The 242,788-nt window shown below is 50.8% G+C and overlaps 7 long non-coding RNA genes and 2 pseudogenes across 8 annotated transcripts, besides 24 other annotated features; 6 read left to right on the top strand and 3 right to left on the bottom strand.

The window, feature by feature from the left end:
- Positions 1,214–1,391: a silencer, noted in NCBI's record as "fragment chr12:131885230-131885407 (GRCh37/hg19 assembly coordinates)". NCBI's record gives its function as "represses an EF-1alpha promoter that drives an FKBP-Casp9 reporter gene in an ReSE screen in K562 erythroleukemia cells {active_cell/tissue: K562}" and the evidence as "EXISTENCE:reporter gene assay evidence [ECO:0000049][PMID:32094911]".
- Positions 10,280–10,429: a silencer, noted in NCBI's record as "fragment chr12:131876192-131876341 (GRCh37/hg19 assembly coordinates)". NCBI's record gives its function as "represses an EF-1alpha promoter that drives an FKBP-Casp9 reporter gene in an ReSE screen in HepG2 liver carcinoma cells {active_cell/tissue: HepG2}" and the evidence as "EXISTENCE:reporter gene assay evidence [ECO:0000049][PMID:32094911]".
- Positions 20,949–21,530: an enhancer, noted in NCBI's record as "H3K4me1 hESC enhancer chr12:131865091-131865672 (GRCh37/hg19 assembly coordinates)". NCBI's record gives its function as "activates a minimal SCP1, AML or CMV promoter by ChIP-STARR-seq in primed H9 embryonic stem cells {active_cell/tissue: H9 hESC(primed)}" and the evidence as "EXISTENCE:reporter gene assay evidence [ECO:0000049][PMID:30033119]".
- LINC02370 (long intergenic non-protein coding RNA 2370) lies at positions 34,521–54,606 on the bottom strand. The gene is made up of 5 exons (NR_103736.1): positions 54,415–54,606; positions 52,532–52,748; positions 35,061–36,120; positions 34,737–34,952; positions 34,521–34,629 (listed from the first exon to the last, which is right to left on the bottom strand). It is a non-coding gene; the product is annotated as a long intergenic non-protein coding RNA 2370 (long non-coding RNA).
- Positions 53,172–53,716: an enhancer, noted in NCBI's record as "H3K4me1 hESC enhancer chr12:131832905-131833449 (GRCh37/hg19 assembly coordinates)". NCBI's record gives its function as "activates a minimal SCP1, AML or CMV promoter by ChIP-STARR-seq in primed H9 embryonic stem cells {active_cell/tissue: H9 hESC(primed)}" and the evidence as "EXISTENCE:reporter gene assay evidence [ECO:0000049][PMID:30033119]".
- Positions 54,909–55,546: an enhancer, noted in NCBI's record as "H3K4me1 hESC enhancer chr12:131831075-131831712 (GRCh37/hg19 assembly coordinates)". NCBI's record gives its function as "activates a minimal SCP1, AML or CMV promoter by ChIP-STARR-seq in naive H9 embryonic stem cells {active_cell/tissue: H9 hESC(naive)}" and the evidence as "EXISTENCE:reporter gene assay evidence [ECO:0000049][PMID:30033119]".
- Positions 56,088–56,312: a silencer, noted in NCBI's record as "fragment chr12:131830309-131830533 (GRCh37/hg19 assembly coordinates)". NCBI's record gives its function as "represses an EF-1alpha promoter that drives an FKBP-Casp9 reporter gene in an ReSE screen in HepG2 liver carcinoma cells {active_cell/tissue: HepG2}" and the evidence as "EXISTENCE:reporter gene assay evidence [ECO:0000049][PMID:32094911]".
- Positions 60,413–60,988: an enhancer, noted in NCBI's record as "NANOG-H3K4me1 hESC enhancer chr12:131825633-131826208 (GRCh37/hg19 assembly coordinates)". NCBI's record gives its function as "activates a minimal SCP1, AML or CMV promoter by ChIP-STARR-seq in primed H9 embryonic stem cells {active_cell/tissue: H9 hESC(primed)}" and the evidence as "EXISTENCE:reporter gene assay evidence [ECO:0000049][PMID:30033119]".
- Positions 60,989–61,562: an enhancer, noted in NCBI's record as "NANOG-H3K4me1 hESC enhancer chr12:131825059-131825632 (GRCh37/hg19 assembly coordinates)". NCBI's record gives its function as "activates a minimal SCP1, AML or CMV promoter by ChIP-STARR-seq in primed H9 embryonic stem cells {active_cell/tissue: H9 hESC(primed)}" and the evidence as "EXISTENCE:reporter gene assay evidence [ECO:0000049][PMID:30033119]".
- Positions 68,321–68,645: a silencer, noted in NCBI's record as "fragment chr12:131817976-131818300 (GRCh37/hg19 assembly coordinates)". NCBI's record gives its function as "represses an EF-1alpha promoter that drives an FKBP-Casp9 reporter gene in an ReSE screen in HepG2 liver carcinoma cells {active_cell/tissue: HepG2}" and the evidence as "EXISTENCE:reporter gene assay evidence [ECO:0000049][PMID:32094911]".
- Positions 77,981–78,030: a silencer, noted in NCBI's record as "silent region_5096". NCBI's record gives its function as "represses an Ori minimal core promoter by ATAC-STARR-seq in GM12878 lymphoblastoid cells {active_cell/tissue: GM12878}" and the evidence as "EXISTENCE:reporter gene assay evidence [ECO:0000049][PMID:35858748]".
- Positions 87,731–88,630: an enhancer, noted in NCBI's record as "H3K4me1 hESC enhancer chr12:131797991-131798890 (GRCh37/hg19 assembly coordinates)". NCBI's record gives its function as "activates a minimal SCP1, AML or CMV promoter by ChIP-STARR-seq in primed H9 embryonic stem cells {active_cell/tissue: H9 hESC(primed)}" and the evidence as "EXISTENCE:reporter gene assay evidence [ECO:0000049][PMID:30033119]".
- LOC124903055 (uncharacterized) lies at positions 89,265–92,050 on the top strand. The gene is made up of 2 exons (XR_007063528.1): positions 89,265–89,346; positions 89,450–92,050. It is a non-coding gene; the product is annotated as an uncharacterized LOC124903055 (long non-coding RNA).
- Positions 89,533–90,434: an enhancer, noted in NCBI's record as "H3K4me1 hESC enhancer chr12:131796187-131797088 (GRCh37/hg19 assembly coordinates)". NCBI's record gives its function as "activates a minimal SCP1, AML or CMV promoter by ChIP-STARR-seq in primed H9 embryonic stem cells {active_cell/tissue: H9 hESC(primed)}" and the evidence as "EXISTENCE:reporter gene assay evidence [ECO:0000049][PMID:30033119]".
- Positions 90,435–91,336: an enhancer, noted in NCBI's record as "H3K4me1 hESC enhancer chr12:131795285-131796186 (GRCh37/hg19 assembly coordinates)". NCBI's record gives its function as "activates a minimal SCP1, AML or CMV promoter by ChIP-STARR-seq in naive H9 embryonic stem cells {active_cell/tissue: H9 hESC(naive)}" and the evidence as "EXISTENCE:reporter gene assay evidence [ECO:0000049][PMID:30033119]".
- Positions 102,325–102,421, top strand: RNA5SP376 (RNA, 5S ribosomal pseudogene 376; annotated as a pseudogene).
- On the top strand, positions 104,104–105,963 carry LINC02415 (long intergenic non-protein coding RNA 2415). Its single transcript, NR_135045.1, has 2 exons — positions 104,104–104,491; positions 105,040–105,963. It is a non-coding gene; the product is annotated as a long intergenic non-protein coding RNA 2415 (long non-coding RNA).
- Positions 104,291–104,991: an enhancer, noted in NCBI's record as "H3K4me1 hESC enhancer chr12:131781630-131782330 (GRCh37/hg19 assembly coordinates)". NCBI's record gives its function as "activates a minimal SCP1, AML or CMV promoter by ChIP-STARR-seq in primed H9 embryonic stem cells {active_cell/tissue: H9 hESC(primed)}" and the evidence as "EXISTENCE:reporter gene assay evidence [ECO:0000049][PMID:30033119]".
- Positions 104,981–106,685, bottom strand: LOC100128002 (uncharacterized). The gene has a single exon (XR_158870.6). It is a non-coding gene; the product is annotated as an uncharacterized LOC100128002 (long non-coding RNA).
- Positions 108,900–109,491, top strand: RPS6P20 (ribosomal protein S6 pseudogene 20; annotated as a pseudogene).
- On the top strand, positions 128,592–129,906 carry LOC107987177 (uncharacterized). The gene is made up of 2 exons (XR_001749181.1): positions 128,592–128,711; positions 128,831–129,906. It is a non-coding gene; the product is annotated as an uncharacterized LOC107987177 (long non-coding RNA).
- A 9,408-nt stretch (positions 129,907–139,314) lies between these two features.
- LOC105370082 (uncharacterized) lies at positions 139,315–176,877 on the top strand. 2 transcript variants are annotated; one of them, XR_945559.3, is made up of 4 exons: positions 139,315–139,932; positions 140,592–140,701; positions 163,174–163,332; positions 163,838–176,877. It is a non-coding gene; the product is annotated as an uncharacterized LOC105370082 (long non-coding RNA). The 2 variants fall into 2 exon arrangements; XR_945558.3 differs by having other exon boundaries at positions 139,315–140,094.
- Positions 139,793–140,293: an enhancer, noted in NCBI's record as "H3K4me1 hESC enhancer chr12:131746328-131746828 (GRCh37/hg19 assembly coordinates)". NCBI's record gives its function as "activates a minimal SCP1, AML or CMV promoter by ChIP-STARR-seq in naive H9 embryonic stem cells {active_cell/tissue: H9 hESC(naive)}" and the evidence as "EXISTENCE:reporter gene assay evidence [ECO:0000049][PMID:30033119]".
- Positions 166,766–167,375: an enhancer, noted in NCBI's record as "H3K4me1 hESC enhancer chr12:131719246-131719855 (GRCh37/hg19 assembly coordinates)". NCBI's record gives its function as "activates a minimal SCP1, AML or CMV promoter by ChIP-STARR-seq in primed H9 embryonic stem cells {active_cell/tissue: H9 hESC(primed)}" and the evidence as "EXISTENCE:reporter gene assay evidence [ECO:0000049][PMID:30033119]".
- Positions 171,690–171,886: a silencer, noted in NCBI's record as "fragment chr12:131714735-131714931 (GRCh37/hg19 assembly coordinates)". NCBI's record gives its function as "represses an EF-1alpha promoter that drives an FKBP-Casp9 reporter gene in an ReSE screen in phorbol 12-myristate 13-acetate-treated (for megakaryocytic differentiation) K562 erythroleukemia cells {active_cell/tissue: K562(+PMA)}" and the evidence as "EXISTENCE:reporter gene assay evidence [ECO:0000049][PMID:32094911]".
- Positions 171,690–172,052: a biological region, named in NCBI's record as "Sharpr-MPRA regulatory region 713".
- Positions 171,758–172,052: an enhancer, noted in NCBI's record as "tiled region #713; K562 Activating DNase unmatched - State 1:Tss, and HepG2 Activating non-DNase unmatched - State 4:PromP". NCBI's record gives its function as "activates a minimal TATA promoter and a strong SV40 promoter by Sharpr-MPRA in K562 cells, with weaker activation in HepG2 cells {active_cell/tissue: HepG2 | K562}" and the evidence as "EXISTENCE:reporter gene assay evidence [ECO:0000049][PMID:27701403]".
- Positions 179,132–179,303: a silencer, noted in NCBI's record as "fragment chr12:131707318-131707489 (GRCh37/hg19 assembly coordinates)". NCBI's record gives its function as "represses an EF-1alpha promoter that drives an FKBP-Casp9 reporter gene in an ReSE screen in K562 erythroleukemia cells {active_cell/tissue: K562}" and the evidence as "EXISTENCE:reporter gene assay evidence [ECO:0000049][PMID:32094911]".
- Positions 179,498–179,597: an enhancer, noted in NCBI's record as "active region_7360". NCBI's record gives its function as "activates an Ori minimal core promoter by ATAC-STARR-seq in GM12878 lymphoblastoid cells {active_cell/tissue: GM12878}" and the evidence as "EXISTENCE:reporter gene assay evidence [ECO:0000049][PMID:35858748]".
- Positions 179,818–179,897: an enhancer, noted in NCBI's record as "active region_7359". NCBI's record gives its function as "activates an Ori minimal core promoter by ATAC-STARR-seq in GM12878 lymphoblastoid cells {active_cell/tissue: GM12878}" and the evidence as "EXISTENCE:reporter gene assay evidence [ECO:0000049][PMID:35858748]".
- Positions 183,262–183,311: an enhancer, noted in NCBI's record as "active region_7358". NCBI's record gives its function as "activates an Ori minimal core promoter by ATAC-STARR-seq in GM12878 lymphoblastoid cells {active_cell/tissue: GM12878}" and the evidence as "EXISTENCE:reporter gene assay evidence [ECO:0000049][PMID:35858748]".
- On the bottom strand, positions 189,145–237,065 carry LINC01257 (long intergenic non-protein coding RNA 1257). Its single transcript, NR_026670.2, has 5 exons — positions 236,846–237,065; positions 199,154–199,305; positions 194,168–194,401; positions 191,681–192,820; positions 189,145–189,871 (listed from the first exon to the last, which is right to left on the bottom strand). It is a non-coding gene; the product is annotated as a long intergenic non-protein coding RNA 1257 (long non-coding RNA).
- Positions 196,975–197,476: an enhancer, noted in NCBI's record as "H3K4me1 hESC enhancer chr12:131689145-131689646 (GRCh37/hg19 assembly coordinates)". NCBI's record gives its function as "activates a minimal SCP1, AML or CMV promoter by ChIP-STARR-seq in naive H9 embryonic stem cells {active_cell/tissue: H9 hESC(naive)}" and the evidence as "EXISTENCE:reporter gene assay evidence [ECO:0000049][PMID:30033119]".
- Positions 237,066–242,788: the final 5,723 nt, after the last annotated feature.

Here is a 242,788-nt window from a genome sequence, read left to right as displayed (position 1 = left end):
TTCATCTGTTGCCTTTACTTGCAGGGTTTTCTCTGTGTGATGCTCTCAGCCATCCCAGGCTGACACCGCACCAGCCTCCCAACTGCAGTGGAGAGAGAGCTCCCTGCTTCTGCCAGTTCCCACAAAGTTCTGGAATTCAGCCTCCTGGCCTGGCAGGGAACGTGAGACCATCTCTAACCCATCACTGAGTCCAGGGCCAAGGCTGCTGCTGACCAGGCCTGGGCTACAGGAGCTGGGATGGAGGATGGATCAGCCTCCTTCAAATCACAGGTGACGGAGGCAAGGTGGGGGAAGGGAAAGGTAAGAACTGTCTCAAAGGGATGGAGAACAGACGTTTGGCAGGATCAAACCAAGTGTCCACAAACGAAGTTAATTCCTGTGCACTGCGGGGCGAGATCCTCAAGTTAGGAGGAAAGAGGACACGGGTCATTCCAGCCGGAATTAACTTCGGGCCTTTCTCCTGCAAGGAGGCCAGACTTCTCTCCTTTGTCCCCATATTGGAATCCCCCGGAGCATGTCCACTGGAACAGGGGAGCTGATACATTCAGACCACAGTGAGAGGAACTGAGTCTGGACTCATGGCTGTTTGGTCAGGGTGGGCGACAGACCCTGACAGCAGACCCCACTCCTGCAGGGACTTCAACCAGTATGAGTCGAAAGTTCATTCGGGACATTCCAAAGTGGGGCACAGGATCACCCCTCCCCCCACGGTCAATCAGGGCCCGGGCTCCTGCGTCGACTCCCTCCACTGTCCTCTGAGCCCCTGGGGTCCTCTCTGTCTAACTGGCTCATAAGGAAGAGAAAATGCGAGAATTGCAGGGCCTTCTCCATAGGCCTGCCTGGAAGTGCTGCCCTCTGGGCAGAGCTTGGTCGTCTGACCCCACCTGACACAGGGAGGCTGGGAATGGGCTCTAAGTGTACCCAGGAGGGAGGTGGCATGGGCCCTGTGGCACTGCAGGCTCTGTCCCCGTGAGGACCTCTCTCTGCAGGCACCCACTGTTTACCTGGGGACACAGCACTGGGCAAAGGACAAAGCTGTCCTGGAATAATTCCAAGCATTCCCCAATGAGGCCTGTGAGGGGCAGAAGAGGATGAAGGGGGCGGGGTGTGGGCTGGTGCATGCTGGTGTCTTCCTCTCTACAATGGCAGCCCTATCCATGATCTGAGTGTCAGAGCACCCATCCCCCAGGACTCAGCCAGGCTGTCATAGGGGATGATGACAGTCAGAGCTCAAAGAACTCACCCTGAGGATCTGAGATTAGGTTGGCTCAGTGCCAGGGACATCTCATTAAGACAGTCACACACCTCCTCATGAGAGCACAGCCTCCTGGGATGGCACAGTTCATGTGCAAAGCTCAGCAGCATCATCAGATGAAGGCAGGGCCCTGAGGAGTCTGGGCACCCCACCAGCTGCATTTCTGATCATTGGTTTTCCTGCAGGCAGTCCCGGAGCTGGAGCCAGGGCAATGAGATGTTTAATTGCAGCCTTGCCCCTGACAACAAAGCTGCCCACTCCCTGCCTGGTGGTCCTGCCTGCAGAGATGTGGCCCACTCAGGCCTCCAAGATGTCTAGGATAACTTCATAAGGGCTCAGCTGCCTCTACTTATAAATTCACCCCAAAGTCTCCTGATGACCTGGGAAGGGACCAGAGCTCCCATGGTGCTGTTGACTTGTATAGAGACAGAACTTCTCACAGAAGCACAACCTGGATCTAATTCCCAACGCTGGGCCCCACCCTGGCTGCTGCAATCCACTCAAATGAACACACGTCCCTTGATTTGCACAGTGGTGTCCTAGGCCAGGTCAAGACATTCTAGCTCCTGGAAATGCAGTGTGTTAGGAGGGCCTTTCCCAAACATGATTACCTCAGAGAGGGCTCTTGCCGTCTTGCTCGTGATGTGTTTATAATTGCTGGGAGCAGATTCCTCCCATTGTCCCCAGGACACAGCAGAGGCCCCAACCTGCCCCATAGCCCAGAATCAGCACCACACACTCAGGCATCATGGAGTGACTGAGGTGATTCCCTGCAGGGGCTCCGGGGGCTTCCACCCACTCACAATAAACCCACACCATGTCCCATGGACTGTGAGGCCCCCATGGCCCAGGCTCCATCTCCCCCTCTGTTTATTTTGCTTCAGCCTCTTTGGCCTTCTTGCTGTTCCTTGAATGCTCCAAGCTCACTCCACCCCAGGGCCTTTGCACTTGCTGTGACACTTGGCTGAACACTTCTCACAACCTCATCCTTCCTATCTCCAACCAGTGTTTACTCAGAGAGGCCTTCCTTGACCTCTCATTGAATGCAGCCTCCTCACCCCAAGGCATACTCACATCACCCTCTTAATGGTCTTCATGACACTTGTTACTGTCACTGAAAGCATTTACCTATTAGCTCAGGGCATTGTTTCTGAGTCCACTGATTCTGGGATGAGGTGCCTGCTCTGAATCCCAGCACTGCCACATCCTGTGTGCCCTTAGGGAGGTGACTTGACTTCTCTGTGCCTCAGCTTCTCATTTATCAAATGGAGATCAGGAGCACTTACCTCAGGTGTTGTGGTGTCAATTGAGTGACCTGACATATGTGAGGTGTCTAGAATAGTGTCTGGTAAAAATAACCCATGCAATGTTTATTTGGGTTGCTACTACAGTGCCTGCTTCCCTTGCTGATACTGTCATGATCATCATCATCAACATAATTATCACCACCATCAATATAATCATCACCACTATCATCACCATCATCATAATCATCACCATTACCTCCACATTACCATGATCATCATCACCACTATCATCACCATCACCATCATTATCACCATCACCATAATCATCACCATCATCACCTCCACATTACCATTATCATCATCACCATCATTACCAAAATCATCACCATCACCATCATTACCATTATCACCAACACCATCATCATCACCATCAAAATCACCATTATCACCATCAATATCACCATCACCAGTATCATCACCATCATTACCACCATCATCACCATCACCATCATCATCACCATCACCATTGATATGATTTGGCTCTGTGTCACCATTCAAATCTTATTTCAAACTGCAATCCCCATGTGTTGAGGGAGGAACCTGGTGGGAAGTGATTGGATCATGGCGGGGGTGTTTGTTTTCCCCATGCTGTTCTAGTGATAATGAGTGTGTTCTCATGAAAGCTGATGGTTTTAAAGTGTGGCATTTCCTCACTGTCTCTCACTTGCCAGCATGTAAGATGTGGTTTGCTTCCCCTTCACCTTCTGCCATGATTATAAGTTCTCTGAGACCTCCCCAGCCATATGGAACTGTGAGCCAATTAGATCTTTCTTTATAAATTACCCAGTCTCAGGTACTGTCTTTATAGCAGTGTGAAAACAGACTAATACACAGAATTGGTACCAAGGTAGTGGGACATTGCTAAAAGATATCTGAGAATGTGGAAGCAACTTTGGAACTGGATAACCGGCAGAGGTTGGAATAGCTTGGAGGGCTCAGAAGAAGATAGAAAGATGTGGAAAAGTTTAGAACTTCCTAGAGACTTGTTGAATGGTTTTGGCTAAAATGCTGATAGTGATATAGACAATGAAGTCCAGGCTGAAGTGATTTCAGATGGAGATGAGGAGCTTATTGGGAACTGGAGCAAAGGCCACTCTTGCTATGCTTTAGCAAAGAGACTGGAGGCATTTTTCCCCTGCCCTAGAGATCTGTGGAACTTTAAACTTGAGAGAGATGATTTAGGGAATCTAGCAGAAGAAATTTCTAAGCAGCAAAGCATTTAAGAAGTGACCTGATTTTTCCTGAAAGCATACAGTTATATGAGCTCACAGAGATGGTTTGAAATTGGAACGTATGTTTAAAAGAAAAGCAGAGCATAAAAGTTTGGAAAATTTACAGCCTGACCGTGTGATATAAAAGAAAAACCCATTTCTGGGGGAGAAATTCCAACTGGTTGCAGAAATTTGCATAAGTAAGGAGAAGCCGAATGTCTTAGAATCACTAAGGCAATGGGGAAAATGTCTCCAGAGAATGTCAGAGATCTTCAAGACAGCCCCTCCCATCATGGGCCCAGAGGCCTAGGAGGGTAAAATGTTTTTTTGGGCTGGGCCCAGGGCCCCATTGCCGTGTGCAGCCTCAGGACATGGTGTCCTCTGTCCCAGACACTCCAGCTCCAGCTGTGCCTAAAAGAGGCCAAGGTACAGCTCAGACTATTCCTTCAGAGAGTGCAAGCCCCAACCAAGCCTTGGCAATTTCCACATGATGTTGGGCCGATGGGTGCACAGAAGACAAGAGCTGAGCTTTGGGAACCTCCATCTAGATTTCAGAGTATGTATGGAAATGCCTGGATGTCCAGGCAGAAGTCTGCTGCATGGGTGGAGCCCTCATAGAGAATCTCTGCTATGGCAGTGCAGAAGGGAAATGTGGAGTTGGAGCCGCCACACAGAGTCCCCACTGGGGCATTGCCTAGTGGAGCTGTGAGAAGAGGGTTACCATCCTCCAGATCCCAGAATGGTAGATCCACTGACAGCTTGCACTGTGCACTTGGAAAAGCCACAGGCACTCAATGCCAGCTTGTGAAAGCAGCTGTGGGGGCTTTACCCTGCAGAGCCACAGGGACAGAGCTGCCCAAGGCTGTGGGAGCCCACCACTTGCATCAGTGTGCCCTGGATGTGAGACATGGAGCCAAAGGAGATTTTGGAGCTTCAAGATTTCAGGCAGGCTTCCAACTTGCATGGGCCTGTGGCCCCTTTGTTTTGGCCAATTTCTCCCATATGGAATGGGAACATTTACCCTATGCCTGTACCTGCATTGTATCTTGGAAGTAACTAACTTGCTTTTGATTTTACAGGCTCATAGGTGAAAGGGACTTGCCTTGTCTCAGATGAGACTTTGGACTTGGACTTTTGAGTTAATGCTGCAATGAGTTAAGATTTTGGGGAACTGCTGAGAAGGCGTAATTGGTTTTGAAATGTGAAAGGAGGTTGGGCGTGGTGGCTCATGCCTGTAATCCCAGCACTTTCAGAGACTGAGGCAGGTGGGTCATTTGAAGTCAGGAGTTTGAGATCAGCCTGGCCAACATGGTGAAACCCTGTCTCTACTAAAAATACAAAAATTAGCTGGGCATGGTGGTGGGCACATGTAATCCCAGATACTTGGGAGGCTGAGGCAAGAGAATTGCTTGAGCCTGGGAGGCGGAGGTTGCAGTGAGCAGAGATCATGGCATTGTGCTCCAGCCTGGGTGACAGAGTGAGACTCTGTCTCAAATTTTAAAAAATGATAGGGTTTGGCTGTGTCCCCACCCAAATCTCATCTCAAATTGTAATCCCCATGTATCGAAGGAGGTACCTGGTGGGAGGTGATTGGATCATGGGGATGGTTTCCCCCACGCTGTTCTTGTGATAGTGAGTGAGTTCTCACAGGAGCTGATGGTTTTAAAGTGTGGCACTTCCTCACTGTCTCTTGCCTGATGCCATGTAGGACATGCCTTGCTTCCCCTTTACCTTCTGCCATGATTGTAAATTTCCTGAGGCCTCCCAAGTCATGCAGAACTGTGAGTCAAACCACCTGTCTTTATAAATTACCCAATCTGAGGCAGTATCTTTATAGCAGTGTGAAAACAGGCTAACAAAATCATCACCATCATCCCATCACCATTACCATCATCAGCATCATTATCACCACCAACATCATTATCATCACCATCATCCCATCATCATCATCACCATTATCATTATAACCATCACCATCACCAACATCCTCCCGTCATCACATTACCATCATCATCACCATCATTGCCACCATCATCCCATCACCATGAGCATAATCATCACCACCACCACCATCATCACCATCATTCCATCATCATCATAATCCCATCATCATCCTATTATCATCACCACCACCACCATTGCCACCATCATCACCATGATCATGATCATACCATCATTGTCATCATCATCACCACCACCACCATCATTATCATCAACATCATCACCATCACCATTATCATCACCACCACCACCATCATCACCATCACCATCATCACATCACCATCATTATCACCATCACCATCATCATCATCATCACCATCATCACATCACCATCATCATCACCATCATCATCATCACCATCATCATCATCATCACCATCATCATCATCATCACATCACAATCATCATCATGATCACCATCATCACCATCATCATCATGATCAGCATCATATCACCATCACCATCACCATCATCATCACCATCACCATCATCACATCACCATCATCACCATCACCATCACCATCATCATCACCATCATCATCATCACCATCATCACCATCACCATCACCATCATCACCATCACCATCATCATCACCATCATCATCTTCACCATCATCACCATCACCATCATCACCATCACCATCACCATCATCATCACCATCATCACCATCATCATCACCATCATCATCACCATCATCATCATCACCATCATCACATCACCATCACCATCATCATCATCATCATCATCACATCACCATCATCATCACCATCATCGCCGTCATCATCACCATCATCACATTATCATCACGATCACCATCACCATCGTGATCACCATCATCACCGTCATCATCACCATCATCACATCATCATCACAATCACCATCATCATCATCATCACCATCATCACATCACCATCACCATCACCATCATCACCATCATCATCACCATCCCTCCATCACAGGACCATAAGCTCAGTGTGACCTGTGAGCTGTTAGTTGACTCTTCTCAGCATCTGGATCTGTGTCTGGCACATAGGATACAGGTAGGGTATTTATTGAATGAACATGGGAGTTATAAAATGAGTACCTGGGCAAATATCCAGGTTGCGGTGGAATTCTGCTGCAGTGCCAGCATTACAGGGAATAGACAACTAATTGCTGGAGCCTGACATTACAGGATCAAAAATAAAAACCACCCTTCTGCCCACTCTGGATGCTCTTCTTGCCTGGCCTTCACTCCCGGCACCCTCTGAGTCACGCGGGGCTCCCTGCAGCCTCATTGATTAAATGCCCAGACACATCTCCTGATGGATTTTGTATCAATACATCCTGCCCTGGAAGCAGGCTTGGGCAGGAAAGCTCACTAAATAAAGACATCCAGTGACGGGTTTGTGAGCCTGGGCGCAGGGAGGCAGCGGAGGGAGCTTCCAACTCATCAACCGAGGCCAGAGGAGGCCAAGCAGGAGGTGTGGGGGGCTGAAGCGTGCGCTGGTTCTGAGTTAGAGAAGCCTAGCTCAGAAAGCTGCCTGAAGGGTCTGCTGGGCACGAACGTGAGAGCTGATTCTGGTGAGGAGACCTGAGGCCTCTCAGAACTTCAAAGGAGGCTGGAAAGGTCAGTCAAGCACTGAGTTTCCATCCTGTCTGCCTGGAGAGGGCCAGGAAGAAGAGGTGGGGAGGACTTTGGGGTGGCTGTCCACAGTGCCTGGCAACCAGGACATCAGACAACATTGTTCATACAATTTAGTCCTCTGGGTTACAGTAGGAATTTGCTTATCTAATATCAGTAATATTTTACTAAACCAGATCAAGAAAAATGTCTATATCTCATTCATGCTTCCAATAAAAAATTATCACTAAAAAACGCTACTTATGCCTTTCTTTGATGTGTGTTTGTTAAATTGTTAATATCCTTGCACATCGTGCACCCTGGCAAATGATACAGATCTTTCCTCAGGATTCTCTTCTTTGGATTTTGAAAGTTCAGTGTGGGGGTTTCACGTATTCCCAGGGGCTGGTCTCCTCCGGCACTCAGTTCCCAATCTTTCATTCATTTCTTCAACTCACACGGCTGGCTTTCATTCTGCTCAGGGAACACCAGGAGTTGGGAGGGAGCTTTGCTCTTGATTTTCAAAAGGAAGGTGGGGAGAGAGGGAGACAGAGAGAGAGAAGGAGACAGAAAGGAAACTGGGTTTTCCTTGGGGGAACATAGGTACTGTGGGAAAAGTGCAGCTGAATATTCTGCTCTTGGCCTTGAGAGATTCATAATGCTGAACTGGGAGCTATAAGATTCGTGCCAGGCAGGTTCCCCATCTGCAAATCAGATGAATTGGCCAAGACGGACAGGGAACTGCAGGTTGCAGAGAAAGCCAGAGAGAAGGGACTTATACTGCGATCCTGAGCTGGGTGAAAAGGTGGGGTGATCTGATGAGACAGGGGCCGTGGCTCTTCCCAGGTGGAGCTCCATATCACACCCACACCAACCCTCCACATCACACCACACCCACCCTCCACATCACACCACACCCACCCTCCACATCACACCAACCCACCCTCCATATCACACCACACCCACCCTCCACATCACACCACACCCACCCTCCACATCACACCAACCCACCCTCCATATCACACCCACACCCACCCTCCACATCACACCCACCCACCCTCCACATCACACCAACCCACCCTCCACATCACAAAACACCCAACCTCCACATCACACCACACCCACCCTCCACATCAAACCCACCCACCCACCACATCACACCACACCCACCCTCCACATCACACCACACCCACCCTCCACATCACACCACACCCACCCTCCACATCACACCACACGCACCCTCCACATCACACCACACCCACCCTCCACATCACACCCACCCTCCATATCAAACGACACCCACCCTCCATATCACACCACACCCACCCTCCACATCACACCACACCCACCCTCCATATCACACCACACCCACCCTCCACATCACACCACACCCACCCTCCACATCACACCACACCCACCCTCCACATCACACCACACCCACCCTCCACATCACACCAACCCACCCTCCACATCACACCCACACCCACCCTCCACATCACACCCACACCCACCCTCCACATCACACCACACCCACCCTCCACATCACACCACACCCACCCTCCACATCGCACCACACCCACCCTCCATATGACACCACACCCACCCTCCACATCACACCACACCCACCCTCCACATCACACCACACCCACCCCCCATATCACACAAACCCACCCTCCACATCACACCACACCCACCCTCCACATCACACCACACCCACCCTCCATATCACACCCACACCCACCCTCCACATCACACCACACCCACCCTCCACATCACACCAACCCACCCTCCACATCACACCACACCCACCCTCCACATCACACCCACACCCACCCTCCACATCACACCACACCCACCCTCCACATCACACCACACCCACCCTCCACATCACACCAACCCACCCTCCACATCACACCACACCCACCCTCCACATCACACCACACCCACCCTCCATATCACACCCACACCCACCCTCCACATCACACCCACACCCACCCTGCACATCACACCACACCCACCCTCCACATCACACCCACACCCACCCTGCACATCACACCACACCCACCCTCCACATCACACCACACCCACCCTCCACATCACACCACACCCACCCTCCACATCACACCACACCCACCCTCCACATCACACCCACACCCACCCTCCACATCACACCCACACCCACCCTCCATATCACACCACGTCCACCCCCCATGCCCTGGCACCTGAGACAGCGGGTGGGCTGGGCAGTGTGACTCTGACTGATGGATGCTGCTGGTCGTTCTCCACGTGCTGCCTCTTAGTCCTGGTCTCTGACCTGGAGACAGAACATATAGGGGCTGCGGCCCAGAGATGCCTCTAATCGTTTCTGTTGAGTTTGGCCAAGGGAGGCCCTAGTTGGAGATTGGGAGAGGAGGAGGTGGAAGCTGGTGGCTGTCCCCAGCCCTTCCTGCTGTATCTGTGGTTCCAGCAGCATCCATCCCTTCATGGCCAGGACACCCCCTCCTTCCCTGTCCTGGAGCCTAAAGGAGGGGCGCCTCCTGCCCTTGCTAGTCCTGTGGATACCCACATCCTTTTAGGATCTCTGTTCCCTGGCCACTGTTCTGAGAGCAACCTCATTACACCATTCCTTGTGAAACACTTGGGCCATTTCTGCTTCCTGCAGGGTTCTGCCTGCTGCCTGGAGGAAACTGCACCGACGGAGACACGAGGAATTGACTGTTGAGGGATCCACCCCTGGGGAGAGGGAGACTCATGGCAGATCGCACTGACTCCCAGACCCAGGGAGCCTCCCTCTGCACACCTGGGCGTGTGGTCTGGGGTCACCCTTGCCCCTGGTTCCCAATGCCTCCTCTGCCCAATGCCATTCCCTCTTCTCCCCTAGAAATGGACTCAGAACTGCCTGAAACTGCAAACAGAGCTCCCAGAGCACCAGACAGGCACTCACAGTAGCAAGGGCACAGCTCAGGGAGCAATGCACCATTGTGGGGAAGACTCTGCAGGGACAGGGCAGACCCGAGTCCCGTTGGGTCCCAGCCCTGGCCGCCTGCCCTGCATTGGAGGTTCCCAAAGCGGCAAGACACGGACACCCCCGGGAATGTGGGAAAGGCAGCCTCCATCTCAGCGTCCGGCTCTGGACAGGGATGAACAAACATGTGCATCCAAAGCCCTCCCCTCCCCCGCCAAGCTGTTTCTAAGGCAGGTGGTCTGCAAGCCACCCCTGGGGAACATGTCCCCGGCCACACCAGGGCCACACCTCAATACCTCCTTCCTGGGACAGAGCTGGGAAGATCTCCAGGGCTGGTAGGGAAGAGCGTGGGCCCAGGAGCCGTTTGTCACCTGGGTCATTACGAGGAGGTGGCGGCATTCCTTGGTAATATATGGTGAATGCCCCAGGAATTTATAGGTGGCAAGGACAGCTATCAGCACAGGTAATTTTCCTCTTGCCATCATATTAACTGGGAGCGCTTAATATTAACTGGGGCCATTAAATGGCCATGTAAAAGTCACAGCCGTCGCTGGGAAGGACAGTGTCCTCACCCGCCCGTGTGCTCTGGAAGGCAAAGCAGAACATGATCTATGGTGGAAGGCAGGCTGAGCTCCCCACTGTTACTAAATTATCGGCTTGACGGTGAGCGCAAGCATTGAATTATTAAACACAGAAATGCTGGCCCCATTTAAGCAGACTTCCTGTAAACTCGGTGCCGGGGAAAAAGGTCACAGCAGAAACTTTGTGTATAGATGAAAAGAAACCTACACAGAGACCTGGCCCAGTGGTCAGATGCCGCAGCCGGAGGCATAGGGGGAGGGAGCCTGTCTGTCCCTGGTGCCGGGAAGGGCACGAGGTGGTGCAGAGCCAAGAATACCAGCTGCCCAGACTTCCCAGTGGAGCTTTTTCCCGGGTCAGCCTTTGTTCTTCCTATGAGGTTTGAAGACATTAAGGAGCAGCTGTCCAAAGCAGAAGGCAAAAACAGACGTTCATTCCAGAGCTGCCCATAGAAATCCTCTGTTTGCCCATTTCTGCCCTGAAGAAAGTGACCTCCAGCCTCCCACACCTGCGTGGACCTCTCCAGGGTCCTGAAAACATCCAGGGCTAGAGCTGCAGACAGCTCCCCATGCTCAGGGAATCCAGCTGTGTTACTAAGCTCCTAGGGTGTGTAAGGCCACCTGCAGACACCTGCAGATAAATGAGACAGAGCTGCCTCTGCTCTCAAGAGGGAGCTCATGAGTGAAGGAGGTAGAAACAGAATTACGAAAGTCCCGAGTAATCATCTCTGAATCCCATATAGAGGTTCACGATGCACACGTGTTTACACACCTGATGCAGGATTCATCCAAGGCAGGGACTTGAACCGGGCCCTGAAAGGTAGGCATGAGTCACAATCCAAGCAGGACATAGATGGCACACGAAGCCAGGAGGCCGAGGAGCATTAATAAGACGTTTGTCAAGGAGGGCACAGACAGGAGGCAGGGGTACAGGAGGAGGAGCTGGAAACAGCAGGCCTGCCCTGCAACCCCCAGGCCAGAGGGAATGACGGTGGAGTGTGTGGGTTGGAACCAGGAGGAGAAGGAAAGAGACAGACAGGGAAATAGAAGATCAAAGTCTGCAGCAGCCACCATGACCCCACTGGTAGCCAGGGACATAAATACTCCGACCTCATGCTTCCCCCTCCCTCTGATCTTACCAGGGCTCCCATGGACTAAACCCAACCAGAGGTCCAAGGGCAAAGGCACTGAAGAGATGGAACCTGCACAGGTGGGTGTCTCTGTGGAGAGAGGAGCCTTCGGGGCAAGCGGGAGAACCAGGCACAGAGGTGCAGAATTGCAGCCAGCAGAGGAGGGCGGGTCTTCCATGGGAAGCAGAGCCAGGGGAGGACACAGGGTGGCTGGGGAGTCAGGGTGCATGTGGGGTGGAGTGTGGGGGCAAGTGGAGCCCTGGGAGGTGGGACAAAGGAACCAGAGGGGGACACATTGTGAGGACCTGGACACCAGAATGTCCCTCAGGCCAAGCACGCACTGACCATCAGCGTCTCACTCTCTCTCTACCTGTGCCAACTCCAGGTGTTTCTACACCAACCTGGATGTCTTCCTAACCCCCAGGTGTGTCTACACTGACCTGAGTGTCTCCCTAACCCCTCAGGTGTGTCTACACTGGCCTGCATGTCTCCCTAGCCCCTCAGGTGGGTCTACACTGGCCTGTATGCCTCCCTAACCCCCCAGGTGTGTCTACACTGACCTGGTTGCCTCCCTAGTCCCCAGGTGTGTCTACACTGTCCTGTATGCCTTCCTCACCCCCATGTGTGTCTACACTGGCCTGTATGCCTCCCTAACCCCCCAGGTGTGTCTACACTGACCTGGATGTCTCTCTAGCCCCACTTAGGTCCTGGAGGGTTTCCAGGATCAGGGTCACCTCCAGCTCAGCCCGGGGCCTCAGGACACCAGTGTTATCTCTGCTTTGCTGTGGGGCCACCTCCAGCCCAGCCCGGGGACTCCAGGACACCAGTGTAGCCTCTGCTCTGCTGCGGGGTCACCTCCAGCTCAGCCTGGGGACTCAGGACACCAGTGTAGCCTCTGCTGTGCTGTGGGGTCAACTCCGGCTCAGCCCAGGACTCGGGACACCAGTCCTGAGTCACGCAGGGCTTGTTGCCTGTGCTCTGCTGCTGTAACTTCCAGCTTCAGCTGCAGGAGGAGGAGGAGTTGGGACATCAGGAAAAAGGAATTGAGCTCCTTTGTAGAAAAGCTCAGAGGTTTCCAGAACGCAAAGCAGGCCTCCTGCCTCAGAGCACACCCTGCAGTTGGAATAGCAAAGCACTGGCTTCCTGAACCCCAGCCCCAGTGGGCGCTCTGCCTTGGGGAGCAGCAGACTCCAGGCTTCAGGGTGAGAACTCTCTTCTCTGCTTGCATTATAAATGTGGATCTAACAATTACAGCTGATTAGCATGCAAAAGACAAACAACATTTGGCAGAGCCTCCTTTCACCTCTAATTGTTCCCATCTGAGCTGCCCAAATCGTTGCCTGGCACCTGATTTGAGTGGGCCCACGGGGTTTGCTCAGCCCTGAGGCTGCAGCAGGGAGGCAGGGGAGGCAGCAGCTGGAGCTGCTGGCACTCCCTGGGCACTTGCTCTGGCCAGAGGGGACTTCAGAGGCAGGAACAGCCTGGTGGTGAGGTGTCAGCTGGAGAAGAGATTCAGGGAAAGTTTGCCCTGGGCAGGGGGAGCGGAGGAGTGGGTAGTGTGGTCTGCAGGGCTGGGCTGACCTGTGGCAGGGGAAGGAAGGGGTTTCTCCCTGTCCCCTGGAGGGTGGTGAGCTCCCTGTCACTGGGAAGTTTCAACCAGAGGCGAGATGACTGATCCACGGCCAGGAAGCTCTGCCCTCCAGGAGAGGGTGGTCCCAACTGGAAATCCCCAAAGCTGCCTGATAGAAAACAGCATCCAGGTCCAGGACGCTGCAATGCTTCGCCTCCCAGGTCCCCCTGGTGAGTCTGAGTCTGCTGGGCCCGAGGACCCCCTTTTCTCTGCTGTCCCTCTCAGGCCTGAGGGCCCTGATTCTGGGCGTCTGTGAGCCCTAGGCCTGAGGCTGGCCCTGGATCCTCTCAGTGCAGGAAGGGGCTCTGGGAGGGCAGGGGTCTCGGAGCCTCAATTCTCCACCAGGGCCCCAGAACCCAGAACTGCTCCAGGCATGTGACGAGCTCTCACCTGGCCTTTGTGGAAACACTGAATATGAGGGAGAGGACACTGCCCCCCTTCTCCTCTCCCAATCCCAGGCTAGGAGACAAGGAGCCCCATCCTGGGGCCTGGGCCACGCAGCCTGAGAAAACGAGCACTGCACCGTGGCGGCACCGGGGAGGACACAGCGCTAAGACTCCCGTGGTCCCCCAGCCCACGGCGTCACGGGTCACGAGGGGTCTTCCCGCTAAGGACTAAGCTGGCCTATTCCCTCCCCTGCCTGAGCAGCTGGCGGAGAACGTGTTTCAAAGCCTAACTCAGTTTAGGAGCGGCCTCAGGTGTGTGCTAATGGGCGGACGTCAGGCCCACACTGCTGCTTCCCACTCAGGAGCCCCATGTCAACCGCTCTGCAGGTGCGCCTTCACTGGGCCAATAAGCATTCACATCCACCCAAACACGCGGGTCCTCCCGGCCTCTTAGAGCAGTGGGAGTGGGGGAGGGGAGCCAGCAGGAGCAGCTTCACACAGGACTTCCGCTGCGGGGGAGCCTCACAGGAGGGGGTCCCTCAGAGGCCACATCCCAGGGGGTAACAGGAAGACACGGGCGGGCGCTGCAGCCGGTGGGGTGTGGGCGACACCCCAAGGCCTCCAGAAACGCATGAGTTGGCGGGAGGTGGTGTCTGGGCTCTGTGGGCCTGGCCAGGCTTTCCCCTGCTGGGGGTCAGTTTCATCAGGGTGGGGAGCGGGCTCTGTCTGACATGAGGCTCAGGACTCTTCAGGCGCCTGATCCTGGAAACCCTCCAGGGGCACGTGAGCTTGATGCCCAGGAATGAGCTCTCCCGGGGGTGAAAGCCATTTCCCACCCACCCCCACCTCCCGCCCAGTGCTGCCCTTTAGGAGCCTCTGCCTAAGGTTGGGGGCTTGGGGGCTGCACTTCCAATTTGCAGACAAGAGCCCCCTCCAGGGCGGCTGCTCTGACCCCACGGGAACCCAGGATTCAGCTCAGAACACGTCTTCCTGGTACTTCAGTGAAACTCCCCCGTGCTCCAAGGGTGCAAACCCGCAGTCACCCCCACTCAAGCTCTGACCTCATAGGGTCTCCATGGACTCCTTCGGCTGGGGGAGGGGCAGCGTTCTGCGCGGTCAGGTGTGCTCATTTATGTCAGAGCTTTGCGGAATCATTTGAAAGTTGCTTAAGAATGTTATTTGCCTTGAGTTTACTGAACTTTCAACAGAATATTAAACCCATGTGTTTTACATAAAAATTTAAACTAAAAAAGGATTCTGGAACTGTAGAAATTAAGCATATTTCCTAACAAGTGAGGCAAGTTCATTTAAATAAGCTTGGAAACCAAGCTGGAGACATTTCCGCCTAAGGACAACAAATTCAGAGACCTATGGGTTATTTATTCCTTTAATTTCCCCTCAAATGCAGTCATAAATCCATATTATATGATTTTAATGAATATTTATTTCTCAAATGAAATATGTGGCTGTTAGGACTTTCCAATGAAAGGCAGGGGAGGAGGGAGGCTCAGCCTTTTGCAGGCTTTACCGGCCCCGACGACCTCAGATGCTCCCAGAGCCCCCAGTGCAGGAGGTCCTGACCTATCAGGGTCTGCAGGAGGGTCTGGAGAAAGGAGCAGCCACCCCTCACCCCACAAGGAGCAGAAGCAGGTGAGGGTGTTAAAGGTGCTCCCACCACCTGCCAGGGTGCGCCGCACTTCACAGTTTGCAGAGTGCCTGCCCTCCCCTCCCTCTCCATGCACACTCACACCTGTGGGTGTCGCAGGGGCCACACCATACCTGGACCCGTGAGTTCTGGCGTTCTCTTGAGTTCCAGGCACCCAGGCCCAGCTGCCGGCCTCTGCAGGTCTCTTGGGCTGGGCCAGGTGCTGCCCCCAGAGCAAGAGCTGCAGCCTGCCCACTCCCGCTCTCCAGAAGCTTCTACCTGCGCCACCCCCGGGCTCTCCAGGCAGCCCCAGCTGAGGTCTGTGCCTCTTCTTGCCCACGCAGGTGACTTTGCCAGCAAGATGCAGAGGCTCCTGGGAGGGCTGGGGTCTCTCTCAACCCAGGGTCCTCAAGCTCCCTCGGGGAGGGGGCGGGGGTTGGGAGGTGTGGACCGTGTGAAGCAGTGGCGGAGGCCCCCGCGGGCCTGCGGGAAGACAGGAGTCCCTATCCCCACCTGCCCCCATTGCGCCTGTGGGGCTGCGTCTGTGCTCCCACTTTGCTGCCTGGCTCGATGTGGATACGGTGCTTGTGGAGGACATCTGGCTGCTCCTGGGGACACCATCACCTGAGGTGGGCCCAGCCGCTGGGCTCAGTAGGGGCGTGGAGGGAGCAGTACCCACTCAGCAGCTGCTGCCAGGTGAGGTCAGCCAACAACAGACACCAGGGCACAGGGACGGCTGCTCTCCATGGCAGGTTGGGGCTCCGAGGCTGCGGGCTGTGGAGTGTGGTGTAAGAGATGCCCTGTACGGACTTAGCTCAGGACCTGCTTGTAAGTAAAGCTCAGACACCGTCAGTGCCCCTAGCAGGTGTGTGCAGGTCAAGGATAACCACGCTCTGGGTTAAAGGGACGTGGAGCTGGCGAGGGGGCTGACGCCTATAATCCCAGCACTGTGGGAGGCTGAGGCAAGTGGATCACTTGAGCCCAGTTTAAGACCAGCCTGGACAACATGACAAAACCCATCTCTACAAAAAATACAAAAATTAACCAGGAATGGTGGCGCATGCCTGTGGTCCCAGCTATTCGGGAGGCTGAGAGATAGGAGGATCACCTGGGCCGGTGGCCAAGATCATGCCACTGCACTCCAGACTGGGTGGACAGAGCGATACCCTGTCTCTAAAGAATAAAAATAAATAAATAATAAATAAAGGGCTCTGGAGAGGCCCCCCAGGAAGGGAGCGCACCCACTTGTCAAATGCAATTTCATGGAGCAGTTTGCTCAGAGGCCCATGGAGCCAGGTAGGGGAATGGGGAGGGAGTCGGTGGCAGGCTGCATGCAGGATGAGGGAGGGGTGCAGAGTTCACCCCATCTCCTCCCCACATCTCTCATCTCTGCCCTGCTCTGTCCTAATCTCTACAGCCGACCTCCACACCCAGCATCCCTGGGCTCCCACAGCCTCTGGCTTCTGTTGGGCTTGGACGAGGAGGGAAGAGGGAGAGTGGGGGCTTTGCTTCCAGGCTTCTCGCTGCTCAGGGCTGTGGCTCCATGGGTGGGGGGAGGACTGGCAGGGAAGGGGCTGCTTTAGACAGAGGATGGGGGCCTCCCCAGGAGGGGATGTTTGTCTGGGTACCCAGTGACGGGCAACAGGCATCCACGCAGAGATCCAGAAATGCCGCAGGCAGGGTTGAGCCTGGGTTTCTGGGGGCAATGGGTCGGGGGCAGGAGCATGGTGGGAGCAGGGAGGGGGGCCGCAGGATCGGCAGAAACAACGTGTGCAGTGGCCCTGTGGCCCCTTGGCCCTGGATAACTGAAATGTAATCTCACTCTCATACATCACAAAGGTTATTGTCGGGCCCTAATCACGAGAATACCCTGGGCAACCTCTGTTCAATTCCTGTTCCCGAGCCCCAGCCCGGCTGTCTGAGCAGCAGAGTGGAAGTGAGTCCCGGAGTCCTGTCATCCCTTAATTATTAGCAGCCCAGAGAGGAGGACCCCGCGTTCACCGCAGGGCCCCTCCCTGTATGCCAGTCCCTTCCAGGCGCAGAGGATGTCCAGGAGTCCCTGCTGAGCCGGTGAGCCCAGTCAGCCTCCCACAGAGAAAAGGAGGGTGGGGGTCTTTCCCTGCAGCATCCACAGTGGTATAGGAGAGGGCGGCAGGGCTGGCAGAAAAGCCGAATTCTCTCTGGAGAAGTGGCCACCCTGGGACACACGGACCAAGCCCTGGGATCTAGGGTTCCAGGTGGCTCCAGGCACTAGGGTGGCTTGGGGCGGCCCAGGGAGGTGAGCAGGGTGGTCCCAGTGCAGGCGGGGTCTTCTGGCTGGGCAGGCAGCCTCAGGGGACAGGAAGGGCCACTGCGTGCTGTGGTCAGGGCCACGGGCTGGACCCCAGCACTGCTCTTTTCTGGAGAGGGGTTCTTGGATTTGAGGGGTTCTGAGGCCAGACACTTGGGGGGTTGGACCTCCACTTGGGGGTGAAAGGCTGAGGTTCAGAGCTCCCTCCCACTCCTGGGATGGGAAAATGACAGGACCAGAGCCTGCCCCACCCCTGGGTGCAGTTGGGTCCCCGAACCTTCCCGAGTCCTGTCTGGTCAGCGGCCGCCAAGCCAATGACTAGGACTGAAGCTTTCACTTCCTGTATATTGGAAGCCAGGTGTGGCCCATCCTGATCGGATATCTAGGCTGGAAGCTTCTAGTAGTGAGACAAGTTAGGGGATTTCCAGGCCAATCAAGGAAAAGACAGGACCCAGGGTGGTGGGTGGTGGCCCCCACAAAGAGCTTTACTGGCAGTGAGGAGAGGCTGCCTGTGGGTGAGGCCCTCCCGACCCTAGATGGGGCAGGCTCACCCCCAGGAGGGAGCAGGAATCAGAGGGCACCGTGCTCCGGGGAGGTGGCTCAGGAGTGCCAGGAGGGAACAGGAATCAGAGAGGGCACAGCGCCCCGGGGAGGTGGCTCAGCAGCCCCAGGAGGGAGCAGGAATCAGAGAGGGCACAGCGCCCCGGGGAGGTGGCTTAGCACCAGGAGGGAGCAGGAATCAGAGAGGGCATCGTGCTCCGGGGAGGTGGCTCAGCACCAGGAGGGAGCAGGAATCAGAGAGGGCACAGCGCCCCGGGGAGGTGGCTCAGCAGCCCCAGGAGGGAGCAGGAATCAGAGAGGGCACAGCGCCCCGGGGAGGTGGCTCAGCCCCCAGGAGGGAGCAGGAATCAGAGAGGGCACAGCGCCCCGGGGAGGTGGCTCAGCAGCCGCAGGAGGGAGCAGGAATCAGAGAGGGCACAGCGCCCCGGGGAGGTGGCTCAGCCCTCAGGAGGGAGCAGGAATCAGAGAGGGCACAGCGCCCCGGGGAGGTGGCTCAGCCCCAGGAGGGAGCAGGAATCAGAGAGGGCACAGCGCCCCGGGGAGGTGGCTCAGCCCCAGGAGGGAGCAGGAATCAGAGAGGGCATCGTGCTCTGGGGAGGTGGCTCAGCAGCACCAGGAGGGAGGGGGAATCAGAGAGGGCACAGCGCCCCGGGGAGGTGGCTCAGCACCAGGAGGGAGCGGGAATCAGAGAGGGCACAGCGCCCCGGGGAGGTGGCTCAGCAGCCCCAGGAGGGAGCAGGAATCAGAGGGCACAGCGCCCCGGGGAGGTGGCTCAGCCCCCAGGAGGGAGCAGGAATCAGAGAGGGCACAGCGCCCCGGGGAGGTGGCTCAGCAGCCCCAGGAGGGAGCAGGAATCAGAGAGGGCACAGCGCCCCGGGGAGGTGGCTCAGCCCCCAGGAGGGAGCAGGAATCAGAGAGGGCACAGCGCCCCGGGGAGGTGGCTCAGCCCCAGGAGGGAGCAGGAATCAGAGAGGGCACAGCGCCCCGGGGAGGTGGCTCAGCCCCAGGAGGGAGCAGGAATCAGAGAGGGCATCGTGCTCCGGGGAGGTGGCTCAGCAGCACCAGGAGGGAGGGGGAATCAGAGAGGGCACAGCGCCCCGGGGAGGTGGCTCAGCACCAGGAGGGAGCAGGAATCAGAGAGGGCACAGCGCCCCGGGGAGGTGGCTCAGCAGCACCAGGAGGGAGCGGGAATCAGAGAGGGCACAGCGCCCCGGGGAGGTGGCTCAGCAGCACCAGGAGGGAGTGGGAATCAGAGAGGGCACAGTGCCCCGGGGAGGTGGCTCGTCAGTACTGGGGTTTGCAGGGCTTGAGTTCCTTTATGGATCCAGGCTCTGCCTCCTCGGTGCTGGCAGAGGCTGGGGCAGTTTCCCTGGAGACGCCAAGCTCACAACCTGGAGATGGGAGAACCCCTGCCTGTTTGGGTTGTGCCTCAAGTAACCGAGGTGCAAGGTGTGGGCCTGCGCCAAGGGCCCTCCTGCCAGGAGGTGGGCACGGAGGCCGACGCCGGGCCAGCACCAGCCCACTCTCAGGACAGGCTGGCTGGGGGGGCCAGGCAGAACCCCCCAGCCTGGACCCAAGCAAATCGCCCTCAAACCTGCCATCCAGTGAGCCCTCCTTCAGGGGTCAGCCACACAGGCTGGCAGGGTCCTGCTTGAGGGTGGACACTGATTTTCCCTGGTCGCCGGCGACCACCCAATGACCTTTGCTCTACAGCCTTCCCTGGGCTGGGAACCTCTGGGCTGCTTGATCAAGGGAGCAGGGAGACCCCGAGCTCTTCCCCTGGGTCTTTCATGTCTGCGGGTGAAGCCCTCCAGGCCATTTATCTTTCAGGAGGGTGGATGGTGGAGTATAGGGAGGGGTCATAGCGGGGTCCAGCTTCAGTCAGGAAGAACACGAGATTCTGTCCGCTCCCTCCCCCTGAGCCCTGAAAACAACTCGGTTGCGCCTGCGGGGTTGAGGCCTCCGTTCAACTCTGTCCTGTGAGTCCCGCTCCTCCAGCCTCAGGGGTCTAGGCAGCCGGTGGGGAGGCTGCTTCCCAGCTGAGGCCAGGAGATTTGGGTCTCTTCTCTGTCACTCTTATGTGACTCCACCTTAGCCACCATGCTGGGACACTGGCCCCCCCGAAACAGGCAGACGGGGAACGGGACCCTCTCCCCACGGGGAGTCTCGCTCCCCATGGGTCTCGCTGCCCATTGGCCTAACTGCTAACAGCAGTGGTGACTCCGGAGAGCCCCAAGAACAGTTCTCTGCCCCTGAGCCAGGCCAGGTCTTCTCCCTTGCCCTGGAGCGCACAGACCTATTCAGGGGCCCGAGGCTCCCCTTTCGTAGCCTGCCCAGTCCCGCGGTGGAGGCTGCTGGGTGTGGACCAGGCTTTGGGAGCAGGGCCTGAGACGAGCACCGTCAGGCTCCAAGTCCCCTCATTTATTCCCCACGTGCTCAGTGACCCCTGCGGGGAGTGGCAGGGAGCCTGTGTCCTCCCCTGGGGCTCACCATGGCATGTGCCAGCGCTCAGGCCATGTCCCTCAGAAACGGAGGGAGAGGGAGAAGTGCAGGGGGAGAGGGAGGGTGAAGAGGGGAGGGAGAGTGAGACACAGAAATGAAGGGAGAGGGAGAAATGGAGATGGGGGAGAGAAAATAGAGGGAGGGAGAGGGAGAGGAGAGGAGCTCTTAGAACTGGCGGTAGCTCTGTCTCACGTTCGGAGGTCAGAGCAGCTCGCTGGGCCCTGGAGGCCCCGATTTGGACACACGGTCTGTCCGCGGTGAGCAGCTCATAAATGGCGCGTGGTCCATCATGGTCCCTCTCATAAATGAGAGCTTCCTTCTCAGCTCAGGGAGTGACCTACATTTTACCTTTTTATTGAAGTTCAATTTACCAGTTGTGAATGTGTGTCCGGGTAGATTTTCACAGTGAACACAGCTGGGCAGCCTGCACCCCACACAGGAAACAACTCCACGGGCACCATAGAAGGGCCTCCCGCCTCTCCCGCCCACCACTGCCCTTCCCTCAAGCCCAGCGGCAGCCGCAGTGAGCCCCGAAACTGAGGATGGCACGGGCTGGCAGGGGTGGTGAGGTCCAGGGCTAGGGACAGCTGGCTGGGGAGGCTGAGGCAGCTGCTGTGACGGGGGCGAGTTGGCAGCGGGCTCTCTTGCACCCAGGATGGGCCGGTGCTGATCACAGATACGCGAGGACTCTGCCTCCGTTTGCCCTGGCGTTGCTCCTGCTTTTGGCTTTGTTTACATTGCTTTGCGTTTCTCCCCTTTATTCACGGGGAATCAGTCCACTGGAAAAGCCAATTAAAAACAAAAAGATTAGAGGCATTTACTGTTACCCTATGAAAATTTCAAATAGCACTGGGAATACACCGCTAAAAATTGACTCCCATTAAAATTAAACAAATAGTTTACATTCAGCATTCATTTCCTCGGTCAGGTTTTGTGCTGTTTCCATGGGAACACGCAGCATTTGTGTGAATGCGGTGCCCTCCCTGGCTGAGGTCCTTTCATGCCTGGCTTTGGGTTCTTCCAACGACGCCCGAGCCCTTCTCCGGCAAAGTGAGTCTCTAGTGAGTGGACGAGTCGTCTGGTGCAGCATCTTTCAAGACCAGCTTCCTGGTGGGTCCACAGGAGTTTTGCCTCAGGAAGCTCCGCACTCAGCCTTTGGGGGAAATAGAACAGGACAAAATAGAACAGAGCAGAACAGTGTTTCCCGAGATGCAGTCTGGTGCGAGGCTTTATATATCTGCAGTGAATTGGAGCAGACTTTCCAATGAGCAGCCTCCAGGAGAATTCAGGGCTCTGTGTCCGTTCTCACTCAATCAGCAAGAAACACCCTGAGTTCTAATGAACAGAGCTCAGATCAGACGGGACACTGGAGAGAAAAATCCAAGAAATAAACCCCATCTGCGGCCATGTCGCACGCCTCACGGTTGCCTCTGAAATGGAATTTGTGCTCTGTTGTCTCAAAAAGCAAAGACTAGAATCAGGAATGGGGCAGTCGCGGCAGACCCTGAGAGACCAGGCGGCTGATGGGGGCATCCTGGTGGGGCAGCCCTGAGCCGCCCACAGCAGGGGAGGCCCCCCGGGGAGGCAGCTGGTCACCACCCTGGTGTCTGTGGTCACGACGGTCTCAGACGTGGGGCCCCCGGGGGAACTCTGGGGCTCGGTAGGTAGCAGAGTTAAGCACGTCATGGTGGCCTGAGCCGGAGTGCTATGTGAAGGCTCCATGTCCACGCTAGGCTGAGGCCGCCTGTCAGGCTATGTGTGTGGGTGGGGACGCTCTGCGACCCTGTCTGCAGCTGGGATCTGGAGTCTCCAATGGACAGTTGCATAGATGCCTGGCGTGCCTTGTGGAATCGCAGTGCCAAATGCACCTTCTCACTGCATCAGGCTCCCAGAATAAAGGGCTCCCACTGCCCAGTCTCGGGGGTAGCCACTGAAAGGGTGTCTTGAAGACGTGGGACTACAGACACCCGGGGTGGGCCGGCTGCCGAGTGCCTGCAGTGAGACCCTGCCCATCACGGACAGTTGACTAGGCCTTTACCAGCACCTGACAGGAGCCGGCCCAACCCCAGCCCTTTCCTGGGCATTTGGCCTTGGAGCCAGAAGATTCCAGGACACTCCAAGATGCTCAGACCGAACATCTCCTCTGAGGTAGAGGAGACGTCACCTTAAGGGCTGTGGGGTTCATCTGCCTCGAAGATTAGGTTGCAGAGAAATCTGGTCCTCAGGCGAAGAGCAAAGCAACCACAAGGATCGCGGCAGGGGCGGGCTGGCCCTTCTCTTATGGAAACCCTCCCTTTCCCTGACTTGTCTCCTCCATCTCTCGGGACACCCCTGGGGCCCTGCGCCGGCCCCTCCTCTCCTCCTGTAAGCAACATCTAAGCTGAAGCTCCTGAGGCCCCAGACCCCGCCCCTCCTCTATATGTGCTCCTGCTCGGGAATAGAATCCAGCTGTTGGCAAGGGCTTCCTGGGAAGGGATGGGCGGTAGGGATTGGAGCCTTTGTGGCCTCGCTATCTCTGTTGCAGTCACTCAACTTCACCGTGGTAGAGTGAGGACAGCCACGGGCGACACGCACACGGGCAGGTGTGGCATGGCTCCGGGGAGCCTTCATTACGGCAGCCAGCAGAGCCAGCCGGCAGGACAGCTTGCGGAGCCGATCCCTTCCCACCTCCACCGCGATCACCACGGAGATCACAAGCTTCTACGTCTCCACCCTGGAGCCTGTGGTCATGTCTCTGGTGGACACCTGAATGACCCTGGGACGTCTGACATTCATCATGATGGCATGACTGAGCGCTTGCTGTGTACTTAGTCCCTGCTGGGGTTGTCTCGTTTAATTCTCTGATACAGAGTCTGCAGCTTTGTCCACCACCCTGAACTGCCTCTCAAATTTACCCACAACGAACCCTACCTATATCCCCTCTACCACGCTCCTGCAGGCTCAGTGACGCTGAGTTTCTCGTGTCGGTAATGCAAGAGTTAGCGCTGGTTCTCCCCCTCTCACTCCCACACTGACACATGTCATCAGATCTCCTTCCAAATATTTTCCACATCTGCCCCCCGTTCCCATCTCTCCTGCTGTGGCAGTGAAACAGCAAAAGAATGGACATCACTCACTCCATCTTTGTTTAAGGGGCCCTTACCCCTTCCCGCACATAGGCCGGGATAATTTTACAGCACTGAGATGAAATGCAAAGATGGCAATCACTTAGTTTTAAAAACTAAGTCTGAGATTAAAGGAGAAGCATGTAAATCACTGACTGTGTTTTGTGAAAGATTTACAGGAGATTGTGACCTGACCAAGGACAAAAGAAGTGGCCAAACTATATTTTCGCTCAACAATTCTACCTCTATGTATTTACTAGAAAACTCCTCACCAGTAATAAAACTGTACTTAACACTTACCAAGAACTTATTGTGAGGTGAGCACTGCTCCAACATGCCTGAGTATGTTACCTTACTCTTCACACAAGCTCTCTTATGTAAGCACTCATGTAAGGACTGACAGTACAAATTTTCCACACTTAGCAGGTGAAAGTGAAGAGGAGTTGAGTAATGGGTCCATGGTTGCTATGGTTTGGATGTAGCTCTCTGGTCCCCACCAAAACTCAGGTTGACATGGGATCCCCAGTGTGGTGTTGAGAGGTGGGAGGTGTGTGGATCATGGGGATGGATCCCTCACAAATAGCTTGGTGCTGTTCTCTTGGTAGTGAGTGAGTGCTCGCTCTCCCAGGAATGGACTTGTTTCTGAGAGAGAGGATGCTTTAAAAGCCTGGATTCCTTCATCTCCCACTCTGGCTTCATCGGTCTCCCTCTCTTTCTTCCTTGGTCTCCCTCTCTGGCTTCCCCCCCAACACTGTGTGATCTGTTTGCACACACCTGATGCCCTTTCTCTTTTCTGCCATGAGTTGAAGTATTCTAGGACCCTCACCAAATGCAGCTGCCCAAACTTGGACTTTTCAGCCATCAGAATCGTGAGCCAAATAAACCTCTTTTCTTTATAAACTACGCAGCCTCAGGTATTCTCTCAGAGCAACACACAATGGACTAAGACAGTGCTCACATGGGTAGTAAGTCCTTGAGCCTGGATTTGTGCCTCTAACCCATGCATCCAACTCCCGAGTCTCCTCTCTCAACCATGGCAGGACAGAGCCACTTGTATAACTACACAAATGTGTATTTTTAGGATTATTCATGGCAAAATTATAGGAGCACAAAGTGAAACAAATTTGTAAGAGCGAAAATTCTACCAATAGAGAACGTAGTAAACAAATCACAGCATAATTATACCATGAAATATTGAGTAGCAGTTACTGAAGAAGTGACCATCCTGTGTGCCCTGGAAGACTATATGTGCACATGTATGTATGTGTGTGTACACCTATCACACACACACATTCACATGACTGTGTCTGATGGCTCTGAAAAACTAGCGCTGACCTGTTACGGGGCTCATCCCTGAGGCCTGGATGAAACGAGGCCTTTCATCTCTTTCAGTATTCCTCAATCTTCTGCAACTTTTACACAACTTGTTTCTTTGAAGAGGAGAAAAAAACCCCTAAAAATAGAATAGAAAGAAAAGTGAGACAGATGATCAATGCGGTCTGGCCGAGCTCATGCCCATAGGACTTTCATTGGGATGCTGATTTCAAGATGGAGAAAACAGCTGACAATGGCACTCAGCAGTGGCTGTGGATTGAGCTTCCCCAGGAAGGTCACCAATTTCAGTCAGGTGTGTCTCCGCTTCCTGCTGCCACTCGTCATTCTTAGTGACCGGGTGCCTGCCCACTCCCTGAGGGGGTTGGCAGGATGCAAAACACTTAGCAGGTCCCTCAAGGGCAGGCCGGTGGCACACAACAAAGGCTGGCCCCCTGACTTGGGCACTGCGAGTGCACGGCCTGGCTCTCCTCCCCCAGCTGTGATGCCATCACAGCCCCCGAAGCTGTTGGGGAGGGAGTCCCTGTGCGTGCCCATGCCCTAGAATGAGGGGGTTCCACACCATCTAAGGTGGGGGTCTCCTAAAGCAGCTTCCCAAGTTCTCTGCATGGTAAGAACCGGGGATGCAGACGTGTGCTTGAAATACAGGTTCCTGGGCCCCCAGAGCTCCCGAACTCGCATCTCCGTGGACGGGGCTCTAGGTCTGGGTGTGTAAGGATCATCCCAGTGCATCAGGCAGGTTGGGGAGTGCTGCTGTCAAGTGATTGCTCTCAAAGGCAGTGCCCCCCAGGGCTCCTTGAAACACAGACCCCAGATCCTGGGCCTCTATCTAGAGTATGACTCTGCAGAGATGGTGCCAGGGATCTGCATTTCAACAGTGTCAAGGTGACCCTGCATGAGGCAGAGGCCTGCAGATGTGCTTTGGGAAACGCCACTCCAGAGCAAAAGAATACTCCACTGTGTGGGGCAAGGGGTCGCCTGCTGTCAAGGCCTTGTTCCAGCTGGAAGACCTCAGAGAGGAAGACGACAGCAGCACAGGACGGGCCTGTGACCTGACCGCTGCCCAGAGACATTCTCATGCCAACTGTGGGCTGAGAAATGTGGTCTCACTGTGCCCAGAAGGAAGATGGGCCAAGCCTGCTGAACGGCTGGCAATCTCAGCCACATCTTCCCACCCCCATCTCTAGCCAGCAGCTTGTGTTCCTGGAGGCACAACCCTTAGCAGCTGTTTAGTGTCCTTTAAGAGATATCTTAAGATTAGGCGCATATATTTCCTACACACGCCACACATACGCACACACACATGCGCACACGCACCTATACACACATGCACACGCATCCACACGCACACAGAGGCAGCTCCTTTCTGGAAGGCACTGGGCCTGTGTTTCCCCATCTTCCCTCCATCCCTCTCTTTCCTGTTCTTTCCTTCCTCCCTGTCTCTTCTCTCCCTCTCTCCCTCCCTCCCTCCCTTCCTTCTATTTCTCTTTCTCCCTCTTTCTTTCTGTCTCATTCTCCTTTTTTCTTCACTTAACAATATATGGGTCCACAATTGTACATAGGGAATATGGACCAACCTCATTCTTCTTAACATTGCCACAGTATTCTGTGATATGGATGCACCATAGTTTATTTACCAAGTTCCTTATACACAGCATTTAGATTATTCCTCATCTTGTCAAACAAAGATACTATTAAGATCCAATTAAAATAGTTTGTCTTTGTGAATCTGAGTGAGTGTAACGCTAGGATAAATTTCTAGAAGTAGAATTGTTGGCTAACAGAGTAGTGCACTCGCTATTTTAATAGACATTGCCAAATTGCCTTTGAAAGAGGTTGTTTATAAGCAGTATTTAATGGGCTACCACCACCACAACAGATACATATACCCTCCCAAACCATCCTTAGCTTGAAAGGATCTTGTCCAGATGACATTCTCCTCAAATGTCTCTATGCGTTCAAGGCAAGCCTATTCAAAATCCTGGAAGATTGTTTTTGCAAAAATAAATGTGTTGATTCTAACGTGTGTGTAAACACGTAAGAAAAGAGGACATCCAAGATGAGCAGAACAGCAGCCACCGAGGTGCAGGACTGTGCCCTCAGACGTTACACTGGTGATGAAGCAACAATGTCAGAAAGACAACCGAAGTACTGGTCACCCAGAGGGCCTAGGAATCATCACACGTGTGCACCAAGACTTCATCTATGACAAAGGTGACCCTGCAGGGTGGCAGGAGTCTTTCCCATAATGCCACGCCAATTGGATATCCATACGCAAATAAATGGATCTTCCAATGTTCCTTATCCTCCCCCAAATCACTTCCAGCTAGACCATAGTCCAACTGTGAAACAACTTTTAGAAGATAACAGGGGAATAACTCTTGGCCTCGTGGCAGAGATGGACGTTTAATAGGAAACAAATTTAAGGGTTAAAATGTCTTGATTGCACTTAATTAAAATTAGGAATTAAAATAAAAAACATGTTTTATATTATCACAGTTGGGATTAAGTTAAAAAAATGTTTTACACTTTGGGAGGCTGAGGTGGGAGGATCGCTTGAGCCCAGGAGTTGGAGACCACCCGGGGCAACATAGACACACCCTGTCTCTACGAAAACGAAAATTTAAAAGTTAGCCAGATGTGGTGATGTGTGCCTGTAGTCTCAACTACTCCGGAGGCTGAGGTGGGAGGATGGCTTGAGCTCAGGAGATCAAGGCTGCAGTGAGCTATGATCTTGCCGCTGCACCCCAGTCTGAGTGACAGTGAAACCCTGTCTCAAAAAAAATTTGAAAGTAGAGATATAAACCACCTAGGAGGAGAAACTATTTAGGCACACGTAACTGGCAAAGGACTCATATCCAGAATATATTTGTAAAGTCTGTAAGTCAGTAAGAAATAGACAACCCAATTGAATAGTAAACAGGTACTGTATAAAAGTTGTCAGTAGTATTATAACTTTGTTTTGGGTTTCCACATTTTATTTTCTACATAGTTAAAGAGACAGATACATTTAAAAATTATTTGTTTCTGTTTTTGGACACATGACATATAAAGATATAATTCTGTGACATCAACAACTGAAGGAAGTGGGAATGGAGATGTGAAGGAGTGGAAGTTTTTGTGTTATTGACATTTAACCAGGATAAATTCATGTCAGAGTGTAGCAACTTTATTATATCAGCCACAAAGAGAATAGCTGCAGAGTAAACACAAAAGGAAATGAGAGAGGAATTTAAACATTTCACTACAGAAAATCGACTAAACACAAAAGAAGACAATGCAGTAAAGGAGGGACCAGAAAAATGATAAAGGACGTAGAAAACACATTCCAGAAGGACAGAGGTGAGCCCACCCCACCCCCATTATCAGTCACTTAAGAAGGGAGGAATTTCTAACACATGCCACAGTGTGATGCACCTGGGGGAGGTGATGCAGGTGCAGTGGGATCCCACTCACAGGATGGAGGGAGGGATTGATGGGTGGATGGAGGGAGGGATTGATGGGTGGATGGAGGGATGGAAGGATGGAAGGATGGATAAAGGGATGGATGGATGGATTGATGGAGGGATGGATGAACGGATGGAGGGATGGATGGAAGGATGGACAAAGGGATGGATGGATGGAGGGAGGGATGGGTGGATGGAGGGATGGATGGAAGGATGGATGGAGGGATGGATGGATTGATGGAGGGATGGACAGATGGATGGAGGGATGGACAGATGGATGGATGGATTGATGGAGGGATGGATTGATGGAGGGATGGATTGATGGAGGGATTGATGGATGGATGGATCGATGGAGGGATGGATTGATGGAGGGATGGATTGATGGAGGGATGGATGGAGGGAGGAATGGATTGATGGATGGAGGGATGGATGGATGGAGGGCTGGATGGTGGTGATGGTTGCACAGTAAAAGCAATGTACTTAGTATCATCAAACTGTACACTTAAAAATGGTTAAGATAGTCAATTTTATGTTATGTGTATTTTACCACGATAAAAAAAATTGGCCCCCAAGCCCCACAATATATTAAAAACAGCAAACATTTAAACTTACCTTCCAGGAACCTCAAAGATGCACAGACATGCGGGCCACTTGCTTTTGCCCTTGGACCCACTCGCTGACCTTGCTTTGCTCTTTGCTTCCCAAGGGTGCTGTACTCCCTGGCCTCCTTGTCCCCCATTTCTGGGCAGTTCTTAAGCAGGCAGTTACCGAGGCAACAGGCAAGATTACCTGCAGGCGGCTAAGAGCAAGCCAAATGGGGCCAACAGGTTAGCACAGGGGCCCCGGTCAGTAACGGACGCTCCAGAAAGTGGCTGGGACAGACATCTGTGGTCACCCGCAGTGGGCAACTTCCTTGCTGAAGGAGGAGTGACTGTTGGAGGAAAAGTCCCAAAGGCCGAGCCAAGAACCATGTCCTTATGTTGAACTTTGCTCACTGTAATAGTGAAAAACACATGCCTGGGCAGAGATTTAAAATGCTAATGAGACAGGCAATGTATGTGCCAGCATGTACAGTGACGGCCTCTGTAGGCCCAGGAACCCACCCACAACATGCTTAGTTCCTGCTCCTTCAGGAATAATCATGTGAGACTCCCATCAAAGGAACTTCCCAGTGCCAGTCTCACTGTCTTATTCCAGAGCAGCCCGCTCTGACCCAGCTAGTGGTGCACACTTTCGCTTTGCAATAAACTTCTTTGCCCACTCTTACTTTGGACTTGCTCCCAAATTATTTCGTGCACAGATGTCAAGAACCTGAACAGGCCCACCCACAGCATCCCTGGCCAATGGGAGGCCTCAGCAGGACATGGCAGGCGGGAGATGTGGGGAGGCCACAGCCTGGTGCTTTTCTGTCTCGCTCCCTCCGGTGTGTCTGGCTTGTCTGGGAGCGTCTGCTGTTACTGAAGTCCCAGCTTTGCCTCCGTCTTTCTCCCTCTAACCCAAGACAAAGAGCAGTGTGCTGGATTCCTGCTGTTGCTAAATTCTGGACTGCTCCACGCCCCTGGGTTTGGCTTCTGTGTTCTTCCACCCATTCTCTGCATTACATTTCCTCCCTGTGAAATGTCTTGAGTCAATTCTGTCTCTCGACTAGACCACGCCTGCAACACTAACTGTTCCGTTCGGACAGAAGGTTCCTGAGAACACACTGGCGCTGCTGCGCTCCACAGGACTGCTGCTCACAGGTAAGATGCAGAGGAGAACGGTCGCCACAGCCGTCTCAACGTCCAACAGAATTTTCACTGTGCAGGCGGTGATTTATTTTCTTTCTCCACCAACTTGGTTGGCCTTCATGCCACGGGGATGAGCAGCCTAGGACCCTGGTGAGGCCACGGCTCCAGTAGACCCTGACAGTGAAGCTGTGGTCCCTGGTTAGCGGTCACTGCCTGACACTTAGGGCCTCCCTTCATTCCTCCAGGGAGCCGAGGTGCATGTTCGTGCCATAGAGAGGCCCACGCTTTTCATGCAACACAGCCGGTAAATGCAGACTCACTCCCTGGCCTGGGGCTCTGATGGAGACACAGGAACCTGGTCCCTGGCTGCAGGAAGCAACACCCATGGGTCCAGGGAGGGGTGTTGTGTCCGTCACTGTATTTCAAGGGCTTACGAAGGTGTTGCCTTTGGTCATTCTGCTATTTGTGACTTCATCTTATGTACTAACGTTAGGATGCTACTTCTGAAAAGGATGTGACTCACTTACTCTATTAAAAAAAAGAGTAAAGTTTTTTCTTTAAGGAGCCTGCTGCCTGAGGGAACCCTGTACAGTTATGGGGTCAGGAGTGGAGCCTCAGGCCAAGTGATTAAGAACAGGAAGAGATTCTGGGCAGAAATGATCGATACATTTATAAAGGAGATTCTATTGGTTCCACGTCTGAAGGATGAAAATACAGAAGGTCAATTCACACAGAGCATACACTCTGTGCCTGCCCTGTTCAGGTTAAATCCACACCAAAGCTCATTCTGCAAAAAACGAAATGGAGACACAGAGTGAATAATCAGCTCCCTGCACCCCACGCTCTGTAAACCAGGACACTGGCCCTCTCGCTCCCGAGTCCATGCCGCGAGCACTGACTGACCCTGCCTGACCCTGCCATAGAAGCAGGGCTCTGGGCTGCTGATTTCCAGTAGGAAATTCAACAGCTCATCAAACCCATGGTTGCCATGGCCTGGCCGGAAGAGACTCTTCTCCCCTGAGGAGTAAGAGTGAAGGGTTATCAGATTCTAAGAGTCTTGGGAGGTTGCTTTGTTCAGGAAAGTCACCTCCTTCGTGGGGGTCCCTCCTCCCACATCTATTCCTGGAAACCCAGGTTGGCTAGGGACACGACGGGGCATCGCTTGAGGTAAGAAGACCCCCCAACACTGTTTTTTTGGGGTGGGCCACACCCTCCTGGGGTCACATTGGACACCGACGGTCTGCTTCCCCTCTGAAGGGCCCTGGTTCTCACTGCTTACCACAAAGGAGACCCCTGAGCCAAGGGAGGCTCCCCGCTGGCTCTTCCCTGCCTCATCCCAAGAAGCCCTGCCCATTGCCCCTGCCCTGCTCTGCCTGACATGCCGGAGGTGGAGGATTGTTCCATGAGCAGCTCCACATTGATTAGGTTTCCATGGCCAACAACCCAGGTCCTTGTCACGGATGCCGGCATTTTGTTGTCCTGCTGGTTTGATGCTGGCATCCACTGGACAAATCAATGGTCAAAGGGAGGCAGGGAGTAGAGAGAGGGCACTGTGCATTCTGCAAGTGACTCCAGAGCCCCAAAGACAGCCGGTTCCATTCAAACAAACAACGCACGTGCTGACGTCCCCGTGAGTTGTGTAGGCAGCGTTGCAAAAGTTCCCCAAACCCTTATGTATGTGCACATTTGGAGCCTGCGAATGGATCTGCTCCAACATTTGGCCAAGATGGGAGCATGGGGCTGAACATCCACTTCCCCTCCCAGCCAAGTTTTCAGCTTCCACATAGGTTCCCGGGCAGAGGGTCCAATTCTGCTGAAATCAGGCCTAGGAGAACTGCCTGGGGCATGTTGTTAGAACAGAAATCCTGCAGGTGCTGCCCCGACTCATTCTGTCCAGGCCCTCCAAGGTTAGTGCCCCGGAAAGAAGAGCTCAGCTCCAGGCCTGGCCCCGCTGGAGAGAGGCCAGGACACTCCCAGGACAGTGCTCGGAGGGCAGGAGCTGGGGATCCGGTGAGGTGGATTCCAGGCTGAAGGAAGGAGTCCTGAAGGGGATCAGGTGAGGAGAGGAGGAGACCATGAATGGAGAGCAAGTGTCTGCGGAGGACCTGGGGTCACCGGATGGCACTCACGGTGCTGGGACTCTGGAGCCTGGCAGGGCTGCCTCTGGGGTCTGGGGGAGCCTGACCCTTCCCACGATCTGGGCCATCCATGGGGAGGACAAGAACAGTGGCCTGCTGCTCACCTGGAGATCCTGGATTGAGGAGGGGGCTGTCAGCTCATGGACACCTCCCTGCTTCTCACGCTGGCTCCACTGAGCCCCCAGATCCTTCCTGCCCTGCCGTGGGACCTGCAGGCATCTTTCCTGGCCAGAAGACCCTCAGCAGTGAGTCCACTCCCCAGAGCAAATGTCCAGGTCCACCCTGTGTGGTGGCCGCTGGCCTCCCTGCCCCCTGAGCAGCCAGGTGGGTGTTCCGAGTCCAGAGCCTCCTCCATGCCCCTTCCTCTGTTCCCATCTGTCACCACCTGGGCCAGGGCCTTAGTGAGGGACCCTGCAGGCAGGCATGCCCTCAGGACACGCACCAGGAGTGAGGGTGGGTCCAGCTGCCATCAGTTGCGCCCCAGGGCTCCTGGCTGTGGTGAGGGTCTGGTCTAGCCACTACCAGCTCCCAGAGTGCCTGCTCTGACCCTGGCTGAGTTCAGGAAGGGGCCTCTTCCAGGTCCTCCCCTAGAAGGGGTGGGCACCTTCCCATTTCAACAGTCCTGAGAGGGCACCTTTTCCTTCTTTGCACACTTGCTGGTGGCAGCCCAGGCCCTGTGTGCCCGACAGGCCATGCTGTCACTCCAGGGCCTGTCCCCTCTGTGTCCAGTCAGTGGCTGTGTCTTGCTGTCCATGCTGCACACAGGACCCCAGGCTTTTGCTGCTCTGTGACTCTCCAGCCTCACCCCCAGCCCCAACCTCAAAGGCCTCATGCTTGGGGACCTTGAGGACTCAGCCTCCAGTGCTCTCTGGATCCTCTGCCTGACCGGGAGTCACCTCTGCCACAGGGACGCATCCCCCAGACCAGTCTCTCCCTGGTGGTCTGGCCTCCTCCCCCAGAAAGCAGGCCAGACCCATGGTTTGAGATAGGACACTTTCCAAAATTAAATTCCTCTGCCAGAGGCGTCTCGCTCAGACAGTGAGCTCTCATAATTGCTCGTTTTGGGATCCGATCAGATATTTCCTTGACAAGAGCCTGCGGATATAATGTTAATAGAAAAAAATTGTATTTGGCATTTTTGTGCTCTTCCCTGCCAAAGGCTCTGAGCCTCGGCGCTTATTGGTTTTCTGCGGCAGATTCATTTTGCATTTCCTCCTTATTACTGGGCTTAGTGGGACCAGAGCTGTTTGAGGAGGGAGAGATTATCATTTTCCACCTCCGCGCTGTACAGTTCATCAACAGCGTGCAAATGACAGAGGCTGGGTGGGGAGTGGCGGACTCGGAAGCAGAGGGCAGGCCGGAGACCAAGTGAGGGAGACCAGTGGCCATGAGAGCCAGCATGGACAGGAGCTGTGGGTCACATCTCTATGGTCCCAGCCTATTACCCCAAAGTCCAGAGTTGCCAAAACTTCCATTTGTTCAAGAGCATCCTGGCCCCGCATTCCCAGATGAGGCCCCTGATGTCTGCAGGTGGGCCTGGGTGGGACCCGCTGCCCTGCAGGCCCCATCCGGCTCCCCCGACCCCACTCCACCCGCCCTAAGATGACTGGGGCCCTCTGTCCATCCAGGCTCCCTTCCCTCCCTATTTTGAGTTGGGCTCCACTAATGGAGTCTCCCCTGGGGCACAGAGCAGGCTGGAGAGACAGGCTGAGGTCGCGGCATTTATTCCTCGTGCCCTCCCTGCATGGGGCTGTGCTGCTGGCAAGAGCTGGGACCCCCAGTCTCCAGGCCCAGCTTCTGTGGAGTGCCCCGCATGGCCTCACGGGGACCCTCATCTCCAGACCCAGCTTCTGTGGAGTGCCCCGCATGGCCTCACGGGGACCCCCAGTCTCCAGACCCAGCTTCTGTAGAGTGCCCCGCATGGCCTCACGGGGACCCCCAGTCTCCAGGCCCAGCTTCTGTGGAGTGCCCCGCATGGCCTCACGGGGACCCCCAGTCTCCAGACCCAGCTTCTGTGGAGTGCCCCGCATGGCCTCACGGGGACCCCCAGTCTCCAGGCCCAGCTTCTGTGGAGTGCCCCGCATGGCCTCACGGGGACCCCCAGTCTCCAGGCCCAGCTTCTGTGGAGTGCCCCGCATGGCCTCACGGGGACCCCCAGTCTCCAGGCCCAGCTTCTGTAGAGTGCCCCGCATGGCCTCACGGGGACCCCCAGTCTCCAGACCCAGCTTCTGTAGAGTGCCCCATATGGCCTCACGGGGACCCCCAGTCTCCAGACCCAGCTTCTGTAGAGTGCCCCGCATGGCCTCACGGGGACCCCCAGTCTCCAGGCCCAGCTTCTGTAGAGTGCCCCATATGGCCTCACGGGGACCCCCAGTCTCCAGACCCAGCTTCTGTGGAGTGCCCCGCATGGCCTCCCTGGGACCCAGCAGCATGGCTCCTGCCCTGCTCCTCAGGCCACAGGTGGCGACAACATCCACTGTGGCACCCCCCCTCGAGTTCCACGCCATCCTTGCTCACCCTGCCTGCGCCTCTGCAAGGCACCCTTCTGTGAACGGTTGAGTGAACTCTGGTTCCTGCCAGGGCCCCGGCTGATGGAGCCTTGAATGAAAACAAAGAGACCACAATCCTCTGAACCCTCCTCAGCCCGATGAGAAAGCAGCCTCCCACTCAATTCACTCAAACAAACAGGCTCTGTGCCTGGGCTGACCCTGCTTTTGAACCCAGCCCAAGGTCAGACAGTTCCCCGTTCCCCATTCATCATGGCTGGGAGGTGGCATGACAGCTGTGGCCTGTCCTGGGGCTGGCAGGGTTCAGCAGGGGCTGAAGGGTCACAAATGGTGAGGACTGGGGTACTGGGAGTAGGGACCCTGGGAGAGGCTGGTCCTGGGAACCATGTCAAGGAGCCTGGCGGTCATCAGGGAGCACGTGAGGGAGAAGAGGAGGTGCTTTCTCCAGAGGAGGGAAGCTTGGTGCAGGCAGCTGCTCCATTCCCTTGGAGCTTGGGCTGGGCTGTGACCCTCGGGGTGGGGAAGAAGCAGCCACCTGGGGAGACTCCAGCTCAGGGCAGGGGCATCCCCCCAGCCAGCCACTGCCTGTGGGCCTCGTTCATAGGGGACGTCACGGTGCAGCCAGCACATGCACTGGGCAGCTCTTCTCTGGGGGCCAGGAGAGCCCAGGTTGGATGTCATGGTCCCAGACACCTGCTCAGCCGAGAGGGACACCTGCCATCCAGAAGGAGGCGGTGGGGTTCTCTTCCTGGACACGGAACCTACACGTGACTTCGCTGGTTGTAAAAGTGACACAAGCCTCCTGTGAAAGAAAAGCAAGAAAGTAAGCAGCGCGAAGGCATTTCCATGAAGTGGGAGGCGTGTGCAGGTCAGCGTGCCCCTCCACGGCCCACGCTTCAGGCATTCTGTTCATGTTTTTACAGCTTTAACATTTTCTGCATAGTGATGTCATACATGTATTTTGAAACAAAATGGGTCCTAATATACAAAAGGTCCTTTTTTAAAATTACTCAACATTGTGGCGTGCACATTTTCGCAGTGACTGTGGACCTACTGTGTGGGTCTCCACCCCTGGCCCTGGTCTGTTGTCACTGCTCCTCCAGCATAAACCAAAAAACAATAAGTCCCTGATCGGGGAGTGGGGGAGAGGTGGAGGCAGGGACAGCTCCCACAGGGATGCGAGGGTAGGGGAAGGGCACAGAGGGAGTGACTCAGGGCTGGTGATCTTAGTGGGAGCAGCTAAGCCCTACATGCTTCGGGAGCTTGGCTCTAGTCACAGGTCCTGTGAGCCTGTCCTTGTAGGCATTTCTTCGTGGAGCAAACATCTCCAAATGTGAAAGCCTTTCGGCACATTTCACCAAACTGCCCCCAGAAGCTTCGAACAGGGGACACTTACCAGCCCCCAGAGGGTCCTGAGAATCCATCCCCCAGACCCTCATTGGCATCAGCTATTGCAGTGAGTTTCAGTCTTTTCTCACCCGATGAACTTGAAGTATTTTCGTTTCGTTTGCATGTCTTGGATAATTAGTGATGTTGCTTCCATTGCGGCTCCATTGTTTTTGTGTGTCTTCTTTCTTGAACTTTTTATTCATGCCAATCCTTTGTATACAGATATCTTTTTTCATATTGATTTGAATATGCTCTTTACATATTAAGGATACAAACTTGTTGTTTGTCATGTTGTCTTCAAATGCTTTCCTCCAGTTCACTTGCCTTACAAAGTCATGATGACACACTCTGCATTCAGAGACTTTAAAATCTGTGCAATTCCATAACCTATCCTTTGCTTATTGTCTATGGACATTTAAGTTCTTTCTTATCTTCAAGATTTTAGATTATTTTTCTACATTTTCCTCAAAGTCAAACAAAATTTACAACAAATTAAAACAATAACTTAAAATTATTTTAAGTGGCAGAAAAATGAATACATTCTAGTAGAAATTTCAAAGAATTTGACAAAGCCCACGTGTTTGAAGACCTGCCATTTGCCGGACACTGTGATCAAAGCTGGGAATATAATGAAAAATTCTGCTTCCTTAGAGCTCATAGCTAGGAGGCATCCACAAATTATCACATGGATCAGTATAAAACTAGCCCTGGGAACAGAAATTCCTGCGGAGAACAGTGGAGAATCTCCCCCTGAGAATTCTCAAATTTTCACAGAGATTAATGTAAATGACCACTGAGATAAATGTTGTGAAGATGAAGTGTGTGAGCAGCGGTGGCCTGTGCAGGAGGGCTGCCCACGGCACTCCCTGTTTAAGCGTCCCCGAGGGAGTGATATTGAGCTGTGATTTTACACGAGTGGAGGTTCACTCATTTAAATGAGTGATTTTAAATAAGTGGAAGCACTGAGATCATGAGGAGGGAGAGGTTATGAGGAGGAGGGGAGGAGAGTTCACATGCCAGCTCAAGGACACCCCCAGCTCACGGACACCTCCCAGCTTGAGGACACCTCCCAGCTCACAGACACCTCCCAGCTCGAGGACACCTCCCAGCTCAAGGACACCCCCCAGCTCACGGACACCTCCCAGCTCACAGACACCTCCCAGCTTGAGGACACCTCCCAGCTCGAGGACACCTCCCAGCGCGAGGACACCTCCCAGCTCACGGACACCTCCCAGCTTGAGGACACCTCCCAGCTTGAGGACACCTCCCAGCTCACGGACACCTCCCAGCTTGAGGACACCTCCCAGCTCACTCCGCTCTGCCCCCTCCTGCTCTGCTACCTCCTAGTCCCATCGTCTGGAGGTAGCTACAGTCGGAATATGGTGTGTATCCTTCTAAAACATCTCATGTGTACCTTTAAACATAAATTTATAATGTTAATAATGGAAAAATAGAGTGTTTGTGTATATTTATGTTTGTTTTCTGCTTATGAAAAATTTCAAAAACATACACAAAGGTAGAGGATACATAAAACTCTCACATACCCGTCGCCCGACATCAACAACCACAAACATGTTACCTCCCCCAGAGTCACAGTCCCACAGGTAACAAGTGACTCTAAATGGGACAGGGGAGAGGTGGATGCAGGGATGGCTCCCACAGGCGTGGGCGGGTGGAGGAAGTCTGCAGGGCCAGTGCCGCACTTCAGGGCTGGGATCTTAGCAGGGTCTCAGCGGTGCAGCTAAGACCACTGCATCTGCATGGGCAGGGAGGGTGGTTACTCACCCAGTGGGGCAGCAGCTGGCTCTGCATGAGGGGCTGCCAGACAAGAACTGCAGCCCAGCGAGCGGGGGTAGAGGAGCAGGTGCTCTGAGCACAGCCTCTCGCCTCTGGTTGAGCCAAAGGTCTCCAGAGGACACAGAGTCCCTTTACTACTGGATATTAGGGTCAGCCTCCAGGCACAGGACTGGATAGAGAGCACTGAGAGAGATGTACGTGAAGTGAAAGAGAGGCTTGCAGCACGGTTGAGTGCTTTAAAGCAAATTGCACACCCCATGTCCTCACATTCCTAAATCCTTCAATACGCATCCGAATAAGGAATCTCTTCTTGCATGACTACCGTTCTACACTCACGCTTTGCAAAACAAACAACTCCTTCATTTAATCAAACATTGCAGTGGGCTCAGGGTTTGTGTCCCCACAAAATGCATATGACGAAACCTAATCACCAACATAATGGATTAGGAGGGGAGGCCTTCGGGAGGTGATTAGGTCCTGAGGATGGAGCCCTCATGAATGGATTAGTGCCCTTATAAACGGGCTCCAGAGAGCTGCCTCGCCCCTTGCACCATGTGAGGATGCAACAAGAAGACCGCCATCTATGAACCAAGAAGTGGGCCTTGCCAGATGCTGAATCTGCAGGAGGCTTGATTTTGGACTCACCAGACTGTGAGAAATAAATGTCTGTTGTTTATAAGCCACGCTGTCTAAGGCATTTTGTTACAGCAGCCTGAACTGACTAAGACAAACACTTAGTCTATACTCAAATTCCCTTTGCCAGAGACGTTTGAACCAGAGTGACTCCATCTTGAACAAGGACTGAGTAAAATGAGGCCAAGACCCTCTGGGCCGCATTTCCAGGAAGCTAGGCACTCTTAGTCACAGGATGAGACAGGAGGTGGACAGAGCTGGTATCACAAGATACAGGTCAAAAAGGCCCTGCTGATAAAACAGGATGTGGTAAAGAAGCCAGCCCAAATTCACCAAATCCAAGACGGCAATGAAAGTGACCTCTGGTGGTCCTCACTGCTCGTTAAATGCTAATTATAATACAGCAGGTGCTAAAAGTCATTCCTACCAGCATCATGGCAGTTTACAAATGCAACGCTACCCTATATGGTCTAAAAGGGGGAGAAACCCTCAGTTCTGGGAAATCCCCATCCCTTTCCCAAAAAACTCATGAATAATCCATCCCTTGTTTAGCATATAATCAAGAAATAACCACAAAAGTAGCCAACTAGCAGCCCTTGGTGCTGCTCGGTCTATGGAGTAGCCATTCTTTTGTTTCTTTACTTCTCTCATAAACTTGCTTTCATTTTACTCTATGAACTTGCCTGGAATTCTTTCTTGTGTGAGGTCCAAGAACCCTCTCTTGGGGTCTGGATCAGGACCCCTTTCCGATAACATCTTGATTAGCGAGAAAACTGAATTTTAGTAGCTGATTTATTTTAATCCAGATCCAAGCAAAGTCTATATGTCATGTCAGAAAACTCTATCTGTTAAGTCTCTTTAAATCTAGAGTTGTCTCTTCTGCCTCCACCTCCCGCTCCATTTCACAGATCTCCTACCTCATGCTGGCTTTTTGAGGAAAGCAAGTCAAGTGTCCCATTAGATGGTCACGTTAGGATCTGCCCAGTGGCTTCCGGGGCTGTTTAACTTGTTCCCCTGCTCACACATTGCTGCAGGCTTGGAATTAAATGCCAGGGCTGATGAGATCCAGGTTTTCTCTGTGCATGGATACTTGGTAGCTGAAGCTGTATTCTTTGTACTGCAGCCTATCAGGAGACACATAATGATTAAACTTCACTTTTAATGATGCTGAGACTGATCAGCGAATTCAGATGGCAACAATGATCCATTCAATGTAAGTTTCTCTATCGATCTTCCACTGAAGAGTGTTACCATCGATTGATGACATTAACCTAGTCAATTTTTGATAAGGTGTTGGAACTTCTAACTCTCTTCCTCCTTCTGAAATTATTTGCTTGAGTGCTTCTGTTGAGAAAAGCCATCCCTCATCCACTAAGGCTATGATTTATCATGAAATACAATTAATACCAGGAAGGCAGGATAAATGCTTAGTTTTCCTCTTTATTTATCAATTTTCAGCATAATGGATTGGCATCCTAGCAACCTCCAGAAGTGTGCAATAAGTTTTGTGGTATATATCTTTTCTGTACCACCCCCTATACACATTCTTTTACTCATAGCTTGTTTTTAATTGAAGTGAGTCTCACATAACATAAAAATCCTTTTAACGTGTACAATCCAGTGCCATTCAGTACATTCACACTGTTGTGTGACAGTCACCTCCAGAACATTTTCATCCCTTTTGTCCTCCGTCCTCCACAGCCCATGACAGCCACTTATCTGCCGTCTCTGGATTTAACTATTCTGGATCTTTTTAACATAAATGAAATCGTGCAATATATGATCTTTTGTTCCCGGCTTCTTTCACTTAGGGATATTCTGAAGGCTCATCCATGCTGTCATATGTGTGAGTGCTTCATTCCTTGTTAAAGCTGAAAAATGTTCCGTTGCATGGACAGACCATATTTTATTTATTCATTAATTGGCCATTTGTGCTGTTTCCAACTTCTGGCTCTTGTGAATAGTGCTGTTAGGAACATTCATCTACAAGTATCTGTTTGAATTCTTAATTTCAGTTCTTTTGGTTATAGACTTAGGGGTAGAATTCCTGGCTCAGATGGTAATTCTACGTTTAACTTTTTAAGGAAGTGCTGAATCATTTTTCACAGGGCCATTTTACATTCACCTTTTACATACGGCGATGTGTGAGAGTTCCGCTTCCCCCACATCCTGACCCACTTCTTACCTTTGTCGCTATTATTATTACTGCTATGTTACCATCCTATGGGGTGTGATGTGCTTCCTCATTGAAGTTTTGATTTGCATTTCCCTAATGACCCCAAATGTTATAATCATCTTTTCATGTGCTTGGCAGCCATCTATATATCTTCTTTGGAGAAATATCCAAGTCGTTTGCCTGTTCTTAAATTTTATTTTAATTGGGTTGTCTTTTTATCATTAAGTTGTATCAGTTCTTTGTACATTTTGAATTCTAGGTCCTTAGCAGTTATATAAATTGGAAATATTTTCTCTTGTTCTATATGTTGTCTTTTCATTTTCTTGACAGTGTTCTTTGATACACAAAAGTTTAATTTTGCTAAAGTCAACTTTATCTATTTTTTTCTTTTGTTGCTTATGCTATTGGTGTCAAAGCTAAAAGTCCATTGCCAAATCCAAAGTCATGAATACTTACACCTTTCTTCTAAGAGTTTTATACTTTAGTTCTTACATTTAGGTCTTTGATCCACTTTGTGTTAATTTTTGTATATGGAGTGGGATAGGTCTAATCTCATTCTTTGCATGTGAATATCCTGTTTTCCCAGCAACATTTGTTGAAGAGATTATTCTCACCCTGTTGAATCCTCTTTGCACCCTTGTCAGACATTTGACTGTGGATGCACAGGACTATTTCTGGACTCTCTATTCCATTGGTCTATCTGTCTATCCTTATGCCAGAACCACACTGTTTTGATGACTGCAGCACTGTAATATGTTTTGAAATGAAAAAAAAAGTGAGTCCTCCAACCTGGTTAGTTTTAAGATTATTTTAGCTACTTGCCATAACTTGCAATTCACATGAATTCTAATATCTGATTTGCCATTTCTCCAAAAAAAAAAAAAAAAAAGGAAAAAGGAGAAAAAAAGAAAAAAATCCACTGAGATTGTGATTCAGAAATAGCTCTGAATCTGTAGATCCCTTTGGGAAGTTTTGAAGTCTAAACAATATTAAATCTTCCAAGAAATTAACACAGGGTGTGTTTCCATTTATTTAGGTCTTCTTTAATTTCTCTCATTAATATTTTGTTTTAGGTGTGCAAATCTTACACCTCCTCAAACTTATTCCTAGATATTTTATTATTTTTGGTGCCATTGTAAATGGAATTGTTTTCTTAATTTTGTTTTAGGATTGTTCGTTACTAGTGTGTAAGAATACAATGGATTTTTGTGTGTTGATTTTGTACCTTGCAACTTTATTAAATTCTATCATGTTTAGTAGTTTTTTGTGTGTGAATTCTTTAGGATTTTCTATGTACAAGATCAAGTCATATGTGTATATAGTTTTACATCTTCATTTCCAATTTGTACGTCTCTTATTTTGTTTTCTTGATTAATTGTTATGATTAGAAATTTCAGCACAATGTTGAATGGAGGTGGCAAAAGTGGGCATGTTTTGTTCTTGAATTTAGCTGGGAAGGTTTCAATCCTTCAACACTAAGTACAACATTAGCAATATGCTTTTCCTAAATGCTTTTTACCATGTTGAAGAAGTTGCCTTCCATTTCTAGTTTGTTGAGTTGGTTTTTTGTTTGGTTGGCTTTTGTTTTGCTTTTTAAATCATAAGAGGCTGTTGAGTTTTGTCAAATGCTTTTTCTACATTAATTGAGACTATTATAATCTTTTCTTTAATTCTACTAATTTTGTGTATTACATTAAATAATTGTTGTATGTTTAACCATCCTTGTGTTCCTGGGATAAATCCCACTTGGTTGGTTATGTTGTATAATTATTTTACCATGCTGCTGTATTACATTTTCTAGTTGAGGATTTAATATTCATAAGGGATACTAATCTGTAATTTTTTCTTGTGATGTCTGCCTTTGGAATCAGGATAATGCTGGAATCATAAAATGAGTTAGGAAGTATTTCTTCCACTCTATTTTTTTTTTGAAGAGTTTGATAATTTTGGCTGTTTGTTTAAATGTTTGTGCTGTTTACCAGTGAAGCCACCTTGTCCTCTAGTCTTCTTTGGTGGGAGGTTCTGATTAGAATTCAGTCTTTTTCCTTGTTATAAGTCTATTCAAATGTTCCATTTCTTCTTGCGTCAGTTATTGTAGTTTGTGTTTTACTAGGAATTTGTTTCATCTAAGCTTCTGAATTTATTGGCATACAATTGCTCATAGTATTGTCTTATAATCCTTTTATTTCTGCAAGGTAGGTAATAATGGCCACATGTTCATTTCTGACTGTTTCATGGCTTTTGATGTACCCTGAATCTTCTAATCCATTGCAGTCATTATTCTTGTTGATGTTGTATTAACACATCCCTGTTCAGCGAGAGCGTCAGGCTAGCTCCTGTGTCTGGGTGACACCACTTCATGAGCCCATGGCATCATCTTTGATCTGTGAGACACTGAGATGACCCAGTGTACTAGTCCATTATTACACTGCTATAAAGACATACCTGAGGCTCAGTAATTTATAAAGAAAAGAGGTTTAATTGGCTCATGGTTCTGCAGGCTATACAGGCTTCTGCTTCTAGGGAGGCCATAGGAAACTTACACTCATGGCAGAAGGCGAATGGGAAGCAGGCACGGTTTTCACATGGCCAGCAGGAGAGACAGAGAGCAAAGGGGGAAGTGCTACACCCTTTTCAAACAACCAGATCTCATGAGAACGTTATCACAAGACAGCACTAGGGAGAAGGTGCTAAACCTTTAGAAACCACCCCCATGATCCAATAACCTCCCACCAGGCCCCACCTCCAACACTGGGGATTAACAATTCAACATGAGATTTGGGAGGGGAAACAGGGTCAAACCATATCACCCAGGTACATCTTGAACATTTCCTACTAAGGACCTGGAATCAGTTATTCAAATGGTTCAGGATCATCCCAGACCTGTATCTTATGTGTCTATAATTCCCTTGACCTGGAGTGCTCTCCTGTGCCCATTTTTGGTGCAGTTCATATTTATTCTTGAGGTCTTCATTTAGATGTCCTTCTTGGTTGCCTCCCTTGTGCCCCACAGACTTATCCAGCCCCTCTTGACGGTATTTTGCCTTGGTGGTATTGCTTTCAGTGGTTGGCCGTTATTTGTTTAGAGTCTCGGCCTGCTAATATTAAGGGTAATTTGGTCCTGGGGCTTTCAGGGGATGCCCGTGGAGCCCAGCAATGACTGCAGCAGAGCAGAAGGCAGAGCCCCCAGGGCAGAGACTGAGGTCTTGATGACACGGCTGGGCCCTGGTGCTGGCTGTCAGCACTCCCGAGGCCTTCCCCGCAATGCTGGCAAACAAAGACAACAAAACAACTTTCGGTTTAAGCCATCAAGAACCAGGTTTCAGTCGCTTGCAACCAAAAGCTCTTAGTTATAAAATATCTTCTCCAAACTTTTTAGAATTGTCTCTCCACTGCCTGTCACCATGGCAACCCACAGTTATAATGAGATAGTTTCATGAATAATGGAGGTGAAGAGGTGGCCTATGGTGTTTGTCTCACCCAAGCTTTATCTCATTTAGTGCTTCAAGATTAGATTTTCCAGCTGTTATAGGCTTCCAGATGCTCAAAGAGTCTGGAATGATTGGATGTCACTCTGAAGCAGTAGACCTCATCGGGGCAATTTAAATTATATGTACAGGAGCAGTGCAGGAGGAAGCAGACACATTCCACAGCTGTAACCTGGGAATTTCGGCCCCGGCCCAGAGAGACTGTGGTGGAGAGGAGGGGTGAAAGGGAGCGAATGAATTATAATCTGCTCTTCCTCCAGTCACGTGGGCTGGTCGCCACAGTTCTCACTGACTGGTTCTTTTAATAATTTTGTTTCTACTTTTCAAAAAGAAATGGTATTTGCACCCAATTTAATGAGTTCCATAGATATGAAAATGATATTCTCCCTCTTTCCTCCACTGTCCCTCCCCAGAGATCACCTTTGATTCTTTTAGTCGTTTCTCGTGTTGTGTGTCTTCCCATCTCCAAATGAGACGCCTGTGTTTCCACTTCCTGATGCTTCCATGCGAGGCACCACCTTCGATAGGGAAGGTCGGGACCTGCTTCTCCTTGGCCTGCTCCACCCACAGGCACCCCCGTCCACCCCTGCCACTGGGATTCCCTCAGATCGAGACTGGCTGCTGATATCACCAAGCTCACCTGAGCCCCGTTCACCATGGAGCCGAGACAGAGACCACGGGCACTTTCCTCATCTGGATATTTCATTTTTCCCTCAAATCTGTAGCTTGAAAGAATTGCTTCGTTATCATTAATTCAACCCCAATTCTCCATAAATTGACCACATCAGTTTTCAAGACTTTCGCTGGGATCAGCAGTGCTGACTGTTTCCCCTTCCTGAGTTTTCTGCCCTGTGCCTGTCTGGGCCAGCTCCCCCCATGCCTGCAGCTCACTCTGCTCTGTGCTCCTCCACCATCCTGGGTGGCATTCGCTTCTTTCCCCAGATGGACCTCCTGCTTCCTGGAAATCTCCCTCCACCTTAGAATCAGCGTCTCTGATGGCAGCCCTGGGCCTGCTGGGTTTGGATTTCAGGGACAAGCTGGGCCTGCGTCCCTCCATGCGGAGCAGCTGTCCATGCTGCCACCAGCCTGAGTGAGGACATCACCCTCACAGCGTCGGGCCTCTCACCCAGGAGTGACTTGGTCTGGAGAGCTGTGTGTCCACTGCTGACGTTTGGGCCTCCCAGAAGAAGCTGCCCCATGCAGTCCTGAGGTCCATGCTGTTGCCTGGGCCTGCAAGTGGAGCCATCTGCACCAGAGATGGGAATGCCGCTGCTCTGTGATGGACGTGCAGCAGAGAGCTGCAGAGAAGGCCCCTCGGTGTCATGAGAGGGGGCTCCTGCAAAGCCAGCCCCGGGCTTCCCCAGACATCAGGCGAATGAAGCTCATAGCGGCCTTTACTCCAAAAGCTGTCCTCAGAGAGGGCGTCCGTGGCCTGCAGACCAGTGACAACCAAGGGAGGACACTGCGCTCCTGGCCACCTTCTCGACCCCTTCCAAAGCCTGCCTGGCCTCACTCTTGTATGTCAGCATCTCCCTTCCCAGCAAACGAGTGAAGACACTGATAGAAGAGTTTCATTAATAATTGTCCTTTTCCAGGCAGCTTTTAAAACATATTTTCCCTCCATGAAAGCCTTAAGATAAATGGCACGTCGGCAGTGCCAGCTCCCGCTCCAGGGCTCTTTGTAAGGAGTGGGGCTGTTTATCAACCGCCAGTCACCCCGGCCTGGCACAGCAGGGAACAGCGGCCTCTCCCCATGATGTGCTCTGTCCAGGCTGCCCCCCTTCAGCTCAGAACGATGGAACGTGTGTTTCGGCCGCGCGTCAGTGTGGGCTCCGTTCATTCCTACCAGCTTTGTTTCTCAGTAGCTGGGAAATACAATTTATTGTAAACCTTGCATTATTTTGTGGATGATTAACTGGAATCATGAGCAATTTATTTCCAGAGAATATGTAGGCCTTCCCAAGGCTTCCAAACGTGCATGAAAGCCAATACCAGTGCTTCTTCATCAGCCTACCTGCATCTCCCTGAAACCTGTTTCCTCCTCTTCAGACAAGATCAGAAGACCAATTCTTTTTTATTTTTATTTCTCTCTCTCTCTCTCTCTCTCTCTCTCTCTCTCTCTCTCTCTCTCTCTCGGTCTCTCCCCAGAGCCAATCCATTTGCAAATCTTGTCATCTCCAGCTCCAAGATAGATCTGGAAAAAATGTCCTCCCTCCATCTCCACTGCCACCGCTGTAGTCTGAGCAACACTTATTTCCTGCTTGGACCAGTGCAGTAGCCTGAAAACTCATTTCTTTCCATTCCCACCTCTCTCTGCAGTGCAGCCTGGGAGGCCCCTCGGGGGGCAGAGCATGTTGCACACTGTCTTGCCTCCCCATATTACCAGTGGCCAGGGCACTTAGCAAAAGCTAGACCCTTTCCCCTGCCTGTAAGGCACACGGGGCCTGACCCCTGCTGACCTGCTGCAGCTCTGGCCTCCTCTCCTTGCCCTCAGCCTCCTTTCTGCTCTTCACAGGGCCACACTGGTTTCTGCTGCATGACCTTTCCCTGGTGATGCCGCTGCCTGGTATGCACCTGCCCAGGTTTGCATGCTGTTGGCTCCTTGTTGGTGCCAATATCATACCCTCTAAGAGATCTTTCCTGGCTGCCCCAGCTCATAATGGCCTCTCCCCAGCCACATTGTTACATGGTCCATTCTGTTTCATCGACGGCCCTTTTGACAACTGAGGATTATCGTATTCATTTTCTCACATACTTGTATGTCTCTTCACTGGACCGGAACATAAGTTCCAGGAGAGCAGAGCCATGGCTCTCCTGGGGCTGTGTCCCCAGCGCCTGGGACAGAGCCTGGTACAGGGGGGTGCTTAATAACCAAATGTTGAATGAAGTCACCAGATCTCTCCCTTCAGTGGCTAGTGTGAGTTCAGACAAAGGAAGAAGACTTACATGAGGCTTACAGGGTTGAGGTCAGAAATAATTGAGATTCTGAACTTGCACGAATTCCAGCACTTCAGGAGCGTGAGAGCAGATCTGCACATATGCAGGGATGAACAGGGTGACCCCAAGGACTAAGCTCTCAGACTCCTCAGCAGAGGCAGGATGGGGACAGGGGTCGTGGTATGGGGGACTGCACATCGTGGTTGGAGGGCTGTCAGCTGATCACTCGTCCCACCTGGAACCCCCAGAACTTCTCTCTGCATTTCCCTTCCAGCTGCTCCCTCCCTGGGTGCACCCTTATTGCTTATGCAGCAGCATTTACAAGTGAGTCACCCCGAGTGGTTGCAGCAGGTGGCAGGGGCAGGTGAGTCAGCCCGAGTGGTTGCTGCAGGTGGCAGGGGCAAGTCAGTGACCCTGAGTTGCTGCTGCAAGGTGACGATGCTGCTGCAGGTGTAGATGATGGTCTTCAGTGATTGCTACAGAGGAGAGGGCACTTCACTATCTAGCTTTCAGAACATGAGCCTCAAGTTTCTTTTGCCTTGTTTCCTCTTCAGGGAAAACAGAGACAGAGATGGAGAAGGAGACTCCTGAGTTCATCAAGAAACACCTTGATCCAGCCTTGCTTGGAACGTTGGGGTAGATGAACAACAGGTATGTGGCCTTTTCTGTGTGGGCCACTGGGAACTGGGTTTCTGCCATTTGCAGAAAGAGGTTCCTGACTGGCATGCAGGCCCCAACCCAGGCTGAGCTTGAAGTGCAATGGCACACGTGGCCTCCCTTCCTGTCTGCCCACCTTCTTGGGGCCTATTGCTGTGGAGCTCCAGGGAGGCCCCTTCCCTGCTGGATGGAGCAGGGAGAAAGAATATCTTCATGGCTAATACTCCTTCATCATGTTGCTTTGAGGACACTCTAGCTGGCACTGAGAACCTGAGCTGTGGAGTCCCAATTCTATTCATTAGTAGGTGTGTGACCCAGGGCAAGCTTAACTTCTCTAAATCTAAATCTCTTCATCTCTAAAGTGGGAAAATAATGGTCTCCAGGCCTGCAGGTTGTTGTGAGGCTTAGGCAACGCTGTATATGCAAAGCATTTAGCACAATGTTCTGCACATATTAGATACTCAACACATGGTGTCTGTGTCAGTAAGCAAGTTTCTCTCTAAATAACTGCACACATTCATACAATACATGATGACTCAAATCCAATAGAAGCTTATGTCTTGCCTTTATGGCAGTCCAAGTGGTTATGAGACAGGTAACTCTCTTCCATGGTGTATTTCTGAGACTCAAACCCCTTCCATGATGTGAATCACCATCTCATTGATGTCTGTGTCCTTCCAGGAGAATGGACAAGACATCATAAAGGCGGTAATCATGCTTCCTTCGGCCAGAAACGGTCCCCATCCCATCTATTGATGAGAACGCAGCCATGTGACCACATCTCCTTGCCAGGCAGGCTGGGCAATGTGGCTTCACCACGTACCAAGGAAGGAGGAGCAGCAACTGGTGAGCATACAGCGCAGCACCCACTTGTGGTGCCAGACCATCAGGTAAGGCCAGACACAGCCGGGCAGCCTGGCAGCAAGGACAACGAAACCTGGAGCTGGTTTATCGGTGACGAGTGGAATCTGTTTCCTGAAGAGCCTGAGAAGGCAAAGAGCCTCCTCTGCGGGAAGACGGGAGTGAGGGGCTGACTGCCGGCATTCCAGGACAAGAAATTCTGCCCCTCCGGGGTGCATCCTCCTTCTTCCATTCTCATGGAAGTGGTCAGCGACGTCAGGAAGCTCACTCCGTGTTTTCCAAGGAAAGAACACTGGTCCTGGAATCGGCCTGCCTCTGGTTCCAGCAGGCCCGGCCAGGCCATCCCGGCACCTCCGCTGGCTTCTCCTCCAACCCATCAGGCTTGGTCAGTCCTTCTCTTCCAGCGACCTCAGAGTGGCAGAGCCATTGGTGCAGCTATAAATGACTGATGGCCCGGTTGTGTTGGAGGAATTGTAAACACCATTCATAATTCATCGGGCGGGCATGTGCTTTGCATTTAGAATGGCTGGTACCCGCAGCCTGCTGCGGAGCTGCAGGGAGACCTGGTGGACGACGTCCCCTGCACCCTCCAGGGCCAGTGGCTCAGCCAGGATTCAGGGAGGCTCTAGTGGCTGGATTAACTCAGGGCTTCAAGGCTGGCTTTTCACAGAGCTCCATGTTTGAGGTATTAGCTTATCACCTGTTACTTAATTTTTTCCTTTCCATCAACTACCTTATTTTACATAATTCAATTTTAAAAAGGAAAATTTGCATCATTTTCCAAAATGAAAATCAGTATCTACTGCCCTTAATATCCAGTCCCAGCGAGGAGGAGGAAGTGCATCTCTGATTGGCTTGATTTGGTTGTGTGCCCATCCCTTATCCAATCACTGTGATGAGAGTGTGTGTAACTCTGATTGGCTTGATCTGGTCATGTGGTTACATGTTATCCAATCACTGTGATGAGGATGTTTGGGACTATGATTGGCTTGATTTGGTCATGTGCCCACCTCTTATCCAATCACCATGATGAGGCTGGGCTGTGTATGACTCTGATTGGCCAGTAATAGGTCACATGCTCACTGGTGATGTGACGGGCTGGGTCAAAGTGCAGGTCACTTTCTTCAGGGAAATCCTGATGTTGTGACAGGAGGAAGAGGAAGAGGAGGGACATGTCAAATAATATCGCCCACGGTTCTGTTCTCTAAATGTTCCTCTTTCTCCCACACTGCTGAGCAGAGCTGTTGAGGTCTGCAAGGAACTGCTGGTGTAAAGTGTGGGATTGAGCCCCTGTGCTCCCCAGGTGGGCCTTGGTGAGCCCCTGAGTGTGAACACATGCCTGGGCTGAGCCCCTGAGAGTGAGGCCCTGTGTGTGAACACCTGCTTGGGGTGAGCCCCTGAGAGTGAGCCCCTGTGAACACATGCCTGGGCTGAGTCCCTGAGAGTGAGCCCCTGTGTGTGAACACATTCCCGGGGTGATCCCCTGAGAGTGAGCCCCTGAATGTGAACACCTTCCTGGGGTGAGCCTCTGAGAGTGAGCCCCTGTGAACACTTTCCTGGGTGAGCCCCTGAGAGTGAACCTCTGTGTGTGAACACCTGCCCGGGGTGAGCCCCTGAGAGTGAGCTCCTGTGTATGACACCTTCCTGGGGTGAGCCCCTGAGAGTGAGCCCCTGAGTGTGAACACCTGCCTGGGATGGGCACCTGTCCAGCATGGGCATCTGAATGTGGGCATGTGAACGTATGCACCTGAGTATGAACAGCATTACCATACCATGCTCTCTGAGGAATTCTCACTGTGAAGTTCCTGGTAATAAAAGTCAATCAAAACTCCATGTTCTATCGACCCAGCTCCCTCCACATTCCACATCTTCTTTCTGGTCTTAAAACAGGAATTAAAAGAAATTAAAGAATGTGTAAGCAGAAACTCAGTTGTATGTAAGAAAACCCAGGCCGGGCGCGGTGGCTCACGCTTGTAATCCCAGCACTTTGGGAGGCCGAGGCGGGTGGATCACGAGGTCAGGAAATCGAGACCACGGTGAAACCCCGTCTCTACTAAAAAAAATAAAAAAAAAAAAAAATTAGCCGGGCGTGGTGGCGGGCGCCTGTAGTCCCAGCTACTCGGAGAGGCTGAGGCAGGAGAATGGAGTGAACCCGGGAGGCGGAGCTTGCAGTGAGCCGAGACTGCGCCACTGCACTCCAGCCTGGGTGACAGAGCGAGACTCCGTCTCAAAAAAAAAAAAAAAAAAAAAAAAAAAAAAAAAAAAAAGAAAACCCAATTCCCCTTGAGAAAGAGAAAGAGCTGGAGTCCTTTAAAAATTAACTGCCTGTTTTTCTGTGGCTAGTGAGCCTTATCTCTCCTCCCTTCCCAGGCATTGTGAAGACCCTGTTTCCCTAGCTGTGCAGCTGCAAGGTCACCAGACAGATAAACTCAAGTCGCAAAACATGTTTTTCCTTGAAAAGTAAGAAATGATGTAATACATGTCTCAGTTGAATAACTGTCTTTGTTTCTCGCTTCTGTAATATGCTTCCCCCTGCACAGATCTCCCCCCCACAACACCCCACCCCATGAAATGCTTAAAAGGTAACTTAACTCTTTGTTCAGGGCTCAGTCATTGGAATGTTAGTCCTACTGGGCCGGTGTACCTAAATAATAAATATCCTCCTCAACCCCATCGGTCTCTGATTCCTTATCAATCCTGCTACAGTCTTAGGCAGAGTCATCAGTTGGATATAAAGTTTCTCGGTCTGTTTTTAGTGAACGTACATGGAAAACACGTACAGAACTGGAATCGTGGAATAACTCACATGTGGAATTGAATCCTAAGCACAAGTTTGGTACCAAGGTCCACACATGAGGTGGGAATCATGCAGCATGAAGTCCCCTGGGGAGTCCCACACGGACCTGCATGGTAGCCACTGCCACCTGCCCCACCAGCCCAGCACGGCCGGCTTCACCCTGATGCTTCTGCAGTTGAGCAGAAGATGATGGTGGGTATGAACTTGGAAGCTAAACGGTCTGGATTTGCATCGCTGCACTTCTATAAGCCCATCTGTAAAACAGGTTTATGTGGATTCAGTAGTTGAATATAGGAGAAGCCGTAAGAGGGATTCTCGGCACTTCATAAATTCTCGGACGATGTTGGAAATGACGGCAGCGAAGAGCACGATGATCACTGTTACAGACTACAGCTTCCCAGCTGGCAAGGTGCCCACACCCCAAGGGGCAGGAAGAAACAGAGACAGGTAGGGACAGTGTGCTCCTGCTCAGGCTCACCTTGCTGCTGCGACGCTGGTGGCCACAGTTGCTTGCAGGACCTAAGGCCACCCACAGCGTGGTGTCCAGCCTGGCTGACCTTACCCTTTTCCGAGGGACCTGAAGTAGTTGAGGGTGGTCCTGGGACATGCTTGTATATTTTAGAGGTGCAGAGTGTAGAATTTAGAAGTAAAAGGCCATCGTGATTGCAATGTACTTCGAATTAATTCCAAAAAATCTAGAGAAGAAGCAAATGCAGGAAGTTATCGGTAATTGTGACATCTGGCTGATGGTAAATGGGTGTTCTCCATACCCTTCTCCCTCCATTTCTGCATGTTTAAAATTGTCCACAATAAAAAGATGAAAACATGAATGAAAGTATCTTTTGCTAAAACAACAATATAGTGGAGATGAGGTATTATTGCATGAATACATCTACCTGCACAGATTTGAAGCAACCTCTGATTAGCCCCAAGCAGGCCCCACAGTAAATAGAGCAGGCATAATATCCTCCATTTAACAAGAGCCTCCCTGAGCCCGGGGGTCAGGTGCATCTTTGGTGAAGGTCTTTTTATGAAGCACTTGCCTGCAGCGCCTTTTTGTGAATGTCTAATCTGATGTCAGGTGGTCCCTCCAATGTCAGCCTCTGGTAGAAAAGTGCTACTCCCAGAGAAAAGCGTATTCAAAACTGCAAAATCATATCCTTTTCTGCCTCCTGCAGGGCTCTTGGCTCTTGAAAAACTGCTTAATATTTCCTAAAACCCAGGGGCTATTTTCCACTCTCCTCTCCTCTCTGCATTCCATTCAGCAATCCCGAGGGGATGTAGATGAGGATGCTGCCTGTTGTTTCCTTATTCAGGAAATTCTAAGGCATTTTCTCTACATGGAGGATTTTGAAGAGTGAATGAGAAAAGATAAACATCTTCAGAAAGAATCTCTGGGTGCTGGCAAGCAAGGAATGAGTTTTGCATTCGGGGAGGCCATTTGCCTTCAGTGTGGGGAGTCGGCAGTGTCAGAACTTGGCAGTGAACCTGAGGACGTGGACAGGAGCAGATGGGATGTTTGACTTCACCTCCCTTTTTCTCCCCGATGCATTTCAGTGCAGGTCTGCTGTGCTGCACCAGCTGCGTGGCTGAGGAGGAGACGAGGAGGAGGTTCTTGGGCACAGGAGGAACGGGGCTGGGGTGAAAGCAGCCAGCCAAGTGCGGGGGGTGCGCTCAGCGGGGGAAGCCAAAGTGCGTGGAAAAGAAGTGCTCTCCAGGACCAGCCCTGCCCACGGCCTCCTGGCCCTCAGGGGGACTCACAGACCTGACTCAACAGGCGCACACTCACACACAGGCACACATGCATGTACACAAGACACGTGTGCATATGAATGCACCCATGCACATGTGCATATGTACAGACGTGCATGGCACAGACACAGAAACATGAATCTGCACATGCACACACATGCATGCACACAGAGAGACACACGCATGCACACACATGCGTGCACAGAGAGACACACACAAGCACACGTATGCACACATGCGTATATACGTATGCATGTATACCACAAACACGCACATGCACAGATACACAAACACATTCACACACACACATGCACACATATGCATGCACACACAGAGACACACACAAGCACACATGTGCACACATGCATATATACGCATGCATGTATACCACAACCATGCACATGCACAGATACACAAACATTCACACAGACACACACATGCACACACACATGCACAGAGACAGAAGTACATGCACACACACACACATGCACAGAGGCATGCACACATGGAAGAAGCAGATACAAATGCACATATAGACACGTGTGCACACACATGCAAACACAGACTCAAAGTGTGGGAGACACCACCACCACTGCGCTGTCTGCTTACCTGTGTTTAGGGACTTTCGAGTTTTTCCACCTCTGCCACATTCTGCAAACCCCGAGAAGTGCAGCCCTTTTGGGTCATGATGGTGTCTGGTTCCCCTGCAGGAGAACATCTGGGCAGCTGTGGCGTTCGCCTTCCAGAGAGACTCCTGTCTCCTCCTACTGGGGAGGACTCACCGTGGACACCTGCAGATTGCTAAGTCATATCTCCAAGACGTTCTGGAGCCTGCTTTTCCACAACTCGAATAACTGTCGAATTTCCCACAATTCGAATAACAATAGAACGTGTCCCCATTCATTTCAGAAAGTGGAGGGCTCAGTGGAACAGCCCAGGACCTCATGTGAGGAGGAGATGGGGGCTGCTGAGGCCAGCATCAGAGCCTGGACAGGCACAATAGAATGTCCTAAAGAATTTCTGGAGACATGGCGAATTGTACTGCTGTCTAGATTTGCTCCTCCCCTGTGGCCCCAGCCCTGCTCATGCCGTTGGGTTAGGCCAGTCAGTGAGTCAATGGAACCAGTTGATTGGTTAGACGGTCCAGGTATTGGCTGCCGATGTGAGCGTGTGAGGATGGTAAAGGGCTGGCCCCCAGGTTAGGCTGGGCACACCTGATTTGAATAGATATTACACAAAATGTCCTCCAAACAGACTGCTCCTACACGCACTGCCACCAATGATATGAGGGGGACTGTCCCATCTCCCCCAGGCCCTTTTCCCTTCCCTAAAGACGGCAGAACAGGTTCTGTCTTTGCAATGATGAACCCAGACTCAGGCACCTCCAGTGGCTGAGCTCCCCAGAGAAGGCAGGGCCAGCCTCGTTCTGCACCTCCAGGCCATCCCACCATTGCAGGAGGCAGGGCAGGCATTTAGAGGAAGGGGAGGGGACACAGGGAGGACAGGAGCCGGGCCTTTCCCCCAGGGCTTCCTCCGTCCTGCTCCTGCAACAGCTTCTGGGCTCCGCTGGACCTCACCTGACCCTGCTCCCTGCACGGGGCAGCTCAGGGACCTTGACATCTGGGAAGAGAGGCTGCAGGGGAGGGGCTGGCGGGCGGCTGGGGGTCCCCGTAGTCCGGCTCTTTTCCCTCCTCACACACTGCTGTCTGCTCCCCGCTTGCCTGGCCCTGAGGCGAAGGGCCCAGGGGTCGCTGGTGAGGACGGGCTGCAGCTGGGCTGTCCTGGTGGAGGGAAGGAGATTATAAAAGGCCCTCAGAGAGCTACACAAGGTGGCCTTGTTTGGGGAACAGCCTCCCTCAAGCTCAGGGTTCCCTCCCATGTGAGCAGGAAGGGGTGGCCCAGGACCTGTGGTCAGGAGGCCTGCACTGTGTGGCTGGGGTGGGGGTCACTGCGGGTCTATTTCTAGCTCCGGCCTCTGCCCCACAGCCGGAGGCATTGGGTGAAGCCATTTGCAGCCTGAGGCATCCAGCGCCCTGGCCCTCCCTGCAGCTGTGACCTCACCAAAAACAGAGGCCACACTTCCCAGGGCGGGAGGGGCTGGAGGGCCCAGCTGTGAGGGTGAATGTGGCTGAGACCTTAGCTCCCTGGGGACCCAGGGCAGAATGAGCTTCCTCTACAACATACTGTGGCTCCCCATTGATGTGCAGAAGAGTCCATGCCCCTCCTCAGCTGGGGTTCACCAGTGTCACTACCACCCTTAGTCCTACTCCTCTACCAGCACCCCCTGCCACCTTGCCCTTCTTCTCTGGGCTGTGGCCTCATCCACCTCCATCTGTGTCCTGGTGGAGACCAGCACCCTCCTGGGGCAGGGCAGGAGGGCTTCCCTCTGTACCTCAGTGCCCAGAGTAGGACCCGGCAGGGCCCTCACCCTGCAAAGACGGGTACAGTGAGTGCAGAGGGTGAGGACGATGACACCCATCCTCGGGCACGCTGTAAGCAGCCATGCCTTCGAGCCTGAAAAGTGCTGGCCACAGTTCCCAGGTGGTCAGGATGCAGTGGAGCTGATGGCCCTGGGGAGTCAGCTCAGCCCAGCCCAGCCAGCAACAGGCTCTGCCCCGAGGCGCGAGTTCAAATCCCCTCCAGGCTCCAGCTGGGGAGGGCAGCCCACTCAGCCTCCCTGGACCTCAGGGTCCTCGTCTGTGAAATGGGAGTGAAAGTCACGGCGGGCGAGCCCGGGAGGGCTGCTGTGAGGATGAATGAGGGACCAGCTCCTGGCACGATGCACACCCCGTCCAGCCAGCACCGTCACAGGGGGTCAGCAACAAGGATGATTCCTCTTCCTCCCACCAAGGCGCAGAGGGCCTCTGAGTCACAAAGGAAAGGAACAGAGAAGACAGGCTGTGCTCCCGGTGACAAAGAGTCAGCTCTAAAGCCCAAATCCGCATTTACAGATGAGAAAACAACCACCACGGGCTGCAGGTGCTGATCCTCAAGCCTGTGATGGGCCGAGAAGCCCAGGGACTCTGCAGGGAAACGCCGAGCCCATGGCCCTGGCCTTGGCATTGAACCACGCACTTTTGCCCAGGTGGGTTAACACCCAGGGAGGCAGAGGGTTAGGACAGAGGGTCCCGGCACTCACTCCCGGGGCCTCGGGAGGTGACGGGGGCATCACCCCACTCTACTCCCTGTGTCCCTCCTGTGCCTGGGCTGAGAGGTGGGGACGACCGTGGGGCTCAGACCCCAGCATGGTGGCCAGGAGCTGAGTGACCAGCAGCAGGGCCAGCAGCAGTGCCAGATCAGATGGCAGGACTGATCTCATGTGTCAACAGCAGCACCCCAAAGACTCCAGAGACATTTTTGGGGATGAGGCCCCCACTGGGGAGCAGGGTCCTGACGTCACACAGGAGGCAAATTCAGCACCACGTCACTGTCCTTGGGTGGTCACAGGCGGCTGCACTGGGTGTGAGAGTGTCCACAACCCCTGAGGAACCTGCAGAACTGTCAGCTCGGGGGTCCCAAGATCAGCCAGATGAGTCTTGATACACCTGTGAACCGTTGGAGGACTTGCATCTCCTATTTCGGAAGGAAACATCCCAGACTAAAAAGGCTCCTACCACTGATCCTGAAGGAAAACCCTTTTCTCCTTAAAAAGATAAGTGAAGGCCTACGTAATCTTTATCTGTAACACCTCTCCTTCCCCCTTTAATGGAATCCTTTTACTATTTCATCATATTACTAAGCAGCGTATTAACCATACTCTTCAGGATAGGACTACATACTGTAGCTCCTACCGGGACGAAAATCCTAATCACATTAACCTTCTTTCTATCTTCCTTCCTTCTGACAGCAATTTATGCCTACCTTTAACTCAGCCTGGATAAAATGATCTTGTCTTCCAGAGCACCCTTTTACCTTCCTATTTACTCTGCCTGTCTATCCCTCCTACTTCCTTGGATACCTCATACAATCACCCCTCCCCTTCCTCTAGCTCCTAATTACCTCTACAAGACTCTCAACTTAACCCACTCAATGTTAAACCAGTCCAGTCCTTCCTGGGCAAATGACTGTTGGCTTTGTATCTCTCTATCAACCTCTGCTTACATTGCCACTCCCATTCCCACAAAAAATTGGGTCTTTACCAGCTTAACCTACCACCCTCATTATGAAGGAAAAGACCCTTTCCGACTTCTAAATATGCAACCATTAGCCGGCTTCCCCATCTCTGATAGGACCAAGAGTACCCTAACAGGACCCACAATCCAACTTTTATGTTCTTACATTTCCAACCTCACCTATTACACAAGCAATGAAAAGCCCATACACTGCCCTGTAACTACGAATACCATCTTAACTTTCTAAGCCCCTTTATGCATCCAGTGCAACCTGTTATCAGGCCTGCCCCTGGGGCACCTGCCACCCCATCAGTGTAATTACACCCTACATCTTCAAGCCCCAACTGATCATAGTAACTTCTGAGTCACCCAAACAGCTCCATTCAGACAGCTTGTCCACTTCTCAGGTCCCCCCAAAATCACCTCTTCCCTGCTTAACAAACAGTTCAGGTTTTGTGATGGCAAACATACTCCCTGCATGACTGTTCACCCCTGGAACCCCTGCAGCAGTGCCCCTACCACTAGTGAATGCCTTCTCATCCCCTCTTTCAGTCACTCTCTCGAATGGTTCCTAGTGGATACAAAACGGTTTTTCTCCAATGGGAAAATAGAATGCAGGCAGCCACTCAGTTTGCTCCCAACACCCCTTTCCAGCTGCTCACCGGAGCTACCTTGGCAAGTACTCTAGGAGTATGGGAAAATGAAAACAACAAACTCACACCTTTTTAACATACACAACCAGTTCTGTCTACCCAGCCAAGGTATATTCTTCTTACGTGGAACGTCGACCTATATCTGCCTCCCCACCACCTGGACAGGCACCTGCACCTTAGTCTTTCTAAGTCCCAACATTAACACTGCCCCAGGAAATCAGACCCTATCAGTACCCCTCAAAGTTCAAGTCTGTCAGCGCAGAGCCATACAACTAATACCCCTACTTACAGGGTTAGGAATGGCTACTGCTAAAGGAACCAGAATAGCCAGTTTATCTACTTCATTATCCGACTACCACACACTCTCAAAGGATTTCTCAGACAGTTTGCAAGAAATAACGACATCTATCCTTACTCTACAATCCCAAATAGACTCTTTGGCAGCAGTGACTCTCCAAAACTGCTGAGACCTAGACCTCCTCACTGCTGAGAAAGGAGGACTCTGCACCTTCTTAGGGGAAGAGTGTTGTTTTTACATTAACCAGTCAGGGATAGTACGAGATGCCACCCGGTGTTTACCGGAAAAGGCTTCTGAAATCAGACAATGCCTTTCAAACTCTTATACCACCCTCTGGAGTTGGGTGACATGGCTTCTCCCCTTTCTAGGTCCTGTGACAGCCATCTTGCTATTACTTGCCTTCAGGCCCTGTATTTTTAACCTCCTTGTCAAATTTGTTCCCTCTAGAATTGAGGCCATCAAGCTACAGATGGTCTTACAAATGAAACCCCAAATGAGCTCAACTAAGAACTTCTATTGAGGACACCTGGACCGACCGGCTGGCCTAAAGAGTTCCCCTCTGGAGGACACTACAACTGCAGGGCCCCTTCTTTGCCCCTATCCAGCAGGAAGTAGCTAGAGCTGTCATCGCCCAATTCCCAGCAGCAGTTGGGGTGTCCTGTTTAGAGGGGGGATTGAGAGGTGAAGCCAGCTGGGCTTCTGGGTCGGGTGGGGACTTGGAGAACTTTTCTGTCTAGCTAAAGTATTGTAAACACACCAATCAGAACTCTGTGTTTAGCTAAAGGTTTGTAAATGCACCAATCCGCACTCTGTAAAAACGGACCAGTCAGCACTCTGTAAAATGGATCAATCAGCACTCTGTAAAATGGACCAATCAGCAGGACGTGGGTGGGACCAAATAAGGGAATAAAAGCTGGCCACCCGAGCCTGCAGTGGCAACCCGCTTGGGTCCCCTTCCACGCTGTGGAAGCTTTGTTCTTTCACTCTTCACAATAAATCTTGCTGCTGTTCACTCTTTGGGTCTGTACTACCTTTATGAGCTGTAATACTCACTGAGAAGGTCTGTGGCTTCACTCCTGAAGTCAAGCAAGACCACAAACCCACTGGAAGGAAGAAACTCCGGACACATCTGAACATCTAAAGGAACAAACTCTGGACACACCATCTTTAAGAACTGTAACACTCACCGTGAGGATCCGTGGCTTCATTCTTGAAGTCAGCGAGACCAAGAACCTACTGGAAGGAACCAATTCCGGACACACAGCCAAGTGCCCACCCCGGAACCCATCACCCAGTCCATGGGAATGGAATGTTCTCCTCTCACAGGTCTGGGTCACAGGAGCACACCTGACCTGGGGGTGGAGTCAGCCCCACCCAGACCAGACCATGTGGACAGAGTGAGGGAGCAGGGGACTCCCAGATAAGCCAGGGGTGTGGCCTGCAGCAGAGACATCCCCTCAGCTGTCCCCTCCAGGACTCCCAGGCTGCTGTCACCCAGGGCTCATAAAAGCCTCTGGCAGACGGGAGGCCCCGCCCAGCACCCATGATGCCCACTGAGCTTCTCCTGGCAGCCGGCCAGGTTCCACAGGGAGGGTAGTGCCAGGAAACCCAGTGCACAGAGGGGCTTACAGATGCCCATGGGAAGACAGCTGGGTGTGCCTTGCTCCCACAGGATGTGGATGTGTCCCCTGTGTCCCAGGCTGTGGGCCCATTTGTGTCACTCATCACCCTGGCCTCATTTTCTGAGTGACTGTGCTTCTCCCTAGGAGCCCCGAGAAGAGACAGCCAGCGGGTGCTGCTAATTAATGAGGCTCAGCTGGAATCAGCTGTTTCAAACTTAAAAGGCTGTTAATGGGATTTCTAATTCCAGGGGTGGAAAGAGTTAAATTGTATTGCCAAAGACTCTTGCAATCCAAGATGTTTTCTGATTCTGGTTTTGTTCTGGTAATTAATTGGATAGAAGTTGTCCAACTTTGTGGAGACACCAGAGCTATTGCTGGTTTCACTGAGTCTCTGGAAGATTAAGTTACTTTGTCTCTCCCGGGAACTCCCAGAACCGGCCACATTGGTGCCATTTCAAAGACAAAGGGCTGAGCAGCTTTCACAGCGTGTGTCCATTGTTTTCTAACTCCAGAACCGTGGAAAAGCAGCAGGCTGTGTCTGCTCAGAGCAGGGCCCTGGGCTCGCCCGGCCCAGACCCCAGGACCCCAGGACCCAGGAGCCCCGCTGAGGTGCTGGCTGGGGCCTCGGGCAGGTCCAAGCCTTGGTTTTCTCATCTGGAGAAAGGGGCTGAGGACAGCACCTGCTGTCTAGGGTCTCTGTCGGCTGTAGGAGAGAGTGCAGCAGGCATTTGGCCCCAGGCCTGGCACATCCTGAGCCTCACAAATGTCCAAGAAATGACTCCGTGGGTGAATCACCACTCCTCTGTTACACAGCTTGCGATGTCTTCCCACTGTCCTGAAAGTCCCAAACCTTTAACATGCCGTGGAAAAGTCCCCAGAAGGCAGTCTAAGGACATGTTTCGGGGACTGAAAGTGGAAGAAGTTTTTAAAATAGGGAGAGAATTTGTGTTTGGGCTTTCTAAAGAGTGTGGTGCTCAGAGGAGATTCGAACTCCATTGGGCTCCCATACCTTCCTTGGGGAGGTAGAATCGTCTTTGGTTTCAGTAACACAGGGGGCCCCACAGCCTTGGCTGACTCAGCCCTGGCAGCTTGGGTCTGTCCAGTCCCGCAGGACCGGCCCCACCCCTCACATCTGCTGTCCTTCATCCTCCTGAGACCCTGGGTCTGAGCTAGGGTGGGCTCCCGCCCACCACAAGCTCCCCCACAATCAGCCGCCCCCCAACTTCACCCACAGCCCCCTTAACTGCTGCTCCTGTCTTGCGGGATCTGCCACCTGTGCTTGGAGGTGCCCCCACCACCTCCACGCTGGTGGGCTTTAAACCATTTCCACGAACTCTCCACCCCTTCACTCTTATCTCCTCACTTGTTCACATCAAGTATTTTCATTTAAAATGTAAAGACATGGTTGCAGAAATGTAATTCCCCATGTATTATGAACATTGATATTTTAGAAACTGCCTCATCCTTCCCAGTGTCTCTTTCCATACTGCAGCATGGGCATGTAGGATTAGATAAGTATACTTGCTATCTGTATACACATTTATTCTTTTTCCCTTTTCCAGTTCTAAGGCTCAGGTAAGTGCCACTAGTTCTGCTAACTGGGTGCTGGTCCCTGGGGGAAGAGGCTTACTTTCAAGTACTGTTACATCACTAACTATGGCATAACCTGCCCGTTGTATGCCATTCTCCACAAATGAGCTTCCATCCTATACAGGTTAAGGTCAGGATTAGCTAAAGGGACTTCTAGGAGATCCTCTTGGGTGGCATAAATCTGGACTATAATTTGTTGGCAGTCATGCTTGATTGGTTCCCCATCCTATGGGAGAAGAGTGGCAGGGTTGAGGGCCACACACATGTGTATTTGAAGCACTGGTCCCTCAAGGAGTAGCACCTGGTATCTAAGCAGGTGGTTATCTGATAGCCATAAACTTCCTTTGGCACCTAGTATGCCATTTACATCATGAGTAGTCCAGATAGTGAGATCCCTTCCTTGTATTATTTTGATAGCCTCTGATACTAAGATAGCCACCTTTGCAACCACCCATAAACAGTGAGGCCAGCCTTTTGCTACTACATCAGTTTCCTTACTTAGATATGCCACTGGTTGTGGGGTTGTCCCATAAGTCTGAGGAAGGACTCCAAGAGCTATTCCCACTCTCTCTCTGTGAAGTATAAAGAGAAGTTTTGTCCTATGGGAAGACTTTAGGCTGGAGCTTATACTAGGGCCTGCTTTAAGGTTTTGAAGGCTGTTTCTGCCTCTAGTTCCCATTCTACTAGATGAGTATTTGCCCTATGGGTCTCCTTGATTATAGAGTGGTCTGGCCATCTCACTGTATCCTGGGATCCACAGTTGGCAAAAGCTGGTGATTCCAAGGAAGCCCCACAACTGTTTTAATGTCTTAGGGTGAGGATAAGCCAGTATAGGCTGTATTCATTCCTTGCTGAGGGCCCTGGGTCCTCTGGCTAAGATTAGGCCTAAATATTTGACTTGTTGTAGGCAGAGCTGGGCCTTTGATTTAGACGCCTTGTAACCTTGATTAGCTAGAAATTTCAAGAGATCTAGAGTAGCCTGCTGGCATAAGGATTCTAAACTTGTAGCCAAAAGTAAATCATCCACATACTGAAGGACCAGAGTGCCTGGACTTGAGAAGTGGCCTAGATCTTGGGCCAGTGCCTGACCAAACAGATGAGGGCTATCCCTAAAACCTGGAGGCAAGACAGTCCATGTAAGTTGGGATGTGTGGTCTGTGGGATCCTCAAAGACAAAGAAAAACTGGGAGTCGGAGTGCAGGGGAATGCAGAAGACATCCTTGAGGTTCAGAACAGTGAACCATTCTACTTACTCTGGTATTTGAGAAAGCAGGGTATAGGGGTTAGGTACAACTGGATATAGAGGAATTACTGCTTCATTGATGAGTCTAAGATCTTGCACTAGTCTCCACGGACCATTTGGTTTTGTACTCCTAGAATTGGGGTGTTGCAGGGACTGCTGCATTTTCTTACTAAGCCTTGAGCTTTTAAATGTCTAACAATATCCTGTAATCCTTTATGAGCTTCGGGACTTACGGGATATTGCCTTTGATAAGGAAAAGTGGTGGGGTCTTTTAGCCTGATTTGGACTGGGCAGGCATGCATTTTTTGCTCTCCAAATTGTCCTTCAAATGTCCAGACTTTGGAGATGATTCCTTCCTCAAGTAGGGAACAACAAATGGGTAACTTTCCCCTATTCATGTAGATAATAGCTCCAGCTTTGGCTAATATGTCCCTCCCTAATAAGGGTGTGGTATTTTCAAGCATAACAAGAAAGACATGTGAAAAGAGCAAAGTCTCCCAACTACAACTGAGGAGGTGGGAGAAATACCTGGTTACAGGCTGTCTCAGGATTCCTCGGATGGTAACAGACCTTGGAGATGGCCATCAGGGGCAGGAGATTAACACTGAGAAAGCTGCACCAGTGTCCAGGAGGAAGTCAATTTCCTGGCCCTCAATGGTTAAACTTACCCGGGGCTCAATGAGGGTGATGACATGAGCTGGCACTTGCCCCACATACCCTCAGTCCTGTTGTTGGATCATCTGGTTGGGGGCCCAGAGAATCTTTGTCCCCTGGGGCAGTGCACCTTCCAGTGATTGCCTCGGCATTGTGGACATGGGTGAGAGGGTGGCTTGTTTCTTGTTGGGCAGTCTTTTTTAAAGTGTCCTTGCAAACCACACTGATAACAAGCCCTACTGGGTGATTGGCATGCTCCATTTTCTGTACTCTCTGAACCACCAAAGTTTGTTTGTCTGAGGGCCATGACTAAGGCTGCAGCCTTTCTCTGATCTCGCTTTTCTTTTTTGGCCTGTTCTTGGTCCCTATTATAGAACTCCGAGGTTGCCAGGTATAATAATGCCTCCAGATTTTGTTCAGGGCCCAGGGCTGCCTTTTGGAGCTTTCTCCTGATATCTGTGGCTGATTGGGTAATAAACTTATCTTTTAGGATCAATTGACCCTAGAGGGAGTCAGGTGACAGGGGGGTATATTTTCTTAAGGCCTTCTGTAACTGCTCAAGGAAGGCAGAAGGATTTTCTTCCTTTTCCTGAGTTATGGTGGACATCATTGAATAATTCATGAGCTTTTTCCTAATTCTCCTTAGTCCTTCTAGAACACAGGTCAACAGATGTTTGTGACTCCAGTCCCCATGATCTGAGTCTAGGTCCCAGTGGGGATCCATACTGGGGACAGCTTGCTGACCGGTAGGGAACTTGTCCCTTTCTTCGGCTGTCATTCTATCATTTACTTGACTAAGATACCAGGTATCTCCAAACTCTCGGGCTGCAGCTAAAGCCACATTCTTTTCATTAAAGGCCAGGGTTTGATCTAACAATAGCATGACATCTCTCCAAGTGAGGTTGAAGGTTTGCCCTAGACCCTGTAGGACATCTATATACCTATCAGGATCATCTGAAAACTTCCCCAGGTCTACCTTGATCTGCTTTAAATCAGAGAGGGAAAAGGGGACATGTACCCAGATTGGGCCAAATTCCCCTCCCCTTACAGCTTGAAGGGGACATAACCCATAGCCCGGGGGGCTTTATGGTCCCTTGGAGATTTGTTTGCTTGTTTCCTTCTGGGTGGGGGAGATTAGAGGAGGCTTATCATTAATAGGAAGGGGAGTTATAGGAAGGCTAGTATATGGAGGTCAGCTGAGAGGTCCTCCTGTGGGATGTAAATTGCAAGCTTTGCATAGTTGTGGATTATCCTTCAATAAAAAGAAAGCTTGGTCACAAGGTATTTAACTCCATTTGCCTTCCCTCTTACAGAAAAGTTTAAGCCACAGGATAGTATTGTAATTTATACTTTCCTCAGGTGGTCATTTTTCCCCATCAGAGAGAGAACACTGGGGTCAAGCCATAGTCCAGAAAAAAATAAGCCACTTCTTTTTCAGGGTTTGTGGGTCAAATTGGTCCCAATGGCTTAGGATGCATTTCAAAGGTGAGCCTGTTGATGCCTGAGTGTTTCCCATCTGAAAGAAAAAACTGCCCATGGTTTTGCTTTGTTTGTCCCACCCTCTCCCCCAAGAACCCACAACGGTCCCTGGACCCTGCTGATCGGAATAGTTGCACTCACTGAAGCAGCAGCGGAAACACTAGTTTTCCTCCTAGACCACAGAGAGGACCGAGGAAGGTTGGATTTAGTGGCCCTTACTGACACGTTCTCAAAAACCTGCACCTTTGCCTTTCCTCTTAGACCACAAAGAGGACTGAAAAAAACTGGATTTAGTGGCCCTTACCGACACATTCTCAAAAACTTGTTAGAGTCCTAAGAGTTTTCTTCTGTTAGTATTGGGACCTTACCCTTGTCCTATGAAGATGATATGCCCCAAAAGGGAGTGGAGGGCCATACCCTGAGGGAGGGAAGGGATCTCCAAGGTTGGAAGAGTGATGCATTTTGTCTTCACAATCATCTGAAGAGGAAGGATATCCTCCTAATTTTGGAGTCTATAATTTCTGAGGCTCCCCATCGGGAACAGCCTTTGCTAGGCCTGCTAGTCTGAGGAGGGATCCTAAAATTCCAGATAGCCCCCCCCACCCAACCCACTGGGCTTGGGGCAAAATTATGTCTTTCTCATTGGTGAGCCCAGGTCCCTAAAGAAAGGAACAGAGTCCCTAAACTTATATTAGAAATCATCCTTATAGGAGAAACTAGAAAAGCACCAGGGGGTGGTTTTGAAAGCAGGACTAGCCTTGGAGAAGAGAGGTAAGAGGAAGTTTGTCTGACAGGCATTAGGACCCAGGAGGCAAGGGTCAGGATAGATAGGATAGATGGGCAAGTCTCGTTTGGGTGATGTAACTTTGAGAGTTCTGCTCATGGCTGCAGGGTCAACCACCTTTTTGTCAGGACCCTGGAGCTGAATGGCTTTCCTCTCTGTCAACCTGCGGCTCAGCCAGGAAATGCAGGAAAAGTGGAAGCTGGTTCCAGGCAAACCAACCCTCCCAACTCCAAAGAGTTGGGGGTTGTTACAGAGGCCTTTCCCAGAAAGCCTGACACCTGTGTCTTTAGTCCCGTAGCCATGCTAGTTGCTTTTAACTGGCCAACAGGTGCCTGGTGTTTAGCCCCCGAATTCTAAGGAAAAATAGGTCAGAATAGCAAGTGAAAGGGGTCCAATAGTACTCACTACATGGCAATCTCCCAGGTGAGCCCCCACGATGTGTCTAGAATTGGTTCTTTCTGGTGGGTTCATGGTCTCGTTGACTTCAAGAATGGAGCTGCGGACCTTCGCAGTCAGTGATACAGCTCTTAAAGTTGGCATGAACCCAAAGAGTGAGCAGCAGCAAGATTTGTTGTGAAGAGTGAAAGAACAAAGCTTCCACAGCATGGAAGGGGACCCAAGTGGGTTGCGGCTGCTGGCTAGGGTCTCCAGGTTTTATTCCCTTATTTGTCTCTTCCCATGTTCCATTTCTGTCCTATCAGAGTGCCCTTTTTTCAATTCTCCTTGCAATTGATTATTTAGATTCCTGCTGATTGGTGCATTTTGCAGAGTGCTGATTGGTGTGTTTCACAGAGCACTGATTGGGGCATTTCGCAATCCCCTTGCTAGCTACAGAGTGCTGATTTGTGCATTTTACAATCCCAGCTACAGAGTGCTGATTGGTGTGTTTTACAATCTTCTTGTAAGACAGAAAAGTTCTCCAAGTCCCCACTCGACCCAGGAAGTGCAGATGTCTTCACCTCTCAGTAACGCCAAGACCCAGACACCCCCTTCTCACCATCCACATTTAAAAGCACAGTGGGAAAACCACAGCATCCTTTCTACTCCAATTCACAATTCACTGCATCCCGTTTCTCCATGGAGCACTTGATGCGTGAAGTATTTACTGATTGACAGATTATATTCCCCACAACAAAAATATGTTCAAAATTTAAATACAATGTAATTCTTGTGTCTATAGAGTTCCAAGTGTTAAAATACTTTTCTGGATCCAGTTATGGTCCCATTTTTAGTAACAGATAATTCTTCCAAACAACATGAAGAGATCAAATATTTATATTATGTCATGTGTATATTTCTGTTGCATATATATGCTTACATCTGTATAAATATATGGCATAAGTGTATTTACATAGTGTATGTGTAAATATTGACATATGGGATATGTAATATGGTGTATTATTTATGTAATTAATATTTCAAAAATTTTTAGAGGTTTTTCTAAAGGAAAGTGCACCTTGTAGAAATGGATTTGAAAATTTCATAAGTCTCATTTGGAGGGTGCCCTGGGGTCTCTGTGCATCCTCCCAGGACATGCCTCTGGAGGATGCGGGATGGCGGATTGTCCTTCCTGGGAAAAGCAAGAGCTGGGAAGTCATAATGGGGAAGGGGAGGCCAGGGAGCTGACCGCAGGCTCCTTCCAAGCAGGTATTTTTAGGACTTTAGGCGGCTGTGATGATGCCCTGGGTGGTCCCTGAGAGGGCACCCGCATTGGGGTCCTGCAGACTCAGGGATCCTGCCTGGGCCCTGCCTGGGATTTTCCTGCATCCATGGTCACCTTGGGCTCCTTCCTCGACTGTGCCCTGCGCTCGACCCACACCCAGCCTGGCCCTAAACACCATTGGGCTTTTGTTCAGGGGCCCTGCACACCAGGCCTCAGGATTCCATCCTCCCAGAATCATGGCCACAGAATAAGGTCCGCAGAGACAGGTACTGAACGCATCTCAAACACCCGTGGGGCGGAGGTGTGAGGAGCTGGCCTCTCTCCACCCTCAGCCACCCTCCAGGGGCCCAGCCCTGCCCTCCCACTTGGCCTCCCTCTACCCTGGATGGGCTCCACCCCTCCTCACTCTGCACCTGTGGGTCCTCGGCCCCTGGACCCTCCCCTTCCTGTGCCCTCCCAACTCCACATCAGCGGTGGGGAGCTGGGGTCTGCAGGACCACTCCACCCCCAACCTCATGCTGTGAGGGGCCGAGGGGTAGCTGGGTGCCTTGTGGCTGTGCCCCATATGTGGTCAGAGACCCCACATCATCCCTCACTGGGCACATGGGCTCTGTGGGGCATCTGAGTCCACTGAACTTGAACACCAGTTCCCAGGACTTAAAACTCAAGGACATCGGTGTCCCGTGTGATGCTGCCTGAGTGTCGGGAAGATGAATGGTGCCTGGGGCATCACTGAAACAGCTCCCCTGAAGGCCAGACTCAACAACACCTCCTAGGATGACCTGCTGATCCTGGGACCTTGCTCCCCGGGAAGCCCCCAATGTGGCCCCTGCCCCTCTGCTGACACCCCTTGATCTCCACCCTGGCCTTGGCCGTGGCCCTGCCTTGTCGACAGCTCCTGGGTCATCTCAGAGGACCTCAGCCTCTTCGAGTCCCAGCTGCACTGGTAGCCCTCCCAGAATGCTTTACTTTTCCAGTATCCTGCCTGCAGCCTCCCGACGCTGACACTAGAAACCTGGGACGTGCTGGACGCCCGTCTCCTCTCCCCATCCAACAGTCACCGAGCCGCAGATCCTGTGTCCTGAAGGCACCTGACACCATCCTCGTTCCCCCATCTTCACAGCTCCACCTCCTTCCTTATTCCCCCGTCTTCACAGCTCCACCTCCTTCCTGCAAGGCTTCCAGACCCACCCTCCCTCTGCCCCCTTCTCTAGCGCTCAGTCAGGGGCCTGTGCCGACCCATTCTGTGCGGCCACCTCTGTGTGCGGCCCTCACACGGCTTCTCCCCGCATTTAGAGACCCCATGAGCTCTATCATAAACCCCAGGGCCCTGCCACACCCCGACTCATGGGGCCTCCCTGCTCACCTCCTCTCTGTTCTCCCCACGCCACGCTCCTGCCAGGCCCAGGGACTGGGCATCTGCAGCTCCCTGGATTCAGAAGCTTCCTGAGCCGGCTCCTCCCCTCTCCCCAGGTTTCTCCACACATCACTTCCTCAGAGGAGCCTCCTGAGGTCAGCCCAGGATGGGTGTCCTGTACCGACCAAGGAACTTATCGGAATGGGGGCCTTGAAGTTAATTCTTATATCATATGGAAAGAGCCACAAACACACGAGGATGTCCTGACATGTGTGTTTGTGGCTGCACTGTGTATGGTGGCTGAGAACTGGGAATAGTGACCCAGATGTCACCCATGGGAGGGCAGCCGAGACGCGGTGGTCCATGGGCACTGTGGGATTTCTGCAGCTGCCGCGCAGGGTGAGTAGAATTCCCGGCCCTGGGAGCCTGTGCCGGACACACAAGGGGTGCAATGAGAAGTGAAAATGTCAACTACAGTCCAGATGCTCCTCGACTTACATTGGGGCAGGGCTGCAATGAGAAGTGAAAACGTAAACTGCAATCCAGATGCTCCTTGACTTACATCGGGGCAGGGCTGCAATGAGAAGTGAAAATGTCAACTACAATCCAGATGCTCCTCGACTTACAGTGGGGCTGTGTCACGAGGACGCCTCCTAAATTGAAAATGTCCTAAGTCAAAATGCATCAATGCACCAAACCTATGGAACAGCATAGCTTTGTCTGGCCTACTTTAAACATGCTCAGAACATGACGTTAGCCCACTGTTGGGCAAAATCATCTCACAGAAAGCGTATTTGATAATACAGTGTTGAGTATTTCCTGTGATTTATTCAACACTGCACTGAAAGTGAAAGAATGGCTATGCAGATAATCAAAGTACGGTTCCTACTGAAAGCAGATCATTTTCACACCATTGTTAAGTCAAAAAATCCTAAGTTGAACCATGGGAACATCTGTTTGTATTTATGGTAATGGTACAAATTAATTAAAAAGTAAGTGTATGGACAAATATTAATCATACAAAATAATATGGAAAAGTGAAATTACAAATGTGATCAGCCTATGGGAAATTTTAAAAATTTTAATGTGTGTTATTATTGCAATATGGTTTTCTCAGTGAGGATTTTTTTTTTAAGTAGAAGGACGAGTGTGTGGCTACTGTCTGTTTCCCTGACACAGCACTAAGTCTAGGAGGACAGGGATCTTGTTTTTCTTCCGAATGGCTCTATCCCAAGCTTTAGCAGACAGTCTAGCCCACAGCATGTGCTCAGTGAACTGGATGAACAAATGGATCCATGGGTGGATGGACTGAAGGATGGATAGATGGGTGGAGGGGTAGAAGGATGTATGGATGGGTGGATGGGTGAATGGTGGATATGTGGGTGGATGGGTGGAAGTATGGGTGGCTGGGGGGATGGGATGGATGGATAGATGAATGGGGGGATGAATGGTGGGTAGGTGGGTGGATGGGTGGCTGGCTGGCTGGATGGATGAATGTGTGGGTGGATGAAAGCATGGACAAATGGGTGGATGGATGGAAGGATGGATGAATGGATGAGTGGAAGGATGGATGAATGGTGGATGGGGGGTGGGTGGTGGGTGGGTGTATGGATGGATGAATGAATGAGTGGATATGTGGAAGGTTGGATGGATGGATGGATGGATGGGTGGGTGGATGGATGGATGCATGGATTAATGGGTGAATGGAAGGATGGGTGAATGGTGGATAGGTAGGTGGGTGGATGGATGGATGGATGCTGCTGGCCTGGTCAGGGGATCACTGACCCATGCTGGGAACCTACGTATTTCCTGTTCCTCCAGGTCGGCCCTGTGCTGACCTTTAGAGCGGAATAATCTTAACCTGCATGTGTGGAACTGGGATGGCTCCATGGTTGCCTGGGCTGAGGCTTCTTCCTATAAGGTTGGCAGGAGGATGGCAATTCTCCTTAGCTGCAGATCTACAGGCTGGAGCAACAACTATAAAATACATTTCCTTTTGAATAGACAAAGTGTCCTCCAACAGTTCAAAGGACACTCATTGACAAGCAGGTCTCCACAGTGTCCCTCGGCCTCCAGTTCCCTCCCCAGATGCAGCTGGTGTTATCATTTCTGTTCATCCCTCCAGCAAATACTGTGTCACCAACAAGGAAACACATGGCTATGTCTCTTCTTCTCATGCAAATGACAGGGTGGTTTGTGTGCGGCTCCACATCCCTTTCACACGGCGCTCATGGGAAAAGTCCCCATCAGTCAACAGTGATCTGCCACATTCTTTACCCACTGGATGGAGGATTCCAGGCCTGGAAGCTCCAGGCTCATTTAACCCACGCCTGCAGCGGGTCCCTCACAGGCTCCCCATCCTTTGCTAAGATGCTCATGTGGGTGCATTCATGGGAATCATTCCTGGAGGGCTGCTTGGTGGAAGAGGAAGTGCATTTTAAAGTTTGTCTTCTAATTTTCACACCCTTGTTGGTGTGCAGTTCTGCGGGTTTGGACCACTGCACAGACTCATGGAAGGGAGACGAATGGATAGTAAGCTGCGTATATGTTCAGATAAATGGATGGGCAGATGGGCAGATGGATGGATGGATGGATGGATGGATGGATGGATGGATGGATGGAAGAGAGAGAAAGATGCATAGTAACCTGGGTATATGTTCAGATAAGTGGAGGGACAGATGGATGGATGGATGGATGGATGGATGGATGGATGGATTAAAGAAGGCTGTATAGCAACCTGGGTATATGTTCAGATAAATGAATGGGGAGATGGATGGATGGATGAAAGAGAGAAGAATGGATAGTACCCTTGGCATATGTTCAGATAAGTGGATGAACAGATGGACAGATGGATGGATGGATGGATGGATGGATCGATGGATGCCTGGAAGAAAGAAGAATGGATAGTAAGCTGGGTATATGTTCAGATAAGTGGATGGACAGACAGATGAACAGCCCCATCACCCACACATCCCTCCACACTTCCTCTTGTACTCACCCCTCCCCTCCACCCTAACACCTGGAAACCGCAGGCCTCTTCTCTGACATCCAGAGCGTCCTATAAATGGGCTCATGCAGTGGGAGCCTTCTGGGTGGGCTCCCGGCCCTCAGCGCGGGTCATGGAGAGTCGCCCGGGCGGCTGTGCGCACCCACGGCCTGCCCTGCCCGTCTCCCTGCTGAGCGGCGTCCACTGCACCTATGCATGGCGACTCGTTCTGCGCTCACTGATGGGGGCGTTTGCGTTGTTTCTGGTTTCTGCAATTACAAATAAAGCCACTAGGAACTTTAACCTACATTTTTTTGTGTGGAGGTAGGCTTTCACTCCACGTGAGTGGGTCCCTGGGGTGGGGCTGCGGACTCACATGCTGAGTGTGTGGAGTGTTTGGCTGGAGCAGCAGCCACCCTGTTTCCATAATGAAGTGGCTGCACCGTCCACTGTGAGCGCAGCTTGCTCGGCAGCCTCAGCAGCACCTGCTATCATTTCCTTCTTTCTTTGCTTTCCTTTTTTTGTTAATTTTAGCATCCTAATAGGTGTGTGCTGTGACCTCATGATGACTCTAATTTGCATTTTCTTAATAATTCGTGACATTGTCCATTGTTTTATGGGCTTATTTGCCACTTGTATATTTTATTTGGGAAAACGTCTGTGTACATTTTTCCTCATTTAAAAAATATTGTATCCTTTGCTTTGTTACGGTTGAGCTTTCAGAGTTATTTACATATTCCAGATACAGGACTTTGGTCAGATATATGAATTGCAAATATTCCTTGCCAGCCGGTGGCTGGTCTGATCATTATCTAAACTCTGTCTTCTGCAGAGCAAAAGGGTTTAATTTTGATGAAGTCAAGTTTATAGATTTTTTTTTTTTAAGAATTGTGCTTTTGTCATTGCCTAACTCAAAGTCACAAAGCTTCCTCCAATGTTGCTTCTAAAATGTTTGTAATTTTACGTTTTACACGTAGGTCCCCCATACATGCTGAGGTAGTTTTTGCGTGAGGTGGGAGGTGTAGGTGGAGCTCACTGTTTTGCTTGCGGACCTGCAATGGCTACAGCCTCATCTGTTGAAAACATGATCCCTTCCTGATGTGTTGTCTTTGTGGATAGATGCGTTGAAAATTTTAGTGAGTAATATAAAAGCCCTCTCCAGCCAACACACATTTATTCCTCCATGAATGAATGCACTGCGGGTGGATGGGGCTTTGTCTCCCTGGCGCTCAGTGCACGGGTGGGGATGGGTTCTGTCTGTGGGGGGAGGTGTGGGCCTCTGTGGGGGAGGCAGAAGGTGCCCAGGAAAGTGGTCACGAATCAGCCGCACATAGTTACCCCTAGCGTCTGTGCTGACTCCCACGCCCACCTGCATCTCTGGGGGTGGTCTCCAGGCATAGTTACCCCTGGGGTCTGTGCTGACTCCCACGTCCACCTGCATCTCTGGGGGGGGGGGGGCGGTCTCCAGGCACGAGATTGTCTCAGGCTCCTTGGGTTCCAGAGCACACCAGGACTGACAGCCCCTGCTCCCGGGGCAATGCTGCTGACACGGCTGCTGGTCAGGCCGCTGGCCGGCCAGGGTCAGGATCCAGGGGCCTCTGAGTTGGAGGAGGGGGCTCCTTTACCCAGGCAGCCCCGCTCTCCCAGCCAGGGCCCAGGAAGCCAAAGCTGCTCTCTGCTCACTTCTGCTCCAGCTGCTGGCTCGGTGGGCCTGGGTCCTGCCACTGCTCCCCAGGGAGCTGTAATTAGGATTCCCATGCAAGGAGTTGATGGAAATGGCATTTCACAACACTAATGAACTTCTGCTTTCTTTCCGGAGCCACTTAGTCTATTTAAAATGCAAATTGAAGTCAATAGAAAGTGGCTTGTCTGAGTGCCATCCGGGGATGTGGTTGGTTTCTGTTGGAGGAAAGACGGGCTGTGGTTCCCCTGGTGGAGAAGACGGGGACACTCAGACCTGTCTGTGCCCAGGGCTGGCTCAGCATTGCCCTCCGCAGGGGAGGGGCTCCCTGGGTCAGGACTTGCGCAGGGACGGGGAGGGGAGTGACCCGAGGATCGTGTCCCGCCAGAGCCCATGAGGCCCGAGTCCTCCAGGTTCTTGAGTGGAGTTGTTTTTATCCCAATTATCCAGGTAACTGCCCGAATTCCTCCCCCATTGCCTGTGTAGGTTCAAGTCACCACCCACATGTGGGCTGCCTGGGGCATCCATACCGCTGGCCAGGTTGGCTGACCTCCTGCTGACTCAGATTGTGACCCCCTCATTCCCTGAGTATCCGAATTGATCAGGGGAAGTGGTGGAAACAGGAAGTTTGGGCTGCTGGGAATAGCAGGTGAGGAGTAACGCATCTCCTGGGAACGTGATGACCCTAAGATTTAAGTCAAATATGTGCTCTCAAAGTTGTCATTTGTGTGTATGGCCACCTACCTTCTCACTAATCCATCCACCATCCATCCATCTGTTCATCTGTCTGTCCATCCACTTATCTGAACTTATACTCAGTTTACTATCCAGTCTTCTCTCTTCCATGCATCCATCCATCCATCCATCTGTCCATTCATCTGCCCATCCACTTATCTGAACATATATCCAGGTTACTATCCATTCTTCTCTCTTCCATCCATCCATCCATCCGTTCATCCAGTTATCTGATCATATACCCAGGTTACTAACCATTCTTCTTTCATCCATCCATCCATCCATCCATCCATCCATCTGTCCAACCACTTATCTGAACATACACCCAGGTTACTATCCATTCTTCTCTCTTCCATCCATCCATCCATCCATCCATCCATCCATCTGCCCATCCTCTTATCTGAACATATTCCCAGGTTACTATCCATTCTTCTCTCTTCCATCTATCCATCCATCCATCTGCCCATATATCTGCCATCTAATCTCTCATCCATTTATACACCCATTACCCGTTTTAACCAGTCATCTGGATTTTACCCAATTACACCATTTATCCTGCAATTATCCAGTCTTCCACTGCACACCCATCCCCGTTTTTACCAATTCTCCATTTATTTGTCTGTCCATTTTCTTCTCTGTTCCTTAATGACCCTATCATTCATCACTCTCCAAAGAGAGTGAGGTTTATGCCACCCAGTCCAGAAGCTATTCTCCTTTCATGTTAAGAGAATCGATGTGGTCACTTAATCAGATGCCACTTTGTTTAATTGTCACATTATCACACCAGAACCACTGTTCCTGCCTGGACCCAGCCTCTGCTCCTCAAAGGAGTCAATTAGCCATCTGAGTGGCCACCTGACACATGATGTGCAGAGATGGGAGGAGACATGCCGAGCAATTTCTTTTATGCTGGGGCTGTTAATGCTGTGAAGTCTGACTAAGGGTTTCTGTCCACTGATGGTGCTTTTCATGCAATGCGTGTGGTTCTGTTCCTGTCTGAGTCCACCCTGAGTCTGCCTTTCTTCCACACCCTGAGACCCTTCCATGCAAATGTGCCTTTCCTGACAGCCAGGCTGGTGTGGATAGAGAAGAACTAGGCAGCCATGTAGAATGTGGTGGAAACATGTCTTCTCTGGAAACATCAGCCTTCACCCCAACACCAGGGAAGTGCTTTGAGCTTCACTGTCCTAGATGCCTTCCTGTGGGCTGTCCACAGGCCTCTCTCTGATGCCAAAGGGATTTGCTCAGATGAGAAAGAAACACCAAGGGGGCTGGGAGGGTGTGCAGACCTGAGAGGTGAGTTAGAATATCCAGGAGCTGCCACTCCCACCGCAGGAGGGGACCATGGGAGATGCAGGAGGGGACCATGGGAGACCCAGGAAGGGACCATGGGAGACCCAGGAGGGAACCATGGGAGATCCAGGAGGGAACCATGGGAGACCCAGGAGGGAACCATGGGAGATCCAGGAGGGAACCATGGGAGACCCAGGAAGCGACCACGGGAGACCCAGGAGGGAACCACAGGAAACCCAGGAGGGGACCCCAGGAGAGCCCAGGGCTGGAGATGTGGGTGAGGAGTAAGTGCAGGAAGGGGCTGACCATGACCATGGAGTCCTCTTCTCATTTCTTCCAGGCCCTCTTGGGCCTTGTTTCTAGGGCTCTGCACCCAGATCGATGGGAGGAGGACGGTGCCATTCACTGAAATAATAGGAATAGATGTGTGAGGGGGAGCTGGCAGGGTGGGAGGTAAAGACTCTGTCTGGGGAATCCACTCACTGAGGGGCACCTGGCCATGGCCTCAGATCCCGCCCTCCTGACACCCACTCTGTTCTACCGAGTTGAAGGTAGAGGCACCTTTCTCTTGGCAACAGGAGGTCCAGCGGGGCTTTTCCCATAATTGTAACCCCCACCCCGACACACACACACACAAGAATCCCTGATATCCCCAAATTTGGTCAAGATCTAAAGTTTGTTTTGCTGTACAACTACTTTTATTGGAGTTTTACTTGCTTCCAACAAGGGAGGCAAAATTTCCTGTTTCCATGACAATGGAAAGCAGGTAACTTCTTTATGGAGTTTGAGCTCACTCCCAGCAGGGAAGACAAGTTTGAGTTTTTTCCTGCCTCTGGGATGGTAGAGAGCAGTCTTGAGCCTGAGACCCATCCCTCAGTAAGTAGCTGAATTGGGGTCTTGTCTTGGCTTAAGTTTAACAACCGGCTGGTCTTAACTTATCTTTATCATTAGAGTCTTAACTTATCTTTACCATTAGGTGCTCAGTGATCGTATTATTAGTTTTTGTTGTTGTTTGTTCCGGTCTTTCTGTCATCAGATTTGACCAACTCTACCTGACTTGGTCAAATGCAAGTGAGAATTCCAAATTACGGGTAACAAAGCCTCTCTAATTTGGCTAAAATTTCTCACAGCTGAAAAAGAGGAAAAAACAAAATTCAAAAACCCAAAAAACTGTGTGCTTGGTTTCTGTGTTTGCTTCCTGCTTTAAAAAAACAAATGTTCTTTCTTTATTTTTCTTCTACTCTATAGCTCCTTCCTCCCACTTTGACATTTGCATACCAAAAATCTAGAGAAGGCTTCTAAGGACTTGAACCCCTTTAAAGAATTCAGAACAAAGGTGCCACTCACCCATTCTGGGGTGTTCTGTTTTCTTTATGGAGTTTCAAGAGTCATGGGCAGATTTTTCTTAGGCCTAAAGCTCTGTTTTCCTGTATTGCATGACCTGACCTCTTTGGCTTTGGGGGTAGCAGAGATGACCTTGTACTGTGAAAGGATTTGACCTTGGCGTGTGTAATGGCAGATGAGAGCTACAAAGTTAGGAGTGGCTGAGCAAATACAGGAAATGGTCTTGGCTGTTTTTTGTTTGTTTGTTTGTTTGCTTCTCCCAGGAAGTTGTTTAAGGATCCTAATTCTAGTTTGGAGATGCATTCTTAAGGGTCTTCTCTATTGCTTTTTCTCCCCAAATTAATCTAGATTCAGCTTGTCTGTGTGCATTTGCATGAGGAACTAAACTGTTGTTTTCATAGGTAAATAAACTGAGTTTTCTCAGCTCCAAGGAGAAGAGGCATTTTGCTCTTCCCAGCTGAAAGGCACCAATGGGTGACTGGAGGCCTCATAGAGGTGTCTGGGGTGTTGACTCCCCACGACATGCAGGGGCCCTACAGGGAAATCTCCAGTGAAAATTAATTTAATAAAAAGATTTATTCAGGAAATGCATAAAAGGGCTGATCACCCAGCATTTTGAGCCCTCTCAGAGGTCATAGACCTCTGGAGAGAGAGAAACTGAGACATGTAAGAGGGCAGAAATGACTCAGTGGTGACACACTGTGGTGTCCTGTCCACAAGTAGCACACATCGATCCACCACACAAAAAAGCTAGGCTACAGCTCAGTTCCTCCTTAAAAAAAAAAAGGGAAACAAATAAGAATGAGGAGAAACAAGGAGAATAGCCCCTTTGTGAACACTCTGTAGATTTTATGGCACCTCTACTGCCAGAGTTTATGTAAAATGGAAGTAATATGGTCTTTGTGCACATTTACATTAAGGAAAAAGAGCCCTAAGGTCAACCTGCAAACAATAGAGTTCCTAAGTTTTCTTTTTCTCTATTTTCTTTTCTGCCTACTTTAAATCTGATGCTATTTTTCTATTAAGATAAAAACCACTGTTTGGATCCAACAGGCATTTTTTTACAAGCTGGTGAATTTTTATTTATCTCATGGCTAAAGTTTTGAAGTAAAAGCTATAGGATCCTTGTGTGTGTATATATTTAAAAGGTCTTTATAATTTCTATAATTTTATGTTTAATTGGCAATTAAATCTATTTTGATTTCCCTCTAGCACACTTTTATTTTTTCTCCCTGCACATTATGAGGTAAATTTTGCTATTTGATTTTTACCTGAGTTGTTTCCTTTAATATACACATTTAAGGCTTATTTAGCTGACAACTGTCTAGAGTAGTGAAACAGGTTATCAATAATTTGAAAGTCTAAGATAGGAAAAAATGTTTTTATAAACCTATAAGATGTGCTTCTATGGGCATGCCTAATACATATATCTATTTATGTGTTGTGTGCAAAATGTTTCACTGCTGAAAATATATAAAAGGGCTCTAGTTAATTGGCTTAAGAAAATAAAAGCTCTTGAATCAAATACTTTATCAGGAAAAAAGAAAAGACGAGTCAAATGCTTTTTCAAGTTTATGTAACTTAAGTAAAATCTTAAATAAGCTAGCTTTAAAATTATTGGTAAAGTATAATAATATTATAAATATGTTACGAATTGCCAGCACACATTTTTGTTTGCATTTACTAATTCAGCAATTTCATACTTATCCCTGCCAAATACTATAAGGTGTCAAAATTTGGCATAAGGATTTCAAAACCATAAACCCAGCCCAAAACAGAGTGATGTCTGCTTATGTAATTTTTTAATAAATAAGACATTGCTATTGGTTTAATGAAAATAGCTACATCCAGAATTTAGTAAGATTGCCATAACTTGTAATCTGTGGCTTTAGGCAGTCTAGTCCACAGACAGTAAGGTTTATTTTGGGAAAGGACTGCTATTGTCTTTGTTTCAAAGCTAAACTATAAACTAAGTTCATCCCAAAGTTAGTTCGGCCTATGCCTAGGAATGAACAAGGACAGATTGGAGGTTAGAAGCAAGATAAAGCCAGTTAGTTCAGATTTTTTCACTCTCTCAGTTATAATTTTACAATGGCCGTTCCTTAACTTTAAATGATGACTATTGCAGTTTTCATAAATAATCTAGGTAAATGATTAAAATAAAATAATTAGATAAATGTAATGGGATAAATACTTGTAGACAAACTCATCATAATTTAGAATCTAAAGTTATATCAAATTAAATATACATTTCATTATTTGGGTATTTTCCAATAAAAATATATTTGTAGGAAAATGTTTTTTCTAAAAAAGTGCGTTCTTTTTAAAAAGGTGAATGATTTTTGTATAATTCGAAGCTTCTTTAAAGGTTATGTATAAAACAAGGTAAAAGGAACCAGGAAATGAGAAAAATGCAAAAAAAAGTTATAAAAAGAAAGGTGATTTTTTTGGTAATAAAGCTTAAAGAGAAATAATTTTGTATGAGAAGAATCTTGTATGGTAAATTTAGTCCTCAAATAAAATGACTGGTGTTTAAGAAAGAGGAACATTCAGGACACACCAGAAAGTCCAAGCTGTCATGAATGGTCTTTGTAAGTCACAGTAAGAGGATTTGTCAAAAAAGACCAAAAACTTTCAGATCAAGTTGTCTATTAATTAAAGGGAAATTATAATGGTCTTTATAGAGACTGGGCTTAATGTAAAAACCACATATAAGAACAATAAAATTTTCTTAAGGGATTGATTTACTCTTAATTAATTATAAGAGATTTTAATTTTTTTAACCCAAAGTTCAACTTTTATTGCATCTTGCCATTTTAGGTTTTCTCTTCCCTTTTAAAGGGTGAGAAATAGTAATACTCTCCTTCAACTCATTTTTAAGCTCATATGTTTTTTTCTTTGAGATCTGTTTGTTGTGGCCTGATGGTAACAATGTTTTCTTAAAGTTCCAAAGGCAATGTTTTCTTCCAACATACCATTCTGTGTAGTGCAGAAGGTCTTTTCTTTTGCCATTGGTAACTGGCCTAACAGATTTTACAGTTTATTGAAACAATTGCTATGCCATTATTATTGTTTTGGTCTGCTTAGGAAAAAAACTCAGATTAAAAGAATTTTTTTTAAATTAAGGTTATTACATCCCTGTATCTTTCTGTATAAGCTTTTAAAGTCCTTGTGACATTGTGTTACAGGGCTTTGACTCATCTAAAAAGGACACCAAGTCCTGATAAATCTTAAACACTGACAACAATTAAAGCCTCATCTTCGGGGCCAGTAGAAGATGCCAATCAAAATAAACTGCATTCCTGAGACACAGGGCCAGAAATTAAAGCTATTCAACTCCTAAAGGCCCAGGGACTATCATGGAAGAGGTGGGCATATGAGATTGTCAGGGCCAATTTTGAGAGATAAAATAAGTTCAGTTTTTGTATGAATTAATCATTAATGTCAAAGGCACACTGATGCAAGACCAGCATATAGGCCCCTGTGTCAGATTAACAAGGTTTTCTTGAAGCATTCACCGACTCCTTAATAAATGTTATAAAGGTTATAGAAAGCTTATAGAAGTTATATCTTATGGTCAATATTTAAATTTTATAGATTGTTTATAAAATTTTGAAAAACAAATTTAATTGGCTTCATACTGTTTTTATTAGGGCTTATTGCTTGGAAAATTAAGTCTCCTCTTTGAAAGAATAAAGGTTTTTGCCCTTTAAAAAAAAAATCCTTGAGTTATCACTTTGGTGTAATGAACGACTTATTTTAAAATGACCTGTGATATCAAGTGTCTATCAAGCCTTTGATATATGACAAACTCTCAAATTATAAATTATGCCTTTTTCTGACTTAATTAATCCTTTAAGATGTTAGGTTCCCTAAAGTCCAAAAATGACATAATTTGTTTTATTTGTCATAAAAATTATACAAGAAGCATTGTCAAATATGAAATGGTGTTGGTTTTCTTTGGGCTGTATTTGTATAAATATGTGTTCCAAAATTATGGGAAACGCCTACAATTCCGATATGACTTAGTGTACATTATCAGTAATAATTATAATTGTTATATTAAATTATTTTGTGCCACAGAGGTAACAAATTTCCTTGTCAATGTGTCTTTGACTATGGCTTCCCTAAAACTGTTGTCATCCATGGAAAACTGTTGTCTTGTTTTGGTCCTCTTTAGAAGGTGTTTTTATAATCAGGTATAAAACTCCAACAGGTGCTCTTGAATACAGATTTCTGATAACTTTGGAGACTGTGAAATCAGAACAGAGAAAAAACTTTCAGGACTCATGGGTAGCTGAAATGTTTATGAATATCAAGCAGAACAAGAATTTACTGCATGGACTGAACTAAGGGAAGACTGAAGTAAACTTTTTGAAGTGATTTTTTGAAGCTTAAACCATTGCTAATCCTTTGTTTTGTTTTTTCAGAGTCAAGAAAACTTTTCTTTTGAGCTATTGACAGCTTTTAACAATTTAGTATACTCCTATGAACAAAATTTGGAGCATATTTGTTTCTTTCTACCTGATTTCTCCAGAATTTAGAAACTATTTTTGAGTATTCTTAACTTATGGCAATACAGTTATTTGCATAAGTGCAATAAGAATCTGTTTTCACTTGTAACAGAAAACAATTGGAGAAACTAGTTATTTTACCAGGATTTTGACTGGAATGATGTGTTTTCCTTAAAGATATCAAAATTGACTTATGGAGCCAATAAAAGCCCCTTAGGGAAAACTAACCTCATGACTTGTCTGCACAGTCCCTGTACAGGGTTCCTCGCCTGTGGTAAGTAAAAAATGTCACTTTCTAATAGGCCCAGAAGCCCTGAGTTTATCTTAAGACCTCAGAAGGAGAGAAATTCACCCAACTCATAGGTATTTGATGGTAAAAATCCATGGCTGGGCTCAGCTTTAAAAAGGTCTTATCTGAGATTCCTTCTGTGGAGCAAAGTTCCATCAAAATTAATGTAAAAGCCAAATAATCGGGCCAAGTATAATAAAGCAAATCAGTCCTACCATGACTTGTCTTTAATAAAGATAAAAACTAGAGAGAGGAAAAAATATGTTTCAAAAACTATAGTACACCTGTTGTTAGATTCTAGACTTGCCTAATATTTTTCAATTTTTATTATTTTCTACAGTTTGGGCTGAATTCTAATTTTCTTGGCTACAGTCTTCAAAATAGTGTTTTCCATTTTTTCTTTCCTTTAGAAGGAAAAAAATACCCCCCATTTTTCCTAATTTAGAGTCACTAAAAACTAAGCTGTGCTTTCTTAAAGCCCTGTGAACTGAAGCCAGACAACTTAAACTTCAGAAAAAAATAACATACATATTTACATACATAAGCCACTTTCATACCTGCCTACTGATGTATAGACTTCAGAGTAATGCAGCCTATATAAATTTTCCAGGATTGTTCTTTTGTTTGTTGTTGTTTTCTCCCTTTATCCCCCTATTTTCTCTTCATAGGACATGAGACCTAACAAGCTACTAAAAATGAACTTTTCTCATAACTCAGGATGTACCAGTCTAGGAATAAACCATCCTAGCCAGGAGATATCAGATGAAACCTGAGACCAGAGACTCATTTTCTTCTAAAATACCTTCTTCAAAAGATTTTTAAAAAAGAAAAGGGGAGAAATGTGAAAGGAAAATAAATCTTGGGACCTCAAAAATCACTAAGCTAAAGGTCAAGCTGGGAACTGCTTAGGAAAAACCTGCCTCCCATTCTATTCAAAGTCACCACTCTGCTCATTGAGTTAAGTGCATATCTGATTGCCTCCTTTGGAGAGGCTAATTAGAAACTCAAAAGAATGCAACCATTTGTCTCTTCTCTACCTATGACCTGGAAGCCTCCTCCCCACTTCGAGTTGTCCTACCTTTCCAGACCCAAGCAATGTTCATCTTACATATGTTGATTGATGTCTCTTGTCTACCTAAAATGAATAAAATCAAACTGTGCTCTGACCACCTTGGGCACATGTCATCAGGACCTCCTGAAGCTGTGTCATGGGCACCTGTCCTCAACCTTGGCAAAATAAACTTTCTAAATTAACTGAGACTTGTCTCAGATATTCGGGGTTGACAACTCCCTCATTCACTCCCTCCCTCACTCCCTCCCTTACTCATTCATCTCACTAACTCATTCACTCATTTACTCTCACATTCTCTCACTCACTCATTCACTCACTCCCTCACTTATTCATTCATTTACTTATTGCTCATTCACTTACTCATTCATTCATTCAAAAACTCATTTATTCCCTCACTCACTCCCACACTCACTCTTTCATTCACTAATCTACTTATTCTCTCACTCACTCCCTCCTTCACTCACTCTCTCACTCACTTAATCACTCATTTATTCCATCATTAATTCACTCCCTCACTCACTCCCTCACTTTCTCATTCACTCACTCATTCATTCACTCACTCATTCTCTCATCCACTCATTCACTCCCTCACTTATTCACTCCTTCACTCTTTCACTATTCATTCCTTCATTCACACACTCCCTCACTTACCCATTCACTCACTCATTCACTCCTCATTACTCATTCACTTGCTCACTCACTCACTTTCTCATTCATTCACTCACTCATTCTCTCACTCATTCACTCCCTCACTTATTCACTCCTTCATCCACACACTTTCTCACTTACTCATTCACTCCTCATTACTCATTCACTCACTCCCTCACTCACTCATTCACTTACTCATTCATTCACTCATTCACTCATTCATTTACCCATTTATTCACTCACTCATTCACTCCTCATTACTCATTCACTTATTCACTCACTCATTCAATCAATCACTTAACTCATTCATATGGGAGGAGACATTTGGGGAGGGGGCCGGAGAACCCCAAGTGCAGAAGAGGACCCGGGGGTTTGAGCCCAGGCTGGGGAGGGGCCTCTCAGTGGCAGAGCATAGTGTGAACACACTTGCACATCATTATTGAATTGGAAAATGAGATTTCCAGAACCAGGTAGCCTTCTCTCTCTGGGTGCCAACAGCTAGAACATCTGTTCCTGAAACAGTGATATGGCCGTCAGCACAGTCAAGAATTGCACCATTTGGGAGGCAGGAAATCGTTTCCAGGAGAAAGTGCTCCATACAGATGGCTAAGCATCTGGTCCTGGAGAATCTGCAAATGCAGAAAACTTCAGGATTTAAAAGAAACTCAGATTTGTTCCCTTTACCTAATTGTTCCCAACCCTTCCCTGAGCCTTTTCTCTTTTAGAGACAATGGAATGGGCTAGAATGTGCTGAAGGGTGCGGAATGCTGGGCAGGAATCTCACCTCTGGGGATAAACCACAGACAGGTGATGTGGTGGGGAGAATTTCCCCGCTCTTTCCAAACCAGTGGGAAGTTCCAGTTGGGAACATATTCCCCAGGGCACTGAAATATTAAAATAGAGCATGGACTTATCAGAATGGTGCATGGACCAATCCGAATTGACCACAGACCACACAGACTGGAGCATGGGCCAATCAAGATGAAGCATTTTCCAATAAGGATGGAGCATAGATCAATGAGAATGGATTATGAGATGATGAGCCAATTAGGATGGAGCATGAACCAATCACAATGAAGCACAGGCCAGTCAGGCTGGAGCATTTTCCAGTCGGAATGGAGCATGAGCCAATCGCAACGGAGCACCAGCCAATCAGGCTGGAGCATTTTCCCATTGGAATGGAACATGGGCAAATCACAATGGACACCCGTCCAAAACCCAGCACAGAGGGAGCACTGTGTCCAATTGAGTGTCTGTCATGGCTGCACTCACCAGGTCCCCTTCTTATCCTGCCACCCTAGGCCGTGGGTCAGGAGACAGAGGTGCCTGGAGGAGCCAAGACCAAGCCCCACTTCTGCCTGTGCAATGGAACACCCAAGCCGAGAGAGGACTGTGAGTGACAGAGGGACAGGAGCCCAGGGATGCACTGTGTCTGTCTGTCTGTGCAGGAGCCCAGAGACCTCAGGCAGCCCCAGGCTTCCAAGCTAGCATTTGTGCTCATCACATCTGGGGTCGACTCCAGGACAAGCTGATACTTACAGACACAGAAGGCGATTTAAACGTGTCCCCAGGAGATGACAATGTAGTCTGGGGTGAATTCATTTGTAAGAGTCTGTTGACATTCATTGTAAAAGATGAGTACTTCTCACTGGTCCTCACATGTCTCATCCCTGAGACGGAGGGGGAGAACATCATTTTAATTGCCATACGGTATGTGTTTCCTGAAGACTTTATGGCTGCTTTGCAGTTTATCATTGAGGGGTAGATTTATAGCACTGTCTGTGGGCCCTTGCCTGCACTGGGCTTGTCAGGCTCTAGGTAAAATGGAGAGGGTCTATGGGGTGTGCCCTTTCCACGCAGGTGTCTCCAGAGCTGACTTGTGGCTCAGGGCCAGAGGCAGGTCTGGGACAGTCCAGCCAGAGATCAGAGCCCAGGCCTGCTGTGCAGGTCCAACTCCCAGTGCTGACCCTGACAGCTGTGCTGTGTGATCCCAGAGCCATCCTCACCACTGAGCATGGTTCCCTTCTCTGTAAAGCAGGGAAACTGATGCTCTCCCAGGGACACCACTCAGCAGCTATTCCCCCAGTGCCTGGAACAGCCCCTTAAGGATCACCCTTCACCCAGCCTCAGTCCACGTGGTTTGGGGACATCCCCAGTCCAGGGGCAGATTCCATAACCAAGTCACAGTCAATCAGCACAACGCCCTCCAATGGGAGGTGACTGGCTCAGGCATAGGGGTGTGAAGCCATCAGGGCCAATCAGGTGCAAGGAGATTTGGGCTGAAAGGGTCTGGTCTTTCTCACTGGCTGTGACCTGAGGTGGGCGTGGCACAGATTGCCCTGCTGGAATCAGTGGGCAGAGCCTGCTTGAGACTGGAATCCACATGGAGGAAGCAGAGCCAGGGGTGGACCAGGCCTTGGTGATAGTGACCTGAGCTCTGGACACACCCAGATCTGAAAACAGGCCACTCTCGCCCTCTCCTAGAAGCACCCATTAATCCCCTTTGGGGCTTAGGCCCTGCGAGTGGGGTTTGTGTCACTAACATCAATGAGGACAAGATGGTCTTATTTCAGAGAATAATCAGGGAACTGTGAGACAATCCACTGAAACAGGAGGTGATGCTTGTGCCTGGCCACAAGAACCCTAAACAGAGGTTGCTGTTAGTATACGGAGCTCTCCTGCTGCTGGGGTGCCCCTCATTTAACCGAGATGGATCAGGTAGAATGAACCATTTCAGCACGACAAAGTCCAGATGGAAGTGTGAGTCTCAAATGTGGGCATCATTCTCATCAGTGCTGGTGTTTCTGCATTGCCCCCGACCCCAGCCTGGCCCGTGAGACACCTGCCCCTGGGTGTCCTTGGTGGGTGCTCCTCTCCCTCCCCCGAGCAGTGGACCAGGCTCATCCCGGACCTCCTCCTTTCCACCTGCTCCCCATCCCCAGGGTCAGCCCCTGTGACTCAAACACCTTCTACTGCTACTGACCACACACCAGAGGGAGACCCACCCACACCTCTGCCATGTCACACTGACCTTCACCTATTTCAATTTTCTTCCCTTATCACCACCTGAGGTTTTAATGTAGGTTATTTTGGTTACTCTTTGTTTGCAATGCAAACAAGCCCAGTAAGGGACAGGACTTGGTCTTGGTCTCGGCCTCAGCTGTCCCCCATTTGTTGAATGGACAAATGGATTGATGAATGGATTAATGGATTGCTGGATGGATGGATGAGGGGAAGAATGAATTAATGGGTGAATGGATAGGTAAATGGATGAAAGAATGGATGGATGGATGAGTGGGTGCATGGATGAATGGATAGATGAATGAATGGATGGATGGATGGATGAGTGGGTGCATGGATGAATGGATAGATGAATGAATGGATGGATGGATAGGTGGATGAGTGGGTGAATGAAAGGATAATGGAAAAATGAATGAATGGATGAATGGTGAATGAATGGATGGATGGGTAGATGGATGAGTGGGTGAATGAATAAATAATGGAAGCATGAGTGGATGAATAGGTGAATGAATGGGTGGATGGATGAATGGATGGATGGAAGGATGGATGAATGAATAGATGGATGGATGAATGGATAGGTGAAAGAGTGGATGGATGGATGAATGAATAGATGGATGGATGAATGGATAGGTGAAAGAGTGGATGGATGGATGGATGGATGGATGGATGGATAGATGGCTGATGGATGGATGAGTGGGTGAATAAATGAATGGATGAGTGGAGGGACAGATGGATAAAAATTTGCACAGCTCACACTCTCCTCTCAAATGATTTTTCTGAGTCCTTCCCACTTTCACTGGCTCCTGGTCACCTGCCCAGTGTCCTATCTGCTGTGCCTCCCTGAAGTCCATGAGGACCCTGTGACCTGCACTGGTCAGAGAAGCCTTCTTGGAGGAGGGGGCTCAGGTAGAGCATGGAGAAGAGAAGAACTTAGGGGTGGAGTGGGGGCACAGCCTGCAGATGGTGGGGAGGGAGGCTCCATCCCCAAGTGGTGGGTGGGGTCTCACAGCCTCGCTCTGGCTCTGTTGGACTTGGGAGAGTGCTGGTAGCTAAATATGCTTTTTCCCAAAAAGTCTATAACCAGGGGATGGGAAGTTGGGCAGGTTCACAGCCCAGCAGGAATGAGGCCAGGAAGAAAACAGGATCCAGACCGAAGCATGTACTGCTCATTTGAATATCATTTGCATGGAATTCTTAGTGCTCCTCCTCTCCCCACTCCTTCCCTGCCGCCTTCTCTGGGGCTTAGCTCACAGTGGGGCTTGTCTCAGCTCCATTAGACACCAGGGAAGGCACAGGCAGCACCACGAACACAGCTGGGTCCCCATTGAGTGTGGCCATGAAGAGAGAAAGGGCCTCCTGGGGCTGGGCCACCCCCTGGTGGGCTCATGAAGACAGAGGGAGCCTTGGACTGGGGACAACCAGCAAGCCTGTTGTGCCCCTGCTGGGACTGCCCTGCTGAGTCTATTATTAGGTTGCCCTTTGTTTGCCTGACCACGGGGGGCCTGCAGGACAGGACGGCCTGGGGACAACCTCAGAATGGGAGGGTTTGGGCCCCTCCTCTGCTCCCTTTCTTGGAGTTTCTTGTGTGAGAGAGGAAAGGGCTGCTTGGGCCACCCCACAGGAACCATGAGACCATAACTGGGGCTGTTTTAAGTCTCCAGGGGTGTGGAAGTTGTGGTGCAGGGAATGAACCAGGCCCAGCCTCTGGGAGAGAGAATGGGGAGCTCCCTGGGCCCTCTCCTGCCCCTACAGTTCACAGCCCATGGGCCAGAAGTGGTCCATTTCATAACCATGAAACCCTGGGGAGCACATGGGCTCCTGAAGAGGACCAGGGCCTCTTCTGCTGCCATTTGGGATGACACAAGTTCTGTAGAGCCGGTGGAGCCCATACGAGGGTGGGAGTAGAGGGTGACACCCTCTGGCACAGGCTGGGGAGAGACCCCAGGCAGCTGCGTGGGGAGTGCAGGGCCTGGGTGCAGGCAGCAGCCTGGGGTGTGTCCCGCAGGACCCCAAGCAGAGGCCATGGGTGCGGAAGAGAATCCCAGGGCAAATCTCATGAGAGCAGCACTGGGACACGTCTGCCGCTAAGGTTATTCTAAAGGCAGAAGCACAGGGACTTCCTGAAAGGCTGCATAGGAGCATGAGGCTTGGGCTCGGCTGCCTGGAAGAAGTGCCCTATTATTGGAGGCCAGAGGATGAGACCGAGGCAGGCTAAGGAGGAAATCATGGCCCAACCTGGGCTCAGGGCAGGGGCCCGGCTGGGGAAACTCCTGGCTCAGGAGCAGAGCACGGGAGGAGAAGCACAGCCGGCCCCTGCTCTCCAGGCCTCTGGGAGGTTGGGAAGTGCATGAAAGCACCTCTGAGTCTTGGGTTTTCCATCTGCACAGTGGGCAGGATGATGACGGGCCCTTCTTCCCTAGAAGGAACTTTTTAGGCACAAATGAGGAAATAACATAGAAAGACTTGGAGGCTTCGCCCACATAAGGCAGGAGATCACTCCAAGGTAGGATGACTGCTATTTTGATTGGCTGTAATCAAATGTAATGTCTTGTTTTCATGATTTGGATTGGAGGTGGAAATATTAATTCGAATCATCTATCCTGCAGTAAACGGACCTCCCTGATGGTGGCTTCCCCCGTTCCCTGTAACTGCCTGTGACTGATGAGCCATCAGCAGGGATGGGAGGGATGGAGCCTCGGACATCATTTACTCACTTCTGCTTGTTAAATAACTCAGGACCTGGGGCCGCTTCTCAGGGCTGGGGCTGAGTCTCCGTGCCCACCGTGGTGCTGGGCATATTTGCTGTCTCTGGGGAGACAGATGCGAAGCAGAAAGGCAGAAGGAAAAGCTGTCAGCCCAGGCGCTCCTGCCATCCCACGCCGGCCTGCAGGCCACCGCCCTCTGCCCATCCCGGAAGGACGTGTTTTCCTCTTAAATACCTGAGTCAAGGGGCTGGGGTGCATCTTTCCCTCCGCCCTCTTGCTGAGCTGCGTGGCTGCATTGAGGGGATTTTTCTGTCTCTGCCATTAAACAAATCCTGGCAGGCTAATTAGCTGTGGGAAGTTTCAGGTGCTTTCATTTTCAAAAGAAGTCAAAACAAGCACATATTATGCTTGGAACAAGCCTAGCTTTCTAATGAAAAGAGACTGCAACTGGATCATCAAACAAACGTAAACAAATAGATCAATAAATGTGCATGCATACACGTGTTCACAGAGCACAATTTGAAGGTGAAACGTGAAATGAGAGCCCGTACAGAGGTGTCAGCCATGAGATGTGCAGGGGCCAAGGGTGCAGGGCCAGGGTCAGGAGGATGTGCAGTGGAGCCGGGTTAACGTTACTGCCGCGCCCTAAGAAACGGGGAGGGGAGGGGAGGCAGGTCTGGAACCACCTAGGAGGCAGATTTGGTTGATTTGTTTCAGGAATCCTTTCTGCCTTGTGATTTAGGAGTTAACGTTTCCTTCTCCTCTTTCTGCTCCTCCTTCCTCCAATAAAGTGCCTGACCTTCATCAGTGCACACACAGGTGGCACTGGCTCAGGGCCCATCGAGGGCCAGTGTCCTGGGCCCTGCAGGGCATGTCTGTGGGAGGGCCACTAGGGTCAGGGGACAGGGCCGTGGGGAAAATCTGCCCCGTGGATGGATTTGACCGCAGCCACGCTGTCCTTCTGGGGAATAAAGGAGGAGACTTCCCTTGTCCCTGGGACAGCAGGCGCTTCCCCAGGTGGTGGCCCCTCAAGGGCTCCTCCCCAGCACGCTTCCTGCCCTCCCACTGCTCTGAGTCAAGTTCCTCCCGCTCACCTGCTGACTTCATTCCTGGTCCCCTCATCGTCATGGGCGGGGCCTTCCTGAGCTGCTCCCTTAACACTGAGGAGCTTGACCAGCCACAGGGGCCTGGCCCTCTCCAGGGTGCTGAAACCTGCTGCCGCTTCCTGGGTGGGGACTGCGTGGCTGTCCCAGGATAAGCAGATGTGGGACCCCGTGGCAGAACTACAGTTGTTTTGATGTTTCCATCATGCCCTAAATCCAGCCAGAAGCAGCTTGAAGATACCTGGTGCGCAATGTCCTGCCGATAGCCGGCGGCTGAGCAGACGCCTGGGAGAGAGCATCTTTATCCTGGATGGGCTCAGAGGACCTTCAGAGTCCAACGCACACCTCTCCAGAATCCATTCAGGCGTCTGCAGGCTGGAGACTGAGGGCAGAGGAAACAACGCCCGTGGGATCATCACCCGGCTCAGCAAATGCTCATCAATCCTTCTGCACTCGGCACTGCGCTGGGCCCCTGGGGCTTTAGAGAGGGTGAGATGTGGTCTTTGAATCTGGAGAGTCATCGCGTAGTTGTGAGCCACACTACAGCTCCTCAGCAGAGGAACAGTGAGGACGCAACATCAAACAGAAGAATCTTGAAGACGAGGCAAGGGCATTGAGGTGCTGCCACCGCCTCCGGCCGGCTCTTGCCGCAGCTGATAAACGTGCAGTATTGGCGTTGTCGGGAACTGGCTTTCTGGGGCCTCTGTCACTTCCCGTCTCTGCAGAGCTTGTGATTGAGCCTGTTCACAGGACACCTTCGTGCTGGACACAGCTTCCTGTCGTGATCCAGAAACTCACTGAATTTAATCTAAGATTGCTAACAAGAGTTTCCTGGGGCTTTGGAGGGGACCATCAGGAGTGGTGCTGCTCCCGGAGAAATAAGAAAACTGTGTCAGTCAGGGCTCAGCTTCAGCTTGAAGTGGCAGAAATGCAGCTCACACTGGTGTAGGTCAGGGAAGTCCACATGAAGCGGGGAGAGCAAGGTGTGACTGGGTCTCTGTGAGGCTGGAATAGGGAGCGGGAGCTCAGCATGGTGCTCTTGCGTCTTTCTCTGTGCAAACTTTGCTTCCTCCACTCACACTGGCTGAGCCTCACACTGACCACTGTGGACCCCATTCCTCTGGCATAACAGCTACGTGGGTAACAGACTCCAGCATTCCCTCCATGACGCCTGTTCACTGTCCTTGTAGATTTCGAAAGGGCTAGAAGAGAAGAATGTGAATGTTCCCCGCATAAAGGAAAGGTAAATATTTGGGGTGGCAGGTATCACAAGTGTCTTGATTTGGGGTGGCAGGTATCACAAGCGTCACAAGTGATCTTGATTTGATCACTACACATTATATGCCTGCACCCCGAATATGTACATCTATTATGTATCAATAAACAGTCTTGGGGAGAATCTTTGCTCTACCTGACCCAGCTTCTGTCAGCAGCCCAGCCCTGAACCAGTCGCTATGGGCAGAAAGGCAGCCGTCTGAGAAGCTCCCAGGCTGTGGGGTGAGGGGCAGCAGCCGGTCAGTGTGAGTGGATTTTCATTTGTCTTTTTCAGGTTCTGGACATGTTTTCCCCCCAGGGGAGGCCTGAGAGTCTCAGAGGCTGCAAGAGCTCCAAGTCCTCCACGACTCTCTTTAGTTCCTTTTCTGGGGAGCAAAGGCCACTCCTGCCTGCCCAGAGTCAGGAACCTCATTGGGGTTTGTGGAAGCAGCTCTGATTTGTTTTATTCCAGAATCCTTTTTGTCTGCAAGGAACTGGATTATAATTTTGAAACCATTTTTTGGCACTAAACTGATACAATCCAGGATATTATGAACATGCAACATTCAGAAAACTGGGAGAAACTGGTCATTGTCATGTGTCGTTTAGAAATATCAGATGCTGGGCCAGGCATGGTGACTCAGGCATGGTGGCTCATGCCTGTAATCCCAGCACTTTGGGAGGCCAAGGCAGGTGGATCGCTTGAGGTCAGGAGTTCAAGACCAGCCTGGCCAACATGATGAAACCTCGTCTCTACTAAAAATACAAAAATTAGCTGAGTGTAGTGGCACACGCCTGTAATCCAAGCTACTTGGTAGGCTGAGACAGGAGAATTGCTGGAACCCAGGAGGCAGAGGTTGCAGTGAGCCGAGATCACACCACTGCACTCCAGCCTGGGCAACAAGAGTGAAACTCTGTCTCAAAATTTAAAAAAAGCAGGAAAATGTAACCTGGGTGTCAAAAGACCCTAAACAAGACAAAACCACACAGGGCTAAGGTGAAAAATATATAATTTTGTCTACATCGACATTTAAAATTTCCATATCAGTAAAGATACAGTGAAAAGATTAGCCACAGACTCGGAGAAAACATTACACGACATAAAACAAAAGATTCACACACAGAATCTGTAAACGCCTTCCTAGAGTAATGTGGAAAAGATAAACAACCCAGCAAAAATTCAGGCAAAGGATATAAACAAACAATTTATGGGAGAGAAATGTCAAAGGGCAACATAGAAAAATACTCAACTCAGTAGGAATGAGGGCAAACAAGTTAAAACAAGATACAACGTTTCACCTATCTGATGGGCAGAAGTGAGGAAATGATCACGTCAAGTATTAGCCAAGTGGCCGGACACAGTGGCTCACACCTGTAATCCCAGAACTTTGGGAGGCCAAGGCGGGTGGATCACGAGGTCAGGAGTTCGAGGCCAGCCTGGCCAAAATGGTGAAACCCTGTCTGTACTAAAAATATAAAAAGTTAGCCGGGTGAGGTGGCGCAGGCCCGTAGTCCCAGCTACTTGGGAGGCTGAAGCAGGAGAATTGCTTGAACCCAGGAGGTGGAGGTTGCAGTGAGCTGAGATTGCACCACTGCACTCAAGCCTGGGCAGCAGAGCGAGGCTCTGTCTCAAAAAAAAAAAAAAAAGAAAGAAAGAAAAAAGTATTAGCCAAGATATGCGGAAAGAGGATTCGTGTATGCTGTTTGTGTGAATGTAAGTTCGAATGGTCTTTTCTAGAGAACTATCTGGATGTATCTATTGGCACAAAAAGTGCACACATGCCATGGCTCCCAATTTCACTTCTCAGCCTCTACCTGAGCATGGGCAAAGGAGGCGGGTGCTAGAATGTGTGCTGCCACGTCGACAGTCATCCTGGAGACATGGGGAAAAATAAAACTTTAGTCTCTTCCGAGGGTGATTTGGTTAAATACAGCCTATGGTATGTCCATGTTATGGAATATTGTGTAGCAGCTGATGCAAAATGGTAGCACTATATATATGCATATGGAAAGATTTCTAAGGCTTGCTATTCTACAAAACAAGCAAGGAAGAAGACATGGCCCCAGTGTGATGTGTGTGTGTGTGTGTGTGTGTGTATAAAAGCCATGGTGAAAGGGGCACTTATTTCCATCCATATGGATGTATGGATGTAAAAGCTTAGAGACCCTCTGGAAGAAGAGACACCCCCACTCCCACCAGGCCACAGTGTTTTTCTGGAAATGAATAGGAATGTGGTGAGCAGGAGGGAAAGGATGGGGTGGAGTCAAGAATGACTTTCACTTTAATCTTCAAATGTACAGTTGATATTTGCATTGATCTTGAATCCACGTATGGGGAAAAAACAGCAAAAACAACATATTTGCTCTAGGGGATGGTGTGTGGCTGGGAGATTAAGGAAAGGGTTGAGGGCGGGGCAGGAGGAGATGGGGTTTGAAGGATCAGGCAGGATTTACCATCATCCCTTTTTAGTAGTTATTTGAGGCATCACTTACACTCAGTAAAATAACAAATCTTATGAGTACAGATGGACGGGACTTCACATATGTACAGGCCTTGTGACCGCCCCCAAGTTGAGGCACAGACACCACCCCCAGGAAGCCCCTCATGCCCTTTCCAGTCCACACTCAGAGGTCACTTTTCCTGTGCTCTGTTTCCACACAGTCTTGCCTGTTTGGAAACCTAAGTGACAGGAACTGGATATAAATGGAATTCTGTGACGTGTAGTATTTCATGACTCCCATTTTTTTCTCAACATAATTTCTTGAGATTTCTCCCTAAAACTGTCTTTCTCAGGAGTGATCGTAGAGTAACGTTGCATTGTATGAAGATTCTGCTATTTGTTTCTGCATTTGCCTGGATTGTTTCTGGGTTTCACTATTTTGAACAAAGCTATTGTGTCATTCTCGTGCAGTTGTTTGTTGTGGACATATTTATGGATTTTTCTTACGTTCCCAGGAATGGATTTTCTGGGTCATGGGATTGTTCTATGTGTAACCTTCTTAGAAGCCATCAAAGAGGGTGCCTTAGGGGTGCACCATTACACCCTCCTCCACAAAACCCATCCAAGAGGGTGTCTTAGGGGTCCGACATTGCACCCTCCTCCACAAAACCCATCCAAGAGGGTGTCTAGGGGTGAACCATTGCACACTCCTCCACAAAACCCATCCAAGAGGGTGTTTGGGGGTGCACTATTGCACACTCCTCCACAAAACCCACCAAAGAGGGTTTCTTAGGGGTGCACCGTTGCACCCTCCTCCACAAAACCCATCCAAGAGAGTGTCTTAGAGATGCACCATTGCACACTCCTCCCCAGAAGCCATCCAAAAGGGTGTCCTAGGGGGGTGCACCGTTGCACCCTCCTCCACAAAACCCATCCAAGAGAGTGTCTTAGAGATGCACCATTGCACACTCCTCCCCAGAAGCCATCCAAAAGGGTGTCCTAGGGGGGTGCACCATTGCACACTCCTCCCCAGAAGCCATCCAAAAGGGTGTCCTAGGGGGTGCACCATTGCACACTCCTCCCCAGAAGCCATCCAAAAGGGTGTCCTAGGGGGGTGCACCATTGCACACTCCTCCCCAGAAGCCATCCAAAAGGGTGTCCTAGGGGGTGCACCATTGCACACTCCTCCCCAGAAGCCATCCAAAAGGGTGTCCTAGGGGGTGCACCATTGCACACTCCTCCCCAGAAGCCATCCAAAAGGGTGTCCTAGGGGGGTGCACCATTGCACACTCCTCCCCAGAAGCCATCCAAAAGGGTGTCCTAGGGGGTGCACCATTGCACACTCCTCCCCAGAAGCCATCCAAAAGGGTGTCCTAGGGGGTGCACCATTGCACACTCCTCCCCAGAAGCCATCCAAAAGGGTGTCCTAGGGGGTGCACCATTGCACACTCCTCCCCAGAAGCCATCCAAAAGGGTGTCCTAGGGGGTGCACCATTGCACACTCCTCCCCAGAAGCCATCCAAAAGGGTGTCCTAGGGGGTGCACCATTGCACACTCCTCCCCAGAAGCCATCCAAAAGGGTGTCCTAGGGGGTGCACCATTGCACACTCCTCCCCAGAAGCCATCCAAAAGGGTGTCCTAGGGGGTGCACCATTGCACACTCCTCCCCAGAAGCCATCCAAAAGGGTGTCCTAGGGGGGTGCACCATTGCACACTCCTCCCAGCTACACACAGGAGTTGCAAGGGCCCCACTTGGTCTTCAGCAGGAGGTCAGCTGTTCCAATTCCAGCCATTCTTGTGGGCATGGACTGGAGTCTCACTATGGTTTAATTTTTACTTCCCTGATGTCTGGCGATGCTGCACAACTGTCCCTGTGCTTATGGGACGTGTGAGAATCCTCTTTTGTGAATTGGCTAATCTAAATTTTTGACCAATTTTAGTCATCACATTAAAGCGTCTAATTAATAGGGTCTCAGGTCACACATTCATGATTCTAAAATCTGGACAAAGCAGAGCGTAGAGAACACCTTCTCTGCTCTGTGAGTTTATCTTTGCTTAAAGCCGTGTCTATTTAAGTCTGCGTAGCCCCTTCCTTCTCCCAAACCCAGTTTCCTCTTGTGTGAAATAGCGCAGGCCATGACTGAGTGCTGCTCTTCTGCAGCATCTGGGCAGGTGTGGCTCCCCTGGCTGGGACTTGGAAGCTTCTGGAGGCTCTGGGTTGATTCCTTTGCCTGTCAGTCAGTTTGCTGAAGGGCAGGATTGGAGGTGGGAGAGGCACTCGGCCTCCAGCTGCAGAGGGAAGCTGCCCAACCTCCCTGAGATGCCATGAGGCTGAATCAGGGGAGTCTGTGAGTCCTTCAAGGGGTGGCCACGGTGCAGAGAGTTGAATTCCAGGAAAAATCCCCTTTCCCCCTGGCTCAGCCAGAGGGCAGGGGCCTGAGATCTCCGGGTGTGTGCAGTGCTCAGCCTTTTGTGCAGTCAGGGATTCCATGGCCCCCTCGCCCTTCACAGGGAGGAGCAGACATTTGACTGAAGGTGTGAGTAGAGGGTCGCTGGGATGGAGGTGATGGAGACACTGTCCCTGGGTCCCCGCTGAGAGATGTGTCCCATCCATGGCCCTGTGGCCGGGTTCATTGTGGGGTGATCCCCCGCCATGGTGCCTGCACACTAAACACATAAACTCCTCTGCCCAGGATGCCACAAAGCCTATCCCCTCATTTTGGAACTCAGCACCTTCTCATCCCTGTCCTGGGATTCAAATTCATTGCTTACAGAAGTTCAAGGCAGAGAGAGATATGGGTAAGGATAATGGCAGTTTAAGCTCCCATCTCTGAACACATTTGACATTGTAATGAGGCAGGTTCAGCAATACACTAGACGTGATTGATATCGACAGGAGAAATTCCCGTCTTCCAAGCCAGCTCTGCACTCTTATCCCAGGCACCGCATCAGCAACAGGAAAACAAAGAGAGGCACAGGCAGCCCAGTGCCACATTCTGGGGGTGAATCCACTGCAGGAAATGCTGCCACAATTAGCTGAGAAACCTTACAGGTCTGTCCCTGGGAGTCGACCGGGGGCTCTGCAGAGAGGACCCTGAGCAACAATCAGTTATGGGATAAAAGGGACTCTCCCATGGCCCCTAAGCAGGTACCTCTCACAGTGAAGGAAAATGGGGAATTTGAGCCCCTAAAGCTCTGCTACTCTGGGACCAGCAGCATGAGCATCACCAGGAGCTTCTCAGAACTGAAGACTCTCAATCCCTCCCTCCACATCTGCCTCACCTGTGGATTAGAGCCCTGAGTGGGAACTGGACCCATGGCTACCCAGAGTGAGGACAACCTTCCCCAGCCCTCCTTGTGGCCTCATGTGACCAAGTGACCCATTTCTGACCAATGCACTAAGATAAGAGGGCCATGGGAGCCACTTCCTGGTCATTTCCTGACAGAGGTGAGCCCTCTCCTCCTCCTCTCCTCCACTTCCTCAGCTGTGAAATAGGAATGATGATGATGTTGATAATGGTGATGATGATAGTGATGATGGTGATGAGGATGATGGTGATGATGGTGATGATAATGGTGATGGTGATGATGATGGTAATGATGGTGATGTGATGATGGTGATGATGATGGTAATAATGATATTGACGATGATGATGATTGTTACAATGATGATGATGGTGGTAGTGGTGATGATGGTGATGATGATAGTGATGATGATGGTGATGGTGATGATGATGGTGATAATGATGTTGATGGTGATGATTTTATGATTATGATGATGATGATGGTGGTGGTGATGATGGTGATAACGATGATGGTGATGATCATGGTGGTGATAATGATGACTACGACGGTCATGATTGTCATCATGATGATGATGATGGTGATGATGATGATGATGGTGATGGTGGTGATGATGATAATGATGATGGTGATGGTGGTGATGATGATGATGGTGATGGTGGTGATGATGATAATGATGATGGTGATGATTATTGTGATTATGATGATAATGATGGTGGTGGTGATGATGATTATAATGATTATGATGGTGATGATGGTGATGACGCTAATGATGATGGTGATGATTATTATGATTATGATAGTAACGATGGTGGTGGTGATGGTGATGGTGATGATGGTGGTGGTGATGACGATGGGATGATGGTGGTGGTTATAATGATTATGATGGTGATGGCAATGGTTATGGTGATAATGATGTTGATGATGGTGATGATCGTTATGATTATGATGATAATGGTGATGGTGGTGGTGATGATGGTGATGATGGTGGTGGTTATAATGATGATTATGATGGTGATGATGGTGATGGTGATGATGATGATGATGGTAATGGTGATGATGGTGATGTTGGTATCCCAGAGAGAGAAGAGAATGTGGTGAGATCATGACACGTCTCAGAGCACAGACAATCCCACCACAAACGCTGGATGAAATATACTTATTATTGTTATAATCATCTCAAATTATTAGGTATGTGGAGACATTCCCCTCCCAGGGGCCATCTCCCCTATCCTGGACTCCCTCTTTATAAACAGGAGCTGAGGTCCCCTATAGAAAACTTCCCTTCTGGTATTGCCCTCAGCAGCACGCCCTCCATAGAGCATGTAAACTTCCCCCAGACAAGGAGGAGACACAGGTGGGTCCCCTGACCCTGTACCAAGGGGGTCAGTGTGCCTGGCATCCTGGAAAGAGTGATTAATGCAAGGAAACTTGTGTCCCTGAAATAGGCCATGATCAATGGCATTTGAGTTGCACTTGGCTAAGGGATTGGAGAATGGACATCAGATGGCAGGTGCTGAATCATTTTACTAATGAAGCCTCTGCCTTGCCCACATGATGAGAAGTTTTCCATGGGAGGCTTTGGAGCCACTGCTTTTTTTTCTTTTTTCTTTTTTATAGAGATGGGGGTCACTATGCTGCCCAGCTGATCTTGAACTCCTGGCCTCAAATGATCCTCCTGCCTTGGCCTCTTAAAGTGCTTAGATTACAGGTAGGAGCCATCATGCCTGGCCCAGAGCTACTGCATTAAGGGAGGTGCAGCTGGTCTCCCCAGGCTGCTGTCTGCACATCTTAGTACATTAGCGTGGAGCTGGCAGGCAAAAATGTCACACACCTGCTGAATTCACTGTCTGGCTGATTATTAGTGAGGGGGGACATCTTTTCTTTTGCTTAACTGTTTTTTGATATTCCTTTTCTGTGAATTACCTGCTCATAATATCTGCTCATTTTTCTATCGCTCTTTCTTTCTGTTTGTTATTCATTTATGGAAGCCACTTAGAGGTTGCATGTACCAAACTGTTGACTATTAAGCATGAGGCAAACGTCGCTCCTCAATCTGACCTTGCCTTTTCACTTGTGTGTGGTGGTGGTGTTTACAGGAAGAGGTCTACAGTTCATCGCAAGGCTCTAGAGGGAATCAGGAAGTGCCAACCTGAGGTATGCCATTTTGGCAGCAGAATTCTTTTGAGCAGAAAGCATTGGAGTTCCTAAAATTCTTTACCTGCCTAAAACCAGAGCCTCCCCCAAACAACTCCATTGTCCTAAGTGTCTCCCCAGGAACAACTGTAATCTTCTCTTCTTGGAGGGGAGAAGCCCCCCCACATCCCGGCAGACATTGTCACAAAGGACCATGTCTCCCATCTGCCCTCCTGAGGGCCCATTTATCTCTCAATAAAGTCCTTTGCGTTTCCGTAAGTGCGCCTCTGCCCTCCCTACCCACGTTAGGACGAGATGTGAGCTCCAGAATCTCACTGCTCCTCTGGTATTTGCTTATTTCTGGGACACCCTCATGCACGTTAAGTTTAAAATTCCAAATGCATGCTTTTTTCCTGTTGATTTTTTGTCTTTTTTTGAGACAGTTTCACTCTTGTTCCCCAGGCTGGAGGGCAGTGGCGCATCTCAGCTCACCGCAACCTCCACCTCCCAGATTCAAGTGATTCTCCTGCCTCAGCCTCCCAAGTAGCTGGGATTACAGGCATGTGTCACCATGCCTGGCTAATTTTGTATTTTTTAGTAGAGACAGGGTTTCTCCATGTTGGTCAGGCTGGTCTCGAACTCCCGACCTCAGGTGATCCACCCGCCTTGGCCTCCCAAATTGCTGGGATTATAGGCATGAGCTACGGTACCCAGCCAATTTCTTCCTGTTAATAACTTTCATCTGTTTAACTCACAGGCCCCCAGCCACTGAAGGTGAGAGAGTAGAGGAAAAGTTTTCCTTCCCCTACAGTTCTTTGAAATTAGTTTTCTCACTTAAACCTCCACTCTGCTCTCCCAGCAACCAGGGAAGGTTTCTGCATTAAATTTAGTTCAGGTCAAGATTGTAAAAGCAGAAACCCAGGAGGAGAAGAACGTCTGAGCAAAACAATCTTCCTAGCAGAGTTTCTGTTTTAATACATTTCCCCAGGAGATGGGTTTCAGCTGGAGGCCCTTTTAACCAAGTTGATCTTTGCCCAGAGGGTGGGGGGAGCTCCGTCCCTGCCGGGTTCTTTGAGGCTCTTCCCAGTGTGAATTAAAGGGTTGGGGCTGGAGCTTGGGAAAATCTCCTGGAGGATCCACAGAGCCGGGGGCTGCTGCCAAGGTCTGAGGTGCGGCCTCTGGAGGGGAGCCCTGCAGATCCCAGCTGCCCTGGGCTGGGCCTCCTGCTCTGGGCCGTCCTCTCTGCTGATCCGCTGGGGTCAGACCCCGGTGTGGGTGGAGCAGCCACAGGACACATGTGGGTCTCGAAGCCTCCTCTCCTGTGCTCCTGGGGAACAAGTCAGCAGCAGCCCCTGCTCTTTTCCTGCCTGGGCCACCATCTTCAACAGGTGAATGCATCTCTTTAAAGCCTGGGATGGAGGATAGAGGCTAGGGGATGGGAATGGGGAGGGGACTCCTGGAGTCCCTGGGAAGGAGGAGGAGGAGGAGGTGGCCCTGGCCTTCAGAGCCCAGTGAGGCCCCATCCCCTGTGAAGGCTGCACTCACCCTGAAGTGTGCCTGTGCCCGAGAGACTTGTTTCCACGTCAGGGTCTCAGGCTCCAGGAGCCTCCAGGTGAGCCAGGAAACAGGAACCTGTCATGCAGGGGATTCCCCATCCCAGTTAAATACTTCCCACCCCCAAGTCCCGAGCTGGCACTGGGGCCTCCTGTCTATGTGGTGGGTGTTCTCAGGAGGGAAACCCTCCTCCACTTCCCTGCCAATCATACACTTTTTAAAAACAAATCCACAAATTAAAACATTTTGACAAGCCGAGGAGTGATACACCTAACGCCCAATGAATGAGCAAAGAAACGTGAAAAATTCATGCCTGATTTCACTCCGTATCACAAAAATGAATGTGTTACTCGGGCTCATACATTTTAGAAAGGAATTTTTGCTAAAAAACAAAAATTGCAACCTTCAGAAATGTTGTCTGCTCCCACGGCTCTGAAACAAAAGCACACCCTTCTCCAAGCAGGAGAGAGCCCAGCTCTGCTCCCCGGGGACACCCAGGGCCTTCACCCCAAATAGCGGATCCTGTGGGACCCATAGCACTGGGGCCCTGGGGCACTGGGCACTGGGCCTGCGTGGATTTCCCAGCGTTGCTGGAATTCCGTGCTTCGCAGCAAACTCCTTCATGCGGGGGAAGCCGGAGGAGAAGGCCCAGGGAAAATGGGTTGTAGACAAATGACAGGCGCCCCGTCCTGGGGGAATCAGGAAGGGGTCCTGCAGCCCCTGGTGTGGCCCTTTTCCCATGCACAGTCCGGGCCCCCCACGGCTTCTGCAGGACCCACCTCAGCTCCGGGTCCAGGCTGGGCCAGCGCTCTGTCTCCTCAACGGTGAAACGGGTTGCTCAACCCACTTGCAGGTTGTTGAAGTTCAGGCCTTATCCTCGGGCACAGTCGGTTCTGGAAGCCACAGTCTGCTGCCTGCAAATGTGCTCCTCAAATCGCCTTCCCACCCGCAGCCCCTCAGCCCACCGTGGTACCAAGTGGCCAAAGTCTACGGCCATGCCCCCCGAACGCCTACGAGCTCATCTGATCTCGGAAGCTAAGCAGGGTCGGACCCGGTTAGAACTTGGATGGGAGACCAAATGGCGCCAGCGCTGGGCTTTCTTCCTCAAACCCCACGACCACGACAGCGCGATAAACAGGGACCCTGTTGGAGGCCACGTGGGTCACAGGCCTGCACCGGACACAGCACTTCGGCGAAGGCAATGGGGATCCTGATTGGCCGCCCAGGGCCCTCCCAGAGCCAGACGCGGAAGGGGAGGGAGCTCTCCCGGGAGCCTCACGCGGGACACTGAGCACAGCCCCTCCGCGCACACGCGGTTATCGATAAACGCAGACGTGACACGTTCGTGGGTTCTATTTCCCTGGAGGGCAGCTGGGACTGGTGTGAATTCTCCCGTCTCACCCCACAAATCCTAACGGGCACCCGCGAGCTTTCTCGTCTCGACTTTCACACGTAAATTGTGTTTTCTTTTTAAAATGACTCGTAGCGCGAGCTCCTGGCGTCCGTGCCAGGTTGGAATGGAGACGCTGTCCCGGGGGGAGAGAGGGGGACGGTTGAGAATTCTCTGGAACCCCCAGCGGCGCAGACACCCACCCGCGGCTGGACGCGCGGAGCCCGCCCTGGGCCTCCCTCCCCGGCTTCAGGTCCCCGCCTCGGCCCTGCCCACCTGGGGCTGCGCTCCCTGCAAGTCTGCGGCCCCCACGCGGCCCTCGGCCCCGGCGCGGGTCTTCTGCGGACGCCTCCAGCCAGCTCCGGGTCCCTGCGCGGAGGACGCTGATTCGTGTCGTTAAGCGGGTGAAGCGGGTGTAGACAGAGGTGCGTCCTGCCCTCCCCACCCGCTGCCCCCGCAGCAGCCACCGAGCCTCGACCGGCGGCTTCCGAATGCACGAAGTCCACGCTCCTGCCCGGGACCCTGAGTCGGGGCCTGGTCCACGCGCTGCCGCCGCCTCTAGGGCCCTGACCCCTCCCGGGCACAGCGGGCCCGTCCCCGGAGGCGATGCCGGCCCGGGTCTGCCCTGCGGTTCCCCCTCCCGCGCTGCTTCCTGCCCGCAGTAGGGGCCGCTCCTCACCGCGCAGGCCCCGCTCAGAGGAGCCCCAGAGCTGGAGAGGCCCCCGCGGCTGGAGAGGCCCCGCCGCCCCCCAGATGCCCCCGGGGCCCTGCCCGGTTCTTCCCTTCCCAGCCCCGACGCCTCTGGCTTCACCTCTTCCCTTCATTTCACGGATCCGCTTATTTCAGGGGAGCTCCAGGAGGGCAGGGATTTTGTCCGTTTCTTTCACTTTTGGATCTGCAGAGCCCAGGACAGCACCTGGCCCGTAGTAGATGCCGCAAGAAACGCTTGTTGAAGGAAGGAAGGAACGAACCCACGAGCATTGCAGGAGGATTCCATGAAAGATCAATTCATCCCACCTCACAGTAATAGGCACCCTGTTTCCTCCCAGCCCCGAGATTGGAGAGTTTGTTTTCATCCTCCTGTTGTCTGAACACAGCACAGAGCAATCCTGAGACACAAAGCAACGTGCCTTTCGAAATTTTTAATAAACATGGAATCTTGCTATGCTGGCCAGGCTGGTCTTGAACTGCTAGCCTCAAGCGATCCTCCCTCCTTGGCCTCTCAAAATGTTGGGATTATAGGCGTGAACCACTGTAACCAGCCTCAAGACAGACTTTCTAAGACACAAGATTCCGCGTGTCAACTGTATCCACGGAAACCATTCCTTAGTTTATTGTCACCGCCATTCCTAACTCTGATGTGAAAATCCCTGCGTTCATCAACATAACCCAGTTAGGGTCGCACTCATCACGGGGCCCCCATTGCCTCTGGCGCACCCCACGACTGACATCTGCGGGGCCTTCGCGCTAGGCTTCGAGTTTCAGCTTCCGCACCAGGCCTGCCTTTCTGCAGGGGCCAGGGTGGGGGTCGTGTGCTGATTGGGCCCTCTGAACCGCCACCGCTGCAGAGGGGCTGTTCCTTCTGTCACATCCCTTGTGCCCGAATCCACCCTGTGTCTTCTCTTTTCTCAGCAGGACATTTTAAAAGCCCAGACCCCCTCCTTACAGAGCAAATGTCCAGGCTTCGGAGGTCACTGTCACATCCCAAGAACCCCCTTCACCAGGTGCCACTCTTGAGACTGGACTGAAGCCCCCTGGAGAGGTGAGCTTGGTGGGCTCTGTAGGTTTAGGGAACTTTGAGGTTCACTGCCCTTAGGAGGGAAGCCCTCTCCGGTTCTCCGCAGTCCCCACCGTTCCCTATCGTCACCCCTGGGCACCTGCACTCCCACGGTTCTGCCTGGGCCTTGGGGGCATTTGAGCCCTGGGCCCATCCTGAGTTGGTTTGGAGGCTGGGCTGTGTGGAGCTGTGGAAGGCCCTGGGCATGCGGCCAGCTCACTGCTGGGAGCCTGGTTTTCTCACTGTCCAGCTGTGTGGCTCGGGGGCCCCCGTCTCTATGTCTCAGTGATGACAACACTGGCCGTGTGGGTCCTGGTGGGCCTTGAGTGGGTTCCTCTGCTCAGACATGAGGTGCTTAGACCTCACCCTAGCTCTGCCCTGTGACCTTGGCAGGTCACCCGGGGTCACTTTCCCATCGGAGTGGGGGTGGGGACTGGAACCAGCCACTCCCAGGTCCCTCCTCTGAGGTTGCTCTTGGCACTGGTCCTGGGGACAGGGCTGCAGGGGACTCTGGCCTCTCTCTCCCCTCTCAGTTCCACTTGCCTTTGTCCTGCTGCCTGAGGTGAGGACATGGACGGCCGGGTACAAGACGGGGCAGGCAACCTCGCAGTGGTGGTAACCCTGTGCATGAACCCTGGGCCTGGCACGTGGACCTCCTGTGACCGTCCCCACAGGCCCGTGAGGCTGAGCTTGGCACTGCCCAAGACCACACAGTCCATGCGCGGTGGAGCTGGGGTCCAGGCTGCCCACCAGGGCAGTGACTACAATGGTGGCAGCAGGGGACGGTCACCGTCATGAGCTCAAGCCAGGCGCTGCACTGACCTTGAGGGAGGGCTCCATGCTTCCCCTTCCCACAGCTGCAGTGAGGCCTAGCAGAGCAGGGTCGGCTGCGGGCTTGAGTCCTGGGGTGCCCCTGGGCTGACGGGCCCTGCCTGACCTGCTCCTCCAGTGCCCCAGCCCTGCCCCACCCACGTCCCCTCCTCTCACTGCCCCCTGGCCCACTCCGCTGCGGTCTCAGTGCCTTCCCAGGCTGGGCATCATCTGATGGGAGGAAAATGAGGGCCCCAGACTCTGTGTCATCCTGGCAGGACCCCTCCCCTCCCATGGCTTTGAGCCCATGAGATGGCCTTGGACAAAGCGGCAATGGGCCCTTCCTGAGACACAGTGCGGCCATCTACTGGAAAACTGCCCAGTGTGACTCTGATGACTGTGATGTGAATCCTACAGCAAAGTTGAGCAGTGCGCAACCTGGGCTACTGCACCTGGCAGCCCCGGCTCCTCCTCGTCTGCCTCTTCCTGCTCCTTCATTCTCCCCCAGAGCTCTAATTGTCACTGAGATTTTATGTTTCATTTAACAAATGACTGTCTCCCCGCTTGAACAGAACCTCCATGGGGGGAGGGAAGAGTGTCTGTTGTATAAATAGTTGTATTTCAGTGCATAAAACAGTGCCTGCCTCAAAGGGAGGACTCAGTCAATATCTGTTGAATGAATGAATGAATAATTGCCTGGGTCAACGAATGAATGGCTGAATGAATGATTTCTCCTTTCCCTCGGCACTGTCTGGAGTCCCCAGGACAGGCATGGGCAGCAGTCGCTGGTCTGTGGCCTGTCCCACTGGACTTGGGGTTCTCATGCTTGGTCTGGGCGGAGATCACCCACCAGGCTCCCAGGTCGATCCTCTGCTCATGGGAAGCTGCGTCCGGCCCAGCTGCCAGGAGCTCACTGCAGGGTGGAGGGAAGAGCAGGGACGATCTGCGAGCGCCTGAACAGCGCACAAGAGCCGAGGAGCCGCTGCTTAAAATGCAGGCGTTGAGAGGAGTTTCGCCTCCTTTTTTGAGTTGAATATGAGATTTCCGAGCAGCCATGACGAGTTGGGTTGGTGGAAGTGGGGAGTCCGTTCCTCAGTCAGATGGAGGAGGGGGTCCCCTTGGATCTCCTCTCGGGGCTCGAACCCTGATACTTCAAGGTCTCTTCCCACCTGCCCTTGGTGGATCTGGAAAGCTCCTGGGAACAGGGTGGGTCTTCCTTGTTTTAAAGGTTGTAAGTTGAGAGCACCTCACATAACTGCCTGGGGCGGCTCTGACGGGCCTCAGTCTGCTTGTGATGTCACACAGGAAGCCCCTGGGGACTGGGCCGCTCAAGTCCTCCTGGGTCAGACCAGATCACTGGGCCTGTGGGTTCCGCAGTGAGTCCAGCATCGTTTCCTGTGCAGTGACCCAGGCCGGGTCCCCATGGGCTCTGACTAGGGGACAGTGGGACTCGGGGTTGGGGGGCCTGCTTGAGTCATGGCTTCACTGTCCACTGTGACTGGGGACCCCCAGGGGGATTTCTGGGGACGCATTCACCTACTGCACTGGGGTTTCTCTTTCAGAACCACAACACCCTGGAAGGCAAGAAATGGGGAGCTGCATCTGCATCCACAGGGTCCCACCAGCCTGGAACATCCCCGCTGGTCTAGAATCCCACCCCACACACCCCGCTGATCCTGGGCCCGTCCCTGTGACCAGGAGACGGAGTCCAGGGACTCCCCAGGCCTGGGCCACGCGACTGCCCTAAGAGCCTGGCATCAGGGAGCAGTGCTGTGTGCACCCCCAGGTCCACTGAGAGTAGGGAGGGGGCTTCCCCACGGGTAGGTGGGGATGGAGGGTGGTCCGAAGATCAGGAGACGGAGCCCCGCCCCTCTTCGCAGGTGAGCAACAAAAGCTCTGAACAGTCAACTGAACTACTTAGGGCGACTGGCGGGAATCCAACCAGGTCTGCCTGACTGTGTGTCTGCTTGTGTGTCTCTGCTGTCTCTCCATCTATCTGTCTGTCTGTCTGCCTGTCCATGTGTGTCTGTCTCTCATCTGTCCACCTATCTGCCTGTCTGTGTATCTGTCCGTCCATCTGTGTGTCTGCCTGTCCATCTATCCGTCTGTTGTCCATCTCTCCATCTATCTGTCTGTCTGTCTGCCTGTCCATGTGTGTCTGTCTGTCATCTGTACGCCTATCTGCCTGTCTGTGTGTCTGTCCGTCCATCCATCTGTGTGTCTGCCTGTCCATCTATCCATCTGTTGTCCATCTCTCCATCTGTCTGTCTGCCTGTCTGTCTGCACAGCCCCTGACCTCACACTCAGGCTGCGTTTGCAGCAGCCGTTTCCCATCTAAGCATCCGTGTCCTCCTTGCTGAGTTGGAGGTAGGAAGTCACATTGACATTCTGTGTGTCTGTGAAGGTAAATAAAATTATAGACACAGGAGGAGCAGACTGTCTGCTTCTTAGAGATAATGAAATGACTTCTGGCCATGAGCAAAGTGGACACTCTGTCTCCGGGGTCAGCAACCCACCTGCTGGGCCCCAGTCCCTTCTGTGTCCTGGGGTGTGAGGCTCCCAGGAGGCCATGCTTGGTAGAAAAGGGTCCTATGAGTGGGCCAGGGCAGCCAGGAAGCCAGAGCCACCCAGGGAGTGCCATGGGGGCCACTTAATCATGGAACTCGCCACAGAGGGGCTGGAGGAGCTGCAGAAGAAATGGTGGGGCAGTGACCCCGAGTTAGGCATCAGCAGGAAGCCACTGCCATCCAGGGCTGCAGGGGCTGGGGAGGGGTGAGCACAGCCAGGGGCTGGGCGGCCAAGTCCAAGGCACCAGGCACAAGCATCCCTGTCCTCTCCCTGTGGAGCCACAATGGCTGTGCTTAGTTCCTTCAGCAACGTGACGTGACGGCACAGTGAGACGTCGCCCACCAGGGAAGCCCACAGAGACTCAGCGCCCAGCGACTAGGGGGCTGGTCACGGGGGCACCTCTGCTTGGCGCGCACAGACATTCCAGGCCCCCAGAAGGAAACGGGCTCAGGATACCACGTGGTTTCCACAGGAGTTTAGACACAGGAGCTCCTCGCTATTGAGGGAGGTTGTGTGTCTGCGCAGGGAACTGCTGCAGCCAGATTCCAAGACACCAGCCAAGGGCACCCTCACCAGCAGGCCTTTCCCAGGGCCATCGTCTCAGACCCGCCAGGTCACTCTTTCTGGGCACTTTCTCAGGAGGTTGCTCCAGTGCAGGATGGAAGCACAGAGAGTCCGGGGTTGTCACATGATCCTGGCTGAGTGTTTAGACCTCCAGAGAGGAGAGCACAAAGGCGGAACAGGAAGCCCAGAACTGCCTCCCGACAGAAACACCAACTCACAACAGCAAGGCCCAGAAGCCTTTCTGAGGCAGCTACAAAGCTCTGCGAATTGATACCAAGTGTAAGAAGGTGTAATCTGTGACACTGAGGACATAAAGCAGGGGGTTGTAGAAAGGATAGAGGTTTTGCATGCAGTTGGAGTTGTTATCAGCTTAAGGTCGATTGTTATGAGATGTTTTATGCAGTCCCCATAGTAACCACAAAGAAAATACCAACAGAAGAGCCGCTTCAAGATGAAGCTGAACATCTTCCCAGCCGCTGGCTGCCAGAAGCTCATTGCAGTGGACGATGAACACAAACTTCGTAGTTTGTATGAGATGCCTGTGGCCACAGAAGTTGCTGCTGATGCTCTCGTGAAGCATGGAAGGGTTCTGTGGTCTGGATCAGTGGTGGGAACGACAAACAAGCCTTCCCATGAAGCAGGGTGACCCGACCCACGGCCATGTCCACCTGCTACCGAGTAAGCGGCATTCCTGCCATAGACCAAGGAGAACTGGAGAAAGACAGTGAAAACCTGTTCGCCGTTGCATTGTGGATGCCAATCTCAGCATTCTCAACTTGGTTATTGTTAAAAAAAAAAAATAGGAGAGAAGGACATTCCTGGACTGACTGATACTATGGTGCCTCGCTGCCTGGGGCCCAGAAGAGCTAGCAGAATCCGTAGACTTTTCAATGTCTCTAAAGAAGACGACGTCTTCTTTAGACGAAGAAGAAGACGTCTAAATGTTGAAATGTTGAAATGTTTCAAATGTTAAATGTTGAAAACCCTTAAACGAAGAATGTAAGAAACCGAGGACCAAAGCACCTACGACTCAGTGTCTTGTTTTCATTTTTTTTTTCTATACAGAGTCTCACTCTGTCGCCCAGGCTGGAGTGCAGTGGTGCGATCTCGGCTCACTGCAACCTCTGCCTCCTGGGTTCAAGTGATTCTCCTGCCTCAGCCTCCTGAGTAGCTGGGACTATAGGCGCCCGCCACCACCTGGCTAATTTTTGTATATTTAGTAGAGATGGGGTTTTACCATGTTGGTCAGGCTGGTCTCAAACTCCTGACCTTGTGATCCCCCTGCCTTGGCCTCCCAAAGTGCTGGCATTACAGGCGTGAGCCACCACGCCCGGTCAGTGTCTTGTTACTCCATGTGCCCTGCAGCACAAATGCTGGCATCTTGCTCTGAAGAAAACAGTGTACTACAAAAAATAAGGCAGAGGCTGCAGAATATGCTACACACTGGCCACGAGAATGAAAGAGGCCAAAAAAAAAAAAAAAACATCAGGAACAGACTGCCAGGAAATGCAGACTCTCCAGCGGTGAGCTCCTACTTCTAAGTCTGCATCCAGACAAAAACAAGATTTTTTGAGTAACAAATAAGATCAGACCCTTCCAAAAGAAAATACCTATAGAAGATACACCAAAGAAAATGAGAAAGAAATCAAAGCAGCTCAGTACAAAAAAACAACAACAAAGAAACACAAAGAAAGGCAGCAAGAGAGGAAAAGAGGAACAAATAATTATAAGACAAAGAGAAAACAATAAAATAGCAATAGTAAGTCCCTCCCCATCAGTCATTAATTTAAATATAAATGGGTGAAACTCCCCAGTCAAAAGACATAGAGTGGCTGAATGCATAATAAGATGCAGCTATATGCTATCTACAAGACACTTTATATTATTTTATTTGTACAAATTCATGGGGCACATGTGAAATGTTGTTACACATATATAATGCATAGTGATCAAGTCAGGGTATAGGGTGTCCATCACCCAAGTACAATATACTTTTGTTAACTATGTTCACCCTATTCTGCTATCAAACATTGAATTTATTTTTCTATCTTACTGTTTTTTGTACCCTTCCACCAACTTTTCTTCATCCTCCCCCATCCCCACTCACCCTTCCCAGTCTCTGTTATCCATCTTTCCACTCTCTACCTCCATATGACTTTAGATATAAGGACATACACAGGTTCAAAATGAGAGAATGAACAAAGATACTCCATGCAAATGGTAAACAAAACAGAGCAGAGATGGCCACATTCATGTCAGACAAAATAGACATCAAGTCAAAAACTGTCACAAGAGACAAAAAGGACTTTACACAATGACGAAAAGGTAAATTTACTGGGAAGATATAGCAGTTATAAACACATATGGACCTATTAACAAAGCACACTAATATGTAAAACAAACTGACAGAACTGAAGGGAGAAGCACAGAAATGCAGCAGGAGGTTTCAATACCCCATTTCCAATAATGGATAGATCAGCCAGACAGAAGAACAACAGGGTGAGAGAAGACTTGAGCAACAGCATAGATCAATTGGGCCTGAGAGACACTGGATCCCTGGTGTCAGGGGAGCTTCTCATCATCCCCCACTGCCTCCCTTTCGGGCAGCAGATACGGGGTCTGCACGGCCCTGCAGAGGGGTTGAGTGAGTGTAGTCATGGATTTGGGAACCCTGAAGGGAGAATGTCATTGTCCTAAGGCTGGGAGACAGGCTGGGTGTGCAGGTGTGCATGCGGCATGTGTGTGTACAGGTGTTCATATAGATGTGATGTGGGCGTGTGTGTGCAGGTGTGTGTGCAGGTGTGTGTGCAGGTGTGTGTGCAGGTGTGCACGTGCAGGTGTGTGGAGCTGAGTGGATGTTAGTGTGCACGTGTATCTGTGTATCCACGTGGGTGTGTGGATGTGTGCATCTAGTATGCATGAATGTGCAGACGTGTTTTCATGTGCATATGTGTGTATGTGTGTGCATGGATGTGTTTTTGGTTGTGTGTATATGTGTGTACATGTGTCATGTGCCAGTGTGTATTTGAGAATGTGTGTACACAGAGGTATATGGGATGTATGGATGTGAGTGTGCATGTGTGCATATGTGTGTACATGTGTGTTATGAGTATTTGAGCATGCATGTGCACACGGGTACATGGGGTGTGTGGATATGAGTATGTATATGCGTGTACATGTGTTCTGTGCAGGTGTGTACTTAAGCATGTGTGCATAAGTGTGCACACATGTCTGTGGGATGTGTGTGAGTGCACATGTGTGTCTATGTGTGTGCATGGCATGTGTGTGGTGTACATCCGTGTGGGTGTGTACCTGTGTGCAGGTGTGTGCAGATGTGTGTTTCAGTGTGTGCGTGTGTGCACATGTGCATTTTGTTTAAAACTCAGGGGGAACCTGTGGTGAGAGGCGTCCCCACAGCAGGCCGCTCCCCACTGAGCTTATTCCAGAGGCCGTAGGCCTCTCGCTGGGGGAGGGGGGCTCAGGGCCTCGGCGGCAGAGGCCCAGGTCACATCAGGGTCACAGCACCAATGGGGCTGGGTGGATGTGGCTGCCAGTCCAGCTGGTGGGAGCTGGGTCACTGGGGAGCAGCCCCCAGCCTTGACTCTGGCAGCCAACTGTGGCCGGGTGCGCCCAGGGCTGCCGGGACTTCTGGTTCTCCAGGATGAGGTGGAAATCCAGGTTTTACCTGGAACATCCCAACTTTGAACTATTGGCAACAGACTCAGAATTTCCCAGGACACCATATGGGCCACATGAAGCATCCCAGGCTGGGTGAAGCCCCTGCCCCACTGGCTTTCTCAGGACTAATGGTGGCAGCAGCTCACAGCCCTGAGGCAGGAGCCATCCGTGCTCAGGGTTTTAAGCGCTTTTTCTCATTTTGTGCTCTCCTGGGAGGTGCAATTTCGAGGTGATGGAAGCCAACAGAAGGGGTGACCTTGGGGGATTGGCCCAAGGTCACCCGGGCTCAGGGGTGGGGCCGGGATGGACTCTCCTGGACTTTGTGCTGTAGCCCCCCAGCACCTGCACTTCACTGCCTCCCTGTCTATTAATTCATAATGCTAATAATTATTAGCTTTATCATCACCGTTATTGGACGCCAGTCCAGCGCTGCTTCTGGCAGGAAGGTCTGAGGCTGTGCAGGGAGGAGGGAGAGGCCTCTGTCTTCCTCCCTTCCCCACCCGCCTCCCCTGGAGAGCAGGGAACGGAGCAAAGCGTCCCTGGGACTGGCTTGCACCTGCTCAGAACCTGAGGATGAGCTTAAAGCTTTCCTTGAGGAGCTTGAACCCTAGCTTGTCCTGCCGTGGTCAGCGTGGGGACCCTGCTGTCCACACCTCTGGGGACCCGTCCACGCAGGCATCTTTCTCTCTGTTCCAGGGGGACAGAGACCCTAGGCCTCTCCTCTGGGGTCTCTCACCACTTGGAGGAGAGGTGGGCTCCCCGCGAGCTCCCATCGGCTGCTGCTGTTGCTGGGCTGCCTGTGCCTTCCCTTTGAAGCTACAATTCACATTCCCGGTATCTGTGTACATTCCTGGTTCCAATGTCTTCTGCAGAAACTCCCTGCCCTGAAGTCTCCCTGCCTTGCTATGCTCTATTAGTGATCACCCACCATGACGGTGACAGGTTGCATTAAAGTCATGAAGAGCAGAGCTCCTTGTGAGTGGGTCCAGGATGCTCCACTTGGCTGGTGGATGGAGCAGCCGCAGGGCAGGACTTCTGGGGACAGCTGTCTCTTTTCTCAGGTCCTGGCTCAGCCTGGCTGCTGGGTGCCCCATTTCTGGACTAAACTTACCATGCGAGTCCCTAAAGGGCCTCTTCCAGGACTGTCCCAGATGAGAAGACCTCCTGGGCCCCTCCTCCCTCTCCCCAGGGCGACTGTGAGCTCCGTGGGGCCCAGGACGGCCCCACAGGTTTCCCTGCAGAGAACTGGGCAGAGGCTGACCTCCGCAGGCACCCTGGGCCCCTGACCATTTGACGCTGCTTGCTCTTCTCCAGACGCTCATCCGACCTGAAGTCACAGGTGCTGGTGCCATGGCGACAGGTGCATAGCAACCCACACATTCTCCAGGCCAGGGCAGATGGGTTTATTGCTCTTAGGCTGGGTTAGTGATGGCTGCACCCGGGACAGTCACAGTCAAAGCCGCCTCGAACACAGGGCCTGACCACCCAGGAGCAGCCACAGGAAGACAGCCCCGAGCTCTGTACAGATGACATGAGGTCACACATGGAGACACGATGGCACCAGTGTCCCAGCTCTGTACAGAGACATGAGGTCACACGTGGAGACACGATGGCACCAGTGTCCCGAGCTCTGTACAGAGGACATGAGGTCACACGTGGGGACACAATGGCACCAGTGTCCTGAGCTCTGCACAGAGGACATGGAGTCACGTGTGGAGACATGATGGCACCAGTGTCCCAGCTCTGTACAGAGGACATACGGTCACATGTGGGGACACGATGGCACCAGTGTCCCAGCTCTGCACAGATGACTGAGGTCACACGTGGGGACACGATGGCACCAGTGTCCCAGCTCTGCACAGAGAACATGAGGTCACATGTGGGGACACGATGGCAAGAGTGTCCCGAGCTCTGCACAGATGACTGAGGTCACACGTGGGGACATGATGGCACCAGTGTCCCAGCTCTTTACAGAGGACATATGGTCACGTGTGGGGACACGATGGCACCAGTGTCCCAAGCTCTGCACAGATGATATGAGGTCACACATGGAGACACGAGGGCACCAGTGTCCCAAGCTCTGCACAGAGGACATGGGGTCACATGTGGGGACACGAGGGCACCAGTGTCCCGAGCTCTGCACAGAGGACATGGGGTCACATGTGGGGACATGATGGCACCCACACCCCGGGCTCTGCACAGAGGACATGAGGTCACATGTAGAGACACGATAGTACCAGTGTCCCAGCTCTGCACAGAGGACACACGTCGCATGTGGGGATACAATGCCATACGTGCCCCGTCTGTGATCATTGTCACCTCCCAGGCACAGCCTCACTGAGGACAATGGAGTGGCCTGGGAGGACCATGCAGTCACCTCTGCACAGCCCATGTGGCTGGCAGCTGGAATGTGGGGTAGGTCAGATGAGAGCCACCCTGGGACCCAAATCCCCACAGGCCCCTAGACCCAATCCCCGATCACACAGAACAAGCCAGTAAGCGTGTGTCCCAGATAAGCCAACCGTGCTCTCCGCACTCGGGATGTGGCTGCCCCGCAGGGGTGGGTCTCAGGGGTTGACTTGGGTTGACCAGATGGACTCTGGAGCAGGGCAGCAGCTCCGCTCTGGATGGAGTTCAGGGTTTGGTTGGAAGAAGCTGGAGCCAAGAGGTAACACTGGGAAGGGGGCTCCTGGGAGGGGCCGATGAGAGGGAGAGAAGCGGGAGGACATGTATCGCTGGGGTCCAGGAGCAGGGTCCTCACGGGACGCGGGCAGCCAGGAGCAGGAGGTGGGGCGGCGGCTGAGGGGTGTCTGCTGTGGATGATGGGGGCCCAGGGAGGAAGGAGGGAAATGTGGAGGGAATCGGAGGACAGTGTTGAACCCTGAGCATGGGGTGGAGGCCAGGGAGGGGCAGGAGAGATGGGTCTCATGGGAGGAAAAAGGAAAGGGGAGGGGGAGGTGCGGGGTCTGGACTGTGGGACGTGGGCTGAGGGGCGGGAGCGTAGGGAGGGGACGCAGGGGTGCCTGACCTTCAGCTCCGTCCCTTGACCTGGCCGGGTGACGGGGCTCCAGAACCCAGAACCCACCTCCTGGGTGTGTCTCAGGGTAGCTTTGCAGCAGCAGGAGAGATTTAGGATCAGGTAAAAGGGTAGATTCACAGCGGGGCTTCAAAATAATCAATAAAAACATCCTCAGTGGCATTAACAACAGTACCCAACCCTACGTGGTTGTATTATATCAATATTACTCATGATCGACAGCCGTGATGCGTCCACGCCATCTTCACAGGACTGCCTCATTTGCCCTCACAAGGCGATCGTGTCAATACGACAGTTATCTGCATTTTACAGGTGGGTAAACTGAGGCCTGAGCCGCACGGTTGTGAGTGTGGAATCCAGGCGCCGGCCTGCCCGACCTGGAGCTGAGCTCTTGCCTCTGACTGTTCCCAGGTTGGGGAGTCCTGCCCGCCTCTCCCAGGAAGCTCCAGCGCCCCCTTCCCCGAATCCCAGCCTGCAGAGCTTCTCTTCCAGACGCAGGTGCCACCGTTCGCGATGCTGGGAGCAGAGCCGCCCTGGTCGATGTCGGGAAAACCTCTCCGTCTTGGTCTGTCTGCACGCTCTCAGTCACAAGCAGGAAAACAGCCTCAGCATTAATCCTGGGCAATAAATTGCGGTAGACGCACTGCAGGAAAAATCAGGGCCTGCCCCGTCTCAGCTCTGGGATTGGGGTCCTGAGTGATGGAGCAGACGGAAGCCCCCTCGGGAGTCCAGCGGCCCGGGTCGTTACTCTAGGACTGAAGTCCTCACGGATGAAAAGACTTAATTTTTCACTCAGGTGTGAAACAGACCAGGGCTTTCAGCCTTTCTTCTGCTTCTTGTGCATGACGGATGCCGGTCAAGTGTGCGGCAGACACACTCCTGGGGGCTGATGCGGACTCGACAAGCCCAGAAAGGTTCCACCGGGGAGTGAATAGAGACGGCATCCCCTGAACACCAGGATGGACGGCTCTGCTGTGAAGGACTCACCACCCGGACACGAGGCTCCTCCCCAGCCCCTCCCCTGCCTCCCCTGGTGCTCTTGGCTCTCCCTGTGGGCTGCCCCTCCCCACATTCTGTCCCTTTGGGCCAGGTGGGGCCCTCGCCTTTTTGTACACGTAAATCACGTGATGGGGCCCACATAGTAAACAGACATCCTCCCTAGGACAGCACTCTGTGGGGTATGGGTCACATGACCTCATCAGGGCCAATCAGAGAAAGATCAGGACCACTGCAGAAGCTACTGGGGAAGGCCTGTGCTCTTTCTTAAGCACAGGTGAGCTGGGAGGTGCTGCAGCATTGATGGGGTCACAGCCAGAGGGGATTCCGGGGCTCCCAGGGGACAGCATGTGGGGCCTGAGATGGAAGCAGCACAGGAGGGAAGAGCTGAGAGCCAGAGAGAGAGAGAGCAGGAGAGAGCCGGGGGTGGGGGGGGGTGGTGGAAAGAGAGAGAGAGAGAAGGAGTGAGAGAGAGAGGAGAAAGTTGGGGGGGAGAGAGAGAGCAGGAGAGAGCAGGGGTGAGAGAGACAGAGAGAGAAAGAGAGAGAGAGCAGGAGACAGCAGGGGGAGAAAGAGAGAGAGAGGAGTGGAATTTGTGACACACACAGAGAGAGAGAGAACTTCCTGGAGATGTCTCTAGAGGCCAGAACCAGCTAGAATAATCTAGATTTCTTCACTATGTGAGCCAACACATTCCCGGGCATCTGCTGATTGGCATCAGGGTTTCTGATGCTCTGCAGAGAACTGCTCCCAGCTGTTTGCCCTCTCCTGACTGTGGACAGCCAAGCCAGGCATTTGTCCTGCCAGCTGTGACCCCAGCCCTCCTCTCTGGTGACACAGCGCGTCTGAATGTAGCAAGGGTGAAGTCACCCACCATCAATTACTCTAATGACCTTTTATTTATTAAAAAGTAAAACATTCCCAACCTGTGACGCCTGGGTATTTGGAAAAACATTACTTGTCACACCACAGAAAACCGTGGTGACACAAAGGTGTGCTTCAGCGCCATGGAGAAGAGCAGAGCGAACCTGGCTCTAGTGCTGGGCTCTGGCGCTGCCGTGAGCACGTGCTCACCACACGTCCTTGTCGTCTTCTCCGGGGAGAGCCCTGACTTATCCGAGGGAGCCACATGCCCTTCCATCCTGCTGGTTAGGACATAAATGTCCCTGCTGCACCCGGGGCTGCCTCTGTGGTGACGATGACGCCGAACCTCGGGTGGGGGAGGGAGGCTCAGAAGGGCCTGTGTCCCGAAGCCTGGACCTCCCGGCGCCCTGCCTGTGGGTTAGTTTCTGCATTAGTTGCTGATGTCTGTCCCTGGCTCTTCCCACCAAGAGCCTGAACCTGCACACCTGGGCTCAGTCCCCAAGACATGGGCCGCGCGGCACCTGCCAGGGCTTCTGTGTTGAGATGGTTGCAGTGGACACCAGGAGAGTCGTGGGTGACAGTCGAGAAACTGCCCAAGAACAATCGCTCAATCCCGCTGGTTTAATCATACACTAAAAGCCTAGTCATTGAAAGAGGGTGACATCAGGTGGGGGTTCCCCTCCCCTCCCTGGGAAGGGAGCACGGAGCTCACTTGTGGGTGCTGGATCCTCACAGCCTCCTCTGCTTCTAAAGGACGGGGGAGGCAGGAGAACAGGTGGGGCCCAGACTGGGGCGGGAGGAAGGTGGAGCTGACCCCATGGCCTCCAGGGGTCGGGGTGGGGAAGAGGTGGGGCCTAGGCTAGGGGAGGAGGAAGGTGGAGCTACCCGATGGCCTCCAGGGGTGATGGGCAGGTGTCTCTGGGATACCCCTTCCCCGAGGCAGCCACTGGACTAACCCGAGGAGAGGGGAGGGGAGCGGAGGGGAGGGGAGAGGAGAAGAGAGGAGAGAAGAGAAGAGAATGCTCTGCCCCAGGAGGCGACGGGGGGTCAGGACAAGATGTGGAGGGAGCCCCAGGAGGGAAGCGCTCAGCCCCAGCGAGGCCGGAGTGTCCTTGTCGTCTGTAACCGAGTTCCTTCTCATCCAGCATGTCTGGGCTGGGGCACCCTTGACAGAACCACATGGGGTGTTGTGTTGTGGTGCTGCGGTCATGGCGTTGTGGTGTGTTGTGTGGTTGATGCTGTGTTGTGATGTCATGGTGTGGTGTGTGGTGGTGTTTTGAGTTATGTTGTTGGTGTGGTGATGTGGTGTGTGGTGAATATTGTTGATGTTGTGTTACGTTGTGGTGTGCTGTGGTGTGTGGTGCAGTTTGGGGTTGTTTTCATGGTGTGATGTGTGGTGTATATGGTTGTAGATGTTCTTGCTGTTGTATTATGTTGTTGTGTTATCTTGATGCACTGGTGCTGATGGTGTGGTGTGTGGTGTTGTTTTGTGTTATGTTGGGGTATGGTGCTGGTATTGTATGGTTGTAGCTGTTGTATTGTGTTGTTATGTTGTTGATGTGCTGTGTCTCTGTCCACACTGGGCAGATGGTCCTGGGGACACTCCTGGAACCCCCTGGCTCCCGGCATTCCCAGCCTCTGCTCTTGGGAACGGTCCAGGCTGGACCTGGTGTGGGACAGAAGCCAAGTCTGTGCCAGTCTTCAGCGGGACCACCCTTAGGGTGAGCACGTTCCCCTGGAGAGCCTCGTCTTTGTCTGTGGATTTCTGGGTGGGGCCATGCCTGGCGCTAGGAGGTGAGCAGGGCCCAGGCCTGGGGGCAGCTCTGCGTCCCCACCACCTTCGTCCCACCCATGGGCTCCAGAGCTTCTCTCCTACATCGATGGGTCAGCGGCCGCCTCCTCGATTTCTGCATCTCCGCTCCAGAGCCCAGTCCTTCAGCCTGCAGACGAGAATAATCAATGCCCAGGTCTTGGAAGAGTTGAAGAGAAAGCCTATTGCATGTCAGAACATGTTAAGTCTCCCTCCAAATGGAGCTGCAATGGGGCACACTCCTGCCCGGGAAGGGCTCCTCCCACCCTTGGGGGTGCTGTCTGACTCTGCCACTCACGTGGGTGAACCCACGCCCAGGGTTGGGACACATTGGGACCTGGGCTGACCCTCAGCGCCCGAGGATGAAGACGGCCGAGACTTCATCCTCGGGAGCTTCTTCCAGCGCCCCTCTGGAAGAAGACGGCAGAGCTGCCCAGGCCCCAGCTCTGCTGAGGGCTGAGGGTGGGCTGCGGCCAGGGCAGGTCCTCAACTGAGCGAGGCGGGGAGCCCCTGAGTCTGGAAACAGCCTTTCAACGTCATCGAGGGCATTGTTGTGTCATCCTCAACATAGATAATGACAATGACACTGGCAGCTGCTTCGCTCCTTCCAGGCACTCTGGAAGCGCCATTTCTAATCCCCTCCCCAGAGCCCACAGGCTGGGACTCTGAGACCTGTTCCTTCTTTACCAAACCTCTCTCTTCCGCAGCGGGAGGCTGGGATGTCGGGCAGCACCCTCCTTGTGGGGCTGACGTCGAGGATGGTGACAACGACACTGAGCTCACTGCGTGGCCAGCAGGGATCTTAGCAGACCCAGCCACCTGGGTGCAAGCAAGCCTGGCTCTCCGTCTCCCTCCCGAGTACCCCAGGAACGCCACCCAGGAACGCCACCCAGGAACGCCACCCAGGAACGCCACCCAGGAACGCTACCCAGGAACGCCACCCAGGAACGCTACCCAGGAACGCTACCCAGCTTTCTGTGCCTGTTTCCTGCTCTGTAGAATGGGAATCACAACAGTGGCACTGTCCCAGTTAGGGCGAGGCTGCTGGAGCCCCCCCAGCACTCAGCTTTGTGACTTAGGTGGGTCTCTCACTCGAGTCTGGCGCAGATGCGTCTGATGGTCAGCAGCTCCCTCCATGCCCAGAGGCCCTGCAGTCAGGCTGCAAAGATCGTGAAATTCTTAATTTTATGTTTGAATTTGTGCTTTGTAAGTGAAGTTCAATGGAGCTTGCCCTGGGGGCTTGGAACCCTGGGTCTCTCAGTTCCCCCTCCCTACTCACTGAACGCTGAGGCCCCAGCCCTGTCCAGCCTCCCCTCATGCAGTGACCAGGCCAGTCGAAGGAGGCCGCATCCCACCTCCATCCCTGGCAGGGGTCTGGGCCGGGCACCAGGAGGGTTGGAGTTCACGTGTGCCATGTGGCAGCAGAGGGTCCATCCGCGCCCCACACTGGTGGGCTGGTGCTGGTCCCTGCATCTCTCTCTCTCTTTTTTTTTTTTTTTTCTTTCTTTTCTGAGACGGAGTTTCGCTCTGTCGCCCAGGCTGGAGTGCAGTGGCGCGATCTCGACTCACGGCAAGCTCCGCCTCCCGGGTTCACGCCATTCTCCTGCCTCAGCCTCCCGTGTAGCTGGGACTACAGGCGCGCGCCACCATGCCCGGCTAATTTTTGTATTTTTAGTAGAGACGGGGTTTCACCGTGTTAGCCAGGATGGTCTCGATCTCCTGACCTTGTGATCCGCCCGTCTCGGCCTCCCAAAGCCTGCATCTCTCTTGAGGACACCTGCCATGTATTCCTGCCTATTAAGTGCCTAGAACTGGGCTAGGTCTCCTGTTGCCTTGTTCCATTTCATACTCACCCTCCAGGGGCACAGATGCACCTGCATGACACGAGGGACGCCTGGGGCTCAATCCCAGGTTTCCCAGACTCTAAAGCCCATGCATCAACCTGCACCAGACACTGCCTCTGAGTCCAGGAGGGTTGAGGGACGAGGACTCCAGACTTCGAGGCTCCAGCAACCCGGGGGACCCCACGGAGCTGTGTCAGTTGCCCCAGACCCCTCTCGTGGTCCTACTGCCCCAGGCCTCAGAAGGGAACGGGTGCCACGGAAACACTGCTGACACCGTTGGTGTGTCCCCTGACTGCCCCTGGAGAGGGCCCGACTGGGATTCAGCACCCAGACTGTGCAGGGAAACATCTCCTCACAGGAAAGGAAATCTCCATTTCTACCAATGGACATTCCATGCAAGTCACCCTGAAAATTCATGGCGGAAGGTCTGTTCCAAAAACCGATTTCCCGCTCTGTAGCTCTGCCTTTGGAGAATCTCACATAAATAAGGAATGAGGTGCAGATGTGGAAGGAAAGAGAGACTCCGTGATCCTAAGAGGAGGGAGCTGGAAGCTGGGAGATGGAGAAAGAGGGCAATAAGAAAATCAGAGGTGCATAGCCCCCAGCCGCTCTCCAAAATCCCATCGTGGTGATGCTGGTTGAGGGGATGGCACTGTCCTCATATGACCTCCAGATTTAAGCACAGAGTCTGTGTCCCTGATGCTGAGGCCACAGGTAATGACTTGTGGGCTCCTCCTATGGGGCAGGACCCACCCCGTGACACCTGCGCCCATTTTCCAGGTACCTGAGGCACGGGAGGCTGAAGGAGACTGAGAGCTAACTCCTTGCACCCCAGCCCTGCTAGACACAGCGTGGCCCCTGCAAACTGTGAAGTGCAGCGCACCCCAGCAGGTGGTGGGAGCACCTTTGCTACCCTCATTGGCTTCTGCTCCCCGTGAGGTGAGGGGCCGACACTCCTTTCTCTAGAGCCCCCTGCAGACCCTGATGGGTCAGGGCCTCCTGCGCTGGGGGCTCTGGGAGCATCTGGGGCTGTCGGAGCCGGTAGAGCCTACAAAAGGCTGAGCCTCCCTCCTCCCCTGCCTTTCATTAGAAAATCCGAACAGCCACATATTTCATTTGAGAAATAAATATTCATTAAAACCACGTAATATGGATGTATGGCTGTATTTGAGGGGAAATTAAAGGAATAAATAACCCATAAGTCTTTGAATGTGTTGTCCTTAGGTAGAAATGTCTCCAGGTTTTCTATGGCCACCTACTGAATTATTTAAGTTAGTTAAGCTTAGATGTTAAGAAATAGTCAAAATGGTCCTAGTTCCAGCATTCTTATTTCTTATAAGATCAAAGGTTTATGCAAAGCGTATGGATTGATTGCTCTAATGAGAGTTCAGTAAAGTTGGGGCAAATAACATTTTTAAGCAAATTTCAGGGAGATTCTGCAAATCTCTAACATGAATCACCAAGGCGCTCAGGGGAACAGATGGCCACCTCATCTTCCCCAGCCTGATGTGGCCCTGGGATGGGAGCAGTCGCTGCAGGTTTGCACCCTTGGAGCACTGGGGAGTTTCACTAAAGTACCAGGAAGAGGAGCTCTGAGCTGAATCCTGGGTTCCCGTGGGGTCAGAGCAGCCTCCGTGGAGGGGGCTCTTGTCTGCAAATTGCAAGTGCAGCCCTGCCTGCCTCACCCCCGACCCCAGGCAGAGACTCCTAAAGGGCAGCACTGGATGGGAGGTGGGGGTGGGTGGAAAATGGCTTTCACCCCCGGGAGAGCTCATTCCTGGGTGTCAAGCTCACAGGCTCCTGGAGGGTTTCCAGGATCAGGCGCCTGAGGGGTCCTGAGCCTCATGTCAGACAGAGCCCGTTCCCCACCCTGATGGAAGTGACTCCCAGCAGGAGAAAGCCTGGCCATAGGCCCACAGAACCCAGACACCCCCTCCTTCTAACTTATGCGTGTCTGGAGGCCTTGGGGTCTCGCCCACACCCCACGGGCTGCAAGCAGCACCTGCCCGTGTCCTCCAGTTACCCCCCAAGGATGCGGCTTCTGGGGGACGCCCTCCTCTGAGGCTCCCCATGAGCAGAAGCCCTGTGTGAAGCTGCTCCTGCTGGCTCCCCTCCCCCATCACTCAAGGCCCCTCTAAGAGGCTGGGAGGGTCCTGGGTGGAAGGGGACAGAGCTCGGTTGAAGAGAAGACCCTGGCCTCTGGGGAGGAGCTCCTCTCCCTTCCCCTCTCCCTCTCCCCACACTGTGGGTGCCCTGAGGAGCTGGTGGTTGTTTCAGGGCTTGTGAAACTTTGGACTGATCCCCTCTGCCCCGGTCCTGGAGCGGATGGTCCTAGGGGCCTTTGTAGCTGTTTCGGGATCGACCAGACCATCCGTGTCTCTGCTCTGAGGCTGTCAGACAGATGGGCAGCAGCACCTTGAGGCTGTGCTGTGGCTCCTGCCTGAGAGTGACCGCGCACGTGCTACTGTGAGCTATGGCGAGAGAGTCCGGCTTGGAGCTGCAGATCACCCCTAAGAACACACCCCAGCTGCCAGCCCCGAAAAGCGAACAAGTGACCACAGGGATCCCAGCCCATTTTCCGTTTGCTGTGGACACGCCTCTCATTGTGGCATCCACATCAGGGAGCTGTCAGGGCAGTGGGACCTGACCGAGGGGCTGGATCAGGGTGCACGGGTGCTCTCACATGCTGGGTGACAGTACACCGAGTGACCTTGCTGGGTGCTCTCACATGCTGGGTGACAGTACACCGAGTGACCTTGCTGGGTGCTCTCTTGGGCTGGGTGACAGTACACCGAGTGACCTTGCTGGGTGCTCTCTTGGGCTGGGTGGCAGTACACCGAGTGACCTTGCTGGGTGCTCTCATGGGCTGGGTGACAGTACACCGAGTGACCTTGCTGGGTGCTCTCTTGGGCTGGGTGACAGTACACCGAGTGACCTTGCTGGGTGCTCTCATGGGCTGGGTGACAGTACACCGAGTGACCTTGCTGGGTGCTCTCTTGGGCTGGGTGACAGTACACCGAGTGACCTTGCTGGGTGCTCTCATGGGCTGGGTGACAGTACACCGAGTGACCTTGCTGGGTGCTCTCTTGGGCTGGGTGACAGTACACCGAGTGACCTTGCTGGGTGCTCTCATGGGCTGGGTGACAGTACACCGAGTGACCTTGCTGAGTGCTCTCTTGGGCTGGGTGACAGTACACCGAGTGACCTTGCTGGGTGCTCTCATGGGCTGGGTGACAGTACACCGAGTGACCTTGCTGTACCCCAAAACCTAAGCACAACCATCAAAGCTACAGCTACAACAGCCACACAAAAATCAGCCAGACAGGTCCTCCGGTTCCTGCCAAGACAGAGCAGTGCCGCCCTCCTGGCTCCTTCCTTTCACGACAAAATATCCTGGGCATCACTCAACAAGTGCGGGAAGACTCTGAAACCTGGGGAAAAGGCAAACCTGGGGCCTCGGACAGAAGGAACCACAGGCCTGGAGTCCTCTGGGCTCCAGCTGCTGCCTCCCTCACGGGCCTCCCCCATCTCCCCCCTGCAGCCGTGGGGCAGAGCAAACCCCCTGGGCCCACTCAAATCAGGTGCCAGGCGACCATTTGGGCAGCTCAGATGGGAACCATTAGAGGTGAAAGGAGGCTCTGCCAAATGTTGTTTGTCTTTTGCATGCTAATCAGCTGTAATTGTTAGATCCACATTTATAATGCAAGCAGAGAAGAGAGTTCTCACCCTGAAGCCTGGAGTCTGCTGCTCCCCAAGGCAGAGCGCCCACTGGGGCTGGGGTTCAGGAAGCCAGTGCTTTGCTATTCCAACTGCAGGGTGTGCTCTGAGGCAGGAGGCCTGCTTTGCGTTCTGGAAACCTCTGAGCTTTTCTACAAAGGAGCTCAATTCCTTTTTCCTGATGTCCCAACTCCTCCTCCTCCTGCAGCTGAAGCTGGAAGTTACAGCAGCAGAGCACAGGCAACAAGCCCTGCGTGACTCAGGACTGGTGTCCCGAGTCCTGGGCTGAGCCGGAGATGACCCCACAGCACAGCAGAGGCTACACTGGTGTCCCGAGTCCCCGGGCTGGACTGGAGGTGACCCCAGAGCAGAGCAGAGGCTACACTGGTGTCCCGAGTCCCGGGCTAGGCTGGAGGTGACCCCACAGCAGAGCAGAGACAACACTGGTGTCCCGAGTCCTGGGCTAGGCTGGAGGTGACCCCACAGCAGAGCAGAGACAACACTGGTGTCCCGAGTCCTGGGCTAGGCTGGAGGTGACCCCACAGCAGAGCAGAGACAACACTGGTGTCCCGAGTCCTGGGCTAGGCTGGAGGTGACCCCGCAGCAGAGCTGGGACAACACTGGTGTCCCAAGTCCCCGGGCTGAGCCAGAGGTGACCCCACAGCAGAGCAGAGGCTACACTGGTGTCCCGAGTCCCAGGCTAGGCTGGAGGTGACCCCGCAGGAGAGCAGAGGCTACACTGGTGTCCTGAGTCCCCAGGCTGAGCTGGAGGTGACCCCACAGCACAGCAGAGACGACACTGGTGTCCTGAGTCCCCAGGCTGAGCTGGAGGTGACCCCACAGCACAGCAGAGACGACACTGGTGTCCTGGAGGTGACCTGCACAGCAGGATGCTGAGGCCCTGGGGAGTCCATGCCCACACTCAGGGCTGTGTCTCCAGTGCCGCTCACCAGGTGATGGGTGCAGGTGCGAGCAAGGATGACACAGCTTCCGCCCTACGGTGGGCCCTGAGTTCATGGGGTGTGGGCAGTGCTAAGGACAGGAGCTGTGGGAACAGAGGCAGCCTCCTGACCACGGATGCTGGCCCTAACTCCCTTCCCCTTGGAAAAGGAGAATATCTTGGGCCCCAAAATCACTCAGGAAAAGTCAAGCTAGGAACTGCTCGGGCAAACCTGCCCCATTCTATTCAAAGCCACTCCTCGGCTCCCTGAGATAGATGCATATCTGATCTGCCTCCTTTGGAAAGGCTAATCAGAAACTCCAAAGAATGTAACCATTTGTGTCTAATCTACCTGTGACCTGGAAGCCCCCTCCCCACTTCGAGTCTTCCCGCCTTTGCTTCCAGTTGTGCCGTCTTTCCAGAAGGAAACAATATACTTCTTACCCATATTGATTAATGTCTCATGTCTCCCTAAAATGTGTAAAACCAACCTGTGCCCGACCACTTTGGGCACATGTCATCAGGACTTCCTGAGGCTGGGTCCTGGGCGCGTCCTCAACCTTGGCAAAATAAACTTTCTAAATTAACTGAGACCTGCTTCAGATTTTCTAGGTTCACACCCCAGACACGGGCAGGTCCCTTCCCATGGGCAGAGGATGCAGCCAAAGGGAGAGCAGAGAGCCCACCAGCCTCCCTCCCAGGGCCCCAGACCAGATCTGCCCCACCTGCCAGCCTTTGGGCTCAGACCCCTGAGGGCAGCTCATGGGGTCCCCAGCTGGGGTCCTCAAGGCCAGGCTGTGGGAAAGAGCTGTAAGCCCTAGCCATGGGCGCTGAAGTTCTGTCCTGGAGAAAGGGGATTTGTTCTCAGCCTCTGGAGAAGAGCACCGCCTTCCCGTTGGTAGAGGCCATCACAGCAGGCTCTCGCCTGGGGTCTGTGTGGACAACTGGGTCTCACTTCACTGTGTTGATTCATGGGCGAGGCTCCTAGAGACAGAGAATCTCAGCTTAGTGAAGACAGAAGTGAGGAGAGCCTCACCAATCACAGCCAAGCCACTGAGGCAGACACAGCCACGCCACGCTGGAGGCCTGGAGGCTGGAGGCTGGGTGGCTGCTTCAGTTTCCTGAGGGAAGAAATTTGGTCTGAAATCGGTTCACAGTCAGGAAGAGTCCTGGACTGAGGTCTGAAGATCTAGGGTTCATTTCTGTCTCCAAAATCTAAACCTAGAATAGAGAACTCAAGTTCAAATAGCCCAGCGACCCTACGTGGATGGCATGTGGCATTTTCATGTCGTTGGTGGGCCACCTGCACCCTGGCATGGTCACAGTGAGGAGACAGATCCTTAGAACCAGGTTAGCAGGTGCCGGAGCAGCTGTAGAAAGAATGGGTGTTGGCTGAGATTCCTCTCGGAAGCTCCTATCAGATCAGCGTTGCTTCAGGATCCTCCCTCAGGAATTGGAACAAAAACCCCTCTGAGGCTGGGACCCACGGCCGACAGTGAGTTGGGGAGCTGGGGTTCTCTGCTCCTCTAGTATCAGATGTTTGCACTCTTCTTCCTCTGGCTGTGGCACGCGACCACTGGGCCAAGCCTCTGTGTGAGTTTCTTTCATCTCCACGCGGTTTCTGCTGTGACCTTTTTCCCCAGCACTGACTTTACAGGAAGTCCGCTTAAATGGGGCCAGCATTTCTGCGTTCAATAATTCAATGCTTGCGCTCACCGCCAGGCCGGTTAATTTAGTAACAGTGGGGAGCACAGGCTGCCTTCCACCCGTAGATCATGTTCCATCATGTTCCGCTTTGACTTCCAGAGCACACGGGTGGGTGAGGACACTGTCCTTCCCAGCGACGGCTGTGACTTTTACGTGGCCATTTAATGCTCCCAGTTAATGTGATGGTGAGAGGAAAATGACCTGTGCTGATAGCAGTCCTGGCTGCCTAAAGGTTCCCAGCATTTTCCTGGTAAAACGCTAGTGCCACTAATACACAGGTGTGTGCAAACAGTGTGCACATCTGTAATACAGTGGACACACAGACCATATTTCAAAAGCTCTCTGGCAGGGATTTGAAATTAAGTGACAAGACATCCCTGTCAAGGACAGGATGAAGCAATGTTCCATGGTTGCTAAGATGCCAAGTTATTTGGACAACAATTTTCCCTTGTCCTAAAGAGCTACTGTTGATTCCAAGGGACGCATCCTCCTTGTAATGACCCAGGTGACAAACTGCTCCTGGGCTCACACTCTTCCGTGCCAGCCCCAGATATCTTCCCAGCTCAGTCCCAGGGAGGAGGTATTGAGGTGTGGCCCTGGTGTGGCCGGGGACATGTTCCCCAGGGGTGGCTTGCAGACCACCTGCCTTCGAAACAGCTTGGCAGGGGGAGGGGAGGGCTTCAGGTGCACATGTTTGTTCATCCCTGTCCAGAGCCGAACGCTGAGGTGGAGGCTGCCTTTCCCAGGGGTGCCCGTGTCCGCCGCTTTGGGAACCTCTGATGCAGGGCAGGCGGCCAGGGTTGGGACCCAACGGGACTCGGGTCTGCCCTGTCCCTGCAGAGTCTTCCCCGTGATGGTGCATTTTTCCCTGGGCTCTGCCCTTGTTACTGTGAGTGGCTGTCAGGAGCGGCTTCATCTCTGGGAGCTCTGCAGATTCAGGCAGCTCTGAGTCCATTTCTAGGGGGGAATGGGAGTGGCGTTGGGCAGAGAGGAGGCGTTGGGAACCCGGGGCAAGGGTGACCCCAGGCCACATGCCCAGGTGTGCAGAGGGGGGCTTTCTGCGTCTGGGAGTCCGTGCGACCTGGGATGAGTCTCCCTCCCTGCAGGGGTGGAAAAGCTTCCCTTTCTCCAGTCCCAATCTCCAACTGTGGCTTCCCTTGACAAACGCAACAGAAAATATTAGTGGCATCTGTGGGCCGCAGCCCGTGTTCTGTTTCCAAGGTCAGAGACCAGGACTAAGAGGCAGCACGTGGAGAACATCCAGAAGCGTCCATCAGTCAGAGTCGCCCTGCCCAGCCCACCCTCCATCCCGGGGGCCAGGGCATAGGGGGTGGGCATGGTGTGATGTGGGGGTGGGTGTGGGTGTGATATGGAGGGTGGGTGTGGAGTGATATGGAGGGTGGATGTGGTGTGATATGGAGGATGGGTGTGGTGTGATAAGAGGTGTGGGTGTGGTGTGATATGGAGGGTGGGTGTGGGTTTGATATGAATCTCCACCTGGGAAGAGCCAGGGCCCGTCAGGTCTCCCCACCTTTGTACCCAGCACAGAGTCATGGGATAAGGCCCTTCTCTCTGGCCTCCTCTCCAACCTGCAGTTCCCTGTCCATCTTGGCCAAGTTCATCTGATTTGCAGATGGGGAGCCTGCCTGGCACGAATCCTATGGTCCCTGGTAAGCACTGTGAACCCGAATACTCGGCTGCATTTTTCGACAGCACCTGTGTTCCCCCAAGGAAAACCCACTTTCCCCTCTCTCTCTGTCTCCTTCTCTCTTTCTCCCTCTCTCCCCAGCTTCCTTTGGGAAATCAAGAGCAAAGCTCCCTCCCAACTCATGGTGTTCCCCGAGCAGAATAGAGGCCGGCTGTGTGCGTTGAAGAAATGAATGAAGTGATTGGGAGCTGAGTGCCGGCGGAGACCGGCCCCCCTGGGCATATGTGAAAACCTGAGGACCCCACTGAACTTTCAAAATCCAAAGAAGAGAATCCTGAGGAAAGATCTGTATCATTTGCTGGGGTGTAAGATGTGCAAGGATATTAACAATTTAACAAACACGTATCAAAGGGAGGTATAAGTACGATTTTCCATGATAATTTTCTATTGGAAGCATGAATGATACATAGACATATATTTTCTTGATCTGGTTTAGTAAAGTATTATTAATATTAGATAACCAAATTCCTACTGTAACCCAGAGGGCTAAATTGTATGAACAATGTTGTCTGATGTCCTGGTTGCCAGGCACTGTGGACAGCCACCCCTACATCCTCCCCACCTCTTCTTCCTGGCCCTCTCCAGGCAGATGGGATGGAAACTCAGAACTTGACTGACATTCCCAGCCTCCTTTGAAGTTCTGAACCACCTCAGGGCTCCTCACCAGAATCAGCTCTCGGGAGCCAGGCTTCTCTAACTCAGAGCCAGTGCAGGCTTCAGGCCCCACATCTCCTGCTCGGCCTCCTCTGGCCTCGGTTGATGAGATGGAAGCTCCCTCCCCTGCCTCCCTGCGCCCAGGCTCACAAACCTGTCACTGGATGTCTTTATTTAGTGAGCTTTCCTGCCCAAGCCTGCTTCCAGGGCAGGATGTATTGATACAAAATCCATCAGGAGGTGTGTCTGGGCATTTAATCAATGAGGCTGCAGGGAGCCCCGCGTGACTCAGAGGGTGCCGGGAGTGAAGGCCAGGCGAGGAGAGCATCCAGAGTGGGCAGAAGGGTGGTTTTTATTTTTGATCCTGTAATGTCAGGCTCCAGCAATTAGTTGTCTATTCCCTGTAATGCTGGCACTGCAGCAGAATTCCACCGCAACCTGGATATTTGCCCAGGTACTCATTTTATAACTCCCATGTTCATTCAATAAATACCCTACCTGTATCCTATGTGCCAGACACAGATCCAGATGCTGAGAAGAGTCAACTAACAGCTCACAGGTCACACTGAGCTTGTGCTCCCTAATGGAATGATGGTGATGATGGTGTTGGTGATGATGATGGTCATGATGGTGATGGTGATGGTTGTGATGGGGATGGTGATGATTGTCATGATGGTAATGATGGTGATGATGATGGGATGATGATGGTGATAATGATGGTAATGAGAGTGATGGTGATGGGATGATGGTGATGATGGTGATGGTGTTGGTGATGGTGATGAGATAATGGTAATGGTGATGGGATGATGGCAGTGCTGCTGATGGTGATGATGATGATGGTGATATGATGATGATGATGGTGATATGATGATGATGATGGTGATGTGATGATGATGATGGTGATGTGGTGATATGGTGGTGATGGTAATGGTGATGGCAGTGATGGTGATAATTAAGGTGATGGTGATGGTGACGATGATAATGGTGGTGATGGTGGTGATGGTGATGATGGTGATAATGGTGATCATGACAGTGTCAGCAGAGGAAGCAGGCACAGTAGTAGCAATCTGAGTAAACATTACACAGCCCTTAATATGCAACAGATGCTATTCTGGGCACCTCCCATATGTCAGGTCACTCAACTGACACGACATCACCTGAGGTAAGTGCTCATGATCTCCATTTGATAAATGAGAAACTGAGGCACAGAGAAGTTAGGTCACCTTCCTAAAAGCACACAGGATGTGCTAGTGCTGGGATTCAGAGCAAGCGCCTCGTCCCATAAGCAGTGGACTCAGAAACAACACCATAAACTAATAGGCAAATACTTTTAGACAGTGACAAGTATCATGAAGACCATCAAGATGGTGATGTGAGTGTGACTTGGTGTGAGGAGGCTGCATTCAATGAGAGGTCAAGGAAGGCCTCTCTGAGTAGACACTCACTGGGGAGGGGAAGCATGAGGGTTGTGAGCAGTGTTCAGACAGGTGTCACAGCAATGCAAAGGCCCTGGGGTGGAGTGAGCTTGGAGCATTCAAGGAACAGCAAGATGGCCAGAGAGGCTGAAGCAAAATAAACAGAGGGGGAGATGGAGCCTGGGCCATGGGGGCCTCACAGTCCATGGGACATGGTGTGGGTTTATTGTGAGTGGGTGGAAGCCCCCGGAGCCCCTGCAGGGAATCACCTCAGTCACTCCATGATGCCTGAGTGTGTGGTGCTGATTCTGGGCTATGGGGCAGGTTGGGGCCTCTGCTGTGTCCTGGGGACAATGGGAGGAATCTGCTCCCAGCAATTATAAACACATCACGAGCAAGACGGCAAGAACCCTCTCTGAGGTAATCATGTTTGGGAAAGGCCCTCCTAACACACCGCATTTCCAGGAGCTAGAATGTCTTGACCTGGCCTAGGACACCACTGTGCAAATCAAGGGACGTGTGTTCATTTGAGTGGATTGCAGCAGCCAGGGTGGGGCCCAGCGTTGGGAATTAGATCCAGGTTGTGCTTCTGTGAGAAGTTCTGTCTCTATACAAGTCAACAGCACCATGGGAGCTCTGGTCACTTCCCAGGTCATCAGGAGACTTTGGGGTGAATTTATAAGTAGAGGCAGCTGAGCCCTTATGAAGTTATCCTAGACATCTTGGAGGCCTGAGTGGGCCACATCTCTGCAGGCAGGACCACCAGGCAGGGGGTGGGCAGCTTTGTTGTCAGGGGCAAGGCTGCAATTAAACATCTCATTGCCCTGGCTCCCGCTCCGGGACTGCCTGCAGGAAAACCAATGATCAGAAATGCAGCTGGTGGGGTGCCCAGACTCCTCAGGGCCCTGCCTTCATCTGATGATGCTGCTGAGCTTTGCACATGAACTGTGCCATCCCAGGAGGCTGTGCTCTCATGAGGAGGTGTGTGACTGTCTTAATGAGATGTCCCTGGCACTGAGCCAACCTAATCTCAGATCCTCAGGGTGAGTTCTCTGAGCTCTGACTGCCATCATCCCCCATGACAGCCTGGCTGAGTCCCAGGGGATGGGTGCTCTGATGCTGAGATCATGTATGGGGCTGTGTGCGTGGAAGTGAGGTAGGAGGTGAGGGCTCCACTCTGGAGGAGATTGAAGACTGGGTGAAACAGAGAAAAGGCCACAGCGCCTCTCCATAAGACACGGCCACTAGTGCCATGACAGTTTACCATTGCCACGACAACACTGTGAACTTACCTCACCTTTCCATGGCAGCAACCCCAAGACCTGGAAGTTACCACCTTTTTCCTGAAATTTCTGTGTAATCCATTCCTTAATTTGCATGTAATTAAGAGGGGGTATGTATAGATATATATGATTGCAGAGCCGCCCCACCGCTCCCCTCAGCTCACTGCCCTGGGCTGAGCCCCACTTTTGGGGCTCTCCTGCCCTGCTTCAGAAGGGGACACCCCAGCATGCACCAGCCCACACCCCGCCTCCTCCGTCCTCTTCCCCACTCACTGGCCTCATTGGGGAATGCTTGGAATTATTCCAGGACAGCTTTGTCCTTTGCCCAGTGCTGTGTCCCCAGGTAAACAGTGGGTACCTGCAGAGAGAGGTCCTCATGGGGACAGAGCCTGCAGTGCCACAGGGCCCATGCCACCTCCCTCCTGGGTACACTTAGAGCCCATTCCCAGCCTCCCTGTGTCAGGTGGGGTCAGGTGACCAAGCTCTGCCCAGAGGGCAGCACTTCCAGGCAGGCCTATGGAGAAGGCCCTGCAATTCTCGCATTTTCTCTTCCTTATGAGCCAGTTAGACAGAGAGGACCCCAGGGGCTCAGAGGACAGTGGAGGGAGTCAACGCAGGAGCCCGGGCCCTGATTGACCGTGGGGGGAGGGGTGATCCTGTGCCCCACTTTGGAATGTCCCGAATGAACTTTCGACTCATACTGGTTGAAGTCCCTGCAGGAGTGGGGTCTGCTGTCAGGGTCTGTCGCCCACCCTGACCAAACAGCCATGAGTCCAGACTCAGTTCCTCTCACTCTGGTCTGAATGTATCAGCTCCCCTGTTCCAGTGGACATGCTCCGGGGGATTCCAATATGGGGACAAAGGAGAGAAGACTGGCCTCCTTGCAGGAGAAAGGCCCGAAGTTAATTCCGGCTGGAATGACCCGTGTCCTCTTTCCTCCTAACTTGAGGATCTCACCCCGCAGTGCACAGGAATTAACTTCGTTTGTGGACACTTGGTTTGATCCTGCCAAACGTCTGTTCTCCATCCCTTTGAGACAGTTCTTACCTTTCCCTTCCCCCACCTTGCCTCCGTCACCTGTGATTTGAAGGAGGCTGATCCATCCTCCACCCCAGCTCCTGTAGCCCAGGCCTGGCCAGCAGCAGCCTTGGCCCTGGACTCAGTGATGGGTTAGAGATGGTCTCACGGCCCCTGCCAGGCCAGGAGGCTGAATTCCAGAACTTTGTGGGAACTGGCAGAAGCAGGGAGCTCTCTCTCCACTGCAGTTGGGAGGCTGGTGGGGTGTCAGCCTGGGATGGCTGAGAGCATGGTACAGAGAAAACTCTGTGAGTAAAGGCAACAGATGAAAGCAAGTTAAAGCTGGAGAGAGCCTGAGAGAGGATGGAAACGACTGCCCTTGAGGTCTGGACAGAGGCTCCCGTTACACGAAAGGGCGCATGAGTTTTATTTGTTTTTTCACCTAAGCCAGCTTCAGTTGGGTTTGTCACTTGCCACAAAAAGGACACTGACAAATGTAGTTTAAGAAGAGAAGCTGGAAGCAGCAAATGCTTCGCAAAACCCAGGAACATTTGCCCTTTCACTTGCTGGATTCCATGCTGTCGCTGGAGCGGGAGCCTCTCCAGTCCTGCCCAGCTGAGTCATCACTGCTGACGCCAGTGGAGGATCTGGCAGGAGCCCTCTGCTCCTCATTTGGGCGCCCTCAGGGACGCACGCCCAGGGGTGTTCTGGGAAATTTAGCAGGGAAGGTAAGGTTGACTTTTTTTTCTTCTTTTAGTATCTTCCTAATGGACCTGTTTATCTCTGCTGTTCATTTGCCACTTCTTTTCTGCAAAGGTAAACTCTCATTCACAGACTCGTTAACCATGCTTGCTATTCTGGGCTTACTCCGTGGGGGTGTCCTGGAGTTCAGGATCATTCACAGGGGTCAGGGGTGCATCAGGGCTAAATGGGGCTATTGACATTAGTTTCCAGGGAGGCTGAAAGACACCCATTGTGACCACCCAGCACTCCAGGAAAAGACTGAGCCCAAAATTCTATCACAAGGGATGGGAGCTGACTGATAGCTGGTCATCTGCGGCCTGTCCTGCAAATGTGGGGTCCACGCGTCCTATCTCCCCACACTGAGTATGGGGCAGATGCAATGCTGTGGGGGCTGCCACCCTGTTACATCACAGTCAAGCATGTGTTCTGAGCTCAGCAGAGAAGGGGCCTGGGTCCAAGCTCAGGCAGGGAGAGCCTGTCTCTCATGGGAGGTGGTTGGCTGGGTGGGGGCTCAGTGTAAAGGTAGACAGACATGTTGGTCCTTAGGATATGATCCTGAACAGAGTGGAGGAGCTGAATCATCTTGTCTCTGGGCCTCCATTGCTCTCCCTGTAAATTACAGGCCCTGGAAAAATCATCTATGCATTCAGCAAATGTCTAGCAGCATCATGCTGGGTACCAGCGTAAAAATGACTCTTTGTTCCCATCTGCATGGATTTTATAGTCTAGGCAGGAAATCCTACATTTAACAAATAATCATAGAAACAAATAAGTCATTACAACTTGTGATAAGTTCTGGGAAGAAAAGAAGACAGGTCGCTCGAGATCATATCAAATGAAGGATGCGATGGAGAAGTGGTGGATGCCCATCCCAGACCTGGAAGTGTGAGCTGAGACCTACAGGGCGAGTAGAAACAAGTCAAGCAAAGAACGGAGGGAGAGAGGCTGTCTCCAGTCACAGGAAGGGTGTGTGCAGAGGCCCCGAAGCTGGAGAAAGCCACGGGGCGGGAGAGGAGAGAGGTGAAAAGACGTTTTCAGAAAAAGGCAGGAAGCTGACCATGAGGAGCTTCTGAGCAGAAGGACACTTGTATGGGGGTGCCGGGGACCTCCCCACTAGCACGTGTGGACAAGGGATAAATAGAAAGAGCAGGCCCTATGGTCTCAGAACTGTCATAAATTGCACTGGAAGTAACTGAGCGCATGCCAGTGTGCGAGAGTGTAATTGGCCTTGAGAACTATGTTTCAACAGCACTGCGGGCTCCACCCCCATCACCCTGCTCAGAAGGCATGGCTGCTCCCAGAGAGAGCCATGACCACCCTTCATGCCCCCTCATAAAGGTCCCTGTGTCCACCTCTCAGGGCAGCCTGGGGCGGCAGGACCCTTGCAGGGTCTGGTCAGCTGGTGAGACTGCCATCCTTCCTTGGGCCTGCTGTCCACGAGGCCTGCAGGCAGCTGAGCGACCCCATCCCTCCATCGGCAGGGACAGCCTGGTCAGGAGCGGTGGGAGCTGGGACCCTTCACTGGGGTCTTGTGCTCCCATGTGACCCCTCCCTCCCCCAGGGGGCCTCAAAGGGGACAGAGGCAACATCACAGCTTGACTGTGTTTTCAAGAAGGTGGGAGGATGTGCTGGCGGCTGGAAGATGAGGGTTTTCTTGAACACAGGCCTGGGATGGGAAGCTCGGGTCTCAGGGGTCATAGTGGCTGCTCTCTGAGCTCCAGGTCCCAGCCCATCTCCTTTCCCTCCTGCTGGCTGCCAGCTCCAGTTTTCACGGGTGTCTGAGTCTGTGCACTTGAGGTGACCATAGGACCCTCAAGGTCGCTTTGCTCTTCTCCTCCACCCGCTTTATGGAGGAAGAGGTCTTGCAGCTGTGGCCCACACTGATCAGTGTAACTTTCACAAACATTTCAACAGAAGACTTTTAAAAGACACAGAGGCGGTTCCCAGGCATCTTCAAAAGATGTTGCCCACATTGTTTTTTCTTATTGCAATGATTCACTGTAGAATGCCTGAAAACAGATATAATTATAGAGGAAATAAAAATTATAACTCCTGCACACACGTATATATGTAAAAGAGAAGATACTACCATAGACATAATGATAATACCAACTTTTTTCTTTTAAAATTACTTTTAATAGTGGTAAAATACACATAACATACAATTCACCATCTTAACATTTTTTAAAACCTTTTAATTGAGGAATGATTAACATACAAAAAGCTGTCCATATTTAATGTGTGGAACTGGATGGGTCTGGAGATGAGTGTACGCTCACGAAACCACTGCCACCACTGATGCCATAAACACACGAAACCACCGCCACGGCCGATGCCATAAACACACAAAACCACCGCCACCACCGATGCCATAAACACACAAAATCACCGCCACCGCCGATGCCATAAACACACAAAACCACCGCCACGGCCGATGCCATAAAAACCCTCTAAAAAGTTCCTCCCACCCTGTGTGTTTATTGTTTTTTTTCTGAGAGTGATAAGAACATTTTACATAAGATCTACCCTCTTAGCACACAACATGACTTGGAGACGAGGCTCCACGCCTGCAGCAGACCTCGGGGCGTATTCGTCTTGTGAGATGGTTTGGATCCATGTCTCTGCCCAAACCTCATGTTGAGCTGTAACCCCAGTGTTGGAAGTGGGGCCTGGGGTGGTGGTGTTTGGGTCAGCGGGGTGGACGTCTTATGGCTTGATGCTGTCTTTGTGATGGTGAGTGAGTTATTGAAAGATCGGGTCTTTTAAAAGCGTGTGGCACTCCCCACCGCCCCCGCTGGCTCCGGTTCTCCCTGTGTGATGTGCCTGCAGCGGCTTCACCTTCTGCCATGAGTAAAAGCTCCTTGAGGCCTCCCCAGAAGCAGAAGCTGCCGTGCTTCCTGTACAGCCTGCAGAACCAGGAGCCAATTCAACCCCTTTTCTTTGAAGTTACCCAGTCTCAGGTGTTTCTTTTAAGCAACGCAAGAAGGGACCAATACATATTGTATGAGCGAAACATGATGCCCTTGAACTCACAGCTCTCCCTCCCACTCCCCCAGCCCCTGGCACCCCCATGCTCCTCTCTGCTTCCACGAGCCTATTTCACATGCCTCATATAAGGGCATTGTGTGACATTGTCCTTCCGTGGCTGGCTCATTTCACCCAGCACAGCATCCTCCACGTTCATCCACGCTGTCTTAAATGGCAGGGCTTCCTTGCTTTTAGGCTGAATAATGCTCTGTTGTGTTGACATTCCACATTTCCAATATCCACTCACCGTCAGTGCCCGCTGGCCTCTCCCGCCTCTTGGCTGTTGTGGTTGTTGCCGTGTCCTCCCGCTGGGCGAGCCCATGCTGGGCGCACGGCCAGCATGCAGGTGGGGGAAGGAGCTGCATGGCCTGGTGGTTCCTCCCGTCCACTCACCCTGCTCTACTGGGTGCCTGTGCTCAGCCCACAGCATCCCAGCTTCAATGTAGACTCAGAAGCTACATCTGAGGCAGTGATGTGGAGTGAGATGCTTAGGGGACATCAAGGGGGCCAGGCAGTGGGGATGAGGAATGGCTCTTCCAGGGATTCCCAGCTGCCCGGCAGTGATGCTTCCCCATCAGTGCCCTCCTGTCCTTGTCCCAGCTCTCCAGGGACCACTGAGTCTGCGCTTGTTCTGCCCCACACCACCCCCAGCTCAGAGCCTGAAGGGTAGAGGGCAGCGCCACCTTCCTAAAGCACTGGGGGGCAGAGGGCCGGATATCAACGTGAGGGTTTGCAGCCCCTGTGACTACCAGCAAAAATCACTTCTCTCAAAGTCACCTGCACACTCCTGGCTACTCACTGCACAGCTCCTTGAGGGGCCTCCAGCCCTCTCCACTACCCCGACACACAGAGGATACACAGGGGTGAGCTGGATGCATTGATGAACTTGGAATGTCGTGGTCCCCAGAGGAGGCTCACAAGGTGCCCAGCAGCAGCTGAAGCAGAGCCTTGAGAAAGGGGCACGCCTGTTCTGACATCACCCCCTCCCTGCTGCAGGGAGAGGTGGCACACTCTCCCACCCACACCGCCTGGGCTCACTGTGTTAGGGTAAGGTGCTGGCAGGGATCATAAGGTTTGATTTCCAGAAGTCATGGGGGCTGGAGACGACCCAGGTCTGGGTCAACTTGGGAGAAATGGGAGGGAGACCTAGGGTTGCCAGATTAGGAAATAAAAAAGGAACGATGTGCAGATAGACGTCCATTTCTGCTAAAATATGCGTGTGTGCAAGGACATAGATATCTATGTATACACAGGTTTGCATTAGCGGTGGCAGTGGGGACCTTTCTATGACATCCGGGTGACATAGGCTGCCTTTACTTTGTGGGTGTCCTCGCCACAGCTGGGCCCCTGGGTGCTTTGCAAGGGACCATCCCCTCTCACGAGCCATCCTACTCCCCAAAGCACCTCCCTGCCCCTCCCGAGTGGCCCGCGTTCATAGGCACTCAGATTTTTTTTCAAGAGGAGCTCATGGTTGCTTATTTCTAATGTTCTATTTTGCTTGGAAAAGTTTGAGCCAGTCTGAATTTTCCTGTAAATTCAGGAAATTGATTAGTCCTGAAAAATGACTTGTTTTTTTTTTGTTGTTGTTATTGTTGTCTGAGACTGCTTCTCTTTGAAGTTTAGTGAAATGAGAAAGTAGCCTGGGGTTGATAAATCTGTATTGATTTTACCCGGAATACCTTACATCTTTTGATTTCAACCCTTCTTAGATTTCAGGAAAGCTCTCTTAATTGTATCTCTGGAATCTTCTCCATTTCACTTTTCTCTTCTCTGCAGAAACAAACTATGCAAACGCCTTACCTCTTTGTGCTTTCTTTTTTTTTTTTTTCTTTTTTTTTTTTTTTTTTGAGAGACAGAGTCTCGTTCTGTCACCCAGGCTGGAGTGCAGTGGCGTGATCTCGACTCACTGCAACCTCTGCCTCCTGGGTTCAAGCAATTCTCCTGCCTCAGCCTCCCAAGTATCTGGGATTACAGGCATGTGCCACCACACTTGGCTAATTTTTGTATTTTTAGTAGAGATGGGGTTTCGCTATGTTGGCCAGGCTGGTCTCGAACTCCTGACCTCAGGTGATCTGCCCGCCTTGGCCTCCCAAAGTGCTGAGATCACAGGCGTGAGCCACCGCGCCTGGCCCTGTTTGTGCTTTCATATGAATTGTTTTCTCTTTAATTCTTCTTGAAATTATTTCTGTTCCATTTATTTTGCAAATGTATCCTGCTTGTTGCTGCTGTTTTCAGCCATGCCCTTTCTCCTTCTTTCTGTGATGATGCCTCCATTTCTGTGATGTCTGACTTTTTTCCTTCCTCCTCTTTCTTGAGCGCCGCCACCTCGGTTTTCTTCACCTCTTGTTGTCTTCTGAGGTCTTCCTCGAGCCTGTGCCTCTGCCACAAGTTCCTGATCCACGGAGGCCACAGGTAACATCCGGTTGTTTGAACCCGTGGAGAACTGCGGGGCACGGTTCTCCTCTGCTTCTCAGCCACGCCGTCCCGCCATGCGTTCTTCACCCACATTTGTCGGTTGCTGCCTCCCTCCCTCCAGCTGTCAGCTGTCCCTCTCTCTTCCTTCTTCTCCCTTCCTCCCTCTCCATGTGTACGGCTTGGACCTTAACCCTCTTTTTCTCTCAAAGACCTGAAATGTGGGGGTCCTAGAGGGCCCCTCTTCAGAGCCACACTTACAGCCAGCCAGTTGCAAAGAGGGCAGGTAGATTCCACACCATCTTCCACAGCCCGCTGCCTGCCACTCTCTGCAGCTCAAATTTCAGGGGCTCCTGCAGCTGAGACATGGACCCTACTTTACGCCAAGCAGAGGGCCGTGGGGTTCCCTCGTGTGACTGTGAGGTTTGCTGGAGACTGCGAGCCTGCCAGTGTGGCCTCTGCCCTGCCTGGTGCCCATCCTGTCTCCGATCCACCTGCACGCCGCATCCTGGATCCTCATCTCCCGCACCCATGGATTTCAGCATCCAGTGTTTCTTGGCGTTCCCTCTCACAGGCCCAGTTCCTCATGGACGTGAGACCTTCCCACCCAGCGTCTCCCCGAACACGGCCGGTAGTGTTCAGCCTTTCACCACTCCTTCTCTGCCACTCGACTTCTTGCCAGCTGGTGTCCAGTTACATTTTGGCAAAGGTGGTCACCGGGCAGACCTGGAGAGAGGGAAGACATGGAAGCCCTCTCTGCCCTCTGCAGTGGCATCGTGAGACGTGGTCTCTGGTGGGCCTGCTGGGTGCATTGTTGGGTGTCAGTGGCCAAAACAGGCCCCGTGGATGGGCGGGGGGCGGTGGGGAAGGACCTGGCCACTGCTCCTTTCCTCATTCCAGAGCAGGCTGCGGCCAGGTCCCTGGGTGAAGGGGCCTTCAGATTGCAGATCTGAACAGAAGGGCTGGTGGATGATGTTTGAAGCCACGGATAATATGCCTGGAAAAGACAAAGGGCCAGGGCAGGGCCTGAATTAGGACTAAGGCAGGGCCTGAATTAGGGCCAGGGCTGAGCCTGAATTAGGGCCAGGGCCGAGCCTGAATTAGGGCCAGGGCTGAGCCTGAATTGCCGAAGAGAAGAGGGGAAATCATGAAAGGAAACGGAGGAGGACCGAACCTGGGGCCGGGGGAATATCCACCTCCATTTCGGGTCTCAGGAAGGGCAAGCCAGAGTCCTTTCTTGGAGGAGTGGTAGGTTGCAGCAACTCAGGCCTAATCCTGCTTTGTACCTAGAATAACAGAAGATCTTCTTCAGAAACCTCAAGCTCCGATGATGCCTTCAGACCCATGAAGATGGAGTGTGAAATTCCATGAATATCGAGTCTATTTTCTGGACCCCAGAGGTGAGCATGGGCTGACAGAGAATGCATCATTCACACATCTCCCAGGACTGTGAGGGTGGGAGATGCACGCGTGTGCCCTCTGATCCCCTGGTGCCCTCACCATGAGGTGTTTTTATGGTTCTGGAAAGCTGTGCGTCTTCCTCTCTGTCGGGCTCATTCTGAAGCACAGTCCCAGCATCCATATGGCAGATGCAGCATCCACGTGGCAGATGCTTCCTGGACACTCTTAACAGCATCCACATGGCAGACGCTTCCTGGACACTCTTAACAGTCACAGGACACTTGGGCTAGTCAGGACACAGAGGACACAGCAGGCTGCAGCTGCAGAGCTTGAAAAGATTTATTTTAAAAGCCCAAGGGGATAAATACAGCATCTCTCACATTACTCCATACTTAAAAATATTTGGATTAATTATATTAAAAATTTGCATTCAAAAGCGTTTATGTAAATAGGAGTTAAAAATTGCAGAGTGGGTAGGCAGAGAGTGTCTCCCCTCAAGCATCTCCAGGGGAGCAGAGCCTCTGAGCTCCACCTGGTCTGGCTGGCACTGCTCGGCTGGCACTCTGATGAGTGATGAGTGTTGAACTGGTGAGTGTCGGACTGGCTGGGTCGAGGGCCCATGCCCCCTGTGAAGCAAAACTTGAGGTAGACCTCACCCCCAATCCCTGGCCTGAGACCGTGGGTGCTTGTCTGAGGAAGGCCAAGAGGCTGTCTTTAGAGGTGGGGTCCGATGCCTGCCACGTGGACTCTTCTCAGATGGTGACCATGCTGGGTCCGCTCGTGTCTCTGTCCCGTCTCCTGTGCTGCTGACTTTGTGCAGAAACCGTAGTTCCTGGGCCCAGACCCTGAGAAGCCATCCTCATGCCCCTCCCAGCCCCAGCACATCTGCCCAGCCTTCACCAGACTCATTCTCCTCCTGCCAGGGAGGCGGCGCCAGCCCACTATTCCTCTTGGACAGGGTGCCTGTCTTACCATGTGGAGATGCCAGGACCAATGAGATAAAGTAGGGGCACAGATTCCCAGAGAACGAAGGTGCCTGAGACACAGCAGTGTGACGCGGGGCAGGGGCTCCACTGGTCAGAGGGGTGCACGGCTTCTGCCTAGACACAGGCAGGTCTTGGATGAAGGGGGCGGAAGACCCAGGCAGGAGTTGGCGGGCAGGTCTGTTCTGCTGGTCACCACCACTCAGCACTCATTCACTTACCTGTGCGCCCATTCATTCCCTCACTCTCCCATGCATGCATTTATTCGTTGATTCAGTCATTCTCCCGCATGTGAATTCACTCACTCATTCATCTGTGCATGCATGCATTCATTCACTCACCCATGCAGGCATTCCCTCCCTCACTCACACACCCGTGCACCCATTCACTCACTGACTGACTAACCCGTGCACCCATTCACTCACTCACTCATTCACTCACTCACGCATGCACCCATTCACTCACTCACTCACCCATGCACCCATTCACTCACTCACTCACCCATACACCCATTCACTCACTCACTCACCCATGCACCCATTCACTCACTCACTCACCCATGCACCCATTCACTCACTCCCTCACCCACCCATGCACCCACTCAGTCACTCACTCACCCACCCATGTACCCATTCACTCACTCACTCACCCACTCATGCACCCATTCACTCACTCACTCACCCATACACCCATTCACTCACTCACTCACCCATGCACCCATTCACTCACTCACTCACCCATGCACCCATTCACTCACTCCCTCACCCACCCATGCACCCACTCAGTCACTCACTCACCCACCCATGTACCCATTCACTCACTCACTCACCCACTCATGCACCCATTCACTCACTCACCCACCCATGCACCCATTCACTCACTCATTCACCCACCCATGCACCCATTCAGTCACTCACTCACCCATCCATGTACCCATTCACTCACTTACTCACCCACTCATGCACCCATTCACTCACTCACCCACCCATGCACCCATTCACTCACTCACTCACTCACTCACCCACTCATGCACCCACCCATTCACTCACTCACCCATGCACCCGTGCACCCTTTCACTCACTCACCCATGAACCCATTCACTCACTCACTCATGCACCCATTCACTCACTCACTCACCCACCCATGCACCCATTCACTCACTCACTCACCCACTCATGCACCCACCCATGCACCCATGCACCCATTCACTCACTCACCCATGCACCCATTCACTCACTCACTCATGCACCCATTCACTCACTCACTCACTCACCCATGCACCCGCGCACCCATTCACTCACTCACCCATGCACCCATTCACTCACTCACTCATGCACCCATTCAGTCACTCACTCACTCACCCACCCATGTGCCCATTCACTCATTCACCAATGTGCCCATTCACTCACCCACTCATGTGCCCATTCACTCACTCACTCACCCACACGTACATTCATTTATTTACTCACCCATGCATCATTTATTCACTCACTCACTCACCTGCGCATGCATTTCTTCATTCACTCAATCAACAAACATTCACTGAGTTTTGGTCATCTTTCAAGCACGTGGTAGGTACTGAGGACACAGAAATGAACAAAACAAGCAGGTTTTCTTGCTTTCCTGGATAATGCGTTCTAGAGGGGAGGGATGGGCAATGAATGAATGAATAAGTAAATGGAGAAGGGCATAAAGGGTTCCCAAGTCACCCTGCTCCTCCCACTGGGATGAAGTAATCCGTCTCCCTCCTTCCGCTTTCCGACTCCCCATCTCATCATCCCCTGCACAAACCGTCCCCAGATGGAGACAGATGGTGTCCCTCCCACAGTGGGACACTTCTGTTCTCTCTCAGTGCTTGGAATAAAATTCCCATCAAGGCCAAGGAGGCCTCTGCCCATGAGCTCCACCCCCCCGCCCGAGCTCCACCCCCCCGCCCAGCTCCCCAGGTCACCACCTGCAGCCTCACAGGGGCTTCTGCCCATGAGCTGCCCCCCTACCCCGCCCAGCTCCCCAGGTCACCACCTGCAGCCTCACAGGGGCTTCTGCCCATGAGCTGCCCCCCCCCCCACCAGCTCCCCAGGTCACCACCTGCAGCCTCACTGGGGCTTCTTCCATTCCTGAATGAGCGCAGGGGCCTCTGCGCTCGCTGCTTCCTGTCTGGACTGTTCTTCCCTGGATTTCTGCGTGTTCCCCCCTCCTTGTTCAGGTCTCTTCTCAAAGACCACTCCCCAGCGAACTCTTCACTCTGTCTCCTCCTCTGTGTCATTGTAACCAGCCACCTCCTGGGGCTGACCGTCAGGTGCAGAACCTTAGAGCTCACCCAGCACAAATACTGCAGCTGGGGAAACTGAGGCCTGGAAAGGGGTTAGAGTGGGTCCAGTGGGGATGAGGACAGGAACTCCAGTTTCCTGGTTGTCCACCCAGCACTCTTTTCTCTAAGCTGCCAGACTCTTGAAAAAGAGGGTCCAGGGTTCTAATGCAATAGGAGCCATCCTGTCTCTATCACACGGAGAGGCATTTTCTTGAGATCTCACTCAATGTGGCTTTTGGGTCCGAGTCATGCACCGCTCCAAACTGCCCCTGACTGCTGCCAGCTTCTCAGAGGTGCTCAGAGCTGTGCAGTCTCTGCAGGACCCTTTTTCAGGAACAAGAACTGTCCAAGGAAGAGCAGCTCTGAGAAGCCCTAGGTCTTGTCTTCTCTCAGAAAAGAGCCTGGGTTTTATGAACATCCAGGTCTGCTCCCCATTCCTTGTGGTCGCCTAGCAAGGATTCTTCCCTGAGATCACCCAGAGATTCTGACGGGGGAACAATAATGGGGTCGCCTGTTTCTTTAAAAGAATTTGTTTTGAGAGAGAGTCTCACTCTGCTGCCCAGGCTGGAGTGCAGTGACCTGATCATGGCTCATGGTAGCCTCACCCTCCCTCGGCTCAGGTCATCCTCCTGCCTCAGCCTCTCAAGTAGCTGGGACTACAGGCGTGCACCACCATGCCCAGCTAATTTATTTCGTATTTTTTGTAGAGATGGGGTTTTGCCATTGTTGCCCAGGCTGGTCTCAAATTCCTGGGCTCAAGCAATCTGCCCACCTTGGTCTCCTAAAGTGCTGGGATTGCAGGCATGAGCCACTGCACCTAGAACAGTTGCCTGTTCTTTTGGGTGAGTTTTCCACCCAGGAACACTAAGTGGAAGTTAAGCTGCAGGAACTTCTCTGCTTCGTGACTTTTGTTCATCATGCATCTGTGTTTGTGACCGCGGCTGGCTTCCCCTTAGCTCAGTCCCTGAAAAACAATGGCAGCAGCGTTTAGCCCGTTATTCGTGGGACACCTGCTTGGGGGTGGGTGTGTTCCTGCTGCTTAAAGCTCAGTTGGTTTTCACCACTGGATTCCAAAGGCCCAGATGAAAATCAACTGAAAATACAGATGGTCCTGCACTTGTGATGGATTAACTTGTGATGCTTTGGCTTCACATTGTGTTTCCCGGGGTGTAACCCCCATCATAAGTCAAGGAGTGTCTGAAAATGGTGCATCCAAAGATGGCTTTCCGTTGGCTCTAGATGCTCTGAGGCCTCTCTAGGTGGGGTCCATGGACTGACAGTTTGATGTCACTTGGTGCTTGCTGGAAGTTCGGACTCCAGGCCTCACACCGGAGCTACCTGATCAGAACCTCAGAACCTGCACTTTAACTGACCCCAGGCGCTTATGCAGCTTGAGAAGCTGCTGTGAAGAGCAAGTGGGATTTATCCCAGGATGCAAGGATGGTTCAAGTGCTCATACCTGCTGTGCCTTGGTGTCTCCCAGGAAACCTGTGCACCTCCAGACTCTGGGTTCACTGAGGCAGGCGGGGAATAGTTAAAGCTCCCCAGAGATCCTAACATGCGGCAGAGCTTAAGAATCACTGATTGGGGAAAACCAGAATGGAAAGCAAGAGGACCCGTCATCCGGCATTGAGTGGCCTTTGTCTCTAACCCTCGAGGGCTGCCCATTGTCATATGATCCAACATGGCTGTTTCCCCCCAAAGGACAACAGGCAGGGCTTGGGAGGGACCCAAAGAGAGAACCTGGCTAGGACTGTCCATGCTAAGGGACATGCTGTTCAAAGATGTCTTAGGATCCTTGGAGCCCCTAACAAACCATTTTTGCTAGCAAAGCTTTTTCCTGTAAAAAGCCAGTTCTGGCCGGGCGCGGTGGCTCACGCCTGTAATCCCAGCACTTTGGGAGGCCGAGGCGGGTGGATCACGAGGTCAGGAGATCGAGACCATCCTGGCTAACAAGGTGAAACCCCGTCTCTACTAAAAATACAAAAAATTAGCCGGGCGCGGTGGCGGGCGCCTGTAGTCCCAGCTACTCGGGAGGCTGAGGCAGGAGAATGGCGTGAACCCGGGAAGCGGAGCTTGCAGTGAGCCGAGATCGCGCCACTGCAGTCCGCAGTCCGGCCTGGGCGACAGAGCGAGACTCCGTCTCAAAAAAAAAAAAAAAAAAAAAAAAAAGCCAGTTCTGTGTGACCTCCTACTGAGGCCTGCTTGAACACCCTGTTGTGACGTGGTGTCAGACTCTCACGCCCTTTGCAAAACAGGACTCCAGCCAGCTCACTGGTCTCTGGTCTCACCTGGAGTGGACATAGTAACCTGACTCCCCCCAGTAAGCCATCCTGCTGTGGAGGTCCAGGGGTGGGTGGATTGATGAGGGTAATGCCAGCTACTGGAACAGATGCAGCCATGTAGATGGCTCAGCAGGCAAGCAGCCATGTGTCCTGGCTTAGCAAAGCCCAGCATGTGAGCTCCTGATGGGGATGTCTCCCCTCCAAGGGCGACTTAGGGCCCCTGTCACTACCTTCTTGTAACTCCGCTGGTTCCAGTGTTTGGGCTCCAAGGTCCCATGGCCACCTGGGTCAGGTAGGTGGAAGGTAAAGAGCAGGGAAGAGGCTCCAGGGAGGTTTCTTTGGGTCTGCCCAGTAGGATGGCTTCACTTCTGCTCCCTTCCCTTGACCTTGATCTCGTCTCTCGACTTCACATAACACCAAGGGGCCCAGCGTGTGGTGTGGCGATGTATCCAGGAAGATGAGAATGCAGGTTTGGCCACAGCAGGCAGAACTTGCCCCCAGGTGTCCACGAAAATGGAGATGGGGCAGGTGAACTCTGTTGTTCTCTCAAGAAGGGGTCGGGGGCCAAGTGCAGTGGTGCCCGCCTGTCATTGCAACAATTTAGGAGGCTGAGGCGGGTGAATCACTTGAGCCCAGGAGTATGACACTAGCCTGGGCAACTTGGCGAAATCCCATTTCTACAAAAGATACAAAAAGAAGTCCCAGCTACTTGGGAGGCTGAGGTGGGAAGAGTGCTTGAGCTTAGGAGGTGGAGGGTGCAATAAGCTGAGATCATGCCCCTGCACTCCTGCCTAGGCTACAGAGAGAGACCTTGTGTAAAATAAATATATATATTTATATGTATATATAGATACAGATATAGATATAGATATAGATACAGACATAGATATAGATATAAAATAAGGGAAGACATGGAGGCCGAGCTCTAGTTAATGGGTCCCTGGGTCCCTGTTCTGGACACAGTGCTGAGGGCTGCCTGCTCAATACAGCACCATTACTCTCCCTTTACTCTTGGATCCAAGACCAGGGATCTGGATCAAGGTTGCCATTCCGCCAAGCTGAGGGCTCCCCTGGGAACCTTTGCAGCAAATGTAGGTTTGAGCCTTGAGGCTCAGAGGCCAACTCCTCAGACTGTAGTGGAGGCAGAAGCTCAGTCACCTCCCAGAGCACTGCAGAGGCCTGCACCTGGTGAGTGGGGGAGGACCCCCAGCCAGGATATCACTGTGGGGGCACATGCCTGGTGTGTTAGGGAATGTCAAGGCTAACTGAGCATGTAGAGTCAGGAGGAAGGGCAAGAGGTGGGCACAGAGAGACGGCAGGGCTTTTGTCAAGACTCCAGGTTCCACCTGGAGTGAGGCAGGAGTCCCTGCAGGTTCTGGGTGGAGAGTGAGAGCTTCTAACTCCTCATTATAGAGTTCCTTCTGCTCTTGTGCAGGCAGTGGGTAGGTGGAGGCTGATGAAATAACCCAGAGGTGGGGTGAATGTGGTTAGATCTGGGGGTTGAAATTCAGGTGGAGGAAAGAGGACAGACACATTGAATGAGACAGAGCCCGCAGGATGCTGACAGGTGGGAGTGGGGAAAAGAGGGCCGGGAGGCTTTGACGGTTTGCACCAGGCAGGCAGGAGGATGCTAAAGGCCTTACCAAGATGGGAAGATGGTGGGGAGCAGGTTGGGAGGGTGGACTGATCTGCCAAGGTGTGTTACATCCGCTGAGCAAGTCCCATGTGTGGGGCACGGTGAGGACCTTACCATGTCAACTCATTTAATCCTCACGATGGCCCATCAATTAGGGTATATCCATCCGGTCTCACACTGCCATAAAGATGCTACCTGAGACTGGGTAATTTATAAAGGAAAGAGGTTAAATTTACTCACAGTTCCACATAGAGGTGGAGGCCTCAGGAAACTTATAATCATAGCAGAAGGGGAAGAGGAAGCAAGGCACATCTTACATGGCGGCAGGAGAGAGAGAGCGAGTAGGGGGAAGTGCCAAACACTTATCAAACAACCAGCGAGAACTCACTCACTCTCATGAGAACAGCATGGGGAAAACTGCCCTCATGATCCAATCACCATCCTCCCTCATCAAATGGGGATTACAGGTCCCTTCCTTGACACATGAGGATTACAATTTGAGATGAGATTTGGGTAGGGGGGACACAGAGCCAAACCATATCATAAGGCTTGCCATTTCACCCTTTTACAGACAAGAAAGGCACAGAGAGGGTAAGCAACTCAATCAAGGTCACACAGCAACAAGGTTTCAGAGTAAAGACATGAGCTCAGGTTTAACTGACCTAAGTCTTTTCATGGCCACATTATCTCATGTCCCTGTGAGAAGGTACCTAGACTACGACATGTGAACTTTACCTTTTCCTTTTTGGATAAATCTGGTTTGTCTGTTGAAACAGACCTGACTTTTTTCTTTTCATTACATAAAACTTTCTTGGACACTCTGGATTTGAAAGAATGAAATTTCCTGTAACACTAGACTCTCATCTCCCTACCCCCAATGATCTAAAGCTGCCAGGGGTCTGCAGCAGATGGAATCTTTGTCCCTAGGGGAGTGTGTAGATCCTGGGGTTTTCAGAGGCAGCTGCATTACCTGCATCCTCCACATGCAGGAAAGTAAAGAGCTGTACCCACCTGGGCTTTGTCCACGCTCCATGGCAGGGGGTGGCTACCAAGGTTGCCCCTGCAGGTGTGCATGAATTCTCTGGCCAGAGGGCTTGGGAAGACACACCACTCAAGTCTGGGATGGAGCTGAGGACAGGCAGGAGGAAGGGCCACCTAGATCTTGGTCACCTCTCCCCCAGCTGCGTTCCAACCTCCAGAGAAAGCAGAGAGTCACAGCCTGGATAGGAAGGGGCACTGCCCAAATCACCAGGGTATGGGCTTTCAGAGCAGATGAGGTGAAGACAGCATCACCTCAGCCCCCCAGAGACACAGGGGGAACAGGTCTGGTGGGAGACCTGGTTCCTTAAGACCACTCAGGCAGGGGCAGGGCCTAGACCCCTACCCAGCACACTGGGCTCCCCAGACATGTAGCAGTGGGATGCCTGCTGAAGGAGATAGAGCATGGGCAAATCAGAAACCAGGTCTGGAAAAAAAGTGATTTATGTTTTAATGTATCTGAAAAGTGCAGGCTTGGCTAGATCAATGGGCTCTACCTGACCTCCCCAGAATATATTCTCTCCTCTCTCTCTATCACTCACACACACACACACACACACACACACACACACACACACACACACACACACACACCCTGTGCTCACCCCTGAGCCAGGTGCCAGGTACTGTGGTCGCATGTGTGTGATGTATGGGCCTGGCCTGGGCTATGTGCCCCAGGTAGGATGATAGTTGAGGAGGGCTGGTTCCCAAAGGTCAGAGATGTCTCACCAGAGCAAGGACAGCTTTCTGTCAGATGGCACCCCCACCACCATTCTCTAGAGCTCCACACCCTTTCCTGAGAGTGAGGGTGATGCTGGGAAATGGCTCCATTCTCAGCCTGAGCTTCCCTACGCCTCTCACTGTCTACAGTCCCCAGTAGCCAGAGGCAGGGCACAGACAAATGAGAAGCAAATCAGATCCAGGAGACAGGTGCAGTGCCTGGGATGAAGTAACACGACCTCTGGAGTCACGCAGGTAAAACCCACCACCCACTTCTTCCGGGAATCACAGCTGGAAATCCCTCCAGGACAAAAGAGCAAATTGGACTTGAGTCCCTAGAATTCACAGGCAGGACCCAAGAACAGGGCAGTCCGGGACCCTGACTCCCACTGGGGCTGAGCCCTCCTCTCCACATAGGAGGCCAGGTGTATCACTGAGTGGGGTCTCAGCCGGGGATCCAGCCCTGCAGGCTGTCCTGTTCCCTTGGTCCCGTTCCCACGGTCTCGGTCCCACGATCCAGTTCCCATGGTCCTGTTCCCATGGTCTTGTTCCCACGGTCCTGTTCCCATGGTCCCGCCCAGGGCTTGGGCCCCTACACAGGCTCTAGGGCACTTGGGGAATGAGAAGCTACACTGTTTCCTTGTGGGTATCAGGAAGGGGCGGCACCTCTGTGACCTCCCAGTTCCCAGGAACTCAGCCAGCCAGGACAGGTAGTGAGGGAGCCAACAGCAAGCTTCCCCACCTTGTGGTGCCAGGCTTGCCCCTCTGCACTAACGGCCTCTGATTGTCATGTTGGTTTCCTGGCAGGGCCAATCACAGTCCCGAGCCCCTGAACTCAATAGTGGTTGGTTCACAACGTGCACGTGACCTGTGTGGGTCCAATCAGAGTCCTAAGACTGGTGTGGGTGGTCCCAGAACGAGCTCCTTTATTGCTAGATCTGAGTCCTTCGGTGTGGGCTGGAGGTGGAGTGGCCACCTGCAGGGAAGACCCCGCCCCTAGATAAGCTAGTGAAGGGACTGTCCTAATATAAACTAACACAGGGGCTGGAATTATGTAAAAGAACACAGGCGCTGTCATCACATAAACGAATCAAGGGACAATGAGCCCGGAGATGGACCAGGAAAACTGGATGTGGACATTTTCAGCCTCTCAGTCCTGCTCATTCTGGCTGGTGAAAGGAGTCGGGAAGGCTCCTGCATGCTCTAATCCGGGTTGAATGGGTATTCCCTCTCTTGCCCCTGAGAGGCCCTGGTGGATGCATTCCAGAGGCACCCGGCACTGCCTCCGTCTCCCTCCGGTTTTACCCACCACCCAAGCCTGGGCGAGCTGTCAGTCAGAAGAAAGTGTAGTGGGGATATGAACCTGGGATTTGGGACTCTAGGGACATGGTCTGGTTGGCCCCGTTTCCTCACAGTGAGATGCCAGTGTGTGCAGCTCTAACGTCAGTCCTGAGCCCAGCTCAGCTTTGGGTTCTTTGATGAATTCAGACCAAACGGCATGTTGCACAGAAGGCCGGGTGTGTCAGGCAGGAGAAGCCTCCTTCCTAACACGGAGATCTCAGGTGCGAGAGAACCGGAGCCTGGGCAGCATTGCCGACCCTGCATGGGGCTGTGAGACGGGATCGATCCCGGGTTGTCTCGGGAGAACACGACTAGTCTCTTAGAGGAACTGCCAAGAGGACTGGGCCAGGATGCCCAGGTCTTGATAGGCTAAGACGCCACCTGAGAACGGTTAATAATCCCTTCTGGACAGAGTTGCAACCCTCCCCTGAGAGCCAGGGCTGCCTGCCGTGCACTCCTGGCATCTCTCCAGCTTTCCTCCGGAAGCTGCCTCCACTGTCTCCTCTCCAGTTTGCAGCAGCACTTCTCCAGAGGCTCAGGCACCAAGCCCTGCAGCTTCAAGAGCCTCATGTCCAGGCTGGCCCATGCTCAAAGGGCTAAGACTGAACGCTATCCCATCAGCTGACTCACGTGCAGGGCCTGGGGTGGCCTCATGTCTAGAGACCCACCATGGTGAATGAGGGGGAGTCAACCAGGGGAGCATCCAGCATGTGGGCCTGGCTGATGCCACAGTTCCTGGCCCAGCTCCTGGGGAATGATTCTAAGAAATGTGGGGGCCTGGCTTGGGTTCATGGTTGGAGACTCAGTCTCGCAAATAACTGAGAAAAGGGGATAATTAACATCTAGGGATTTCCCAGGAGATTCAGCCTGGGTAGTCTCGAGTCAGCCTGGTTAATGGTTGGAGAATCAGTGTGGTCCATGAAGAAGAATAAATCTTTATACAGGGTGACTCAGCCTGATTAACGTTGAGAGACTCAAGCTCTTATTTCCCAGAGGGAGAAGGGAAAGCAAATACTCTAGTTTGTTCTTAAAAGGTGAAAAGGTGATTGTTAAATGCCTGCTTTAAAGTCCCCCATAGTGAGTGAGAGTCTGAGCTTGAATAGGCGCCTTGGTTCAGGTCCACTGTGAAGGACCCTTCACCTGACTTCTCCTGGGTCCATTCATTCTCCACATCAGCACACACTAGACACCTCACCACTTCCTGGATTTTAATTGCCAATTGAGCTGCTCTGAGATCCACAGACTTCCATACTAAAACTAGGAGAGACCAGCACTTGTTAAACTTATGCAACAAAATATGAACTACAGTTAGAAACAGCCCTTGGCAAAGCTCAGTTCAAGAGGATGTTTTGGAACTATAAGTGCAATTACTCAACGTGAAGCCCTCCAGGGATGGTCAGCTGCTCATCTTGGTGAGATTATGAAATAAGGACTTCTCGTGGTCAAGGTCCTCCCAGGGGGAAGTTGCTGGAGGATGGGAGTGGAGCTGGAAGGCTCACAGAGATGAGTTGGGACACTGACTTTCTGAAGTCTCAGCCCCTAATTATCTTAGAGGGCACATGGCTTCCTGATGGTGTGGAAACAGTCGCTAGCATCTATCAATCATCCACCCAATTATTCACCCATCCACATGTCTGTACATTCATCATCCATTCATTCACCTATCCACCAATCTACCCATTTATTTATTCATTCACCCACCCACATACTCATCCATTTGTCATTCACACATCTATCTACTCATTCATGCATCCATCAATTTGTCATTCATCCATCACCCATCCACCCATCTACTCATTTACTTATTTATCCATTTCCTCTTCTATCCATTTACTTACCCATCCGTCCATCCATCCATCCATTCATCATCTATCCATCATCAACTCGTCTGTCCCTTCATTCAAACAACATGAATTGAATGTCTGCTCAGTCTCAGGCACTGCTGGGCAGCTGGTTTTATAAAAGACCATGAAAAGAGGGGTTGTGCCACCAAGGGCCTTCATACTCTATCACAGGTAATCTTGGGCAAGATCATAAGATGCTTTAACAAAGAAACTGCCTAAGGGTAGGTAGCAGATGATGAAACCAGGGCAGCATCTATCTAACATTGATGGAGCCTCCACAGTGCTTTCTCGCCTTCTCATCTAGCCATGCAACAAGCATCACTTAGCTTCACCAGCCCCTATACTTGATTTAGTAACTGGTTTGAGAAACTTACTGTCTTTGGGGAGTTACTTACAGAACAGGAGTTTTGGAGTCAAATAAGAGAAATGCAACTCAGAAATGCTAAGACCAATGGGAACATTTACTGACTCAAGGAATCCAAGAAGGGTTGTTTTGCACAAGTTACTCTTTGACTGCCCCTCTGCATCGATTCCGTGCCCTTCTCTGACCTCACTGTGCCCACAGGCTGACCTCTATAAATGGCACCAGTGGGGCTCCCTGCCCTCTGGATTCTGTTGGATTTGACTGATGAGAGTCCCCAGGAGAAGCCTAAGATGGGAGAAGACAGAAGTTGGAGCAGGTATTGCCCCTGCCTGACTGATGTTTAGCAGTGAAGTTTTTCCCCAAATAAGATCTCAGATCCTGCCAGGTGACCCCTCTCCCAGAGTTACAACCCTCCCTGCATTCCAGAAACAAAGCCCCACACCTGTGCCCTGGGGCTTGTGGTGGATAACAGTTTCCCTGCTTATCCAGTTCGTGGGATGCAGGTTCCCCACCCCTACTTGGACCTCTGTAAATAGCCTCTGCTTTGAACTCTCTGCAGGGAGCCCTGTGGGTCTGCTCTTGGACTCAGGTTGTGCAGCCAAAGAGCAGGTCAGATGTGCAGGTGAGCGTCAGAGCAGCCGGCCCTGGGTGGTCCAGCCCCACCTCCTCTGCCTTCTAATGAGATTGTCTTAACTCTTTGTCATGGTAGATCAGCCTTCTCCATATGCCAGAAAACATGCGGTCTCTTCCTCCTCTTGGCTTCATGTCAGTTCCAGTTTGAAAAGTCCCAGAAAGGCCAATCTGGGGTGAGGTGACCACCCATAGACCAATCAGTGGTGGCTATGGGGGCGGAGTCATGTATGAGCACAGTATCTTCCTGGAACCAGACAGTTGGATGGGAGGAACGTCTCCCAGGAGAAGAGAAGGTGCATTTCCACACACGGTGGGGGGTGCTGGAATGATGAGAAGTGAAGCCCCTATGTGGATTCCATTACCTGTGGCCATTGTGATATGTCATCAAACCGACAGCACTTATCAAAATTTGAAAAACTGCCCATTCCGTTTTTAACCCAGGAGCCCAGATGCCCATGGCAGCAACAGCCCCAGTACTGAAAGGTGCCCTGAGCCCAGATCTAAGAGGTAGAGGGGGCTTGTTTTAGGGCTGTCAGACCCCCAGGCACTGCAGGTAAACCCAGGACAGCCACCCCCTGAGAGGGTGACCCAGCCTTGGATCTGTCCTCGAAGATCAATAATCCCGAAGCCCTGCCCTTGACCCCTGGGGCTCTGCACCCCACGCGCTGCTGGAGGACTCAGGCCATCAGTCTGGATTTCCCACCCTGCATGCACAGCAGTCCCAGGCTCAGCTCCCCATGAAGGACACGGGTCACTCACAGCGTTGGTAACAGAACTGAGACCGCCCACCCCACTCCATGCCTTTGACATCCTCTGGCAATTTTAAAGAGGTTGGAAGCTGCAGTTTCTCTCCTCACTTTGAATCTAGGGTGATTACTTGGTTGCCGGCACTCCTGAAATATTTGACTGAGAGGTACCTGGGGTTTGGCTTCTAAATCACTGCCACGGGGTTGGACACGTGTGTGTGTGTGTGTGTGTGTGTGTGTGTCTGGGTCCTGCGGGAGCTATTTAAGGAGGCTGTTTTGCTGCTGATGGGGTTGGATGCGCGCGTGTGTGTGTGTGTGTGTATGTGTGTGTGTGTGTGTGTGTGTGTGTGTGTGTCCGGGTCCTGTGGGAGCTACTTAAGGAGGCTGCTTTGCTGCTGATGGACAGACTCAGATGTCAGTGTCTGAAAAGCATGGACTCACATTCTGAACGCTGAAGGGGGGATGCCTTGGTGCTGAGAGTCATGGTTGCATCCGGGACTGTGTCTGGGTCTTCTTTCTGACAGGCAGATGGACCGTTGCTCCTGGAAATGGAAGGCAATGTGCAGGCCATTTCACAGGGAAAATATCTCATCAAAAACAAGAGATTGGTTCCCCACAGCGCCCCGCTTCAACTTCTGTGAGCACAGAAGTGGGAAGGACTCACATTTAGATGCCTGAGGCTGGCTCATGAGTAGAGAGAAAGTCTGGTTAATGACCAGGGCGAGCTGAGGAATATCAGAGGCCTGAGTCTGGCTGAAGCTGGGAGCCTCGGATACAGGTGACCCAGTCCAGGAGATAGCTGAGGCTGAAGCTGATTAATGTCAGTTCAGGGACCCTGCAGGGTGATTTCGGAGAAGCCACTTGACCGACCTCGGGAGATGCAGCCCAATTATTGGTTGGAGACTCAGCCCCATCAGTAGAAGTGATGAACATGATAATGCCAGTGACGCAGGCTGTGTAAAGTCTGGAGAACCAGAGGGTTGGGTCAGGAAGGAGGGACAGGTGAGGATCAGCCTAGAAGAGCACACAGAGCTGGGAGAGGAGCCCGCTGCAAATGTCCCTGGGATGTAGCCTCAGCCCGGGTCAGAGCAACGCTGGAGCTGCCGCCAACCCTCCTGCCCCCAAGTGAGGGCTCCTTCCCTCTGCTTGAGTCCACATGCTTCTCCCCTCAGCACACCCCTGACACCTCCACAAGTCCCAGGTGCTGGCTGCTGGTGGAGAGTTCTGAGGCCTCAGAGATGCGAGCTCTCGGGATGGGGACAGCAGCCCGGGTTCAGCTGACAGAGGAAGTGAGGAGCAGAGCCCAGCCCAGGCGTGTCTGAGAATGGCAGGGGCAGTCACCGATGGGACAGCCTCCGTGGGCTGCTGGGGCGGGACTCGGGGAATGGGTGAGCAGGGGCCTTGGAACCCTAGGTGGGATTCATGGTGCTGGTGTGGCTGTGAGCTCTGAGGGCCATAGATGAGGGTTAGCTGGGCCTCTGATACTGCAGCCCCAGCATGGTTCTGTGGGAGGGTTCCCTGGCTTCTTTCAGACATGGTGGCAGTCACTGGCATTCATTCATTCATTCAATGTCCTGGCCAAGGGCCAGGCATGGCCTCCATGGAAAGGTGTGGGGAAAAAGACTGAACCTTTTTCTCCCAAACACTTCTATGTGTCCCACACAGAAAAGCTTGGAGAGGTCACATGATGCGGTTCCCATATAAGGGCCTGAAGAGAAGATCACGTGACCTACCATGGCGAGGGTCTACATCAGCGTGGCCTATGGCCAGACGGTGGGGACTCTGCTGTGGACGTCACTATCATCTAAGAAACCAATGTCCCTGAGCCCTGGCTGTCCACCAGGGCCTGTGCTCAGGCACAGTCTCTTTGAGAAGCTTCTGGTCCAGCAGAAAGAGTCATGGAACTAGGACCCCAGCATTCAAGCAACAGTGGATCCCTCACCCTGGGCCCCTGCAGCACCAGGGACTGGAGGCACAGAGGGCAGGCGCTGGCAATGGGAGGAGGCTCTGGAGCACCCGTCTCCAGCCTCCCGGAGTCCTGTGTGGGCAGCGGCTGCCGCTTTCTGAAGGTGCCCTCAGCCACACTTGGGCCTCCTCCTGGGAAGGGAGGGTCCTGTGATGGACATGGGAGGTTCCTGTCCTGCCCTCTGAGGGCAGGGCCTGGACCATGGAGCGGGGGTGACTCTGCAGCCTCCATCCCTGACCGAGGAACCTGCAGGGAGAGAGATGGGCAGTCCTAGAAGAGACCTGGAGTCCTCTGAGCAGGGCACAGGCAGCTGTGCCACGCTGGGCTGGAGCACCAGAGCCAGGAAACCAACTGACCTGGGAGGGCAGGCTCCTCATGTGGCCGCCAGCTGGCCCCGAACCTTCCCGAATGCGCTGCTGTGGTCACCTGCATTCCCTTCCTGAGGTCCGGGTCTGCAAACATGCGGGCCCTCGCAGAGCAGCTGCTGCAAGCGCCGGCATTCCTCATGGAGAGAAGGATTCCTTTGATCTCACCCTTCCTGTCAAAGGGGCTCCAGCGTGAAGGAGGGTCTACGGGAAAGCCTGCGCCGTGTTGGGAAGCCCAGGGTCACATGGGTTACGTAACTTGGTGCTCTAACACTGGACCGCAGGGGACCCGTAAGACACTCCATGCCTTGTCACAGTGGCTGCAGAATCACCAGGTCACCCCAGGGCTCACTCCACCCCTGGAAGCCTGACTTCTGTGGCAGCAACAGCTGACATACGACCAGCCCATGTCCTGCAGATCCAAGGGGGAGGGGCCTTGTTTTGGTGCCTTCTAACACCCTACTCACTGCAGAGAGCCAGGAAACCACCCCTGAGCTCTTCTGCCCTGGCTGGAGGTCCCTGAGCCCCTATCTGGGCCTCTATGGAGCCCCACACCCTGGATAGCTCAGGTGGTCCAGTGCAAAGCCCCTCCATCCCAGACCCCAGCAGCGCAGGCTCCGCCCCTTGGGGAACCACAGAGCACCTCCGGGTTCACGTGAGACGACTTGCTGCTGCCACTCCTCTGACATCTCCCAACCTTTCCAGAGGAAAGACCAGACTGGCTGGCTGCAATTTCCCCCTCCCTTCACATCAGAGAGTGATGTATTAGGTGGGCGGCGCTGCTGAAACGTGCAATTAGAGACAGACCTGGGCGCTTAATTTCTGGATCATCGCCCGGATTTGGGCACAGGTGCCTGTGTGTGTCTGGGCCTCCTGGCTCCCTTTCAAGGGCTGCCTCCCGAGCACAGACTGGGGCGTCTGCCTGCAGACGCACCGACACAGGTTCAGAGAGCTGCAGAGGAAGCCTCAGCACTGGAAACATGGTCGTGCTCCCGCGCTGTATCTCGGAGATAATTCACCCTTCATCTGACACTCGGGTGGACAATTGTCTTCAGAAAGGAAAGACAAGTCAGTGGTTATTGTGCAGGAAAATTGTGCACCAAAAGAGAGAGAAAGATTGGTCCTCACACAGCTGGCGGTATTGTCTTCTGTGCATACAGATATGGGGAGTGTTCCTGTTTAACGTCTCAGTAAGACAAGAGTCAGATGGGCTGTGCGTTCCAATTCTCCTTTCAGATGGCAGTTTTCCTGTGTGGAGTCTGGGCCTTGTGTGCACATGGAGCAGCGGTACTGCCCATGCCTGCTGCCTGGAGCTCCACGGGCAGAGGGACAGGGCACCCTGCCTGCCCCAAGGCGAGCTTCCTGGGTGGTACTGGAGACCAGGGAAGGAAATAGCTGTTAGCGAGATTGCTGTGTTTGAATTCACATTGCAAAGGGAAGACAGTTGACACATGGATCTTATGAAATGCATTAAATGACTTGTCGTCATGACAAATAACAAGAGTGATAACTGCTAAAGAGAGTCCAATAGCACAAAAGCAACTTAAAAATATCATTAGGCATTATCGGCAGGCTCTTCTGGCTGAGGTAGCATAAATGTTTTAAGAAGCAGTTTCCACATCCTTCCCACAGGGAGCTGGCTGTTGTCTTTTTCAATTTTTAAATTTGTATTATCTAATTATTTCTAGGAAAACAAGTCTCATGAACTTAAAGTTCCAGCTTGTTTGAAATCCCCTCTTTTTCTCTCCCTAACCTTGTGGGTGATCACCCGACCCAGCTGAGATTTCCCTCGAGTTCTGCTTTGCTCATCTCTAATTATTTACAGTTAGAAATGGGAAGGGCCCTCAAGGCTTTGAGACTCCCGCTGGACACAGCCTTGGGACAGTGACTGCTGCCCCCAGTGTGCTTTCCTCCTTTTTTGTTCTGTGGCAATAGAGTCCCCAGGATTTAGCAGGACACACGAACTCCCAGAATAAAGACTACAATTCCCATGCTCCCTTGCAGCAAGGCGTGGTCACATGACCATGTTTTGGCCAATGGGATGAGAGAGGAAATGGTGCATAGCACTTCCAGGTCATGCCCCTAAAGCCTGCCCTCTTCTTTCTCTCCACTTGCCCCTGAAGGAGAGTGGATGCCTGAAGCCATCTTGGATCACAGTAGGGAAGGGGCAGCCAGGGCTACTGGAGCACCCATGTTGGAAGATTGGGGCCTTTACATCCTGGGGTCAACACAGGGCCCTGGACAATTTATTCCTGGAGTGTGGATAACAGGAAATCCCCATTTCATTTAAGCCACTCTTATATGGGGGTCTCTTTTCCCACAGCTGAACCTTCCTGACCATGCACTTCCTGTCACACATGGAGCCATGGACTCCCCTCCCCTGTTGCTCAGCCCAGATTCCTGCCTCCTCAGGGACATGGGGTTGTTAGGTCCTCAGTAGTGTGCATTCCTTAATTCATTCTAACCACGTTCCGCTCACTGACTATGTGCCAGGTTTTGTGCTTCATGGTGGGGCTACAGCCATGGACAAGTGTTGAAAGTAAAAAGTTCATCTTCAAAGTTTCCCTTCTTGTTAAAGAACAAATCATAAGTGTTAGAAATAATAGTTTCTTTTAAAAACTAAACTAGTTTTTAAATAGTTTTACATAATAGTTTCTTTAAAGCCTTCTTGCTTTTTCTTAATAACTCTTTGTTAAGCCCTACCCTAGGTAGCTGTTAGACATATGGGAATAAGTACATTCTATGTCCTTTTACTTTAACAAAGATATCTGTGCTGGACATGCTCACAGTCTATGCCCCTTCCCTATTTAGAAATATTATTACTTCTCTAAGTCTTTTTGTAAGCAATTTCCTCTTTTCCTTTGTTCTCTGTTGCCTTTACCTATTCAAGAAAGTTTTAAATTATTAGCCAGTCAGATTTAGTTTAGATTGTGCAGTCTGGCTCCAGCCAATGGAGATAGGACACAGTAGCAGGGACAAGCTGCATAAGGGATGAAAATTGCTTCCCTCCTTTGTTCAGGTGTGCCTTCGCCATTGTTCCATCTGCGAGGAGCACTGTTTCTGCAGAAAGTAAAATTGTCTTGCTGAGAAAAACTTTTTTGTCTGAATGCTGATTTTTCCTTGAGGTACTGAGGAACAAGCATTCTATTTCTAAATAAACATTTTACTTATAACAACAAAGCCCCTGGAGTCTGGAGTGGAGGTGTCTGCTGGCTCTCGGCAGCCTGCAGCCTGTACTGGGGAAAGGGTGTGTAGCCCCCAGCTGGGGTGCTTGAAGTGACTCCTGCAGCTCCTCCCTGCCACTGTCTCTCAATCCCTGAACTCCAGTCTTCTGCCCCTCCCTAGGACAGCACAGGAAGAACCTCCTCAACATCCAGACTACTGCAGAGTATTTAAAGAGGATTTAGGATGGATCAACAGACTAGAAATGTCTCCCCATCAGAATGATGTAAGATACTGGAAAATTGCAAAATCTTACTTGCACAGGCAGGAGAGTTTCTCCTCAACCCCTGTTTCTACCCCAGGCTCAAATTAAATTGTTAATCAGACTTTTATACATATGAGATATGTTTTATAAAATATTAGTCCCAATTAAAACACCTACATCAGATAACTCACAGTAAGATAAGTGAAGACGTTCATCTGCCAGCCATCTTTGTGTCTTAAGTGAACCCAATATAAATAACAAGCTTCAGCACAGAAAGCGTTAGGCATGTATATTAGTTATCTCCAGGCAAAGACTTGGGAAATATGAAGGAAGCCGCACTGATGAGCCCAGATAGTGAATTGCTGCATCGTCTGCTCTTCTCCCCATATCACGTCACCATGAATTGAGTTTTTTTCACTCACATCATCACATTTATGTTTAAAACGGTGCACAGTGCAGAGTGGGCCCTGGAGGACTGGTTCTTGAATAGGTAAGTTTTCCCATCTTGAGACACTGGCTCATGCTTCAGCTCTGATGCTGTGGAATCATGTGACTGGGACAAAGGATGCCACTTCTCTCAACCTTAGTATTTCTATTTATAAAATTAAGGGGAAAATGTGAAGAATAAGAAACTTCCAGGGTGTGGCAGAGTCTACTGGTTATACCTCAATGACCATTCCTTGCATCTTCCATTGTCTAAAATATTTAGCTAAGTACATGACTATTTAGAACACAAACTACGTTCTCCAGTGTTCTGTTTAGCTATGTGTGGTGAAGCAATGAATTTCTTTTTATTTTATTTATTTTTTTTTTTGAGACGGAGTCTCGCTCTGTTGCCCAGGCTGGAGTGCAGTGGCGGGATCTCGGCTCACTGCAAGCTCCGCCTCCCGGGTTCACGCCATTCTCCTGCCTCAGCCTCCCAAGTAGCTGGGACTACAGGCGCCCGCCACTACGCCCGGCTAATTTTTGTATTTTTAGTAGAGACGGGGTTTCACCGTTTTTAGCCGGGATGGTCTCGATCTCCTGACCTCGTGATCCGCTCGCCTCGGCCTCCCAAAGTGCTGGGATTACAGGCGTGAGCCACCGCGCCCGGCCTGAATTTCTGACTAATAGGTCATGAAAAAAAAACAGCACCCTTAACAAAAAGGGTTATGTGTGGTTTCCACTGAGGTTGTAAAATGCTATAAAAAAACATAATTCCTACACTAACAACAAGGAAAACCCAGGTAATCTACAAAATCATACTGGATTTCCTTAAAGCCATTAGATAGCTGGGGTATCACGGTGCCTCCAAGGAGAGATGGGGAGGGAGCAACTGGCTTAACTTGGACAGGGAGTGGGGACAACACAAAGCTTCTATAAGTGCTGTTAAGAACATTACTTCCAAAATGTTTAGCAAGTTTCTACAGGCTCTATATGTGTGTTCTATCTGGTGAGTATAGAATCCTAGTGGGCACAGGTACATGGGCAGCGTGCAGCCATTTTCAGAGGTTTCCCCATGGAGCTTGCTATATACTCGAAATATTGGAGCCAGGATGAGAGTGGAGAAAGCTTCCTTCTGTGGCATCAGCCTGGGTAAAGGGTACAGTTGTCACTGTAGAAAATGGATAGAGCCTTCCTAGATCTTTCTCTCCAGTCTCACCAAGGAGCAAAAATCTTAAACAACTGAGGGCATTGGGGATGGGACAACAAATCATGCTGCCTCCAGGCCATAGACAGAGACCCACTGTGACTAGACAAAGGGAAGAGAGAAACACCCTCCCCGGGGACAGCCAAAAATACCCTAGGCCCAGATTGTAAGAGATGCTTTCTGTTGAGGGAGGGCTGGAAACTCCCACACAAGAAACACCAAAACGATAAGATAGAGTTTGAATGCCGCTGGAGGGGGAGCAGAAGCACTAGGTGAGCCTTTCCCTTGAGTCTCAGTGACACGCAGCCTACCTAATACTTATGCTGACCCAGGAAAACAGAGAATGCCCCAGCCCTCATCATGAGGTTAGCAGGCATTGACAAGACAAAACAGAACCCATGGGAGAGGGCTAAGCTGGTATAGAGAGACCCTGTCTGAGGCTCAATCTCATAAATACAGCCTACAGCAGAGCGTGAAGCAAGAGCATTGAGAAAAATTTTCCAGTGACTCAATCCCTACTGTAGACACAGGTAACACTAGCAGAATTTGAAGCTTTGTGGTACACTGAGAGTAACCACAGAACAGAGACATTTAAACGCAGCTCACTGTCTAGAATCATTTACCTCCCATCCCAAATAAAGGCCTAGTTAAAGAAGAGGCATATGCCCAATTCAGGTACAAGTACCGTTACCTCAATTTCTATTGTCTATGCCATGTCTTAACTTTTTTTTTTTTTTTAATGAGACAGAGTCTCACTCTGTCACCTGGACTGGACTGCAATGGCATGATCTCAGCTCACTGCAGCCTCTGCCTCCCGGGCTCAAACAATTCTCCCACCTCAGTCTTCCAAGTAGCTGGGACCACAGGTGCACACCACCATGCCCAGCTAGTTTTTTGTGTTTTTGGTGGTGACACAGTTTTGCTGTGTTGCCCAGGCCGGTCTCGAACTCCTGAGCTCAACCAATAAGCCGGCTTCAGCCTCCCAAAGTGCTGGGATTACAGGCATGAGCCACTGTGCCTGGTCCGCATATCTAACTTCCAACCAAAGATGACAAAACACAAGAAAAGGCAAGGAAAAAAATCCAACGTCAAGAGACAACATGATAAACCCATACTCAGATATCACACACAATGAAACTGTCAGTCAGTGAATGTCAAATAATTTTGATTAATATATTAAAGGCTTCAATGGAAAATTGAAGAATATGAATGAATATAGCAAATTTCAGCAGAGAGATCGAAAGGACCACAGAGGATGAAATGATGAAATGCTCATGCAAGAGAAAAATCTCAACAAAGGAGCTACAGAATGCTTTCCCCAGACTGTCTGTCTGACACCAGGTAAGGAGAGTTGACACACAGGTAAGGAAAGAATAAGTAATCATGGAGATAGGTCAGTAGACCTGTCTCCATGGGAAACAACTAAAACTGAAAGAGGGGGGACAAATTTTTAAATCTTCATTTCTCCAAGTAAGTTCTCAGCACAGCACACTCTACAATGAGAGATGTTCTGTCCTATTTTGGACTGTGCTAGAGAGAACTGAGGATTAGATTTAAGGTAATTAGGGATGGACCAGGAAGGAGAAACACCCCATGGTGAAAAGTGGGGGTGTGTCTTTGATCCAAATGCTGGCTTTGCCACTTGCTAGCTGCAGGCATCGGGCCTTGTTTTCTTTGTCTGAAAAAGGAAAAAGATCATAGCATAAATCTCACTTGGATGTTGTGAGAATTAAAAGACAGATCACAATTGTCCTTAATACAGTTTTTGGCACCTAGTAGATGCCCAAGACATGGTGGCTATTATTTTTCAGCAGGGATTTCTCCTGTCTTTCTCCTTTTGTTTCAGATTTGACAACACTTTGTAAATAACCAGGAGCCACAGTAGAAATATTCTAGGGAATGGGAATCACTGTCTCCTGAGGTAACAAAGAAATATAGAAAGCCAACAAAATGTTTAGAATTATAATCATGATAATAATGATAGCTAGCATTTATTGAGTACTTGCTGTGTTCCAGCCAGGCTTGGTACTAACCTCTGTATATTTAGTAACTCATCCATTGGCTCTATGTGACATGTCCTACAATCAGTCCAAGAGTAGGAAACTGACGGTGACAGAGATGAAAAGACTTTTTTTTTTTTTTTTGAGATGGATTCTTTGTCACCCAGGCTGGGGTACAGTGGCATGATCTTGGCTCACTGCAACCTCTGCTTCCCGGGTTCAAGCAATTCTTCTGCCTCAGCCTCCCCAGTAGCTGGGCTTATAAGCACTTGCCACCATGCCTGGCTAATTTCTGTATTTTTAGTACAGAGGAGATTTCACCATGGTGGCCAGGCTGGTCTCGAACTCCTGACCTCAGGTGATCTGCCTGGCTCAGCCTCCCAAAGTGCTGGGATTATAGGTGTGAGCCTCCAGGCCTGATGGAAAGATTTTATCAAGGCCACACATCCGGTGAAAGGAGAGCCAGGGCTCCACCCCTGCTGCCTGACTCCAGGCTCTGCCCAGCTACCCAGGAAGTGATAACCTCTCCTAGGGAAATGCAAGTTGACTTAAAGAGCCATCCAGGGAGGCTGAGGTGGAAGAGCACAAACAGCACGGTGGAGCTACAGTAGGTGCAGACTCGCAGGACCCACAGTGGGGCTGAAACAGAAGAGAAGAGAGACAACGTGTCCTCCACTATTGACAATGGTAAGGAACGCCTCAAGGTGACATGTCTTTCTATGACAGCCTTCCTTGAAAGAAGAAATTCCTGTCTAGAAAACGTAATAAAAAGAGGATTAAAGGTAAGTTGAGGGAAATGTTGCATTTTGATATTTACCAATAAACAAGCTTTCATGGGGCTGACACAGCAACAAGGCTCAGGATTATACACGCAGGCAGTTTATGAGTGCCTCTTCCCATTCAGAATCCTCAAAAGTGTGTAATTCAAATTCAGTGACTTAACGGATGGTGAATAAATATAGACCTGGAACTCAGCGCCCAGTGGAAGCCTGCTAAGAACTGGAGAGATGCAAATGAAATTGTTTTGCTTTTCATCACCCGTTGTGACTTCTTTTTTTGTTTGTTTGTTTGTTTTAGACAGAGTCTCACTCTGTCACCCAGGCTGGAGTACAGTGGCCTGATCTTGGCTCACTGCAACCTCCACCTCCCGGGCTCAAGCGATTCTCCGGCCTCAGCCTCCTGAGTAGCTGGGATTTACAGGCATGTGCCACTGCGCCCGGCTAATTTTTGTATTTTTAGTAGAGACAGGGTTTCATCATGTTTCCCAGGCTGGTCTTGAACTCCTGACCTCAGGTGATCCATCCACCTCAACCTCCCAAAGTGCTGGGATTACAGGCGTGAGCCACCGTGCCCGGCCTCCTGTTGTGACTTCTGACATATGGTATCCTACACCTGACATGCTTGGCGAGGATTACTTCCTGAGGAAAACAGGTCTTCCATTTGGGTGTGAGCCCGGGGACACTTCAGGACCCTGTGACCCCTCAGCCTCCCAAGAGAGGAACTGAGCTTGGGGGCTGGGGGTGTCAGCAAAAACAAACATGCTGTTCTCGTGGGAAGCTTTGGTGGACCAAGCACAATCATCAGACCCATCTCCAGAACCATCCTTGAGGCTCATGTCTTCTTGCTGCTTTTCCACTGGAATTCAAACTTTTAAAGCACAGGAATAAATTGTGGACAGAGAATTCCTTTTTTATAAGTACTGAGAGCATAACAAGGCACATCTTCCGGAGATGTAACAGTGCGTAGCCGCAGCAGCTCTATGGGCAGAGAGCCCTCAGACCCTGCAGCAAAGGACACTGTGCTCTGCCTGGATTCCTCAGCACCTGGGTGAGCTGCCCGCCCTTGGTCTCCCCCCATAGTGGGCCTTACACCAGTGCCCATCCCTCTCCAGGCACAGACCTTGTGGGAGGGACGCCCGGACATCCCAGCTAGCATCGGTGTCGGGGACAGTCCTGGTGGTCCTCAGTGAGGAGCCCAGAGGGGCAGAAGGTCATGAGAGAGAAAGAGAAGAGCAGCAGGATGGGGTGGCGGATATGGGGTGCTGGGGACCGGGTGAATTCTCAGATCATCCACTGACACAGCCATGCATCACAGGGCCATGGATGCCTCCGTCCATGCTGCCATTTCCACTGGCCTTTCCCACAGGGGAGCCCGGGGGCCCGTGTGACCGTGAGAGGGGGTTGTGTCTGGTGGGTTGAGCTCAGAGCACGCTGGGGAAGCTGCACCCTCGTCTTCTTTCACCTGCAGCCAGGACATTTTCTGAGGCCTCTGAGGCTGCTGGCCAGGCCAGGGAGGTTTCTGCAGAGCAGGGCAGAGAGCGCCTGGCTCCGGTGAGAAAGGGGCTGTCAGGCCAGGCGCAGTGGCTTACACCTGTAATCCCAGCACTTTGGGAAGCCAAGACAGGTGGATCACCTGAGGTTGGGAGTTCCCGACCAGCCTGACCAACATGGAGAAACCCCCATCTCTACTAAAAATACAAAATTAGCCGGGTGTGGTGGTGTATGCCTATAATCCCAGCTACTCTGGAGGCTGAGGGAGAAGAATCGCTTGAACCTGGGAGGCAAAAGTTGCAGTGAGTCGAGATCACGCCATTGCACCCCAGCCTAGGCAACAAGAGTGAAAGTCCATCTCAAAAAAAAAAAAAAAAAAGAAAACACAAAAAGAAAGGAGCTGTCAGGCAGGTGGCCAGGCCAGGGAGGTTTCTGCAGAGCAGGGCAGAGAGCCCCTGGCTCGGGTGAGAAAGGGGCTGTCAGGCAGGTGGCCAGGCCAGGGAGGTTTCTGCAGAGCAGGGCAGAGAGCCCCTGGCTCGGGTGAGAAAGGGGCTGTCAGGCAGGTGGCCAGCAGCCCTGAGCCTGGAGATGGGGATTCAGGAGCCCACCTGCTGCTCGGCTCAGAGCTGAGAGGAGAAACAGCCCAGAGGAACAGCGGCCTCCCCCATCCCAGCTCACGCAGAAATGCATTGGAATGTCAGGAAATTGTGTGTATTTGATGTATTTTACCTGTTGCCTAGAGAGCCCACACAGTGACGCAGGTGCCTGTTTACATTGGCTGATTGCCCGGACTTTGGAAATGCAATTATCCCCCACCACCCCCTCAGCCACTTTCTCCAGCGGACTAGGAGGGGCTGAGTGGTGCAGCCTCTGTGAAATGCTTGGCCCAGGAGAAAGCAATTCCAACGGGGCTGTGACAGCTGAGGGGGAAGGTGTGGCTGCGCAGAGCCCATCAGGGCTTGTTACTGGAAGGAGAGGGAACAAATGCCAGGCAGGCAAAATGACCCAGGACCGGCGACCACAGGCCCCTGTGGCTTCAGCAAATGCAGCTGCTTCCATTTGGCTGCAGACAGAAGCTGGATGCACGTCTGTGACCAGAAATGGACCTGCCCCTTGGTGTCCATGACAACAGCCCCTCAAAAGCAGTTCTGAACTAATCCTACCTGGCCCAGGTGTGGCTGCGGTGAGACGTGCATGGCATGCGGGTGCCCCACGCTGGGACAATCCCTTTGTTGAATCACAGAAGATGAATTAAGACAACATGCTTGGAGGTGCCCTGGGGACACAGAGGAATTAAGGATGAAAATCGCCAAAGCCAGGCTGGAGAAATTAATTTCAGTTGTGAGCACACGGTCCAGGAGGACTTATTAAAGCTGAATGGAAATTAAATCCTGACATTCCAGGAGGGCACTAAAGCACCTAATGAGAAAGAGGGGACACACACAGCCAGGCAGCACTAACATGAGCTGCAGGTAACCAGGTGCAGGGCGGTGTGGCCTGGGTCCTAGACCGGTGGACAGCCATGCCGGACAACTTCTCCTGGCTGACTAAAGTCCCAGCCATGCCCAATCTGTACCACCTGTCCTGACTCACGTCTCACCGCTTAACAAACCACCCAAAAAATGCTGTCACTTCAAACAAAATCAGTAATCCATCATTTCTCACAATTCTGTGGTCAGGATCTTGGGCAGGGCCCAGCTGGGTGGCTCTTCTGCTGTGGCGTTGCCTGGGTTCACTTCCTCAGTTGCATCCTGCTGGTGGCTCGGCTGAGCTGGAAGATTCTGGAAGGATTTTACATGCCTGCCAACATTGTTTTCAGGATGATTAAAAATAGCCTGTCTAATCCATCATCAAGGCCTCAACAGTTACCATGGAGACCACTTTATTACCAAGAGGAGAATTCAGGGGAAGCATCTGTCAAATGAGCGAAGGCTGTCAGGCGTTGACTTCTCCTCCATCTGAGAGATGGCTCTGATCCTCAGGGCTGGGCTGTCTTTTCATGAAGTGGGAGCGGCCACACCTTGGTGATGGATCAGGATCACCCTGCGCCTGAACCTGAGGCTTTAATTAAACTTCTCAAATCTCCACCCTGTGCCACCCTCTGCCCTTCACTCTCCTTGGGCTCAGCTGGAAGGAAGCAAGATTTGAGACACTGAAAAATACAGTGTTTGATTTGCTAATTCCCAAGAAAAGGGAGTTGAGAGAAATTTATGTTCAGGGCTTTAGGAAGCCTGGGTGTTGGCTCCGTCCTAATGCCTGAAACTCACTGCACCCCTGAGGGAGCAGCAGGTTTCCTCCTGCGAATGACTGCGATCTCTCAACTAAACTCCACCCAGGAAACCTGTGTTCACGTGAGGCAGGCGAGAGAATAATGGCTCAGAGACCCAGCAGAAGCCCCTGCTGACCTTGGGGTGTCCTCTAGCACCTGACAGAGGACACACCTGGAGGACCACGTGGCACTGCCGGCCCAGACTTAAAACATGGAATTAATCCCCAATAGGTAAAAAGTGGGAGATTTCCATGAATTCACCAGTTCACACATCATTTATTGCACCCTAGCTGAGCTGGGCACTGCTGTGGGTGCTGGGGATAGACGCTCGGGGAACAGAGACCCTGCCTGCGTGCAGACCCCCTTCGTGGGCCCACGTGCAAGCCGGATCCCTGAACGGATCCAACAGCCTGGGCAGCTGGCACGGGGCTCTCCTTGCTGCAGCATCTGTGGGTGAAGCCGCTGCTCCCTTTCCTGTGGGGACTCTCCGCGCCACAGTCCCCACCACGCCCTATCACTGCCACGCTGGGGCTGATGCCACTTACTGTTTGTCACCACATTGGGTGACGCTTCCTCAGAATGGACCAACAGGGAAAGGGAAGAGCTTTTGTTTTGTTTTGTTTTGTTTTTAATGCTTACCAAAAATAGGAAAACAGAAGACAGACCATGGGGACTGAGTGTTTCCAGAACCCCTGGACGAACATTTCCATACGGTTGTGGAAAATTCGCGGTTGAAAGTCCAAACTCCAAGAGCGGGTTGGCCTGGGCTCTCCCTCAGCCTCATCCTGGCTGGAGGATCAAGCAGCTTCCTGTGTCTCGGACCCTCAGGTTCCTCGTCTGTGAAGTGGGGATGAGAACAGCACCTGCCACTTCTGGCTCTTTTTTAAAACCAATTTTAATAGAGATGGGGCCTCACTATGTTGCCCAGGCTGGTCTCAAACTCCTGGGCTCAAGCAATCCACCCATCTCGGCCTCCCAAAGTGCTGGGATTACAGGGGTGAGCCACCGCATCCGGCCCCTTTTCTGGCTCTTACGAGGGTTGAGTGAGCCTGTACACCTGAAGAATATAGATTGTTAAGTTTCTGCCTCATCATTATCATTTTAACATGCAAATAAAATCCCATCCTGGCCCCCGGTGGTGTTTGATTTTTCAACCCCTGTGAGTGGGCATCAGACTCAGAGCTTTGGGCAGACGAGGCCTTAGCTAGTTGTGAATAACATCATTTTGTCTTCATTTCACGTTCAAGCCACCTTCTGCTTATGGTAAGTGAGAATGATTTTCTGCTTATGGTGGTGAAATATGTTTCCTCTTTAGAGGAATTTAGTGAAGTGAAAGTGAGATGATTTAAAGAAAAACGTGGAATAAGTAATGTGTATGGAACATGGAAGGTGGGAAGTGAAGACTGGAGTTTGAGGAGCCAAGAACGAGTCCAATTTCCTCATTTTATGAGTGAGGAAACTGAGGCCTGGAGAAGGGACAGGACTCACCCAGGGCCACAGAGTGAGGCTAAGGCAGAGGCAAGACCGGAATCCAGGTTGCTGTCCCCAGACTCAAAGTGTGTGGCTGGTCACTGCTGATGGCTCACCCACCAGGGACAGGAGGAGGAGGAGGTGAGGAGGAGGAGGAGGGGAGGAGGAGGAGGAAGAGCAAGAGGAAGAGGAGGAGGGGAGGAAGAGGGGAGGATGAGGAGAAGAGGAGGAAGAGGAGGAGGAGAAGGAGGAAGAGGAAGAGGAGGAAGAAGAGCAACAGGAAGAGGAGGCGGAGGGGAGGAGGAGGAGGGGAGGAGGAGGAGCCGTGTGACATCTGTGGGTAATGAGGCCCCGGCATGGCCTCGTCCTCTGGGGAAAGCCCGTGGGATCCTCTCGGGGCCCATTCACCTCTGCTGGGCCCATGAAGAGGGGTCTGCACGTGGGCTGGGTCTTTGTTTCCCGAGTGGCTGTCACACAACAATGGCAGGTTTTAGTAGCTGCATCAGAGCCTGTGTGCCCTGAAAAGATGTTTGCAGGCCTCACGGGCTCTGGGTCTTGACGGAAGATGTTTGCTGGCCCAGCTCTTCCCTGTGGGGCCCTGGCGTCACCTGTGTCCTTGCTCCCCCATCCTGAACGGTGGCCGCTGGGCAAAGGCCACACCAGAGCCGGCTTTTCCCCATCGCAGATCAGCTGACGGGGCTTCTGTGGGCCTACTCCTGGCTCCCTGTTTCATCCCAGTGGTCTGTCTGTCTGTTCTTGCACTGATACCACTCTGTCGCGATTACTGTCGTTTTAAGATAAGGCTTGAAGTTAGGTATGTGGGTTCTCCAACTCTGTTCTTCCTCACGGTGTTGGCTGTTCGAGGACTTTCGCCTTTCCATAGAACGTCAGACTCAGTTGACATAATCTGCAGAATGCCTTCCTGGGCTTGGCTGGGATTGCAGTGAGTCACCTCTTGGTTTTAATATCCAAAATTCATAGAATGTGCAGATGTCTCCTTGAAAAAATGGCTGATTACATAAGAATGAATCCAACTCCCATTAACAAATCTTAATATACGTGTAAAAAAACAATATCCAGGAACAAATCAAGTGACTTCCGAATATGCCTGTGGTGATCACGTAGACCTGTGTTGAAAAGTGCACCAGATGCCAGCAGGGGCTGAGGGTCGCTCACCCGCACTGACGCGAGCTGCTGGGCAGGGGGCTCCATCCGCGCACAGGTGGCGGTCAGCTGACAACCCTGTTGATCATGTATTTGCCCATCAAGAAGGGACCCTGTCAGTATTGTGCACCCTGACATGATAGCTGGATCTTCATATGTAAGCATTTTCCTGTGCTTTAACTGTTTTAGGGGATTGAGCAGAAATTTTAGGACGAAGTGTTGTAATTTTTTCCATTTGAAATAATGAAAAATGTGTCCTTGGGTGGTGGTTTCATGCACCGATTCTGACTTTTTGCAACAGGATCCTGGTGATGAGAGAAAGCTCCCTGTCCTCTTACTGGTTCTGATGGGTCAGACATGGACTCCGGGAATGGAGGGGCAGGGTTAGTTCCTCCTAAACCACGGGAACTGCAGTGTCAGCGGATCTGACTGATTACCCAAAAGAACACGGGGGTTCGTTTAGCAAGAGGATGGGAAATGGATACTGAAAAGCAAAATAACAGATTTTAGAAAAAAGTTGTCTATCCAAGAGCTAAATATGTGACACATCAATGTGTTCAATGTCCTTACATATTATACATAAGACATCTGTGTACAGATAGGAAGGCAGGACAGGTCTGAGCACCTCCCGCCACCTCTCCCCTCCCGGCTCAGGAGAGCTGCTGATGGCTGCAGCCAGCCCGGCCCCCCGCCCTCACCTGCCCCTCAGTGATAAGAGGCCCCAGGCTTCCTCCCCCTCCAACTGTTTCCTGTCCTCTGGCTGCCTCTTCCCGGCCCATAAACATGCCCGGGGCACATCAATGTTGAAAAGGGCCATTTCTCTGCTGTCCTCATCCCTGAGCTACAGGATACACCTTGTTTCCCACCCACAGAGAATCTTCTAGGGAAATTAGTGCACAGGATAAGCTTTCAAAAGATTATCGGGAGTGTTTTCAGCCCAGTGTTTCCTGTGACCGTGTGGCCCGCCCCTCCAGAGTGATCTGTGTCCTGGGGCTCAGGGCAGACACGGGTCCTCCCTGCCCACAGTCCCCGCCTCCTCCTGATGGAGCAGGCCCATCTGCTGGGAGCACTACCCACGGGGGGGCATACTTAGAGTAACAATCATTCCTGTTTATCTGAAATTCAAATCTGCCTGGAAATTTATTTGCTGGAGGGATCAGCTGTGTTTCCAGGGGCACTTTGCTCCCTTGGTGCCTGTGAGGGGGTTTCTCCTTCCAGAAGAAGTCTCTGTAACCAGCGCTCCCACTTTCCAGGGTCTCCTCACAGCTCAGGGTCTGGGTGGTCCCTGTGGCCTGCAGGGCGGGCTGTTCTCTGTCCCTCCAGCAGGGACAGCGGCTGCAGGTGGGTCTGCAGGGAGGCCGGGTCCCACCAGGTGGAGGCCAGAGCTGGGTCATTCAGTTCTCTCTGCTCTTGTCCTGACACCCTGATGTCAGCTCGGGAAAGAGGGGCCCCTTTGCCTTGGCCACTCCTTGGGGCACAGGCCTCCCTCCCCACCCCACCCCAGCAGTGGAGGCCAGAGCTGCAGGGACACCTGCTTCCCTCACAGGCTGGCCTCACAGCCTAGCCCTGAGAATGTTGATTTGCCTTGTTGGCTGAAAGTGTGTCCAGAATTTGTGGGTTCTTGGTCTCACTGACTTCAAGAATGAAGCCATGGACCCTCACAGTGAGTGTTACAGCTCTTAAGGTGGCGTGTCTGGAGTCTGTCCCTTCTGATGTTCGGATGTGTTCGGAGTTTCTTCCTTCTGGTGGGTTCGTGGTCTCACTGGCTCAGGAGTGAAGCTGCAGACCTTCGCGGTGAGTGTTACAGCTCTTAAGGCAGTGCGTCTGGAGTTGTTCATTCTTCCCAGTGGGCTCGTGGTCTCGCTGGCTCAGGAGTGAAGCTGCAGACCTTCGTGGTGAGTGTTACAGCTCATAAAAGCAGCGTGGACCCACAGAGTGAGCAGCAGCAAGATTTATTGCAAAGAGCGAAAAAACAAAGCTTCCACAGTGTGGAAGGGGACCCGAGAGGGTTGCCACTGCTGGCTCGGGCAGCCTGCTTTTATTCCCTTATCTGGCCCCACCCTGCTTTTATTCTCTTATCTACCATCCTGCTGATTGGTAGAGCCGAGTGGCCTGTTTTAACAGGGCGCTGATTGGTGCATTTACAATCCCTGAGCTAGACATAAAGGTTCTCCACATCCCCACTAGATTAACTAGATACAGAGTGTTGACAGAAAGATTCTCCAAGGCCCCCACCAGAGTAGCTAGATGCAGTGTCGATTGGTGTATTTACAATCCCTGAGCTAGACACAGGGGGCTGATTGGTGTGTTTACAAACCTTGAGCTAGATACAGAGTGCCGATTGGCATATTTACAATCCCTGAGCTAGACATAAAGGTTCTCCACGTCCTCACCAGAGTAGCTAGATACAGAGTGCTGACTGGCATATTTACAATCCCTGAGCTAGACATAAAGGTTCTCCAAGGCCCCACCAGAGCAGCTAGATACAGTGTGGATTGGTGCACTCACAAACCCTGAGCTAGACACAGGGGGCTGATTGGTGTGTTTACAAACCTTGAGCTAGATACAGAGTGCCAATTGGTGTATTTACAATCCCTGAGCTAGACATAAAGGTTCTCCAATGCCCCACCAGACTCCGGAGCCCAGCTGGCTTCACCCAGTGGATCCCGCACCGGGGCTGCAGGTGGAGCTGCCTGCCAGTCCCGCGCCATGCGCTCGCACTCCTCAGCCCTTGGGTGGTCGATGGGACTGGGCGCCGTGGAGCAGGGGGTGGTGCTCGTCGGGGAGGCTCGGGCCGCACAGGAGCCCATGGAGGGGGTGGGAGGCTCAGGCATGGCGGGCTGCAGGTCCCGAGCCCTGCCCCGAGGGGAGGCAGCTAAGGCCCGGCGAGAAATCGAGCGCAGCGCTGGTGGGCTGGCACTGCTGGGGGACCCAGTACACCCTCCGCAGCCACTGGCCCGGGTGCTAAGTCCCTCATTGCCCGGGGCCAGCAGGGCCGGCCGGCTGCTCCGAGTGCGGGGCCCACCAAGTCCACCCTCACCCGGAACTCCAGCTGGCCCGCAAGCGCCACACGCAGCACCGGTTCCCACTCCCGCCTCTCCCCCCACACCTCCCTGCAAGCTGAGGGAGTGGGCTCCGGCCTTGGCCAGCCCAGAAAGGGGCTCCCACAGTGCAGCGGTGGGCTGAAGGACTCCTCAAGTGCTGCCAAAGTGGGAGCCCAGGCAGAGGAGGCGTGGAGAGCGAGCAAGGGCTGTGAGGACTGCCAGCATGCTGTCACCCCTCAAAAGTGCAGAATGGCCTGGTGTATTAGTCTGTTTTCATACTGCTAATAAAGTCATACCTGAGGCTGGGAAGAAAAGGAGGTTTAATTTGACTTTCAGTCCACATGACTGGGGAGGTCTCACAATCATGGCGGAGGGCGAAAGCCACTTCTTCCACAGTGGCGGCAAGAGAGAATCAGGAAGAAACAAAAGCAGAAACCCCTGATAAACCCATCAGATCTCATGAGACTTATTCACTATCATGAGAATAGCACAGGAAAGACTGGCCCCCATGATTCAATTACCTCCACGGAGTCCCTCTCACAACATGTGGGAATTCTGCGAGATACGGTTTAAGTTGAGATTTGGGTGGGGACACAGACAAACCATATCACCTGGGTTTGATCTTGGCACTGAGGGTCTCTGTGAGCTTGAACTCCTCTCCCCAGGAGGGGATGGGCATGGCTGGTGCATTTTACGGCCATGGCAGGCTGATGGAACCAATTTAACAGCTGGCTCATAAAAACCCTCAGATGTGAGAGTCGGCTCCCACAGGCTGCTGTGGGACAGATACAGCTCCCTGATAACCTTCTAGGACCTGCCTGAGCTGGGGGGAGGAGAGGAATCCCGACCCCAGGGGCCTGGACACCAGGGGGACTCCACTCAGATCCTCTGGCCCTGAGCATTCCCAGGACCCCCTCTTGGGCTTCTGTGTTCTTCTCTCTCCAGGGCTGGCTCCTGACACTCCTCTTTGGACAACTGTCCTTAGGCCACTGAGCCCAACCGGCCCCACTGCAGTGAGCTGGAGTGGCCTGGGGGCCAGCCATGCTGAAGCTGCCTCCTCCCAGCTTGTGGGATATGATTTTGGTGTTTACAGTTTTCAGGAATTATATAAACCAGGTATGACACAGGCTGAACGTCAGTCATAGTGAAATTATTCACATCCCAGGAAGCTGGCAGGGGCTGTGCTGCTGCTGCCCCTGGGAGCGAGTTGTTCCACACTCAGCAGCTCGCTGGCTCTCATCCTCCCCACCTAGCGAGGCCTTGACCAGTGACAGGGGTGTGGGAGCCTCCAACAGGGTGGCTGAGGCTGGGTTCACGCTCCAGGGCGCCCCTGCAGGACCACAAGGAAGCCATTGCAGTCAGGAGACCTGGTGCTCACAGCTTTGCTTGCCCTGACCCCATCCCTGTCCCGGCTCCCTCCCGGCCCTCCCTTCATGCACCACCTGTTCCTGAGTCCTCATCCCAGGATCTGCTTCTGGGGACCAGGCCTGATAGGCTCCAAAGCTCTGCTCTTAACCAGCACCGCAGCTGGAGGAAAAGCAGGAGGCATTTGGCTGTTGATGATCATGACATTTTCATTATACTGTGTGGTTTGGGTTTATTTTACCCAAGGAGCACAGTCCACAGAAAATAGAACATTTCAGGAATACCAACCAAGCTAAGTAACATGTTCACATGATATTTATTAAAACTGTGATGAAACCGGCTCCACAAACCATTGATAGAAGATGGGCTGTGTAAAACCGGTACTGGGAAAACGGGTTGTCTGTGTGGAGGAAAGTAAGACTGAATCGCTAACCAATACTGCAAACAAAGATGGAGTCTAGATGGATTAAAAACCTGAATATGAAAAGAGAGAAAATACGAAAACATATAGAGTCTTTGGGAACTTGTGCCTGGGAACAATTTTTTAAACACATTTGGAAAGCATAAACCATAGAAAAATGATTAGTTTTGTCACATCAAAACAAAGGATGCCTGCTTAATGAAGAAGACCATGAACAAAATCATTAGACGACTGGCAAAATGGGAAAAGAGATTTGCAAAGTTTAAAACTGGAACGTGATCAGTGTGTCAAATATACAATGTAACTTTGTAAATCAACAAGGAAACAAGGAGAAATCCCAAAGAATGGACAGAGCGATGTGAGCAGGCAACACCCAGGAGAGGAAATCCCAACAGGCCAAGATGCCACACCCAGGCTGTCTCCTGTCACTCCTGGCGGTGATTAGGAAGCTGGCGGCTCCCAGCCTGGGCAGGGACGCAGGGATGTCCTGCAGGTGGGGGTGGACGGAGGGCCCTGGACCCAGCGGTCCCACCTCAAGTAGACACCCAGGGAGGTGCTGACCCAGGCCCACAGATGACCTCTGAGGCCCACAGATGACCTCTGAGCCTGTCTGTGGGGGCCGGGAGGGGCACAGGACCTGGGTGGGTGTCCCTGGGAGAACAGAGAGGAAAATGGGGTGGGCGCACACGGAGAACCATGCAGCAATGAGACAGCATGAGCTGGTGCACACGGAGCGATATGAGAGCATCTTTAAAACATGATTATTTGTAAAAGTTTACAAATACACAGAATGAAATTAATCACATGAGACCATTGACGTTCATGCCCGGAAACAGCAACGGGCACTCTCCAAGAACACGTCCCAATAAAAAGATCGTCATTACACACGGCTCAGTGATTTCCTAACGGCAGGGAGGGGAATGGGAGGAGGAATGGGAAGGAACGAAAATACATCATAAAGCCTGAAGCCTGAGGGAATCCACGCGCAGAGAGATGAGATGTGATGTGTCACACACTGTGCAGTGGGGTTCATTCACTCCTGACTCTTGAGGGCCAGTCATGAAGTGGGGGAAGAGATGGACGCAGTGAGGTACGGGCTGTGAGACCCGTGGAGACCTCAAAGGCTGGGTGTCAGGATGTGTGTGTCCTCCCTCCCGTTACAGGACAGTGTGACCACACCCCCTGCCTGGCTCTGCCCCTCCAGCCTGGCCCCGCCCACGCCTGACCCAGCCCCCTCCAATGTGGCCCCGCCCCTATGGCCTGACCACACCCCGACCACACGTCTCCACCTTGGCCCCACCCCTGTGGTTTGACCTTGCCCCTCCATCCTGGCTTCCCCCAGTGCTTGACAGCACTCCATGGTTAGACCATGCCCTTCACCCTGGCCCCACCCTTCTGTCTGGCTCCTCCCCTCACCCTGGCCCCACCCCTATCTCCACACCCATGGCTTGGCCACCCCTGTCCATCCTATCCCCACCCCCTCTTTCTAGCCATTTCCTTCTCTGATCCCTCACCTCTACCCTGGCCCTGCCTTTACGGTGTAACCACACCTCTCCACCCTGACCAGCCCCTGTGGCTTGACCCCACCCCTCCATCCTGGCCCCACCCCCCATGACTTGACCACACCTTGACCACACCTCTCGTTCCCGCAGATCGAGCCCGCCCCTCCCCTACAGCTTGACCACACCCTGACCACACCCCCACCGTGGCCCCGCCCCTGTGGTTTGACCCCGCCCCTCCAACCTGGCCATGCCTCCTGTTTCACACCTGGCCCCACTGCTTCAGCACAGCACACCTGCAGAGGGCAGGAATGATCCCAAGGTGGGTGTAATGAGCTTTAATCTGTTGGAGTCAAGCCCAGCGCTTTGGAAACCCCTGGTTCTGCTCAGGCCTGAACCTGAGCAAGGCCCCTTCTCTAATCCAAACCCTGACTCCATCGGGTGGTGGGCGGCCTGCACTGGCTCTGGGCCCGGGACAGCTGTGCTCTGTCTATCCCCCTTCCCCAGCTGTCCTGTGTCTGCGCACCTGTGTCAGCACCTGAGGAAGGCAGCGCACTTGGTCTGTGGGGAGGAGCCTGTAGGGATGGGGTCCCCCATAGCTCCCCTGCCGCCCACATCCAGCCTGCCCAGTCTCCCCACCGGGAGCTCCCCTGAGTACCAAGACAGTGACACTCTGTGCACGAGGACCCCGCTGTGCAAACTGAGAATAATGAAGGCATTGAAGCCAGGCCAGCGGTGCCAGCAACTTCGTACCGCATTTCTCATGTTATTTCAATGTTGCCTCAGTCAGGAAGATTTTCTAGAGCCAGGATAACGGGGCGGCCATCGGTAGACGCGGCCTTGAGAGGAGACTTCTGGTCCGCGTATTTGAGGTCCCTGGACCGGAGGCCACTTCCCTTCTCCAGGCACCAGGGCTGGCGGTGGCCGAGGGAGCCACGTGCCTTTCTGGCGTCGGTTTCTCCTTCTGTACAACGGGCCTCGTGGAGCGCCCCTCCTAGGGCTCTGGGTTTATTTTCTAACTTTCATGGCTGCGTCCACGTTTATCCGTCCCCACTGCCACCGCCACCGCCACCACCACCGCCACCTCTTCCCAGGAGAACCGCAGTCCCCCAGCCCTGCTGCCTCTCACCGCCACCGGGCCATTCTCTGCAGGGGGCCAGAGTCACCTTTTGCTACGTTCACTGAATGGTCACTTGCTCCCCGAAAATCCCCTCTGTGGCTGTGCGTTAGCCCCAGCCCGAACCACAGAATGCAGCCAGAAGGGAGGCCTGGCCCCGCCACCCCACAGGAGAGCGGGAAACACAGAGCCGGGGCGAGGACTGGTAGGGGGCCTGGAAAGAGGGGACAAGGAAGAGGGCCAAGGTTGGAGGATGCAGGGAGGAGGGGTCAGAGAGGAGCAGGGAAGATAGGCAGGGAGGAGGATGCAGGCTGAAGGGCGCAGGGAGGAGGAGCAGGGAGGAGAGGCCTCATGAGCCGGGGGCTCAGGGAAGCGCGGTAACCTCCCCCAGGCTGGGGCAAGGGGAGGGAAAGTGGGCAGGGCTCAGGAGTCCCCTCAACTGCTGGACCAGGGAGACACCCACCTCCCACCCAGCAAGGTCCATCTTGGCTGGGGACAGACAGTAGGGCAGAGGCGCCACCAGGGTTGGGACCACATGGAGGCACTGCGGTGGGAGCTGGGGGCTGGGGAGTGCCCTCCTCTCAGGCTCCTCCCACGTCGGGTTCCTACCCACTCCTGTTGTCAGAACCTGGCCATCTTCTGCCCAGGAGCCTCAGGCTATCTCTACAGGGCAGAGCAGGGGTGGTGTGGCTGAGTCGGCAGGATACACACACACACTCACATACTAAAACACACATGCTCATGCACACGCACACACACATGCACACGCACACACTCATGCACACATACTCACATCTTACAGAACGCACACACACTCACACACCCATTTATGTACTTACACTCACATGCACTCACACACTCACATTCAGCACTGAGGCAGACAGGGCTTGGCAGGCTGACAATAGAAAAACGAAATTCTACCAAGATATTGAAAGAGGTTATTCTGAGCCAGTATGCGTGCCCGCAGCCCAGGAAACACAGCCTGGGCAGTTCCTGAGAGTGCCCCAGGGGCTGGTTACGGCTGATTTCATGCATTGCAGAGAGACAGGGCCTGCAGACACAATCACGAATCCATGCAGGGAAGGGATACGTCGGCTCAGCCCGCAAAGGCGGGACCACGGGAGGCCGGGGCTTACCAGTCACCGGTGGGTTTCCGGGATCTTTTTAGCTCACAGCTGGCTGAGAGAGCCAAGCTTTGTCTAAAGTCTTGGAGTCAGGAGAAGGGGTGCTGGGGTTAAGAGAACGGGTCTGCTGTCTGTCACCTGAGCCGTACCACAGTCAGGCTGGAAGGTGAGCCCCATTATACCAGGTTAATAGAAAAGCCCATTTCATGAGATTTTATGGTTTGTAGGGTGTGACTCCCCAGGACTCTTTGAAAGGAATCTGGGCAAGAGATGAAAAGGTCAGAGTTCAGTCCTCAGGGGACTGACCCTTGAGCCTGGGATCCATCTCCCTCCACCTTCCCCCAGCCCTGCTGAACCTCATTAATCCCAGGACACCGTGGCCTCCCCATGGGCCCTGACCCCTCTGCCCTCTGCCAGCGAGGCTCCCTCTATGTCCTGGCGGGTCCTGCTCACCCTGCCCCTCTCTGCCCAGCCCCTCCCCAGGGGGCGTGTCCCCACCCACGTCCCCCAGGCCTCGGCCCCTCCTGCACCCACTCGGCACTGCAGGACTGGTTGGTGTCCAGTTCAACTCTGTCCCTGACACAGGACCCTGTGCTCAGACTGCCCAGCCCTGCCTCACACACGGTAGGTGCTCATTAATTGACTGTGGAGGGGTAGTGGCCTAGAGAGGAATCTGGGTGTGGCCAGGTGGTCTCAGCATCTCCATCTCACCCTGGAGGGCTTCCTGCAGGAGGGTGCACTGGCCCCACAGAGAGCGCCTGTCCTAAGAAAATAATAGAAGGAGGGCTCTGCTTCCGGGCTCCAGCAAGTGCTTAGGAGCCTGATCTGGGGCCACCTGCAGGTCTGTCCACACTGGAGATGGCACAGCTCTGTGCCAGCCGCGCAGGGGACTGTGTGCTGAGCCAAGGGAGCCAGCACTTCTCTCTTGAAAAGCTGAGGCTGTAGGAAAAGGGGGGCTGCAGGCCAAAAGCCTCTGCGACACTCAGCACATAGTGGGGAAGGGGGGCGTCCCTAGGGTACCAGGAGGGAGAACCATGGCCCAGGAGTCACTGCCAACCCCATCCGGCCCTACCTGGCTGTCCACCAGGCCCCTGGCTCTTCCCCAGACCCAAGCTGCCCTGGGCCATTCTCCCAGGTCCCTGCCCCTGCCCTGGGCCAGGCCACCGTCCCTGATCGCTGGGCCAACAGCAAGGGCCCTGCCTGTGCAGGTGCCAGATGTGATCCCATCGCATGGCAGGGCTGAATTCAGCCACAACTCTTAGAAAGGAACAGAGAAGCCTGCACAGAACGCAGTGGGGACTGAGATGCGGCAGCGATCCTGCCACCCTGGAGGGAGGGAGGGAGGGCACTGCCAGAATTCTCACTTCACACCTCTATGTTCATCCTGAGATAGGAACGGATCCCTTGTTTATGGGGCAGACCCACACACCATATGTGGACTCTGTCCTAACGCCGGCACAGAGGGCAAACTGCTTGGTCAAAATCGCCCTTAGAAATCACCCCAAAACACAGTGCCCAATGGTTCTGCAAAATATATACAGAACAGACGCAAACATATTCAGGATGCAGAACACAGACTGAAATGAACAGCGGATAATAAATGGCGTATGTGTTAAATCTAACTGGGCATATTCGATTTGAACTATTTCTCTCATTTTGTCTTGCAAAATGCATATCTTGGAATTCCTATAACTCACATGTGGATATGGTGAGAATCCAAAGTTGCTGAATCATGGAATAGCCAGTCAGAGCCCAGGCTCCCTGAACAGCACTGGGCAGCCACCACCTCACAGGTGCAGAGTCTCACGTCAGCAGAACCAGAAAATCAATTACCCGCGCCACGGCTCCACAGTGAGGGCCGCTGTGAGCTGAGGGGCCTCTTGGGCCAGGCCCTGCTCTGAGCACCTTCCAGGCAGGACTCACTCAGCCCAGCACCCCAGGAGGTGAGCTGGCTGCTGCCCTCATTTTATGGAGGAAGAAACAGAGACATTAAGGAACCTGTCGCAGGGAGCACAGGAGTGAGAGGGGAGTGGGGTGGGGCCTGTGTGATTTTGATTCCTGCTCTGAACTGGCCACACTTGTGTTCAGTCCCCCATGAGGTCACCTGTGCCTGATTCCTCTTGGTAGCCTCAGTGACACACAATTCGTGAGGGAATGAATGAATAAATGAAAGAACAAACCAACAGGTGTGGGTCACTGTCCCCAAGTGATGCTCTTTGAGCCAAGCTCAACCTTCTCGGCCCGGGTGGTCAGGGGAACGTTCACTGCTCAAAGAGTCCCCTCCACTCTGCCAAACACCCCCTGTGCCTACAGAAGCCACGCCCAGGAGCCCCTCTTAAGGTTCACAGTAGCTGAGTTTCCCCAGGTCACTGACTCCCAGGCGGCACTGGGCCCATCTTAGGCTATGGTGGGACTGAGGCTGGTGGGACCAGGACCTGAGGGCACTGGGACAGCCCGGGAAGCCAGGTCTTGGTGGGTGGAGAGGCCACCACCCCAGGCTCTGCTCGGAGGCCCCTCAGCCTCCCTGGCTGTGTCCAGCAGGCTGACCCTCGGGGTCCGGGCTCCGAGTCCACTAGCTCCTGCCTGGGTTTGGCCAACAAAGGGCACAGGCAGGAGCAGGAGGAAAGAAGGAGGGGGCACAGGGTGGGCCCCATGCCCTGAGGTTTCCTGCTGCATCCTCCATGGCCCAGAGTCCCCGGGACAGCCCTCTGCATCACTGCCTCCCACTGACCTGGGCAGGGCCCTATATGCCCCCTCCTTGCCCCCCAGCCCCAAGGCTGTGGCTGTGGTCACTCTCTGGGTGGCCCCAGGCCCTGCACCTAAATCTGCAGTGAATTCCCCCTGTGCTCTCCTGCCTCCCATCGAGTCACCCTCAGCCTCCCAAGGAAGTCGGAGCCCAGTGGGGCCAAGGGGGCTGGCTGGGGTGGGGCTCCCCGTGGTCACCGGCTGTTCTAAACCATGGCCCTGTGGCAGCCTCGCAAGACAGAGGAGGATGTGGGGACAGAGGGCAGGACGTGTCTGAGGCCACATGGTTTGGGGCCCGTGAGGAGAGAGGCCTCTCCCCTTGGTTTCACCTGGTTCTTCCACCTGGGAGGGGTGCAGCTTTCTTCCTGCTCCCACCTGGGCCCCACAGGCCACAAGCTCCTGGGGCGGCCTGTGGTCTTCCTCTTTCTCCCTGTGTGGGGCCCGGGGGCTTTAATGCTGTTAAGCTGCCCTGAAGCATTTGTCCTGGGCTGCGGAGGCCAAGGACAGGGCCTGACGGGGTGAAATGCAGTTTCCTCCCAGGTCTGGGCATCCCCTGGTCTCCCTTTCAGATTTAACTGTCATTTCGGAATTCCAGTTTTCAACACAGATCTGCCCTCACCTCGGGGCGGCCACTCCTCCCAGTGGAGAAGCAGGTTCACTAATTACCAATGCCAGACAGCCCCCCCGCTGCCTGGGGGTCATCGCTGTGCCAAAGCCCGGAAGCCAGGTCCACCTGCTACCCCCGCATCCTGGGCTGCTGTTTAAGGCCACCATGCCTCGGTCACCTATTTGTCTGCAAATTTATTACTCACAGGCAGCAAGAAACAACAGAAGGCTGGGTCCGTAGTGAGCCCATCCCCCAGGCTCAGCCAAGCTGCCAGGGTGGATGGAGGCTGGACTGTGCCCTGCTTCAGCACAGCTGAGGGACCCTGCAAGGCGGCCCACCCTGGGCTACATGCCTTGGGGGACGCGTGACCAGAGGGTGAAGCTTTGAAGGGCAGCCGGCGTGCAGCAGAGAGAGGAACAAAGCCCTCACTGTCCCAGGAAGCTCTTCCCTAACTCAAGGTGCTGCATTCCCCAGAGGCACAGGGGCAAGTCCTGGGCGTGGTTTCAGGCAGTTCCTCTCTAGCTGAGGGTGCTGCGTTCCTGCACATTCTACAACTACTCTTGAGAACTACGAGTGAGAAAGGGGAGAGAACCGAGTCGGTCCAGGCCACCCACAGAACTGTCCCGCACCGGGACCCAGGGCAGTTGGCTGTGGGTGGGGCTCCTGCTCGCAAGGATAGGAGCTTTCCCTGCAAAGGTCAGTTAGCAGGGAGGTGAACTTCCTCCAGGCCCCCGTGGGAGTGAAAGAGGGAACTGTCCCTCCATCCGAGGTCCAGGGGCCAGAAGCGCTCACGGAGGACTTCGGTGCCTCTCAGGGGCCTGGTCCTATTATGATGTGAGAGCTGGAGGCCTCAGAACCAGGAGAAAGAAAAGAAACACGTGATTCATTTAACAAAAATCAGATTAACGCACTAGGAAGTCTCAGGACCCAAGGAAAAAGTGAACCTCGGCTTTCTTCTTGCTAAAATTTCAAGTTCAGCTATTACGTTCTCAGATAATTTGTCATAAAAACTGGATATTTTAGGTCAGAAGCCTATTGAAACTTGTCCTTACCGTTCAAAAAAAAGACAAATCAGTGTTAGGGTAAAGAAATGCTGGGTTTCATGTCCTGAGTTAGATCATTTTTAAACAAACCTGGGAGCCGGGGAGTGTAATTATAGTAATCCATGAACTAAAGTTTCAGAGTCTGTTAGGGAAATAAATGTTTTCTTACAGCAGTTGTAAAAATAAATCCAGTTAGCACAGCGCAGCAGGATTGATGATTGGCTGCTCATGGTTATGTATGAATAAACTATTGTCAGCCTCAGAAAAGACATCGGAGAAAAATATCCCCACATACGTTGAATTTATTTGGGGATAGAAAAAGAGGATGAGAATCCCAAATGCACTGTGGCAAGTAACAGGTGCCTCCAGTGAGGTAGGGTAAGAAAAAGCTTTCATTGGCACAGGGGAGAAGTTCGCCTGAGCTGCTCTGACACAGTTCACTGGTTCCAGGGACCCACAGCCAGAATGCTGTCGGTTTCTTGAAGGAGGTGTTGTCACTGGGAAGTGGTCTTTTGAGAGCATCTGATCAGAATCACTGCAGTCCTCAAGAATGTCTGGTGATAGATAACCCTGGCCGTAGAAATGCGTGTACGTGTGAGCCACGCAAGCCCCGCCAGGCCGGAGATGCGCGACGGACGCAGAGGGCCTTCTTGTGGGGCTTCAGAAAGTCCTTGGAAACAGCTCTGATCTCAGACACGCAGCAGCGTCCTCCCCTCCCCCAGGCCTCCTGACCCTGTTTCCTCTGGGTCTGACAAGAGTGACTTCATCCTGGTGTCTGTCACTTTCATACTACCGATAGTGTCAACTCAATTCCAGGATCCAGAAACATAAATCGGGCTGCAGTTAAACAGATCAACAAAAGCAAACACGCACAGCCTCCTGCGGTGCCACGGTTCTCACGGCGACTTTCTCCCGGTGTAGACCGCTGTGTGTGGCTGCCTGGGGAATCCGGGGTCGTGACTTAAGACAGAGGGCAGAACACTCTGGACAGTTCTGATGTCTAAATGGTGTTGGCCGCCCCTCCTGTGCCGTGCTGGGTCCCAGCGAGGGGAAGATGGAGAGGGAGGACCCTGTCCAGAGTCCCACCGTGCGACGTTGGAACTGCAGGAAAAGGAGGGTCTGAGCAAGTCCCCACCGCCCCACCACTGCTCCCCTCCACGGGGCTGGGCCACCTGCCTGAGGCCCCATCCTGTCCCCACCCACGTCCTGTCAGAACCCACAGGCTGGGGTGCTCAGAGACCCGGAGCATCCGGGAGGGATGGAAAGCTCTCAGGACAGACGTCCAGGAAAATGTCACTTCTCTTAATGGCTCTCCTTTCCGGGGCTTCCTTAATTAGGATAACGAGGCTCTGCATGCTTCCCTGCCTGCCAAGCACAGCGGTTGAAATTTTATATTAGAAACATTAATTTCCTCTCATAGTAGAATTATTTTTTAATTTTACTTTGAAGTGTGGTCTCTGCATGAAATACAAGCCTAATTAGATCATGGTGGTAATGTATTCAAACCATAAGAATGAGAAGTGATTTGAAACTCTCTCTTGTTCCCACACCCTTTATAATTCAGCAGTAAACAGTGTATTTATGGGAGTGGGTGAACAGTTACCGGGTGCACCACCATTGCCAGACATTTATCAGGGACCCTGGGGCTCTGCAGGAGCCAAGAAACCCAGGACATTCCGAAGCTCCTGCTTCAGGGGTGAGCACAGCTGGGGAGGTGGGACAGGATCCAATATCAGAGAGGAGCTGGGGTCTTGCTGAGCACAGGGGTGTCTGGGGAGAGCAGCTGGGGGCTCATCAGAGCAGACAGAAACTCTGGGGACGGGTCTCCAGTCGTGGGTGCCGCGGGCACCAGGATGTTACCAAAGGCTTTGATGGAAGTAGCGTTTCCTAAACATCGGCCCACCTAAGTGGTGGGAGGGGTGCAGCGGGCACAGCCTCAGAACCTGGCTCTCCACGGCCCCCTCATTTCTCTCCGAATTTTCCCAGGCTGAGAAGACTGAAGTTGGGGTGTGAGGGACAGAGAAGGGTACCAACCAGGACTCCATTTGTCAGGGACAGAACCCACTTCAAACTGGCTTACAAATGAAAGGGGGCTGGGTGCGGTGGCACACACCTGTAATCCCAGCACTTTGGGAGGCCCAGGTGGGCAGATCACGAGGTTAGGAGTTCAAGACCAGCCTGGTCAACATAATGAAACCCCATTTCTACTAAAAAAAATTAGCCGGGCATGGTGACACATGCCTGTAATCCCAGCTACTCGGGAGGCTGAGGCAGGAGAATCGCTTGAACCTGGGAGGCAGAGGTTGCAGTGAGCCGAGATCACGCCAGTGCACTCCAGCCTCAGTGACAGAAAGGGGATTTATTGGTTCATGTAACTCAGAGGTGCAAGGGTAGCTACCTTCAGGTGTGGCTGGATCCAGGGGCTCCTGTGATGCAGCTGGGACCTCCCCCTGCCCTCAGCTCTGCCTCCCTCCATGATGGCTCCATGGTCAGCCAGGCTCCCCTTGGCATCTTCATCTGCGTCCAACAGGGGTGGGCTCCTCCAAGGCAAAGCAAAGGCCATTACTGGAGAGGGGGAGGCAGCTGGTGCAGAAACCAGTGCCCCTGGTGGATGGGAGGGTGGGGCTTTTCCTGAGATGGAAAAGGCAGACTGAGGGGCACAGGCTGCTGTGGCCCAGACTAAAGCCATCACCATCTGGTCTGCCTGGTCTGTGGGGACCCTCCTGGGCCTCAGCGCCCCCTCTGCAGCGGAGCCCACCCACCAGGGCCCACTGATCCCCATTCCCAGGGGTGCGGGGCTCCTCTGCTGGAAGAGGGTTCTGGGCCAGTTTGTCTCTGGGGCACTGAGGAGGGCAGGTGCTGCTCCACCAACCCCGCTTCCCCGCGGAGATGCCCTGGAGCTCAGCTCAGGTGAGTTTCCGCCCCACGAATGAGGGGTCAGGTTCTCCATGGAGACGGCGCTGGGGGATGCTGTGCAGCCGCTGAAGCGGAGGCCTGGGAGGGTTGTTTTATTGTCATGAAGAACCATTTACAAAACACCATGCAGTGAGAAAGTCAGGGTTAAGAAGAACTTGGGGCTGGGCGCAGTGGCTCACGCCTGTAATCCCAGCACTTTGGGAGGCCGAGGCGGGCCGATCACAAGGTCAGGAGATTGAGACCATCCTGGCTAACACGGTGAAATCCCGTCTCTACTAAAAATATAAAAAATTAGCCAGGTGTGGTGGCAGGCGCCTGTAGTCCCAGCTACTCGGGAGGCTGAGGCAGGAGAATGGCGTGAACCCGGGAGGTGGAGGTTGCAGTGAGCTGAGATCGCGCCACTGCACTGCAGCCTGGGCGACAGAGCAGGACTCCGTCTCAAAAAAAAAAAAAAAAAAAAAAGAATAACCTGGACGTAGTGGTTACATTTTTTGTTAACAAAGAAAAACATATCACTTGTCTGTATTTGTGTAACTTGGGAAAGATTTGGCCATAGAGAAGGACATTTTTCCTTTTATTTAATACTTGTACAGTGTACAGTATTACACTGTACAGTGTACATTCTCTAAATTTCCTCCAATGATGAGTTGTGCTTAGAACAGGAAAATGTCGGGAAAGTTAATTTAAAAAGGAAAAATTGTAGGGCAGGTGGCCCCTCTCTGTGGGAGCAGGGCTTTTTCCGGAGATGTCAGAGGGGCCGCGTTGGGCTGGGGGCCTTGACCCAGGGGGCTGGGACTGGGGAGGCCTCTCTAGGTGAGGCATCTCAGGGCAGGAACAGAACTGACCAAGGTTCCTGAAGGAGAAATCAGGCGCCTGGGATACCCAGGGAATTAGGCATCAGAAGACAGCCAGGGAGGGACAGTTTCTGTGCAGGAGGCAGCCAAGCCCAGGAGAGGAGCCCGCACCGCCCCGCACTGGCCACCCACCGCTGCCCTTGCCTCCCTGTCCGAGGAAGAAATGAAAACCTCACTCAGGCCTCTCAGGCGCAGGGACCTCAGAGGTGGGGACTGTTTCCTGCTCCCCCGAGTGCAAACGCTGGGCCTGCCCTGCCCACGCCTGCACCCCCAATGTGTCCAGTTGCTCAATTCTTCTATTTTTTACGCTTTAAAAACTTAAATCATTCACATACCATAGAATTCACCATCTCAAACTGCACAAGTTAGTATTTCTAGTACATTCCTAAGTTTATGCAACAGTCACCACTATCTAATTCCAGAGTATTTTCATCACTACCTGATATGGTTTGGCTGTGCCCCACCCAAATCTCATCTTGATTTGGCTGTGTCCCCACCCAAATCTCATCCCCATAATCCCCACATGTCACGGGAGGGACCCAGTGGGAGGTGATTGAGTCAGGGGGGTGGTTTCCCCCATGTCATTCTCGTGATAATGAGTGAGTCTCTGATGGTTTTATAAGTATCACATTTCCCCTGCTGGTGCTCATTCTCTCTCCTGCAGCCCTGTGAAGAGGTGCATTCCGCCATGATTGTAAGCTTCCTGAGGCCTCCACAGCAATGTGGAACTAAGTCAATTAAACCTCTTTCCTTTATAAATTACCTGGTCTCGGGGATTTCCTTATGGCAATGTGAGAACAGACAAGTACCTGACCCCACCCTCAAAATTATATGCACATTCCAGGTCACTCCCTATTTTCTATCCCTCACCTCCAGCTCCTGGCAACCATGAATCTGCTTTCTGTCTCTGTAGTGCTGGCTGCTCTGGACGTTTTCTATGAGTAGGATCATAAAACACATGGCCATGGTGTGTGCCTTCTTTCTTCTGGCATTATGTTTTTGAGGTGCAGCCGCATGGTGGCCTGTGTCAGTGCTTCATTCTCTCCATGGCTGAGGACACAGGCACATTCCATGGTGTGAACACACCATGCTTTGTTTATTCATTCGTCTTTCAATGGGCATTGGGGTTGTTCCCACTTTTTGGGTACTGTGAATAATGCTGCTATGAACATTCTCATACTAGTTTTGGTGTGAACATATGTCTGCAATTCCCTTGTGTATAAATACCTAGGAGCAGAAGCCGGGTCAGATGGTAGCTCTGTTTAATTTTTTAAGGAACTGCCAAACTGTTTCTACATTGGTTGCACCATGTTACTTTCCCACCAGCAATCTATGAGAAATCCAGTTTCTCCACATCTTCACTGCACTTGTCATTTCTGTTTTGTTTTTTATTATAGCCCTCAGCATGAGTGGAAAGTGGTACTTCCATAATGAGTAGCTGCTGAGTATCTTTTCACGTACTCATTGGTCATTTGTGTATCTTCTTTGGACAAAGGTCTCTTCGAATCCTTTGCCTACTGTTTAATTTGGTTATTTTTCTTTATATTGTTGAGTTCTAAGAATTTTTATATATTCTGGATACTTGTCCCAGATGTATGATTTGCAAATATTTCACTCATTCTCTGGGTTTTCTTCTCGCTTTTTTGATCATGAACTTTAATGCACAAAAGTTTTAAATTTTGATGAAATTCAATTTATGTATTTTTTTTCCTGTGGTTGTATGTGCTTCTGATAGCACATCTAAGAGAGTGCTACCTAATCCAAGACCATGAAAATTTACACTTACTTTTTTTATAAGAGTTTTATACTTTTAGCTCTTACACTTAGGTCTTTGTTGCATTTTGTGTTTGTTTTAGTCTAAATCTCTGACATGAGTAAAGCAGGACTCACCCGATAGCAGGTGCTCTCAGATCCCTGCCCATCCATTTCCGGCCAAAAGAGCCTTCAAGACAGGTCCAGCAGTGCCAGGAAGCTGAGGAGGAGGGTTGTTGTGACCACAAGGTCTGGAGACGGGAGGGCAGGGGTGTGTGTGTGTGTGACTATGTGTGAGTGTGTGTATGTATGTGTGTGTGTGTGTGTGTGTGTGTGTGTGTGTCCCTCTTGCAGCTTCTTAGTGTACCTGCAAATGCCCCCAAGAGCAGTCGGCATGCCTGTCCTGGGCCTGTGGCCCTGATGCCCTCCCATCCATGCCCTGCCCTTCCTGCTCTGCTGTGAATCTGTGGGGTCTGGGGGAGCAGAGGCATAGAACTGGGCTTCCCACACCCCTGGTCAGCTGGCCTCAGGCTGGGTTGAGACAGCGAGAGGCCCTGGTGGGCGATGGGGCCAGGGAGGACCTGGGGTATTTTCCCACCCTTCTCCAGAGACTTCCACATCCTAGAGCGGGGCTAGAAGCTGACGTGGTCCCCACAGCCCAAGTACCCCAGTGCCCTTTCTGCACCCCCTGCAAGGCAGAATGAATGTATTTTCTTAAAGTTATGGTTAATTCCCTCTTGTTTCTGCAAAGCCCCCACACCCACACCTTCTACCACATTACTTTGAACTTGAGTGAGTTTTCCTAGAATTGACTAAATTATGTTTTCTGCATCAGTCAGAATATTGTGGTAAAAGAGAGACTAACTCCAGTTACATAAAAGTAATTGCATTTGGCATGACTGAGCTTATGAATTCTGAAATGCAAGCCCTCCGCAGCCGACACAGGAGGCTGCTGTTGGGATGCCTGTCACAGCGCAATCTGTCCTCATTCAGCCCGGCCTCACCCCCCACCATCCCCTAACCAATGGACACGCAGGGCACTGGGCCCAAGGAGAGCCTGCTCTGAGTGTGAGTCCAGGTAGAAGGCCCCGCTCAGGAACCCAAAGCAAAAAGAGGTCAGCATGGTGCCATGTCTACAGCGTTGCCACTGCTCAGCCCATTGATTAGGGGACAGCTTCCCCCACTCAGCTTCCCATACCCTCCAGTTCTCCCGCAGACCTAGGAATAGAGCCAGGCAGGCTCTGGCCCACGGGCTCGAGTGGTGAGAACTGGGGCTCCTGGTCCACATCCCACGCCATCCCAGCAGCTCAGGGGTTGCTGGCAGAGGCGAGGACACAGGACTGAAGGGGCTGTAGCCACGGTTCAGCCACACGAGCCTGGGGGAGAAAGGCAGCCCCTAGGCATGGCTGTGTTCTCTCCTCTGCAAGAGGACTGGGCTGCCTTTTTCTGCTGGACCGAGGGTCTCCAGCTCAGAGAACCCTGGGACTGCCTTTCCAGTGGGAGTGAGAAGGCAGCTGCCAGCTCCCCCACCCAGCTGCTCACAGGCCCACGGCCCCATCCCACACACCCCTCCCCAGGGAGAGACAGTCACCCTCCCACGTCTGCCCTCCTGCCTCTGCTCTTCACAACACCATTTTTCTCTTCTTTGGGGAAAGTCTGCCCTCATCCTGTGTGTTGGGCCAGGCTTAGCTGTGTCAGCACACAAACACCTAAAACTCAACGACCTCATGAGGAAAACACTCATTTCTCTCCTCACAGGAATGTGGAGTGGTCATGGCAGTTGGGAGGAAGGCTCTGCTCCATGCAATCACTCAAGGACCCAGGCTGGTGGCTGCTCAGCTACCATCAACATATGGTTTCCAGGATCATCTGGGTGTCACCATCCCAGTCAACAGGAAGAAGGGGGCCATGTCAGGTGATCACGGGAAGTTTAGGGCCCAGGCCTGGATGTGATGCACATAGCTTCTGCCCACATTCCCCTCTGCCCACATTCCCCTCTGCCTACATTCCCCTGCATAAAGGTGGTTACCTGACTATGCTCACTGCAAGGCAGATTGAGAAATGGAGTCAGCTCTGGTCCCAGGAGGGAAAATGGACTTGGGGAATAGCCAGCCACGTCTGCCCAACTGTCTTCTCATCAGGGTGCTTCACAAACCTCCCTGAGGTCACCTGTTGGTTTCCAGGTCTCTGTGCCTCTGTGCCACGTGTTCCTATGTCTTCAACAGGAAATAGGAAAATTCAGAAAACTGCTCAGAGATCTCAGGTGCCAAGAACCCCAGGCCTATGTACTTTGTCCTCTGCATGAGTTCAGTGTGGACTTTCCTAGCTGAGAATCTCATTGCTGAGATTTGCCGTTTGGGAGCCACATGGGTGCATTTGAGGGCATGGACTGAATTCTTCATGTTTTTCCTGATAGTTGAGTCTCAGGCTGGCACCCACCAGTGTGGGTAACACTTTGTGGTACAGGAAGTTCAGGACTTGAATCTGCTACTGGGAAATGCAGTCTCCTCCGCGTGGGTGAGGTTTCTGCACAGACTCGGGCATGTGGGTGGAAGGATGTTAAGTGCCCAGAGCTCTCCAGAGACGGAAGCAGCAGAAGTCATCATTCGCAGCACAGGTTTTAAAATTGCATTTCTTCCTCCCAGTGCCCTTGCTCAGGATGAGCGCTGGGTGGAGACGTCTCCTTGGTGGAGTGAGAACCTCCCGGAGGCCTGCTTTCTCTGCTCTCTGACAGAGCGCAGCTGGGCCCGGTCGTTGAAGGGTGATTTTCTGCCCAGCACTGACAGCCCCTCTGGAGGGAGGACTGAGCTGAGACCCTCCAAAGTCATGGTGCCGTGGGTGACAAGGGAAGGCAGGCTCCGGAGGTGCTGCACAAGCTCGAGGCCAGGCGTCTTCTGCGCATTTGTTGAAGTTACAGAGCCCTCGTCATGATCCCGGGGTGGAAAGTGATGCTCCTCCACTCTCCATTTGTGGTTGTTGTGCAGTGACTTGGTAACAGGCGCTGCTGGTGGGGAGTGGAGGGCACTGAGATTGAGGCAGATGGAGATGGGAGCAGGGTCTGCCCGGTTCATTTCCAGCACACATTACTGCTTTTCCAAGAGTAAGTGTTAAATCCTGACAACAAACTCTCCTGAAGACTCATCCCTCAGATTAAAGGCACTGACAAGTTCTGCAGTAAAAGAAAGTCATGCATTCACTTTGCTAATGCACTGCTTGAAAAAAATGGAAAAATTACCGCAGAATACTGTTTTCATGCAATGTCTTCATATTCTATAGAACTAGTGTGTGCAGGAGACACTGTGAAAGAGGCAGCCCTCTAAAATGAAGACAAAACTCCTGAGCCTGGCAATCGACACCTTCAAAAGTTTGATTCCCCTCATTATGGTCAACACCAACACAGTGACTGCATTTGCCACATGCTGTTCCAAAGCTTTGCTACGTTAACTCATTTACTCTTCACCATAAGCAAATGAGGTTTGACAATGATGCTTCTCACTTTCAAGATGAAGATGGTAATACTCGGAGTTCCCAAGATGCACCAAGCGAGGAGAAGGCCCAGGTCTGGGACCCCTATGACAGCTTCTCCAGTAACAAATGGCCCTGAAATCCCAGCAGCAGCACAAAACCTCAGTTCTTTCTCACTCACATTCCACGAGCACAGTGGGCTGGGGCTTGGCTCAGTTCCACGGAGTCACTCGGGACCCCGATGACCTGCACCCTCATGCCCACACTGGACACAGCATGTGGCCCCTTAGTCAGGGAAGCAGGAAATGTGCAGCTGGAGGGGCCCAGGGGGCTTTTCTCCACCTCAGCCAGGTGTCACCAGGTCCCTCCTGCCCTAAGTCCATTGGCCAGGACTAGTCACAAGACTCTGCCCATCAGCAGGGGGGCGGGACATATGTGGACAGAGGGAAGGTCAGGTGGGAGCCACACCTCCACCCATCCCCCTGCTTAGACCACACAGAGGGGTCTTAGAGGGCCTTTAATTTATGATCCTGTTTCTGAGATGAACACGAAGACCTCTCGGACACCAGAGCCCAGAGGACAGAGTGTGTTTGAGCAGCCTTGTGATCGAGATTGTTTCCCACCCAGGGGGCAAACGCACCCAGGAAAGCCCCCATCGAATCCACTGAAAATGGAGAACCCACACCCCAGGGGAAGCTCAGAGCCTGCTCCATGGCTGGCGGCCAAATGCACACGGAGCCTCTGCTCAGTGTTACAAGGAAGGTTTTCACTGCACAGAAAACTCTCTTCTCTGGACTTGAGAAACAACCAAAGCAATGGCTCGTGGTGGATCCTAGCACCGTGAGGCCCAGGAGAGGGGAAGCTTCCAAAACCAGGGAGCAGGGGAGCGGCTGGAGGCGCTCGCATCCGCACCTGCTGCACAGCAAAGTGCCGCACATCTCAGGGGCGGAACGCGGGGCTTCCTTCCCAGGTGACTGCAGTTTGGCCGCGGTGGCTCAGATCTCAGTGGGGCTGGCTCAGGGGTCTGAGGGTCCAACGGGTGTCAGCTCACCTTGCGCCACTCAGATGAACAGTGCAGCAGCGGCAGTGTGGCTGGCTCTGCTCCCGCACCGCGCGTCCTCCCTGGTCCCACAGGCAGCCAGGCATGTCCCCCTGTGCTGATGGCAGAGGCACAGGGAGTGAGCCTCAGTGAGGAGCTCCCTGGAGCCCGGGCAGCGCCTGTCCGCTGACGTTTCACTGGACAACGCAGGTGACATGGCTTTGATTGGAGCAGGATATTCCACACCTGGAGAACGGGGCCAGGAAGAGAAAGAATATTTCAGGAAAATCATCTCATCTCCCCCAGAACACAGTAGGGTGTGGGCCTGGGGCTGCCAGGGCCATGGGCCACCCCTCCCAGCACTCACAGCCGCACGCTTGCGTGTGTCCTCGGCTGGACCTGGAAGGCTCCACCCCCACGGCCCCAGCAGGGAGCATACCCAATGATGCCTGTGCTACTGGATCCGCCACTGCCAAGGCCTCCCAGGGCAACCACAGCACGCGCCCAGCATTTGTGCCCATCCCTTGCCCCACGCTGCAGGGCCTGCCTCCTGGGGACCTCTGAGCCTCTGAGCCCTGTGCTGCTCACAACGCTGAGAACGCTCCTGATCAGGAACGGACCCTACCCGCACGCCCAGGGCCTCACGAGCTCAATCAGGCCATCCCTCGACAACAGCTTCCAGGTGTGCCCTGCCTTCTGAACATAAAAGCTGATGAAAATCCCATCGCCCATTGGGAGTAAACGCCACGTGCATGGCTGCTCAGGAGGAGTCTGTAGGGAGAAAATCTTTCTTCCTTAATCTTCCAATAAGAGACCTATTTTCCCTACTGCAGTCGTGAGACACCCATAAGCAGTGATGCGGTGTTCCTGATGAGTTGTGAATTATCTCCTAAGTGTCTAAAAAGCGCCTCAGCCCACAGCAGCCTGCTGCCTTCAGAGGATGCACTAGATAACGGTCTCCCCAGCTGCTGGCGGGAGTCCTGTTCCGGTGTGGTGAGGAGCCAGGGACGTGGACACGGGAAGCCTGAGGGATTCTGCACCGTCCCCATCCCTTTCTGCTGGCCAGAGCCACTCCCAGGCTCAAGCCCAAAGCCAAGGGCAGAGGGTGGGGGCTCCACAGGGAGGGGTGAAGCCCTGTAGCCATGAGCTGGGTCTATCGCAGCCCCCACAGAGGGCTATTTACAGGTGGTGGTGAGAGAGGAGCTGAGATGTCCCTGAGGGGCGCCTGGGGAGGAACAGGCCCTACAAGGTGACTCCAGGTCAACCTCTTAGGAGGACACCATCTCCCGGGATCCCGGAGGGAGCCACACGTTTCTGAACAGGGCCAGATGGAAAGTAGGAAATATGAGGGGTAGATGAGACTAGAACTGTTTTCAAAGATACAGAAAAAGGAGGGATTAACTCCAGGGACCCTCTCCCTACTAGAATTCCTGAAGGAAATGCATAAAGAAGACAATTTACTGAGAAGCAGTTTGAAATACAGTAAGTTACAGTGAGAAAAGAAAATGATGTATATGGTACAATAGTAAATAATTATTAAATAATAATATCGACAGAGGAAATAAAACCAAACCCAGCTAGAAGACTGTATGTTAACAGCCTGTCAGCCAGAGGGCAATAGTTGAAATTAATAATCATAATTCAGAAAGGAGGCAGAGATGGCTATTAATGAAAGTGTAATGAATTAAACGCACTTGTCAAAAGGTAAGCGACAAGAGATGCAGAATGTCCATCCTAAAAACCAGTAGGGGAAGGAAAAGAATGAAAAAAACTCTGAAGAAGATAAGTCCATGCTGTGCTATATTATCTTAGAAAGCACACACATCTCCATGTTTCTGTGTGTGTTTAACATATCCCTGGAGGTTCATAAAAGACAGGGTTGCCCACGGAGGGAACATGGAGATTCCTGTCTAAGTGGTAATTGTTGAGGAAAAGGACATTTCATTTACATTCACAGCATATTCAGGGTAAAAATAAATTTATTTTTAAAGCCCACCATTTCAAACGAATTAAAAAGCAAGGCTGTAAATTGGAGGAGAACTAAAGGGCGTGCTGGGAGAGCACATGGGCTTAGGAAGGAATTCCCTTGAGACGGGTGCTCTGGGCTGCCTCTTGAGATGGGACGAAGGAGGACGTGGGTGCAGCAGGACCACAGAGCGTGGCACCTGCAATGTCAGAGGGACCTGGGCAGGAACACCCGCCACAGTCGTGTCATCTTGTTTGTGCCCCGGTTCATCCTCCCGGAGCCGGCCCTTCCATCCCCAGGAGCAAACTCCACCCTCCCTATCATAATGGGCTGACCAGGGCCAAATTGGTTTCATGAAAAGGAGACACCTGCAGGCAGAGCCCAGCGGACACTCGGTTGTCTGAAGTTGCCGCACCTGCTTCATTTTGCTTACTGAGCTACTCCTGATGCCCACAGCACTTTCTAACAAGAAATGAGCAGTGAATCCACGGAAACCAATGGGAACGGGATGTGGCAGGCATGATTTATAGTTTAGTTAATTCGAATAAGCAGAGAATCACACCTGCTAAGAGATTCGGAACCACAGCCTCCACGACACACGGCTCCTCTCAGCAGGAGTCCTTCCCAGCAAAGGCTCCCCCAACACACCCCGTTCCACATCACGGAGTGCCAGCCCCGGCCCAGCCCGGCCCATCCTCAGGGAGACGGACTCAGCAGGGCTGCCAGAGCCCAGGCCAGCGCTGCTCCCTCCCTTGCCATCCACAACTCATCTTCACAGCTCGACCCTATGCTCTGGTCACTTTTCAGCCCAGTGACTGTTTCGAAGGTGTCTGGCACAAGTCAGGAGAGTGCTGTGGAGTCAGTGGAGGCTCCCAGCCAATGAGAGCACTCCCTTCAGGTGAGCTCCTTCCCGCACGGGGACTGCAGCATGGCGGGGCCGGCTTCCCCGCATCAGCCCTATCAGCCCTGCATAAGCTCTGAGCTCTGCTGCTCCATGCCCTGCACGGCTGCTCTAGGGACAAGCATGGTGACATCTGGCTTCCGTGCTGGGCAGCCTCTGGTCCATCAGCAGAGTGGGGGATGCACGCATGGCCCTGCCATGGAGACAGAAGTGTGGCTGATCGCACCCCAGGGCATTGGGACTCCCACCTGTCAACAGCAGAAGTGGAGCTGCTCTGTGCACAAGGGAGTTGCCTTTGACCTGATTTTGGCAGTGATGGCTGTGACCAGAGAGGTCAGGCTTTACTGAGTTAGAAAAAAAATGACCCGGGTTGCAAACCATGAGCTGTGTGGCCCTCAGGACCACAGGTGGCTGCAGACCTGGACTGAGAGGCCCCAGAGACCAGCCAGCAGGGCCCCACGTCACCCGAGGACACACAAGTCCAGGCCTGGCTGCTGATCTCCTGCTGGTTACCCCAGCACCACCTCCCTCCCAGAGCCTCATTGTCCCCATCTAGATGAGGAGACAGGGGTCTGGACCCCAGAACTAACCAGGAAGGCCCCAGTGGGATGGTGGGAAATGGGAGTGACCCACCCAAGCCTTCCCGGCGAGACCCCCAAGAGCCGCTGTGGATCTGGGACTGAAGTCCCTGGGCAGGGCAGCTCTGGGCTGGCCGGGGGGAAGAGGCACGTGGTGAGGATAGCGCCCTGGACGCAGGGATCAGGGCCACTTTAGGAACCAGCCAGGGCAACAGAAGCGTGTCCAGGTGATTTGGGCATGAAAAAGAGCATGTCTGGGAAGAACCGAGGGGTCTGTGCAGGGATTTGATTTTTCTGTCCCCACATCCTGCTCTGTGTCCGTGAACCCAAGAACACTGGCTCCCCTCCCTGGAGTCCACCCGGCCTCAGCAGGAGGGAAGCAGGGGGCAGGTAGTGTGGAGACCTGAGCCACACTGACCACCCCCAACATATGTGCCCTCTCCAGGCACCCGAGGAGGGGCAGCTCCCCGCAGACAAGGGCTCTGCCTGGAGTAACAGGGGCTCTACCTGGAGCATCCTTGATTCATCTGAAAACTCGCCAATGGGACCCCACTCAGCAAGGAGGGTGACACTGAGCAGGGACAGGATAGGTGGACGGGGCACCTGCCTGTGTCCCCATTTACACCAATAGGAGCTCACACCACGTGGCCGTTCCCGGGCCAGATACAGCTCCATGGTTGCTGCTGTCAGCACAGGTGTGCAGGGCTCCCATGGGAAGAACCCCGTGGGGCCCCATGACGTGCCTGAGCACGCGGTGTCCAACCAGGCGCTGTGAGAGCGTTCTCCAGTCTCCAAACAATCTTCCGGCAACTGTGTGTGAACGTACATTTTGTTCAGGTGTGAATTCATTGAATACATTTCCACAGTTGGAATCGATGGGGCTAACGACAGAATTGGTTTCGACTTTGCTCAACAGAGGCAGTTTGCACCAAACACCCTGTTAAGACCCCAGGGCAGCCGCCCCGCATAGGAGTTGCAGGGAGCACATGCTTTATGCTGCTTTTCTAAGTAGGTATTTGCCCAAATTGAAGAATAAAGAAATAAAAGAAAAAAAAAGAATTTTCCTGGGACAGCCAGGCATGAAACATCTGGGTAGGTTTAAAATTCTCAACGTTCCAAGCTAGAGGCCATGAAACTCCTTCGGCCTGGGTTACAGCAGAGCCGCATCCCTCCCGACAGGGAACGCCGGTCCCTGTGAGAGCAACCGCGCAACGCCCTTAACCACGAGAGAGTGTTTTGCTTTCTTCTCGGTGCAAGTCGGCTGCTCCTTCCGTCTCCCCAGGGACAGCAATACCCGAGTGAGAGCTGGTGTATCCCCAGGCTGCGCTGATGTCCACACATGGCCCCGGGCAATCCCAACCACGTGGGAGGAAGGCACCCTTATCCCCTTATCCCCAGAAGAGGAGACTGAAGTCCCACAATCCGAACTGGTAGGAGCCCGGACTCACTCTCCACAAGGCCCCTGCTCAGCCCTGGGCCCCGCCTGTCAGGGCACAGCCAGTTTGTGAAGAATTTTAACAGAAAAGCCACAAATCTGATGTGAAGACGCCTACCTGAGAGACGGTGAGCCGAGGGGTGACCCGGGGCAGGGAGCAATGAAGCCCCTGGAGCAGGGCCCAGGGAGCCGGGCGGAGGCGGGTCTGGGAGGTGCATCAGCCTCTGGGAGTCTTAGGAAGCTCCAACGATGACACCGGCCGTCCCTCACCTGAAAATGCACAGGCCGCGTCACGTCGCGGGGAGGAGGGACTGCTTCTGGGGGTGTCCATGCCTCCGAGTGCGCGGAAGAATGGGTCAGCCGCTAAGCAAATGCTGCATTGCAGGCCTGGCCCTGTGTGACTCTGGGGAACATTCTGGCCGCCAGTGCACATCTGAGGCCAGCTCTCCCCTCCAGCTATTTGATCCAGGGCAGAAACTCATCACACCCAAGCCCAGAGGCCCCGAGGAAATCGATGGAAACCAGACTCATTTCCACGGTTCAGGAGCTTGTCACTGCTCCTGACCTGCTGCTGGGTCCTCCTGGGTGCTTCAGGCTGGAGCAAGGAGCACGGGCGGCTCCGGAGGCTCTGGAGGGGGAAGGAGCCACCCAGAGCCCGGGGGAGCAGGAGCAGCGTGAACAGTGACTTGGGGGTTATTTGTTGGGTGCCCTGCAGACTTGGCTCTGTAGGGAAACAAGCCCCAGAGATGCCCAGGTCCTGGTCCGTGACAAACGCGCACTGTGTGTGTAAGTGGGAACCAGCCGGGACGTGCTAGGCTGCCCTGCGGTAACAAACATCCCCGATCCCAGCTGCTCACGAAGGGAAAGGCTCGCCCCCGCTCACGCTCTTCGTCCATTGTCCCTTGGCTGGGCGTCTCGTCCTCGCCATCTGCACTTCCTGCTGCTCAGAGGGAGGGAGAGAGAACGTGACGAATAACTCATGAAGCACTAAAGCTGCTGCCCAGAAGCCACGCCCCTCACTTCCTCTCCAGTTTTATGGACAAAGGCAGTCACATGGCCCAGCCTGATGTCAGTGGTGGGGAAGGTCCTCTGACACGGAGGGGCTGTGAGTGTTTATGAGCAGCCGTGCTGTGGGCTGTGCCAAGCGTTGTCTCTTCCCTCTCCCTGGTGAGCCCACGCCAGTGCATCTCTGCTGAGGGGGCCCTTCCTGCTCTTAGACTTGTCTTTTGGAAAAGGCTCCAGAACTCCTCAGGCAAGACCGTGTGACTTCCCCAAGCCTAAGCCAATCAGGGCATTTATTCCACCAGCCACTGTGATTGGCTGAGGGATGGACATGTGACCCAATCCGACCCAGTGAGATCCAATGAGATGATTGCAGGGAATGCTGGGACGGAGGCAGGTGGCTTCCCAGTGGACCTGAAGCTGAGACAATGTGAGGTCCGGAGGGGCTGCAGCCATTTTACATCCATGAAGGAGGAGCCTGTCAGAGAAAGGAGTCAACGTGAAAGGAGCAAGGAGACAGTGGTGTGGGGAGAGAGGCATCGGGCCCTGATGGCGCCATGGAGCCTGAACCCAGTCTTGCAGGAGCCAGCGGTAGCCCTGGACTGTGCAGGAGCTTGAATCCGAAATCCCCTGGTTAAAGTTGGCTTTTCTGTCACTTGTATCCCAACGAGTTCCAGCTGCTCAGAGCACTTAGGGCCCTGTCTGGCCTTCCTCACGACACAAGACAGGGACAGGGGAAGGGTCCTCTGACACGGGGTGACCTCCTCCCAGGCTCGGGCCATGGACTAGCATGAGACTTCGGAGCTCAACCCTGGATTCTGATGGCCTGGGGTGAAGTCCGGCCTCTCCTCTTGCTCACTGTGCAACTTCTACCTCACTTTACTTATGTTCAATTCAGGAACATAACAGAACACACCTCATAGGGCTGCTGTGAAAATGCAGGGGATTAGACAAGTAAATTCCTGGTGCCTGTAAGGGGTCAAATAATGTCAGCTGGGCTGTCCCTATGTCCCCAATACCCAGCCCAGTGTCTGGAGTGGGAGCGCCTCAGGACATGTGTGACGAGGGTGTGGGATGAGATCACATAAGGGCTGTAAACCCCCTGTGAGGAGGAGGATCCCAGAGGACAAGGGAGCAAGGGTCCCCTGGAAGGTGTAGGTCAGGAGCTGATGATCAAGGAATAGTGGGATGAAGATGGAAAGAGGGAGGTGGGGAACAGAGGATTGTCCCACTGATCAGCCATGAGGACAGGTGGGAGGGGCTGGCCAGAGTCACAGTTGAGGATTCCCTATCACGAAGCAAATGTACAAGGACCACGGTGGCATGATATGGCATGATGTGTTATGACATATCACCCAGTGAGGGAGGGTGGTTGTGAAATATCATGGACTGCATTCATCCCTGTTTGGTAAAAGAAGAAAAGGCATATATTTTCAGAAAAGTAAGACCGAAGGAAAGCTGTACAAATACTACTAGTGAGAATGAATGACCAGACTTTTTCTTCTCTTATTTTAGACAATTATTTGGTATTAATTTCACAATATCTCAACATATTCTCTGTGTAAATCTCCGAACAGTGCCTGTATGTTTAAGAAAGAAACAAGTTAATCAAAACCACAATGAAAAATGACCTCCCTTTCTCAAAGGAATCAAGACATATAGAAAATGATAATCATTTAAAAAAAGGAGGGAAGGGTAACTGTGATAAGGATGAAGATGGTGATGAGGATGAGGAGGATAAAAATTGCAGCCCCGTTACTCACTCACTGTGTCCTTGGGCAACTAACCACACCACTGAGTGCCTCAGTTTCCTCATTTGCATATTGAAGATAAGGCAATCCCCATCTGTTAGGATGATCATTCAGTGTGCAGGTCTTATAAGTAATTCTCCCACAAATGTGGTCAGCACAGAGCAGGTATCATTAATACTGGTTCTTCCTATCAGCACATTGATCAGGGGTGGTTCAGGGTTCACATCCTGGGGCTGGAGTCTCCAAGGGCCCTTACAGAGGCCACTCCTACTCAGGCATCCCAGATTTTATTTTACAGTACAGGAAGTGCCTAAGATAATGAACTGTCGGGCCAGATTGCTGGGTTTGAATCCAGACTATGCCAGTCATTACTTGTATGACATTAGGTGAGCTCCATAACCTCTCTGTGGCCCAATTTCCTTATCATTAAAATAGGGATTATGATGACACCTACCTTCTAGGCTTGGGATAATGATAGAGAAGTAATAGATGAAAATCACCTAGTGCAGTCACTGGGACATGGGGAGCACCATATTTCGTGATGGCTGAGATAATGGTGGCAGTGAAAATGATGACAGTTATGGCAACAGTGATAGTGAAGGTGATGAGGGTGATGATGGTAAAACATATGATAATGAAGAACACAATAACAGTGATAATGAAATGACAAGGATGGGGGTGCTCGTGATGAGTATGGTAAGAAATATGATGATAATGCAGAAGACAATAATGACAGTGATGATGATGATGGTGTTGATGGTGAGGATGATGGTGATGGTGATGATGGTGATGGTGAGAATGGTGATGGTAATGATGGTGAGGATGGTGAGAATGATGGTTATGATGATGGTAATGATGGTGATGATTGATGGTGATGGTGAGGATGATGGTGATGGTGAGGATGATGACGGTGATGGTGATGATGATGGTGATGATGGTGATGGTGAGGATGATGGTGATGGTGATGATTGTGATGGTGAGAATGGTGATGGTAATGATGATGGTGAGGATGGTGGGGATTATGGTTATGATGATGGTAATGATGGTCATGATGATGATTGATGGCGATGGTAAGGATGATGGTGATGGTGAGGATGATGGTGATGGTGATGATGATGATGGTAATGATGATGATAATGATGGTGGTGATGGTGAGGATGGTTATGATGATAGTGATGATAATGGTAATGATGGTGATGGTGATGATGGTGATAGAGATCATAATGGTGATGATAAGGATGGTGATGATGATGGTGCTGGTGATGGTGATAATGATAATGGTGATAGTTATGACAATAGTGATGATGAAACGGATGTTGATGGTAACAAAGGTGATGATGGCAAAGAATATGATGATAATGAAGAAGATGACAATAATGACAATAATTATTACAATGACAATGGTGAATGGTTATGGTGATGATGAGGGTGATGAAGATAATGATGATAATGGTAATAATGATGGACAGCCAGGTGGTGAGAATAAAATGGACTCCTCCTCCTTTGCCTTTCAGACCTTCCTCCTGAACTCCATTTCCATGTATATCCTTTCATTTCCCTGAGGCAAAAGAAAAAAAGGAGCGTGTGCTCAGCACCCACACCCCTATCCATGAACTTAGGCAACCTGCTTACAAGCCAGAGCCAAAATGGTACTGAAGACTTGAAGGGCTGTAGCAAGTGGCACAGGCTTTTGTTAAATCAGACAAGGCTGTAGACATGGGCCCCACCGTTAGGAGTTGAGCCTAGCTCCTGCCTCTGTAGAATGGGGATAATTTTCAGGCCTGTGCCACAGGATTACCTTAAATATGCATCAGAGGATGCATAAAACACACTGAGTCAGCTTCTGGTACACATACACCAGATAAACGGTGCATATGTGGTCTTCCCTCCCCTCCACCAGTAGTTCTTCCATCATTAATGTAGGGAGCCACTGCAGATCCTGGAGCAGGGGCTGTACGTGCTGCATATTGTACATGTATTCCCTTCTCCTCTGCCCTGTAGAAAAGTACCCTTGACTTTTCACCCTCCCAGGACAGGGCAACAGCACCCACTGCCTGCACGACCAGGATCTGGGGGACTGGCTACCCTCTGAGGATAGCTCTTCCCTTCTGAAGCCAGGAATATGTCCCCATTAACCACAGGAAGGGCATTCTCTGCTAAAGGGAGGGAGGGGACTGTTTATAGACTGAGAGTCCATGCTGGTTTATATCATCATAAAATGCTGCAATTATACAAAGCTATAATAATGAAGAAGCTCTTAACCTTATTGTGTTAGAAAATTTTTCCAGCAATCTACTGAGGAGATGCAATAAAATCATACACTCTCTGCCAGTCATGTGACAAACATCACACTAGATAAGAGACATTCTGCCTTCAGGGAAATGGGCACTATTTTTTTTTCTATTTTTAAAAATCAATTTTAATTACACAGAGATGCATGAACACATTCTGAGTCCACCATCTTGGGAAACTAATTTTTGGTTGCGTGCCCGTGTAAGGACACTTTCCCCTCTAAAGCTAACGCATAAGTCCAGAGGCTTTGAGAGCCTCCTCCAATCGAACCACACCTCACAAAACCGCTGTAACCCGTGGCCTCTGTGGCAAATATCTGCTCCCCTGTGCAGTGGTCTTACAAACACACTGATGCATGCACAGAAGCATAAGGCGCATCTGACAACACAACCAAGTTCTATCTCTGACATTTTGGCTGGGATGGCCACCATTTTTCCACCTGACAAGACCTCACTGGTGATGCTCTGGCTGTGATATTGGACCATCATTTTGCCAGAAGTTACCACTGGGGAAACTGGGTAAAAGTTGCAAAAGGTCCTGTATTACTTCTTATGACAGCACATGAATCTACAATTTTTCTCAAAATCAAAGTTTGAATTGAATATATGTGATCTTTCATTGTTTACATACATGTACTTAACTTGCTTGAAACTTATGCTTGGCTCATTGGGCTTGTGTGTGAGGCACAGACAATCAAAACCCTGCATTCCCCTGGCCACAATTATAGGAACATAGATGGATGGGTGACCCAAACCAGACCTTTAGGAGACAAGGAAACTAAATTTTGGAACTCTTGTTTTAAAGAACTTGAGAAATCAAGAACTTCCCCTTCCAGCAGGGTTCCTGAGAGGCTGAGATGCAAGCCTCACAACCTCTAGAAGGTATCTTGACACCACAGTGAGGGATTCTGTCTGAGGATGCAGCCCATATAGAGGAAGCACAGGAAGAGGCAACAGGAGAGAATTATGGAGATCTCCTGGATCCAGCCATGCCTGAAGATAAACTACCCCTGGGTAGTTATTTACATCAATAAGCGATTAGGTGTTTAAGCCAATTCTAGAGATTTCTGCTACTTTGACCTGAAAATAAATTCTCATTCCACTGTTGTAGCTCCATCACCAACATGAAGAAAAGTAGAGCCAAGAGGTGTAAAGAGACAGCCTTCAGAGACCTAAGTTGATCTCCTAGATCCAGCCATGCCTGAAGCTGACATAGCTATGAATAGTTATATGTCAAAAAACTTTCCTTCTTACTCAAGTCAGTTTGAGTTGGGCTTTCTGTCACCTACAATGGAAAAAGTCCCGATTATCCTGCTGTATCACAGTGGTTAACACATAGTCAGCATCAGTGAATACTTGGTGAATAATTGGTACATAATGAACAAAAGTGAACGTTGTGTGACCACCCCAGGATGCACTCTTTCTAAGCACCCATAAGGGGACAGGCAAGGGCTCTGGAATGTTCCAGCAGATCCCATCTGCAGGTGGGAGGCTTAGGACTGGTGACTTCCAGAGGTCTCGCATGAGCAGGAAGTTCATAGAGGGGCTGAGTTTACAGTGGGGACTCCAGACAAGCAGGCAGCAGGAGCAAAGGCGCTGGGGCTGGTGTAGAGGACAGGAAGGAGTCTGGGCACCAGGGCAGATGGTGTGTGAGGATGAGAGGAGGATGAAATGGGTGGGGTAGAGGCCTGAGTGTCCTGGTGAGGGGTACGTCTGCACTAGGGTCCAACCAAGGAAAGAGGGGTCACTGCAGGTGCTTCAGCCAGGAAGAGACAATACAGGGATCTGCATGGAAAGCTGAGAAGGCAAACAAGGGCCTGTGAGGCAAAGATCAGTGACAACCCGTCATTGACCCTGGGATAGAGGAGCCAAGAGAGAGGGTTCAGTCTTCAGCTCAGGGGCCACAGAGGAGACTGGCGGCATGGTGGAGACACGGGCACTGCAGATGCGGCCCAGGCAGAGGGGAACACCCTGGGTCCTTCTTGCCCTCACCCTCCACCACAGCCCCCGACCGCCAATCCAGGCGGAGACCAGCCCTATCAGAGCCTGGGAAATGCAGCCCATGGGGGTGAGCCCAGAGACTCATGGGAAGGGGGATGAAGTGGCCTGAGGACAAGCAGGCCCAGGGCAGCCCCGATGTCCCTCCAGACCAACCCTGAGTCCCAGAGACTTCCAGAAGCCCCTCGTGGTGCTGCTCTGAAAACACCACGCTTCAGGAATGAGACAGTGGCTCTTAGAGAAGCATCATTCCTCATCAGAGCAACAGGAAATGTAGTTCAATAACCAAAACTCAATCTCTTTTAGTCTAGACATAAATAATGAGATTTCATAGAATTCTAATTTCAAGTGTAATATATTACACAATTACTATCCCTCTAATGTGATTTTATTCCTTTGAAATGGATTCGTGGATAGATTTGGCCTGGGTATAAATCTGTGTTTACAGCTGGATCACGGGCACAGGCTGATGTCCCCTGTCTCTATGCCCAGTCCCCTGCTGCTGCACAAATGGCACGTATCACATTGTGCTAACCTGGGTCGCAGCAGGTAGCCTGCCCGCAATGTCCTGTCGAGGGCAAAAGTGCCTCCAGCAAACACACTGCCCATGGTCCTGCACTGGGCTCTAGCAGCCCCAGCTGAAAAGCCATTAGCATTTGAGCCACATGGATCTGCGGCCCTCAGCAAGTGGGCCGAGTGACCCTCCCGGACAGAGGCTGGAACGCCTACATTTCACCTGGCCTGGAGCCATGACACTCATTACAGGACCCATTCTCCAGAACCCCAAGGTCACGGGCTTGTGGATATTCAATTTCACTTTCAAGGTCTAGTGGTGAGTGAGGGACCAAAGTCAGGCAGGCTCGGCTCCTTCTTGCAGATCCAGGGAAATAAGAAAGGGGATGTTCTGGGGTGAAGTCACCCCACCCCTGCTTGTGTGTTTGTGGTTCTGTGCGCCTGTGTAGACGGTTGTTTCTGGGTTTGTGTGTGTGTGCATGTGTGTCTAAGTTTCACCTGCAGGTGTGTGTGTCTGGGTCTTTTCACAGGTTTTGCATGTTTGTCTTGTCAGAGATGTGTTTTCTCTGGATACGTGCTGGCCTCCTGTCTCGTCCATCTGCAGTCCAGCAGCAGGATGGATAAAGGATGAACCCGATCATCTCACTCCCTGGTCACATCCCTCCCATGGCTTCTGCATCATCGGGTTCTTTGCTGTAACCACAGAAGCCCACCCCTCCAGTTGCATTAAGCAGGAGTAGCTCATTACAGATCACGTTTCTCCAACTCCCATTACACACAAATCCCCAGGGGTCTTGATGAAATGCAGGCCCTGACCAGTAGGTCTGGGCTGGGGTCTGAGACTGTGCATTTCCAACGAGACCCAGGGGAAGCGGATTCCTTGGGGCCAGTGTGGACATCAGGAAGCTCCCAACCCTTTGTGGGACAGAGACTCAGTGGCTACAAGTGTCCAGCCCACACCAGGGACTGCTCTGAAGAAGGCCATTCAACCAGACCCCACAGCTCGCCCTGATGACCCCAGGAGGGGACATCAACTTCCTTCCCATTCCCCCTGAATCCACCAGGCCTTTCTAGCTCCTGCGCCCACACATGGACCTGCCCAGCGCCATCTTCTCACCCTCTTCCTGAGCAGAGGCTCAAGGGAGACTTCTGATTGGTTGAGCCTGGGTCACATGATGGGATTCGGGTCACATGAGGGGCCTGACTGCAAGGGATGCTGGGAAATGGAGTCTGGTTTCCTCCTTGGAACTGTGCAAGGCAGCATGAGGGACGTGTGCATGTAGGAAGGGCACTCACAGGGATCATCAGAGGCCACAAAATGCCCACGGCAGCTTCTCCCAGAGCCCGAACTCTGACAAGACTCCAGGCCCCTTCCTGTGCATCTCAGCACATGCCTCCTTCACACCAACCAGGCCCATCCCCAACTCATGTCTGGAATATTCTCCTCACACATCTCCTTCCAGGCCTCAGCCAGAATGTCACCTCCTCAGAGAGCTTTCCTGACCATCCCAGTCATTTCACAACATGATACCCAAATCCAAGGCAGCAGACTGAAAAACCTGCCCAGAAGGTTCCCCAATGCCCTCCCCCTTTCAACATGAGACTCTAAAATGTCTTTCCAAGGCCATCCCAGCCAGACACCATGACCCCAGCGGATCTGGTCCATGGATGCTCCCAGGCATCTCCCAAACACAGACAGGGCTCCTCCCAGAAGGTATATTCTGGAAACGAATCTGAGTCTGCGCTGCTACCTGTGTCTGTGCATGTGGCTTCTTCAAAAGTCTGGATTCTTTGCCAGTGCCCTTCTCTGCCAGCGTGATCAGAGTTCTTGGCCCCAGCATTTAACCAGAATCCACTGTGCATGCTACCACGCTGGACTTCTCCATGCATGACACTTTTAAGGGGCCTGCCCCTCAGCAAACACGGATGCTGGAGGTGATGCAGGTGCCCAGGGTGGGGAGGAAGCCTCAGGACTGGGGTCTGTCTGTCTGCCTTCCTGAAGCAGGATGGACATGTTCTTCCGTGTTTAAATAGCAAATCATTTCCCTACGCTCAAAAAATGAGCCCAGTGATTCAGGGAAGGAAGGAAGATAGGGGCCAGTGGTGCTGGGCATGCTGGGTCTCTCAGCTGCTGCCTATTGTGGGAGGGGCTGTGGTGATGGAAGTGGGTCCATCCCCACAGCCGGCGGCAGGAACAGCAGAATGGCCTTCTAGCGTCTCCTGCATGACTGGAGACCTCTAGCTGGTGTGTCTCCAGGAAGGACGCTGGCTCTGGCAGGATGTATCCAGGGACCTGGAGCCCCTCTGTGTGCAATAAATGGATCAGACTTGAAGAGCACGGACAGTGGGTGGAAGAGATGCCTGCTGGGACTGAGCCGCAGTGGACACCTGGGGTGGTGCTGGATGCTAAGGGACTCCTGGAGGGTCCCCTCATCTGTCCATGCACACACTCACTCCCTCACTAAGTTTGGGTAAAGGGAGACAGGTCTCAGGAACATGGAGGATGGGACGGGCAGGGTTGGGGAAAGAGAAGGGAGTGGACAGAGGGCGAAGTCACAGCATCACCCAGGTGAATTGAAAGTAAGTTTAGAAGCAGGTGAGAGCCATGAAGATGGAAGCCAGGGATAGGGAGGGGGGAAGGTGAAGGCAGAGCTGTTGGGATGATAGAGAAATCAAAGTTCTTAATCCCGGCTCATTCAAACACTTGTGATCCCACTCCCCAGGGAGCTGCGGGCAGTAGTAGTGAGGGTGCCCCCAGGGTAGGCAAGAGATCAGAGGAGTGAACTGGAAGAGGCTGGATCCCTCAGCTCTGCGGCTGAAATGAGGAAATTCTTCCTAACAGGCAAGCCTGGACATCAAAGCATGAAAGAGAAAAATCTTGGTCCCCAAAGTAAGGCTCTGTTTCCTTTCATGCCTAGGATCTTCCCATTAGAGTAGGCTGACCAACTCAAATAAAGTCAGAATCATGGAAACACCTATAATTCTTGAAAATTGTATTTTACCATAAAACGTATAAATGTACACTTTTTTTGCTAATATTTTTAGTGTGGGTTTGATAGCTGGAGATCTGCCCCCTATCTCTTACATCTCTTGCACCCATAATATGTCCAAGAATAAGAGTTTTATTTTACCTTTTTAAAATTTTACATTTTATTGATACATAATAGATGTACATATTTCCAGGGTACCTGTGGTAATTTAATACATTCATACAATTTGTAAGTATAATTGGGATACCCACCACCAATTACATAATGGATATTTGAGTACCAAAATTTACAATTTGAGTACAAAATCCTTCAGACTTCTACTAAATACTTCATAGTTCTTTGATCCCAATGTACTCATAATGGTTTAATTTTTAATGACTCTATTAAATAATTCTAAAACTAGCAATTCAGGTTTTGCAGAAATAACCCATTTTGTCCTTTTATCTCAGTGGGTTATGGTGGTTTGTAAAAGTACCTAAACTCAATAACACATATAACCGGCACAAGCAGATTTCAGATCAGTCAGCATTTCCCCCAGCAGGAGCACACATGTCTGGGGACTGGAGAGGGGCTCAACCTACACGTGGTCCACACCCTCGGGCTGTGGTCAGTGTGTGTAGAGGGAAGAGCAAGTCAATGTGGGGGGTTCACCATGTGGATATAGACCAAAATGCCTTCTACTAAGTTATTATATGGCATAAAATGGGACTCTGGTGCCCACTCATCTAGCTTTTAAAATTTAAATATATATAGCCAACAGAGAGAGAGCAAGAGCAATTTAAAGCCATTTAGGTAATTCCAGTCAAGGAGCTAAACCTTGACTGCAAGGGAGTTGTGGGTTGGAGTCTGCTGTCCCCTCATCAATCTCTCCTGTATGTGAACAGCTCACCATCCTCAGGGTGATCCCAGTGTTTAAAATTACATTTTTCATTCGAGAATCCTACAAACAAGGCATTCATTTCATCTGCTGCTCAACAGAAAAGAAAAACAAAAAACCAGTTATCTCTTACAATGCTGAACAATTCCAGTGATGTCTAAAGGAACTGAACTTAAACTGTACACCCTATACCATGTAGTTATTATTTTTCATACCCACGGTTTATTGTGCTCCACCACACCATGCTGGGTCCTGGGTGTGAATGTCCCAGCTTAGACTGGAACAGACTTGTGTGGGAATCCTGGATCCACCCCTTGCTGGATGTGTGGCCAACTCTGTAAACTCTCTGTGGCCTCAGTTTCTACATGGGTAAAAAGCACATGACAGTGGTACCAGCTTCACGGGGTAAGCATTAAATGAAATACTCCATTAAGACCCCTTAGCAGAAGGACCGTCACACAGCAGGTGCTCAGTAAATGCTACTGTTATTAACATCACATGCACAAGATGGACTTTACATTGAAGGATGCAGAGGTAATATAAACATCCATCAAGCTGTGTTTCAGGGCATTGGCGAATGAAGCACTAGATTAGAAGGCTTTTGATCAAATACATTCACATCTCTCTCGTAAATAGGTCCCTGGACTCAAATAATTCTTTATGTTAAATGTACATATTTGTTCCTAAACCCATATTTCTTATTGCCTCAATCTTAATGCTTAAACCTACATTTTAGAAGAATAACAGGAATTGGAACCACTATTTATTATTTTTCAAGATTAAAATTGATTTTCAGATTTTATGCAATATTGCCTTTTTCACACTGCCTGTGGGTTATTAACATTTAGTCAGAGCTTCCATTTCACATTCTTCATATCTCATTTCTCCTGCTTGCCATCCAGAGGAAGAGAGTCTCCCTGAGTTTTTAGGCAACTCGCTTTAGATTATTTTTAATTTACTCCTGACAGAAAACTGAAATTGCTCAAACTTAAACTTTCCTATTTTCCCTCAGGCTCCTATGTCAGCACCTATGATTTCTTTTTCTCCATTTTTTTTAGCTAAAATTTATGTAACATAAAATTAACCACTTTAAAGTGAACAATTCAATGACACTTAGTGCATTCACATGTTGTGCGACCACCACCTCTCTCTAGTTCCTCAGTAGACTTGTCCCTCAGTATCCACAAGGGATTGGTTCCAGGACCCTCTGCAAATACCCAAATCTATGAATGCTCAAGCAGTTTATATAAAATGGCCTAGTATTTTCATTATTGTGCTGCTATTGTCATAGGATCTTTGGGGTGTCATTTTTCCAGCCTGAAACCTTTGTGGCTGGTGGTGCCTTTGCCTGAGTTTTGCTCAGGCCTGCTGGGCTCATTCTGCCCATTCAGCCCAGCAGGCTGCACTTGGGAGTGCTACCAGCTCAGATCCCATGCCTGCCAAGGGTGCACCAAGTGCAGAGCAGTAAGGGGTGTGTGAGTGAGCATGGGGCCCAGCCACTGTGCACAGCCAGGCAGGCCAGCTGTGGCAGAGTGGGAAGCTCCAGGTGCCAGCACAAGCAGCAGCTTCATTCAAGGCTGCAGCTGGGCCAGGCATATTGCAAGCAGCTTCCACTGTGGGCACCAGGGAACATGGTGGCACCCAGAGGCTTGGAGATGCCAGGAACTGCAGAACCCCAAAAAGGGTATCACAGCCCTGGCTTGGAGAGTCCCTAGGTCTGAGCTCTGTGCTCAGAGTGCAGCCTGCTGGTTGAGTGGGCAGAATGAGCTCAGTGGGCCTGAGCAATAGTCGGGCAAAAGTGCCACCAGCCACAGATCTTCTCTCCTTCTTGTTGCCTGCAACATGACGAGCAGGGAGCATGTTTCAGCCCTGATGGTGTTACAACTCTTTCGATTGTGCCATTCAGCAGGTTCCAAGGTCTTTTCCCATGTCCAGGAAGATTGAGTGATATGGTTTGGCTGTGTCCCCATTCAAATCTCAACTTGAATTGTATCTCCCAGAATTCCCAAGTGTTGTGGGAGGGACCCAGGGGGAGGTACTTGAATCATGGGAGCCAGTCTTTCCTGTGCTATTCTCATGATAGTGAATAAGTCTCATGAGATATGATGGGTTTGTCAGGGATTTCTGCTTTTTCTTCCTCCTCATTTTTCTCTTGCTGCCGCCATGTAAGAAGTGCATTTTGCCTACCTCCATGATTCTGAGGCCTCCCCAGCCATGTGGAACTATAAGTCCAATTAAACCTCCTTTCCTTCCCAGTCTCAGGTAGGTATTTATCAGCAGCATGAAAACAGACTAATACAATGAGGTACGCAGACAACAGGAAGGTGAGCAAGGTGGAAAAGAGCTTCAATGAGCTACAGAACAGCTTTCAGGAGACCCAGAGGGAGTAGCCCTTCTTTCTGCAGGCAGGTCTCCCTGATGAGTGTCCAGCTGTCAGCGGAGAGAAGACCCACGGTGGGTAGCTTCTTTCTGTAGGCAGATCAACTCTCAGTGGTGCCCAGCTATCAGTGGAGAGGAGACCTGGAGTGGATAGCTCCTTTCTGCAGGCAGGTTGTCTTGATGATTTGAGGAGAACCAAAGTGGGTAGGTCCTTCCCACAGCTGGTAGTCTTGATGTCTCTGTGAATCTGGCTGAGTCTAGGGTTTGTATGGGCCTCAGAAGGGAGGAAGTGCGTACTGATTGGTCCATGGACGGCCATGGGCGGGCCCACAAAAAGCATCATAAGTTCTTACTCCAGGCCGCAGACACCACCTGGAACTGATTACACCTGGAATTGGTGGGACTCCACCTGGCCCCCATGCTTCCAGCCATCCCTGGCTTGAAGGTGGGGCTTCACTGGAAACCCACCCCTTTCTGCCTGCCCAGGAGTGTGTCTGCCTCCTGCTGCCATCAATCATATTGTCCACAGTGCCCAGGTTGTTTGTGTCAATGGGCAGCTGTAGGCTCATGCCAAGCCACCCTCAGCACCCCCCTCAGCCTCCCTCCCATGCTCTTCAGCACCCAAAGTCTGGAGGGGGCCAAGGTGGCAGGGTCATGACATCTTAGTGCCACCCTGAGCACATGCACACCCAGTCAGGTTGAGACAGCATGCAGGCTTGGCCTCCACTTTGCTCCAAAATCAGAGCAGCCACCAGGAACAGGGAAAGGCCAGGCAGCAGGAGAAGGCACTTCTGAGCCTGTGGGGGAAGGGGGATTCCCAGGCCCCTGAGGGTGAAGGAAAGCCTGGTCTGCAACCATGGCTGGGCAGCTGCAGCTGTGCCTGGGAGCATGGGGCTCCCACCCCAACAACTGGGAATGGGGTGGGGTTCCCACCTGTTCCTGGCTCCCACTGGCTCCATAGAGCATGCAACCCCAGCTGCACCTCCCCGGCTGCAGCTGGTGTCTTCACAGTGGCTGCTCCAGATAGGCCACCGCTGCCATCACTATCATGTGTACACAAGTATTTCTTAGAATACCTGTGTTCAATTCTTTGGGGTATATACCTGTGAGTGGAATTGCTGGGTCATATGTCCTACAGTTGAAATTTGATCCCAAGTGTTGGAGGTGGGGCTTAATGGAAGGTGTTTTGGCCATGGGAGCAAATTTCTCATGAATATATTAATGCCCTCCCTGAGGAGTGAGTTCTCACTCTGTTGGTTCCCATGAGAGCTGATTATTAAAAAGAGTTTCAGACCTCCCCTTCTGTCTCTTGCTTCCTATCAGTGATCTCTGCATCCCCTTCACCTGGCTCCCCTTCACTTTTCACCATGAGTAGAAGCAGCTTGAGGCCCTCACCAGAAGCCAAGCAGCTGCTGGTGCCATGCTTCTTGTACAGCCTGCAGAACCATGAGCCAAAGAAACCTCTTTTCTTCATAAATTACCCAGCCTCGGGCATTCCATTATAGCAGCACTAAATGGACTAAGATATATGATAATTCTATGTTTAACTTTTTGAGGGACCTCCAACATTTTTATAGGGACTACATCATTCTACATTACCACCAGCAAGGTACAAGGGTTTCAATTTCTCCACATTCTGGCCAACACTTTTTATTTTCAATTTCTTATTTGTTTTTTTGCTTATAGCTATCCTTGCAGGTGTGAACTGGTATCTCATTGTGGTTTCAATATGCATTTTCGTACTGACTAATGATATCAATCATCTTTTCTTCTGCTTGTTGATTTACATATCTTCTTAGGAAAAACATCTATTTGAGTCTTTTGCAATTTTCAATATTATGTTGTTTGTCTTTTGTTGTCAAGTTATGAGTTTTTATATATTCTGTATGTTAGACCTTTATGAGATAAATGATTCACAAATGTGTTCTGCCATTCTGTGGATTGTCTTTTTACTTCCTTGGTAATGTTCATGATGGATGAAATATTTTAATTTCTTATTATTTTACTTATTTTTTAATTGATAGATTACAACTATACATACTTACTGGATACAGTGTGATGTTTTGATACATGTACATATTTTGAAATAACCAAATCAGGGCATATAGCATTCCCATCACCTTATACATTTATCATTTCTTTGTGGTGACAACATTCAAGATCCTCTCCTCCAGATATGTTGAAATATACAATGTAATATTTTTAACTATAAGCACCTTATTGTGTAATAGAACACCGAAGCTTAATCATTTTGCCTAACTGTAACTTTGTGCCTATTGACCTATTTCTCCCTCTACCCTCCCCAGCTTCCGGCAAGCACTATTCTATTCTCTACTTCTATGAGATCAACTTCTTTAGATTCCACATATGTGTGAGATCATGTGGCATTTGTCTTTCTGTGCCTAGCTTATTTCAATTAACATAATGTCCTCCAGGTTCATTCAAATTGCTGCAAATGACAGGATTTCATTGTTTTTATGGCTGAAGAGTATTCCTTCATGTATCTATGTCACATTTTATTTATCTGTTCAATCTGTTGGTGGACACTTAGGTTGATTCCATAGCTTGACATTTGTGACTGGGTTTGCAATAAACATAGGAGCATATATATATCTCTTTGACATAATTATTTTCTTTTGCATATATAGCCAAGTGTGAAATTGCTGGATCATATGGTAGTCCTATTTTTAATTATTTGAGGAACTATATGGTTTTTCATAATGGCTGTACAAATTTACAGTCCCACCAACAGTGTATAAGGGTTCCCCTTTTTCCACATTCACACCAGAATTTGTTGGGGTGAGGAGATATTGCATTGTGGTTTTGATTTGTGTTTCTTTGATGATCAGTGATGTTAAGCATATTTTCGTATATCTGTTTTTCCATTTGTATGTATTTTTTTTAGAAATATCTATTCAGGTATTTTTACCCATGTTTTAATCAGATTATTATTTTGCTATTGAATTATGTGAGTTCCTTATATATTCTGGATATTAACCCCTTGTCAGATGCACAGTTTCCTTCACTTTAAGTCTATTTGTGTCCTTACAGGTGAAGTGAGTCTCTTGTAGACAACATATAGTTGGGCCTTGGTTTTTAATCGATTCAGCCACTGCGTGTCTTCTAATTGGGGGACATAATCCATTTATATTCAAGTTAATTATTGATAGGTAAGAACTTACTATTACCATTTAGATAATTATTTTCTAGTTGTTTTGTAGATTATTTCTTCCATTTTTCCTCTCTTACTCTCTTCTTTTGCGGTTGATTTTCTGTAGTGGTATGTTTTGACTCCTTGCTTTTTATTTTTATGTCTCTATTACAGATTTTTGCACTGTGGTTACCATGAGGCTCACAAAAAACATCCTATAGTTGTAGCAGGTTATTTTAACTGATGACAATTTAAATTTGATGACAAAAAAAGAAAAAAACTCTACCATTTACCTTATTTCTCCTCCTCCCATATTTTGAGTTGTTTTTGTTTGATTGTTTGGTATTAGGTTATTTTTACTTTAGTAGCTGTAGGGGTACAAGTAGTTTTAGGTTACATGGATGAATTGTACAGTGATGAAGTCTGAAATTTTAGTGTACCCATGATATGGTTTGGCTGTGTCCCCACACAAATCTCATCTTGAATTGTAGCTCCCATGATCCCAACATGTTATGGGAAGGACCCAATGGGAGGTAATTGAATCACGGGAGCAATTACCCCCATGCTGCTGTTCTCATGATAGTGAGTGAGTTCTTACAAGATCTGATGGTTTTGTAAGGGTTCTTTTCCTCTCTGCTCATTCTCTCTCCTGCTACCCTGTGAAGAGGTGCCTTCCACCATGATTATAAGTTTCCTGAGGCTTCCCCAGCCAGGCAGAACTGTGAGTCAACTAAACCTCTTTTCTTTATAAATTACCCAGTCTCTGGTGTTTCTCCATAGCAGTATGAGAACAAACTAACACAGTAAACTGGGACCACAGGTAGCCTGATGATGCCATAGAAAAGAAAAACCCATTTGCTGGAGGGGAAATTCAAGCCCACTGCAGAAATCTGCATAAGTAATGAGGAGCCAAATGCTAATCACCAAGACAATGTGGAAATTTTGTCCAGGATATGTCAGAGACTTTTGTGGCAGCCCCTCCCATGACAGGCCCTGAGGCCTAGGATAGAGAAATGGTTTCCTGGGCCAGGTCCAGGGCCCCCCTTTTGTATGCAGCATTGGGACTTGGTGCCCTGTGTCTCAGCCACTCCAGCTGTGGCTAAAAGGGGCCAAGGTACAGCTCAGACCATTGCTTCATAGGGTGCAAGCCCAAAATCTTGGCAGCTTCCACATGGAGTTGGGCCTGCAGGTGCACAGAAGACAAGAACTGAAGTTTGGGAACCTCTGCCTAGATTTCAGAGGATGTATGGAATGCCCAGATGTCCAGGCAGAAGTCTGCTGCAAGGGCAGAGCCCTCATGGAGAACCTCTGCTAGAACAGTGCAGAAGGGAAATGTGGGATCAGAGTGCCCACATTGGGGCACTGCCTAGTGAAGCTGTGAGAAGAGGGCCATTGTCCTCCAGACCGCAGAATGGTAGATCCACTGACAGCTTGTACTGTGTACCTGGAAAAGCTGCAGACACTCAACACCAGCCCATGAAGTCAGCCAGTAGGGGGGCTGTATCCTGCAAAGCCACAGGGGCAGAGCTGCCCAAGGCTGTAAAAGCCCACCTCTTGCATCAGCATGTCTTGGATGTGAGTCATGGAATCAAAGGAGAGAATTTTGGAACTTTAAGGTTTAATGACTGCCCAGTTGGATTCTGGACTTGCATGGGGCCTGTGGCCCCTTTGTTACGGCCAGTTCCTCCCATTTGGAGTGGGTGTATTTGCCCAATGCCTGTATCCCCATTGTATCTAGGAAGTAACTAACTTGGTTTTGATTTTGCAGGCTCATAGGCAGAAGAGACTTGCCTCGTCTCAGATGAGACCTTGGAGTTGGACTTCTGGGTTAATGCTGCAATGAGTTAAGACTTTGGGGGACTGTTGGAAGGGCACTATGGTGTTTTGAAATATGAGGACATGAGATTTGGGAGGGGCCAGGAGCAGAATAATGTGATTTGGTTGTGTCCCCACCCAAATTTCATCTTGAATTGTAGTTCTGATAATCCTCACATGTCATGGGAGGGACCCAGTGGGAGGTAATTGAATCATGAAGATGGTTACCTCATGCTGCTGTTCTCATGATAGTGATTGAGTTCTCATGAGATCTGATGGTTTTATACAGGGGCTTTTCCCTCTTTGCTCATTCTTCTCTCTCCTGCTTCCCTGTGAAGAGGTGCCTTCCACCATGATTGTAAGTTTCCTGAGGACTCCTCAGTCATGCATAACTGTGAGTCAATTAAACCTCTTTCTTTATAAATTAACTCGTCTCAGGTGTTTCTTCATAGCAGCATGAGAATGGACTAATACAACCCATCACCTAAGTAGTATACAATGTACTCAATATGTAGCTTTTTATCACTCACCACCTTCCACACTTTTCCCTTCTGAGTCTCCAATGTCTATTGTAACACTCTGTGGGCCTTTGTGTACCCATAGCTTAGCTTCCACTTATAAGTGAGAACGTGCTGTATTTGGGTTTTCATTCCTAAGTTGTTTCACTTAGAAAAATGGCCTCCAGCTTCATCCAAGTTGCTGCAAAAGACATTATTTCATTTTTTATGGCTGAGTAGTATTCCATGGTGTACCTATACCACATTTTCTTTATTCATTCATCAGTTAATGGGCACATATGTTGATTCCATACATTTACAATTGTGAATTGCACTGTGATAAACGTACATGTACAGGTGCATTTTTTATATAATGACTTCTTTTCCTTTGGGTAGATACCCAGTAGTGAGAAAGGAAAGTAGTGAGCTTGCTGAATCAAATGCTAGGCCAACTTTTAGTTCTTTGAGAAATCTCCATATTGTTTTCCACAGAGGTTGTACTAATTTACATTCCCACCAGCAGTGTAAGCAGTGTATAAGCATTACCTTTTCCCCACATCCACATTAATATCTATTATTTTTTGACTTTTTAATAATGACCATTCGGGCTGGGGTAATGTAGTATCTCACTGTGGTTTTAATTTGCATTTCCCTGATGATTGGTGATGTTGAGCATTTTTGCATATTTGTTGGCCATTTGTATGTCTTCTTTTGAGAGATAGCTATACATGTCCTTTGCCCACTTTTTGATGGGATTTTTTTTCTTGCTAATTTAAGTTCCTTGTAGGTTTCGAGTATTAGTCCTTTGTCAGATGCACAGTTTTCAAATATTTTGTCTTATTCTATGGGTTGTCTGTTTACTCTGATGATTATTTCTTTTGCTGCACAGAAACTTTTTAGTTTAATTAGGTCCCTTTTTTTGTTATTACATTTGCTTTTGATATATTACTTATAAATTCTTTGCCTAAGCCAATGTCCAGAAGAGTTTTTCCTCTAGATTTTTTTATAATTTGGGATATTAGATTTAAGACTTTAATCAATCTCAAGTTGGTTTTTGTGTATGGTGAGAGATACGGATCCAGTTTTATTCTGCTACATATGGCTTTTCAGTCTTCCCAGCCCCATTTATTGAATCAGGTATTCTTTTCTCAATTTATGTTTTTGTATGCTTTGTTAAGGATAAGTTGGTTGTAAGTATTTGGCTTTATTTCTGGGATTTTATTCTTTTCCATCGGTGTATATATCTACTTTTATACCAGCATCATGCTGTTGTGCTTACTGTAGCCTTCCTTGTATAATTTGAAGTCAGGTAATGTAATGCCTCCAGATTTTTTTGTTTTCTTAGGATTTCTTTGGCTATTCAGGCTATTTTTTGGTTCTATATGAATTTTAGAATTTTTTTTCTATTTCAATGAAAAAATAATGTTGACATTTTAATAGGAATTTGAATCAGCAGATTGCTTTGGGCAGTATGGTTATTTTCATGGTATGGATTCTTCCAATCCATAACCATGGGATATATTTCCATTGTTTGTGTCATCTTTGATTTCTTTCAGCAGTGTTTTGTAGTTCTCCTTGTGGAGATATTTCATCTCTTTTGTTAAGTATATTCCTAGATATTTTACTATTTTTTCGCAGCTGTTGTAAAAGAGATAGAGTTCTTGATTTGATTCTCAGCTTGGTCATTGTTGGTGTATAACAGTGCTGTTGATTTGTATACTTTGATTTTGAATAAATAAAAGGAATAAATAAATACTGAATTCATTTATCAAATCTGGGAGTCTTTTGGAAGAGTTTATAGAGAGTTTTCCAGGTATGTAATCATATCATCAGCAAACAGAGATAGCTTGACTTCCTCTTTTCCAATTTGGATACCCTTTATTTCTCTTGCCTGCTTGCTCTAGCTAGGACTTCCATTACTATACTAAACAGAGGTGGTAGAAGTGCGCATCCTTGTCTTGTTCCAATTCTTAGGTGGAGTGCTTTCTACTTTTCCACATTCACTATGATGTTGACTGTGGGTTTGTAACATATAGCTTTTATTATTTTGAAGCATCTTCCTTCTATGCTTAGTTTGTTGATGGCTTTTATCATAAAGGGATGCTGGATTTTATTAAATGCTTTTTCACATTCATTAAGATGATCATATGGCATTTGTTTTAATTCTGTTTATGTGATGAATAACATTTATTCACTTGACTATGTTAAACCATCCCTGAATCCCTGGGATGAAACCCAGTTGATCATGGTGAATTATCTTTTTCATGTGCTGTCAGATTAAGTTTACTAGTATTTTGTTGAAGGTTTTTGCATCTATGTTCATCAGAGATATTGGTCTGTAGTTTTCTTTTTTTGTTATATTATTTCATGGCTTTGGTATCGGGATAATACTGGCTTCATGGAATGAATTAGGGAAGATTCCTTCTCTCAATCTTTTGGAATAGTTTCAGTAGGATTGGTACTAATGTTCCTTTGAATGTATGATAGAATTCAGCTGTGAAGCTGTCCGACCCTGGGCTTTTCCTTGTTGGCATTTTTTTTATTACTGATTTAATCTCACTGCTTGTTATTGGTTTGTTCAGGATTTCTACTTCTTTCTGATGCAAGATAGGAGAGTTGTATGCTTCCAGAAATGTATCCATTTCCTCTAGATAGTCTAGTTTTGTGCATCGAGGTGTTCATATTATTCTCAAATGATCTTTTGTATTTCTGTGTTGTCAGTTGTAATGTCTCTATTTTCATTTCTAACAGGTTATTTGAACCTTCTCTCTTTTTTACTTGGTTAGCATTGTTAATGGTCTATCAATTTTGTTTATCTTTTAAAAGAACTGACTTTTTGTTTCATTGATCTTTTGTATTTGTTGTTTCCATTTCATTTAGTTCTGTTCTGGTCTTTGTTATTTCTTTTTCTTTGCTAGCTTTGGGTTTGGTTTGTTCTTATTTCTCTGGTTCCTTGAGGTGTGATGGTAGGTTGTCAATTTGTGATCTTTCAGACTTTTTGATGTGGCTTTTAACACTATAAACTTTCCTCTTAGCACTGCTTTTGCTATATCCCAGAGGTTTTGATAACTTGTGTCACTGTTATGCATTGCAAAGAATTTTTTAATTTCCATTTTGATTTCATTGTTAACCCAAAAATCATTCAGGAGCAGATTGTTTAATTTTCATGTATTTGTATAGTTTTGAGGGTTCCTTTTGGAATTGATTTATAGTTTTATTCCATTGTGGTCTGAGAATATACTTAATATGATTTTGAATTTTTAAAATTTATTAAGACTTGTTTTGTGGCCTATCATGTGGTCTATCTTGGACATTGTTCCACGTGCTGATGAGAAGAATGTCTTTTCTGCAGCTCTTGGGTAGAATCTTCTGTCACATTCTACTCAAGAATATTCTGTAAATATCTGTTCAGTCAATTTGTTCTAGAGTGCAGTTTAAGTCCAGTGGGGTTTTTTTTCTTTCTGCTTCAGTTATCTGTCTTGTCCTGTCAATGGCATATTAAAGTCCCCTATTATTGTGTTGCTGTCTATCTCTTTCTTTAGATCTAGCAGTAATAGTTTTATGAGTCTGCAAGCTGCAGAGTTAGGTGTATATATATTTAGAAGTGTGATATATTCTTGTTGGATTGATTCTTTTATTATTATATAACGATCTTCGTTTTTTTGTTTTGTTTTACTCTTGTTGCTTTAAAGTCTGTTTTATCTGATGTAAGAATAACTACTGCTCACTCTTGGTTTCCATTTGTTTGGAATATATTTTTCCACCCCTTTACCTTGAGTCTATAAGAATCCTTATGTGTTAAGTGTGTCTCTTTTTTATTATTATACTTTAAGTTCTGGGATACATGTGTAGAAGGTGGAGGTTTGTTACATAGGTATACACATGCCATGGTGGTTTGCTGCACCCATCAACCTGCCATCTACATTAGGTATTTCTCCTAATGCTATCCCTCCCCTACCCTCCCCACTCCCCAACAGGCCCCAGTATGTGATGTTCCCCTCCCTGTGTCCATGTGTTCTCATTGTGCAACTCCCACTTATGAGGAGAACATGTGGTGTTTGGTTTTCTGTTCTTGTGTTACTTTGCTGAGAATGATGGTTTCCAGCTTCCTCGTGCCCCTGCAAAGGACATGAACTCATCCTTTTTTATGGCTGCATAGTATTCCACGGTGTATATGTGTCACATTTTCTTTATCCAGTCTATCATTGATGGGCATTTGGGTTAGTTCCAAGTCTTTGCTATTGTGAACAGTTAAGTGTGTCTCTTGAGGACAGCAGATACTTGGTTTGTAAATTTTTATCCATTCTGCCAATCTGTATCTTTTAAGTGGAGCATTTAGACCATTTACTTTCAATGTTAATAGTGACATGTGCGGTACTGTTCCAGTCATCATGTTGATTGTTACCTAGTTACTTTGTTTTCTTCACTGTGTTATTGTTTTCTTTTCCTTGTGAATTTTATGCTTTCAAGAGGTTCTATTGTGTTGCATCTTGACCCATTGTTTCAAGATTTAGAACTCCTTTTAGCATTTATTTCAGACAAGCATTTGCTTGTCTGAAAAAGACTTTATTTCTCCTTCATTTAAGAAATTTAGTTTTGCTAGATACAAGATTCTTGTTGGACAGCTATTCTGTTTAAGGAGGCTAAAGATAGGACCCCAATCCCTTATGGCTTGTAAGGTTTCTAATGAGAAATCTGATGTTAGTCTGATAGGTTTTTCTTTATAGATGACCTGATGCTTTTGTCTCACTGCTCTAAGAATTCTTTTCTTCACATTGACTTTAGATAGTATGATGACAATATTCCTTGGTGATGTTCTTTTTGCAATGAATCTCCCAGGAGTTCTTTGAGCTTCATGTATTTGGAGATCTAAATCTCTAGAAAGTCCAGGTAAGTTTTTCTCAATAATTCCCTTGAATATGTTTTCCAAACATTTTGCTTTTTCTTCTCCCTCAGGGACACCAGTGATTCTTAGGGGTGGCCTTTTGACATAACCCCATATTTCTTGGAGACCTCATTTATTTAATTCTTTTTTCTTTATTTTTGTCTGATTGGGTTATTTCAAAAGCCTTGTCTTAGAGCTCTGAAATTCTTTCTTCTACTTGGTCTAGTCTATTGTTAAAACTTTCCACTGTATTTTGTAATTTCCTAAATGTGTCTTTCATTTCCAGAAATTCTGATTGGTTTTTCTTTAAAATATCTATCGCTTTAGAAAATGTTTCATTCATATCCTGAATTGATTTTTTAAAATTTCTTTATGTTGGTTTTCACTTTTCTGTTGTATTTCCTTGAGCAACCTAATAATCAAGCTCTTGAATCCTTTCCTGGTATTTCAAAGATTTCATCCTGGTTTGGATCCATTGCTGGATAGCTAGGGTAATCTTTTAGGGGGTGTTATAGAATCCTGCTTTTTCATATTGCCAGAATTATTTTTCTGGTTTCTTATCATTTCGGTAGATTATCTCTTGTAATTATTTTAATATTTTTGATTCAACTGTGTTATTTTTCCTCCCTTGAGGATGTGACTTTAATATTTATAGTTTATTGTAACCTAATTTGGCTCTGGGTGCTTTCAGGGATGAAGACTTCGCATAAGTTCCTTGGTTACAGAGAGTCTTTGTATGATGGCCTTCTCAGATGCTGGTTGTAGTAGCAATCTGCTCAGTGTGTGAGCAGGCTGGGAATGGCAAAGGTCTCATGAAGCTTATCTCATGCCCCACTGGTGTGCACTTTTTAATTTATTTATATTTTCCTCAGTGTTTTTTCACTGGGTTGAACAGTTCAGGCTTCAGGCCAGTAGGAGGTGTCCACAAGTGACAAACAGCTGTGGCTAAAGCAGGTGGGTAAATGCAATACCCAATAGTAGGCAGTACTCCCAGCCTTTACAGAGGAGGCTGGGGGAGCTTCTCTAAAAGAGGCTGGAAGAGAATCCTGCTTCTCCTCTGGGTCTAGCCACCTAGTGAGGCTGCCACACTCCAGGGTAGTGCTGGGGAATGTCTGCAAGGGATCCAATGATGTGACCTGTTGTCAAGTCTCCCAGCAGGCGGTACCAGCACCAGCTCAGTGAGACACATTGAGGTCTTTACAGGGGGAAGGAAAGGAGACACCTCAGCTCCTCTATCAGGTCAAAAGGAAAGTGATTTACCTCCCAGTCATACTCCTGACACAGTGTTCCAGCTATTTGAATCAGACAGGCACTTCTTTTCATCTGCAGGAATGCTGATGTCCTGTGTAGAATGGGATCATGATTCTACCCCTCGTACAAGCCTGAACCTGGAGGACACTTCTCCTGTGGGGATGCAGTGTTCTAGAAAGTCTGTCTACAGGTGCGGTGCACTCATGCCAAACTTCCTTGGGAGAAGCCCCAGTTGTGACTGCAGTGATGGGGATGTGGGAGGAGAAGAAATTTTCTTCTCCAAGACCCTTCACAAGCGCCAGGGCTGCCTGACTGTTGAGGTAGAGCTGCAGACTTTCCTCACTGAGCCCAGCACTACACCTTTAGCTCTGCTGAAAGAAACATCCCACAAGCAGAAAATTCTGGGACTCAAGTCCTGCCACCTGGATTCTTCTGTCCCATGGAATGCTCCTTTCATGTGGTGCACTCCCGTTTCCCCTAGGAGTAGGAGTCCCTGAGTCCCTGCCAGATACTGTGAATCCTGCTTCTCCTCTGGGTATAGCTACCCCAGACCAGTGCTGGGGAATGCCTGCAAGGGATCCAGTGATGTGACCTGTCCTCAAGTCTCCCAGCAGTGGGTACCAGCACCAGCTCTGATGAGGGTGGCAGAGGGGTGATATAGATTCTGTGAGATTTCCTTGGTTACAAATAGCCTTAGTGTGTTGGTTTTCTCAAATGCCAGTTGTAGTCATAATGAACTGGTCACATGGACACTCAGGACCTCCTGTAGCCAGCGTAATACAGGCAATGGTAATAGCGGAAGTCACACATAAGTTTTCTCTTTCCTGGGCATTGTGTTATTCTACCTGCAGAAGTTACAATAGACTGTTGGCTGGCCTCCAGCCAGGAGGTGGTGCTTGCAAAAGAGTGCCAACTGCAGTGGTAGCTAGCAGTGGGATTTGTGCTTGCCTTGTTACCTAGGGGAAGTACTCTGATGTCTCAGGGAATGGGCAAGGACATGGAGCTCCCAAAAGTTTCTGTCCTTTGTGTTAAGCTACCAGAGGGGGTGGAGGAGAAAAGCCAGGTAGGGACTGGGTCAGGAAAGTCCATATTCTGGCTCTTCACATGCAGGCACAAGCAGCAGCCCCAGTGGGGAGTTGAGGGCAGTTCTCTGGCTATTGGGGTAGTGTTCCAGGGAGAAGCACAGCTGTCTCTGCTGCACAGAAAAGTCCACAGGGAGTGAGGAGTTGCAGGTGTCAGTAAGCCTCTAGCTCCCATGCACTTGGCAAGGCAGTTCTCACACCAGCAGTGTCCCACTAGCAGCAGCTAGCTAGGTTCCAGGCAGTCTGTGCTCAGAACTCAAAACTGCCACAGGCCACAAGCCTTCCCCACTGAGGCAGAAACCATGGCTTTCAGGCCACACCACTACCAGTCTTCCCATGAAGCAGGGATATGCAGTTCCTGCCTCTGTGACTACAGCACACATCCCACTCTCCCCTGAGTTCTGGACAAGAGCGGTTAACCCCACTTGATATTATATCATGAATCTCAGCTGGGAGCTTTTCTCAACCTGCGACTGCTGCCTGAGTTAGCTGGCAGATTTCTGTGAGATCCCCTGTGAGGCAGGATCAGAAATGGCATCCCTCTGTCTTCACTGGAGTCTGGGAGTGCGTACAAAGCACATCCTGATGCCACTCCTTCTTATATACTCCCCACCACTCACCAAATTAGTTCCAACACTGGGTAGGATTAAGGCCTTCCCCCACTGCCTAGATTGCCAGGTTTCCCAGTGGGAGCATATATGCTGGAGGCCGTTCCTCCTCCCTCTCACTCTGAAGACTCACAGTTTTCCACCTGGCTCATGGTGTAGGCTTCAGCCCACCAGTTCTTTCAAAGGGTCTGTGATTTCTTTCAGTTTTTTCTTTTTTTTTTTTTTTTTTGAGATGGAGTCTCACTCTGTTGCCCAGGCTGGAGTGCAGTGGCGCCATCTCAGCTCACTGCAAGCTCCACCTCCCGGGTTCACACCATTCTCCTGCCTCAGCCTCCTGAGTAGCTGGGACTACAGGCGCCCAATTTTCTTAAGTTCCTGTAGTGCTTCTTGGAAAAAATTTCACGGCATGAGTGGACACGCTATTTTGTCTTTACAGTGGGAGATGCATACAATGTCTCCAAACTGCCTTCTTAGAAATTTTTTTTTTACTTCTGATGTCATAATTTACATGTTTTATATTGCCTATCTCTTAATAAATTATTGTACTTATTACTATTTTAATAGCTTTGTCTTTTAACCTTCATACTAAAACTATAAATGATTTACACACCACAATTACATTTAGAGTATTCAAAATTTAACTCCCTATTTATTTTCCCAGTGACTTACATACTTTCAGATGTTTTCATGTTACTTATCAGCACTCTTTTCTTTCATCTTGAAGTAATCCCTTTAGCATTTCTTGTAATACAAGTCTGGTGGTGATCAATTTCCTCAGTTTTTTGTGTTTGTTTGTTTTGTCTGGAAAAGTCTTTCTCTCTCCTTCATTTCTTTACTGAATACAGTATTTTTGGTTGGCAGAGGTTTTTTGTTTTTTGTTTTTCCCAGCCCCACCACCAGCACTTTGACTATATCATCTCACTGTCTCCTGGCCTGTAAGGTTTTCCACTGAGAAGTATGCTGTTAAACATATTGAGACTTCCTTATATGTTATTTGCTTCTTTTGTCTTGCTGCTTTCAGGATCCTCTCTTTGTCTTTGATCTTTGATAGTTTGATGATAACATGTCATGAAGCAGTCTTATTTGGATTGAATCTGACTGAATACCTTTGACTTTCCTGTACTTGGGTATTTATATATTTCTCTGTATTTGCAAAGTTTTCTGGTTTTCTGTTATTTCTTTAAATAAACTTTCTACCTCTTTCTCATTGCCTACTCTCTCATACAGTGATGACCCATATATTTGTTCTTTTGTTGTTATCCCATAAATCCCATAAGCGTTCTTCATTCCTTTTCATTATTTTTTCTCCTTTGAGTGTATATTTTTTATTAACCTGTCTTTGAGCTCTCATATTTTGTTCTCCTGCTTGATCAGTTCTGCTGTTACGCTCTCTATTGCATTTTAAAATTTCATTGTATTTTTCAACTCTGGGATTTCTGTTTGATTTTTAAAACTATTTCAATCTCTGCTAAATGTCTCTGATAAATTTCAGAATTACTTCTCTGTATTTGGTTGATACTTTTTGAGCTTCCTTAACCCTTTCCCATTTAGAAAAAAAAAAAAGTGCAGCTCACTGCCAGCACTCACTAAATTTTATGTAAATACGCTCTTTGAAGTTGAGGCAAATCTGATTTTCAATGTGAAAATAAAATATAAAAACTGTTCCTACAGTTATTTCTAAACAGAACTAACATCAGAATCAACTGAATCATCAAAATTGTCTATTTTGAAAAAATCAGATTCATCAAATGAATCTTCAGCCAACAACTGTTTGAGAATGATGTTAACATAATGCATAGGAATGTTACATTTTCTAGGACTTGACATTTTCAGTGATCGAGAATTACTATATTTTGTAAATGGAAATGCCACTACTAAAAACAGAATGCTATAAATAGAATAATGTCTTTTGTTTGCAAAGTCGATATACTAGAGCAACGCAAAAATAATAATAAAAGTGAGCTACTTCGTGGCAAAGTTATCTCGGGGTAAACACTACAGCACAAGCACCACTGGTGAGTATTCTCAGGGGAAATGGGAAAACGGTTACAACAGCTGCTTTGAATTGTTTGTATTCTTCCATCTCCACTTTCTTAGAGTCAGTAACTAGCACCTCATTTTGTGTTTGACAATGTCATGTTTCTCTCATTAATCTTGATCCTTGTGGCCATATATTGATGTCTGTGCATTGATGTTGGTACCCAATCCAGTCTTTATGGTCTGGCTTTTGGAGTTTCCTTCAGCAGGAAGCCTGTCCAGAAATTCCAGGCAGGTTGACTTGGAGAACCTTAAGCCCATGACTGCTTCAAGCATTAAAGCCCTAGTGGTCCCCCAGGACCAGGACTACTGCAGCTGGAACCCTTTAGACACCAAGGCTGAAACAGCACTGGGTCACATTCAAAGCCCATGACCACAGAGACCTGCATAGCACTGAGGCATGCCCAAGACCCATGACTTTTGCATCCTGCCCACCACTGAGGTTTATTCAGTGCCCAAGGCTGCTATGGTCAGCAGGTAGTGATGTGGGCCAGATCTCACACCATCTTCCCAGGGGCATGGGTTTCCCTCTGGCACCAATGCAGTTAACAGGATCTGCCCATTGGTACCAACCTGGTATCAGGGGCTATGAGGTTCTGCCCAGTGCCGAGTTTTATTGTGGCAATCCCAGTACTGAGTTCCAAGACAAAGCCCCATACTTTTCCCAAAAGTGAGTACTCTCTCTGCACTACACTGCAGTGCCTGGAAAAGGGGTGACCTGAGCAATTCCATGGCCGCTGAGGCTGACAAAGTAGGGTTACATCCAAAGCCCACAACTGCCAAGATCAGCACAGCACTGAGGCATGTCTAAGGCCCATAGGTGCTATAGTCTGCCTGCCACTGAGATTTATTCAGAGCCCAAGGCCATTGTAGTCAACCAGCAGTGATATGAGCTAGAACATGAGTACATCTCACTTGGACCAGAGGCCCCTGTTTGGCACCAGATGGTACCAGAATAGGTCAAGAGGTTCCCTCTGTGGGTACTAGCCTAGTGTCAGAGACCAAAGGGTTGTCCTCAGTGCTGGGGTTTACTGAGGCAGGCACATTACTGTGTTGCAAGGTAAAGTCCTGTGCTTACTTCCTTCTCCTTCCCCCAAGTGGACCATGTCTTTCTATGCTGTTCTCCCTGGGGTTGTAGAAGGGGTAACGTGGGTAACGTAAAACTGTCCTTCCTACCCATTTCACTACATGTTTTCTTATTATTATGCTAAAAATGTACTGTGACCTCTCACCTGTTTCCTGAGCTCTTGTGAAGGTTTTCTTTGTGTGTGAACAGTTCTTCAAACTGATGTTTCTGTGGAGGAATTATCCCTGGAGAGTTCTACCCACCATCTTGTTTCATTGCTTCTCAAGATTTTAATTTTTACAAAATTCAATTTATTCTTTTCTTCTTTTTGCTGCTTGTGCTTTTGGTATATTTAAAAATCCATTGCCAAATCCAAGGTTATGAAGATTTGCCACTATGTTTTCTTCTAAAAGCTTCATGTTTTTTCGTCCTTATGTTCAGGCTGCTGGTCCACTGTGAGTTCATTATTGCACATGGTGTGAAATAAGGGTACACGTTTATTTTTCGCATGTGATAATGCAGTTTTCTCAGAACCATTTGTTGCAGAGACTGTGCTTTCTCCACTGAATGGTCCTGACACAGTTGTCAAAACTCATCTTACCTTATATGTGAGGGTTTATTTGGGGTTATTTATTCTATTCCATTAGTCTGTATGTCTGTCTTTATGCTAGTATCACCCTGTTTTGACTTCTGCAACTTTGTAGTAATTTTTGAAATCAGGAAGTGCAAAACCTTCAACTTTGTTCTTTTTCAAGGTGGTTTTGGCTATTTAGGGCCCCTTGAGATTCCATATAAATTTTAGAATGAATTCTCCTATTTCTACAGAAACAAATTGAGATTTTGGTAGAAATTACATTAAATCTGTGGATCGTGTGGGTAGTATTGTCATTTTGACAATATTAAGACTTCCAATCTATGAGCACAGTATGTCATCCCATTTATTCTGGTCTTCTTTAATTTTTTCAGGCAAGTTTTGTGGATTTCAGTGTGTAAGTCTTTCACCTCTTTGGTTAAATTTATTCCTATGTATTTTATTCCTTTAGATGCTATTATGAATGGAACTGTTTTATTAATTTTTTTGATTGTTCTTTACTGGTGTCTACCATCACAACTGTTTTTTGTATGTTGATATTGTATCTTGCAACTTTGCTGAATTCATTTGTTAGCCCTAGTTGTATGTGTGTGTATTTTTTTTGAGATTTTAAAAATATATAGGCTCATGTCATCTGTGAATAGAGATAGTCTGACTTCTTCAATTCCAATCTGAATGCCATTTGTCTCTTCTTGCCTAATTGCTCTGATCATAACCTCCAGTATAATGTTAAACAGCAGTGATGAAAATGAGCTTACCTGTTTTGTTCCTGATCTTAGAAGAAAGTTTTTAGTCTTTTGCTATTATGTATATTGTTTGCTATGGATTTGTCATAAATATGCTTTATTATGTTGAGGATATTCCCTTCTATTCCTAGTTTACTGAGTGTTTTTATGACGAAGGGGTGTTGGATTTTGTCAAATACTTTTCCTGATCATATAGTTTTCATAAATGATCATGTGGTTTTTCTCCCCCGCATTCTATTAACGTGACATATTACATTGACTGATTTTCTTAAGTTGACTCACTCTTGCATTCTTGGGATAAGTCACACTTGGTCGTGTTATGCTATGCTTTTACTATGCTTTTGAATTTGGTTTGCTCATATTTTGTTAAACATTTTTGCCTCTATATTCTAAGGGATATTTGTCTGCAGTTTTCTTCCTTCTGGTATGTTTGTCTAGATTTGGTATCAGGTAATATTGGCCTCATAAAATAAGTTTGGAAGTGTTGCCCTCTGATTTTTTTAGAGGAGTTTGGGAAGAGAGTTGGTGTTAATTCTGCTTTAAATATTTGGTAGAATTTAGTAAAGCTATTTGGTTGTGGGCTTTTCATTATTGGAAGGTTTTTGTTTACTGATTCAATCTCTTTCCTAGTTACAGATCTGTTCAGATTTTCTACTTCTTCTTCAGTCAGTTTTGGTAATTTGTATGTTTCTAAGAAATTATCCATTTTGTCTTGGCTATCTAAATTTTTTGGCATACAATTGTTTAGAGTATTCTCTCGTAATCATTTTCATTTCTGTAACAACAGTAGTAATGGCCCCACATTTATGATTTATTTATGACTGTCTATGACTATTTATGATTTTGGACTTTTTTTAGTCTAGCTAAATTTTTTTTGTTTTGTTTTGAGCTGGAATGTCTCACTCTGTTGCCCAGCCTGGAGTGAAGTGGCATGATCTCGGCTCGCTGCAACCTCCACCTCCTGGGTTCAAGCAATTCTCCTGCCACAGCCTCCCGAATAGCTGGGATTACAGGTGTGTGCCACCAAGCCTGGCTAATTTTTATATTTTTAGTAGAGATGGGGTTTCATCACGTTGGCCAGGCTGGTCTCGAACTCCTGATCTCAAGTGATCCGCCCGCCTTGGCTCCCAAAGTGCTGGGATTATAGTCATGAGCAACTGTGCCTGGCTTGATATTTTTAAAGAACCAACTTTTGGGCCAGGCACAGTGGCTCACGCCTGTAATCCCAGCACTTTGGGAGGCCGAGGCAGGGGGATCACAAGGTCAGGAGTTCAAGACCAGACTGCCCAACATGGTGAAACCCCGTCTCTACCAAAAATACAAAAATTAGCCTGGTGTGGTGGCGCGTGCCTGTAATCCCAGCTACTCAGAAGGCTGAGGCAGGAGAATCACTTGAATCTAGGAGGTCGAGGTTGCAGTGAGCTGAGATTGTGCCACTGCACTCCAGCCTGGGTGACAGAGCAAGACTCCGTCTCAAAAAAAAAAAAAAAAAAAAAAAAAGAACCAACTTTTGATGTTATTAGTTCTATTGTTTTTTTCTATTCTCTATTTTATTTTTCTCTGCCGTAATTTTTATTAATTACTTCCTTCTACTTTTAGGTTTTAGGTTTACATTGCTCTTCTTTTTCTAGTTCCTTAAGGTGTAAAGTTAGATTACTGGTTTGAGATTTTTCTTTTGTAATGTTGATGTTTACTGCTATAGATCTGTGTGTAAGAAGTGCTTTCACCACATTCTATAAGTTTTGGTATGTTGTATTTTTATTTTTATTTGTCTCAAAATATTTGCTAAATTATCTTGTGATTTCTTATTTGGTCCATGGTTGTTTAAGAGCATTGTTTAATTTCCATGTATTTTTGAAATACCAGGCCGGGTGCGGTGGCTCACGCCTGTAATCCCAGCACTTTGGGAGGCCAAGGCAGGTGGGTCACTTGAGGTCAGGAGTTCAAGACTAGCCTGGCCAACATGGTGAAACCCTGTCTCCACTAAAAATACAAAATTAGCAGGGTGTGGTGGCCCACGCCTGTAATCCCAGCTACTCGGGAGGCTGAGGCAGGAGAAGTGATTTAACCCAGGAGGCAGAGGCTGCAGTGAGCCAAGATTGTGCCACTGCACTCCAGCTTGGGTGACAGAGTGAAAATCTGAGAAGAAAGAAGAAAGAAGAAAGGAAGAAGAAGAAGAAAGAAGAAGAAGAAGAGGAGGAGGAGTAGGAGAAGAAAAAGAAAGAAAGAAAGAAAGAAAGAAAGAAAGAAAGAAAGAAAGAAAGAAAGAAAGAAAGAAAGAAGAGGAGGAAGAGGAAGAAGAAGAAACAATTCCAGTTTTTGTTTTTTTGTTTTTTTTTTGAGATGGGGTCTCACTCTGTCACCCAGGCTGGAGTGCGGTGGCACGATCTGGCTCACTGCAAGCTCCGCCTCCCGGGTTCACGCCATTCTCCTGCCTCAGCCTCCTGAGTAGCTGGGACTACAGGCGCCCGCCACCACGCCCAGCTAATTTTTTGTATTTTTAGTAGACACGGGGTTTCACCATGTTAGCCAGGATGGTCTCGATCTCCTGACCTCACGATCCACCCGCCTCGGCCTCCCAAAGTGCTGGGATTACAGGCATGAGCCACTGCGCCCGGCCTACAATTCCAGTTTTTATTCTAATATTGATTTCTAGCTTCATTCCATAGTAGTCAGAGAAGAGACTTCATATAATGTCAATCTTTTTAAACTTGGTGAGGCTTGTTTCGTGACTTAGTATATAGACTATCCCGGAGAATGTTCCATGTGCATTTGTTAGGAATGTGCATTTGGTTGTTGTTCGTCTTCTACTTCTTATTCGTCTCTGTCTATAAGTTGTACCCATTATTGAAAGTGGTCCCTCTTTCTTCTCTTTTTAATACTCACACATATAAGGCATATTTAAATGACCCCCAAAACAATGGAACATCCCTCAAGAAAATCTTTCAGCATCCTTACAGCTGGAGGTATCCCCTTCACCCATTTCCAGGCATATTTCACACTTCCTCTCCTGCCACTCACCATCCAGCCCCTCCTGCTCTCTACAACCCCACATCTCTCAGGATGGATGATACTCTGCAGCCTGCAGGTAAGGGCTGCAGCTTCACCTGACTAACGCTTCTTAGACTCAGGGAGATAGCAGGGGTAGATCCTGCAACAACAGAACACAGCTGAAGTTCATCACATTGGTGAAAAAGTGTAAGTTTTCTGGAAATCTAGAATGTTTAACGTATTAGGAGTGAAGTCAAAATAACCTTCGTGGTATACAGATAGTGCAGATTTCATCCTGCTGCCATCCCACCATCTCTGCTCCCCAAATCTCTGACATGTGAGTTGATTTACAGGACTTGATCTCCCCACTGATGCTCACACCCAGCATCCAGGGGAGGGCCTGGTCCACAATCCACACTCAACAAAGATCAGGTTAAAGAGTGAATGTCAGGGAAGTGTGGAAGGGGGGCCAGGTTCCCAGGGCCATTCAGCCTGCTCCTTGTCATGGACATAGACTTATACCTAGGCTCAACATCATCATAAGAATTCAATGTGGGCTTTTCCCAGGAAGTCATCACCGCCACAGGCCACAGACAACGTTCTAAGATCTATGCCAGAGCTGGTACAGCTGGTGATCAGAAAAGCTGAGAGAAATTGCCCAACTACTCTATAAATAATGGTGTGTGATTCAGACTTGCCAGTGATAGAAAAAAAGAAATGACCCCCTCCCTGAGAACCTTTCAAAAATACCAGAAGATCATAGCAAGCAAAGAGCAGTTTCTTAACAAAATCAATCTTTCAATGTATCATTTCACAGTTAGGACACAAAAAGCACAAACACAACATTCTCAATAGAAAATAAAAACACTTCAGCAGATCACACACTTTCCAATGTGTTTCTTTGCCCCAGCATTTCTAGGAAGTCGTTCTGCTGATCCTCTGCCAAGTCTGCTAAGCAAATGGCAGCGTCAGCACTCTGCTAAGTGGGTAATTCGCTCTCAGGATTCCAGTTCATGGTGGTGGTTATTTGGGGCTGACTCACCCTGTTCTACCTTTCAGGATACTGGTGAGCACTGCCAGCGTTCTCTCCTGGGCAGCTGGACGCATCCTTCTCAGCACATTTGTTTCTATTCTCCATCCTAAGGTCAGCTCTCCCCACCCAATACCTTGCACATACACCCCTGGCCTCAAGTGGAGCTGCCTTCCAGTCTCTGCAAGCTGAAGGGCAGCTTTCCTTTACTTCCAGAACCATAACCACCTATCTTAGATTCCCACTACGGCCCCAACAAATCACCACAAACTTAGTGGCTTAGACAACACAAATATTTTCTTGCAGTTCTGTAAGTCAGAAGTCTGACGTGGACCTCACTGGACTAACATCAAGGTATCCACAGGCTGTGTTCCTTTTTGGAGACCCTAGGGGAGGATAATTTGCTGACACATTCAGGTTGTTGGCAGAATTCATTTCCTTGTAGTTGTAAGACTGAGACCCCTGTTTTCTCTCTGCCTATCGGCTCAGCCTTCCCAACTTCTAGGGGCCATGTGCATGCCTTGGCAGCTTTCTCTACCTTCCAAGCCAGCAACAGGGTGAGGCTCTCTCAAGCTTTGAATTTCTCCTCCTTCTGACTCATCTCTCTGACCCAGCTGGGAAAGTTATCCTATCTTAGGGACTCACATGATGACACTGGGCTCACCTGGACAACCCAGGATGCTCTCCCTATCTCAAGGCCAATACCTTTAGTCACATCTGCAAAGCCCTTTTTCCCATGTGAAGTAACATATTTATACATCCCACAGATTTAAGTATGGACATACTGGGGGGGCGTGATTCTGCTAACCACACCATCTCTGTTCTCCCCACTATTTCCACACACAGATGCTGTCCTGTGATATGTTGAACTGCTTGTCTGTCCATCTCATGTAACATGAAAGTCAAACTTTCTCAAGGTCAAAAACAGTATCACCATTTCCAAAGATCCATTCAGTGAATATGAGTTGATGCAAAGTTGGAATCTTCAGAACACCCTCGGGCACATGGCTACAGGAGAAATGGAGCGGGTGGGCTGGATGAGCTGGTGAGAGCATGCCCCCAGGAGGGAATGTCCACTGCTCAGCCATGGCTGCCATTTGAGAATGGGGCCTGAGGTAATCAGAGTCCTGACTGTTCAGGAAAATCAGAAACCTGGATTACAAACAAAACCTCTCAATTTTAAGCATCAGCCACTAATTCAAATGTTAACACTGATCATGTTAAGTAAACACCTGAGGATCTTGCCCAGCACGTGGTCCTCCAGCGTGACGTCTCTGCCCTGGGAGATTTCTTATTTACCAGGAGCCCAGTGCCTCCTTCACAGGCCTGCAGATTAAATCTGATCTTGGTGACCATCATTTTACCCCCTCCCTCAGAGGATCCGATCCTGGGGCAGAAGGCTTTCCCCTGCCTCCTCTCCAGCTTCACCTGCTGCCCTACCTTCCTCCATCTCCCATTTCCCCCACTTCCAGCAGTTCCCTTTCACCCCACTGTGTGCACTCTTTAAGCCTTGGCCCTGCTGGTTTCCACCCCTGGAATGTCCTCTCCCATTGCCAGCCTGGTGAATCTGCCTTCATGGAGAGCCCCCTCCTCTGTGAAGCCTTCCTCCATTTCTCCAGGGGACTCTGGGCATCTTCCTCTAAGCCAGTATCTTCCCCATAATGGGCTGCCACCGTGCATGATAGATGTTCATGGATTCAACCAAATGTTTACTTACCACCTACTATGTACTAACAGCCTCTCAATCCTGAAAACATGGCAGTGAGCAAGACACACATGGGCTCAGCCCTCATCAAGACAGTGATGCCAGCTATGAAGGGAACCAAATTGGGTGAAACGGTGGAGAGTAGGGTAGGCTTGAAAAAGGAGGTCCCAGAGGGGGTTTCTGGAGAGGTAACTCTCCCACTAGAATGATGGGAAAGAGTTGACACCCAACTGGCTGTGGGAAGAGCTTTCCAAGCAGAAGGAAAAGCAAGTGCAAAGGTCCTGAAGTAAAGAAAAAGGAAGATAATCACAGAGGCAGAGCAGGTTGGGGGTGGAGAAAGTCAAGCATATGACGCTGAGGAAATGAAGACAGAGGAGCGTGTAGGGCTTCACAGACCAAAGTGAGGGGGTTAACTGCTGATGTGGATTCTCCCCACAACCCCCACCTGCTGGGGGACTCATGAGTGCTGAAAGAGAGCACGCCCAAATCACTTGAAGGGTGGACCGCAGGGCTGTGGGGTTTGGGCCCTTTCTCCACCGTGGGACAGACTTACAGCACAGGCGAGTGCTCCCTGCATCTGGACACAGCTGTGGGGCTGTGGTCGCCCCATCTTAGGCCTTGTTTCTAGGAGACGTTCCCACCAGAGAGTGTCTCTCTTCATCTTCCCCAGGTGATTCAGGAGCTCCGGGTGTCATTAGGTTGCATTGCTCATTCCCAGATCGAGCGGAAATCCCAGCCTGGCGTCTCCCACCAGCGCTCACATGCGTATCTACAGCTCATACCTTGGGACGTCTGGGCGTGACGTCAGCTTCCGAGTTCACGAATCAGACAATTAGATTAAAAATTCAAATTCCACTTGGAACTCCCAGACCTCCGAAGCTCGGCGTGTTCTGCACTCAGTGGCCACAGAGCCCGGGTCCTGGCGCGGATGCGCTGGGGCTGAACTCCTACTCCTGACAGCGCCGTCCAGAGAGGTGCGGCCCGCGGCGGGGCTGGGGGAGCTGGGGACCCGCGGGCCCAGAGGAGGCGCAGGACGAGGGGGGCCGAGCCCCACCAGGACCGTCCCGGAGGCCTGAACGCAGTGTCTGGTGAGCCTGAGGAGGTCAAGACCCGGGCCGCGTCCCCGTCTCCTCGTCCCCAGTTCCCAGTGTGGGGCCTCAGGGCACAGACTCCACAGCTGCTGAGGGCCTCGCCCCCTCCTTCCGGGACCTCCCGAGTTTCACTCAGGAGCCCCCACACCCACAGCTAAGACGCTGGGACCGCTACAAGGACTCTTGGTCTATGAAGGGGCCTGTGGCCCAGGTGTGGTTGGAAGCCCCTTACCCTGGCTCTGTGATTGGTGCAGGGCTGGTCACGTGGCCCGAGCAAGTCCAATCGGAGTGAGCATCAGGATTTGTTCCCTGGCCAATGGGAAAGGTTGTTACACTTCCACAGGCTGTGCTCTGGCTTTGTGATTGGTGCAGAGCTGGCTACATGGCCGGAGCAAGTCCAATCAGAGTGTCAGGTGGCTGTGCCCTGGGCCTATGATTGGTACAGACCTGGTCACATGACTCTGCCAGTCCAATCAGAGTGCATGCCAGGACCTGCCCCAGGGCTGGCGGGAGAGCTACGGAGCTGAGAGGAAGCCAGGAAGCAGCTGCAGCCATCTTACTCCTTTGTAGGGGGAGCCTGCCAGGTAGAGGTCCCTGATTGGGGCATTAGCAGGGCCAAAGCCGCTGAAGGCCCAGATATGAGACAGAAAAAAAGATCACTGGAGCCCTGGATCCAGTCGAGCCTGCAGCCAGGTCTGTGCTGCAGCGTTTCCAGGGCCAGGTCCCCTCCCCGCTTTTATTTCCTTGAGCTCATTTGAGCGTTTCTTGGCTTTTGGGCTTCCTAGCCCAAGGAGTCCTCATCCACACAGAGCCGGATCAGAATCCGGAACCCCAGAACCTGGATCACTCCCCTTCCTTGCTGCGCGGTCCTGACCTGGGCCCGTGGCCTCAATTTCCCTGCTGTGAAAACCCGGAGGGCGCGGGCGTTGGGATCGCGAGGGGCCTCAAGGCAGCATGGGGGGGGGGCACCGGGCAGACCCCGCCTGGACGCCAGCCCCGAGCCCTCAGAGCCCGCTGTCCCCGCGTCTGCCCGTGCGGGACAGAGAAACAGGGTCAGGCCGGAGAAGGGCCGCGCCAGCCGGGCAGGAGTCCACAGAGGGGCCGCAGCACTTGCCACCCGGGCAGCAGCGGGGCTCCCCGAGCCAGGCCTCTGGACGACCCCTGGTCGGAGGGGGAGTGGCTCGGGCTCGCTTCCGAGGGTCCTGGCCAGCGGAAGGAGGGGCTCAGGGACGGGCGGGGAGATGCCGTCGCGGTCCCGGTCCTGGTCCCGGTCCCGGTGAGGACAGCGGCCGGCTCTTCCCGTGACCCGGAGGGCCCTGTCGGAAGCAGCTGGAGGACCCGGAGTTCCCCAGAGTTTCCTACCAGCCTTCGTCTCTACCCGCCCCTCGCGCCGCAGTAGAGGGAAGGGTGCGTTCCGCTGGCGGCAGCATATGAGTATCCATGAGCCCCCGTGCCTGGGTGACACTGGCAGTGTCCACATGTAGCACATAGGTAATAATCATGTCAGCAGCCTGCGTGTGTGACACCTATAAGTACAGGTGCAGGTGGCACAAACATGGGTGATGCAGATACACCCAGGCAGCGCCACACACAGCACCATGCAGGTCATACAAGGAAGGAATCCGCAGACTCCTCCCACGAGCAGCGGACAGACGGGAGCATGCGGGAATGGTTTAATACACAGAGCAGCAGGCCCAGGTAATAGGAGGTGGCACACACAGGTTGTTTACAGGCAAACGCACAGAAGTAGCCTGCAGCAGAACGCACACACACGACATATCAGGTAAAATACAAGACTCACGTGGCAACACAAATGACCACCAGCAAACAGATGACAGGCACAAGTGACACAAGATGCTGACACACTTAGGTAACATGAAGGCACCATGGACACAGGAAATACAGACAGTGCATGCCAGCAGCCTGCACGGTCATAACAACACACGCGAGCAGCCTGCACGGTTATAATAACACACGTGAGCAACCATTCACTCCCTGGGTGAGTGAATGTGTAGGTTGCATGTAGATGGCATGCAGTTAATATACACATAATCCATGGAACAGCCCTTAAAGAAATGCAGCCAGGTGGTACACACATAGAGATAACACGCACACAAGATCCACACTCAGCATCAAAGGAGCATATGATCAGGAAACATGCAGGTAACATACTGGAGCATAAGTGTAGCACACAGGTCACATATGCAGAGATAACCTCCAGATAGCAGCACATGAGAAACACTCAGATACCACACTCACTGGGAACACAGTAGTACATAGATCACTGGGAAGGAGCACATGTGTCACACCCAGGTGACACGCAGAGGCTTACACATGTAGGACCTGCAACACACATTGGCAGCCCGTAAGTCACAATTCACATGGGACCAGACAGGTAAGGCACAGGTTACTCATACAAGTAACAGATACCACCCACAGGATGCACATCCATAGATGCAGACACGGGCAGCACACAGGTAACACATACATGGCTGATTCTGACACCAGGCTCAGAAGTAAGATTGGAGAAGGTCCAGATATGGACCCAATATTACTTCTATCCTGAATGCCAGATGCTCTGGGAAATGCAACCTGTTTGGAAACCAGGGCAGAAGGTAGAGAAGGATAATGGGCCTGACTTCCTTGCTTGGTCCTAAGAAAGAGATGGCTGCGTTAGTGCATTAGGCTGACGCCTCCTTGCTACAGCACTTCACAATTCTAACTCCTCATCTTAAGATCATCCACAGAAAAGAACATCACGATGTTTAAATAAGGTAATTCACAGGAGTTCATTTCCTTTTTCAGCATCACTGGTGCAGTAAATACTTTGCAGTGAAGCCTTCATTTCTTAGATTAAAAAAAAAGAGCTTATGCAGACACTACTTTTTGAGTCGCTTCATAGATCTCCCCGGTTGTGTCCTACTGCCAAGACCTGTCCAAGCACCCCTCCCCTTATTGGAAGCGGGTTTTTACTGAGATGTTAAAACTGCTGGGCTGAGACTGGAGAGACCCCCCCAGATCCTAGGAGGCCTCAGGCAACTCTGGGAATCACAGTGGAGCTGGTGTTAGGTGACACTTGAGTTTACTGCACCCATTCCTAATACTTCAAAGAAAGTGGAGGCCAAGGACCCCTGGGAATTTCATAATGAGACAGTGGAAAGTGATGCTGCACCTGGACATTCCATCCTGAGAGCAGTTTCAAATCCTTACCCTTCAAGCGACTTGGACATACTCTCTTTCAGCACTCATAAGTCCCCCAGCACTGCCAAGTTGGGCCGAGGGAGGAAGCTGTACCTGGGAGGTGGTGTTATCCACCAAGTCCCCTAGGGGAACCCCTACTAGGGTGGGGTGAGGATGCAGTTTCACAGATGTTTGCCTGTGAGGCAGCTGTGATCTAAGCTCACTTTCATCTCTCCTTCATATGGCATGTACAAGGCATCAGAACAGGGCAGAAGTCTCAAGTTCAGATGGATATACGTTAAATTTCAAAATGTTTCTGTCTTTTCATGTTTGGCTTGATGGAGATACATATGGAGGTTCTGGCATGTGTATGTAGGCATTTACTATTTATGTAACCCTGGCCAAGTTCTTTATCTATAAAATAGGGATAATTGGACTTACCTCCTCACATGATTGTAAGGATAAATGAGTAAATATAGGATCCCCATCCTTTCATTGAACCCATTTTATCTGAATTGCCCTGAGTCCAGGTCTGCTGCAAGACCTGGACCTGCAGGGACTATGACTTGTCCCTGGCAGAGATTGTGTCCTTTGGGTGCAGCACAGCCTTGGACTCAGGCTACTTGGGAAATGAAAGGCCCTTCTGCAAACCCCCTGTCACAACTCAGCTGTGATAGGACTGGCACCCCTCACCCTTTGCACCCAGGCTCCAGATGCCCCCATTGATGTCCACCATGGGATGGACTTGGGAGCTGGACATTTTTATTACAGCATCTCTACCCAAACTTACCCCAAGCTCCCCTCCCAGAATGTCACCTGTCCCCAGTGCACTCAGTGGAGCATAGAGAAGGGAGGCTCTGTGTGAATTAAAAATGCATCAAGGCTGTCAAAAGACATCAAACTCGAATTCAGTTTTCAAGAACAAAATGCATTTCATGGTACAGCATTGCAATTACTTTGCATTATAAACACCCAGACCCTTTCAGACCTGTCTCCATCTCCTCATTTCTTATGCAAGATCTTAATGCAGAGTGATACCCACCTTAGTTGTAATTAAAAGCTCATAATGCACAAATGTATTTAAAAGGAAAAAGGACACAGATTCTCTGAGGATAATTATGTGATTGATAATAGCTCATTTTCTAAGTCTCGTGATATGTAAAACTCACCCCATGTGTCCACCAGGGGCCCTGATGGAGCTTTGTCACATGTCATTCAGCATGCATTTTCTGATTTTCTATCATGAGCCAGTCTCTGTGTGTTACTGATGGCATAAAACTTTGCAAGACAGAGAGAGCCCCTGCCTTCAAGGAGATTTCAGTCTAGAGAGGAACACAAAGAAGGACTGAGAAATCCTACCAACAAAGTTAAAACTAATAGTCATTAGAAGGAAAAATACAGGAGTCTATGAGAACATAAAGCAGAGAAATTCAGGAGAGAAGTCCTGAGGAAGCAACATTTGAGCTGAGATTTTTGAACCAGGCAGCTGAGTGAGATTACAAAGCCTGGTGTTTCCCTGAAGGTCACACAGATTGTCAGTGGTGAAAACAGTGCCTGTGGATATTCAGATCTGACAGTCTGTCTCCCAAGACTGTGCCCAACCACCTTATTGGAATAGCTTACAGCCTCCCTCGCCTTTGGGAAAGGGAGAGGGTGGGCTCCTTATCCTTAGTGCCACCTATCGGCCCTTAAGAGCTGTGATCAAATCCCTCTTGATGCCCCAGTTAAGAGCTCTGCAGGGGATATAGACATGTTTGGAAAAGGCAGATACCACCAGAGAAAGACCATGGCTTATCAGGAAACCAGAAGTTTCTCTAGAAACGCTATCCTGATGCTTTTGTCTCAGTGAGTTTGGAGACACAAACCTAAGGACCATTACATTGCCTCAAATTATTTTCTGCCTCTTTCAAATAGAATCCCTCTCCCTCACCCGCTACCCACTCTACCCCTGCAATGAGGAACCTTGACAGGAGTAAGGGCTCAGTCCCAGTCCTGTGCATTCTGCTGCCATGGGGATCACACTGACTTTGACAATGTTGTCGGAAAGAATGTGAACAAATAGTGGTGATCAATAACCCAACCTCCAGGGATGGGGAACACATAGCCCTGAGATCATGCCCCACATGGGTGATAGGCCTGTATGTTTGTGTGGCCACTGGGTGGTCACCCAGCTCTCCAGGTTCACCCTCTCTCGTGCATGTAGGAGCTTGTCTTCATCCATTTTG

This window comes from Homo sapiens, chromosome 12 (assembly GCF_000001405.40).
Source record: "Homo sapiens chromosome 12, GRCh38.p14 Primary Assembly".
In the NCBI taxonomy this organism is placed as follows: Eukaryota; Metazoa; Chordata; class Mammalia; order Primates; family Hominidae; genus Homo; species Homo sapiens.
This window is presented reverse-complemented; position numbering and strand designations above follow the sequence as displayed.